The 288,358-nt window shown below is 37.2% G+C and overlaps 1 protein-coding gene across 2 annotated transcripts; it reads right to left on the bottom strand.

Moving 5' to 3' along the window:
- Positions 1 to 85,613: 85,613 nt before the first annotated feature.
- SAMSN1 (SAM domain, SH3 domain and nuclear localization signals 1) lies at positions 85,614 to 253,648 on the bottom strand. 2 transcript variants are annotated; one of them, XM_015133115.3, is made up of 16 exons: positions 253,539 to 253,648; positions 239,537 to 239,668; positions 218,110 to 218,150; positions 214,322 to 214,359; positions 211,950 to 212,036; positions 204,541 to 204,617; positions 196,137 to 196,202; positions 186,399 to 186,525; positions 184,914 to 185,266; positions 121,807 to 121,878; positions 117,540 to 117,689; positions 113,064 to 113,193; positions 110,929 to 111,080; positions 101,438 to 101,644; positions 99,052 to 99,202; positions 85,614 to 86,493 (listed from the first exon to the last, which is right to left on the bottom strand). In XM_015133115.3, exons 1-16 carry the CDS (start codon positions 253,560 to 253,562, stop codon positions 86,291 to 86,293), a joined length of 2,010 nt encoding a protein of 669 aa, XP_014988601.3. In that variant the 5' UTR covers positions 253,563 to 253,648; the 3' UTR covers positions 85,614 to 86,290. The 2 variants fall into 2 exon arrangements, with proteins under 2 accessions (XP_014988601.3, XP_001082905.1); XM_001082905.4 differs by lacking the exons at positions 184,914 to 185,266; positions 186,399 to 186,525; positions 196,137 to 196,202; ... (4 more) ...; positions 239,537 to 239,668; positions 253,539 to 253,648 and adding an exon at positions 147,361 to 147,471.
- Between the last annotated feature and the right edge of the window lie 34,710 nt (positions 253,649 to 288,358).

Genomic DNA, 288,358 nt, shown 5'->3' with positions numbered 1-288,358 from the left:
ATAGTGCATAATAATCACTCCAGGGTAAATAAGGTATCCATCAGTAGTATAGTTTGGATATTTATCTCTGCCCAAATCTCATGTTGAAATGTAATTCCCAATGTTAGAAGTGGGGCCTGGTGGGAGATATTGGGATCATGGGTGGATCCCCCATGAGTGGCTCAGGCCATGCCCTTGGTGACAAGTGAGGTCTTGCTCCGAGTTCACACAATATCTAGTCCTTTAAAAGTGTGTGGCACCTGCCCCAACCCACTCAGTCTGTCTTGCTCCTGCTTTTGCCACGCTTTTGCCAGGTGATGTGTCTGCTCCCTCTGTGCCTTCCTCCAGGAAGCAGAGGCCGTTATGCTTCCTGTATGTACAGCTTGCAGAACCATGAGCCAGTTAAACCTCTTTTTTTATATAAATTACTCAGTCTCAGACATGTCTTTATAGCAAAGCAAGAACAGGCTAGCACAATCATCTCAAACATTTATACTTTTTGTGTTACAAAGATTCCAAATATACTCTTTTAGTTACTTTAAAATGTACAACAACTTATTGTTGACTGTGGTTACCCTGTTGTGCTGTCAAATACTAGATCTCAGTCGTTGTATCTTATTATGTTTTTGTACTCATTAACCATCCCCACTTCTCTACCCGCTGACCTCGCTAGTCTCTGGTAACCATTCTTATGCTCTCTATCTCCATTAGTTCAATTTTGAGAAAATTTAATTTTCTAGCTCCCACAAATAAATGAGAAGATGCAAAGTTTGTCTTTCTGTGCCTGACTGATTTCACTTAACATAATGACTTCCAGTTCCATCCATGCTGTTGCAAATAACAGGATTTTACTCTTTTATAGTTGAATAGTACTCTACTGTGTATATGTACCGTATTTTCTTTATCCATTCATCTGTTGATAGACACTCAGGTTGCTTCCAAATCTTGGCTATTGTGAACAGTGTTGCAATAAACATGAGAGTCTAGATGTATCTTTGATATAATGATTTCCTTTCTTTTTGGTGTATATCTAGCAGTGGGATTGTTGAAATATACGTTAGTTCTATTTTTAGTTTTTCAAAAATCCTCCAAACTGTTCTCCATTGCGGTTGCACTAATTTACATTCCAACTAACGGTGTACAAGGGTTGTACTGATTTACATTCTCACCAACAGTGTATGAGGGTTCCCTTTTCTCCATGTCCTCACCAGCATTTGTTATTGCCTGTCTTTTAGATAAAAGCCATTTTAACTGGGGTGAGATGGTACCCCATTGCAATTTTGATTTGTATTTCTGTGATGATCAGTGATGTTGAGCACCTCTTCATATACTTGTTTTCCATTTGCATGTCCTTTTTTGAGACCTGTCTCTTCACATCTTTTGCCAATTTTTATTAAATTATTATTTTTTCCTATTGAGTTGTTTGAGTTCCTTATATATTCTAGTTATTAATCTTCTGTCAGATGGATAGTTTCCAAATACTTTTACTCATTCTATGGGTTGTCTCTTCACTTTGTTGATTTTTTTTTTTTTTCTGTGCAGAAGCTTTTAAACTCCCATTTGAGCATTTTTGCTTTGGTTGACTGTGCTTGTGGACTACTACTCAAAAAATCTTTGCCTGCTCCCTCTGTGCCTTCCTCTATGACAGGAAGCCTCCCCAGAAGCAGATACTGTTATGTTTCCTGAACAAATAGGCTGCAGAACCATAAGCCAATTAAACCTCTTTTCTCATAAATTCGTCAGTCTCAGGCATTTCTTTATAGCAATGCAAGAACAGCCTAGCACAGTCTTCTCAAGCATCTATCTTTTCTTTGTGGTCCAATGTCTTAAAGACATTTCGCAATGTTTTCTTGTAGTAGTTTCATAGATCGAGGTCTTTGAGTTAGGTCTTTATCCATTTTAATTTGATTTTTGTATATGGCTAGAGATAAGGATCTAGTTTCATTCCTCTGCTTATGGATAACCAATTTTCCCATCACCATTTATTGAAGAGACTGTCCTTCCACAATGTACATTCTTGGCACCTTTTTTGAAAATGAGTTCTCTGTAGATGTATGGGTTTATTTCTGGGTTCTCTATTCTGTTCCATTGGTCTGTGTGTTTTTATGCCCATATCCTTCTGTTTTGGTTACTATAGCTCTGTAATATGATTTGAACTCAGCTAATGCAATTTCTCTAGTTTTGTTCTTTTTGCTTAGGATAGCTTTGGCTCTTCTGGGTCTTTTGTGGTTCCATATAAATTTTAAGATTTTTTTTTATTTTGATGAAGAATGTCATTGATATTTTGATTGTGATTGCATTGAGTCTGTAGATCCTTTTGGGTAGTATAGATATTTTAACAATTCTGATTCTTCCAATCCATGAGCATGGAACATCTTTTCATTTTTGGTGTCTTCTTCAATTTTTTTGTATCAATTTTTAAACAGTTTTTATTGTAGAAATTTTTCACTGATTGGTTCTAGATATTTGACTTTATTAGTAGCTATTGTAAGTAGGATTTCTTTTTTTCCCCAAATTATTTGCTGTTGGCTTTCAAATTGTTTGCTGTTGGCATATAGAACAAGATACTGATTTTTGTATATTTATTCTGTATCCAGCAACTTCACTGAATTTATTAGTTCTAATAGTTTTTGGTCAAGTCTTTAGGTTTTTTCAAATATGAGATTATATCATATGCAAACAAGGATAATTTGACTTTTTCTTTTCTAATTTGGATACCCTTTATTTCTTTCTCTTGTCTGATTGCTCTAGTTAGGATTTCCAGAAGAGTATTTCTTGACATTGAAAAATGATCACTGAAAAATTATGACATTAAAATTAAGTTAAAATAAAAAGCAAATAAAAAGCAAATGTAATGTATGAATCTTTTTTAGAAATATACATATATGTAGTTGCATACCTACAGTTTCAAATATGCATTTCTTTATGGGGAATTAGGAGGCACTAATTCTTTCTTTTTTTCTGCTTTTGTTTTAGATTTAAGAGGTACATGTGAAGGTTTGTTACATGGGCTAATTGTCTGTTGCAGAGATTTAGTATACAGATTATTTTGTTACTTAGGTAATAAGCATAGTACCTGATTGGTAGTTTTTTTTAATTCCTCACTCACTTCCCATCTTCCACTCTCAACTAGGCCCTGTTTTCTGTTGTTCTCTTATTTGTGTCAATGTATACTCAAGTTTTAGCTCCCACTTATACATTCAGTATTTAGTTTTCTGTTTCTGGATTAATTTGCTCAGGCTAATGGCCTTCAGCTCCATTTATGTTGCTTCAAAGGACAATATTTTGTTCTTTTTTATAACTACCTAGTATTCCACAGAGTATATATAGTACATTTTCTTTAACCAGTCCACCATTAATGGGCATATAGGTTGATTCCATGTCTTTGCTATTGTGAATCGCATTGCAATGAACATTCATGCGCATGTGTCTTTGTGGTAGAACAATTTATATTCCTTTGAGTGTATTCCAAATAATAGGATTGCTGGATTGAATGGTAGTTCTGTTTTAAGTTCTTTGAGAAATCTCCAAACTGCTTTCTACAGTGGCTGAACTAATTTACATTACTACCAGCATTTATAAGTCTTCCCTTTTCACTGCAACCTTCCAAAATCTGTTAATTTTTGGCCATTTAATAATAGCCGTTCTGACTGGTGTGAGATGGTATCTCATTGTGGTTTTGAATTGCATTTTTTCTATTGATTAGTTATATTGAGGATTTTTTTTCATATGCTTGTTGGCTTTGTGTATATCTTCTTTTAAGAAGTGTCTAGGCCGGGCGCGGTGGCTCAAGCCTGTAATCCCAGCACTTTGGGAGGCCGAGGCGGGCGGATCACAAGGTCAGGAGATCGAGACCACAGTGAAACCCCGTCTCTACTAAAAATACAAAAAATTAGCCGGGCGCGGTGGCGGGCGCCTGTAGTCCCAGCTACTCAGGAGGCTGAGGCAGGAGAATGGCGGGAACCCGGGAGGCGGAGCTTGCAGTGAGCCGAGATCGCGCCACTGCACTCCAGCCTGGGCGACAGAGCGAGACTCCGTCTCAAAAAAAAAAAAAAAAAAAAAAAAAAAAAAAAAAAGAAGTGTCTATTCATGCCCTTTGTCCATTTTTCAGTGGAGTTATTTCGTTTCTTGTAGATTTGCTTAAGTTCCTTATAGATTCTGAATATTAGACCTTTCTCAAATAGTTTGCAAATATTTGCTCCCATTCTTTGGTTGTCTGTTTACTCTGTTGATAGTTTCTTTTGCTATGCGGGAGCTCTTTAGTTTAATTAGGTCACACTTGTCAATTTCTGTTTTTGTTACCATTGCTTTTGGAGTCTTTGTCATGAAATCTTTGCAAAGTCCAGTGTCCAGATTGGTATTTCATAGGATTTTCTAGTAGGGTTTTTATAGTTTTAGGTTTTGCATTTAATTATTTAATCTATCTTGAGTTGATGTTTGCATATGGTGAAAGGAAGTGGTCTAGTTTCAATCTTCTGCATATGGTTAGCCAGTTATCCCAGTACCATTTATTGAATAGGGAATGATTTCCCCATTGCTTGTTATTGCCAGCTTTTTCAAAGATCAGATGGTTGTAGGTGTGTGGCTTTTTCTCTTGGTTCTCTTCTCTGTTCCATTGGTCTATATGCCTGTTTTTGTACCAGTACCATGCTGTTTTGGTTACTATAGCCTTGTAATACAGTTTGAAGTTGGATAGTGTGATGCCTCTGGTTTTGTTATTTTTACTTAGGATTTTTACTTAGCTTTGGCTATTTGGGTTCTTTTTGATTCCATATACATTTTAGAATAGTTTTGTGTAATTCTGTAAAAATTGTTGTTGGTAGTTTGATAAAAATAGCATTGAATCTGTAAATTGCTTTGGGTAGTACGTCCATTTTAACAATAGAAATTCTTCCTATCCATGAGCATGGAATGTTTTTCCATTTGTTTGTGTCTTCTCTGATTTCTTTCAGCAGTGCTTTGTAATTCTCGCTGTAGAGATTTTTCGCACCTGTCTAATTAGCTGTGTTCCTAGGTATTTTATTCTTTTTGTGGCTATCATGAATGGAATTGTGTTCTTGATTTGGTTCTCAACTTGAGCATTATTGTTATATAGAAATGCTACTGATTTTTGTACATTGATTTTGTATCCTGAAACTTTGCTAAAGTTGTTTATGAGATCTAGGAGCCTCTGGGCAGAGACTGTAGGGTTTTCTAGGTATAGAATCATGTTATCTGCTAAGAGAGTTTGACTTTTTCTCTTTCTATTTGAATGCCTTTTATTTCTTCTCTTTTCTGATTCCTCTCGCTAGGACTTCCAGTGCTATGTTGAAGAGGAGTGGTGAGAGTGGGCATCCTTATCCTGTTCTGGTTCTCAAAGGAAATGCTTCCAGCTTGCCTATTCCATGGGATATTGACTGTGGGCTTGTCATAGATGAACCTTATTATTTTGAGATATGGTCCTTCAATGCATAGTTTGTTGAGAGTTTTTAACATGAAGAGATGTTGAATTTTATGGAAAGTCTTTTATTCATCTATTGAGATGATCAGGCAGAATTTATTTTTAGTTCTTTTGTTGTAATGAATTATATTTCTTGCCTTGCGTATGTCAAACCAACCTTGCATCCCAGGAATAAACCTACTTGATCATGGTAGATTAGCTTTTTGATGAGACATACTAATTCTTGGTGGAATGAAATAATTCTGAAATTTCCTGACAGTTTTCTTCTTAACTGTTTGCTCTTTTTTCTCACTACTCTTCATTAGATCTTCCATCACTTATGACTCCCAGGTTTATTTTTGGACAGAGAGGAATCATTTGCATGTGTGTGTATAAGTGTGTAGAGTAGGAGATCTTCTAGAAATATAACTTTTCTTTTCCCTTTAGCACTTGTTTTCTGTGTATATGTGCCCGCTCCTGTAAATAGATGCATAGGCTTATTTAGGTCTTGTGGAGTGTGCTATGTAAACCTTGAAGAAACATTGAGTAAGATGATCATCATTAGATTTGAGATAATTGGAAATTTTAGTTCGTTCTAATCTCTTTGCTTACTTCATAAATTAAATTACTTTCTCTATGAGGGAAGAGTGGTCATATTGCTGATTAAACTTAGAGTAGCACTGAGAAAATAATATTTGTAGAATGTATGTTTTAGGCAAATTTTATTATAAAAGCATTAGGTAGTAATGATAAATTCCTTTTTATAAATGTCCCTAATTTTTGCATCTAATTTAAAGTGAACTTTTTTGAAATACCACCTGGTCTTGAAAATACATCAGCAAAGAGTTTGAAACACAACTGAAAACACATGTAGGATCATGCTGATGTTGGTTAAATGATTCTTCTAAGGCAGTCCAAGCTAGTAACTTTTGCAATGCCTCATCATCTAGATATTTCTCTCACCTGTGCTGTCATGTGGCTTGTAGTTGTCTAAGTGTCTTATTAGTGTAAAGAACATTTGTTTAGAATAGATGGAATTTTGAGCCTTCCTGCTCTCCCTGGACTGCTGAAAATGATCTAATTCACACAGACTCCCTTAGTGCACCATACATGGTGCAGGAAGTCATAGTTGAGCATATTTTGAGTTTGAGTATAATGTTGATGAGGTGGGCTTTACAGGCCAGTTAGCTTCCTTGTGTTCCTGACTTCATACAAGCTCCATACAATTAAATTCATTTAATCACTTGTCAGACACATAGAGCAAGAGAACTAGGTCAAAGTTTGCCTTTGGGTCAGTGAAATGAACTACCTAGAAAAAGGAATCTAGTTCTAGAAAAAGGAATCAAGACTCATATCACATTTCTCTTGTGACCATCAGAGCATTTCATGAAATATACTATTTAATAATTTTGAAAAAAATTCGTACCATGCAGAATGCAGTATGGGCTAAGACATGTCAATTTAAACAGTATAGTAAGTTGTTAGAACATACTTGCAAAGATTTAAGTAGCAAAGAATAAAAAACCCAGGAGTGACTCTGAGATCTCATTTGGGTCATATATCATTTTATCTGCCTGGAAGCAAGACAGAAAGTCAACCTTTCAAGAAAAAAATTGTTCTCTCCTCTTTTATTTTTTTGATTTCACACCCTCCCTAATCACACATTTCCAGGAGAATGCAATCATGTAAATGTTTTGAAATATTGTAAATCAAATCATGAAAAAAAATGATACCAGTTTCTATTCCTTTTTGAAAGTCATATTTCCTGTACTATTTTTATTTTATTTTACAAAAGGCATGTTCTAGAAAATCATAGACAACACATTGTGTGTGTGTGTATATGTATGTATATATACACTGAAACCTCTGGCTCTCAGGTTCAAGAGATCCTCATGCCTCAGCCTCCCAAGTAGCTGGAACTTCAGGCATGTGCCACCATGCTCAGCTAGTTTTTGTATTTTTAGTGGAGACAGGGTTTTGCCATGTTGGCCAGGCTGTTTTCGAGCTCCTGACCTCAGGTTTTCCACTTGCTTCAGCCTCCCAAAGTATTGGAATTATAGGCATGAGTCACCATGCCCGGCCCACACATTGTATTATATACTTGAAAATAGTTAAATAATCAGGAGCACTGAACCAATAACGTGTAAATTTTCTAGTCAATGTGCATAAATTAATATATATATAGATGCATGAAAATAAAGAATCCAACTTTTGTACCACTTTGCATGTGAAGGCAGTATTGGAGCAAAACACATTTTGAACACTTTTCTATTTTCTATGAAATATTTTTCAAAAGAGTTTTCAAGGTTCTTGTTCTGTGTCTCTGATAGAGTCCTTCCTCAAAGTTACATTAGTTTGTATTCCAATGTGCAAAAAAGGAATTAATAGGTTTAACTCTTAAATTTCCATATACAACAGTTAAATTAAATGGGATACTCCCAGCGGAATGCCTAAGGAAAAACTAAGTAAATAAATGAACACACACACACACAAGATTATCCTTAGTCTTTCCAAGGCCCCCTATTGCCTCCACATACCTTGTTAAGGATTTGTGCCTTCCAAATTTCCTAGGTTAAAGTCGACCCCCTTGTACCTCAGGGTGTGACTTTATTTGAAGATAAGGTAATTGCAGATGCAATTAGTTAGGATGTTTTCATCAGGGTGCACCCTAAGCCTGTATGACTGCTGCCTTCATAAAGGGGGACCTTTGGACACAGGCATGCATAGGGAAGACGATGTGAAGACACAGAAAGAAGGGCCATCTCCAACCAAAGAGAAAGGCCTGAAATACATCCTTCCCTCACAGCTCTCAGAAGGAAACAATTCTGTTGACATCTTGATTTCAGACTTCCAGCCTCCAGAACCATGACAGAATAAATTTCTGTTAAGTTGAAAAAAAAAAGATTATCTTCCTGCAAACAAAAATGTAGTAAGTTTTAAATGCACAGATGAATTCAAAAGAAGAAAGGAAAACGTTATGTGCCAAAAATGAAGTGGCAACTAATCCCCAGAGTGCTAGGTGCATAAACTCACCATGCAGTTTTTGGGGGTCTCAGTCCTTGTAACTAAAGAGCTCTGTTTTAAGACTTTTTCAGGGGCTGGATATGAAGTCTAGGATTTGACTGGCCTTTGGATCTAAGATCAATACACAAGCCAAAATTGTTGAAGAGCTATCCCATTGAGAAAAATTATATACTAAGGGGAGAAAAGAGGAAGACATCGCTAGTGCAGGGCAACAGGGAGATTTTTCTATCTGGGACCTGAGTGAAAATAAAAATGAAACACAACAAGAGTGGTCTTTTCTGAGAAATCAAAACCCCTGGTTCTAGGACTTACAAATTAAGAAGCCATATTTACACTTTACTGCTGATGCTGACACTCCAAGCTGAAGAATTAACATAAAAATTGGTCTCAGGTGGGGGATACTGTTGACTCTCTTGCAGAAGGCTTTGCGAAACTATGCTGGAATTAGAGTGCATGATTCAGGTCACATGGAAATCCTCCTGCAAAATAGCTCAAAACACAAGAGGAGATTTAAAAAGACAGAGAGTAGAACTTCTAGAATTTTGTATAATAGAACAATCTCAGAAGACTGTAGAATAAGGTTGTTTTAAGGTACAAACATAGAAATTGAAGCAATAGGAAGAAAATACTGCTTTTAAAAACCAAATAGAATTTATTGGAAATAAAAGTTTCATTTGTTCCTAAGAACAACTGATAAGGTAAAAGAAGTGTCTTTATAAATTATCTTTTATCTGATAAGGTAAATTAAGTTTATTTATAAATTATTTATAAAAGAAGTTCTTTATAAATCATCTCATTTTAGGCCTTCTGTTATAGAAACACAAAATGGACTTAAACACAGGCAAAACTAATCTACTATGCTAGAGTGGAGAATACTTGTTCCTTTTGCAGAAAGTGTTGACAGGGAAGGAACACAAGGAAACTTGCTGGGCTCATAAATGTTCTATATCTTGATCAGTGTGGTGATTACACAGGTATATAGACATATAAATATTGTATGCTACAATTTCTAAAATTTAATGTACTATACATAGTTTATAACTCAAGAAGAGGTAAAAAAAAAAAAAAAACCAATTGGGTTTTGTTTAAAAAGAAGAAAAAGGAAATAATACCTGCAAGATATCAAACAAGGAGGTCCTAATTCTCATTTCTTTCACAAAATAATGAATAAACAACTATATGACAAATAACATAATGAAGGGGGAGCTCTGGAATATAGCAAAGGAGTAGCACAAACCCTGTGGAGCAGAGAAACCTAGCATGGCTGCACAGAATAGGGTGGGAAACACCTTGTCTGGGCCACTCCATTGCCCGGTCTGGATTATCTCAGAGGCAAGAGGTACTTCCTTCTGCATGGAAAGGGTGAGACGGAAGATCCCAGTGGCCCTCATTATTACCACAGACACCAGCAGTGCTCACCAATGGATACCCCTGCAATCTTCACCAGTCCTGAGTCCAACATAGGGAGCGGCCTGGAGTCCATGCTGCTACACTTACCCATGAGAAGGAGCCAAGGCTGTGCCTTCTGCCCCATGAGCTGAGCAACTGTGGTTTCATGACATTTTAGAATTGGGGTTGCTGCTGTGCTGCACCCTGCTGTTAGGTCTTGAGTAGCCATTGTTTCCTTACATGCCTAGGGTCTTACTGTCACTGCATCCCACCACCTGGAGCCTGGGTTGCCCAGTGGGCCACAATCTCTGGGCCTAGGTTGCTGCCATAAGCCTGGGTCCCCACTGTGCCTGACCTTTTCAGCAGCCTTACTGCCACAGTGCCCTGTCTCCCCAGGGTGCGGGTTGCTGAGGCACCTTGCCTTCCTAGGGACTAGAGTTGCCACTGCACTGAGCCCTACACCCAGGAGCTTGAGTTGCTTTACCATCTGCCTCCCAGGAATTAGAGTCACTGCTGTGCTGTCCCATGACTTAAGACCTGAGTTGCTCTGGCATTCTGCCTTTCCAGGGACCAGAGTTACCTCTGTGCTGTGCTCCACCTCCTAGAACCTGAGGTTCTCTTCCACCCCACCATCCCAGGGATTGGTGATATTACTGTGCGGCGCACTGTTTCCAGGGCCTGAACTTCTGTGGTATCCCATCTTCCCAGAGACTGGAGTTACTGCTGTACTGTGTTCTGACTGCCTGGAGTCTGAGTTACCATTGTGCCCCACCCTCTGTGGCTGAGCTCCTACAGGGTCATGTCCATCCTGGGGTCATGTTGCTGCTGTACCATGCCCCTCAGAGCTGGAGTTCCCACTGCATCCTGACATATCAGGGGGCTTAGCACCACTGAGCTCCATCCTTCATAGCCCTTGCTGTGGCAATACTCTGCCTTCACAGAGACTGGAGTCACCACCGTGCTGCATCTGGCTCTCAAGGCCTGAGCTACAGCTGTACCCCACAATTCCATGGGCCTTGCTGCCACTGTGCCCTGGCCTTTGAGACAGAGCTGCTGTGGAGCCATACCAACCCTGAAGCCTAAGTCACTGTTATGTCCACAAGTCCCTAGGATCTCACTGCTGCTCTAAGGCGTGGACCAACACAGTAATGTGTCTCCCAGGTGCCCAAATGCTACTGCGCTGCTCCCTGCCCCTTGGGGCCAGAATCACAGTTGTGCCCTGACATGGAACTAGAGTTGCTGCTGTCCCCACCCTCCAAGACCTGAGTGGCCAGAGGATCACTTTACCCCTGGGCTGTGCTGCTTCTATGCCTGTCTCTCAGGGTTCAAGCCATCATTATATCATATATCCCCAGGCCCAAGCCACTGAGATGAGCTCCAAAGTCCTAGACCATGGCAACATGGGTGATAAGTGCATGCCAGTGCCTTGGTACATCAATTTGCTCTCCAGGATCCAGGTGCCATGGCAGTTCACAAGCGCCTGAGCCCAGGAAGCCAGTTCTGCAGTGGCTCTGAGCACCTGTATCCTGAAACCCCATGCCACTGTGGCTGCCTGCAGGTCACATTAGACTTGACACCAAAAGGGATCCTCTTGGCTAGGTTTCCCCGCAATAGGGAAAAGGAGAGCAAGAGGACTCCAAGAGTCTTTGCTACTGAGGACCCCAACTGTCCACTTTGCCAGTGCCACTGCCACAAACACCTGAAACTGTAGCTGTTAATGCTTCTGCAGTCTTCATTAATGCTGACCTCAGCTGATGGAGCCACACAGAAACTGAACTGCTACATCTTTTTAAAACCAGAGCTACCCAACCAGTGCCATTGCATCTACCCACAGGTGATAGTCTTTACCCACTAAAACCAGTCTTTAAATTCTGGAAGGGATGACTGCTCCATCAAATGCATAGGCATCAGCACAAAATCACAAGAAACATGAAAATGCAAGGAAGCAACAGCACTAAAGGAACAAAATAATTTTAAAGTAACTGACCTCAAAGAAACAGAGATTTTAAAATTGTCTGAAAAGGAATTTAAAATAATTTTCTTTTAAAATATAAATTACAAAAAAGAACCAAATAGAAATTCTGGAGCTGAAGAATACAATGAATGGAATGAAAAATATAAGCATCAAAAGCAGACTTAAGCAAAAGGAAGAATTTGTAACTTGAAGACATGTCATTTGAAATTACAGGTTGAATGTCCCTAATCTGAAAATCCTAAATTTGAAATGCTTCAAAATCTGCAACTTTTTGAGTGCCAATATGATGCTGAAAGGAAACACTCATTGGAGCATTTAGGATTTAGCATTTTTGGGTTAAGGAAGTTGAACCAGTAAGTATAATGCAAATATTCAAAAATCCAAGAAATACTTGTTAATTTGGTGTTCTTGCAAGGGTGAACACCTTTCAAGTGTCTCACCCTTTCAATTGTCTTGAAAATTCAAAACACTTTCTTCCTAAGAATTTCAGATAAGGGATACTCAACCTGTATCTAGTTAGAGAAGAAAAAAGAAAAAAGTTAAGAAATTCTATGAGATTTATGGGACACCACTATGCAAACTGATGTATACATTATGGAAATCTCAGAGGGAGAAGAGAGAGAAAGGGCAAGAAAGTTTATTTAAAGAAACGATGGCCGAAAACTTTCTAATTTTGGGAGAGATATGGACATCACAAACTGTGAAACTCAAAAGTCACCAAATGGATTCAACACTAAGAGTCCTTTAGCAAGACACGTTATATTAAATTGTCAAGAGTTGGACAGAATTTGAAAGCAGCAATAGAAAAGTGACATGGCACATACAGAGGAATGACTATTAGACTGTCAGCAGATTTCTCAGCAGAAACCTTATAGCCTGGAGACGATGGGATGATATATTCAAAGTGCTAAAAGGAAAATATCATCCACCAAAAAGACTACATCTAACACAGATGTCCTTCCAAAATAAAGTAGAAATAAAAGCTTTTCCAGACATGTAATAGGTGAGACAGTTCAATACCCCTAAACCCATCTTATAAGTAATGCTAATGGAAGCTCTTCCAGCAGAAATTATAGGACACTAACAACTAACATGAAGATGTATGTTGTATAAAATTCACTGATAGGAGCAAGATGACAGAATAGAAAACTCCACCAATTGACCCCACACACCCTTGCAAGAACACCAAGTTAACACATATCTTCAGAGAAAAAACACCTTTCCAAGAACCAACAATCAGATGAGCACTCACAGTATCTGGTTTTCACTTCATATAGCAGAAGGAGGCACTGAGGAGATAGAAAAAGCAGTCCTAAATCACCGATGTCATCCTTATGTCACCCCTGGCAGTGCCAAAGTGAGGCAGACAGTATCTCTGGGTGATGAGGGAAGAACACAGCAATTGTGAGCCATTGTACTCAGTGCTGTACTATTAGAGAAGAAAGGAAATCTGAACCAAACTTAGTTGATGTTAGCCCATGGAGGGAGCAGTTAAACTAGCCTGAGCCAGAGGAGAATCACTGATCCCAGCATTCTGAACTTGAGTGCCTGCAAACCTCACCACTGAGAGCTACAGCACTCCATGACTCCAAGTAAACTTGAAAGGGAGTCTAGATCATAAGGACTGCAACTCTTGGGTGAGTCCTAATGCTGAACTAGGCCCAGAGACAGTGAACTGAGGGGGCATACAACATACTGAGACACCAGCAGGGGCAGCCAAGGGAGTGCTGGCATCCCCCCACCCATAACCCAGGTTGCATAGCTCAAGATTCCAAGACAGTCCCCTTCCTTCCAGTTGAGGAGAAGAGAGGGAAGAATGGGGAGGACTTTGTCTTGCTTTTAGAATAGCAGCTCAGCCACAACACGATAAGGCACCAGCCAGAGCTGTTAGGCCCCTGTTCCAGGAACTAGCTCTCAAATGATGTTTCTAGGTACACCCTGGGCCATAAGAGAACCAGATGCCTTGAAGGAAAGGACCTAGTCCTGGCAGTATTTAACACCTGCTAACTGAAGAGTGCTTGGACCCTGAATAATCAGCAGAAAGTCCCAGGTACTATATTGAGGGTCTCAGGTGAACCTCTGAGACTTGACTGCCTTCAGATGAGACTCAGGATATTGCCAGCTATTGTTTTAGGAAAAACTCCTTCTGCTTGCAAAAATCCAAGGGAAAAGTAAAGGGGACTCTGTCTTTCACTTTAGGTACCAGCACAGACACAGTGGATTAGAGCACAAAGCAGGCTCTTGGGGTCCCCTATTCCAGGACTTGAATCTTGGATGGCATTTCTGGACCTGCCCTCGACCAGAGGGGAGCCCACTGCCCTGAAGAGAGGCCAGGCAGCATTTACAGACTTAAGCAGACTTAAGAGACCTTGAGCCTTATGGGAACATTGGTAGTAGTCTGGAAGTACTCCCTGTGACTTGGGGTCGTAGTGCCTACAGAATGAAACTCCTCTGACTTTGGAAAGGGGAGGAAATAGTGAGAAGGACTGCATCCTGTGGTTTGAGTGCCAGATCAGCTGCAATGTGATAGAAGACCAGGTTGACTTCTAAGGTTTTGACTCTAGTTCCCAACTCCTAAATGGCATTTCTGAATCTACCTGGGGCCTCAGAGATCTCACCGCACTGAAGGGAAGGACACAGGCCTGGCTGGCATGGCCATCTGCTCATTGTAGGGGCCAAGAGCTTTGAGTCAATACAGGAAGTAGCCAGGGAGTGGTTACAAAAGGTCTTCAGCAATACCCAGTGCTGTGCTGGCTTCAGGTCTGACCCAGCACAGTCACAGTAGTGATAGCCACAAGGGTGCCAGTGTCACTCCACCTCTAGCTTTTGGTAGCTCAGAACACAAAGAGAGACTCTGTATGTTTGGGAGAAAGTAACAAAAGAGAACAAGAGTCTCTGGTAATCCAGGGAACTCTCCTGGATTCGGTCAAAAACCACCAAGGAGGTACCTCTACAAGTCTGCAAGAATCACAGTGCTACTGTGCTTGGGATGTCCCCTAAAGCAGATACAACTTAGATCACAAAACACAAGTCCTTTCAAATATCTGGAAAGGCTCCCCAAGAGGAATAGCTACAAATAACCCCAGACAGTGAAGACTACAATAAATACTTAACCTCCTTAATGCCCAGACACTGAAGAACATCTACTAGCATCAGCACCATCCAGGAAAATCTTATCTCACCAGGTAAACTAAATAAGGCACTAGGGACCAATCCTGGATAAACAGAGATATGTGACCTTTCAGAGAATTCAAAATGGATGTGTTGAGGAGACTCAAATAAATTCAGGATAACACAGAGAAGGAATTCAGAATTCTATTCAATAAATTAACAAAGAGATTAAAATGATTAAAAAGAATCAAGCAGAATTTCTGGAGCTGAAAAATGCAATTGGCATACTGAAGAATGCATCAGAGTCCTTTAGTAGCAGAACTGATCAAGCAGAAATTTAGTGACCTTCAAGACAGGTTACTGAAAATGCACAGTCAGAGAAGACAAAAGAAGAAAGAATAAAAAAAAAAAAAAAAAAAAAAAACGAAACACAACTATGGGATCTAGAAAATAGCCTCCGAAGGGAAAATCTAAGAATTATTTACGTTAAAGAGAAGGTAGAGAAAGCAATAGGAGTAAGAGAAAATAACAGAGAACTTTCCAAACCTAGAGAAAGACATCAACATGCAAGACAAGAAGGTTATAGAACACTAAGCAGATTTAATCCAAAGAAGACTATCTCAAGGTATTTAATAACCAGACTCCCAAAGGTCAAGGATAAACAAAAAAATCCTAAAATCAGCAAGAGAAAAGAAACAAGTAACATACAATTAGAAAACAAACAAATAACATATGATTAATTTTATGTTATCTGTTTCTTTTCTTTTGATGCTTTTAGCTCTAATATGTCTGGCAACAGGCTTTTCAGTGGAAGCCTTACAGGCCAGGAGAGAGTGGCATGACATATTAATCATGCTCAAGGAAAATAACTTTTACCCTAAAATAGTATATCTGGTGAAAATATCCTTGAAACATGTAGGAGAAATAAGGACTTTTCCAGATAAACAAAAGCTGAGAGATTTCATCAATACCAGACCTGTTCTATAAGGTTCTATAAGGAATGTTAAAGTGAGTACCTCAATCAGAAAGAAAATAACATTAATGAGTAATAAATAATCACCTAAATGTACAAAACTTACTGGTAATAGTAAGTACACTGAAAAACACAGAACATTATAATATAGTAACTGTGGTGTGTAAACTACTATTATCCTAAGGAGAAAGATTAAATGATGAACCAATAAAAAATAATAACTACAGCAACTTCTCAAGACATAGTCAGTACAATAAGATATAAATAGAAACAACAAAAAGTCACAAAACAGGGGGATGAAGTTAAGATATAGAGTTATTCATTTTATTTTTGCTTGTTTGCTTGTTTATGCAAAGAGCATTGTTGTTATCAGGTTAAAGTAATGGGTTATAAGATAGTATTTCCAAGCCTCATGGTAACCTCAAACCAAAAAACATACAATGGATACACGAAAAATAAAAAGCAAGAAACTAAATTATATCACCAGAAGAGAAAGTTATTTGCACTAGTGCAAAACAGGAAGGAAAGAAAAAAAGGAAGAGAAGATCATAAAAGATCCAGAAAACAGATAACAAAATGGCAAGAATAATTCCTTACTTATCAATAATAGCACTGAATGTAAATGTCCTAAACTCTTCAATAAAAGGATATAGCATGGCTGAACGGATAAAAAACAAGACCCTTTGGTCTGTTTCCTACAACAAACACACTTCACCTATAAAGAAACACATAGACTGAAAATAATGGGATGGGAGAAGATATTCCATGCCATTGAAAACCAAAACACAACAGGAGTGACTATACTTATATAAGACAAAATAGATTTCAAGACAAAAACTACAAGAACAGACAAAGAAGGTCACTATATAATGATGAAGGGGTCAATTCAGCAGGATATAACAATTTTAAATATATATGCCCCCAACATGGGAGCACCCAAATATATACAGGAAATATTGTTAGAGCTAAGGAGAGGGATAGTTCCTGCTACAATAATAGTTGGAGACTTCAACACTTCACTTTCAGCATTGGACAGATCTTCCAGACCGAAAATCAACAAAGAAACATTAGACTTAATCTGCACTATAAATCAAGTGGATTTAATAAATATTTGCAGAACATTTTATTTAAGAGCTGATGAATACACATTTTTTCCTCAGTAAATAGATCATGCCCAAGGATAGACCCTATGTTAGGTCACAAAACAAATCTTAAAACATTTAAAAATTGAAATAATATTAAGAATCTTCTGTGACAACAATAGAATAAAAATAGAAACTAATAACAAGAAGTATTTTGGAAACTATACAAGTACATGGAAATTAAGCCATGTACTCCTAACGACCAAGGGGTCAATGAAGAAATTAGTATGTAAATGACGAGTTGATGGGTGCTGACGAGTTGATGGGTGCAGCACACCAACATGGCACAAGTATACATATGTAACAAACCTGCACGTTATGCACATGTACCCTAGAACTTAAAGTATAATAATAATAAAAATAAATAAAAATAAATAAAAACAAAAGTCAAATATAAAAAAAAAAAAAAGAAGAAATTGAATAGCTTCTTGGAACAAATGATAATGGGAACAAAACATCCCAAACCCATGGGATACAGCAAAATAAGTACTAAGAGGGAAGTTTATAGCTATAAGTGCCTACAGCAAAAAGAGGAAAAACTTCAAATAAACAATCTAATGTTTCATCTTAAAGAACTAGAAAAGCAAGAGCAAAGCAAACCCAAAATTAGTAGCGGAAAAGATAAGAACAGAAATAAATGAAATTGAAATGAAAAAAAAATACAAAAGAGCAATGAAACAAAAAGTTGGTTTTCTAAAAAGTTGAACAAAATTGACAAACTTTCAGCCAGACTGAGAAAAAAGAGAAGATCCAAATAAAGTCAGAAATGAAAAAAGAGACATTACAACTGATATGGCAGAAATGCAAGAGATCATTAGTGGTTACTATGAGCAACTCTATGCCAATAAATTGGAAATTCTAGAAGAAATGGAGAAATTTGTAGATATATACAACCTACTAAGATTTAACTTGGGAGAAATCCAAATCCTGAACAGACCAATAACAAGTAACAAGACCAAAGCTATAATAAAATACCAATCCCACTCAAACTCTTCTAAAAGATAGAGGATGAGGAAATACTTCCAAACTCATTCTATTAGGTCAGCATTATATTAAAATCAGACAAAGACACCTCAATAAAATAAAACTACATGCCAATATCTCTGATGAATATTGATGCAAAAATCCTCAGCAAAATAGTAGCAAACTGAACAATACATTAGTATTAGTAGCAAATTAGTAGCAAACTGAACAATACATGTACAACAATACATTAGAAATATCATTCATCATGACCAAGTGAGATTTATCCCTGGGATGCAAGGATAGCTCATCATACATAAATCAATCAATGTGATACATTATATCAACAGAATGAAGAATAAAAATCATAGGATCATTTCAATTGATGCTAAAAAAGGAAGTTAATAAAATTTAACATCCCTTTATGATAAAAATTCTCAAAAAACCTGGAGACAGAAGACATATACCTCAACAAAATAAAAGTCATATATGACAGACCCAAGATAGTATCATACTGAATGGGGAAAAACTGAAAACCTTTACTCTATGATCTGGAACACAACAAGAATTCCTGCCATCACCATCATTATTCACCATAACACTGAAAGTCCTAGCTAGAGCGTTCAGACAAGAGAAGGCTATAAAGAACATCCACATTGGAAAGGAAGAAGTCAAATTATCCTTGTTTATAGATGATACGATCTTATATTTGGAAAAACCTAAATCCTCCACAGGAAAACTACTGAACCTGATAAAAGAAATTTAGTAAAAGAAATTTAGTAAAGTTGCAAGATACAAAATATACAAACAAAAATCTGTAGGTTTTGTTTTGTTTTGTTTTGTTTGAGACAGGATCTCTCTCTGTTGCCCAGGCTGGAGTACAGTTGCCATTTCAGCTCACTCCAGCCTTGAATTCCCAGGCTAAAGTGATCTTCCCACCTCATCCCCCCAGCTACTGAGACTACAGGTGTGCACCACCCTATCTAGCATACACACACACACACACACACACACAGATATGTATATATATATATTTGTAGAAACAAGATTCTATCATGTTTCCCAGGCTGGTCTCAAACTCCTGAGGCCAAGCAATTCACCTGCCTTGGCCTCCCAAAATGCTAAGATTACAGGTGTGTGCCACCATTCCTTGCCAAAACTCTGTATCATTTCTATATGCCAACAGTGAACAATATGAAAGAGAAATAAAGCAATGCAGTCCCATTTACAATAGCCACATGTAAAATTAAATACTTAGGAACTGACTTAACCAAAGGAATAAAACCTTTCTATAATGAAAAGTATAAAATACTGATAAAATAAATGTAAGAGAACACTGAAAGGTAGAAAAATATTCCATGTTCATGAATTGGAAGAATCAGTACTATTGAAATGTTCACAATACCTGAAACAATTTACAGATTTAATGCCATATGTATAAGAATACCAATGACATTCTTCACAAAAATAGAAAAAAAATCCTAAAATTTATACAGAACCACAAATACCCAGAAAATCCAAAGCTATCCTCAGCAAAAAGAACAAAACTGGAGGAATTTCATTACCTGACTTCAAATGATACTACAAAGTTATAGTAACCAAAATAACATGGTGCTGACATAAAAACAAACACACAGGCACATAGACCAATAGATCAATGGAACAGGATAAAGAACCCAGAAGCAAATTTACAAACCTAGAGTGAAGTCATTTTTGATAAAGGTGCCAAGAACATACACTGGGGAAAAGACAGTATCTTCAAGAAATGCTCCCAGGAAAACTGGATATCTGTATGCAGAAGAACAAAAGTACACCTCTATCTAACACTATAAATAAAAATAAAATCAAAATGGATTAAAGACTTAAACCTAAGACCCCAAACTATGAAACTACTACAAGAAAAATTCGGAGAAAATCTCCATGACATTGATCTGAGCATAGATTTCTTGAGTAGTGGTCCATAAGCATAGGGAACCAAGCCAAAAATGGAGAAATAGGAAAACATTAAGTTAAACATTAAGCTACCCAAGACTGGGAAATTTATAAACAAATGAGGTTTAATTGACTTACAGTTCCACATGGCTGGGGAGGTCTCAGGAAACTTACAATAATAGCAGAAGGGAAAGCAGGCATGTCTTACATGGTGGCAGGCGAGAGCGAAAGAGCATAGGGAAAACTGTCACTTATAAAACCGTCAGATCTAGTGAGAACTCACTGTCACAAGAACAAACTGGAGGAAAGCACCCCCATGATCCAATCATCTCCCACCACTTCCCTCCCCTTGCATGTGGGAATTACAATTCAGATTACAATTCCAGATAAGATTTGGGTGGGGACACAGCCAACTCATATCATTCACAAATATGCAGAGATTAAACAACATGCTTCTGAACAACCAATGGTTCAAAGATGAAATAGAAAGGAACATTTGTAAAACTTGTGAGACAAAGATGAAAACACAACATACCAAAAACCTAGGAGACGCAGCAAAAGCAGTTCTAAGAGGGAAATTTATAACAATAATTGTCTTCATTAAAACATAGGAAGATCTAGGCCAGGCACCGTGGCTCACACCTATAATCCTAACGCTTTGGGAGGCAAGAGGTGGTCGCATCATGAGGTCAGGAGATCAAGACCATCCTGGCTAACATGGTGAAATCCTGTCTCTACTAAAATTACAAAAAAAAATTCACTGGGCATAGTGGCACGCACCTGTAGTCCCAGCTACTTGGGAGGCTGAGGCAGGAGAATCGCTTGAACCCAGGAGGCGGAGGTTGCAGTGAGTCAAGATCGTGCCACTGCACTCCAGCCTGAGTGACAGAGCAAGAATCTGTCTCAAAAGAAAAAAAAAAGTAAGAAGATTTCAAACAACCTAATGTTATACCTAAGGAAACAGAAGAACAAACTAAACTTAAAGTAAGCATGAAAAAGAAAATAAGAGATATCAGAGTCAAAAAAAAAAAAACCCAAAAGAATAACGAAATAGAAAAATCAATAAAACTAAGAGTTGATTTATTGAACAAATAAAATATATACACACTGTTCTGGACCAAGCAAAAAAAACAAAAAGGAAAAGACTAAATAAATAGAATCAGAAATGAAAGTGAAGACATTACAATAGATGCCTTTGAAATAAGGATAGAGACAAATATGAATAATTAATTATATGCTAATAAATTGGATAATCTACAGGAAAAAAATAAATTTATGTAAATATACAACCCACCAAAACGGAATCAGGAAAATAATGAAAGCCCGAATAGAGCAATAACAAATAAAGAGATTGATGTAGTAATTGAATTGAAAACCTTCCAACAAAGAAAATTCCAGGATCAGATGGCTTAATGGCTGAATTCTAGCAAACATTGAAAAAATTAATATCAGTTCTTCTCAAACTCTTTCAAAAAATACATAACTTGAGGGAATACTTTCAATCTCATTTTATGAGGCCAGCATTGCCCTTACATTAAAGTCAGACAAAAGCAGTGCAAGAAAAAAAATAAAAAAGGCTTACCAGCTAATATCTCTGATGACCACAGTTGCAAAAATCCTCAATAAAATAGTAGCAAACCAAATGCAACAACATATTGAAAAGATTATACATTACAACCAAGTGGGATTTATCCCTGGTATCTAAGATTGACTTAACACATTCAAATCAATCAATGTGATATCTCACATTAACAGAATGAAAGACAAAACTCGTAAGATTATTTTAGTGGATGTGGAAAAAGCATTTGACAAAGTTCGACATCCTTTCTTGATAAAAACTCTCAACAAATACTACCAAGAGCAATCAGACAAGAAAGAGAAATCGAAGACATCCAGATTGGAAAAGAAGAAGTAAAACTATTCTCTCTGCAGACAATATGATCCTATATGTTGAAAAACCTAAAGGACACACACAGACACACACACACACACTTAAAACAAATGAATTCAGTAAATTTGCAGGATACAAAATTGAAATTCAAAATTGACTTACATTTCCTTATACCAGTAATGATCTATCTGAAAAACAAATAAAAAAGATAATCCCTTTTACTGTAGCATCAAAAAGAATAAAATATTTAGAAATAAGTTTAACCAAAAAGATGGAAAATCTGTACACCGAAAGCTATTAAACACTAATGAAAGAAATTAAAGACACAAATATATGGAAAGATACCTCATGTTCATGGGCTGAAATAATTAATACTGTTAAAATGTCCATATTACCCAAAGAACTACATTTGTCCTCAATATCCGTGGGGCAATTGGTTCCAGGACACCCCGTGTGGATAACAAAATCTCTGGATGCTCAAGTCCCTTTTATAAAATGGAGTAGTATTTCATATAACCTACACACCTTTTTTTTGTTTGTTTGTTTACTTTAACTCATTTCTAGATTCCTTGTAATATCTAATACAATGTAAATGATATGAAAAGAGTATAGTTGTTATACTGTATTTTTAAAATTTCTTATTTTTTAATGTTATATTTTTTCTGAATATTTTTTGATCTGTGGTTGGTTGAATCTTCAAGTATAGCACCCATAGATACAGCGGGCTGACTTTATACAGATTCAATGCAACGCCTATCAAAATTCCAATGGCATTCTTCACCTAAATAGAAAAAATTGTATGGAACCACCAAAGACCCCAAATAGCCAAAGCAATGTTGAGAAAGAAAAACAAAGTTGGAGGCACTAGGTTTTCTGACCTGAAATTATATTACTAAGCTATAATAAAAAGAGTATGCTACTTGTATAGAAACCAATACACAGGCCAATAAAATAGAATAGAGAACCCATAAATAAACCCAAACATATATGGTCAACTAATTTTTAATAAAGGCACCAAGAAGACACAATGAGGAAAGAACAATATTTTCCATAAATGGTGCTGAGACAACTGATATTCACATGTAAAAGACTGAAATTGGATGCTCATTTTAAACCATACAAAAAATAAAAACACTGAAAATGGATTAAAGACTGTAAACTGCAAAACTCCAAGAAAAACACATAAGGAAAAAGCTTCTTGACATCAGTCTTGTCAATAAGTTTTTAGATATCACAGCAAAAGCTCAGGCAACAAAAACAAAAATAAACCAGTGAGACTAAGCAAAAACAGACAAATGGGACTACATCAAACTAAAAATATTCTGCACAGCAAAGAAAATAATCAACCAAATGAAAAAGCCTATGGATTGGGGAAAATATTTGCAAATTGTATATCTGATGAAGGGTTAATATGCAAAATCTATAAGGAGTTCACACAACTCAATAGCAAAGAACAAGTAATCTAATTAAAATTTGGTAAAGTACCCCAATAGGCATTTCTCCAAAGAAGATGTAAAAATGTCCACCAGGCATATGAAAAGGTGCTCAACATCACTAATCGTCGGAGAAATGTAAATCAAAATCACCGTGAGATACTGTGTCACACCTGTTACAGTGGTTATATCAGGAAGACAAGAGAAGTATTGACAAGGGTGTGGAGGAAAAGGGAGCTTTTTCATACTGTTGGTGGGAAGGTAAATTGGAACAGCCATTATAGAAGACAGTGTGGAGTTCCATCAAAAAATTAGAAGTGGAACTACCCTATGACCCAGCAATTCCTCTTTTGGTATACATCCAAAAAAATTAAAACAATATGTTTAAGAGATATCTGCACCTCCATGTTTGTTGCAGTTTTATTCACAATAGATAAAATATAGAAACAATCCAACTGTCTGTCCATAGATGAATAAAGAAATTATATAGGTATATGTGTGTGTGTGTGTATTTTATATATATATAATATACATATCTCATATATATATATATATATATGAATATTATTCAATCTTAAAGAAGGAGATTCAGCCAATTGTAACAGCATGGATGAAGTTGGAGGACATTATGCTAAGTGAAACAAGCCAGACATAGAAAGAAAAATAGTGCATGGTTTCACTTACATCCAGAATTTAAAAACAGTTGAATACATAGAAACAGAATCGAATAGTGGTTACCAGAGCCTGGAGGATGGGGAAATAATGAGGAGATGTAGGTCAAAGGCTTCAATGTTGCAGTGTCTCAGAATGTAACTGTATCTGGCTATAGGCCTTCAAATAGAAGATTAAGTTAAATAAGCATGTTAGGGTGGTCCCTAATTCAATCTGACCAATGTCCTTATATTAAGAGGGAATTTGGACACATAAAGAGACACCAGGAATGCACATGCACAGAGTAAAGTCCATGTAATGGCACAGTGAAAAGGTGACCATCTCAAGCCAAGGAGAGAGGACTCTTTTGGCCTCAGAAGAAACTAAACTGCTGACATCTTAATCTCGGACTTCTAGCCTTTAGGATGGTGAGAAAATATATCTCTGTTGTTTAATCCACCAATCTGAGTATTTTGTTATGGCTGCCCTAGCAAACTATTAGGTAGACAAGAACAGTGCTCGTGTCTTTTCTAGACCTAAAATTCTACTGTTGTTTTAAAAAGATTGCTGCTCTTTTCTTGAGAGTCAAAAGTAAATGCAGATAATTCCCATAATCCTGGGGTGGTCTTAAGGAACTTTTTAATGTCCTCATTATCTTTCTTCCTTTATTTCTTACTTACTATGAGATACTTACTATAAGTTTTCTAGTAGCAATATCGGAATCCTATCAGTTCACAGTGTATGAGCCTAATATTATACATGATAAATCATTCTCACTTGCATTTTGTGTATACTTCATTATTAATATATTTGTTATTTCAGCTCAGAACCATTGCTTAAGGACTAAAGTATAGTTCTTTCTGAACTTTATCTTTTCTCTGATTATCCTCTGATCGATAAAGTCTTTACAGTTAAACTCTTGGACATTACCATTTTGTTTCTACAATGTCAATATCTTCATGTTTCCAGTGTCTTTACTATCAGATCCTTGCCAAATCATTCTTTTCACATAATTATGATAAATTATAAAAATCTCAGTGTATTTGGTATTATTGTAGGTTAAATGATATTTCTGGGATTTGCAAACATATATTGCACATTTTCATGATGTCACAAAAAACTAATGATAACCAGGACTCCTTAGAGAAATGATTAAAACTGAGGCACGAAATGTACAAGGTGAGCCTAGACTATTTTTTAGTGCCAGAAAGCAAATGAATGCTTACAAACAAACAAACAAACAAAACCCATATTGATCATATTGATGAAGGTGTGTCAAAGGGACACATGAGTATAATCATGAGAAAAACATCAGACGAATTCCAGTAGAGGGACATCCTACAAAACACTTTACTCCTCAACAGTGTTCAGGTACTCATGTAAAAACAAAATCTAGGAAACTGTCACAGGCATCAGGAGCCTAAGGAGACAGACATAATAGCTGAATGCAATGTGGCATCCTGGATGACTTCCTGGAGTAGGAAAAGGATAATTAGGTAAAAACCAAGGACATCTGAACAAATTATGGACTTCGATAAATAAATAACAATGCATTTGTATTGGTCCATTAATCATAACAAATGTACCATATTACAAATAGGAAAAACTGAGTCTGGAGTACATGAAGACTCTGTGTACTATTTTATCAATTTTTCTGTAAATCAAAACCTGTTTTAGAGAATAAAGTCTATTTAAAAAAAATGAAATCAGACTTCAAAACTTCTTGGCTATTTTGAGCTTAGTGCTGGTAACATTAAAAAAAGGTTTAAACTATCTTTAAAACTTTGTGAGGGATGATATGACATATACCTAGGTATTTTTACTAGCTTTTCAAATAAAATTAACTGAGTTTTCGCTTACAAAAAGATTATCATGAAGCCTACTCTAATTTCCCATACATCAGAAAGCTTTTTCCTAAAATAATAAGTTTTAGGAAAATGTAATTTAGTAGGACTTTTTAAATAACTTTTATATATACATATATTTTTAGTAGAGATGGGGTTTCACCATGTTAGCCAGGATGGTCTCAATCTCCTGACCTTGTGATCTGCCCGCCTTGGCCTCCCAACGTGCTGGGATTACAAGCATGAGCCACCACGCCTGGCCATATAACCTTTTAAGTTTGGAAATTGCCTTTACAAATGTGTTGTAGTTACCATTAATTCTCACTTTGTAGATAGGTTAGCTAGTACAGAGATGTGCTTAATGTTCAAAGCTAATAAGAAAGAATCAAGACCTGATCCCAATCATCAGACTCCTAGTTGAAGTTTCTTTTCACCACACCAGTGGTCTCCAAACATTTTTACTGCACACTTATCAGTAAAATATTGTGAGAAGCAACCACAGGATATGATTATGTGTTTATAAATTATATGCATTTATATCTAAATTATTTTGGGTAAACTACAAAGCATACCTCAAAGTAAGTATTAAGATGATTCAATTACAAATTTATACAAACTAAATTTTTATTTTTTTAATGCACCAGGTGTTTATTTGTGCAGCCCTCTTTGTAAACTACTGCTCCAATTATTTATTGATGTGTAACAAACCATCTCAAAACACATTATTTTGTGGCAAAAAAAAAGCTCACTTATTATTATCTCTCATGGGCCTGGGGTTGACTGGGCTCAGCAGGGTGGTTGTTACTTAGGGCCTCTCATATGGTTGCGGTCAGATTGTGACTGGGGCTTGAATCATTGGCTTGCTTACTCACCTATTATAGTACGGTTTTTGTTTGTTTGTTTGCTTGTTTGTGTTTTTTTTTTTTTTTTTTTTTTTTGCATTCTGCTCTTTCATTGTGCTTTAATGTAAATTACTGGCATTTCACTAGCTGTACTAAGCACTTTTTTCCCTCCTTGGTATTCATCAAACCCAATATATTAGTCTTTGGATTACATTTGCCCTCTACAAAACCAGGGACTAAGAGTTAAAGAGCAGACATAGGCCAAGAACTGTGGCTCATGCCTGTAATCCTAGCACTTTGGGAGGCTGAGGTGGGCAGATCACTTGAGGTCAGGAGTTCAAGACCAGCCTGGCCAACATGATGAAGCCCTGTCTCTACTGAAAATACAAGAATTAGCTGGAAATCTCATGGACTCAGATGGCGGAGGTTACCAATATTGCACCACTGCACTCCAACCTGGATGACACAGCAAGACTCCATCTAAAAAAAAAAGAAAGGAGAAAGATTAGTGCCATTGCCATCTTACCTCATAAGCATAATTCTGTCTCAAACATTGCTCCTCTTCAATGAAAACAAACTACATGCACCTTGTGACAAAGTGTAGTGATGTGCCCCTCTTCTTAGTGTACGTGCTGAAGACAATATCTGTTTTTCCCACTACAGCGCTATTTTTTACCCTGCCTTGGAGTTATGCTATTAACTTTTCTATTCCCTTTGATTATAATCGGACTCTGATAACTTTAAAACTCAAAATAATCTCATTTTAGTAATAGCTTCAATCTAGTGTATTAATATGAACTCTTATTTTATATAGAGCAAAATAACTTGTTCAGTTTGGGTTGCTGCAGCCTGGAGGCCACATTATGAATGGAGTGACAGATTTGTCTTTGTACTTTTCTCTCTTCCTCTGCTTTGAGCTTTGCTGCCTCCTGCCCAAGATTATCTCTGGATCTTTGAGGGTTGGAGATAGTGGGAAAGAAAGCAAGGAAAAATGTTTGTCTATATTACACTTTTCAGATTTGAGGACACAAGTGTTGTTACCTTCCTCCTCCTACTTAGTACTTTACAGTTCTCATTCTCAAATCTTTCTGACTGCTTTTCAAACTCAAAAATTCCAGTATGGGGAATTTGTACATTGAAGGGTTTAAGGAAGCAGAACTTCTAGGCCATGTGGATGTGGTGCACTCTAAGTACCTGGGGGTTTAGATAAACCTGAAAAGGGAAGAAAGCACAGGGTACATGAGTTTTGATCCCTGATACATTAGAGTCTTGAGAACAAGAATGATAAAGGATCAAGAGAGCTAATGGATAAGACTGGAGGAAAGGAAGCAGTGGGCAGGAAGAGTGGAGCTTGAGCAGGTGGGCCCTGGGTCCTGAAGCCTGAAAGGATGAGTGCTGCCTGGACCCATGGTATTCTGCTGTCAATCAGCTTCAGGCTCCCTCGGTCACTGCCATAATCCAGTCAGGCTCCGGTTTGTTCTCTCTTTCACTCAAGAGAAAAGATCATGGAATGCAATGAGAATTTACAATTGTATTTAAGTTTCATATGATGCCTAAAATTAATTTTATGAGAGACAAAAATGTTTTAAACAATTAGAAACAAGGCTTAAATGAAAATTCCTTAAACTCTCATAATGATTGAATTTATTCATACTAAAGAGTGAATGATTAATATAAAAATCCGTCTTTGAAATGATGGCAGAAGGAGAGAAAGATCACTGGACTCCTGATGGGTGATAGGGTGACAACACCCAATATTCAGATTTGAGATGGCACAAAGATGTTTAAGGAAACCAAGACTTTCTCTCCCTCTCTCTTTTTTTAAACCACAAATGCTTTTGGATAAGTAAAAGCTTTATCGCAGATACACGACATTTTACATGGGCCATGTCCCAAATGTTCTGTCTCAAAGTACACAGAAAATGGCTTAAAAGGGGCATGGGAGCCAGATTCCCTGTGGACAGTAATTCTAATTCTGAAGAACACATGCAGTTGCTCAACAACGCTGCTGGATTGAGAAATGAGGTCTTGAGAATTACCAAAGAAGTGCTTTCAAGATAATAAAGCTTTGCAGTGTTCCATCGCCTGCAGAGGAACAGCAGGACAGACGGTTTTCCCTCTAAAAGGGCTAAACTTCTGAAACCTAACAATGATGGAACTGAAGCTTTGGAGTTGTTTTAAGTAAATACAGGAAAAAAAAATTCTGTCACAGTTCACATCATTTCAGGATTGACATTACCTGCTTTTATTTATTTTTTACTTTGTTTTGGTGATGCTGGTAAAATAGATGTCACTTGAGAGGTCAAGTCTTCAAAACAGGAGGGAAGCAGAGAGGTGAAGCAACTATGTGGAAAATTCAGGGAGATTTGCTGCTCATGCATACATTAGCCTAGGCATTTCTTTGAAGAAGCTGCTAGGTTAAGGAAATGCCAGTGCTAAGAAACTCCTTTTGAAGTAACTTTTTGAAATAATGCATTGCTTACCTGGGATTCTTTCACCTCCAGAATTTTTAGGACTAGTGGATCCCTTATTATTTGTCATTTTATGAAAGAATTTCAATAACTGCAGAGGAGCTGTTTGTCTAAACTTCCATCTTTTTCGTTTTAGCTTTGAGCCAGGCCTTTGCTAATATTTACTTATTTTATGGAAAAACAAACTTTATCACAAGACACAAAATTTAAGAGAGCATGGTCTGTCCCTTGAGCTCACCCAGCTTTCTCGTCAGCCCTGCTCTTGGTGATCCTCTTGCCTCAGTCCGCTTTGGCCCCTACATCCTGGCACCAATTCCATCATGGGTACCATTCTCAGATAGCTTTATTTTATTCTCTCTCTCAGTAAAGATGCAGGAAATGGTGGCATTCTTTATTTCATTTTATTTTAATTTTAATTTTATTTTATTTTTTGAGATGGAGTCTCGCTCTGTCGCCCAGGCTGGAGTGCGGTGGCGCGATCTCCGCTCACTGCAAGCTCCGCCCCCCGGGTTCCCGCCATTCTCCTGCCTCAGCCTCCCGAGTAGCTGGAACCACAGGCGCCGCCACCACGCCCGGCTAATTTTTTGTATTTTAGTAGAGACGGGGTTTCACCGTGTTAGCCAGGATGGTCTCGATCTCCTGACCTCATGATCCGCCTGCCTTGGCCTCCCAAAGTGCTGGGATTACAGGCTTGAGCCACTGCGCCCGGTCGAAATGGTGGCATTCTTATTCTTTGGCATGAGGTAGGAATGTTTATATTTAATTTGTGAACCCCAAAATATGATCTTGAAGCAAAGATTGATAGCAATGGAAGTAGCAGGTGAAATCACCTGGAGCTCTACCTGATGCCCCTTCAACAAATGCACCATAAACATTCTCATCCTCTTCTTAGTCAGATCTAGAAGGAAACCCACTTTACTGCTTTGTCTGAATGTGACTTGTAGTGAACTAAAAAAATTATGAAATTCTCATCCTTCATTTAAGATAAGACTAGAGCTATAAGAATTGAAAAGAACTAGGAAATAGTATATCAACCTTCAATCATTTGAACAAAATGTTCATGATGGTAAATAGGAGGTCTTGAATCGTTCCCATAACCTCTTCAGGATTCCACTCCTTGTTATGATGACGGGGCATTTCACATCGCATCTGCTTTGAGATTGTCACCAAACTAAACAAATAGGCATGAGAACGACTATAGTAGAGGGAAGCAAATTCTTTGTGTTAACAATTGTTACCTGTTTTGCTAAAATCAGTAGCAGAAGAATTATGATGTGATTATTTAACTGGATAGTGATAGGTCTCATTAGGCTAGAATTTTGTAAGGGGTTCTGCTTCGTTTTACTTCTTTTGGCCAATAGACTGGTGATTCTAATAGCCAACAATGGTCTACCTGATCTGGCTAGCTACCTAGAAATATGATTGCAGAGATTCTTTAACTTAAGATTTTACAATATTATACAAATATATTTCTGTAAATAACTGAGCCCACACTTTCTATAAGCAGTTTTTTTATTACATACAAAAGTTTTAAATCACTCGTAATCTCAGCATTTTAATTACTAAAAAATTATTTTACCTACTTTCATTCTCCTTCAACTCCACATCACTGTAATCACTGTAAATTATTTTATGAGTACATATTTCCTGGGTTTTAAATTTTATTTTGTTTTAAATCGACAGATATTAATTTTACATATTAATGGGGTACAGAATAATGTTTTGATACCTGTATACATTGTGTAATGATCAAACCAGGATAATTAGCATATCCATACCTTAAACACTTGTCATTTATTTGTGGTAAGAATATTCAAAATTCCCTCTTCTAGCTATTTTGTAATATACAGTACATTATTTTTTAACTATAGTCATCCCACTGTGCAATAGAACACCAGAACTTATTCCTTTTATCTAACTGTAACTTTGTACCTGTTGACCAACCTCTCCCCATTTTTCCCTCTCCCCTGTTCTCCCCAGCCTCTGGTAACCACCATTCTACACTCTACTTCTATAAGATCAGCTTTTTTAGATTCCACATATGAGTTAGATCATGTGGTATTTGTCCCTCTGTGCTTGGAAACTTTTATTCAACATAATGTTCTCTAGGTTAACCATGCTGTTGCAAATGACAGGATTTCATTCTTTTTTATGGCTGGATAGTATTCTATTGTGTATGTATATCCATTTTTTTAATCCATTCATCCATTGATGAACACTTAGCTTGTTCCTATATTTTGCCTATTGTGAATAATGCTGCAATAAACATGGGGGTGCAGATATCTCTTCAACATATTGATTTCATTTCATTTGGATATATACCCAAAATAGGGGTTGCTGGGTCTTAGTGTAGTTCCATTGTTAATATTTTGAGAAAACTCTATGCTGTTTTCCATAATGCCTGCTCCAATTTACCTTCCCACCAACAGTGGCTAAGTGCTCTCCTTTTTCTATATCCTCACCAACATTTGTTATTTTTTTTTTAATCTTTTTGATAGTCACTATTCTAATGGGGGTATGGTGACTTCTCATTGAGGTTCTAATTTGCATTTTCCTGATGATTAGTGATACTGAGCATATTTTCATATACCTGTTTTCATCTTTTGAGAAATGTCTCTTCACATCTTTTGCCCATTTTCAAAGTGAATTTATTTATTTCTTTTTCTGTTGACTTGTTTGAGTTTCATATATATTCTGGATCTTAACTGCTTGTGAAATGCATGGTTTATGACTATTTTCTTTCATTCTGTAGGCTATCTCGTCAACTCTGTTTATTAAGGTTTTACTGTGCAGAAGTCTTTCAGTTTGATATAATCCCATGTGTCTATTTTTACTTTGTTTTCTGGGCTTTTAAGGTCTTACCCCAAAAATTCCTTGCCCAGACCAATGTCATAAGCATTTATCCAATTTTTTCCTCTAGTAGTTTTATAGTTTCAGATCTTACATTTAAGTCTTCAGTCCACTCTGAGTTGACTTTTGTAAGTGGTGAAAGGTAGGAATCTAGTTTCATTCTTCTGCATGTTTAAATTCAGTTTTTTCCAGCACCATTTATTGAGAGACTGTTCTTTCCCCAGTGTGTGTTCTTGGCACCTTTATTGCAATTCAGTTGGCTTAAATGTGTGAATTTTTTTCTGGATACTCTATTTTTGTATTCATTGTATTCATTGTATATGAATGAATACACATTGTGTTCATTGTATTCATTCATTTTGTATTCATTCTAATTTTTGTATTCATTGTAGACATAGGGTTTTCTATGTTGCTCAGGAGGGTCTCGAACTCCTGGACTCAAGCAATTTGCCTGCCTCCGCCTCCCAAAGTGCTGGGACTACAGGTGTGATCCACTGTGCCTGGCCTATAGTTTTTATCATAGAGATCTTTCACCTCCTTGGTCAAATTTATTCATCAGTATTTTGTTTGTTTTATAGCTATTGTAAATGGGATTACGTGCTTGATTTCATTTTTTAGAAAGTTCTCTGTTGGCATATAGAAATACTACTGATTTTTGTGTTTATTTTGTATACAGCCACTTTACTGAATTTGTTTATTAGTTCCAATAGTTTTTTGTCGATTCTATAGGTTTTTTTTATAATTAAGATAATGTCTTGTGCAAACAGAGACAATTTGACTTTTACCTCTCCAATTTGAATGCCTTTTTCTTTTTCTTGCCTAATTGCTCTAAGACTTCCAGTACCACATTGGATAGAAGTCGTGAAGACGAACATCCTGGTCTTGTTCCAGAATTTAGAGGAAAAGCTTTTAACATGTTTCCAGTGAGTGTGATATCAGTTCTGGGTCTTTCCATATATGGCCTTATAGTGTTGAGGTACATTGCTTCTGTAACTAATTTGTTTAGGGTTTTTATCATAAAGGAATGCTACATTTTATTGAATGTTTTTTCTTTCTCTATTGGGATGATCATTTGGTTTTCCTCCTTCATTCTGTTGATGTGATATAGCACATTTATTTGATTTTTGTATGTTAGACCATTCTTGCATCCCTGAGTTGAATCCTATTTGATCATGGTAAATGATCTTTTCAATGTGCGGTTGGATTCAGTTTGATAATATTTTGTTGAGGATTTTTAAATTCATTTTCGACAGGAATATTGACCTGTAGTTTTCTTTTTTTTTTTTTTCCTTGTGTCCTTGTCTGATTTTGGTATCACAGTAATAATGGCCTTCGAGGATGAATTTGGAAGAATTCTCTCCAATTTTGCATAATAATTTGAGAAGAATTGGTATTTGTTCTTTAAATATTGGTAGAATTTGACAATGAAATCATTCAAACCTGGGCTTTTATTTCATGGGAGGCATTTTATTACTAATTCAATTTAGTTACTTGTTATTGGTCTGTTCAGGCTTTCTATTTCTTTGTGATTCAATCTTGGTAGTTTGTATGTGTCCAGGAAATTGTCCATTTATGTCAAGTTCTCCAATTTGTTGATGTTTAGTTGTTCATAATTGTCTCTAATGATCTTCTGAATTTCTGTAGTATTGGTTGCGATACCTCCTTTTTCATCTCTTATTTTATTTATTCAAGTAGTCTTTTTTTCCTTAATTGGCATAGCTAAGGGTTTGTCAATTTTGTTTATTTTTTTTAAGCAACTATTCATTTTATTGATCTTTTGTATTTTTTAGTCTCCATTTTGTTTATTTTTGGTCTAATCTTTATTATTTCTTTCCTTCTAATTTTGAAGTTTGTTTGTTCTTGTTTTTCTAGTTTTTTGAGATGAAACATTACATTGTTTATTTGAAATCTTTCTACATTTTGATGTGGGCATTAATTGCTATAAACTTCCTTCTTAGAACTGTTTTTGCTGTATCTGATACATTTGTGATATATTGTGTTTCCATTTTCAATTGACTCAAGACATTTTAAAATTAAAAATAAAATAAAATGTTTTAATTAAAAAGTTTTAAAATTAACCCACTAGTTATTCAGGAGCATGCCATTTAATTTCCATGTAGTTGTACGGTTTCCAAAGTTCCTAATGTTATTGATGTCTAGATTTTTTCCCTTGTGGTCAGAAAAGATACTTGATATGATTTTGATTTTTAAAAGTGTGTGGACTTGTTTTGTGGTCTAACACATGATCTGTCCTGGAGAATGAGAGTATTCCATTTGCTGTTGAGAAGAAAGTGTATTCTATGGCTGTTGGATGGAACACTCTGGAAATGTCTGTTAGGTCCATTTGGACTAGAGTGTGGTTTAACTCTACTGTTTTTTTGTTCACTTTTTGTCTAGATCACATGTCCATTGCTGGATTTGGGCTGTTGAAGTTCACTACAATTATAGTATTACAGTCCTTATCTCCTTTTAAGTCTATTAACATTTGCTTTATATATTTATTCTTCAACATAAGAAAACATTTTTATATTGGGTGAATACAAAATTGTTATACCCTCTTGCTGTATTTACCCCTTTATAATTATATTATGGCCTTCATTGTTTCTTTTCACAGTTTTTGTTTAAGATATCTTTTTTTCTAATGTAAGTATAACTACTCCTACTTTCTTCTGGTTTTCATTTGCATAGAATATCTTTTGTTCTATTCCTTCACTTTCAATCTATATATCCTTACAGGTGAAGTGAGTTTCTTAGGGACAGTATATAATTGGGTATTGTTTTCTTCTCCATTCAGCCCCTCTGCTATAGTTTGGATACTTGACCCTCCAAAAATCATGTTGAAATTTGCTCTCTAACGTTGGAGTGGAGCCTGCTGGGAGGTGTTGGAGTCATGGAGGTGAATTTATCATGAAATGCCTTCCTTGGCATTGGGGTGTGTATGAGTTCTCATTCTGTTAAATTCCCATGAGGGGTGGTTGTCAAAAAGTACCTCCCCTTTCCTTCACTTTGCTCTTGCTGTGTGATGTCTGCACATACTAGCTCCCATTTGCCTTCTGCCATGTGTGGAAGCAGTTTGAGGCCCTCATCAGAAGCAGATATTGGCACCATGCTTCTTGTACAGGCTGCAGAACAGTGAGTGAAATAATCCTCTCTTCAAATTACCTACCCTCAGGTATTGCTTTATAGCAACATAAACTAAGATATCCTCTATCTCTGTTAATTGGAGATTTACTTTGAATGCAAGGCCAATTTACATTCAAGGGAATTATTGATAGGAAAAGTCTAACTACTGCCACTTTGTTACTTATTTTCTTTTTTTTTTTTTTTTTTTTTTTGAGACGGAGTCTCACGCTGTTGCCCAGGCTGGAGTGCAGTGGCGCGATCTCGGCTCGCTGCAAGCTCCGCCTCCCGGGTTCCCGCCATTCTCCTGCCTCAGCCTCCTGAGTAGCTGGGACTACAGGCGCCCGCCACCGCGCCCGGCTAATTTTTTGTATTTTTAGTAGAGACGGGGTTTCACTGTGGTCTCGATCTCCTGACCTTGTGATCCGCCCGCCTCTGCCTCCCAAAGTGCTGAGATTACAGGCTTGAGCCACCGCGCCCGGCCTGTTACTTATTTTCTAATTGTTTTGTAGGTTCCTGTTTTCTTTCTTCCTCTCTTTTTTTTTTTTTTTTTTTTTGAGACGGAGTCTCACTGTGTCTCCCAGGCTGGAGTGCAGTGGCGTGATCTCGGCTCACTGCAAGCTCCGCCTCCCGGGTTCACGCCATTCTCCCGCCTCAGCCTCCCAAGTAGCTGAGACTACAGGCGCCCGCCACCACGCCCGGCTAGTTTTTTGTATTTTTAGTAGAGACGGGGTTTCACCATGTTAGCCAGGATAGTCTCAATCTCCTGACCTTGTGATCCACCCGCCTCGGCCTCCCAAAGTGCTGGGATTACAGGCTTGAGCCACCACGCCCGGCCCCTTTCTTCCTCTCTTACAGTCTTCTTCCGAGGTTAAGTGATTTTTTCTAGTTGTATGTTTTGATTCCTTGCTTTTTTATTTTTAGTGTATCTTTTATAGGTTTTTGCTTTGTGGTTACTGTGAGGCTTACCAATGCCAACCTATAGTTATAGCAAGTTACTTTAAACTGATAACAATTTAACTATGATTGCAAAGAAAAAAGGAATTTAAAAAGCTGTACATTTAAAGTACATTCTCATCCTAAATTTTGAATTTTTATTATCATAATTTAAATTTTTATATTGCTTGTTTCTTAATGAATTATTATAGTTATTAATTTTGATAGTTTTATAGTTTTATACTAAAGATATGTGTTTTCAGAATCATAAGTTATCTATTGTTGTAGTATTTGAATAACAATCATGGTACCATCATTTTCCTTTGGTTTGTAGAACTCTCTGTAGCATTTTTCATAGGACAGGTGTGGTAGCAATAAATTTCCTCACTTTTTGTTTGTCTGGGAATGTCTTTATTTCTCCTTCATTTCTGAAGAATAGTTTACTAGGTAAAATATTTTTGGTTGACAGTTGTTTTTATTCAGCATTCTGAATATATTATCCTACTATCTTCTGGCCTGCAAGATTTCTGCTGAGAAGTCTTCTGCCAGGGATATTAGAGCTCCATTATATGCTCTTCACTTCTTTTTTCTCACTGCCTTCAGGACTCTTTTTTTGTTTTGACCTTTGAGAGTTCGATTATAATGTATATTAGAGTGTTCTTATTTGGTTTGAATCTAATTAGTGACCTGTGATCTTCCTGACCTGAATATTTTTATCCTTCTTCAGATTTGGGAAATTTTCTGCTGTTATTTCTTTGAATTATCATTCCACCCCTTTGTCTTTCTCATTTTTCTTTTTAACATAAGTAACCCACATATTTGCTCTTTTGATGTACTTCCATAGATCCTATATGCTTTCTTGTTCCATTTCATTTTTTTCTCTTTTATTCTCTATTTGTTTTCAAATATCCTTTCTTTGAGCTTACTGATTCTTTCTTCTGTTTGATCAATTCTGCTGTTGATGGTCTTTATTACATTTTTCATTTTATTCATTGTATTTTTGGCTCCAAACCTCTGTTTGTTTTTTTATTATTTTATTCTCTCCGTTAACTTTATGTTAAATTTCTGATTCTTTTGTTTTACTGAATTTTGCTGAGCTTCCTTAAAACAGCTATTTTGAATTCCTTGTATGAGAGATCACACATCTCCATCGCTGTAGGGTATGTTATTGATGTCTTATTTTGTCATTTTGATAAGGTTACATTTTCCTAAATGGTCTTGATGCTTATGGATGTCTGATGATATCTGCCCATTGAAGGACTTAGTATTTATTCTAGTCTTCACAATCTAGCTGTGTTTGTAACATTCTCTCCTCAGATATTATAACCAGACTGATTGGGTTGTGTTCCCTGAGCTCGTGACCACTGCAGCTATCTCAACACTAGAGGATGCTCTAAGCCCAGGTTTGCCATGTGTAGCATAAGGATGCCAAGGATGTGGTGACTCTGGCAGGGATGAATCTGAGGAAGGCCCAAGAAAGGTACTCAGGCTGCGAGGGAAAGCTAACCAGAGACCAGAAGCCAAAGACACTCTCACTGGCCTAGATAAGCATGCCTTCCAGCAGATCCCTACACACACAGGATAGGTTTTTGACTGTAGCCTAAATAAGCATGCCTTCCAGCAGATCTACACACAGGATAGGTTTTTGACTGCAGCGAGAGGAGCTAGAGCTGAGAGTGGGTCCCCTTGGGATCTCCTGTGGAAGGGTGGGAGGTGAGCTCATTTTGTTATCTCAGAGAGGCATGTCTTGATTTTTTGTTAATTGGCTTCATTTTTACTCTCTCTAGCCTTTTCTTGTGGAAACCATACTGTATGAATGTTGGGTTCCTGGGAATTTTTCTGTCTCTTGGTGGTTTGTTTTCTGTTTGAAACTATTTATTTGCTATGTGTTCGGCAAAATTCTCCCATCTTCTCTTCCAACTCACTGATTTTCTTTTCAGCTGTGGATATTTTGACTATATATTAAGTTGTTTTTTTTTTTTTTTTGATTTTAGCAAATATACTTTGCTCTTTTTTCATAATCTCCTATCATACTTCCTACATAAAATATCTGCCTGCATCACCTTGAGGATAATTATCTTTTCTGGTTACTGAAGTATCAATTCCTTTTGTGTGTGTGTGTGTGTTTTTTCTCATGGCATTGGTTTTCATCAAAACTCATCTATGAACTGAGAATTTCAGCTGAACTGTCAGCAGCCAGCCTCAGAGGAAAGGTGCAGCCAACCTCAGAGGAAAGGTGGAATCACCTGCCGAGGGCTTATACTTCATATGGTTTTCAGTTAGAGTAAAGGGATGGGAGTAATATCTCAGCAACTGGTTTTCTGGCTCTAATTTCTGCCTAGTCCTCCATGGGGTCACCACTCATCTGGGTTAACACCATGTCCTTTGGCCCAAACACAATGTTCATTCCTGGAGTCAAACCCTACTGACACTACAGGGACATGACACACAAGGGTATATGGTTGCAGAGTCAACCAATGTGGATGCTCTCCTGGCAATAACAAAGTAATCCTGTCAACTGAACCATGTTCTGCATAATAGTGAGAAGATTGCTGTTAGCATTTAACAATGTATTTAGAACATATTTCCAGTTTTTGTGTGTGTGTGTGTGACTGCACAATATTCCATTCTATACCTGTATTACGATGTGTGTAATTACTCCCTGGTAGTTTGTAATTTTTTTTTTTTTGAGGTGGAGTTTCACCCTTTTGCCCAGGCTGGAGCGAAGTGGCACAACCTCAGCTCATTGCAGCCTCCACCTCCTGGGTTCAAGCAATTCTCCTGCCTCAGCTTCCTGAGTAGCTGGGATTATAGGCGCCCACCACCATGTATGGATAATTTTTGTATTTTCTTTTTTAGTAGGGACGGGGTTTCGGCATGTTAGCCAGGCTGGATTTGAACTCCTGACCTCAGGTGATCCACCTGCCTCGGGCTCCCAAAGTGCTAGGATTACAAGTGTGAGCCACCGCATCAGGCCAAAGGGATGGGGTCTCACTATCTTATCCAGGCTGATCTTGAAATCACCTCAAGCATGCCTTTCACTTTGGCTTCCCAAAGTGCTGGGATTATAGTTGTGAGCCATTGCACCCAGCCTCTGGTAAATTTTTAAGTTGTTTCTAGTATTATGCTATTGTAAACAGCAATAGCATAATAGATATTTGACAGATATTCTTGGTATCAGTTTTGTAGAATAGATTCTTAGAAGCACAATTGCTGGATCATAAAGCCTACGCATTTTTAAACAATTCATACTCCCATCAACAATGTAGGAGAGTGTGTTCTCCCACTACCAAATCAAACCTAATCTTTTTAATTTTGCCAAGCTGATACAGGAAAAATGGTATCAGATTATTATATTGGCTTATATTTCTTCTATTATAAAATTTTTCTGCTATATTTCTTTCTAGTATGATTACAATTTTGTTGTTTTCACATTTACATTTTTCGTTGTTGAGATGGAGTTTTGCTCTTGTTGCCCAGGCTGGAGTGCAATGGCACGATCTTGGCTCACCATAACCTCTGCCTCCTGGGTTGAAGCGATTCTCCTGCCTCAGCCTCCTGAGTAGCTAGGATTACAGGGATTCGCCACCATGCCCAATTTATTTTGTATGTTTAGTAGAGATGGTGTTTCTCCAAATTGGTCAGGCTGGTCTCAAACTCCCGACCTCAGGTGATCCACCCGCCTTGACCTCCCAAAATGCTGGGATTACAGGCATGAGCCATCACCACGCCTGGTCTGTTTTCACATTTACATTTTAAGTGATCTGTCATTTATTATGGTACCATTGTGAAACAAGGATCCAACTATTCTTTTTCATTTGACAACTAACTGTCTCAGTACTATTTGTTGGATAAAATATTCTTTCCCCATTGATATGAAATGCCAAATTTATCATTTGTAGATTCCAGTATGTACTTGCATTATTTTATGAGCTTTATTTGGGTCAAGTGATCTATTTCTCTGTTGTTGTATCTGTACTATACTTTATAGTTACAACAAAGAAATACGTTTAAGTTCCTGGGAGGCCACAAACTTTCTCATTATTATTTTCAAAAAGTTTGTAGCTTTTGTGCCCACTCACCAAATTTCAAAAAGAAAAAGGAAAGAGTCAAGCTTCTACTGGGAATATTTCTACATTTATTAATAATTGGAATATATCTTACTGGGATTGTATTTTCAATTGGGAAAAGGATATGCTTCTTCCTTTCTGTGCTTTTCTAAGGCTATATAGGTTTCTTCTTACAGTTCTTATTCCTTTTTGGTTAAATTTATACCTAGGTATTATCAAATTTTGTTACTAACTTGAATTAGATTTTTCTCTCTTTTTTCACTTTTGCATGTTAGCTTTACTCATAGAGAAAAACTATTGATATTTGTGTATTTTTTAATAGAGAGCAACTTTATAGGACTTCATAGTTCTAAAATTATTTTAGTTATTTATTTTGGATTACAAAGGCATATACTTACATTATCTGCAAATGATAATAGCTCTATCTCTTCTTTTTCAAAATGTAATCAATTAGCGAATGCATTTCCAAAATTTGTTTCCTGAGCTAACCTCTGTATACTATTGGTGACAGTCATAGCTGTTTGGCTCCTGACTTTATTGGAATGCTTTTAGTATACCACCTTTTAATATTTCCAGTTTCTGATGAATACATTTTTGATATTTCAGAAATTGTCTTTATTATTATTATTATAATTGTTATTATTTTGAGATGGAGTCTTGCTCTGTCGCCCAGGCTGGAGTGCAGGGGCACAATCTCGGCTCCCTGCAACCTCTGCCTCCAGGGTTCGAGCAATTCTCCCTGCCTCAGCCTCCCTAGTAGCTGAGATTATAGGCACCCGCCACTACGCCTGGCTAAGTTTTTGTATATTTAGTAGAGACGAGGTTTTGCCATGTTGGCCAGACTGGTCTTGAACTCCTGACCTCAGGTGATCTGCCTGCCTCAGCCTCCCAAATTGCTGGGATTACAGGTGTGAGCCACCACTCCTGGGGATCTTTTTTATTATATTAGAAGCATTTTTAAAAAAAATATTAGAAATATCTGACACATTTTATGAAGAGGGAGTAGTAGTAATCCTACATCACCTGAGAAAGTACAACTGGCCTGATCTGGATTCTTTCTCTGTGTGTCTTATATTTCTCTTGTCCCATGTGGTCATCAATGGGAGATGTATGCTACTTACTTTTTTATTATTTATTTTATGCTTGTGTCTTTAATCAGAGTGCATAACATATGGAATCTTTCTCAACTGGTTTCCTTTGGAAGACTTGATTTTGTTCAAAATTTCACCAAATCCTGTCTGTGGACATGCTGTGCTGTCACGCCCTTTATTCTTGTACCAATCTTCCACCCGGTTTTATGTTTTCTGTGGTGGCAGCAACCTCAGTGCAGCGAGGGAGGGGGAAATTTTATACCTTCTTTGTCAGTAATAAACACTTTCTGCCTGTAGTCCAAAATGAAAATAAATTACTCACTGTGCAGAAACATGGAAGTCATGATATTCTCAATAAAGCACCATTAACTGGTCCCCCGGCAGTCATGGTTTGGGGTGTTACTGTTTACAATACCACAGGGGTTACGTTTCCATTAGATTTTGAATAATTTAGCAATAAAATACAAATTATTTATTCCATAATGTCTAACTTTATTTTGCACTGTTTACACTTTAGCATTTTACTAGTGTTGAGGGATGGCATCCAGGATATTTGCATCTTTATTTCTGACATTTATGTAAAGAAAGAAAGAATGAAGGAGACTTTGGCTTATCAAGCAAGTTGGCATTGTGGATGACTATAGTTATGGTTCTCAAGTTAATTCTTAAAAATTAGACCTTTCCACAATCAAATAAAACTGGATAATTGACATATCTCTGAGTATTTTCCTTTCTAACAATACGTGTACTTCTAACAATACCAGTAGGAACTTTAATGCATGATATTTTATCCTTTGCTTGCTATGTAAGATGTCTCTAAATTTACTATTTACCTTCCCTTGGCCTTTTACCATGCTACTTGTTTTGTTTTTCTCATAACTAAGATTGCCTCATTCTCACAACCCTCCTTCATTTGGTAAACTTTTAAATGTGGTTGCCACTCTCTGGATTTCTTTCCATTTCTTGATGTATTTTGATGGAGAAAACTCAAAACCTGAGTTCTTATGGCTTTTAAAATGCCAAGTAGGGCAGAAAAAATTACCTCACTTGTTTTTACATGTGATACTGTTATTAATAACTGTTCAATTTAGTGTGTATTTTTTTTGGCAAGAATACTTAGTATTGACTAATCATTTCTATTTCTGTTTCTTTCCTTATAACCTTGAGGGCAATGCATTAAAAAAAAACAGAAAATAAAATTTAAAGCATGCAGCAGAGATGGAGGGCATCACAGGAAGGTGGTATTTTGGCTTTTCAAAATTAGCTTACCATCTGTGATATGTGCTAGGCAAATAAACTTGGGGTATTAAATCAGCAATATATTGACAATTGTATAAAATCTGAATGCCACTTTGCGTCTACTATACTTTAGTAATGATGTAAATTGTATCACATGAAACATTCTTATTGCCGATGCTATTATAATTTTGACTTAGTTCCTGCAGTTCTTCAGCTTTCAGTTTTACACTTCCAACGAATCACCTCAGTTTATCATTTTACTTTTATTCTAGATACAAGTCCATACTTATTGACCATAAGTATGAATTCAAGGGTATGTCTTAGTATTTTACAGATCGTAAAGAGACTTCGTGTACAAAATCTCCCTTGATCCTACAACCTTATGGAGTGGCCAGAAAATAAGTTCTTAGCTCCACTTTACAGATGGAAATGGAGGCTCGGGTGACTTCTAGGGCTGTCTAATGGCTTAGCAAATGTGGCTAATCACATGGATACCCATTAGTAGAACCTGGGCCAACAAACAGTTCTTTTGACCCCTGGTCTTTTGCTTGTTCCAATACACATCTTCACAGAAAAGTTTGCTTATAATTTAGCTCTGTGTTTCATCATTGGGGTCAGATTATGCCACAGCATGTTGATGGCAGTACTTAAGAGTAGCTGGAAAGAAAATGGAAAACATAAGAAGCAAGGAAGAAAGAAAGTCAGTCAAGGAAGGAGGTAAAGAGAGCAGAGTCTCATGCAATTGCCTGTGGGTCAGTGGTACCACTGTCATAGGTCATCAATCCAAATTTAATAATTAAATATAACTGAGCCGTTTATTACTTAATGTGTAAAAGATGCCAATAGGAGCATATATGGGTATCTGTTACTTGTGTAACTAATATTTCCAATTTGTGTGTGTGATTTGTGTCTGTTATAGTAAGAAAATTAACCACTGATACAACAAAATCTTTAAGCCCTGGGCCTCGGAAATCACACGTATTCCTTTCTCAGGAAGAGACAGAAGAGCCTCACACACTCACCTCCCTGCCACTGTGAGAGCTGCTTCCTGTCCTGGGACTAGCCTGGGTGCTGTTCCTCTGCAACTGAGCTCTTGCCATGCGGCTTCATTGTTATATGTAAAGTCACTGCCCTCTGTCATCTTTCAATTTACTTTTGTCATTGCAGATGTTGCGAACTCAGAGTCAAAGGGAAAATGATAACTTATTTATATCAGTGATAATTTTTATTTCAGAAAGTGTCAACAGACCTGAATGGAAAACTAAAATGCAGCGATTTCCTGGAGGGAAGTTTTAAAATGCAGTAACAGAAACTCCAGGTGTTCGAACTCTTCTCCCATTTCTGCTTGATTTTTGAATCTGTGATACTTCTGTTGGAATATCTTAGAACTGTGAATGCATCTAACCCGTGTCTTTAGTATAACATTATAATTATGAAACGCTTTAGTGTAAGTCAGGGACTCATCCTCCCTGCACCATTCTGTCTTCCACTCTCTCTTGTGGCCAAGACCCAAAAACCTGGCAACAGGAGAAATGCACTATCACTTCTCATTCTACCTACCTATTTTCCACACTTTGAGAGCACCTGAAAAATAAAAAGCAGGTAAGCAGCCATTTTATTGAGCTGGAGAAAAGGAGAAAGCCAAATAGGCATAGTATTCCTGCTTTAAACTGATAAATTTAGTCCAAAACTTTTTTTTTTTTTTTTTTGAGACAGGGTCTCGCTTTGTCACTCAGGCTGGAGTGCAGTGGTGCTATCTCAGCTCACTGCAGCCTCAGCTTCCTGGGTTCAAGTGATCCTCTGCCTCAGCCACCCAAGTAGCTGGGACTACAGGCACACACCACCACACTTGGCTAACTTTTGTATTTTTATTTTATTTTTTCTTAGAGGCAGGATTTTACGATGTTGCCTGGGCTAGCCTCAAACTCTTGAATTCAATCAATCCTCCCACTTCAGCCTCCCAAAGTGTTGGGATTACAGGCGTGAGCCACCGCACCCAGCCAACACATATTTTGAAACATGGTCTGTGACAGGCATAAAGTATGTAGAAATGAATAGGTATTTGTTTTAGGGAAGGCAGATGCTTACAATATGTTTTGATAAAGGGACATTTAGTTGTATAAATAAGCAATCTTGCTTGGGAGGCCTTCATCACCGTAACGGGAGGATTACTCATTTATCCACATTTGGTCTCTCAATCCCTTTCCTATTTTAGAAGGTGGCGTGAGAGTCCATTCTTGGAATGACTGACCGCCAATGGCATTAAAGGTATTAAATACTTTACGCTGTTACGTTGTGGACTGGCAGGGGACCACTTTACTAGTTGGTAGAAAAACCCACTAGCACAAAGACTATTTTATAGTAGCAAATGTGCATTAAATGCTGTCATGCAATAAGACATCCTTGCAGATCAGGGACACAGTTAAGTAGACAGAAAAGTTATTGAGATAATATTGTGGTATTGAACTATACCAGGGATAATAGTATCGATTCACTCCAAAAGGATATTGTAAATAATAACCAATTAATTGTTGCAGAAATTTTGAAAGTAAATCAATGAAAATCAGGGAGACAGATTAGACGACTCAATGATTTTGTTCAGTTTTTTCGAAAATTCTACTGAGTCCTCTGTGGTCAGGGTTAATGACGTATTTGCAGTTCTGCCTGCTAGAGTCCTTGAGAAATTTTATCTTGCTGTTGTGACCTGAGTGAAGACTCTTCTGAAGTACCTATGCTTTCTTCTTTGCTCATTACTGAAACCTGAAAACGACAAGGCTGACAGTAGAAAAACACCTCCAGAAACGTCAGGGGAAAAATTATCCTTCAGTGTTTATTTTGCTTGAGGAAACAACCAGAAGTCTCTGGTGATGAAGTGAAGGTCCATCATTGGAAAAGTGTCCAGGAAAGACCTGTTTTTCTGTCTCCTGCATCTCACTCTTGACATTCACCTTTTCCTTTTCTCAAAATGCAAATAGCATGCATTGGCCTCTCTGACCCTCCGTCTTTCCTGTCATTCCTATAGTTATGTTGAGAAAATGACATCTTTACACAAGGTTAAGTATTTGCCATGTTAGAAACAATATTTTTTTTTCCCCAAGAATTCTGGTTTCAAGATACACAGGCAAGAAGTTGGGTTACTTAAATCATTCAATCAACTTTTATTTATTTGATCCATAAATAATGTACCCACTTTATAGAAACTTTGGATTAGTTCCATGGAGGTTAGTGTTTAATGAAAGTTTTATCCTTCTTTACTCTGTCATTTCTTTGAGTCCCTAGTGGGTGTTCAATAGCCTAAGCATTCCTCCTGCTTGAGGTTGTTCTTAGGATATGATAAAGTTATGAGGCAGTCATTGCAAACAGATGAAAAATGACAGCAGCTTTAAGGACACGTGTGCACCTAAGGGAAGATTTTAGAGGTTTAAAATTAGCCAAAGATTGCCCCTCAATTTTCTTCAACTCCCAACCAATATAAAGATACTCACTTTCTAAATAGACTAGCTGAAAATAATTTTAAAGTGCTTATGGTTGTACTAATTCACAATAATAACAGTTTACATACATTGGGTGCTTCCTGTGTGCATCTGATATGCATTATCTTATTTAATGCTCACCATGAGTGTGTATAGTAGATATTTTAATAATCCCCCATTTTACTGGTAAATTGGCTATCCCTTTACCTCACCCTTACATCATCGCCAGTCCTATTGATTTGATTCTACCTCCAGTATACAACTCAAACAAGCCACTGAGCTCATATCCAGGGGCAATGTGCTAATTTAAGTCACTATTATCTCTCACTTAGCCTGCTGCAGTAGCAATTCTATTTTCCATTCTGACTCCCATCCAATTCTCCTAGTAGCCAGAATTACCTTTTAAAAATGCATATTGAGTCATATGGCTCCTCCACATAAAATTCTGGTCTGCAAAATTCTGCAGGCATTGACCCACCATACCCTGCCCGTTCTGACCCTGCTTACTTCTCCATTCTCACCTTTTACAACCTCTTCTTGCTCACCCCACTCCAGGCTCATGGTAGTCTTTCCCTTGTAGAGCATGCGTTCTTGTCTTCACATGAGCTGTTTGTACCCAGGCTGCCTGAAGTACTCCCCCAGAATTTTCCTGGCTACTCTAAGTCCTCATTAGTTCTCTGTTAAAAGACTGCTCCTCAATGTTTCCCCAACTTAGCCATCTAAACGAGGTTGATTTGCTCTATGCTCTCATACCGTGTTCATATCTATATATTTATACCTCTATGTCATAACTTCTGTTGTTTTATCTACATAGGCAGATTTTTGTCTTGCTGATTAGTATGTAGGAAGACATTTAATAATTTTTTCACTATAAGTCAAAAATCCTTTAAGATTTCGTTAATAAATTTTGGAGGTGCTTTTTAAGAGTTGGTGACCAAAAGAGGCCAACATAGCATAGTATGCTAACATTTTATTCTAAAATCGTGGTTTGCAATGTTCTGTGGGAGCTTTTTCTGAAACCTCTGCCTTTCCCTACCCAAGTCTTAAGGCCACCCATGCCTTGACTCCACCACCAATCAGGATCTAGCTAATACAGCAGGTGCAGGATTTCCCTTCTGGAATTACCACTCCCAACTCCCTGGGGCAGTAATACTTAACTTCCTCCATCCAAATTGCATAGCAATTCTATCTGGTCCAGCTTCTAGCCACAAACCCACACCCATTACAACTTGATCTATACAAAACAATCCAGCCACCAAAAACTGTTTAAAAAGCTGTGGATTATGTGTAACTTAGGATCTATTTTCTATCTATATCAAAGAGATATCTGTACTCCTATATTATGTTTACTTCTGTGATCAATTATGTATTGAACATCTTCTCACTAAACTCTATAATAGCAGAAAAGATTGTTATCATGTTTATAGTTATACCTCCTAACCCTAGCACAGTGCCTGGATCATGAAAAGCAATCAATACACAGTTCTCGAATGAATGCAATAACTTGCACAAAATCACACAGCATTAAGTGTTGGACCCAGAACTTAAATCCAGATTTGCATCTGATTCCAAAGGCCACGCTTGTTTAAAAGCAATACCAAAAAGCCACAGCTGATGTGATTACTATGAAATGTGTATACAAATGGGTATATGGCCACACAGATTTTATTTGTGTTTGTGAATTAAAGGTGTGCAAAATATAGTTTTGGAGAGGCTGCATCTTGGTGACATGGCCTAAAATTCATTGATGCCTAAAAGAGCACCAGAGGCCATTATGAGAACGTGTAGATGTATTTTTGCTAAAAGAGATCTACTGATCATTGATCATCTCGCCATCTTCCTCCTCTGATCACATAATTAAAAACTAGAGAGTAGAAGGAAATCTCCAGGATTGTAAGACAAAGTAATGCCCAGTAAAGTTTCTGTTTCAAGGAATTGAGTGGCACTTTCTTGTCATGGCAATAGAAGATTTAAAGGCATGGATTTACGTAAATTCTTTGGGGAGCTGTCACATGGCCCACAAGGTTCATCTTCAGTCAGGTATCAGAAGGATCTGCAAAGAAGCATAGCAGATAACATGTAGCAATACATAGGAAATAACATGTAGCAATGCTCTGGCCTAGCCAGTGCCCAAGGAGGCTCTCTCTGTGGTTTCTGAATGGCCCATTTCATTCTGCATACAAAAAAAAAAAAAAGAGCAGTGTTTACTTTCATTAGCTTTTATTCTCATATTATCAATGGTAATTCAAGTATTCATTTATCCATATACTGGTAGGTGATTCCCAACATCATTTATTAAATTGAAAGTAACAAAATTCTAAGTTTTTTGTTATAATACTTTAGAATATTGGGAAAGTATTGAAAAAAGTGAAGACTGATTATTTAAAAGTCTCCAAACCTATGGATATCCACAATTAATATGTTGATGTGTGTACGGACACATGCATCTCAATGCTCACACACATTACTATATGGTTAAAGAAACTGAGGCTTTCCCCTTCTATGAAACATAGCAGGAAATTCTAGTATACCGTGACAAAGGGTTTCATATTTCCTTTCATTCCATGTCAAGTTCAATGCTTAATCTCTACGCAGAAGTGACCCTGTCTTCTCCCAGTCCTCCTCTGGATAAGTGGAATTTTCATTGGTTGGAGTGGTACCCTGACGCTAAGCTGTCTCTCTTCACTTAGTCATTGAGGGGATGATGAAGGGGTTTTGCTTACAGCTTAGCTCTTAAGGACTACCAAGCTAGGCTCTAGTAAGGGTCAAGACCGTGAGCCCATTTGTGAAATCAGGTTATAAGTCACTTTTGCCACTATTTGAAGTCACAAAATTCCCCCTTATTCAAAAAGATATATGTACTATATGGAGATAACAAGAAAGATTTCTAAACAAGATAATTTAAACAAGATTCATGACGATGTTGCTCATTTTCTTGGTCCAGGTATACAGCTTATATTTCAAAAAAAATCTGTAATTACTTTATCCTACCTTGCTTATGGCAAACTCCTCTTTTTTCTATCTTGAGAAAACAAAGACAACAGAAATGTCCTAGAACTATTTATTAAAAAACAGTTTCTCAAATTTTATTCTTATAAGATACTTAAGGTTGCATAATATATTTGTTTAGAGTGCCACAACGAAGTATCACAGACTAGGTGGTTTAAACAGCAGAAATTCATTTTCTCGCAGTTCTGCAGGCTAGAGGTTCAAGATCAGGGTGTTGGCAGAGTTGATTCCATTCAGAGGCTTCTCTTCTTGTCTTGTAGATGACTGTGTTCTCACGTGATCTTCCCTCCGTACATGTTTGTATCCTAATATCTTCTTAAAAGGACACCACTCATATTGGATTAGAACCCATCCTGATGACCTCATGTTAATTCAATTATTCTCTTTAAAAACCTTATCTCCACATAAAGTCACATTCTGAGGTGCAAGAGGCAAGGACTTCAACATATGAATTCTGTGGGGAAACAATTAAGCCCGTTACATATAGGTAGTGAATTAAGGGTCTGAGGTTTAAACAATGTTTTTTTCTGACTCAAAGACCAGATTTTTTCACTGGACCAAAGCTGCTTCTATGTTGTTAATTCTCTTCTCCACTGCCTATATTCCATATCAGTAAGCAACTTCACCTCCCACCATCCCAAGGTGGAGCTAGTTGTTAGTAAGATTTTGAAGAAATTAAAGTTCTTCCTGTCTTCAGAAGGTAGAGTGGATGAACTGTAAGGATGAGAGGTGGTAATCAATAAGTAAAATGATTGAAATGCAGATTATGAAAGTTGTATAATTTTTAGTCTGGAAAAGAGACATTTATTGAATGAATATAGACTGTTTGCCAATAACTGCTAGATTAATTGAATTCTACTCAACTAGTGAGATCTAGTTTAAGGGGAAAACAATAGAAAGTCCCTAGGTCTACGTAGTCATTGTTTTATTTGTTCTTCACCATAACCTGTTAGGTTGATAAAGTTCCTTTATTTTTATCATTTTAGAGAATAAGGAGTAGAAGCTCAGAGAGTTTGTGTAACTTGCTCAAGTAGTGGAACTAGGACTTCAACCCATTTCTTTTGATTCAGAGTACAGTGATCTTTTGCCTGTACTTGCTGTCTCCCCATTCAGTGTACCCACAGGATGCTGTGTGAAGTTCTGTAGGTAATTTGTAGATTCACCACGGGATGTGCTGTCAAAGAACTTTCTTTGTGAAACATCAAACTACCATACTCCTCACCCTCCTCACTCTGCCCCTACTGAAGCCTACAGGTGCAGAAATGGATATGCATATCCACACTGATGAAGTCTGTCTTTCTTTCTTTCTTTCTTTCTTTCTTTCTTTCTTTCTTTCTTTCTTTCTTTCTTTCTTTCTTTCTTTCTTTCTTTCTCTTTCTTTCTTTCTCCTTTCTCTCTCTCCCTCTCTTTCTTTCCTTCCTTCCTTCCTTTCTTTCTCTCTCTCTCTCTTTCTGTCTTTCTGTCTTTCCTTCCTTCCTTCCTTCTCTATCTCTCTCTTTCTCTCTATCTCTCTTTCTTTCTTTTTCCTTCCTTCCTTCCTTCGTTCCTTCCTTTCTCTCTTTCTCTCTTTCTCTCCTTCTCTCTTTCTCTCTTTCTCTCCTTCTCTCTTTCTCTCTTTCTCTCTTTCCAGAGTTTCACTCTTGTTGCCCAGGCTGGAGTGCAATGACTTGATCTTGGCTCACTGCAACTTCCACCTCCTGGATTTGAGCAATTCTCCTGCCTCAGCCTCTCAGGTAGCTGGGATTATAGGCACGCGCCACCATGCCTGGCTAATTTTTTGTATTTTTAGTAGGATGGGGTTTCTCCATATTGGTCAGGCTGGTCTCAAACTCCTGACCTCAGGTGATCCACCCGCCTCCACCTCTCAAAGTTCTGGGACTACAGGTGTAAGCCACTGTGCCTGGTCATGAAGTCTTATTTCATATTATACTTTTATTTGTGTTCTAGAAGTGGGACTTACTCTGAAGGGTAAGCAACTGACTGCTATGGAGTATGATTGGAAAGTTCACAAGCTCACATCTGCCCTAAAATATCTCTCCACCTATCTGCCAAGATGCCATACTTTCTTTCAACCGACTTTAACGTCTTATCTGTAAGCATACTAGAATTGGAAAACAGAAAACAAAACAAAACAAAAATGTGGTTCAATTATTTCTATAACAGTGCCTTTCACTAGTGAATATGAAATCAGTTTTGCAGGTCAAAACCAGCATTTCAAATATGAAGTAGAATAAAATAAAATAGAAAATATTAAAGTTAAGTGCATGAAATTGGGGGAAATATTATTTCATGACATTTTGTTTCCATTTTTTTCTTTGTATATGTGAGATCTCACATACTAAATCCTTATGAAAAATTTATTTCTTGGGAGATGACAGTGAAAAAAAGGTTAAGAAACAATTTAAAAAAAAAAACTCTTGGCCGGGCGCGGTGGCTCAAGCCTGTAATCCCAGCACTTTGGGAGGCCAAGGCGGGTGGATCACGAGGTCAGGAGATCGAGACTATCCTGGCTAACATGGTGAAACCCCGTCCCTACTAAAAATACAAAAAAAAAAACTAGCCGGGCGTGGTGGCGGGCGCCTGTAGTCCCAGTTACTTGGGAGGCTGAGGCGGGAGAATGGCCTGAACCCGGGAGGCGGAGCTTGCAGGGTGGCGGAGCTTGCAGTGAGCCGAGATCCGGCCACTGCACTCCAGCCTGGGAGACACAGCGAGACTCCGTCTCAAAAAAAAAAAAAAAAAAAAAAAAAAAAAAAAAAAACAAAACTCTATACTTTTTGATTTGCGGATTGTTTTGATAATATGATAAAAGTTATGGTTCTTCTCTCAAAATAAAGGTACACAAATCTACACACCTATGTTTTGGGTACAATTTTAAAGGGCTGATGGACCACATGAATCTCATTCACTGTACTCAAGTTAAGGACATCTGCTCTAGCTAAAAATGGCATGTATTCTCTGGAAAGGGGAGAAATGGCCCTGGAGATCTCTTCTGTGCTGTTTGCCTCAACATTTAAATATTCAGCCTGAATGCCTTTAGCATTTTAAAGCTAACAGCATAGCCTGAAGAGGATGAGATGATGCGATGTTAGCAACATTTGGTTAATAACTTTTTATTAAATAAAGTAAAACTAAGTATATAAGGACGTTCAAACCATTCCACACTAGCTGTACTGAACTTACATTCCAAAGAGGAAGAAAGGCAATAAGCAACTAAATAATACATGAAAGAAGTGATTTCAGATAGGGTTAAGTGTTATAGAGGAAATAATTGGAATGATGAAATAGAGAAAACTGGAGAGGAGGTGTGATAAGTTAAGGCAGACACAGTAGTTTATTTTGAATTAAGGTCCAGGGAATGCCTCTTTTTTATTAGATATGATTACTGGACCAATATCTGTGGTCATGCCTCCTCTACCACATTACAACTATCAGTGCTTTTACAATATTTCAAGAACTCCATGAATATTTGTAGAGTGGTGGCTTGATTTCAGAATTGATGGAGAAAATATCATGGCTAAGAGTGTAGATTCTAGCATCAGATTGCCTAAGATTGGATCCTTGCTTTGTCCTTTACTGACAATGTAGTTGGAAGCAAGTTACTTAATCCTGTTGACTTTCTGTTTCTTCTATTTTATCTCTAAAATGGGAAAAATAGTATTACCTATGTGATAAGGAGGATTAAATAGGTTAATATATGTAAAGAACTTGTGTATTACATGTTCTGGTTGTCCACTCCGGAACTCAGTGGCTTCAAATAACAGGCATTTTATGATATCTCACAATTTTCTGGGTCAGGAATGTAGGCAGATCTCAAAAGGGCAATTCTTCTCCTTCATTCTTCTGCTTCATTGGTTGGCCACTGGTGGTATTGGTGGCAAACGAGCTAGTTGGGAGGTCCAGGTGGCTTTACCCACATATCTGGCATGTGTAGGTATGACTGGAAGCCTAAAAAGATTGACCAGATGTCCTACTTGTGACCTTTCCAGCAGGCATTCTCAGGATAATCAGATTTCTTATGTAGAAGCTCAAGACTCTGAGACAGAGTGTTCTAAGAAAAGAGAAATAGGTGCTGCCAGATCTTTAGGGGCTCGGTTCAGAAACTAACACAGAGACACTTTTGTCCTGTTCAACTCATCAAAGCCATTAAAAAAACAGCCCAGATTCAGGGAGGAATTGTAGATTTCATCTCTCTATGGGAGAAATATCAAAAAATGGATAGTCATCTTTAACCTGCCACAGTACCTACAGCACTTGAAAAGTACTAGGTAAGTCTCTAAGCTATGATTATTAGATCTTCTTTTTACCTTTCAAAAACTCTGGTTATGTTTATTTCAGATTGAGTAGCAAAATCAGCCGTTAGCCTTGATTTCTCTTTACCTTTTCCACGCCTAATTTTTTAAATAGCCCTCATCAGTAGGTTCCCTTTGGAGATTTAAAAACAGGCACACCCTTTACAAGTCAGTGAGTATTAACTGTGAGAATTTCCCGCTCATGGTAGCAACAGTTTTTATTTGTGTCATAAGTCACACATACCTTGGTTTCAGTATATTCATTGGTAGCCCATAATCCCACTAATATTACCACACAGCTGTGTGTGTTTCTTCTTCAGAGAACAAGGGAACAAGACTTAGCAGCAAGGTGATGATATCTGAGTACATTAAAATTCATCGTGAACAATAAACTGTTTCTTGACCCATATACTACTTGACCGAACCCCAGGTTGTTACTTTTTTCTCCCCAATATCAACAAAATCTTCCAAATTAGAAGAGCAGAAACATAAAGCCACATAAAAAGTTGAATAAGTTCACATTTTTAAATTTCTTGTGAAAGACTGATGATTGTGTGACATTGTTCTAAACAGACGTTTCCTGTAACTGCTTATGCCCCGTAAGGAATCTGTAGCTAAGAGGGCCTCTGCATTCTTCTCTATTGGCTTCGCTGTCTAAATGAGTATTTATTTGCTTTGACCAACTGTGCCTATCCCTCATTTTTTATTTAATTATTTTCAGATTTAATACTGTCCTGAGGTACACAAATGCTCTTTTGGGTTTGTGAAGCTCAAGGTCAATTTAAAGGCAAGTCCCTAGAGAAGTGAGCATTTGGGACTAGGTCATCTATTTCCCTGAATCTGTTACAGCTTTTGAGATCTATGTAAGAAGGAGAAAACAGATAAGCCAAATTGGTTTTTGAGACAAGGGGCACCTACAAATGGAGCACTATTGACCATGAAAGTGTAGCATAATAGTATTTATTTGGAAAAAGATCCATTTGATCATTTTATCCTCTGGGAAGCTACAATGTCTACATCTTTCTTTTATTAAAAAGTTTGTTAGAATATAACCTATTCTATCCCCTTCAACCACACCCCCGCCCACCCAGCCCCTGTTTTGCCTATTAAACAAATTCTGTTTTGAGGTCATTTTCCCTAAGTTTCCCAGAATTACTACTCCCCCCTCCCAAAACCGTTTTAATTTGTGTAGCAAGGCTACTCCAGAGGGATATTTGCTAGCAGGAATATTGATCCAGTAATGGAGTTGCAGTTCAATTGCGGTGACAAGAAGCCCAAGTTTTTTTTTTTTTTTTTTTTCCTTTAAGGATGATCAAGATATTTAGATTCCAGAGGGTAAAATTTGCACATGAAATCACCTGATTTTCCTTGTGACATTACGTTTTACTGCTTAGGCAATACACTTGCCTTAGCAGTTTGTTAGAAGTTCACACATTTGCACCTTTTAAATAGCTTTCAAAAAGAAGGCTGTGATTCTCTCTGGGGGAGAGAAAAATTGCCCTCTCACAAGTGGGAAGTTGATATACCTTGGAGGCCACCGGTCTTCTCATGTGTGACATTATTCCCATTATCATACCGGGACTCGTACAGACTTTGTCTGAAGCAGAGTGTGGTGGAAGGAACACGAATGAGGAGCCAGGAGGCCTGGCTTTCATACTCTTCAGCTGTTCACCAGCTGTTGATGCTGGACTAGGCACTTAACCTTTCTGACGCTCCTGTTCCTCTGCCGTTTAAAACAAGGATAAGGAGCTATGTGATCTGATGGGCTCCTTTCCATTTTAAAAGACAAACCAAGGTATAACAAGCTTAAAATATTAATAGTTAGCTTTGGTATGAGTTGAAAATGAACAGTGTCAAAAAAAAACCTTTAAATCATTTTTGTTTTAATGTGTTCGTTAATGCTAGTGTGAATAACTCATTTCTTTCATCTGAGATTTTTAACCAAAAGCTGGCCCTGTTGTCCTCACTTCTGATGAGACAACCTGAGAACCTCGCATAGGGTGTGAATATGGAAAATGTTGCGCTGATTTCAGAGTTTCAGTCACCTTTACACAGCAGCATTTCCAATCAGACTGATGTTCACAGTTCTATTTCTGGCAGCAACCTGCTTGGCCACAGGGTTTGTATGATTTCTCTTTTTTTCTCAACACAGCAATTTCCCAGTACATGTAAACTCTGTGTTAATTATTTTGGCTATTAACTGGGAAAGAAGAAAAGCTCACATTTGCTAAATCGAGAATGACGGAGTGGATTCAGAAGTGCTCTCTCAACAAAGTGGTTTAGACTCTGGAGCTAAGGCAGACTCTCTTTGTTTCAATGTATTGCTCACCAATCTTGATTAATCATTTTTCTTTATTAGCTTATGCCCTCTTGGTGGTATAATACATTTGACTTTCCTTCTGTCTTCCAGGAGAGCAGGCTATTATAAACCTGGGCTGACGCTTCAGCAAAAGGATTCCAGAGGTTTCTAGAGATGGGGAAACAGATAATTAATGTCAACCTCCTCTAATAAAAAATAAATGTTAGAGAGGGGGTGTGTTTTTCTCACGTCCCTTAAAACCTTGTGCTCTGAGTATGTGACAGTAACGAGGCAGAAGACACTGCGGTGAAATCGTTCAGTCCAGGAGGCTCATTCTTCTGTTAATTCCACAGTGCTTCCTAGACACTGTGGCTGTTAAAGAAGGGCCAGAGGCCTATTCTAAGACCTGTATGGCTGTCAAATAAATAGCAGTGTCCCGGCAAAGGAGAGATTCTGGTTGAGGCCTTTCCCTCTTAACTACCTAAGGAGTGTATATTTTTAGGTGCAAAGGAAAGAATGAAGCTACCTTTTGTGTGCCGGTTGATAAGCATAGTCTTATCAACTCTCTGACTGTAAGCATGAAAAGAAACCGAGTTAGGTTACACATAAAAGGGGTGCTTCCCACACAGGGCCAGGAACTGGGAAGTTATAAGGACCCCAAACATTATCTCTCTGTACATCTGTTTTCTTCTCATGTTGCAAGCTGGTTTTTATCACTCAGTCAACACCAGGGGGATGATAGCCACTTCACAGGCCTTGAGATCCCTATCTTATTTTAAGAAAACAGAGCATACTAAACCAAGGGCGTTTCCCTCTCAGTTCTGAATTCAGCAGGAGAGGATTTTATTGTCTCAGCTTATGTCAAATGAGTACTTTTGCTTGAATTAATTATGGGAAGGGGGTTTGGTAAAGAAACATATATCTGGCTGCCAGGAAGATCCTCTCACTGCCGCTTCATCTTCTCTACCACTATGAATGAAGGAAGCCAGTCAAGGATGATTACCTAAAGGACCTTTGACCACTGTCAAAGACCTGAACTTTCATAGTCACACCGGAAATTAAAACACAATGTGTGTTCTCAACTGATCTGCCTTATAGGTGCTTGTCAAATGGGGTTTTACCTTTGTGCCAATATAGAAATTAGGACCCAAAGTTGAGGACAAGACATAGTCCTATTACCATTTCTTTGAAATTTAGACACTATTACTGACTTTTCACTGCAGAAGAGAGGGATTTTACTCCGTTTCACAGCCAACATCCTCACCACACCAGTACACACGCCTATTCCTCGCTCCTCTTCCCACATTTATACGCACCACTCTCACATAGCACATTTCCTGTTTCCACAATATCAGTGCTGGATAGAACAAAAATTAGTGTTTATATTATTATGAATATGTAAATATTATTTGCGTAAACTATGTAAAATATAGCATAAGCCAGAATAGGTTCATCCATACTGTGGTAGCAATCAACACCAGAATTTCAGTGGCTTTGAGTTCATGCAAAGTCAGCTCCAGGTTCAAGTGACTCTTCAGGGCATTTGTCCTTCATGTGTGACACAGCTATCCAGAATGTTCTGATCTTGTGGCTGCACTCACTCAATAATAATTTCAAAGGGAAAGGAAAGAGAGAAGGGAGTGGAAAATCCAGGGGCTTTTCATATCTTCAGACCAGAAGTGATCATTTGTTATTTCTGCTCACACTTAATTGACTCAAACTAGTCACATGGCTTTGTCTAAGTGCATGGATACTGGGATATGAAATTTTCAGAAGGAAAAAGTGAATGATATATTGGTGATGTCTACTATGTGTCAGATTACTTTTTCTCTTTTTTCTACTTTTTGTTGAGTTTAAAAAATCCTGAAGGTCATACTTGTATTGTTATTTTGTTTGCTGATATAAAATATGAGTTTCATCTACTTGACCATGTCTCTTCTTTAGCATTTTGACCAGTTTCAATCTCAACTGGGTTTTCTCCATAACAGTTTTGGAGTTGTTTTCCTGGGACTCTTTTCACCTTTCACTTTGAGCTGATCCCAAATATTCCTCTTTTGGTTTTACATCTTCATTTTGATGGAGCATGTCCTACAGTGATTTCTTGAGATGGGTACATTGGAGGTGAATTTTTCAAAAAGTCATATATCTAAAAATGGGTTTTTAAATTTCATTTTTATATCTAAAAGTTTCTTTATTTTACTTCAGTTTATTTTGACTTTGATATCGTGGCTGGATATAAAAGTCTCGTTTGCAAATAACTTTTTCACAGAATTTTAAAGGCATTTTTTGTTTTATCTCTTGTAGCTAGTGCTTCTGTGGAGAAAGAGCATTTTTATTCTGATATTTTATGTCTTTTTCTTTTTTCTTTTGAAACTCTTGTGGAATCTTTCTTTGTTTCCAGCATTTTGAAAGTCTGCAACAACGCTTAAGGTGTATCCTTTGCATTGGCCACTCAGTGGGTCTTTCAAATTGAATGACCCTTCAATTCAGGGAAATTTATAGAAAACAAATTTTAACTTATTTTTTTTTCCCCTGTTAGCCTTTTGATATCTCCTATTTTGTGAATGAATATTGTACCTCCTCTACTGGTCCTATAATTTTCCTATCTTTTCTATTTTATGTTTAGTTTTAAAATATCTTCTTTTAATGTTTTTACTTAATTTTTAATTTCTACCTTAATATTTTAGATTTCAAAAGTCTCTTTTTTATGCATTTTGTTTTGTCGTCATTGTTGCTTTTTGGTAGAAGTGGCAGTTCTTGTTCCATGGACGAAATAACTTATCTATTTTTCTCTAAGAATATTAATAATGATTTTCCCCCAACTCCTTGAATAGATTCCCTTTTCTTCAAGTTTCATATTGCTGTTGGCTGGTTTTGGTTTGTTTTTCATGTTAGAAACTTTCCTGAGAAATCTTGTGATTTTTGGATATATGCTTATGTATGAGGATTGCTCACGAAAAAGCTGATTGGAACGTTTGCATGTATGTGTGTATGTGTGACTTATTGATTATAGGTTTAACTGTAAAATGTTCTTATTAGGTGTTCTCATAGGGGATCCCAAATCAATAAGTTTAGATGTTTTTCTTGTAAATAGCTCAGATTCTCCAGATAAAAATTCTCTCCTGCATGGATGATACAAATCTGTCTACCAGCATCCTTGGAGCTAGGAGGTAAAAATAGGACTGGGAATTTCATTAAAATGTATGGACTTTTACTTAGTTCCCATGTTTTCAATACAGAATACCTGGTTCAAAGGTCTGGTATTGGTATCTCTTAATCCTGAATAGCACTGCACTACATTCCACATTCTCAATCTCTGGTATTCTGCCAGGGTGCAAGTGGCACAGATCTTTGGCTGAGCAGCACGGAAGGGGAAATCTTGAAGTCTTATTGCTTCTCATGTAGGCTTTCAATAAGTCCTCTTATTCCCAGTTCACATTCCCTTGTACTTCTACATGCTAATGATCTCCCCTAGATTCATGAGATTTTTGAGAGTGTATGAAACAAATTGAATACTTTTTTTTTTCCAGATTTACTTACTGCTAGCTTAGGATTTAGCTTCCTGGGGTCTCCAAATTATTTCTTATTTATTCTGCCTTCCCAAATGTTGTGATTATTGTTTTTTCTTCCCTATGCTGTTTTTCTAAGTTGGAAAACCCCTTATTTGACACTTACATTTGTATCATGAAAATTTTCAAGCATGTACAAAATTTTTAAGCATGTAAAAAGTACAGAGATGATAATAATAAGCTTCCATTACTCACTTAGCTTCAACAAGTACCAATATATTGTCAACGTATTAACCAACCCCCCTTCTCCTCCTATTCCAACTTCCCACTACAATGTTTTAAAACAAATCCTAGACACACATAATTTAATTTATAGGTAATGTTCACACTAATATAACAGGTAAAGACTTAAAAACCTAATTGTAAAGCAGCATACGCAACAAAACTGGCAGTAATTATTTAATATAAATCTAATACCAAAATCCACTTCTATTCTGATTATCAGAAAAAGTTGTCTTGTTACTTTTCTTTCTTTTCTAAAAACATTAGAATCTTCATACTGTCTTGTTGATCAGCAAGCAAGCATAGTTGACCCAGTCATCAAACATGAGAAATATGACTGCTCTATCTCTACCCATTTCTGTGGAAGGTTGGTGGCATAGGTAGACATGACCACATGCCCATATCACTTCCGGAGTCTTCATTTAAGCCTTTTACCCAAGCACATTTATTAACAGTGTCCTTGGTCATGCTCTGAAGTGTTATGATTTGGACAAGAAATTATGTAGTCACTCTATGCATATGGACAGGTTCTATCCCCAATGGAGAAAGCCCGTAAGAAATTTTAATACTTTATTTTCTCTACACATCTTAGGTTTTGTAAAGGACCTACTTTTTAAAATGGGCTTGTGATTTCCATTTTCCTCTTTTACCCACTTCCTCTTTGAAGAGGGGATTGAATAGTCAGGTGAATTTCCTTTATAATGTGTAGCATGCTCTTGAGATACTGCTCCATGTCTTCAGTCCAGAACTTCAGTTTGGGCATGGAATTCTCATTCTACAACCCTAAACTTGAAACATATTGACCTTGGGTACAATAGTGAGATTCACTAATTTGAGGGTGGAGATGATTCATAGTACAGTTATTATCATTCTTTAATTAATTACCTGAACAGCTCCTTGTGGCCTGTTCCATCTCCTAGACCCTGTGCCCTCTCTCACCACTCTTATTCAGCATAGTATTAGAAGTTCTGGCCAGGGCAATCAGGCAGGAGAAAGAAATAAACGGTATTCAATTAGGAAAAGAGGAAGTCAAATTGTCCCTGTTTGCAGGGAGTTCCAACACAATGTTGAATAGCAGTGGTGAGAGAGGGCATCCCTGTCTTGTGCCAGTTTTCAAGGGGAATGCTTCCAGTTTTTGCCCATTCAGTATGATATTGGCTGTGGGTTTGTCATAAATAGCCCTTATTATTTTGAGATATGTTCCATCAATGCCGAATTTATTGAGAGTTTTTATCATGAAGGGCTGTTGAATTTTGTCAAAGGACTTTTCTGCATCTATTGAGATAATCATGTGGTTTCTGTCTTTGGTTCTGTTTATATGCTGGATTATGTTTATTGATTTGCATATGTTGAAACAACCTTACATCCCAGGGATGAAGCCCACTTAAGACAGTGTGGCAATTCCTCAAGTATCTAGAACTAGAAATACCATTTGACCCAGCCATCCCATTACTGGGTATATACCCAAAGGATTATAAATCATGCTGCTGCTATAAAGACACATGCACACGTATGTTTATTGCGGCACTATTCACAATAGGAAAGACTTGGAACCAACCCAAATGTCCATCAATGACAGACTGGATTAAGAAAATGTGGCACACATACACCATGGAATACTATGTAGCCATAAAAAAGGATGAGTTCATGTCCTTTGTAGGGGCATGGATGCAGCTGGAAACCATCATTCTCAGCAAACTATTGCAAGAACAGAAAACCAAACACCGCATGTTCTCACTCATAGGTGGGAATTGAACAATGAGAACACTTGGACACAGGAAGGGGAACATCACACACCGGTGCCTGTTGTGGGTTTGGGGGAGGGAGGAGGGAGAGCATTAGGAGATATACCTAATGTAAATGATGAGTTAATGGGTGCAGCACACCAACATGGCACATGTATACATATGTAACACACCTGCATGTTATGCACATGTACCCTAGAACATAAAGTATAATAATAATAATTTTAAAAAGCACCATCCTGCAGTTTACAGTTAAGTTCAACTACCTGATAGGAGGTATATAGTAGGAAGAGCATGAAGAATACATGTTCTAACTTGGGACTAGATTGGGAATGTTCAGGAGATGGACGAAGTAGGAGGTGAGAAAGCAAGGAGGCCAAATGTACTTGTAAAAGCCAGAGGATTGTGCTCATATGAACAACCGGGCAATCCTCCATTATCAAGAATGCAAGACCCATTGTCCTTTTCTTTCTATTTCAAGTTCCTTGTCACTTAAGCTCCAAATTTGCTCTTCATATCTTAATTTCCTCTTCAAGTTTTTCCTTGATTCTCTTAGTCCATTGTCTTCATGTGAATGATATGTCCTTGCTTTGGCTGTATTTGCTATACGCTCTTGAGAGATTTCTGAATTTATCCTCCATTTCTAACCTTGGAAAAGTACAAACAGAGGCTTAAAGACAACTAAGCCATGCCATATAATGACCAACACAAACAAACAAACAAAGCATGGGCATGGCTAGGCACTGGTTTGTTTTGTTTATGTTTCCAAACAATTTCAGATTGTTTGGAAATTATGGTTTTATAAAAGGAAAGTGGACCAACAGTTTTACAGTGCTTTCTAGAATATGTAAACATGAATGACTTCTCAGTGGAAATATAACTAGTTTATAACTGTAACTGCCCAATGGGTTCACCTTGCCCACTGCCTAGAGAGAGCCCGTTTATCAAGACAGGGAACCTTCAATGGAGAAAGAGGAATTCACGCAGAGGCGGCTGTGTGGGAGGCTGGAGTTTTATTTATTTATTTATTATTTATTTATTTATTTATTTATTTATTCATTTATTTTTTTGAGACGGAGTCTCACTCTGTCTGCCAGGCTGGAGTGAGGCGGAACTATCTCAGCTGACAACAAGCTCCGCCTCCCGGGTTCACGCCATTCTCCTGCCTCAGCCTCCCGAGTAGCTGGGACTATAGGCGCCCGCCACCTTATTATTACCCAAATCGGTCTCCCTGAAAACTCGGATACGGAAGGTTTTAAGAATAATTTGGCGAGTAGGGGCTCGGAAAGTGGGGAGTGCTGATTGGTTGGGTTGGAGATTAAATAATTGGGGGTCAAAGTGAATTCTTGGTGACTTCTGTTCCTAGATGGGATCTCAGAACTGGTTGACCCAGATTACCCTTCTGGGTAGTGTCTGTCATCTGCTGCATTGGAATGCAGGGTCTGCAGAAGATCTCAAGCATTGATCTTAGGCTTTACAATATTGATGTTATTCCCAGGAGCAATTTGAGGAGGTTCAGACTCTTGCAGCCCTAAAGCATAATTTCTAATCTTGGAGCTAATGTGTTAGTCCTACAAAGGCAGACTGGTCCCCAGGCAAGAAGGAGGTCTTTTCGGGAAAGGGCTATTATCAATTTTGTTTCACAGTCAAACTATATATTAAATTCCTTTCCAAGGTTATTTAGGCCTATGCCCAGGAATGAACAAGGACAGCTTAAAGATTAGAAGCAAAGTGGAGTTGGTTAGGTCCGATCTCTTTCACTGTCATAATTTCCTCAGTTACGATTTTTGCAAAGACGGTTTCGTAACATTCAAACTTAATGCCCATGTGCTTCTGTCAGATTAACGGTATAATCAGGAAAATAGTCTGCTAACTAAGAATGCATGTCACTCGAAAATGGTACCTGAACCTTTTATCATCCAGTGCATAATTTTAACTGCTTTGATAAGGGACATTTTTCCCAATCAACTTTTGCTACTATGAAGACATGATACAAATTTCTGAGTAAACAATGTTTAAATCAAAGTGCAATGTTTATTCTCAAATACATATTTAAATCAATGTAGTCTTTTTAGTTTGATTAAAATATGAATTTCTCATACTTTGTGCTGTATTAAGAAATAACATCTAAGTTTTTCTCTTTTTGTTCACCTAAACATTTTTCTTCTCCTACATTAAGATACACAAAGGCAGTGAATTATAATTTGTTAATGGTGATCACAGTAACTCAATACTTGAGAAATTCAAATGTTTTTTTCATTTCAATATAAATACGTTTTCAGGACAGGCATACAGAGAAAAACTTGAGTGCATTCTGCTTCGTTTGGCTGATTTAGAAGAAAAACAGTAGCAAGTAAAATCGGTGGGGAAAAATTAGACAAGTTTATCTTTTAAAAATTATTTTCATTGTGAAATAATACGTGTTCACATATAAAAGCATAGAAAGGCCTAAACAAGAAAAGAAATGTCTAGAGAACCATTATTAATATTTTTCTATTTCTGTACAGGTTCTTCTCTCTCTATATATACATATAGTGCGTACTTGGGTGTCTGTATTTCATATATATGCACACACACAGACACATACACAGAAATACAGGATATGTATGTGTGTGTGTATATGCATTCCTGCAACTATGTATTCTGTTTTATAATTCTTAAAAATTAACAATGAAATATTAGTATATTCTAATGCTACAATATACAATCTGGAAAAAAGAAAAACCAACTATTCCTTTACTGCATATTTTAGGTTATTAAGCATTTACTATATGTTGCCTCTGTACTCAGTGCTGTGGTCAGAATTTCTGCTCTAGAGAGCGATCAGTTTAACAGAAAGATTAAACAGACAATTTTGCAAGAGTGATAAATTCTGTAGTAGAAGATTGCCTAGGATAATATGGGAACACACAGCAGGGAATTTAATTCATACTGGAAGTAACCAGGATGTTTTATCAGAAAAGGTTCACATCTGAGCTAAGTACTGAAGGGTCAGTATGGGTTTCAGTGAAGGTGGTGGGTCTAGACATGGGGAGGTAGGTGGTGGATCAGCTTGAAAGTTATGAGAGTAAAGCACATTAGAAAAAGTGAAAGCAGTTTCCTATCACCACAGGATAGGGTAACGAGAGAGGCGTGGTGAAGTGATGAATGATAAGGCTGGAGAATTAGGTAGGAACAGATAATTAAAAATCAGTGTAAGTGTTTGAATTTCATTCAGAAAGTACTTGAGAGCTAAGGAAACATTTTAAACTGGGGAGTGGTGTAATCAGATTTGCAATTTCCAATGCTCTACTGAGCAGTCTGGTGAGTGCATTGGAAGAGATGAAGTATAGAGTTATAAAGAGTAGTGAGAATTGATCATGATTCTGTGAAAGGAGATAAATATATACGTATACTGAAGAAGAGGCAGTGGGGAGGAACAGGAAGGGGTAAACCTGACGGTTAAGTTTTGACAGTAATATTGCTGGGGCTGAGTGATTGTGTGTGAAGTATGAAGGAGAGGAAAAAGACAATGGTAATATTTGGATTTATAATTTGAAATCTAGATGGGTGATTGAGCACTGTAGAGAATAAGATTTTAGAAAAAAGATGAGTTTCATTTTGAACAGACTGGGTTTGAGATTCATGTGGAACATTCAAAATAAGTCATTGGGTAGAAGGGCTGAGATGAAAATTTAGAGTGGCTAGGACGACAGATCAGTGTATCTCAACTTTGCTGTACATAATAAACAGCTTTAAAAAATTTTTATTGCCTATGCTACATTCCACACCAATTAAATCAGCATCTCTAGGGGCAGGAACTAAGCACTGACTTTTTTTTTTTTTAACTTTTATTTTAAGTTTAGGAGTACATGTGTAGGATGTGCATAGGTAAAGTGTGTCATGGGGTTTGTTGTACCAATTATTTCATTACCCAGATATTAAGCCTAGTATCCATTAGTAATTTTTCTTGAGTCTCTCCCTCCTTCCACCCTCCATCCTCCAACAAGCCTCAGTGTGTGTTGTTCCCCTCTATGTGCCCATGTGTTCTCATCATTTAGCTCCACTTGTAAGCGAGAATATATGGTATTTGGTTTTCTGTTCCTGCATTCGTTTGCTAAGGATAATGGCCTCCAGCTCCATCCATGTCCTGGCAAAGAACATGATCTTGTTCTTTTTATGGCTGCGTAGTATTACATGGTATATATGTACCACATATTCTTTATCCAATCTATTACTGGTGGGTATTTGGATTGATTCCACGCCTTTGATATTGTGAATAGTTCTGCAGTGGACATACGTGTACATGTGTCTTTATATTTGAATGATTTATTTTCCTTTTGATATATACCCAGTAATGGGATTCCTGGGTCAAATGGTATTTCTGAATTTAGATCTTTGTGGAATCATCACTGCACTGTCTTCCACAATCATTGAATTAATTTAATTTACACTCCCACTAACAGTGTATAAGCATTCCTTTTCCTGCACAACCTCTCCAGCATCTGTTATTTTTTGAATTTTGATAATAGCCATTCTGATTGGTGTGAGATGGTATCTCATTGTGGTTTTGATTTTCATTTCTCTAATGATCAGTGATGCTGGGCTTTTCTTCATATGCTTGTTGGCCACATGTATGTCTTCTTTTAAAAAGTGTCTGTTCATGTCCTTTGCCACTTTTTAATGGAGTTTTTTTTTTTTCTTATACATTTGGTTAAGTTCCTCATAGAAAACACTGAAATTTCAAAAACTCCTTGGATGGTGCCAGTGGGCATCCCGAGATTTAGACTCACTCTCCCAGAGAGATGACATAGACCAGTGGGTCTCACTGTTGACTCCAGAATAGAATCATTTGAAGTGCTTTAAGAATTTTCAAGATCCAGGTCACATTGAGCAAGCATTAAATGGGAATATATGGAGATAGAGCCCAGATAGTAATATTTTTGATACCAGCTTTATTGAGGTATAATTTGCATAATATATAATTCATCCTTTTGAGGTGTACAATTCAGTGTTTTTTTGTATACTAAGTGTATATGTACAATTCATATCAGTGGTGTTATACAATATACATTCTCAAATGTAGCTTTAATGTTGAATTGAAATAGGAATAACACACATCCCTGTCTTGTTTCTGATCTTAGAGGAGAAGCATTCTTTTTTTAATGATTAATTACAATGTTAGCTGTGGGTGTTGTTAGTTTGTTGCTATGGATGCTTGTTTATTGAGTTTCCTGAATTAATTGTGAAGAGTCTGACTTTCTGTCACGCATACCCCTCAATATCTCTGATCAGTTGGCTTAGCAGTCAGCTAATGACTTCACATAGATTTCTTTGAATGCATTGAACCAGCAAGTAGCTGTCATTTTACTGAAGGGCTTTGGGTGCATGTGTTTGAGGGGAATATTTCAACATTCCAGCAGGCAGTTTGAAAACTCTACTTTAGCCTTCATTTCCTGCTTGTGCAAAGCCTCAGAATTATCCACAGGTGAGAGATTAAGGCCTTCCCAGGTCTTTTTTGTACGTGTGCACATTCCTGCAAGTGCATATGATCTTCTAGAGTTCCAGGAATATGTTAGATATTTTCAACATTACATATAAAAATCCCATCCCCCAGTTTTTTCTTTTGAAGTTTTTGGTAAGTCTCTTGACCCAACTTGTGTCACTGCCTCAGCTGCACAATTGAATAATTGGCACTGATTGATTTTAACAAATTCTTTAAGGACAGGGCTGTTCATACCAAATGAGCTGCTGCCTTAGATTTGAGTCAACTGTCAGTCACATCATCAGATAAAAACAAGCCCTGAGTGTGAAAGTGCTAGTGAGGTGAAGAGTGACAGTTCTCTAGGGATAGGATTTTCCAGGAACTCCAAACCCACTCACTCCCTCCCGGTGGCTCTTAGGCTTCTAGAGTTTACAGTTCGTGTAGCTTTTGGTTGGAAGGCTACCGTGGACATAGGGAGGGGGAATAGGGCAGATTTAAATGCCACAAAGCTTGCTGTTTTTACCAAGGGCCAGTTGATTTTCTGGAATAAATGTTCCTCAGATTCTTGCAAGCCTTTGCTTAATTGCTAGAGTTCTGGCAAAATTTATTTTTCTCCTTTTTTAGTAGTATTCTCTCTCTCTCTTTTTTTTAATGGAGGAGAGGATTTATGGAGGTCTGTACTCTGCCATTCAGAAGCGTTTGCTATTATAATTTGCATACCACCTTATAGATTCCAATGTTCAGGAAAAGTTGAAAAACACTGGTTTTTAGAGAAAAGAAGATCAAGGGTCAGATTCTAGAAAACACAAACATTTAAGACCCGGAAGAGGAGGAGGAGCAAGAGCTTATAAATAAGGCAGATGAGGAATGGTTCTGAAATGAATGGGCTTATAAAAAGCAAAAGAGAAAAGAGTTCTAGGAATAGGCTAATTAAAGCTATTGAATGCTGCCTACCCAGATTAGAAAGTTGATTGAAAAAATACTGATTTGAATTATCTGCTAAAAAGTCACTGAGATATATGTTTTTAGAACAATTTCAGTGAAGTGATGGGGCAGAACCCTGACTTTAGTAAGTTGTTACATAAATGGGAGGTTAAAAAAGGGAAAAGAATTATAGGCAGCTCAGAAGGAACTGGACTGAGAAGGGAAGGAGAGATAATATGGGCCCGTAGCTGGAACAAGACACGAAGTAAAGAAAGTTGTGTTCTCCCAGGGTTCAGTTAAACTGCTCTATTTATTATTCATAAGTTTTCTTTTTGGCATCTCTTCTAGACCGTAGGGCTATCACTAGTGATTTGGACTTGTGGGTGAGAAGAGTGACCTTTCTTCCATTACGTAATGAAGAAATGTAATCCCAGACATATTAGTTGTGCCTCTAAACAGATTCTCAATGAAATGGTGGTGACAAATAATAACTGGATCTATGAGGGGCAGTAGACTGAAGCATGCATAAAGTCTGAGAAAACTGAGATTAAATCCCCGCTTCACCACCCTACTGGTACTAGTTGTATGACCTTGACCAAATTACTTACGCTCTCTTGACTATGCTTTCTTTGTGTGAATAATAATACTAATCATTCAAGATTGTCGTGTAGGTTAATTGAGACAATGCCCAGTCTTGGCAATAAAGAGAACTCCTAGTTCTGCCTCTTGGATGCTGTGTTAGAATGGAAGAATTAGCTTTTTAATATCTCCATTTTCTCATCTATAAAATAAAAAAGTTGGTTTATATACTCTTTATGCTTCTTTTCAACTTTAACTTATATGAGCTTCCAATTTCTTTAGTTCAGTGCTATGCTTCTTGTACTTTGTGGACTAAATAGATATTTCGAGTTGGCCTAGGACTTAAACCATTCTGTAGATGATAGTTTCCACCAGAAAAGGCATTCCAAAGAATTGACTTACAAATAAACTGTGGAAGGTAGCTCTGCCAAGCTGGGTAGTAGTTTTAAATAGATGGGCTCAACCTAGGATACATAATAGAGAAGCTCACCAATGCATATTTCAAATCCTTTAGAAATGAGCTTAGAAGAGAGGCACAAGTGGCATAAAATCAGATTTCAAAGTTAAGTCTCTGTTTTGGGGACTCCTGGATTGAGCATTATAACTAAAATCTTTCTTTGTTTATGAATGTTTATAAATGCTAGCTTTTGGCAGTTGAGGAGACTTTGAAGCAGCAAACTGCACAAGGAAGGAGGACAAGTTTGAAGTCAGAGTGTTCAGTAAGGGTAAAGCAGAGAAAAAGAGTGAGTCATTGGTTGCAGGATGATTGGTAAGACCAGCAAGTGTTATGAGACCTGGATTGGATGAGGGACTCAGAGACTCAGGAAAGAGAGAACTGGAGGCCCGGCAAGGCTGAGATGGGCCAGAACAGGAAGAACAAAACCAAAAGGATTTGCCTTCTCAGAGACTGATTTATTTTTCCCACCAGTGATTTCGGCTTGTTTTGTTGAATTCACCGATGCATTGTGGTAAAATTTTATTTGAGTAGGTAGTATGTAATTTAACCTCCCATTTCAGGACAATTAAAGACGTGCTCATTTTCTTTTAGCAGATTAGTGCTTTAAAGGTTAAGGAAAATTAACTTAGAGATTTAAAAGGAGATGAAGTAATTAGGAAATAAAAACATTGAAAAACAATACCACATGCATTGTGATTTTATTAAGAACCAGTTTTTACACAACTTTTAACACATGGTGTCCCAACTGTGATTTCTGCCTAAATTGTAAAACTATGTCTGCTTTGAAATTTTTTTTCTCCCCTTGCTTATTTCCTTCAGGTGGTCTGTCACATACATTTATGTTTAAATTAAAGATGGCCAATTTTCCTTTAAGGTTGTTCCAGTTCCACACCACTTCTCGAAATAACTGGAGCTGTCCAGCATGGGCTGGGAATACCCTGTCTACATTGTCTGCCTTACTGGAGGCTTCGCATTGTCTCAGAGACACTTTGCTCGTGTATACCATTTGGCAAGAAAGAGTCATTGGCATGTCCTTGGATGACCCCTTGTCTAGGTGGACTTTTTGGATGGTACTGTTGATCAATGGGGGCTTTGTAGGCGGGCAGGCAGCGCCGCTGCCCTGAAGATCTCTTCCGCACCCTGCAAATGACACTAACATTATGAAAAATTTCTCCAAAGACAGACATTTTCAATTAGCCAAATTACTCTAACAGTAATTTAAATCAGGAAGATTTAAGGCAGAGCTAGTTTCTATGCCAGCCAAGAAGACTCTTCTGCCAGTTGAAAGGCAAGCACATGCTTCCCTGCCAGCTTCAATGAGATGGTTCTTGCAGTGACAGCAGATCTACTGTGCATGTTTGATTTAAAGCGCTCCATTACCATACCTTTGTAATTATCATCAGGCAATGATGAGTCCTGGGGAAAGTATGGATCTTAAATTTGAGGATCCAGAAGCCCAATCAAAATGCAGCACATGAAATGAATCTTTCTTCTTGGTATATCTCCTCTTTTCAACCAATTGGTCTTGATTTAAGTAAAACTGTAGCAAAACCCTGTGCCAATATTGCGATTCATTTTCACTTTGCTAATCAAAATGTTGTTTCAGAAGGCTCTGATGGTGTTCAAGACACCTTATAGGAGGTATGATTTTTCTTTAAGTTGGCTGGCATAGATCCTTTATTTCACATAAGTCATGAGAACGATTTCTAAAGGCTCCTTTGATTGGTAAATTCTCTTATTCTGGGATAATGCTCTCACAATGATTCCATGAGGCAAATATTATATTGCTGATTTTTTTTTTTAATTTTGCTGTTCCTTAAGGTTAATGATATGTAGACTACTGTAAATCTGCCTTTTTCCTACCTAGGGACTGTATGTTATTTAGGAAACAAAAATTTCAGAGGATTTGTAAGGATGAGAGAGGTTGCTTTTTCTTTATAAGGTCTAATTTCAATTAGCAGCATTTTGTTAAATATCTAACTTTGTCCATTGCCCTGTGCTTTACTTATAGTTAAGCAGCATGATGTGAAGAAGGAGGCTGAGATTTAATTCCAGATCTCAGCACAAATCTGAATTCTTCTTACTTGCAAATTGGTGTGACCATGGATAGATATCTTTACCCTCTTCCATCTCAAATTTTCGTGCAATATGGTGGTATTGGAATAGACCCTCTCTAGGTCCCCTCCGTCTTTGACACCTGTGATTCCATGAATATGGGAATCCTCCTCTTGAAGAATGAACCATCAGCCCCCAAGTTTACTACTTAGTATACGATTTTGTTTAAACAGTTATTTATGACATTCTCGCAATGCATATTTAGGAACCCTTTTCTTCCAGGACTTCTCTTCCACCTGTCTTTTATTATTTCAGATAATGGAAATTTGAAACCAAAAAGGGATATATCAGCATTATTCTTATATTCATAGACTCAGGGTTAGAATGGAACTGGCTCCTTCTGGCTGGGGGAATAGTATCCTCACCGGGACACCTGTATCTAATAGGCTCATGTAGCCTTTAACATTTGCCCACTTTGTATTACTATATTAAATACAGAGTGCTGCCTTGCCAGTTGAATGATAAGTTCTTGTAGGTCCGGGGTCGTGCTTTTGGGCTCCAAATATCTCTGGCACCTACTATGTAACAGCTAGCCCCACAGCTAATCACTTAATAAGTTGTACACCATGATTTTTTTTTATTTCTAAGAAAAACCTTATGGAAAAATTGTACTAAAGATTTCCTTTTAATCACTGAAATGCAAACAATTTTCCACAACATCCAATGAAAACAGAATGTATAAATGAATCATTTGGTGTACTGTAATCAACTGAAGTCCAATTTGGTGTAATTAGTGTCAATTTGTTTTTAATTGACAATTCCTCTTATAAATAATATAGTATATAGCTAAGTAGTTCTACTTCACAAATAGCTTACCTGCCTAGTACATAATTTTATACTAAATATCTGTGTAGTCTTTCTCCTCTTAAAACAATACAATAAAAAAATAGAAAACACACACACACATAGAACTGTATACTTTGAAAACCAGAATATTTCAGTTTAGAAGGCAAATATCCCAGTCTCACAGACTTTAAGGATGTCTCCCTTCACTGAGCTCTTCAGCTACGATTTGGCTGTACTGGTTTGGCACTGTGATGCATATGTTGTGTTGGGATTGGGTTGCTATCACAGTATTGGATGTTGGTACTGCCTCTTCAGCTAGATTGCAAATTTATTGACAGAAAAGACTATGTATTTTATGTTACTTTATTCCAAGTGTCTAATAGAGTTTTATTTATTTAGAAAGATCTCAATTTATAGTTGCTGCAATCATGCAGGTAGGGCAATAGACACATTGCTCATTGAAAGCTCGCAATAAAATCAACAAATATAAGTCTATTTGTTAAACTTATTAATTTACAAAACACAGAAGTAGCTATTTTTATACTAATTAAACTACTGTAAATTTTGTATCCTGTTTTTCTTATGTGAAAATGTATATTTTGATCTTTTAGATGTTGCCATAGAGTTTAATCTGGGATCTTATGTGGCATAGGATATTTTAAGAGTTAAAATGCTTTTGATTCAGCTAAAATAACAAATGCATTAGATAATTAAATTTTTCTATATCAACACTGCTGCAAACATTAAAATGCGAGGTAGTTTTGAAATTACTGAAAAAAGATAGATTTTTATTAATAGTAATTTATATGATGTCTAATTCATGTCTCAGAAATGCACTTATAAATAATCCTTAAATTATATCTTTCCCTTATATTTGAAGAATTTTTGGCTTTTTTCAGAGGAAAACTATCCTAGACCTCTTATAGCACAGTAAATAAAACATCTATAAAGGTAGGTAGTAAAAAAGGGACAGTCTAGAAAAATCTGTATAAATCAGGATCCTGAGAGTTCTTTTTAAGATTCAGGATGAGAAGTAATTTTTCAAATTAAAGTCCCTTTGTGTGAATATGATAGTTCAATATTTTATAAATATTGAATAAATTATTATTTCCTACAACTTATGAGCATTTGGACAATTGAACCTATGTTTGGAATATAAGTATGTGTCTGTCTATGTGGGGAAGAGATGATGATCAATGCCTGACACTGTGTGTCTTGAAAAAGACTAGGCAAAAGAATTTCGAAGTTTTACAGAAGGCAGAAAGGATGCTTAGTAGGATTCTTTATGGTACAAATTCAAAAGTGCGTGATGGAAGTGCTTCTTCATGCTTAAATCTTAAAAGTATCAATAATATTATTATATGATACAAATAATGAGCTTGGCAGAGGTAAAATCTTGCAGAAATCATGCTAGATGCTTACGTTTCCCAACAACCCTGCAATATAGACATTAACATCCCCTTTACATTTGAATAAACTGGATCTTACATACTTAAGAACCTGAAGCAAATAAGTGTTGAAACTAAGTATGATTCCAAATCCCTCACACGCCGAACTTTATGTTCTTGTATTGCATCATGTTGATTTCCTGTGCTGAGGAAAAAGTTATTTTTCCTTTTACTATCTATAATATAAGTAGTTATTTGCATACTGGTTCTGGCACTGTCTTACACAGGACCTTCCAATAACTGCCAGTCACATAGTGACGATTATGCTTGATTAAGCAGATCCAGTAAGTACTTGATCGACTTTTTCCCATAAATGCTGACATTCTGCAGCCAAAGGGAAAAGAACACTTGCCATTATTCTGAGCACTCCGGGCATCTCCCCTCATCCCTCTGATAATACCAGACCCTGAGTTTCCTAAGATCAATGTTCCCAGATTATTAGTCTCCGCCCCAATTCCAGGGTTTCCATCAAATTCTTCCTGGGTAATTTGAGATTTTGAGGTCTGTAAGTCCTATAGGCAGGCAGGTGACAATTTGTGAGATTTGGGAGTATGTTCAGCAAGTATCATTGTTGCTATTGGTCATTCTATCCCAGATAATTCACTGTTAGCAATGTTGAAGCCCTCACAGTGCTCCAGAATCCTCTAGAAATACACAGGAAAGAGTGCTTTGAAAATTGTTAATGCATGCTATTATGAGAATATAAATATCCCCACAAGATAACCTCATAGCTATTGGCTAGCACATTGTTTTATAGTCTGCTGATCGGATGACTTCAGCAGTTTCTCAAAAGGTGGCCCAAGGTTCATGTGTATCAGAATTGCTCAACAATCTTGATACCCCTCTGGGCCCTATCCCCCTGCCTCAGATTACCATACCCTCTAACACAGAGTATTAGAGTAATATAAGTAGCTTAATGTAATAAAGTTTAATTTTATGTAGCACTCAAATGGGGGTCAAGCAACATTCCTGAATGGCTTTCCTCCAAAAATGACCCAGGGATGTGAGCTCTTCCTTTGTTGGGTTCCCCATTTCAGAGTTCCATGCTTCCGGTCATTTAGATGAAGAGATGAAGGCAGCCAAAGAAAGAGTAAGGAAAACCTAGTGAGAAGAGGACATGAATCTCAAAGCAGATATTATGCGCCAGGCCCTACCTTTGATGTGAACTGATTACAGGGACCCAGCTGAATGCAAGAGGGCTGGGAATATGTCCAGGAGGCTAACAAACACACTTTGGGGAACACATAGCATTTTCTCTGCCTCATAAGTTATGTGAGTAAGGCTGATTAGAATGGAGAAAAGCCAAGTCAAGTAAGCATGCCACGTTTTGATTGAAATGGAATTTTAATGGGCACCCAAAAATGCCTTTCTAGTTAATATCAGCCTGTGCAAAGAAGCTGGGATCATAATGTGACTTTTAGGCAGGTTGTTTTCATTTCCATACGTCTGCAGTATGGTCTTTGGGAAAATTCAAATGGGAACTGTTGATAAGGGATATCTGAAACCAGGGCCAGCTTCATGTAACCTGTGTTGTTGCACAGGGCTGTGCTCTCACAAAGGTCCACATCTGGCTTAATGCTCCGGTACTGTATTGCTGTCTTTAAATTCTTAATCATTTTGAACAAGAGGTCGTGCATTTTCATTTTGCGCTGGACCATTTTCTAAGCACTCAGGCTGTCTCCCGTTATGTAGCTGGTCCTACCTGAAACTTGCGCCTCATCAGTGATTAAAATTAAGGCTTCAAGGATAAAATGAAGACACAGTCTTTAAGATGCAGTCAATGCTAATTGACCTTTTAAAGAAGACAAGTTACAGTAATAAAGTTCCAAGGGTGGGGGTGTGGACTCATACAGGTGCATATGAACATGGGCCTGTGCAAAGTTTATTAGGAGCAATTTGTTTTAATTGATATTCATTGGGCATCATTCCATTGTTTATTCTTACCTACTCATGTGAGGAGTTGGTTGATGTCAATTGCACAAACATTTGTTTCAGATAAATGGGTGTTTCAGTTGGATAAATTTTAATTAAGTAACCTTTACTGCACAAGTTGTTGCTTTTGAAGTCGGGAGTAAAATGCCTATAATTTATTAATTCTATAATCCAGAATCTGAAGATATTGAATCTTGTCTACTGTAACCCTGCATATAATTTTCCCTATGAATGTCCTAAATATTTGGCCACAAGAATAAGGAATACAAAACATTTCCAATGTATTGTTAAATTCCTCTCCTACTGCAAATGTGTAAGCACAATTTAATTATTCTCAAGCTCCTATACACAGAACTTGATTGCTGATGCTGGTAAGCAAAGTAGCCAAAAGTCTTGAATGCCCAGATCATTTGGTTCTGAAATAATTTATTTGTAATCGCTGCTTCCACACCACTTGTATACATTACTTACTGTAGTTTATCGCATTTCATAGGGATGTATTTATTTACACATATGTCAAAGGACCACACTGAACTCTTAATTCCTTGGGAACAGGTGCTGTAGCTTATTTTTCCCAGAGCCTAGCAGATTTACCAGGTACCTAGGACATATTCAATAAAGAGTTGATGAGGGAATGGAGAAACAAATAAATTATGATACAAAAAATCACTTTTCTTTCAGGGAGTGGCAAAGTATATATTTACAGGTCTTCAAAGAGCCTTCTGCTGTTAATAAAGCCAAAATCAGAATGTTTTTGCTTTGCAAGAATATTTTAAACTTGTATAATGCTCTTTAGCCTGTAACAGCTATGTTACAAGGAAATTGAAAACATTTGAGGGATAAAAATAGCATATACTTAACTGTCATATTCATAAATTCATTTTATTGAAGGAGCTTTCTGTCCTGTTTAAAAAAAATTTGTCGATTGAACACACGCAACACATATACAAGAAAAAAAGAACAGGCCGGTGCAGTGGCTCAGGCCTGTAATCCCAGCACTTTGGGAGGCCAAGACGGGTGGATCACCTGAGGTCGGAAGTTCTAGATCAGCCTGGCCAATGTGGAGAAACCCCATCTCTACTAAAAATACAAAATTAGCTGGGTATGGGAGTGCATGCCTGTAATCCCAGCTACTCAGGAGGCCGAGGCAGGAGAATCACTTGAACTGGGGAGGCGGAGGTTGTGACGAGTCGAGATTATGCCATTGCACTCCAGCTTGGGCAACAAGAGCAAGACTGTCTCAAAAAAAAAAAAAACAGGAAGGAAAAAAAGAGAAAGGAAGGAAGGAAGGAAGGAAAGGAAAGAAAGAAAGAGAGAGAGAGAGAAAGAAAGAGAAAGAAAGAAAGAAAGAAAGAGAAAGAAAGAAAGAAAGAAAGAAAGAAAGAAAGAAAGAAAGAAAGAAAGAAAGAAAGAAAGAAAGAAAGAAAGAGAAAGAAGTTTTAAGGGCTATGGATGTTTATATATATTTGTATTAAACTTACTGCTAATAATCTACTTTTTCCTATGGTCTACTAATAAATGCCAAGAATAGGGGTAATGATCCTCTTGTTTAATGCTGGAAATCGTTTATTTGCTGTGCTAGTTTCCTGTGGTTGTTATAACAAATTCACCACCAACTTGGTGGTATAAACCAACAGAAATTAATTCTCTCTTGGTTTTGGAGGTCAGTCAGAGATTGGTATCAATGGACTAACATCAAGGTGTGTCTGCAGGGCCACACTTTCTCTAGAGGTGCTAGGGGAGAATCCATTCCTTGCCTCTTCCGGCTTCTGGTGGCTTCCAGCTTTCCCTGCTTATGGTTACTTCACTCCAGTGATCAAGGCCAGCATCTTCACATCTCTTTTTCCTCTGTCTTCACATGATCTTTTCTTTTCCACGGGTTAAATCTCCCTCTACCTTTCTCTTATAAGGACACTTGTGGTTGCATTTAGGGGCCCACTCACTCCTCATTTTTAAATCCTTAATTTAGTCACATCTGCAAAGACCCTTTCCCCAAATAAGGTGCAATTTACGAGGTTCCATTGATTCAAATCTTTTGTCTTTGGGGGCAAAGATTCAGCCTCCTACACTTGCTCGGCCCACTGTTTTCATTAATGACTAAGTAATGGGATTTTAGATGCTGTACCCTAGTATACTTTTCTCCACACTCCCTGACACAGGAATAATGATACTGTGTAATACCTGAGCATTGGAAAACTATCAACTAAATAACACTATCAAGAAAACACTGCCTAAAGAAGCAGGCTTTGGCAAGTAGGGCTCAGAGATGGAGCTCATAACTTCATGATAATACTTCCCATAAATTCAAGTAAAGTTAATTGTCTCCCCCAAAGCAAGGCCATTAAGCCGCTTACTGCTTCTACCTTAAGAATTTATTTTGATATTTCTTGTTGCCCTACCTTTTCAATAGTCTTTTACTTTTTACCCAGAGGGGATATAAACACCTCCCTGACAGTCCTTTATTGTATATTTCATCTCTAAGTATAATAAGAGAGGGAAATAAATGACCAAATAGGTCCTAATAAGCTCTGCAGTCATCCAAGACAAAAGGCTCTAGAAGACTACAGTAGGTAGAGCTTCATTTTTAAATACAAATCCTAACAAATGGAAAAAAAATAAGTAGATCTGCATTCCCTACCCAAACAACTGAACTGTTAGTGACTTTGTCACTAACTAGGAGAAGATTTTCTACTTTATTTATTTCCATTGTGCTGAGGTGAAGAGTTTCTATTTTACTTATTTCCATTGTGCTGAGGTAAGACCATCCTAAACATGAAAGAAGGTGTTTCATTCCTTCGACACATTTCTATGAATCTCCTACTATATGCCAGATATATTGTGTGCCAAGCACCGGCTAGTTTAGTTGCTTTCTTTCACCCTCTCTGCCTATAGTTTTTCATGTAATTTGCAAGTTCAAAACTTTGCAAAGTCCTGGCCGGGCGCGGTGGCTCACGCCTGTAATCCCAGCACTTTGGGAGGCCGAGGCGGGCGGATCACAAGGTCAGGAGATCAAGACCACGGTGAAACCCCGTCTCTACTAAAAATACAAAAAATTAGCCGGGCGCGGTTGTGGGCGCCTGTAGTCCCAGCTACTCGGGAGGCTGAGGCAGGAGAATGGCGTGAACCCGGGAGGCGGAGCTTGCAGTGAGCCGAGATCGCGCCACTGCACTCCAGCCTGGGCTGGGCGACAGAGCGAGACTCCGTCTCAAAAAAAAAAAAAAAAAAAAAAACAAACAAACAAACAAAAAAAACTTTGCAAAGTCCTATGCTTGGCCATTTAAATCTGAGCCAAGGTCACATAAGGACAATTTAGTTAGAGTGGGAGAGAAAAGGAAAAAACAAGAAAGCTAACAAGTTACATAAATGTCCTCTAGCAAGCAGGTTCCTCGTTCTGAGGGCTAATGTACTGTAGCAATTCATCAGTCTTTCTAATAGTCTTTTAACTTCTGTCAGAAAGTCTACTGAATGCTAACATTTTAAATGTTTAATATTCTAAAACATATTTTCATTAATCATGCAAATTATCTGGACATCCATATTTTACAATAACCTCTTTTGAGACTAAGAGGCCTAAGAATGTGTGTATGAGAGCCTGATGTTAGTGAGTGATACTGTAGATGAAGTACAACTTAGAATTAAAGAATTTTAGATGTGAAAAATTGCTAATATAATTTTAGTATCTATGTGCTATCATATTTATACACATCCCCCAAAATGCTATTAATGTCAGATATTTCTAATTAGGTAGCATGCAGACTAAGATATGCACTTCCTTCAGTCTGCTTTATCATATGGTTGCTGGATGGATATTAATATTGTTCAGTGGTACATTGTCCCAATAGAAATGACCCTGTGTTTCATAGTAAAGTGGGCAGTGGATTTTGTTATTAGTAAAGGAGAAAAGAAGTGTTAATTGCAGTTAGGTTGGCCTGAACTGCAACATGAAAACCTCCATTTATATGCTGCCAGTCACTCCAATTCCAGAAATTCTTAGCTTCTGGGAAAAAGGAGAAGTATATGTCTGGGCCCCATGAAACAGGTGGATTAAGAATTGAAAGGGTACAAGACATGAATTTTGATGGAGTTAGTGGAAATTCTTTGCCCTTTTCTCTTTTCTTTCTCCTCTCCTCTCCTCTCCTCTCCTCTCCTCTCCTCTCCTCTCCTCTCCGCTCTGCTCCGCTCCTCTCCTCTCCTCACCTCTCCCCTCCCCTCCTCTCCGCTCCCCTCCCCACCCCACCCCTCCCTTCCCCTCTCCTCTCCTCTCCCCTCTGCTCCCCTCCCTTCTTTTCTTTTCTTTTCTTTTCTTTTTTTCTTTCTTCTCCTGAAGCAACTTGATTGCCAGCAAGGCTGGTGGCAGGTAGTGAAATAGAAAAAAATGACCTGAGACCATGTATGTGTAGTTATACTGGAGTCACAGAGCTCACTGCATTCAAGAACATGGCCTAAGTAATTAGAAGTCATGGCTGGGTGTGGTGGCTCATGCCTGTAATCCCAGCACTTTGGGAGGCCAAGGCAGGTGGATCACGAGGTCAGGAGTTCAAGACCAGCCTGACCAATATGGTGAAACCCTGTCTCTACTTAAAAAAAATATATATATATATAAAAGTTGGCCAGGCGTGGTGTTGCACACCTGTAATCCCAGTTACTCAGGAGTCTGAGACAGGAGAATCTCTTGAACCCGGGAGGCTGGGCAAAAGAGCGAGACTCCGTCTTAAAAAAAAAAAAGAAGTCATGAGGTCATGAGGGATGGTGGATCACTGTACTAGTCCAGCTACCAGCAGGAAACACAATCAAATTAGGAAATACCAGGAAGACTTATTTAAAAAGGGACTAACTACAAAGGTGTGGGCAGAGTAGAAGGCAGGGGAACCAATAAGGGCTACGCTGGGAGTGGGAGCTAAGAACTACAGAGCTGTTACTCAATCTAGACCCTAAGAGATGAGGAGAAAGAGCAATTACTAGAATCTCAAGGAGGGAGAATCCTGTAAAAGGTCACCTTGAAAGGACTAAAGACCTTTGATTAAGGGAAGCACCAGCACAAGGTGACCTCATAGGGAGAACAAATACCCTGACCTCACTCCTCAGGGAATGAGGGGACTTTCTGCTCACTGAGCCCAACAGGAACCTGAGGGCACAGAACTAGAAGATATTCACGTTATACAGATGAATATCTCTGAGTGAATATCTAGGCTTCACAGGTAGAGAGTACATTGGAGAGGAGAGTCAGAAACATCTCATTTTGGTCTGAATGCTGCTTCTTTCATTGTGTGCTACCAAAACTCACAACCACCCTTCTAATGATTTTATATAGTTTGTGTGTGTGTGTGTGTGTGTGTGTGTGTGTGTGTGTGTGTGTGTGTGTGTTTTGAGACAGAGTCTCGCTGTGTCACCTAGGCTAGAGTGCAGTGGCACAATCTCGGCTCACTGCAGCCTCCTCTTCCCAGGTTCAAACAATTCTCCTGCCTCAGCCTCCCAAGTAGTTGGGAATACAGGTGCTTGCCACCACACCCGGCTAATTTTTGTATTTTTAGTAGAGACGGGGTTTCACCATGTTGGCCAGGCTGGTCTCGAACTCTTGAGCTCAGGTGATCTGAGGCCTTGGCCTCCCGAAGTGCTGGGATTACAGGAATGAGCCACCATGCCTGGCCGTATAGTTCCTTTTTTTTTTTTTTTTTAAACCATTTCCTATCTTTTCTTTTCTTTGTCTAAACAAAATTTCTAGCAGCATTGCTGTATCTTCAGTATACTGGCATGAACCACCTTAGCCTCTGAGTAATCAGGTATTTTTTTTAAATACACAAATGTGATCCAGACAGTTCGTTATTCTCCCTATGTCACTGTTTCAGTGTAACAGTGTGCTTTCAAATGCCTGTAGTTTGTATTGCTAAAGGAGCACTTAAGATTTCACTTTTTTACATTGTTTGCCATCTAATTATATTTTTTCTAGTAAAATATTTAACCATTACTTCCTGAATCATGGATTCTAAGGTGCGATAAAAATCCAAAGGGAAATGTATTTGTTTCCTACAGAGACAGCTTTTTTTTCCCCAGAGCATTTTCAATGACTGCTGCAGAAACGAATGAGTAAAGGTTTCCAGAATTAACAGTTGCAGAAAACCAACTTACTGTCATACAGAAGTCCGTGCAGCCCCCGGGTAAAAGTACTTATGTATCTCCTTTTGTTGAGTTCTCTATTTTTTTATGAATATGCATATTGGGGGATAAACTTCCATCTGCTCTCTTTTAGCTGATTCTATCACATTTTTGAGCTTTGCATCATTATGGAGCTTCAGAGAAAGATGATCATTTACATTACATATGGATATAAAGGAGAGAAGGAGTTGATGAATTGCAAACAAGTATAATTTATATGGACACAGTGTGCCAGAAGTGCTTTTCACCCCATTTTACTCGGCAACTGGAATGATTCCTGCCCATTCACTTGGCCTAGTGCCCAAGAACTCAGAAAGGAAATGATCCTGTTAGCCTTACACATCAGGATTCTACTCCTGCCCTATGAGGAAATGCTGCTTTGCACTCAGGCCCATCAGGGACCCCAGAAGGTCAAAAGAAACCACGGAATATACTAATGTCATTTTTTTACATTCTTCCCGCATGGTTTCTTAACTTATAATGGACGTCACACAGACCTTCTGATACTCTAACTGTTGGTAATTCAAATGTGAGAGGTTTGCATGATGAAGATAGGGAAGGGAGAGTTGTTCAAAGGCCATATATGTTCCTGGAAGCCTCTCAGCCTCTTTCTGCCCTTCGATTTCCCATGGCAGATTATTTGCCTAAATGCTCTTAAGCTTTATAAATAGGTAAATATCTACATTTAAGCTGCCTTCCTAAGGGCTTCTCTGCTGCCTATAGCACAATGAGTTATGATTCCATAATTTGTCGGAGACCAGGGTCCAAGGTGCACTAATAGCAGTAATAACCCCAAAACTTTTATTTTTTCACTTATTCATTAGGCATTTATTTATAAATCCTTCATTCTTCACAAATGAGTACTCCAGCGGGGCACAGTGGCTCACGCCTGTGATCCCAGCACTTTGGGAGGCCCAGGCAGGTGGATTCCATGAACTCAGGAGTTCAAAATCACCCTGGGCAACATGGTGAAACCCGGTCTCTACTAAAATACAAAAAAGTTAGCCAGGCACCGTGGTGCACACCCGTAATCCAGCTACTCGGGAGGCTGAGGTGGGAGAATCGCTTGAGCCCAGGAGGTGGAGGTTGCAGTGAGCCAAGATCCTGCTGCTGCACTCCAGCCTGGGTGACAGAGTGAGACTCCATCTCAAAAACAAAAACAAAAACAAACAAACAAAAAAACAGATGAGTACTCCTATCACATGCTAGATGTGAGGAATGAAAGCTAAATATAGCGCAGCCTCTTCCTAAGCTGGTTAGGAGTAAACAAAGAAATATTCTTTCATGAAGAAATGGTCATTCATCTGAGAAGTTCTCTTAAGCCAGCTGACTCTCTCTCATTGCTTCTGACAAACACAGTGGTCATAGCTCTGAGACAATTTGCGTCTTAAGAACTTCAAATGCCTGCAAGTCCATGCCTACATCATGGCAGCCTGTGCACTGCTTCCACTGAATGTCCAGACATCAATGAATAAAAATGACGTTGTGGAAATAATAGCAGTAGCTGTTTTTATGCACATACTACATGCATTGTGCTGTGTGCTTTACACACATTATCTCATTTAATTGACAACATTTTGTAGATTTAAGAAAAAAGGACTAAGCTTAGAGGATAAATGACCCGCCCAGAGTCACACAATTTTCAAACCAGATGCTTCAACTCCATGATCTCCTCCAGTCTCTATGTTTAGGTGAACATTGGGTGTGATCAGAGGAATTCGGCAGTTAAGTAGGAGGCCACGTAAAAGGAGTGTTGCTTTTATCTCATTTCCATAGCCAAGAAACCTGGTCAAGTTTAGAAGCTGCTGTTCTTTTACCTACATTTAGTCCCTTTCATTTTGCTCTCAACCTTTACATGATTGTAGCGTGACTTCTCACTTTATGAAAGAGTACTTGAAGTCTGTATGCAAATTAGTTATTCAAGTTTCTTTGATGGTTGTGGGGAGGATGGAAGTGCGTGCATGTGTGAGGTGATGGAGTATCTAAAATTTCTTCATATTATTTTTCTCAGAACTTCTGCTTGTAACGGAAGTTTCTCAACATGAAATGTCATCAATTTAGCCTCACTCAGGAAGTTGCAAGGCACTTGACTGTAACCTCAGTAAATTGTACGTTTTCTGAAATCCTGATAATCTTTAGCTGCCTATCATTTTGAAATTTTAAAAGTTATTCTATTTCTGAACTAACTTGCTTGGCAATTTAATTGATTAAAAGAGAAAAGATTATAATAAAATACTTCAGAGTGTAGACATATTCATGTTTACATTACAACAAGGAGAACTCAGAATTTAAATGATCTAATTTTTGTATTCATCAAAAAATTATTATGAGGATTTTATTTATTTATCTGGAATAAAATTCCTCTAACCATGCATATTGTCACAACATACTTGAATTTGCAAAGATACGGAATCTCTGGGATCAGAGTAACAGTATATTCCGATCTGTGTATACATGAAAGACTCAGTGGGTTCCAATGAGAGAAGCTATGGTATGATTTTCACCCAGTTGTATCGTTAAAAAGACCTTTGTTGGCATCTTCTTGGACAGCATACACGTTCCAAGTTTAAATATTACTGAGTGAATAAATAAACAAATGAGACTGGGAATGCCGTCAGGATTCAACCTAGAAACACAAAGCCAGTGTCATGATCCTGTAATTATTATAATGTTAATCCTTTAGCCATCTTAAAAGGCTTGGGCTCATGTCTCTCACTCAGCCAAAAGCAGCAGAAGGTCCAAGTTCCTCCACTACCTCCCAAACTTGGGTGAGCTGTTTCTTATCTTTCCGCTCCTCTTTGTTCAGCTTTGCATGGCCAAGAGAAAACCTGTCTTCCTTCTGTTGATGTTCACTCCCCCACGTTGAGGGAGCTGAGGCTAGAGCTGCAGGGGATTGTAAGGAGCTGTGGGTAAGGTGAGGACAGCAGCGCTCCCTTAATGTGGAGTATACGTCTGCCATTCTTGTGTCCTTTTCAGTGCAGAACTCGGTGATGAGGCCTTCCTCCTGACCACCTGAGCCTCATGGTGTCTCCTCTTTTAAGGAATCCAATCTCTCTTCCTCTGCTTCAATCTCCTCAAGGCCTCTGCAGCACTTCCTCTCAAAAGCATTTCCCTACATCCTTGACTGGGTACCAGACCTTCATTTTTAAGTGATTGAAGTCGTGGCTGAGTATGCGTCATGGGCGATTGCCACTGTTTTAAAGTCAAGTAGTTTGTTAGTTGCTCCCCAACTTACAGTTTCCTGGCATCTCCATGAAGAAGCTATCCTGTCTTGATCTCCCTGAGGCAGCAGGTTGATTAAAGTTTTAAAATCATGATTAGTGACTTCTGTGTTTAAAGACGCCCAGAATAATCGATTTGGAGTGGTAGCCATAGCAAGAGTGGGGTCAGAACGGAGGCAGCACCTCGGAAAACTGAAACTGAAACCCCATTTCATGCTGTGAAGCGGGAAGAATAGAGGCAGATAGGCGCATTAGCCTCACCTGGGCACTGCACATGCAGTTAAATCTCAGGGGTCTGGGAAAATATGCCAGACATTAACAGTGTAATATCCTCCAGCATTTGAAATAACACTGTGTGTTTCCTGTTTTTTCCTAAGGTATTATGTTTTATTTGTTAAAAAAAAATAGGTCACATTGGAAGGTACTTACCTAAAGTTCGAATGGATCAATTTCAATAGGAAGATGGAATCTGTTATATGGGAATAATCATCATATTCAATGCCTTCTAGCAAATATTTCCTCAGTGCCCACTGTGTGCCAGGTATTATGTTAGGCACCGGTGATTAAAAAGGCTAAACAAAATAATCTCTGTCACAAGGAGGTCACAGTCTTACAGAAGGGCAATTGTCATACAAATATATAAAGCATAACATGACAAGTGCTATGACCCACAATTGACAAGTGGAATGGAAACACAAAGAAGAGGGCACGAAAGGAAATCGTGGAAGGCTTCACAGAGTAGGTGACCTTCAGGATGAAGAAAAGAGGGAGACTTCCTAATGTGGAAAATAGCAGAAGACACTCCAGGCAAATAAATATGAAAAGTCACAAAGGGAAGAAAATTGCAAGTTGATTGTTATGACTGGAGTGTAGATTGAGAGGTGTGTGTGTGTGGTAGTGGTGGTGAGGGGGTAGTTACAATTCATACTGTAGGTACAAAGCAATTGGGGAATACCTTATGCAGCCTGGAAGAAAGTTTGGATATTATACTAAAGACAATGAGAAGCCATCCAAAACTTTCAAGCAGAAGAGTACCTGATTTGATTCATGGGTTAGAAAGATTTATCCGGAGGCTGTGTGGAGGATGGATGAGAAGGTAGGGGGTCGGTTGGAAAGTTACTGCCATATTCCGTGCATGAGATCATGAGGATCCAAAGCAAGACAACCACCATGGAAATGGATAGAACGCCATGAATATGAAAGCATTTTTAGAGGTAGGATCCATAGGGCTTGATTACTTATTGAATTTGTATGAGGAGGACATATGTGAGATGAAGCAAGAAATGATTTTCTGCTTTGATGACTGGCTGGGTGTTAGTAGCAGTGAAGAGGAGTTGGCAATAAAAAAGCAGAAACAAATTTGTAGAGAAAATCGATGGTTTGGTTATGTGGAATTGAAGTTTCCTGGGGGTATCAAGTGAGTCAGATAAACATCACTGGGGTTCAGGGGACAGATGAAGTTGAGGAGGTTGAGATTATTGCTATGGGATGCACTTATATTACAAAAAGTAAGGAGTGTCTGGGAGGAGATATTTTCTCTAAAGTCCAATATTAAAACCCCCAAGTAACACTACTCTGGAAAATGCAATATGCAAATAGTTCTTTTTATTATTAACATTAGGTTATGTCAAATTTTAAAATATTTACACTTAAAAGACAAAACATCTGTACAATTATTACAATTGGTTTCACTAAATCAGAAGTGACAACACATTATCTATACTTCTATACTAGAAAACAAAATGAAGTCAACAAAATATAATTACTGAAACTCCACTGTGGATCAGGATAAAATGTGTCCAATATTAACTCACACTTTCCCAATAAGTGTAAAAATGAATATGGCATTGCTTGGACAACTTGTTTCAACAATGAATCCTCTGTTACTATTTGTTTAATAACATATACAAATTCAAAACTGGCAGGTAGGAAAAAAGATTACTTTGTTTTTTGCAGATATTGTACTTGTAAAAGAAAGTCAAATGAAGCATATGTCACACGTACCAAAGTCTTACATTATGCCTTTCTAATACAGGCAAGTGAAATATTAACACATAGCATTTAAAATAATAAATATGTATTTTATTGACAATAATTTGGAATGTTAGTGATACAAAATTTTATGTACAATTATTCAGATTAAAACATTTAAATCCTGGGTTTTATTTACAAATATTTATCTTCCTCTCTTATTTGATGTTTTAGCTCAAGAAGAGTTAAAACGGAATGCATCTGTAGATATATAGTTGAGAGTGTGTGTTCAGTCACTCGGCTCTGCGATAGTAATCTTTTGTACCATGTCAGACAAATTTTCAGACTCCAGATCCTCTTTGCCATTATCTGAATTTCCTGATGAGATATAACAACCAGAGTCCCTTGGGCAGTCATCTAACTGTGACTTATTTAAGGAGATGTCTGAGCTCAAGGATAGGGGCACAGGTTCATTTTCTTGCTCTTGAATAACTGTAAATGGAAAAGAGGGCAGGAGTTAGGTAAAGCAACACAAAATCTTATTCATGTACTCATTCACTTTCAAGTATTATCCTATTTTAACTGTTCTAGCCATGACTTCATTACAATGGAAAGTTCTGCAAGTAAAAGATATCTTTGTTTATTTCAAAAGAGAGGTTTGTACTCAAATATGCAAGCTACTGTTTTATTAGAAGCCAAAATTTGCCCCTCACTCTTCACTTGCAGTTTCATGGAATTCATGTGCATTTCCTGCATAAGCAAAGATCAATATGGACTCTCATTTTACATTAATAATAAGCCGCCAGAGAAAGCAGATTGTATCCACAGTGTGACTGATGTCTTGTCCAAATACTCCTTAAAGTATCATTACAAAAAGGCACTTATAGTTTAAATGCACAATCCAAGTCAATAGTGATCTTTGTGAACAATTTTAGATTAATGATAATCTGGATTAATTAATAAATTATCACTATGAGTAAGAATGTACAGTAGGACTTCAATTATTTGGACGTTAACTAATAAAATTTTAAATATCCAGGGTTTTCCTATGTTTGCATGTATCACAAAATAGATATAAGAAACCAGGTTGCTTTTAGAAAGTAACACACCAAAATTTCCACTGAATCTACCTTATGAATATTTAGTCTTCCATATCTTTGTCTGTAGTCCTGAATAATAATCATTTATTTTCAGATTGATAATTCTGCATTCTTAAAGCAGTGTTCTATATTCAACAGGCATTATCTTTTAGAAAAAGATGAATATTAAGGATATAACAAAATATATTTTGGAAGAACCCCTAAGCAGCCTGAGGTTCAAATGTTACTCTTCTCGATTCCTTTAGCGTCAACTTTCTCTCTGTCCATGTGAAGCTGAGCTCCTCAGAGAAGAAATAGGTCTCAGGTACTGCCTCTTAACTGCAGGACCGTATCTTCCTCTTTCCCCTTCTAACATTGGGGCTTCACCACAGTAGGTATTTGAATAGCTCCTTCTTGAAAGAACCAAACACACATTTAAGGTTGGGAAAAGAACTCTGCCTACAGAGGCTTTGCACTTCATCCCATTCCAGTGAGAATAAAGTAAATCCAAACCTCGAAATCCTTCAAAGAAGGAAAATGTACAATTTTCTTCAATAGGCTATTATAATGCTAATTAATTTATATCTAGGAAATCTACTCTTTATCTTATGTATTTTATATATATATGTATATACCTTGCTTTAAAATGCATTTTCTAGTTTCCATATGTTTTGCTAACATTAGTTTGCGATCCACTGTGTGTCCGATTGCCATCAACTTCCATTACAAATGAGAATTGTGCTATAAGTTACTCTTGTATTAATGAATTAACTTCTCTTTAATATTTATAGAATGGTACTAGTTATGCACCATCCATGGGAGAAATTGAAAAGTATTAGTTAAAATATGTTCTAAGTTCTGTAGTTTCGAAGAAGAAGACTAGTTGAGAAAGCCTGGAAGAAAATCATAAAAATTGCTGCTTAGTCTACTCATCTTCAGAATGAGTCATAAAAGTTCTTCTAACCTTTTCCTTAGGGCTTGTATTTGCAACAGTGAAACCATATTCATGCCATTCTTCTGAATCTTTTGCCCTACAACTTCATTTAACTATAGATTCAAATATCAGGTATTTGTCTAGTGATATTATAACTAGTTCTAGGTATAAGATGACAATTTTAATATGCACCTATCGTGATTGTTATTTTTAAATTTTAGCTACCATGGAAGCATTTTGTGTTCATTATTCATAACAATGTCTAAGTTTGGGAGGGTTTACTTATGATTCACTAGTCTTTCTGAGTATCAGTCATTCATTCTTCTTTCTAAGCCCTTTTTTTATGAAAAGGCAGCACGAAAATGGGACCTCATTCTCTGAAGAATTGCTTTCTATCCTGCCTCTGCTTTTCTATCTTATTGCCACCGAAATGAAATGAGCCAGCTCTGTGTTCCATTATCCAAGTGTTTCTAGAAAAGGCCAGAGGAATGAGTCATTTTGTATGCATTCTGCCACATCAGCAGTGATCATCCTATTTGGAGTGTGAACCTCTTAGTCATAATGATTGTGGGGATAAGGCCACATTTCCCCAGATTATGTTTGGGCCAATATTACCTCAATGCAAAATTAAAAGAACTGATCTACTTCCCTTCACATTGATATCCTAAACAAGACTTGGCATAATAAAAACTGTTTGTTCCCAATACTCTGTTCTATTTAGGCTGATTACCAATTGTGGGACTCTCTTCAGGATACGAAACAGAGTCTTTAAGAACTATAATTTCCAAAATTAGTCCTTCTCCTTTTTTTAAAAAAAAAAGTATTTAGCTTGTTATTTCACCCCCAGAAGCCTCTGTGCATTCACCTCAATGGGGAACAAAGTAAATAAATTAAAAACTGTCTTTACCAGAGAATATGTCATTGTGTAATATTAGTAATAAGAATGTATTTGTTTTTATTTCCACACGAGAAATGCTATATCACATTCTCTAAATTCTAGGAATGATTTTATTTTAAACACAGGTCATTTATTGTAGAAACCTTTCATCTGCAATTTTTATGGAAAAAGAAAATAGTTTCTCAGTATGAAAGTTATGCAGCACAGTAATTTACAGAACAGCAGTAATTTGCTAAATGATTTCCTAGTGAAATGAAAACATGACTGTGCCTCCTCAGATGCTTCCCACCAGGCTTGCAATAATTTCAGGCAGGTGATCAGCTGGAACCCCTCAACTGTAACTATAAAAAGGCAGGTCATTATGTTATATTACGGAGATGAAAGCTATATTGCATTCACTTTTGTATTTGGAGGATCGAGATTTTCCTCTTCTTGTTTCTTTTCATCCTGACACTAATGACAGGGATTGGCACAAACCTAGGTCTTGTGCTATGGGTGTGTTTTTCCTGCAGAGGAGATGAGCTCATACTAATGCATCCACATTTTCTTTCTAAGTCATTTAGTCCCTTCATGTGGCCATGAAACAGAGTAAAGCTAACTGGTCTACCCAGAAATTGAAACCATAACCTTCATCAGTTTTGTCCCATGGTTCAATCATCTGGGCTAACCAGGCAAGTAACACATTGGAATAAGAAACAGGTTTGCCTACGAAATTACGGACTTCCCATAAGATGTTTCAGTGCATCTTTTTATACTAAACTGTTTCGGATAATATGCTAGGTTTAAAAAAGTATACATAATTCATGTATTCTATTATTAAAATTATATAAAAACATGCACATATGCATACAATTTACAAACAAAAGTGTTCAAATTTGTTAATTTCCCCTCTATTTCTAAGGTCATCCACATTGCTTTTTAATGAAAGAATTAAAATGGTATAATTTTTCAATAAAGCTCCCAAATGGTTTGTAAATATCTTAAAGGCCAAACATATCTAAATTACAATACACTGAAGCATTATTAAATAATTTGAAAAAGGGTCTTTCTTATTGCTGCCAGTTGACAGCAGGCATAATAGGAACTCCAGAAAGCTGTATAATTCTGTACTCTATGTAATAAAAATAAAAAGATAATATTAAAACATTATATAGGAAATATTTTATCATGGAGAGCTAATTTGCATATTAAAATAATTTATTTCCTACCAAAATTGTTACAGAATTGTAAAAAGCCCATGAAAAAACATTTTAAGATAGGTATCAATGTTGAAAAAAGAAAGGGTGGCCTGGTGATGAAAACAGAAGACAGCTAATATAATTATTCACAAAATAATTATATTGGAGTTGTGACATTTAATTAATTAAGAAAGGCAATCTCAATTATACTAAAAGTGAAGATAGTTTTAAGGAAATAAAACTGGATCCTTATTCTGGGAAAAAATCCTATTCTAAGAAGAGAAATCTGCCCCACCTTTACATATTAAAAAGTTAAAGATTCAACTTTTATGAAAACTAAATTTTGCTTGACTCCCAGATTTCTTTGCCCAAATCATCCAGACTTTGTCTTTACCATTTTGCTTGCCTTAGTTTTGAAGCCTCTCTTTCTTTGAGCCAAGTACTATAAAATTATGCCATCTTGAGGGCATAGGAAAATTCCTGGCTAAAGGAATTTCTCAATAAATAATTTTTTAATAAACACAATGATATTTAGATGAATTAAAGAAAATTAGAACTAAAGAAGAGCAAAACAGGAATTTTGTTAAAATTCAAATGAGAATACCTCTAAGCTCCATCAGTCATCCTCCTGTTTTTCTCTTTCCTGGGGCCATCTCCAAAGAGGGAAAACCCAGTGACACACATCCCAGGATGACTGAAAACCTCAACCTCATGTTTTAACCTCACTGGAGTCACTCAAATGAAAACCCAGCTACTGTTCAGGTAACTATGGCCCTATTTATTTGTCCACATTATCCATGGAGGAAAATTTAGTGGACAACATGGCATGTCTCTCAGTTATTTTTCATTTCATCTAAAGCACATTCTTAAGTTACCTGAACACTTTAATTCTCCTAATAACAGTGACTATCTGGTGTTCATTTCACTTGAATACTAACCCACCTTTTGGAAACACAACAACAAATGAAAAATAGGATTCCATTCATAGGAAAACAATCCATTGCTTCTGTTCCCCTGAGGCCATGAGAGGATATGGAGTTGAAATGACTTCCCCTGCTCTTGCCTATCTCTTTTTGGAGCCTAGCTTCTAACGAGATGTGTACCTGGAAATAGATCTTTTCGCTCTCAGCCAGGGCAGTCTCCACTTCCACTGTGCTAGGTACTTCAGCAGGGGCAGAGGCATACTCACTCAAGATCACCGTAACTCAGCACCTACCTGGGCAATCTCTTTAGACTGCTCCTCTCCTCAACCACACACCCTACGGAGGGCTTTGGTCCCAGGAAATATTTATCCTCCTCAGTTAAAGTTGTCATATTGTACTGACTATTTTGGTAATGACCAAATAACATTTAAAACTGTCACACATTATTTAATTAGGGGCCTTGGAAAGTCAAGTTCATATTTCTTACAGGTTAATTAAACCCATTTACTTGATGAAGGAGTTAAGAACATATTACCCCAAAATACGCTGCTCTGGCATATTGACTATTTTGAGTTGAAGACACTTGAAGAGAGCAGGTGCAAGAATATCACTCTGACTTTCCTTTTTTTTTTTATTTTTAAGAGAGAGAGAAATAGCGTCTGGCTAGGTTGCCCAGACTGGTCTTGAACTCTTGGGCTCAAGCAATCCTCCTGCCTCAGCCTCCCAGAGTTCTGGGATTACAGGCGTGAGCCACCATGCCCAGTCTGACTTTCCTTCTGCTACTTAAAGGCAGATGACATTTCCATGTGAAAGCCACTTTCCCTCTACCAGAAGGAAAGTATCATTCCTATCCTTGGGGACAGGAAGTTGAGGCAGAGGGAAATCTGTACAAACAAGCAATGTTAGACAAGCCCTTATCTTTCTACCACTCCACCCAATTAGCTAGCCTATTTCAAGCTTCTGTGACTTGCCACATTTTCCCAACTTGTTACTCTTTTTCTACTTCAGTATACAAGTGTTCAACTCTAACTGCATCTTTGGGTCTTCATTTCCTATGACAGCTCCCTTGCCACATGAAATTTGTGTTAAATAAATTTGTGTGATTTTTCTTCTGTTGGTCTGTCTTATGTCAATTTAATTTTCAGCTGTTGTAAAAAGTCTAAGAGGGTAGAGATAAAATTTTGCCTTCCCTATATAGATATGGTAAAAAACTAATCTAATTTCATTATGTCTAAAATTATTATTTTTGACAAAAATAGGATTACTCTGCATATTATTGGTCTACAATTTGCTTTCACATTTAACATGTTTTTGAAAAACTTTAGTATCAGTAAACAGCATGCTGTATCATTTTCCTAACATAACACCTTCAAAACTACTCTATTGTTTGGGTATATCTTAATTTATTTAACAGGTTAATTATTGATGGAAGTCCCTATTGTTTTTAGTTTTTACCCCAAACTACTATATTTTTAGCTAGTATTTTTATGCGTTTGTATCTTGACTTTAGTAGAACAAATACTTAGAACTGGAATTTCTGGATATGAAAGTGTGCATATTTTAAACTTTGATTGTGTTTTACGTTATTACCTTCCAAAAATGTACTTATTTACACTCTTGCACACCCGCATGCACACATGCATGGTTAGCATATTCATAAACTAAATCTTGACAACATACCCGAATACCGATCTGCTTATTACAAATACCTGTATGTGTGAGGTGGGATTGCAGGCAACTTTATCTTTATAATAATAGAAGACTGACTTAACTATTTGGGGATCTTTTGACCTCCTCATTCATCATTTACCCATTTTACGTGCATTTGTTAACCATCCACTAATGCAAATCACAGGACTAGGGGCTTGGGGAAAGCACATGGTAATAGAAGATTCGGTCTTGTTTGGCCAGGGTAATCATTACAATGCTATGTGTAGTATACAATCACAATGCAATATAAACACAGGTATAGGAGTGCTCTTTACATACAGGCATTAGAGAGGTACTTATGTGACTAAAGTGAAAAATCTGTGAACACTTTTCATTGGAAATTTTCTGGTAGAAAAGTGAGAATCCTTAGGCTTCATTTTATAGTTTTTTTGTGTGATATAGAATATGGCATCCATCACAAATGAAAGTTTAGAGGTAAAATTAAAAAGAAATCTGAAGAAATTAAATTGCGTGAGGGCGAACAACTATGACTGTAGATATTAAATACATACAAGTAAAATGCCTGCATGCTTTCTCTACTTTCTGTGGACAGGTAGCATAGCTTTTCTTCAAAGCTGTATATTTCTTGAATCTAGATGCAAATCATATGGCAAGTGGGTTGGAAACTCCAGGTACACATGTCAGGGGCTAGGGCACCAGGCTATGCTGGCACACTGTTAGGCCAACTGCTGGACTGCTGCTTGGCATAACTACAAATCTCCCCTGCTGACAGCTCGTGTTCCAGGCTCCTGGCTGCGGCCCGCCATTTGCCCTGCATCGATTTGGGCAGGCAGGCAGGCAGGCAGGAAGGCACAACTGGGGATGCTTGAGCAATGAGGGGCTGCTGTGACCACAGCTGGTATCAAAGTTCTGGCACACAACCCACCCTTTCCCCTTCCTCCTCATTTGGCACTGCAACCAGAGTTTGCAGGTACCTCAAATGCATTGTATATAGATTCCGTAAAGTTTGCTTATTCTGTTACATTTTTTTTCAATTTTAAATTTAATTATCCCTGTAATCTAGAGCAAACAAGGTATTTCCATCACCCATTTTCCCCAAGGACAATAGTACACATTCTCATAGACACAATTTTAAGACACATCGAAGTGCTTCTAAATGTGGAAAATGAGGAACAAGTGCAGAATAAAGAAAAGATGTTTACTATAAACAACAGTAAACCATCTTATTATTCTAAAGAGGCACTTCAGAGTAAGACAAAGGGGCCTTGAAGATTGTGTTTATGGAACAACACACACACACACACACACACACACACACACACACACCCCACACATTCTCTGTTCTCTTTTTTATTTGGGAATATATACTCCCAAAGTAAATGAAACATTTTTAAATTCAGATGACAAATAGAAAAACCCAAATATGCACAAAGTAAACAGATCCTGCTCTCTTGTCCCTTCAAGAGCTGCATCTCACCCCAGTTTTTCTTCTCCTTATAACCTTATCTAGATTCCCAGTTGAGGGAACCGATGACCTAATTCCTCTCAGTTCTAATGCAACACAGGAGCAAGTTCCAAATATCTATGCTGGTCTTGCTGGGACAGCAGAATCCCAGGGGTAGTTATCCTCCTCCAGAGGTAATCCTGTGATCAGTGCTAACACCACATGCCAGCCCTTGTATCAACTTGTTGGAGAAGCATCTTTACTTCCCGCCAAACAGTGACCTAGATACCATCTCACACCCGTTAGAATGGTGATCATTAAAAAGTCAGGAAACAACAAATGCTGGAGAGGATGTGGAGAAATAGGAATGCTTTTCTTAGTGGGAATATAAATTACTTCAACCATTGTGGAAGATAGTGTGGCGATTCCTCAGGGATCTAGCACCGAAATACCATTTGACCCAGCAATCCCATTACTGGGTATATACCCAAAGGATTATAAATCGTTCTACTATAAAGACACATGCACACGTATGTTTATTGCAGCACTGTTCACAATAGCAAATATTTGGTATCAACCCAAATGCCCATCAATGACAGACTGGATAAAGAAAATCTGGCACATATGCACCATGGAATACTATGCAGCCATTAAAAAGGAAGAGTTCATGTCCTTTGCAGGGACATGGATGAAGCTGGAAACCATCATTCTCAGCAAACTAACACAGGAACAGAAAACCAAATGCCCATCAATGACAGACTGGATAAAGAAAATCTGGCACATATGCACCATGGAATACTATGCAGCCATTAAAAAGGAAGAGTGCATGTCCTTTGCAGGGACATGGATGAAGCTGGAAACCCTCATTCTCAGCAAACTAACACAGGAACAGAAAATCAGACACCATATGTTCTCACTCATAAGTGGGAGTTGAACAATGAGAACATATGGACACAAGGAGGGAAACATCACACACCATGACTTGTCAGGGGCTGGGGGGCTAGAGCAGGGATAGCATTAGGAGGAATACCTAATGTAGATGAAGGGTTGATGGGTGTAGCAAACCACCATGGCATGTGTATACCTGTGTAACAAACTTCCACGTTCCGCACAGGTATCCCAGAACTTAAAGTATAATACAAAAAAAAAAGTATAATCCAGTTTACATTTTCAAGGTCAAAGTGGGTACAATGCTATCTATCTTGGGCTAAGACGAGAAAAGGAAAAATGCTTGCTTTAAATCTTAGAAGTCTGTTTTTTTTTTGTTTGTTTGTTTTTTTGTTTTTTTGTTTTTCCCCCATGTTTTGTACCCCATCTTCTTGGTCCTTCTAGATATATTTAAGTCTCACGTAGGACTTGTTGTCTTTTCTACATTATCTCAAAATTTTAGCTCTTATCCTCATGATATGTGGCCATTTTGCTCAACTTTTATATTGAATGATTAGCAAAGCAGATCCTTTTATGTTCTCAATTTAACAAACAATGAAACACCAAACTAGGAATTTATTGCGATTCCTCAAACTGACATCATTCACTGATCAAAATAAAATGCATCCATAATATCTTAGAAAATTTACATGCCCTACTCTTAAAAAAAAAAAAAAAAGCAAACTATTTTTAACCTTCAACGTGACATGCATTTGTTTTTAACTGTCTCAGTTTTATATAACCATATACTCAAGGTCTTTATCATTCAAGGTACAGGAAGGTCGTGCGTTTAATCTTTAGCATGGTTGTAGGAGATATGATTCACAGAGTAGAAAATAGATAAAAATAAGCATGCAGCCAGCATGGTGCCAAATCATCAGAACTCGCCATCTTATCAACAAATGGAAGTCATTCTTCTTTATTTCTTGAGCAAAGCAGTTTCATATAAGATAAATAGCTTTCAGTCAGAATAGCCTAACATGCAATATGCATCTTTTTGACATGTATATTCTAATACTACTCTAAACCATAAGATTAAAATAAGAAAAATCTCAGGGTAGTGTGTTGACAAGAAGCACTGGTTGAATCTGTATTTTTTTTTCCATTTTTCATCTCCCAGAATTTGGCTGTGTGTATGTTTGTACCTTACGGGCTGTCATTAAGTAATCAACTTCTAGTGACCTTCATGTATCATTTTCTAAAGTTTTATGCAGGGGAATAACTTCTGGGACATGTCCTTTTTATATCAAATATATATCAAATATCAAAAACCATTTAATGCTTTGGAGACACTATGTTTTGTTTTCAGAGACCAGGATATGGGCAGAACATGTTTCTAATAGATGTAAGAGACTGAATTATGGATTTGTGAGCTTGAAAAAGCCACTTAGCTACTGGATTTTCATCTTCTCATCTTGCAACGGAAGAATTTTGTGTCAGGTGTTTCTTTTTTTTTTTAAATTACACCAGCTCTATAAATAATTTTACCGTCTATGAATAATTGTTCTTTTGTTAGCATAGAAAGGAGACAGGTGATGAGTGAGGTGGAATGAAAAAATTAAGGGATGCAAGCCTTTGGCACTGAACCCATCTTCCCTTTATGGGTCCCTGGGGACGCTGGTCATTGCTGAAAGTGCTGCTTGCCCAGGTTCCCAGCCCCTTCTCTCCACAAACCCTGTTGACAGGCAGCCATGGTAGCCTCTCATCTTTTACTTTCTGATATAGAAAACTGAACTAAAGCCCTAGAGACAATTGGTGAAGTAGCAGAAAACTTCAATTTTCAAATATTCATTGCTCTCCTGTTGGCCAATTTGCACATGTGGAGGAGTTTATAGCAGACTCCCTTTGATTCAGTCTGCATCTCTGCACTCATCTAGCTGTTTGACTTCTTTGAAATTCATCTCCCAATTTTTTCCTCATCTGTAAATTGAGTAAAATACCTAGATGTGTGCTATTATGGAAGAAAAGCAATTATTTACAACCGTTCAAAAAATACTCTTCTCCTCCCTGTACTTCATGGCCAAATCATCTTGGAGAATATTGGCGATGACACTGGACATTGTCCATAATAAAACTCTATAGAATCTATTTCTAAGCCAAACATTGTTTAGTGAGGATCCATGTCTTAAAATGACAAGATGTGAAGGAAACTGACTCCTTTGCCTGAAAGAACTTACTATATCTGTTTATACTGATCAGTTTTGTCTTGACTTGAAATATTGATTAAATTGGCTACTTTCTGAAGTTTGAACTTTGTCTGCCTCTGTGACCACATCTCCCTCTCTTTTCCATCTCCCAGCCCCACACTTCAAAGAAAGCATGTGATAACCTAAGCCTGATGATAAAATCAGTCCTGCTGATGTCAAATTAGTTATGTCTGTGAAAGCTCTTGGAAAAGGATAAGAATAAAGTAAAAAACAATTTCTTAAAAAGTAAACTACTTTTCACTAGATAAAAAGCCAGTGTATAGGAAACATGTGCTCTGCCTCAATTTTGTGGGACTTATGAGAGACAGTATAGAATAACCCACAAAAGGACAATCAGGAGGTCTGGTCCCTAAAGAATGCTTTCCTCCCTCCTCACTCTCCATCTGGGCTGTTACTTGTAGTGTTAGAAAGTATTACATAGCAGCACATACACTGGGTTGGAATCCCAACTCTACACTTCACTAAGGGAGTGTTTTTAGACAAGTTACTTACTGTCTCAATTTCTCATCATAAAAATGAGGGCGGTACTGTCTAACTCAAAGATCTGGGGTAAGTACTCAAGAGAATAATCAGGAAAGACCCTGGCCCAGAGTCTTGCTCAGAGCACACATGTTTTAAAAAATGTAGTTAACAATTTCTAGTATTATTTTTACTACTGGGTGTGGTGGCTCATGCTTGTAATGCCAGCACTTTGGGAGGCCGAGGTGGGAGGATCACTTGAGGTCAAAAGTTCGAGACCAGGCTGGCCAATATGGTGAAACCCCATCTCCACTAAAAATACAAAAATTAGCCGGGTGTGGTGGCATGCCTATAATCTCAGCTACTTGGAGGCTGAGGCATGAGAATCGCTTGAACCCTGGAGGCGGAGGTTGTAATGAGCCGAGATCATGCCACTGCACTCCAACCTGGACAGCGGATTTAGACACCATCTCAAAAACTAATAATATTAATACTAATAATTATTTCTAGTAGTTGTATTTTTTGATAGAGAAGGCTGGATTTGATCATCTAAGTTCCTTTTCATCTTTAAAGTTAGACTTTCCCCATTTGGTTGCTCACAAAATACTCCTTGCGGAGTCTGGCGCACCCTAAACTCAGTGTTTGGGGACCTGACCAGATTTGGCAGGAAAGGCAATCTGGATGGATAATTATAAAAAATGAAAGCTATTCTATCGTTACAAGCCTGGTTGGTGTAGACAGTGTTCTGTAAATCTCCATGATCATTTCATCTTCAGTTAATACTTACAAATACAGAGAACCATCTCATATAATAAAAGTGAGTGCGGAATATTTTTGCAAGCTATTAGAACATTTTGAAAGAGTACTATAAACATGTACAAGATGTGACTATGTGGTAATGAAATGAATTTTCCTGTGTGGCATGAAGGCTCATTATCTTAAAGCCATGCTCTGCGCTGTTTTACAGAAGCCATGTGTGACGTTTCTCACTAATGGCTTATGCTGTTCCTAAATACTTGTCTCTAACTCCCTCAGTCTTTGGGAATGCAGACATCCACTTTCATGTAAATTAATACCTTTGCAGAATGGAAATGAGGCAGCCAGAAAAGTCCTTTCATTTCTTGAGTCCAATAAGGAAATAAGTTCCTTTTCCTAATTATATATTTGACCATAGTTACTGTTTTCAAACGTACATGGAAATACTCATTTTATGGGAAAGCATGCTTTCATGATCTCAGTAAATAAAACGGGGGCTTTGTTTCTCATGATTATACTATTTACACTAAACTGTGATTATCAGCTGGGGAGAAGAGTAGGTGTGCACACTTACTTTCTTCTTCGAGGAAGTTTTCAGCGGCTGATAGTAACCTTCTTCTGTCGTCTGGGTTTTCAATATTTAATTCAATGAGGTGACTCTCTTTTATATCCTTTAAATCTTCTAGAGTCTCATAACCATTGAGCAAAAGTGTTGAGGTATATTCCTGTGGGACAAAAAATATAATGCAAATTAGATTCAAATATTTTATTTCTAGTTCTCTTTAGATTTAAAGAAAGTATAGAGATGCATATAGGAACCAAAGGTGCCAATACAACTTTCGCTTAACTTCACTTGTATTTGTTTTTGACATATGAACTCCAGGGCTCTTCAATGGTTGTGTTGTGTAATTCTCGCCTTTTGGAAGGCCAAATGTAAAGAGGAATTAATTACCTTAAGCTATACAATTCCAAATCATGGATCAATTAAATAGTTGGATCATGCATCCCATTTGGAAATTTTTCACTTCTCAACTAACTGAATTGGCAGAACTAGCATTGCTTTAAGTCTGTCAATAAAATGCCTCTAGCAGAGTAGCATGCTACAGTTATATTTCAGAATCTACATCTCTTCTTGTTTTCATGATTGCAAAAGCATCTGCTCTCAAAATGTTCTTGGGGTAGGTTAAAAAATGAGTTTGAAACAGATGTAATTCTGTACAAAAAAGTGGGTGTAGCATTTTGGTTGAAAGGCATTATATAAACCAAAGGAATTCAAGACTTTCTACTTAATTGAAAACTTTTACTAAGCATAGAAGCACTAGTTGGGGCAAGAATTGTTTTCTCAGCATGTATATTTTGTTCATCATTGGAATCAATATATATTAGTTTAAAATTCATAGGTTTCTGATTTCAAAGTCTATATGTTATTGTGAAACTTCTTTTTTTTTTTTTTTTTTTTTTTGAGACGGAGTCTCCCTTTGTCGCCCAGGCTGGAGTGCAGTGGTGCGATCTCGGCTCACTGCAAGCTCCGCCTCCGGGTTCACGCCATTCTCCTGCCTCAGCCTCCGAGTAGCTGGGACTACAGGCGCCGCCACCACGCCCGGCTAATTTTTTGTATTTTTAGTAGAGATGGGGTTTCACCGTGTTAGCCAGGATGGTCTTGATCTCCTGACCTCGTGATCCGCCCGCCTCGGCCTCCCAAAGTGCTGGGATTACAGGCGTGAGCCACCGCAACCGGCCTATTTTGAAACTTCTATCCTCTCGAACAAAATAAAAATATTAAATGAAGTTGAGTGCTTTTTCAACTTCCTCAGATTCCTCCCTCATTTTACTTGATCTAATTTCAATATCCTTATTTTAATTACTAAAATAGAATAAGAGGAAGTCTAAAAGTTTTAAGTAATCAGGAAGAACTTATGACTAGCCCTTTTTAACAAAAAAAAAAAAAAAAAGGGAAGAAAAGCAAGAAGAGTGACAATTCTTTCTTTAGAAAAGTATATTCTTAGCACTGAATTAGAATAAAGAAACACAAATTCCTGTTCTGACATATAACCATTTAACTGCGGGTTCTTGGGGAAGTCATTTCAGTCTCTTAGACTTTGGTTTTCTCACAGGTCACAGAACAAACAAGATGGCAGAGGCAAGGCGCTAACCCATACATTCTCATAGGAATATCCCATTTGAGGTGCACCAATAGTAATATAAGAAGGCTTAGATACTGTGTGTACAGACAGGAACATAACTAGATAATTCAGAAAAAAACAATTAAGAAAAGTGTAATTGACTATTGTCTTGATGAATTTTGAAAACTATCGAAGTACTTCTCAGTTAATTTTAGAAATGGATTGCAAAACTGTAAATTGATTGATACTAGATGTATTATATGTACACACCATTTAACAAGGTAGATATTTCAAAAGATATTTGGTAATATAACAAGAAAATAATAATTGGGTTATAAATACAGACAACACAGTTTCCTTAACACAATCATTATGGGGCTTGATGATCACCGTTTCCCTCAAATTATTTTAAAAATAATTACATTCAGTTATCTTCTCTCAACTTGATTTTGACCTCTGCTTTGTAGAAAATACATTTCTCTTTTCATTTTTCCTTTCACTTTTTTAGACTTACTTTATTCCTTATATTCTCTTTACCATTCTCATTTAGACATTTTATTAGGGCCTTTTATTCTCCTAGATATTTTTCATTGTTCATTGCATTTTCTCAACGTTCATCTCTATTGTCACTGCTAAATACTATTAAGGTATAGTCCAAGGGATATTAGATCAAGACTTGTCCTTGCATAAAAACATGTCATAAAGGAGAAATAAGAGCTCTTCTAGGAAAACAGGCTTTCCTTTGCTTCTAAGTCTTGTAACACAAATACTGATCCACTCCCTTCAATTTTTCCATTTACATGCCGCCAAAAGCAAACAGGACATAGATTTGCTCACCTGAAGATGAATCCTCTCTAGGAACTCCTGCAGAGTCTTGGATTTTTCATTGTTACTCCTTCGGTTTGCCTTTATTTTCTTGGGGGCTGCTTCCTCTTCTGAGATGACATCCACATAAATGAATTTGAAGTTTCCCACTTTATTGTTCAACATTCCCGTCCACATCCCCATTGGTGTTTTGCAGATAATGTCTATGATGTCTCCTTTCTAAGGACGAAGAAATCCATAAACATTAGGTTTCAGAGAACTATAGTGCTATAAAAATTGGTAGAAAGAATGAAATCATAGAAAACTAGGATAATGAGGACATTATGCTAAAGCGGTTCAGATATAACAGAAACAAATCTAAACATTCACTTCTTTCAAAAATTCAGGCTGGTGGCATGGTGGGTCATGCTTATAATCCCAGCACTTTGGTAGGCCAAGGCGGGAGGATTGCTTGAGGCCAGGAGTTTGAGACTAGCCTGGGTGACAAAGTGAGATCCCATCTCCACAGTTTTTTTTTTCTTTTAATTAGCCTGGTATGGTAGCATGTATCTGTAGATTGAGGTAGGAGGAGTTCAAGGCTACAGTGAGCTGTAATCATGTCACTGCACTCCAGCCTGGGCAACACAGTGAGATCCCATCTTAAAAAAAAAACTCAAAGAAGTTATGTACTAGTTACAATGAAGAAAACTTCAACATTCTTGACAAAAAGCTCTCACATAGTTTGATGACATGTTTCTGTTTCTGTTATTGTATCAATTTATCAACTTATCACTGTAGAGGGCAGTGTAATTTACAAAACACTTTTGCCTACTCTAAGTTATTTTTGCTCACAACACACCTCTTAGATACATAAAGGGGGTATCATCATTATTAATTTAAATATTACAGAAAAAGAAACAGAGATATTAAATGACTTCTGAAGAGCTTGCAGGAAGTTAACGGCAGAACCAGAACTCAAGTCCAAGTTATCTGAACTAAAAAATGATGCTCTTTTTATTTATACTGTCAAAGTAATATATATGTAACAAAGCTCAAATTATCATTCCTGGAAGTGCTCCCCAGCTGGGGAAGGAGATGAAAGAGAAGTCTGTTACTCTATGTATTTCTAGTGTATCTGAAAAATTTATCTACGGTATAAAATAAACCCATTTCAAGAATTTCATCCACCTAAAATAAAGAAATTTTGCAGAATGCACATAAAAGTATGTGTACACTAAGGATAAATTATGCTACTTAATTCCTTTTAAGGTATTCATGCTCTCCTCTTATTAAGAAGAGATAGCACTTAGATTGAGCTCACAGCAAAGTTTAGATTGAAGTGTGAATGAATCATATTAGTATGGACAAACCAATTGGTGTTTTTCTTTACTCACATCTAGGACCATAATTAACTATAGGCTGTCAGTTATTGGCAAGCGTAGAAAACCTCATGGGGATGTTTCTTTGTAAAGAAAAATTTATTTCTATGCAAATATGATGTCTATGTTCAAGAGTTATAGTTCCTCCTTTGAGACTTAAAACTTTCTGCCTCAGAGAGGACTTTACAGATTCTAATATTTTAGCCCCTTTTAAGTGTCTACCCTCAAACAAAGCATCAAGCCTGCTACTAAAAATACTTTTTTCTTGCTGCTCTGGGAATGTGTGTTCTTCCATCTAAAAAACAAATTTTGTTTGTAATGGTATAATTCACCATGACTGAAATATCTGGTCTACCTTGTGATCATCTGTCTGTTTAGTCTTGTGAACTGTTAGACTGGGTCCTTCTGCCTTTAACAAAAGGGAATCAAATCATAGGTTGGATGGTATCAGCTAGGTAGACTGAGAAGTTCTCCTGAAGCTCTAGAAAGTTGCTAGGCATGGAAACCCTTTACTGCATCCTTCCTATTATCCTTGAAACTTGTAAATTTGCAACTTTAGCCTTTACAGGTATATACCTGCACATTCCAGGAAAGCCCACAGGTCATCAAGCAAAGACTCAATTTCATTTTGGATAAGACCCTTGATGGAAATAATAGTATTTCAATTTTCATGGGTAACTGGGGAATTCCTACTGTGTCCTATAAGAGCTCCACAAAAACTCACCTCAGGCAGCAGCAGCAGTGGTACCCTGGCATGGTATTGTAGGGAAGTTGAAAGGCTATCCTGAGTCAAACTGTGTTGTGTTTATTTCCTTCTACTGCTCTCTCCCACAATGGTTACTAGGTTATGGATATCCTTTCCCCAAGACTTGAACTTAGACATCAGATCATTCCATATACATAACTAAGGAGCTTAGTATGGGGAACAGTGCATTTTTTATTCTCCAGTTGAGCTTACTCTGATTTAATAGCATAGAAGGGATCAAGAGAAGGGCTGAAGACTTTAAATGTTAAATAATAATATAAATACTCCATAATATATCATAATTACTAGTTAACATTGGTTTAGTGTTAACAATATAGAACATTCATACTTTATGTCCTTTGACTTTTAGCACTTTGTGATACTAGAAAGGAATAATTTAGCATCTATGAATTCTTTTAGCACAAAACCTTCTGTTTGTGCCATTGTAACTGACCCCTCTCCTTGAGTGTGAGCAGGATTATGAAAATGATGGATTTCACACTCATGATTATGTTACCCTTATATGATAGGGGGGACTTTGCAGATCCAATTAGGGTACTGAGTTATTTGATTTTGAATTAACTGAAAGGGAGATTATCTTGGTGGGTGTGACAAATCAGGTAGGATCCCTTAAAATAAAGATTAAAGCCTGAGTGAGCTTTTTCCTGCTCATCCTGAAAGAGCAAACTGCTGTATTGTAGAGAGGGCTCTGGCTGGTGGAATCTAGAGGCTGAGAATGGCCTCCAGTTGACATCCAGCAAGAAAATGGGGTCCTCAGTCCTACAACCACAAGGAACTGAATTCTGCCAACAGCCAGTGAACTCAGAAGAGAACCTGAGCCTCTGTTGAGATCACTGCTTGCTTAGAATTCAACTGAGCCATGCCCACAATTATGACCTATAGAAACTGAGCTAACAATACATTTGTGTTGTTTCATGCCTCTGAGTTTGAGGTAATGTGTTACACAGCAATAGAAAATGAATACAGAGGATAAGAAGAGGGAATTCAGGAGAGAATATCACTGGGAGAAAGGTCTCTGGTTACTCATAGCAACCAACTTAAAAAGTGCTAGACATTTCCGGGGCATCATGGCAGATGGGAGGCAGGACCAGGTTGCAGCTCCAACTCGAGCAGACAAAGGAGTGTGTGGACACTCACATCATGAACTTTTGCTTCAGAACGATTGCAGAAATAACTCAGGAAACCTGGGAGGACTCACAGACCCCCTGAAGGAAGTGGATTCCTCCTTCAGTAAACAGGAGACAACCCAAATACTGTGCTGGTATCCACAGTTGAGAGGCCCACAGACAGTTAACATCACAAGACTCTGTGCAGACAACCCTTAGTACCAGTCTAGAGCCTGGTAGACTTGTTGGGTGGCTAGCTGTAGAAGAGAGGTAACAATCATTACAGATCGCTCTCAGGAAGCCTCATCCATAGGAAAAGGGGGAGAGTACTACATCAAGGGAACACCCCGTGGGACAAAAGAATCTGAACAACAGCCTTCAGCCCTAGACCTTCCCTCTGACAGAGTCTACCCAAATGAGAAGGAGCCAGAACACCAACTCTGATAACATGACAAAACAAGGTTCTTTAATACCATCAAAAAGTCACACTAGCTCACCAGCAATGGACCCAAACCAAGAAGAAATCCCTGATTTACCTTAAAAAGAATCCAGGAGGTTAGTTATTAAACTAACCAGGAGGCACCAGAGAAAGGTGAAGCGCAATGTAAGGAAATCCAAAAAATGATACAAGAAGTGAAGGGAGAAATATTCAAGGATAGATAGCATAAACAAAAAACAATCAAAACTTCAGGAAACAATGGACACACTTATAGAAATGCAAAATGCTCTGGAAAGTTCCAGCAATAGAATCGAATAAGTAGAAGAAAGAAATTCAGAGCTCGAAGGCAAGGTCTTTGAATTAATCCAAACCAACAAAGACAAAGAAAAAAGAATAAGAAAATGTGAACAAAGCCTCCAAGAAGTCTAGGATTATATTAAATGACCAAACATAAGAATAATCAGTGTTCCTGAGGAAGAAGAGAAATCTAAAAGTTAGGAAAACATACTTGAAGGAATAATCAAGGAAAACTTCCCTGGCCTTGCTAGAGATCTAGACATCCAAATACAAGAAACACGAAAAGCACCTAGGAAGTTCATTGCAAAAGGATTATTGCCTAGGCACATTTTCATCAGATTATCTAAAGTTGAGACAAAGGAAAGAATCTTAAGAGCAATGAGACAAAAGGATCAGGTAACCCATAAAGGAAAACCTGTCAGATTAACAGCAGATTTCTCAGCAGAAACCCAACAAACTAGAAGGGATTGGGACCCTATCTTCAGCCTCCTCAAACAAAACAATTATTAGCTAAGAATTTTGTATCCAGCGATATCAAACTTCATATATGAAGGAAAGATACAGTATTTTTCAGACAAACAAATGTTGAGAGAATTCGTCACTACCAAGCCACTAAAAGGAGCTCTAAATCTTCAAACAAATCCTGGAAACACATCGAAACAGAACCTCTTTGAAGCATAAATCTCACAGGACCTATAAAACAAAAGTACAATTTAAAATGCACACACACACACACAAAATGTATGCAGGCAACAAAGAGCATGATGAATGGAATAGTACCTCACATCTCAATACTAACATTGAATTAAATAGCCTAAATTATCCACTTGAAAGTTACAGAATTGCAGAATGGATAGGATTTCACAAACCAACTATCTGCTGCCTTCAAGAGACTCATCTAACACATAAGGACTCACATGAACTTAAGGTACAGGGGTAGAAAAAGACATTTCATGCAAATGGACACCAAAAGTGAGCAGGAATAGCTATTGTCATATCAGACAAAACAAACTTTAAAGTAACAGAAGTTAAAAACGACAAAGAGGGACATTATACAATGATAAAAAGGCCTTGTCTAGCAGGAAAATATCACAATCCTAAACATGTATGCACCTAAGACTAGAGCTCCCAAATTTGAAAAACAATTACTAATAGGACTAAGAAATGAGATAGACAGCAGCATACTAATAGTGGGGGGACTTCAATACTCCAATGACAGCACTAGACAGGTGATCAAGACAGAAAGTCAACAAAGAAACAATGGACTTAAATTATACCCTGGAACAAGTAGACTTAACAGATATATACAGAACATTCTGTCCAACAACCTCAGAATATACATTGTATTCAACAACACATGGAACTTTCTCTAAGATAGACCCATATGATAGGCCATAAAATGAGTCTCAATAAATATAAAACAATTTAAATTTATCAAGCACTCTTTCAGTCTACAGTGGAATAAAACTGGAAATTAACTCCAAAAAGAACCTTCAAAACCATGCAAATACATGATCCTTGGGTAAAAAATGAAATCAAGATGGAAATTAAAAAAATTATTTGAACCGAACAACAATAGTGACATGACCTACCAAAACCTCTGGGACACAGCAAAGGTGGTGCTAAGAGGAAAGCTCATAGCCCTAAACACCTACATCAAAAAGTCTGAAATAGTCCAAACGGACAATCTAAGGTGACACTTCAAGGAAAGAGAGAAACAAGAACAAACCAAACTCAAAAACAGCAGAAGAAAGGAAATAACCAAGATCAGAGCAGAACTAAATAAAATTGAAACAAAAACAATACAAAAGATAAATGAAACAAAAAGCTGTTTTTTGAAAAGATAAACAAAATTAATAGACCATTAGTAAGAATTCAAATAAGCTCAATAAGAAATGAAACAGGGAATATTACAACTGACACTACAGAAATACAAAAGATCATTCAAGGTTACTATGAACACCTTTACATGCATAAAGTAGAAAACCTGGAAAACATGGATAAATTCCTGGAAAGATACAACCCTCCTAGCTTAAATCAGGAAAAATTAGATACCCAGAACAGACCAATAACAACCAATGATATTGAAATGGCAATTTAAAAATTACCAATAATAAAAAACTTGAGAACCAGACTGATTCAGAGCAGAATTCTATCAGACATTCAAAGAAGAATTGGTACCAATCCTATTGACACTATCCCACCAGACATAGAAAGAAGGAACCTTCCCTACATCATTCTATGAAGCCAGTATCACCCTAATACCAAAACCAGGAAAGAGGATAACCAAAAAACAAAACTACAGACCAATATCCCTGATTAACATAGATGCTAAAATTCTTAACAAAATACTAGCTAACTGAATTCAGCAACATATCAAAAAGATAATCCACCATGATCAAGTGAGTTTAATACCAGGGATGCTGGGATGCTTTAACATATGCACGTTAATAAATGTGATACACCACATGAACAGAATTAAAAACAAAAATCACATGACCATCTCAATAGGTGCAGAAAAAGCATTAGACAAAATCCACCATTTCTTCATGATTAAAACTCTCAGCAAAATAGGCATACAAGGGACATACCTCAATACAATAAAAGCTATCTATGACAAACCCACAGTCAACATAATACTGAATGGCAACAAGGTGAAAGCATTCCTTTTGAGAACTGGAACAAGATAAGGATGCCCACTCTCACCATTGCTCTTCAACACAGTACTGGAAGTCCTAGCCAGAGCAATCAAAAAAGAGAAAGAAATAAAGGGCATCTAAATCACTAAAGAGGAAGTCAAACTGTCACTGTTTTCTGATGATATGATCATTTACCTAGAAAACCATGAAGACTCTTCCAGGAAGGTCCTAGAACTGATAAAAGAATTCAGCAAAGTTTCTGGATACAAAATTAATGTACACAAATCAGTAGCTCTTTTATACCCCAACAGCGATCAAGCTAAGAATCAAATCAATAATTCAACCCCTTTTACAATAGCTGCAAAAGCAAAACAAAACAAAGCAAAACAAAAAAACAACTTTGGAATATACCTAACTAAGGAGGTGAAAACCTCCACAAAGAAAACTACAAAGCACGGCTGAAATAAATCAGAGATGGCACAAACAAATGGAAACATGTTGTATGCTCATGGATAGGTAAATCAATATTGTGAAAAGGACCATACTGCCAAAAGCAATCTACAAATTCAACAGATTTCCCATCAAAATACCACTATCGTTCTTCACAGAATTAGAGAAAACAATTCTAAAATTCATATGGAACCAAAAACGAGACTGCATAGCCAAAGCAAGCTTGAGCAAAAAGAACAAATCTGGAGGCATCACATTACCTAATTTCAAACTATACTATAGGCTATAGTCACCAAACCAGCATGGTACTACTACAAAAATAGGCACATAGACCAATGGAACAGAAAAGAGAACCCAGAAATAAATCCAAATACTTAACAGCCAACTGACTTTTGAAAAAGCAAACAAAAACATAAAGTGGGGAAAGGATACCCTTTTCAACAAATAGTGCTGGGATAATTGGCTAGCCATATGTAGGAGAATGAAACTGGATCCTCAACTCTCACCTTTTACAAAAATCAACTCAAGATGGATTAAGGACTTAAATCTAAGATCTGAAACTATAAAAATTCCAGAAGATAACATTGGAAAAACCTTTCTAGACATTGGCTTAGGCAAGGATTTCATGACCAAGGACCCAAAAGCAAATGCAATAAAAACAAACAAAAATTGCTGAGACTTAATTAAACTAAAGAGCTTTTGCATGGTAAAAGAAACAATCAGCAGAGCAAGCAGACAACCCACAGAGTGGGAAAAAATTTTCACAATCTATACGTCCGACAAAGGACTAATATCCAAAATCTACAATGAACTCAAATCAACAAGAAAACAAACAAACAATCCCATCAAAAAGTAGGCTGAGGACATGAATAGACAAGTCTCAAAAGAAGATACACAAATGGCCAACAAACACATGAAAAAATGCTCAACATCACTAATGATCAGGGAAACGCAAATCAAAACCACAATGTGATACCACCTTACTCCTGCAAGAATGGCCATAATCAAAAAATTTAAAAATTGCAGATGTTGGCATGGATGTAGTGAAAAGGGAACACTTCTACACTGCTGGTGGGAGTGTAAACTAGTACAACCACTATGGAAAACAGTGTGGAGATTCTTTAAATAACTAAAAGTAGAACTACCATTTGATTCAGCAATCCGACTGCTAGGTATCTACGCAGAGGAAAAGAAGTCATTATACAAAAAAGATACTTTCACACACGTTTGTGGCAGCACAATTTGCAATTGCAAAAATGTGGAACCAACTCAAATGCCCATCAATCAATGAGTGGATAAAGAAACTGTGGTATAGGCTGGGCGTGATGACTCATGCCTGTAATCCCAGCATTTTGAGAGGCTGAGGTGGGTGGATCACAAGGTCAAGAGATCTAGACCATCCTGGCCAACATGCTGAAAACCCATCTCTACTAAAAATACAAAAATTAGCTGGGTTGTGGTGGCCTCCAGCTACTTGGGAGGCTGAGAGAGGAGAACTGCTTGAACCCAGGAAGCAGAGGTTGCAGTGAACCAAGATCGTGCCACTACACTCCAGCCTGGTGACAGAGCAAGACTCCATCAAAAAAGAAAAGAAAAGAAAAGAAAAGAAAAGAAAAGAAAAGAAAAGAAAACCATGGTGTACATATATATACAATGGAATATTACTCAGCTATAAAAAGGAATGAATTAATGGTATTTGCTGTGACCTAGATGGGACTGGACACTATTATTCTATGTAAAGTAACTCAGGAATGGAAAATCAAACATCATATGTTCTCACTCATAAGCAAGAGCTAAGCTATGAAGACGAAAAGGCATAGGAATGACCCAATGGACTTTGGGGACTTGGGGAAAGGATGAGAAGGTGGTGAGGGATAAAATACTACAAATAGAGTGCAGTGTATACTGCTTGGGTGATGGGTGCACCAGAGTCTCACAAATAACCACTAAAGAACTTACTCATGTAACCAAACACCACCTGTTCCCCAATAACCTATGGAAATAAAAATAAAAAAAGTACTGGAATTTCCCGGCCACGTCTGGTTCCCAAGGCCTTTGCTCTGCTGGGCTCTTGCATGACATTTGCACCTTTTCTCCCTCTCTCTTCATTATTTCTATTCCTGCAAGTATCAGGCAGAGTTGAGCACCTTCAGCAACTGTGAGGCTTTGGTTTTCAGGAAAATGGAGAGAATTCTTTCCTCCCTGATAGACTCTGAACCTGAATCATCTACATAATAACAACTTACACTAATAGCCTGAACAGACTGATAGCCCGCCTCCACCTCACATATTTTATTCAAATTCTTAGCACTGTAAGCGAGCCTCCACTTCTACTGTTGGGAAGAACACACTCACACTCTGTTCTCCCACTGCTTATACTTGCTGAAACAGATCATATAATCAGCATTTGACAAACCATTCAGAAGGGGGGATATGATGTCCTCTCACCTTGATTTTGAGGGAGTCAGTGTCATAGGGACTTGGCGTGAAATCCGTATGCACTCTGGCGCGACCGCAGAATGGTCCTGAATAGGGGCCATCGTCATCCAGTCGAAAGCTATCCCGGTTACTCGTACCATCTGAACAGCTTGTTACGCCACCTGATGAAAGCAGAAGTTCGCAGTTGTCATTGAAGACTTGTAACATTCTGGACCATCATCTGGACACAACTAAGTATTGATCATGCTGGACCGCTGGATGCCAGGCTCAGGAGGAGGTTCTAATTGACCCATCCTGGTGTCCCTCTCCCAGTTGGTCTCAGTCAGTGACGTCTGTCCTCTGAGTCATTTCTAACCTTTTTCCTGACGATCTGGCCAATCTCTCCTCTACCACCAACCCAAGTACCCTCTCACTTCATTCTCCATAATCTGACCCAGGACACAGTGTACTAAGTATTGGACACTTGCCAAAAGCATGACATTACAAAGTTCCCTGCAACTTATCACAAGACTTCTTCCCCAGAGTTCCCACTGTGTACCAAAGGCCATTCTGAGGCCATATTTTTGACATAACAGGTGGCACGTTTGCTTGTTGTATGAGTGTAAGGGAAGGAGAAAGTGTGTCTGAATGTCTGCACCACCATGTGGTTTGAAACTTCTAAACTGGGCCTTTAAAACTGTTCCAAATCCTTGTCTGCTCCTCTTATTTTTGATCTTAAACTTCAGGAAAAAGAGAAAAGAGAGCATTTTGTCACCTCCCTTGGAACAAGAATAGCTCCCAGTGGAAGTAACTCTCCTCCCCCACCCTCATACTCAGTCATCACTTCATGTCTTCCTTCAGTCTAACCTTTCGTCACTCTGTTCAATGAGGGAATAGCCCACGTTTCACTACCACGCATTGTGGAAATAAGGTAAAGCTCCTTCAAGATGCTCCATATTGTATGTGAAGTGATGTAAAACACAGATGAGTTGTATCTAATCACACAAATTAAGTGGTATATGGTAATAGTAAAATGAACCACCATCTCTTCACACCTTCCCTTCCATGACAACTCCAGACCACAGCTTTTCACAGTCCATTCTAGTGAAAATTCTCCCCACATCCAGCATCACAATACAGAGTTTTAAAACTTCCAGCAGAAATGAATACTAATGAGATCTGAATTTCATACGTGCAAAAAAATTCTTTAAATGTTTCTGTGTTAGCTTTTGTCACAAAATATCTATTCTACAGCCAATAGGAAAATAGGAATAAAACTCAGGATATTTGAAACATCTGGTCTTTGCCATACATGTTCAAATAACAGAAGCAGTTGATTTAAAAGGAAATGGAAAATAAACTTTGCAAAAACATTTAAAAGCCCTGAAAAGATTAGAGAGATGTATAACAGTTTACATATAAAAAGTCATAAGGCACCCTGCAATATCAATCGTTTCATCCAAATATTGTAGCTGGAAATGTGACTAAATCCTGAGTGATTTCCTTCTTAGAAAAAATATTGATCTTCATTAGAAAATCCTTGTTGGTTACTTATGGATCCCGTTTTGTCACCTAATAGTGATAGTCCTATCATTTATTATTTGCATATTGCTTCACTCTTTACTCGTTCATGCTGGGTTAAGATCTAAAAAGTAAATGTCAGTAAAGTAAATTGATGCAAATGTGCTACATTTTTCAGAGTACTTCAGGAAAAAAGGAAAGTGGTGGGGGGAGAAAGACAGGGACAGAAGGAAGAGGGAGGGAGAAAGAAAGAGACAGAGAACAGAACAGAAAATAAATTTCATTTATCTGAATACTTCAAGTCATTTTTAAATATTTCAGCTCAAGATAAAGCTGGCTCCCTCCAACAAGGATTTTTATTTTAAAGATGCATATTTAATCTCCTAATATGACTTTTTTGAGGCATATCCCCAAGAGCCCCTTTGACTACAGTGTTAAAAGTGTTAACACAGTATATACCTGTGTCAAATATATTATGTATTATTTAAACACCAGCAACTCTATATAGATTTACTATATCTTACATTTTTACCATTTCTCTTATCAAGTAGCTGGAACCTTGTTGCTAATTTAACTTGTTGTTTTTTAATTGATTTAACCCGGACCTCACACCCAGGATCTCATCCCTGATTCATTAGCCTTACTTGATGAGCTCTGTCCACTGTAGAGACTATCCATGGAGTCACTGGCTTTGAGGGACACCTTCTCTGTGTGGGTCCCAATCACAGGGTCACTGTTTCTATATGGGTGGGCATTCTCTCCATCTTCCTCATCCTTCAGAAAACATATCAGAGGTTAGGTACAGAGAGAAGATTTCCACAGAGATGTTCATTGTGTATATTGATTTAACAGGCAAGACATATTTTAGCAATAAAATACTTAAGGATACATAAGGATAAAATACGAAAGTAGTTAATCTTCAGTTCAATTTCTAGCAAAACCTTTTACAATATACTTGGAAATATTATTCAGATGACACATTCTTTTTGTAGAATTCAGTTGAAATTATAATGGCTCATTTTTACAAACTAGGATGAATATCATATCAATATTATTTAATCAAAAGTGTTAGATTTATTGACATCTATGGTTTATCTTTTAAAGCACTTTTGCTTCTTCATGTTGTCCTTATCCTTTATTTAACACCATTACTAATCCATTGAGATCTGATCCTACAAGCTTAAACTCTGCATAGTTGTTTCATGTCAGTTATTTGCACCCTACCAGATCACTAGATATGAATAAAACATGTGCATTTTGCAATTCTAAAGCAAAGCTTATCTAAGAAGCTTTACAAATCTAATACCGTGCTTGCCACCTAGTCAAGTGAGAAGCAAATCTTGCATAAAATTAGAAAAGACAGACAATTTCAAAACAAATTATATTTTCTTGAAAACATCTCCAATGTTTTCCATATTTCAATAGTTTGGATTAAACTTATGAATTTCTTAATATTCATCAGAATGTAATTCAACATTTTTTATTTGTGAGCATTTCTAAACATTGATAAAACTTCAGAAATACATATGATATACACTCAGTTTGATTCTCCACTTTTATCCATTTCTTTATTCATTCAGTCATTCAACACAATTTTATGGAACACCTCCTAGGTACTGGGCAATGTTCTGGGAACCAGGGATTTCCATGGTAAACAAGATAACAGAGTGCTTGCTATAATGAAGGATATTCTATTGTGTTAGCTGTGTGTGTGTGTGTGCGCGCGTGCGTGTGTGTGTGTCTGTGTAGAGTATTTGGGGAGGTGTGTATAAACACAATAAGACAATTTCAGAGAATAGTAAGTGTTATGAAAGACATAAAACTGGGTGATGTGAGAGAATTTGTTGCTGAGGTTAGGGTTACAGGTTGGCTGATTTAAATGGAATATCCTACAAAGACCTCTGCCATACAGTAACATATGCCCTGAATTATTGACCTAAATGATAAGAAAATGTAACTTATGTGAAGCTTTGGAGACAGTTTTCCAAGCAAAAGGAACAGCGAGAGCAAAATAATTGAACTCAGAATTATCTTGGGTTGTGCAGGGGAAAACAGCAAGGCTAATGTAGTGAGACAAAGGAGAATATTAGAGTGTGAGTTTAGAGAAGCAGACTGGAGCCACATCAAGAAAAGCTTCATAGACCATGTGTGGTGGCCATGGAAATGTGCCACTTAGATCTCTTGCTGCGGGGTCCCTTCTTTACTGACAGCCCCAGGACTACCCCTCTGTATCCATCACTCCGTTGGCACTAAAGCCATGCTCCCTGTTAGTAACTGAAAAAGCAGGGGTATGGTTTGAGCCCATTCTAGTGGAATGTGGGGTTCCTGTAATGGAAAACTTTAGTATAACAATCCCCCATCAATCTGACCAAAGCTTTCTCAGAATTCTGCTGAAGTATGAGACTCTCTCTACCTGATTCTTCTTCCTTTTCCTTATCCTTTTATAGATGTCAGGTGTGCATTGCAGTCTAAAGGCTTTCTCTTAAGCCTTCCTAGCATTTCTTCCCATAAATCTGTCTGTGGTGTTTCTACTCCTTTCTTGGGATCTGCTTCTCAGAGGACTAGAATGAACACAGCAAGTAAAGGGGTACACTATGAAGACACTGAAATTTTAACCATGACCTGATTTCCACTTGTCAGAAATATTTCTGGATTTCATACGGAGAATAAATTTTATGGGGGAAAGAATAAAAAGAATGGAAAGCAGTTACGGGATTATTATAATAATCCAGGAAAGAAAGGTTGGCGACTTAGTCTAAAGCAGGAATAGTTTACATGGAGAAATTAGGGAGTTTATATATACTTGGTAATACAATTCAGATAATTTACTGATGAATTAGTGTGAAAAGTGAGAAAAAGAAGGAATTTAGGGTGATTCTTAGTTTTTCTTTTCTTTCTTCCTCTTTTTTATATTTTTGCTTTTATTTATTTTGAAGATCAGTGTTGTCTGCTGCCACTGGGAATACTGGATGAGAAAACCATTTTTTTGGTAAAAGTGTAGAGAATCAATATATTAGCTTTGGATCTATTAGGTTTTGGATGTCTACTGGACAGCTAAATGAGGATATCAAAGAAACAATTGATTGTATTAATACGGCAGATAAGTGAAGAGGTCATAGCTAGAGATACAGTTGTGAAAAACGAAGTCATGAGAGCAGATGAGCTGACTTAAGGGGAGAGTGTAGATTCAGTGGTGCATCCAGGAACAAGCCTCAGGAAGATCAGATGTTTCGAGGGATGAGAAAGAAAGCAGAGTCAAGAAAGGAAGCTATGAGGAAAAAGAAATGTCAGAAGCATGCCCAGTCAAAAACAAGAGAAGTGGATGTTTTATATGTAAGAAAATCAGCACTTGAGTCAAATACAGTTGAAAAGTAGTAAGGAGAAAGAAAAGTGACCATTGGACTTGGCAACACAGAGGTCACAACTGATGGTGACAGCTATTTTAATGGAGTACTGGGGACAAGCCCTATTGAAGTGGGTTGAAAAAGAGAATGGACATAAGACATAAAAATCAATAACGTAGAATTGAGAGCCCATAAGTAAACCCACTTATTTATGATCCATATATTTATGACAATATATTTGTGGTCAACTGATTTTAACAAGAGTGCCAAGACAATCAAATAGGGAAAGAATAGTCTTTTCAACAAATGCTTTTAGGACAACTGTATATCTACATGCAAAAGAATGAAGGTGGACTCTTCCTACATACTATACAGTAAAATTATCTTGAAATAAATCATACACCAAAATTTAAGAGATTATTGGCCTCTTAGAAAAAAAATAGGAATAAATCTTCATTACATTAAGTTAGACAATGGTTTCTTAAATATGTTACCAAAGCACAAGTGACCAGAAAAAAGATAATTGGACTACAATAAAATTAGAAACATTTGTGCTACAAACAATACCATCAAGAAAATAAAAACACAGTCCACAGAATTGGAGAAAATACATTATATTGCAAGTCATATATCTGATAAAATCTTGCATCCGGAATATATAAAAAACATTTAAAACTCAACAATAAAAAGATAAATAACCCAATTAAAAATGAACAATGGATTTGAAAAACACTTCTCCACAAAGATAGATAAATGACTAAAAAGCACATGAAAAGATTCTCGACATTGTTAGTCATCAGGGAAATGTAAAGTACAACCAAATATAAATCAAAATCACAATGAGATTCCACCTCACATCCACTAGGATGCGTAGTACTAAAAAGACAGACAATAACAAGTGTTGACAACAATGTAGAGAAATTGAAATCCTCATACATTGCTGGTGGGAATGTAAAATGATGCAGCTGCTTAAAAGACAATTTGCCAGTTTCTCTATTAGACATGGAGTTACCATATATCCAAGAGAAATGAAAAAATATTTCTGCACAAAAAATTGAACAGAAGTATCTGTAGCAGTGTTATTCATAATAGCCAAAAAGTGAAAGCAACCCAAGTGATCACTAAGTGATAAATGGATAAATTAAATGTGGTCCATCTATGAAAGGAGAAATATTATTTGGCAATAAAAAGGAATGACATACTGTCACTTGCTACAAAAATAAGGACATGTTGTTCTTCACATTGCTCTTCACATCACATTCTAGATGCATGATTTTTTTTTTTTTTTTTTTTTTGAGACACAGTCTTGCTCTGTTGCCAGGCTGGGGTACAGTGGCGCAATCTCGGCTCACTGCAACCTCTGCCTCTGGGTTCAAGTGATTCTCCTTCCTCAGCCTCCCGAGTAGCTAGGGCTACAGGCGTGCACCACCATGCCCAGCTAATTTTTGTATTTTCAGTAGTGACGGGGTTTCACCATGTTGGCCAGGCTTGTTTTGAACTCCTGACCTCAGGTGATCTTCCCGCCTCAGCCTCCCAAAGTGCTGGGATTACAGGCATGAGCCACCACACCCGGCCAATGCATGATCTTTCTGAGTGTCAGTTTCTTCTGTTAAAATGAAAGTAATACTTCCTTCCAGCCAACTTCTGGGCATAATGACTGAGGAAGAAAACAAATGCTTAAGTACTTCATGAAGTACCAAGCACTTCTATACTCTAGCTGAATAGTTTAAGAAAGTTTTAGTAGAAAAATACAAATGATTATCAGAGAATATTTACCTTTTCCTCAGAAAGGGCTTTGATGTACTTTTTACCAACTTTTTTCTTCATTGTCCATGAAATAGCTCTCATTTTTTTACCCAAACCTCCTCCATTATTTGAAGCTTTACTTGGTTCTCCACCTTCATTTGTGGGATCTCCTTCATGTACCTAGTTTAGAATTTTTACAAAAGACAAAATAATAAAGGAATAAAAAATACTGATCTGAAATCATTGTTACAGAGAACATTCTGAGTCTGTGGACTTCGCATACATTCTGTGCAGCAGCCTCCAAAATTTCTAAAAATCTGGACATAACCCATATTTTTAAAGTTGTCCAGGCCTGGTTGCTTGAGTTACAAACTCAGAAAGTAAAACTTGTGATGTTAAAGGACTTGAGCCTCACATCTGCAACTCTTTTAGAGAATTTCGGCTATTTTTTAAATAGCTGTATTGACCAATCATTTTATTCCCTCTTCTTGAGATGAACAAATAAGATTAAATACTAGGTATAAGGAGTTCTTATGTCTACATAGGTGAAAAATATTTTATTGGAAGCTTTAGATAGGCTGGAGCATCTATCCGTGTTGAATAGACCTTAAAATACCCTCTTGCTTCTCATAGAAATTGAGATGATTGTGGTTAAAGAAGTTTTCGTGTTAATTAAATCCACTGAGAAATGCTAGAGTTTGTTTTCATCTTAGCGTGCACATTTCCCATATTGTCAAGCAATAGTATATATGAACTAGTTCCAGCCATTAGTACAGAAATCTTCATGTAATTCACATGCTAGATTAATCAAACATCTTATTTGGTTGGACTGCTTTGGTCTTTGCTTAGGAATGCTGTTAAACCAATGACTCAGAATAAAACACACTGTTCACAGCCACAAGACTCTATATATCATAACATAAAATAATGTTCTGTCAATATCATTCATATATTATGTGATATATATTACATTATATAGAATCTATATGAAATAAAATATCCTCACCACCCACCTTGCCCCTCGCTACTTCTCAAGTCTCCCTTACTCACTAGAGCAGTGGTTCTCAAAATATGATCCCTGGACCAGCAGCATCAGCATCACTTGGGAGCAGTTTGTGCCTTAGCAAGCTCTTCAAGTGATTCCGATACTCACTAAAGTTTGAAAACAACTGTAATAAAGTATTGCCATGCTAGCCCCCTTGCAGTTTCTCTATCGGGTTCTCACCAAGTTTGTATTTGCTTTCGCCATTGGCTTCCCCTAACTATCCAAGAATTTCTTCCTTCAGTCATCCAGGTATCTACTCACATGGCATATAATAGGAGAGCAATTTTCTGATTGATCACCCTCCACACTTCCATATGTCCTGTTTATTGGCCCCGATTAATGATTCCTCTAAGCAGTTAACATTACCCGATAATATGTTGGTTCATTTCATTATTGTCTGCATCTCCCACTATGATGCATGTTCCATGAGACTTGAGACTTGAGACTTGATCTGTTTTCTTTGAGTGTCTAGAGTACTTCCAGGCACATAGCTATCACTTGATATTGTTTCAGTAAATGAAACTTCTCATGTAGAACATTGCAGATTTTTTTTTTTTCTTGGAGGATATGTTTGGGTTACAAGTCCTAAAATACCTTATATTTGCAAGAAAGGAAACTTGAAGGACATCTAGTTTAACACTGTCCACAATTCCTGATAGGTGGACAGGTAGTCAAGTCATTCACTGAATATAAAAAATGATGGGAAACTTCCCTTTAGTGAACTTGAATATTTTAATGCAAAAGTTTAACCACATAGTTAACATCATTATTAATCAATATTATATTTTGCTTCATATCTTACCCCAAATTGCCTATGATAAATATGAATGGACAGCCAATTTAAACCCTCATTGCACTTTATTAATTTCTACATTCAAGGTTATAAAGGCAAAGATTCTTTGCTTAATTCAAAAACCCTGAATAAAATATAATTTGGAAGCACTTTAAAACTTTAGAGTTAGCCTTTTTCTTCTCTCTTCTTAAACTTTCTCTGTCTTCATTGTAAATTTGTTTTTCTAACATAAATAAGAAATATATTATTTAATTACTACTGGTGTTACCCTAGAATTTCTAAGCTTCAGAAAGATGTACTATGAATATTTTTTCTGGTTTTTCTAGCATTATTTACAGAAGCTACAAAGAAACTACGTTTATGTCTTTTGAATGTTCACATTTTTCTATGCCTTTCTCCATAGACTGAATTAAATTTCTGTTTAAATATTACTTATGGTTTTGTTGTTGTCTTTTTAAGATTTGTCTTCCCCTATAAGCTCCAGGCATGAAGTAAGGATTTTATTGTGTTATTGCAACAGTACTTCCTGAGTGTCTAACGGAAAATCTGTCATAGAGTGGGTATTTTTTGAATGAATGCTGGATTTTTGAAAAATATGCACACTATTTTATTAGGTTCACTAAATTCTTTCACAAATTACTAGGCCACCATTATTAACCAATGAACCTGAATGAACATGAGCTATCTTGTATAGGTTAATACCAGAATTATAAACTAAACAGCAGTGGAATATATGTATGATTGTGGAGAATTAAAAATGTATACAAGATGCCAACTGAAAATAAAATTATATACAGTTTCTCTCTCTTTCCATATATATATACACACACACAAACACATGTATGTGGCTAGAGAGATTTACATGTATATATTACATTTATTACTCACCATTATGTAAATGTTGATTGACTATATAATTACGTACAAGTTTACTCATAAATGTGAATATATACATAATAAATTAATAAAAGGAATCATTATTAATATTACAATATTTTAAAATATTGCAGGTAAATATATTTGAAAATAAGCATAAGATCTAAAAACCTATTGATCTAAAAAGAATATATTACCTGTGAGGTTGCTGAATCAGGTTCAATGGTAAACAGTATTTTCAGTTTTCTTAGTAGACACCCCTTCTCTGTACTATTTTATTAGCTGTTGTTGTACCTGTCATTAATCACTGAGCAAATGTGGCCCCTACTTTATGAGACAATATGGCAAACTTTGGAGTCAGAGAAGAGGTTGAGTTCTGCCTTTGTCATTTACTCACTCTGTAATTTAGAAGTAATTTTATTTGATGAAGCAAGCATATTTCTGCAATGGCAAAATAGATATACTAATAGTTCCTATGTTATAGACAGGTAAATTGTTATAAAGTTAGCATTGTGCTTATTTCATCATGAGTGCTCAATTAAATGTACATATTATTGAAATTATTATGCAAACTTATTTTCTATAGGAAGCTTTTCTTAAGCTACAATTAAAATGTCTGTAGTTTACAAATGTGTAAGTAGCGCTCACCAATGGGATATTTCAGTGTACACTGAAGTGTGAGAGTCCAGTTGAGCAGCCGTATGCTCTCCTTCACAAATGTACAGTTGGGCCGCTTAATCTTATCTTGTTCTAATTTAAAGCAATTACAACTGACATAAACTTTTACATATATCTATCAAGTAATGTGTATAAACACGGTGTGTGTGTGTGTGTGTGTGTGTGTGTGTACGTATATGTATACACACATTGTTTTATAGTAGAAATACTCAGGAAATTTGGAATTGTCAGTGTCACTTTGAATTCTATCTTTTCGGATTCATGTTTTGCTTTCCCAAACATCTGTTAGGCTTCTTAAAATAGGATTTTACTTTTAATGCCCAGCATGGTACTGGGTACTGATAGAGACAGGAAACAGCCAAGAGTCCTTTGCGAAACCTCGTCTTCAAGCCTGAAACAGCTTGAAGGATGAAAAACCAGACTGCTGATCCTGGATGAAGCTCACCCTTTCCCCACTGATTCTCTCTTAATAATGCCCACCTGTGCACTGGGGAAGGGGTGGAGCTATGGGAAGTTCACGTGATTTGCTGCCTGGGGGAGCCTGGCGTCTTTTGTTGCTATGTGGTGTCCTGGGATTCAATCTGTAAAGGGCCTGCTAGCAGGACTCTCGCTTTGCTGGGAGTTCCTCTTTTTTTTCTTTTTTTCCTTTTCACGCAATAAACCCTGCCTTACTCACCCTACAATGTGTGTGTGCCCCTAAATTTTCCTGGTCGTGTGACAAGAACCCATTGCTTTCTACAACGGTACTAAATAATGGTTTGTTCACTTATCACAAAAATACATGCAAGGCTACAATTTTAAAATGTATTTATTTTTCTTATTTTACTTTGCAAAAGTGACATTGTCTTCATAATATTTCATAATGTGTTTGCATAACATTCATAAAAATGGAATAAACTACTAACCTCAGTTGAATCATCTGCTTTTGATAAAGAATGATTCCGAAAACGATCGAAATTCCCAAAACTGCTGCTTCGCTATAAAATAGAAAAGAAAAAGGAAACTTAGAGCTTGCTATTTTCACTGCCCAAACTGATAAGTATATTAGATTATAGTTTAATAAGCACCATCTCTTGCAAATACAGGCTTTAAGAAGCTCTTCTCTCTGGAATATCCAAAGGCTGTGAAGGTATACCTATTAACATTTTTATATTTACAGTTGATAAAACGTCTTCCTATGTTTTATGTTATAATGTTAAGTAAGCACCTCGGAGAAAATCTTGGTTAAATTATTTTAAATTTTTGATTTTAATTTCGTTCTTCGAAGCGGCAGCTGAAGAATCCATGAATTCTAAACCTAAAGCTTCTTGAAATGAGCTAACCACAAACTTAACAGCATGTAGTACTAACCAACTAACCAATAAACAAATAACAACAACAAAACACACAAACAAAAAGCAAGCATCTGAGTAGATCCATCATTATGCCTCACAAAGATCAAGTTTGTTCACACACTGGGGCCTGTGGGGTGGAGGGCGGGGAGAGGGAGTGCATCAGGAAAAATAGCTAATGCATGATGGGCTTAATACCTAGGTTATGGGTTGACAGGTGCAGCAAACCACCATGGCACATGTTTACTTACGTAACAAACCTGTACATCCTGCACATGTACCCCGAAACTTAAAATAAAAATGAAAATAAAAGATCAAGTTTATTAAAAAAAAAAAAAAGAACATAAGTGCATTTTCTATTACCAACTCTTGATCATTTGAAATTCTCTGCTGGATATCAGAAAAAGAAGGCACACACATAGACTTATTAATAAATTGAACGCAGCTTTTAGGTATGCACAGTCCAAGGTTGGGAGTAAAATGGAATTTTTCCACATTTAACATAGAATTACAATGAGACCTCTGGGTCAGTTTCATTCACTGTTTTGAGAAAAATCTCAGTATGTTAATAGAAGATGTTGCCTTGAATACCTTTTGCTAACAAAGCTGAATCTTTATTATGCAACTCATTCTAGGCAGGTAATTATAAATAATTTCTGATAGGTGACAAAATAAATGAATCCCTTAAACACGTTTTAAAATTCTTTAGAGTCATTGAGTCAAAAAATTGATATTTTCTCACTATCTAATTCTATGCATTGTTTGGGATGGTGGATATCTGATGCTGTGTTCTTTGTGTACTCATAAATCCCGAGAATATTTTCTTTCTAAAGGACTTTATCTTATTTCAAGCTTATCATATTTTAAAAATAAACTGGTGGTACTGACGTATAATCTGGTAATTTAGAAAATTAATAACGGGAGTCAGTAATCTATAAAGCCTTGTACAACAAGGCCTCACTTAATGCTGTTGATGGGATCTCGGAAATTGCTACCTTAAGCAAAACCAGGTGTAATAAAATCCTCTTTACCATGGGCTGCTCGAAATAACAAGTTCAAATAACAAGTTCCTATGATCCATTTCTCGTTACAAAAACATTATCAAATTTCTAAATAAAGACCCAAACACTTCTAATGGTAAACACTGAAACAAATGCGATCCATACACACATTTAAGAAAAATTAATTTAAAAAATTAACATAATTATTTACCCAGTTATTCCAGCTCAGGGTTGCTGTGAGTGGCCAGAGCCTATCCCCACAACTCGGGACACAAGGCAGGAGCTAGCCCTGGACAGAGTGCTGTCATCGCAGGGCACGCTGAAGCCCACATCCACACTCACTCATTGTGGAACAATTTGGACACGCCGATTGACCTGAGATTCCCTTCTTTGGGATGTGGGAGGAAACTCACACAGAAATGAGAAGATTGTGCAAACCCTGCAGTGACAGTGACCCTGGTCAGGAACTGATTTTTTTCCTCCATCAGTGTTATTATAACAAAATGATGTTGGAGAAAACGATGTTATTGGAGGACCTGCTATATTGTCCTTTCAGAAATCACAGCCCATTTCAGTAAAAGGCAGCTTCAAGGGCTCCTAATCCCTGAAAGCTCTCATGCCTCCCTACCAGCTATTTAAAAATGTTTGTTTCCCTTTTAAATGAACGGAAATAAAAAGATCCTGACGTGTGACAAGGGGTTAGCTTGATAGACGGTGTGATACAGAATATTGCCCCAAGGATGATAGCTGTGTTAGACACAATTAACGCCTTTTGCTGACTGGCCACCCCTGCTGAACAGGCCCCTCAGCCTGTGGTGAAAGGAGCAGAAGCGAAGGCTGAAACTGAGAACCACACTGGAAAATACAAAGTCTTCCTATGTAGTACTTACTAGCCTAGAGTGGCTTCTCAGAATATTAATCACTCCAACTTGCCTAGTAGGTGTTTCCATCTGGCCGCCATTGCTCAGCAATCGCAGAAAGGAATTGAGCCTATTGTTGTCCAGCTTATAAACAATCTGAACACATGGAAATCTATTACTCTTTTTTATACTTAAAACCATTCTATGGCCGATTGGAGCCCATGCCTAAGGCAATTTTGTAGCCTACATATAGCCTGTTAAATATGAATGAGAGTTAGGGTATGATTTCCACAACTGGATAATGGGTCCTGTTGCACAGGAGGGCACAGAATAGACTCGCTTCAGCATTTTGCTACACTGTCTTCTTCCATTAAGTAATCAATAGCCACCACCTTTTAAAATTAATTCTCCCCTCGTTATATCAATAAAGAAAAGCAGATTTAGGAGTCATGGTTTAAGAAGAACACAGGATGATTACCCTGGGTTTTGTCAGTCATCTCATTGCTAATTACTCAATAGCTTCAATCCGTGTTAAGACACCCTTAAGAAAAAAATCTAAATATTTAAAAGAACATTTATATTTGTTCACTATTCTCTAGTTTAAAAGTTAGTAACTAACTTTCTCAGATGGTATTATAATGTATAGATTATGGTTTATGACAAAAAATGACTAAGGTCTACTATGAGGTCTGGACAATGAACACATTTATAACTTCTGTTCTTGTCAAGTTTTATGATAACAAGGTGAATTATGTGGAAACAAAGCTTGCTTCCTAAATAATAGTACTTAATAAATGAGAATGTGTTTGAATATTGGTAATGTTGCATTATATAATTGTAATGTATTAGACTTAGTAAATATTATCAAGTTCTTATCAAGACAGTTATTATATAAACAAATAGCTGTCAAAAAGAAGAGGAGCTTAAATAAAAATGCTATATATATTTTAGATAATTCTTTGTGTCTGCTGACTTTGTATCATATTTACTCATTATACTCTACATAAACCTTTCCAGTCTTTCCTTATGCAATTAGAAATGCATTTGTAAAATGGCACAATACCTATATAGGGGAATTTGGCAATATCAAGCAAAATTACATATACATTTGCCCTCTGTCCCAAGAATTCCATTTCTAGATGTCTTTACCAGCAATACATTTGGATATGAATTGTTTACATTTCCACATTCACTGTAGCACTTTCATATTATCAAAAAGCTGTAAAACCTAATGTTCATCAAGAAGATACTGATTGAATAATATATGGTACATCCACACAATGCAAATGTATGAAGCTGTAAAAAATTAAATACATGTTTTTATATGCAACAGAACAACCTGTAGGATATAGTGTAAGTTGAAAAAGTAAAATGGAGAAGAGTGCAATATGTTTAAATACATCTAACATCAAAATTCATGAGTTCATAAGGATACTAAAAAGAAAAATTCATCAGTTACATTGGGAAATGTTGTAATTATATTCTGAAAACTAATAAAGGGACAACTTAGGCATTTAATCTGCCTTTCCTGTATGAAACCTATTTCATCAACCAAATAGTTCATCCACTAAATAGTTGATGAGGGGAAATTGTTCTATATATGTTCATACTTCAGCTAATCAATTAAAAGTGATGAAATAATAAAATTACCATTTTGCAAACCCCTAATGCAATGTTGAATCCAGCCAATGATCATCAATGGTCACTAAAATCACACAAAGGGAGATAACCAGAGTATGTGCTTTGTGATGGAAGCATTAAATACAACTAATGAAATATTGTTTATAAGAAAGAAAGGAAGCAAGAAAGCAATCACACCAACCTCTGTATCTAGCTACCAGTTTTAAGGAAAAAAAAGAGACAGAGGAGCATGTTAAATGATACCAAGAAGATACAGTCAGTCGGAAAATATACAGACAAGAAAATACAGGACAAAACAACCGAGCTTCTTCAGCAAATCAATATAAAGAAATTTTAAAAAAGAGTTAAAGTACAAACTAAGAGACTTCAGAAACATATCATCCAAATATAATCCATGAATCTTGTTTAAATATAGATCAAATAAACCACTATACCAAAAACATCAAAAGACAACTGGGGAAATTTTTAAATGACTAGCTATTTGATGTTAAGGAAGTAATGTTACTCTCTTATTTACAATTTGAAATAATCTAGTGAGGAGCAGCAAATGTGTGGGCATGAGGAAGAAACACAATTGGTCATTCTTGAATAATTAGCTGGGCGGTGGATATATGGGGGCAGTATTTACTAATCTCTACTTTTACATATATTACAAATTTTCCATAATAAATTGTTGGGTTATCAAAAGAAATATTCCTGTATAATAGCTAAAATGATATAAAAGTTAGTGGTCTCATAACTTTATTTATTTATTTACTTATTTTGAGACTGAGTCTCCCTCTGTCGCAGGCTGGAGTGCAGTGGCTCCATCTCAGCTCACTGCAACCTTCGCCCCCTGGGTTGAAGCGATTATCCTGCCTCAGCCTCCCAAGTAGCTGGGAATACAGGTGTGTGCCACCACGCCCAGCTAATTTTTTTGTATTTTTAGTAGAGACAAGGTTTAACCGTGTTAGCCAGGCTGGTGTTGAACTCCTGACCTCAGGCAATTCGCCCACCTTGGCCTCCCAAAGTGCCTGGATTACAGGTGTGAGCCACCATGCCCAGCTGGTTACATAAAACTTTAATAAGGAATCAATTTGTTTTTTAAAAAAATCATAATATGGTTTAGGTCATGGTTGTTTGGAAGTACAGAAAGGGAAGAAAATAAAGTTGTGTTTCTTAAATTCATTTTAGTACGACTAACTTTCTGATATAAATATGGGCCCTAGGATTGCTGTTTTCAAGACTACCTGCAATCACACGGTGCAGTTAACCTTCTCCCACACGGTCTACTTGGCTTACCCAAAAATAGTGCAGAACCAGGGTCAGCTGGGGTGTCTGAACACATTTGTGTATGTGTGTTGCCATGCAATCTAATGAGTAATATAAAAGAACTTTAAAAGATTCTTGTTTTATTAGTCACCTCTCCAGTTTTGCAAAACAATCCTAATTATTACAGAATATTGTTTCATGATATAAAGCTGGCAGCGTTCTTAGTTATCATCTAGCTCTTCTCAATAAGGAAACTGTTGAAACCAGAACTTGCAAAAAAATTCTTTTTAAAAATTCTCCACTCTGATATACTCTCCCCTATGCCATTCCATTACAGAATCTAGATCCTGTCTTCTCTCAAAGAGACTTGCTTTCTGAGCAGAATAAAAATTATGGCAAAGTTAGTTTGATAGGAAGAATGAAACTAAGTAGGTTTCCTAGAATACTGACCAACCTGCATTTATGAACATGAATGAAAATTAAAGGGTCTCTATATAGAAATCTGAATCAAGCTTCTGATCAAAACCAGAAGAACTTGACCCTCATTTTCTTTCTTAGCCAGCCACTACCTTTGGGGGTCTTCAAATGAAATCTCATCTCCAGCATGACTTAATATTTGGGTAAGGTGCTGCTGGAAAAGTTTCACAGTCTATTTCAAAGAAAAAAATTCGCATATGTAAGTCACACATCTGCAGTACTTTGTAATATACTGGCAAATTAAAAATTACACACAGTCTCCCAACAAGTTCTCACCTCTTCTAAATACTGCACAAAGAGCATTGATTAGTAATATACTCAAAGACGAGAATTCTGTTTCAGCACGCCCTTGTATGAATATTCTACTATAATAAAAGCTGAATCTCAATAAGCTTGTCAGCCTTTATCCAAAGGCACTCGAAGATTTAATTGTTCTAACTAACTCAGGCACTCAGATCTTTTGAAGAGGTGAAACAAATTTAACTCACTTAAAATAATCCGTTAGAATTGCCTCAGTGTCATGTGGTGCCAGTGGAATACACTTCTGGGGGGTATCGGGAAACTGAAGGCTGAAAGACTACTACAGCTGTTAAGCCTTGTCTTCAACACTCACATTTTATCCCGGGATAAAGTCAACCCAAAGCTCAAACATATATCAATGCTTTAAATATTTTCAATGTACATCTGGATTCTAAGAACAAAAACTAGTCAGTCTACTGTATCTCTCTGGTTCAGTAACTTTTCTGTCAACTGCGAAACATCTTCAAGAAGTGCAGATTCTGACTCCACCACGGTTTTACAATGTTTTGTCAAAATTTCCATGCTAAGGATTTGCTTTCAGAAGTTGATGTGACACTAAAAATATTTTCTGCAAATTGAAACCATCTCAAAGATTACCTGAAGGAAAGAAACTAGAACTAAAAAAAAAAAAAAAAAAAAAAAAAAAAAAAAAAAAAATCAATGCAGAGTGATCCACAACCTCTAAAAGTGGTTATTCATACCAGCCTATTTTATGCAACAAAACAAGTTTGATGAGTAAAAAAGACTCAAAGGTACAAGCATATCTCATTCTTATTATTTACCTTGTCCCCATAGACTACAAATCATGCTACCCTTCTGGGAATTGAGTAGAAGTTATGATATTCTATTTTACTTGAAAGGAGTTCTTAAATAATATTTTGATATTTTTAAATATCAAAATTAAATAATATTGTTATATGTTTTAAATATTGCTTTTTCAGGTAAAAAGCATAACATGGCCAAAGAATTGGTATCATCAATTCTTTAAAAATCTATTAAAAAGGAAATGAAAAGCTTTAGAAAATGTGCCCATGATTACACTACCATGAATTGCTCAATTTGTTTTCCCTATTGTGAAACTTCTGCTTGGCCTACTCACTCCTACAAAATTATGTTATTGTGCACTTTCTATTCCTTCTCTCTCTTCTTCTCTAACTACTAAACCCATAAATAAGTACCACTAAAATAAATACTAAAATAAATAAATGGCACTTCTTGGTCCTCCTGGAATTCTTTCAGTATGCCAACACTTCCTTAAAATTTTCAAGAATTTCCCCAGGGAACCCAATTATATGTCTGCCCCAGCCTCTGCCTGCCTCTGCCTGCCTCTGGGCTGCAAGGCAGATGTACTAGCAAAAGGCTCTGTGCTTATGTCCTGCTCCCCTGAGGATCTGTTTTGGCCCAACCTCTGAACCCTTACCAGCCCCATTGGAAAATGGTATTTGCTCATTGCTCTCTTTGGAGAGTTTGGACACATAATGTAAAATGTAATGACCCACAAATGCACACTCTCCCAGCCTATACCTGTGTTCAATTCTTTCTCCAAACTTTATTGAAGGTATTTTTTTCATTACTTTTACTCGAGTATGTGCTAATTCCTGAACCAATGCAACAACTTTCAGATTATTTGTCCCCAAATTCTTGCCCTTCTAATCATCTAAAGTACCACGTCTCATCATCTCATTCTTCTTTCCAAAATGTAAAGCTTGCCCCACATTGCCATGACTGCTACCAAGACCCTTCCATCTGCTAAACTCCATGCCATGCTATTTATCTGTAATTATTTCATGAGATAAACGCAATCCCCCTCTGAGTTAGGCATTCATTTCTCCAATTCACAGATGATGAGAACTGAGGCTCAGAGTGTTTAAATAGTTTTTCCTCAGTCAACAAAATGAGGCTCATACTGAGCATGAAGTGCGTCTGTGATTCTGTGTGGTGGCAGACAATGTTAGTCCATCTGATTTAGCAGAATTTCTAACACTTCTTGCTGGCCACTGTGGATGAACTCATTTATATCTCTGAGCTTTTGCTCCTACTGTTTTTTTGTTCAAGGAATATTGGTCTTCTTTTATTCCACCTACTCAAACCCAGCCCATTCTTCGAGGACAGGATTAAGTCTCACTTCACTTATGAAACCCTTTTCTGATGCCATTTTAGTGAACGTTCTAGTGCATATTGATTGCCCCTGTTATTACATGCTGTATCTCCAATGGACAAAAATCCTACAGTTGTGAGACTTGGGAAAAACCATGGCAAATTGCAGATCCCACATTACTCTTCAAGTTAAATGTCAAAAATCATACATCTCACAGTTACACAAAAACAAATTAGAACTTAATCATGTTGCAACTAATGACAATAATTCGTTGATGTTTAAAGACCATAAGGGTTTGCATCATGTAATTTAACATAAACACACTAAGTGGCTTCTGTGGTTCAACTTAGTACTCAGTGTAAGGTCTGTCCGTATGAATAAATAAGAATCGGCCCTGAGAGAAATGTATACTATATTAGTGCCATGGACCAAATCATTCCAAACCATAAGAGCTAAATAGAATCATGTTCAAATGGAAGATACACAAATATAGAATCAATTCGTATAAGCAGATTATATTCATATACAAAACAAAAGAACTTAAAATGTACAGTAGATGTCAACTTGGAAATTTGTATTCATTCATTTACAAATACTTGTTTGTATTAACTACTTAGTACCTGAAAGTCATTTTGTGTGCCTATGCATATACCTACTTAATTTATAGTTTGTCTACAGAATGGTACACTAAAATAATCACAGATTTTGGGAGTAACATTAGCTGAAATTAATAGAATTTGAATTCACTTAACCATTTTTCAAAAATTAGTAGATTTGTATAATTGTTAAACAAGAGGCTCTTTAGAAATAATCACCAAATCCAAAGATTGTGATTGCTAAAGTTATGATATGTAACAAAGGTAGTGGAACATATGCTATGTATAAGATGGATCACTGGATGATAAAAAGTGTGTCTAGTATCTAATATAATTCTCTCCCAAACCTTCATAGGAGAGAAATAAATACTGTCTCTAGTAAACATAATCATTTAGGTCACTATAAACATGTTTTGTATTTGTTATAGGAATATTTCACTGGGATTTTTCATTGTCTGGATGAACTATCTCTCGAAACTAAAATTGGCAAAAAGTTTTCAATTCATGCACCAGCATGGATAGTTTGTCAAAGTTTCACGAAGAGCTGTGTTGAGAAGGGTTCTAAAGCCACTTTCAGAGTTTAAAAGTCATGATTAACTGTCCACAGTGGTTACAGAAGATAGTGGGTGTTTGGGGGAAGAAGTGAGGAAATGCATTTGCCACCTCTATTCAAATCATTTCCCTGGGCAAATTTTGCATCACTAATTTTGTTATCTATGTACCTTGATACAGGGAGGGCAATTCAAAGGATGGATGACTCAAATTTTCAATTTACAAAAAATATATATTATTCTTCCATAAGTTTGGAAATTAACTGTCTGTTCTGTGCATGCATATTTTATTGTTCTATTTATTATAGAATATTAAATAATATTTTAACTAGTCACATCATTATCAACTATTTTAATTCTATAACTAAACTTCAAAAACAAGTAATTCTACAAATAAATAATTCTGCCCAAATAATACTCCTGTATAGGATATGGCAAATAGACAAAAGGTAATAGTGAAGATGATGGTTTAAAAAAGCAACTGTTAGTTAAGAGAATAACTTTGAATATTGATCTCAATAGACCTTACTACATTAACTATAAACTTAAATACCAAATTTATTCTGGTTTTTGTAATAAGTGACTGACTTTTCTATTTGTTGTACTGTTAATAAGATTTATCATATGTATTTTGTATAGTGTCATTAATCTAAAAGACAAACTATTAAAAGTATAAAAGAGAAATTATGTCTATTCAATTTTATCTTCAAAGGAGTTAAAAAAGAAAAACTCAAAAGTAACTTATTATTAGCTAAATTAAATTGAGCAATTTCTTTCAGGATCTTAGATATAAGCTATTTTTTTTTATTTTCCATAATCAGAGAGAGAGGAACTCTTAAAAAATTTTTATTATTATCTAACATGATGGAAGAATATGCAGTACAGCTCCAAAACTTTTAAACATATGTGATAATTGAGTATGTTAACAAAACTTTAGTTTCCTGAAATATTTCCTAACAGTTTACCCATCTCGTCTTCACACTACTAAATTCCAGTCACTCCAGTTTTTAAAATAAAATAAAATTATCGCCAAGAGGCAAACATTTATAGTACCCATAACTTTGAAATTATGATTAAATAAAGATGTAAAAATTAAGTTAGGAAAACAAAATCCTTTTAACCAACTTTGCCATCTAATTATCTGGAACAAAAACTCCCTTTTACTTCCATGAGTCTTAAAAGTCCTCTGCAAAGATATGGAACCAACCCAAATGTCCATCAATGACAGACTGGATTAAGAAAATGTGGCACATATACACCATGGAATACGATGCAGCCATAAAAAAAGGATGAGTTCGTGTCCTTTGTAGGGACACGGATGAAGCTGGAAACCATCATTCTCAGCAAACTATTGTAAGGATAGAAAACCAAACACTGCATGTTCTCACTCAGGTGGGAATTGAACAATGAGAACACTTGGACACAGGAAGGGGAACATCACACACCGGGGCCTGTTGTGGGATGGGGGTAGTGGGGAGGGACAGCATGAGGAGATATACCTAATGTAAATGAGGAGTTAATGGGTGCAGTACACCAACATGGCACATGTACACATACGTAACAAACCTGCACACATACGTAACAAACCTGCACATTGTGTACATGTACACTAGAACTTAAAGTATAATTAAAAATATATATAAAATAAAACAACAACAGCAACAACAACAAAAAGTCCTCTGCATTCACTTGGTCTCTGGGTACACAGTAACCTTCCAAAATGTCTGCCCAGGGGATATTTTAGTCATTTCACGACCTCCTTGAACACAAGTAATGACAAACAATAAGCTAATTCTCAAAAAGTTTTGGTTTTTTTTGAATCATTTTTACTACTTTTAAATGAGTGTGTTTGATGCATGATTTGGGGCCCCCTGATTAATGGTCATCGCCAGCCTAGCTTCTGGAGTTGTAATGTTTCCGTGAGCTTCCCTCCAGCAGGGCTCGACCATTAATCCAGTGGCATATGTCAGCTCAGCAGAGCAAGGTCACTCTTCTGCTTCAAGGGGAACCTTTTTAGAAATAATAAAACTGACAGAAAGTTCTTTTTTGCATGCTTTATGCCACCTGAGGTTGAGTGCTGCAGTTAATATCATAAAGCTTATAAACATTCCCATCCCAGGCAGCACCCGCTGCGGCTAGTCTTAGGAATTTAAACGCTTTTTTTCTTAGTAAGAACAGACATGTTTATGTGGGGCAAATATATGGTATGTAATCCCAAACAGGGGAAGAATGGGTGGGAAAATAAAACAGTAAGTTCATGTTAGGATGTTTGGAAGAGATGATAGTGTCCTGTAACTATTTTTATTTTCAATTACATTTATTTACCTTTCAGCAAACTGGGATTTGGTTAGATGAATATTTCAGTCTATTGAGGGGGTTCATAGCAGAGTTGAAATGGAAGAGTAGTGGTAAAAATAAACTCAGTTTGTAATCACTCCCTGGCCTATAATGTAATGTTCAATAATTGTAGAACACTTATCTCTGAAGGAACTGTATCTTTAAAGTCATAAACGTTTGTTTGATTGGTAATGACTTTTTCATAATTGATAAATAAATACAGTGAGATAGTCATAATCTTAAAGTTGAAATTTTTAGATGTCCTAACATACAAATCAAACAAAAGATAAAAGATGATTGCTATGTAATAACTAACAATGTAAAGAAACTATAATCATAAGTATTACAAAATGTATATATTTAATATTTTATTACATTTATTATTTATTTATCTATCTATTTATTTATTTATTTATTGAGATAGGGTCTCTTGCTGTGTTGCCGAGACTGGAGTGTGGTGATGTGACCATAGCTCATCGTAACCTTGAACTCCTAGGCTCAAGCAATCTCCTGCTTCAGCCTCTTGACTAGCTGGGACTACAGATGTGCACCACTATGCTCAGCTAATTTTTTTTGTTTTTTATTTTTGGTAGAGACAAAGTCTCACTATGTTGCCCAGGCTGGTCTTGAACTCCTGTCAAGCGATCCTCCCACTTCAGCCTCCCAAAGCATTGGGATTACAGGGGTAAGCCACCCTGCCCAGCCACTTTTATTTAATTAAAAATATCGGTAGCATAACTGTCACCACGTAAAGTATTCAGGGGGAAAAAAATGAGAAAATTCCAATTTGCTCTTTTTAACTAAATACTGAGACTAACGCCGTATCACTGTGTAGATTTTGATACAAGGCAAATTTGACTTGACTCTTACTCCAGGAGTTTAAGTTGTTAAAACTATAAAAAAAAAAAAAAAAAAAAGATAAAGAAACTTAGTGATTTAATCGTATTTATTTTCCTTTTGTAGAGAAAATGTACTTGGAAGTGAAGTCAGTTAGCAACTTAGTTAAATCCTTCTAGGAAGCCAACACGTCGGCCAGGTATCATGTCTCTATGTCCAGGGTCAGGTCCTCACCTCAACAAGTATGGGAACTTTATTTCTGAAGCATGCAGAAATATACAACTTCAAGGCAAGTAATTCATAAACCAAACAGATAAGATATCAAAAACGGCAATACTAACCAAGCAAGCATTGATTTGCTGTGAGAAATTCATCTGCCAAGAAAAATGCATATTCATGTTGACTGATCAAAAAATTGTTTCCCCTGGAAGGAAGACTACACAGGACACCAGATCATTGCTGGAAGTTTGTTTGATTCATGTAGTGGTCACAGTAAAGTCAATTAAGTGGTATTAAGACTAGAGACATGAAGTTATCCTAGCCTTAGGTACACATCTCACCTAAGGGGAGAAGTCTGTCCAGCCAAATGGGATATTTGCTTCAGCTGTTTTGCATTATTTGCAGACACAGTGGCAAATTTCTACTCTCCCACACATTTCTAGGCTGTCTGCAAACAACACCTTTTTGCTAATACTTTTTTTCCTTAAGGCAGATTACACTACAATGTTTGATTATTTTGATTCTAGGAATGGTTACTTTGTTTTGATGTGGGTGTTACCTAGATCTTTATCAGTGACCCATTTACAGACTATCTTCTGGAGTAGGCTACTTCTGTAGATGACTAATATTATCCATTAGTCATTTCACGCTCATTATACATATACTGAGAAATCACTACTATGTTCTATACTATCAATGTTTTCAGTGGTAGCCAAAGTGTAATAAAAAGCACACGGAATCTGAAAGTCAGGTAGACTGAGTTCAATCTCTCTTGAATCCTCAACAAAAATCCCAGGGATACAAATATAAGTAAAATACATCCACTGATCCTCTGTTCTTGATGGTGAATATAGTTGCGAGCACATACTGAAAAACTATGAGTTAAAAAAAAAAAAAAAAAAAAAAAAAAACCAAGGAAATGTGGAACAAGCACTATGAAAATAGAAAGGAGGGACAGATTATTAAGTGGATATGTACTACCAGCTAGGAAGCTTACATATGGTAATTTACTTAATTCTCACATCAACTCTATGTGACATGCTTTAAGACTTCTCCTTTTCCTGATTACAACAACGAGGCTCAAGAGGCTTAAGAAAATGTTCAAAGTCTCCTGGTTAAGAAATATCAAAGTAAGAAATTCACACTCAGATCTCTACGCCTTCAGTTCATGTTGCCTACTGCTCTGCCAGACTGCCCCTAATACACTGCGCTGGGGTAACTGATGGAGGCTTTCTTGAGGAAGTGACAGTCCACCTATACGTTCTAATAGACTGGAAAAGCAAAAAGAGCACAGAGCATTTTAGGCTAAGAGAAGCACAGCCAGAAATGTATGAGAGTGGTCAGATCATCAGGAACATGGGCCTCTCACTCTACCAACCAAACCAGAAGATCTGGTATTAGGGCCCAGACACAGGTATTTTTGTAAAACACCCCAGATGATTTTAATATTAGGTTGGTGCAAAAGTAATCACGGTTTTTGCTATTGTTTTTAATATGCAGCCAGAAAGCACTGGTCAAACAGATGTTTTACTTTTTAGTTTTCAAATGATTCCTAATAGAGGCCTAGTGGTTTGTGGCAGAGTTACATTTGGATGGGAGGCAGGAAAGAACAACTAACACTGCCGAGTATGGGTAAAGGCAGTCAAGTCAAATGTGGGGCTGGCAGCATTAAGGGACTGGTCAACTGGAAGTGGAGAAAGATCTAGAGTCATTGGAAGGAAGGAAGCAACTAAAATCCTAATCCTTACTTCCAATTAGTACAAGCTCATAGACTTTGTTATGAGCTGAATTGACTCCCACAAATTCATATGTTTGAAGCCCTAACACCTTGTACCTCAGACCCTGACTGTATTTGGATATAAAGCCTTTAAAGAGAAAATCAAGTAAAAAATGTGACCGTTAGGGTAGGACCTAATCCATTCCTACTGGTGTCCTTATAAGATGATATTTGGACACACAGAGAGAGACATCAGGAGCACACAGGCCCAGAGGAAGAGGCAGTAAAAGGGCAGCCATCTACATGTCAAAAAGAAAAGCCCAGAACAGATCCTTCCCTGAAAGCTCTCTGTGAAACCAACCCTGCCAGCACCTTGATCTTGGATTTCCAACCTCCAGAAGTGTGAACAAGTAGATTCCTGTTGTTAAAGCCACTCGGAGTCTGGTATTTTGTTATGGCAGCCCTAGCAAACTAATACAGACTAGGTGAAGGAAGGAGGGGGACTTAGCCAGCTATGGTGACAAATGGCTCTCTTTATCTATGCAAGAATCACTTCTTCTACCAACAGAGACAGTTTAAAATCTTCTGCTATTATTAATCAATTTTTAATGGAGGACATTTTTGTTCTCTACTAAGAAGCTGTATGAATGTTTTGTTTCTGAAAGTTCATCAAAATCTTTAACACTGGAAAGGAAGAGAAATGGATCAGTTTGGTAAGGCTAAATTTGGAAACAGATATGCAAAGCATGGACTTGATTCCATTATTGTAAACAAACAAACACACAAACCAAAAAAAGCTCAGTTTTCAGGGATTTTGAAACCATTTATCTCCAAAGCAAGGCAAAGAAAGACTAAAGAGATAAGTCTGACTAAATTGATTTTTAACAAATTCAGCATTTTGGTAGTCAAGATAGTGACTCTATAACGCTTCTTAAAAAATACAATATCCAAGTTTCCAAACAAAGGGGAGGCTACGCTTCTGTCATTTCTCTAACTATTCATCTCCTGATCTTTCTGAATATTATCTAACACTTTCCAAGTATAGCTAATATATTTGGCCCCAAACCTTTTGCTACCTGCTTGGGATAAAACTTGATTACAGATTCATATTCTATAAAATGGAAGCGCTAAAATGAACTAGTGCTTTGTTTGGAGAGAAGTCGTGAAGGCTAAAAAGTATTTAAAAGGTGCACTACAAATTAAAATAAAATCCAATGGAAAATTATATGTTTAAGAAAGAAGAAGAAACCTTTGGAAAGTGAGACATCAATTTTGGGGTGAATTTCTGGTGGCTGTAAACAATGGAATGAGGCCATTTCTCCTTGGAAGGCAAGCACCAACTGGAAGCAAGAATGGGACAGGACAGTGGAAGCTTTCTGTTTGCTGTCTTTAGACTGCATGTGGTAAGTTTCCTGTAAATATCCAAATGGATACAATAAGTACAAATATATCCCAAATTTGGAGTCTTCTCACCATCCAAGTCAACTGGGCCATTCCTTTGTCTGAACCACAGTTATCCCTTGCCTGGTTTCTGCAATAGTCTCTTAACTGGTCTCACTCCCTTCCGTATATTTGAAACACAAAGCCGAAATAAACCACCTAAACCGTAGGCCAGATTCTGTCACTTCTCAGAAATCTTTCAACACTAGCTAATATTCTTTTAATGGCCTAGAACGCCCTCTGTGATCCAGCTCTCAGTGGCTGCTCCCCCCGCCCCATGTACTCTGCTCCACTGCTTCTCAAACACACCAGAGACAGTCCATTTCAAGACCTTTGCACTTGCTCTTCCCTCTGCCCAGAGTACAGTTTCCTTCACCAATCCCAAGACCAGCTCCTTCACTTTCTTCCAGTCCTGTCACCAATGCCCCATTCTCACCAACGCTTCTCTAGTTCTTCATATTTCAAATTTCCCTTTTCTGTTAATTTTTTTTTGCTTCTTGACACCTATGATTATCTAGCATACTGTATTTTTAACTTTATCCTATTGATTGCCTGTCATCCCCAGTAAATATACGTCCTATTAAGGCAGAGATCTTTCTTTTGTTCACCTTGGTATCTCCAGTATATTGTCCATAATAAGCATTTAATAGACATTTGTGGCACTGAAGGATAAATTAATGAATGAATGCATGGATTAGTGGATTAACTTTTAAGTATTTTGTAAAGTAGAAAAAAGTGCTGCCAGGTTGGAAAACTTTAAAAATTCTTGATGCCCAGTCACATTTTATGTTAGGTAAATAAGAATATCTGGGGATGGAACCCAATCAACAGTATTTTTTTTAAAGCTCTTCAGTCATTCAAATGTTCAGCCTAGGCTCCAAAAACCATCGGCCTGGAGCATCATTTGCAAATTTTGAAGTGCTCACAGAACTGCTGAGTATCTTGTTAAAATGTATGTTTTAATTTCATAGGCCTGGGGCAGACTGGAAAATGCACATTACTAACAAGCTCCTGGAATGCCAGGCTGTTGCTCTGTAGGACCACAATGAGTAGCAAGTCCTTAGATTCAAGTCAGCCTTGATGAACCTTGAGATACATTTTAACATGTTCTAGACTCCATTTTCTCCTGACTTGTCTTATTTGGTTTTATCTTTGCATTATAGTTTATCAAAAAATTTTTTTAAAATGCTACATAAACACAAAAGTGAAGACAACCTTTTGAGAGATCTGGTTTTTTGTTTTGTTTTGTTTTTGGAGGAGACGGAGGTAATAAGTAGAAGTTAAAATAAATATTTATTTATAGCTACCATCTTTTAAAGGGGAAAAGAGTAAATCTAACATATTACCTGCATTTTATATCACATATTTTATTCCAGAAAACTCTGTTTGTAAAGGCAAACATTCAACAAAAATTGTACCCCAGATGAAGAAGTAATAGAGAGTAGGACGGGAGAGACACAGGCTTAGAAGCAGAAAGTTGTGCCATAAATCCCAAATCTTTTAACTTGGGGAAAATATTTTGCATCTACAGGGCTTTTTCCTTCTTTGTAAATTGGAGATAAAAATAATGTCTATCTCATGGGATTTTGAGAAGATTAAATATAATAATGGACATGAGCATCTTGGACAAGTGCCTGGCCTCAAGTAAGCACCAGTGCATATAAATACTTCTTCTCTTTCTCATACCTGGTTAGATAAGAGTTAAAAATGTATCTTAGCAGTCTTGATACAAAAAACCAGTGAAGAAAGCTCTTTAATAGCACAACTATGTGTCATCCTTGTCTAGGAGCATAAATTTGCACAGCAGGCAGTGCAGTGAAAACAGCTCATAATCAACTCATCACCTCTCATCATTGCTAGGATCAAATGCAAATGGGAAAGAATGCCACTTCAGTCATTGCTAGTGAAAATTAGCATCTGTGACACTAATGGTGTCTCATTTAGTATGCACTTTAGATTAAAAAGAATGGTTTAAAAAAGGCTATTTCCAGAACTGTCATTATTTTTAACGTTTCCCTCAAAAATAACAATGGTACTTGAATCTCCTTTACTCAAAGAAAAACCAGCTAAAATTTGTTAACACAGATCATTAATCCATGCCAAGTAAAGGCCAAAATGTTCTAATTACAGTTACTAACTTTAATTTATGAGATCCATGTCTTTCTATTTTCAAAGTTTCTACCATATTCTTTAACCTGGACCAAGGTCTACCCTTAGATAACAATGGGATTCTTTAATAACATGGGTATATTAGAGTTCTTAACATAAAGTTTAAAATGAATTAGAGTTGTACGTATACACAAACATTTTTACACACATATTAACAGATTTGCTACAAAAAAACAATAAGACAGGGATGCCCTCTCTCACCACTCCTATTCAACATAGTGTTGGAAGCTCTGGCCAGGGTAATCAGGCAGGAGCAAGAAATAAAGGGTATTCAATTAGGAAAAGAGGAAGTCAAATTGTCCATGTTTGCAGATGACATGATTGTATATTTAGAAAACCCCATTGTCTCAGCCCCAAATCTCCTTAAGCTGATAAGCAACTTCAGAAAATTTTCAGGATACAAAATCAGTGTGCAAAAATCACAAGCATTCCTATACACCAATAACAGACAAACAGAGAGCCAAGTCATGAGTGAACTCCCATTCACAATTGCTTCAAAGGGAATAAAATACCTAAGAATCCAGCTGACGAGGGACGTGAAGGACCTCTTCAAGGAGAACTACAAACCACTGCTCAGTGAAAGAAGAGGACACAAACAAATGGAAAAACATTCCATGCTCATGGATAGGAGGAATCAGTATCGTGAAAATGGCCATACTGCCCAAGGTAATTAACAGATTCAATGCCATCCCCATCAAGCTACCAATGACTTTCTTCACAAAATTAGAAAAAACTACTTTAAAGTTCATGTAGAACCAAAAAAGAGCCCACATTGCCAAGACAATCCTAAGCAAAAAGAACAAAGCTGGAGGCATCACACTACCTGACTTCAAACTATACTACAAGGCTACAGTAACCAAAACAGCATGGTACTGGTACCAACACAGAGATATAGACAAATGGAACAGAACAGAGGCCTCAGAAACAACACCACCCATCTACAACCATCTTATCTTTGACAAACCTGACAAAAACAAGCAATGGGGAAAGCAATGGTGCTGGGAAAACTGGCTAGCTATATGTAGAAAGCTGAAACTGCATCCCTTCCTTACACCTTATGCAAAAATTAATTCAGGATGGATTAAAGACTTAAATATTAGACCTAACACCATAAAAACCCTAGAAGAAAACTAAGGCAATACCATTCAGGACATAGGCATAGGCTTCATGACTGCAACCCCAAAGCAACAGCACAAAAGTCAAAATTGACAAATGGGATCTAATTAAACTAAAGAGCTTCTGCACAGCAAAAGAAACTACCACCAGAGTGAACAGGCAACCTACAGAATGGGAGAAAACTTTTGCAATCTACCCATCTGACAAAGTGCTAATATCCAGAATCTCCAAAGAACTTAAGCAAATTTAGAAGGAAAAAAACAAACAACAGCATCAACAAGTGGGCGAAGGATATGAACAGACACTTCTCAAAAGAAGACATTTATGCAGCCAACAGGCACATGAAAACATGCCCATCATCACTGGCCATCAGAGAAATGCAAATCAAAACCACAATGAGATAAGATCTCACACCAGTTAGAATGGCGATCATTAAAAAGTCAGGAAGCAACAGGTACTGGAGAGGGTGTGGAGAAATAGGACTGCTTTTACACTGTTGGTGGGACTGTAAACTAGTTCAACCATTGTGGAAGACAGTGTGGCGATTCCTCAAGGATCTAGAACTAGAAATATCATTTGATCCAGCCATCCCATTACTGGGTATATAACCAAAGGATTATAAATCAGGCTACTATAAAGACACATGCACACATATGTTTATTGTGGCACTATTCACAATAGCAAAGACTTGGAACCAACCCGAATGTCCATCAGTGATAGATTGGATTAAGAAAATGTGGCACATATACACCATGGAATACTATGCAGTCATAAAAAAGGATGAGTTCATGTCCTTTGTAGGGACATGGATGCAGCTGGAAACCATCATTCTGAGCAAACTATCGCAAGGACAGAAAACCAAACACCACATGATCTCACTCATAGGTGGGAATTGAACAATGAGAACACTTGGACACAGGGCGGGGAACATCACACACCAGGGCCTGTTGTGGGGTGGGAGGAGGAGGGAAGGGGGAGGGATAGCATTAAGAGGAATACCTAATGTTAATGAGGAGTTAATGGGTGCAGCACACCAACATGGCACATGTATACATATGTAACAAACCTGCACATGTACCCTAGAACTTAAAATAAAAAAAGGAAGAAAGAAAAAGCAAACAAAATCCTGTTTTTTAAAAAAAAAAAAGAAAAGTACATAGCTCGGGTGAGTATCCATACTTGAACCAGGCTGTATATAGTAGACCAAGGGTGTATTACCCTGTAGCCCCAAGATGGCTTTGGATGTGGCCCAACACTAATTCATAAACTTTCTTAAAACATTGCGAGATTTTTTTGTGATTTTTTTTTGTTTTTGTTTTTGTTTTTCTTTTCTTTTCTTTTTTTTTTTTTTTTTTAGCTCATAAGTTATCCTTAGTGTTAGTGTATTTTATATGTGGCCCAAGAAAATTTTTCTTCTTCCAATGTGGCCCAGGAAAGCCAAAAGATTAGACACCTCTAGAGTAGACTGAAGAAACTTCTTTCACTTTACAAATATTTATTGAGAGTCTACTACATTGCAAGTATTATGCTAGCTGCAGAGGGAAGATATGTGGTGCTTACTTCAATATGAGGTCATTTTTAAAAATATTTGACTATTAAGAAAGTTGTTGGCCTGGACAACCTAGCGAAACCCCCATGCCTACAAAGAACATAAATATTAGCTGAGCATGGTGGTGCAGGACTGTGATCCCAGCTACTCGGGAGGCTGAGGCAGCAGAGTCACCTGAGCCCAGGCAGGCTGACGCTACAGTGAGTGGTGATTGCGCCTGCACTTCAGCCTGGGTAGCAGAGGGAGAACCTGATGAAAGAGGGAAAGGAAGTGAAGGGGAGGGGAGGGGAGGGGAAAAGGAAAGAAAGAAAGAGAGAGAGAGAGAGAGAGAGAAAGAAAGAAAGAAAGAAAGAAAGAGAAAGAAAGAAAAGAGAGAGGAAGGAAGGAAGGAAGGAGAAAGAAAAGAAAGAAAGAGAAAGAATGAAAGAGAGAGAAAGAAAGAAAGAAAAAGAGAGAAAAAGAAAGAAAGAGAAAGAAAGAAAAGAAAGAGAAAAAGCAAGAAAGGGAAAGAAAAGAAAAGAGAGAGAAAGAAGAGAGAGAGAAAGGAAGGAAGGAAAGAAGGAAGGAAGGAAGGAAAGAAGGAAGGAAGGAAAGAAGGAAGGAAGGAAGGAAGGAAGGAAGGAAGGAAGGAAGGGAGGGAGGGAGGGAGGGAGGGAAGGAGGGAGGGAAGGAAAGTTTTTACAATCATAGGTGTTGACATGTGTGTGTCCCAGACACCTAGAGGGATTTCTCTGATGAACTTCCTGCATAGTCAGAGACAGGAATGAGGATTTCTAAACTTACAGATGCTCTTACAGACATGGTCTCCCTGATCTCCATAAACTTTAGCCAGCAATTCAGGTGGAAACAGAAATAATATCTACAGTCCTGTTGCTTATAATGGCAGTATATTAAGAACGGAAGTATTGGAAACTAACATATTTCACATCAGTTTCATTTTTCATCTAACTCTGTGTCTTCTTCAAGGTAATTAAGCTTCCTTATGCCTTAGGCTCTTTACATATGAGGCTAAATAAGAGTCATTCTCTCACAGTTGTTACAAATATTAAATAAATTAGTGTTCAAAAACCTGTAAGCACAGCAACTGACATGAAAATAAACCAACGATGAATATAGAAAAATAAAATATTTTAGTTGGAAAAACAGATAAGGAAAATTGTTATGTTCTATAATTTAAGCATTTGTAGAGTGTAATGCAATAACATTTCATCAAATCTGAATACTGTATATGCTTAGAAGTTTGTAAAATCACTATCAGTAGTGGGCACTAGTAGTAAGAGGGTAAAACAGTCAGTTGTGGTTGCGCATGCCTGTAATCCCAGCACTTTGGAAGGCTGAGGTGGGAAGATCACTTGAACACAGGAGTTTGAGACCAGCCTGAGCAACATAACAAGACTTCATCTCTACAAAAAATTAGAAAGTTAGCTGGGCTGGTGGCATGGCGCCTGTGGTCCCAGCTACTCAGGAGGCTGAGACGGGAGGTAGTTTGAGCCCACCCAGGAGTTTGAGGCTGCAGTTTGCCATGATTGGACCACAGCAACTCCAGCCTGGGTGACACAGCACGACCCTGTTTCCAAGGTAAAAACAAAATTCAAGAAGAAAAATAACAGTAACTTGCATGTATATTAAGCAAGCCTATTTTTAACTAATATAAGTATAGAATACTTAACTATTATTCCTCCTATTTCTTTTTTAATTTGGAATTTATCTATATACAGCAGAGAGTTCTGAGACATACATTAAAACCCTTAGGAGTTATTGAGATTCCAGTACATGCAATGGGTTTCTTTTGTAATAATTCTGCAAGAATTTACCAGTTTCTGTTATAGAATATCTATAACAGGCACATGGTAAAACTGTGGTTAACATGTATTCGGATTTACTCTTTTTAAATTCATGAACATGTTTATTGATAAGTTTTAGGAATAAAAGAAAATAATAAATTATTTTTGATATAGGACTCAAAATCTATTGCTACATGTTATATACATGAATGTTTTGAACCTTCTCATAGCTGTAAGACCTATTTGAAAATACTAATAACAAAATCTTTGTCCATTAATTATTAATTAAAAAGTTTCATCATTTTTATTTGAGGTAACATTATTTATAATATGCATTGCATTTGAATTGGCCAACAGGTCACTTGAAATAGAACCAATGACAGTTAACAAAAGCTAAATGATTAAATATTTTCTTCATTTTTAATATTGTCACTTTTTACCCTACTATAGCATTTACGATTAAAAAAACACACACACAAAAACAAGACAATCTCTTTCAGAAATTCTGAGAGTATAGTATGAAGAGTTTATGTTTCTGGGTTAGAAAATGTAAACTAACATCTGGTGTGTAGTGAAGACAGTGATTCCCTATATTTCAGACCAATTTCTTGATGGTTCTGTTTCTAGACATAGACCCTTTCTAGACAAAATTTCTTTTCAGTAAATGAAAGGATTTGCACTCCTTTTTCTACGCGCCTTTCATTTGTAGGGATTATCGTAGCATCCACCTCTGCCAATTTTTTTTTTTTGAGAAAGGGTCTTGCTCTGTTGCCCAGGCTGGAGTACAGTGGCACGAACATGGCTCACTGTAGCTCTCAATCTCCTGGGCTCAAGCAATCTTCCTGCATCAGCCTCCTGACTAGCTGGTACTATGTGCACATGCCACCATGCCCAGCTAATTTTTGCATTTTTTTGTAGAGATGGGGTTTTGCCACATTGCCCAGACTGGACTAGAACTCCTGAACTCAAGTGATTCACCCGCCTCAGCCCTGCAAAGTACTGGAATTACAGGTGTGAGCCCATGCACCTGGCCGGATACTGCTCTTTATTCATATAATATGCAAAGAAAATTACCCACCAAAATAAATGTGAATTAAGAGGAAAAAAGAGTTATTTTAAGACATAATTACAAATGGAAAAATATCACTTCCATGTTAAAAGGAAAGAATCCAGTTGAATGTATGAAAAACATACCTGTACATCTATTCTCACATCTCTTTAAATCCATACAGAATGAAACCATCTGTCTAATGAAAATAAGAATTCATTCACAACAAAACTTAGCGTTTCCAATGTTACCATTTTCTGTGATATGTTTTGTTCAAAGATGTACATATTTTCAAATATATTTTTATTTTGAATAAGGAAGTCAAGATTAACAATATTCTAAGCATATTATAATAGTTACTGCTCTTAAGGCAAATAATGATGGAGTAAAGTATCATTTTGAAAATAGTTTAATGTCATAAATATGACTCACTATAAAATACAGGCTTTATTAAATACTCTATCTTTAGATTTTAAATATTTTGAGGTATATCATTCTCCATATCAACTTTTATGATCTTCCCTAAACCTACAATTGTCAACTATTTGTTGCACTTAATCAAGTAAATATCATATAAAATTAATCTTAAATAGAAGCACAAGTCATGCTTTTAAAAACTTTTTTGTATTATTTGGAAAATGTTACTTTGAATTTTTCTTATATTAGGGAAAAAATCATGATATGTTATCTAGCTATATTTTAAACTAAAGATGCTTGTCTATCCATTATTATGTATATGGGTCAGAAAGAATTAATATTAAAAATCATTTATTCAGGGGCCGGGCGCGGTGGCTCAAGCCTGTAATCCCAGCACTTTGGGAGGCCGAGACGGGCGGATCACGAGGTCAGGAGATCGAGACCATCCTGGCTAACCCGGTGAAACCCCGTCTCTACTAAAAAATACAAAAAACTAGCCGGGCGAGGTGGCGGGCGCCTGTAGTCCCAGTTACTCGGGAGGCTGAGGCAGGAGAATGGCCTAAACTCGGGAGGCGGAGCTTGCAGTGAGCTGAGATCCGGCCACTGCACTCCAGCCTGGGAGACAGAGCGAGACTCCGTCTCAAAAAAAAAAAAAAAAATCATTTATTCTACCTTTCCAAAGATAGGAAATCATTTATTTTTGTTTCCTTCAGAAAAACTTGGATGGTAACTTCCAAAGAGTTTAAAAATATTGACCATTGTTCTATATCTCATCAATTCAAAAGGTCATAATAAATGAAAGAAACCAACCTCTTTCTCTGAAAATGGGTGCCTAACATACAAAGACTGATAGACAATAAATGAATCCTTCAAAAAAAAACTGGACTCAGCTATTGTTTATCTCGGAAAGAGATTAAAAATTTTATTTACCTAAGAAAAGAAATGTACACATATTGGAGAAATTTTCTGACATTGGTACATTGTAAATAGTTGTTTTATGTTATTAATAAATCTAGAGTTCTACAATAGAATCTAAACTTTATCCCATGACCTATTTTTTTTAAAGTAGCACTTATTGCCAAGACAAAGAACAGAGCAACATTCTACATATTAATATTACCAATTTGTCAAGTTACCAGTATATGGTGTTTTGATGCTTCTCGAAACACAGCCCAATTTTTTGTGTAGTAATAACATTAGTTCAAGAGAATAGCAAATATACATCTCTACAACAAACTATCATAACAACATTCAAAAATGAGAAAAGTCTTATATTTAACCTAACATTTCCATTTTACAACCTTCTCATAACTCTATTTTGAAGAGCTAACCTCTTAAGAGATAAAATTCATTCAGTAGACTGTTTAATAGACATTGACAATCTCATAGTCATTAAAAACGTGCAAGAAGACTTTATGATAACAAACACTCAGAGACCACTAAATTGATTTTTTTGAAGTTGAGCTGAACTCAAACTTCACTTACAGATGTAAATGTTCCAATATGCACTATAAGACAAAATTACAGAGACAATAATTGCTAGGTGTGATTTAAAATCCAACTTTGCAATTTAATTTTTCCATATTTGCCATGAGGCATTAAACCCTATGTTTGACTTATGACTCACAGATGAGAACATTGTATGTGTTCAAACACACGTATGTGTTTATTTTCTATTAAATAGTTTGATTTTATTTAACTATGTATGAAATTTCCTTACCTTTGGTTTTTGATGTTTCTCCTTCTCTGAAACATTGGATGGCTTTCTCTTGAGCATTTTGAATCCTGACTACTCCTAGTGAGTGCACTTTCTGCTGTTACAGAAACAACTGAAAATAGTCAGCAGTGTGCTGTCTAATGTACAGCATCAGATAAGGTTGAGCCCAGGGACCTGCCACTTCCTCCTTCGGTCAGGATATGACTTCAACATTTACATGGGTAATTTTTTTTTCTTACAGTAATTCTTTGGTAACTCTTTATTGTCCTGCTATATTCTATGAGGTATGTTCCAAATCTCATACTTAGATATGCCTGCAGTTACAAGAGCCGTAAGGATTTCAAAACAAAACTCATTATATAAAAGCAAAAATCTACAATGTATTCCATGGGTAGAAAAAAGAAAAATCAGAGACAATAACTGAAATAAAACTTGAGATGTTGGCTTTCTATTATTAAAAAAAAAATAAAAGAATACTCAAGGTAGTCAAGTTTACATATACATATACACATTTTTTTTTTCTTTTTTTCTTTTTTTGATACAGAGTCTCGCTCTGTCACCCAGGCTGGAGTGCAGGGGCATGATCTTGGCTCACCGCAACCTCCACCTCCCGGATTCAAGCGAGTCTCCTGCCTCAGCCTCCCGAGTAGCTGAAATTACAGGCACGTGCCACCATGCCTGGCTAATTTTTTGTATTTTTAGTAGAGATGGGGTTTCACCATGTTAGCCAAGATGGATCTCCTGACCTCGTGATTCGCCCACCTCAGCCTCCCAAAGTGCTGGGATTACAGGCATGATATATTTCTAAATAAACACTGTTAGAAGATGAAATAAATAAAAACTGTTAGACGACAAAATAAGTTAGACCTTAAACAATATTAATCCTACTTGAAGCATGTATGCATATATTTTAAAATATGGATTAGACCCATTCTAAATATAAATGGGAACCTGACTCTAAAAGTAAATGTTTATGCATATGTTACTTTTCTAATGTATTAAGATGTTGTAAAGTCCTGGTTAACAAAGAGATCAATTAAACAGAACCCCCAGTTAACCATATGTCTCTGTGCTACAAACGATGCCATATTCTGATAATTGCTGTCCTGGTGATGAGTCAATGGATCAATGGTTTCTTCAAATGAAACGCCCAGAGCCTCTATTGAATAGGCCTAGTAGAGCTAATATGACTTACTAAGAGTTTCTTCATGGTTTTAAACTGTTTATTATCATGAAAAAAGCAAAATACCCAGAAGTAAAAGGAAGAAGTTCAAGCTTTATTGTTAACTAGGGATTTACCAAAGGGAGACTTGCAAAATATATGAAACTCTGGTTCTGTTTGAGCAAGCCAGATTAAGAAAATAAACCGAAATTTCTGTTTATAAATCCTCTGAATTGAAAAGCAGTAGTGCCGTATTCTTAATCAGCAGCTTTTCCACTGACTTTGTTTCTCAGACTTCCCTCACACTTCTAAGCCCCACTCCCTGAGGCCCAAATTTTACTAATTCATTTAACAAATGAGATTCAAATTTCACTAATTCATTTAATAAATATTAAATTGATTGTCTATTTTGTGCTATCTGACAATATTTCAAACCTCTTGACTAGCTAAAAACAATCTGTTTTTGTTCTATAACAGAATTGAAAGAATATACTTTTCAAGATTATGGTTAATATGCCTATTATTTTATTACCAGGTAATAAAAGCAGACTTTTAATTTTGAGAATTATTGAGCTAGTGTTTTCGAATTCTGACACAGACAGAGAACACTGGAAAACCTGAGAATGCTGAGGTTGGGTAATTCCCTAGAAATACATCTCTTAGACTTTCAGTTTGGGCTTGGGTTAAGAAAGTAGGCTAGGCAGATCTTTTGTTTCATCTCTTAACAAATTGAAAGTCATAAAAAATACATTTTTTAAGTGAACCTGTTGCACCCTCAACACCCCCTTTTCTTCATCTATGAATAAAAATTAATTATGGAGTTGAATCAATAACAAAATGGCAATGATAATGCTTGTACTTACTACATGGCAGAGTTTTGTTGATAATAAAATGAAACATCAATAAAGGACATACTTATTAGATGATTCATCATTACAGTAAGGTTTTGTGTCAAAAAATGTTTGTGAACTCTAAATAGGCATGATGTTTCAAACAGTTTGGGGCGGTGCTTGCTGTAGGTTATATTTCTCCAGTGTTTCTATAATACAATGCTAAAGAATAGAGAACACTTACATTTATGAGACCCATGTCTGGACTAGATGCGGTTTTTAAAAGTATTATACTCCAGCAAAAAAAAAAAAAAAAAATATATATATATATATATATATATATATATCCATTTATGGATCTCTAGGCACTTCACCGTCTTTAACATTACAAGAAATATTTAAAATGTAAACAAAATAAGTATTTTCCTTCAAGTACAGGTGGAAAAGGAATTTTCCAATCGTTCTTTCACTCAAGAAAAATGTTCTCTGGGGGTTAAAAGACAGATTTGACATTTGAGGTCCCATTCATTACCTATGTGAAACTTCTTGATCCCCAAAAAGATCAAGTGACAAGGTGGTAAATGTTTTTATCAATTATCTACTATTTTATGGAATTTGGAGACACCAAGATAGTCAGTGAGTGACACAGTGATCCAGCAAACTCAAAAGTCACAGATGGACAGAACAAGAATGAAGTAGAGTCAGTACTGAGCACACCTAACTCCTGACCATGTTTAAACCACTGGGAAACCTGTTGCTTAACATGTGTTCTGAAATAGGGAAATTGCAAAAGCACAGTCTTGGTGCTTTACAATACCTTAATGGTCTTACATCCCAGACAGAATGGAACTTTGTGTACAATCTCTGTGTCACGAATCATGAGTAAAAATTTTAAAGAAATTGCAGTTGAATGACAAAGATTGAGGCGTATTTCTCAGGAAAGTAAGGTGAGCCATAAAAGGATTGTTTCAGCAATCCAACAAATATTTTATTTAGTGTATTGCTAAAACACAAATCATAAAATTCGAAGCATAGGTGGAAGGAAACTAGAGATCATGGGACATTCAAAGTGATGTCCTCGATTCTGAGACATTGAGGATCTCCATCTACATCTCTCTGCCTTCCACCATCAGGTTGAAGAATACAATTAGATAGTAGTTTGGATTAATCCTACTCTACATTTTTTTTTTTTTTAGGACATGTACACTTGTTCAATGGATGAAGGGTTTTCAAATCAAGTCTTTTAGAATGAAACTAGATTCTCCGCATTGCTCTAACAGTTAAAACTTCTCTAACCTGTAGAGTTGGTTGGGCACAATCTTATGTATGCCTCCATGTATTACTGGGACAACCATGACCAAGGGATATTTTATTAACTCTAACTGAAAATCCTCCTGACTATACCTCAAGTGCTTTGTTACAGGAGGACAACAGAGAGACAAATTTCAAGAATTTGAAAATAAGCAAAATAAGGTTGTCATCACAGAGCCCAACTCTGAAATTAACATTTAATATAAGAATAATCATTTTATAGAAAAAAAGAACTGTATTCCATTCAAACCTGTAGAATTTACTCATCTATGATTAAGAAAAGGAGTCATTCATACAAGTAACTTAACCTTGATAAATCCTCTCTTCTTTTGGGCCCCCTCAGAGAAGGCTTACTTTCTATAGTACAGGGAAGAGAATTGTATTCAAAGAAGTTGAGTGGGGATATTGTGTTCCTACCTGTTTGTGGCTTCATGGAAGTGGAGATCCTACAACATATTAAAAAAACTGTTTCTTTCTAAGGGTTTCCTGAAATAAGTACACACTGGCATCTGATGATGTCCTGTGCAATTGTGTATTTAATAATTCAGATGATGGTGCCAAGCTCTATAGAGGGGTCTTGGTGTTGTACCCTCCTCTAGTTATCTAGCTTATTCTTACCATAAGTGGATTAAACATCTCAACACCTCCTTGTTTGGATTTGGGAATTTAAGAGAAATGATGGAATGGATATTCCCCCTGGCCTATGGGAGGGGTGAAGGAAGTTGGCGGGGGGGGGGTGGGGGGATAGTTGCTTCCTTGTGAATCTCCTGTATTTCCTAACTCTCTAAAGTTATTTACTCATTCTCTCTCTGGAGTTCCTGTTTACTGATTCCTTTCTCTAAGGGACCCAGCCCCTACCCAGCTCTTGAAATCCCTTCTAATGTGTTACTAATTGAAAAGCTGTACAGTCACTTTTGGCCGGGCGCCGTGGCTCAAGCCTGTAATCCCAGCACTTTGGGAGGCCGAGACGGGCAGATCACGCGGTCAGGAGATCCAGACCACCCTGGCTAACACGGTGAAATCCCGTCTCTACTAAAAATACAAAAAAAAAAAAAAAAAAAAAAATTAGCCGGGCGAGGTGGCGGCGCCTGTAGTCCCAGCTACTCGGGAGGCTGAGGCAGGAGAAAGGCGTAAACCTGGGAGGCGGAGCTTGCAGTGAGCTGAGATCCGGCCACTGCGCTCCAGCCTGGGCGACACAGCGAGACTCCGTCTCAAAAAAAAAAAAAAAAAAGAAAGAAAGAAAGAAAAAAGAACAAAAAGAAAAGCTGTACAGTCACTTTTCTGCTTCTCCTGGTGACCTGCTCCAGCAAGTGACAAGCTCATGTTTTGGGGAGATTAGGGGAAGATAAAATTCTGATTCTGTTAACAGGAAGTGGCAAGAAGATGGGAGCTACTGAGGTGTGCTGTTTCCAACAAGATGTGAAATCAAGCATATCTATCACAAAGACTAATTTCTTCTAAAAACTGGCCTCAAGTCTACATGAGAAATTAATATTTCACCTGTTAATTTCTCCCTATAAGATCTTGCCTGAGTTTCATTGCAGAGTTCCGAAAAAGTCAACTAACAACGATGAGGTGATACCCAAATAACTTCTAAATAATTAGTGAGTTTGGGGAGAATCTGAATTAATTTTACCTCAAACAGAAAAGGACAATAACACAGACAAGTACTGGAAGTATCCATTCAAGTTGGTGAGTTAAAGAAAAAGAGAGCTTAGTCAACTTTGAGTATCTTAATCCTCCAGACAAGATAATCTATTGCATGGAGATTAACACATCATGCCATTTTTAGCTGGATTTCAGTAAACAAAAAATGTGTTTAACTACTTCCCTTTGTTTTTATTTTAAGCTCTATGAATAAATGATGATTTAACTCCTTGGGTAGATATGTCTACAGGAGATAAAGGCAGTATTCATATGGACATCAAGTACCTGGAATCTGTGATTGCCATTTCTCATTATAAATTTAAATACTGCCATTGTGGTTCATTAGAATGTATTCCCAGAAAAGGATCTACCCTTGATGTGCTCAAAATACTATGTTTCTGAGAGGTTAGAGTTGCTAGTCAGACTCTGGATATCTTGGGAAGCCTCTTAGAGAGCCTGGCCTGGAAAAATTACTGCTTATTTTAAATTTCCAAAGAGATAATGTAGCACATTATCTTGTTATCTTGGTTATAGAAGAAACAGATAATTGGGATAAATAAAAAGGACCAGTGATCTAAGATGAATGGTGAACCTAAAGAATCATACAGGATAAAACTGCCTTGAAGAGACAAAGAACTTCATAAATTACATCTATGCCTTACAAGATGTTTGAATGTAAGAGAAGACCGAGTACCAAGAATGAGTAGTATCAGTTCAAAGTGATTGGAAAAATTAGGGAGGCTGATAAAGTTTAAGATTCAAAATAAATGCAAATTACTCGGATTACTTCAATAAATTATAAGTATTTCCTTTCTAAGTGGTTTTAAAGTCATATAAGGACCATAATGTGGTTGACATAACAAATAATGATAAAATTTAATCCATATATGATTAAAAGTTACAATATTCATGAAGTAATACTTCTCCAAGTTAATAACATTAATAATACTGACTGTCATCTTGAGTGTTTATTACATAAAAGAAATTATGCTGTGTGCTTTGTAAATATTTTCAATATAATCTTCACAAAAATCTTCATAAGCTGGTACTAATATTATCATCCTCAACTTCCTGGTGGGGTTTGGTAGCGTGTCTAGTTTGCACAGCTAGGAAGTGGTGGAGTCAGGATTCAATCCAAAGCCTCAGCTCATAACCATCACTCTATGTCATAAGTAGGTCTTGGCATACCTAAATACCTGGCATAAAATGGGAATGATTAATTTGGCTGTTGGGGTCAGGAATGCTAAGAGCTAGGGGGAGGGTGATGTTGAGTTGCTGGCTGCTGGTTGAAAAGAGAATTGGTTCAATCATTACATGTGTAAAAAAAATTGAAACGAGTAAATCTGCAACCAATCCAGAACCCTTTCCTATAATTAAGATTCAGTATCATGGGGACAAGTCTGAATTTCAGGCCCCTCTCCAACCCAAGCTACCTTGCTGTGACACTTATGGGCCCTCAGTTCTACCCTTGATAATAATCATTGTCTCTAATTTTATGCTTACAAAAATGGGTGTAGGTAATCAGAGTACAAGCACAAATGAGACTTATGCACACTTTATGAAATTCCTTTCTATGAAGTTCCTTGGTGCTATGGTCTGAATGTTCATGTGGTCCCAAAATTCATATGTTGGAATTCTCACCCTCAAGGTGGAAGGTAATAGTAGGTAGGGCTTTTGGGAGAATTAGGTCATGGGGACAGAACCTTTATGGATTGCATTAGTGCCTTCATAAAAGAGGCTGTAGAAACATCCCTCACTCCCACTTTTCCACAATGTGAAGACACAGCAAGAAGGTGCCATCTATGACCCAGGAAACAGGCCCGCACCAGAAGAGAAATCTCCTGGTGCCTTCATCATGGACTTCCCAGCCTCTAAACTGTGAGAAATGAATTTCTGTTGTTTGGAAGCTACCCCAAGTTTATGGTATTTTATTATAGCAGCCCAAATGGACTAAGTCACCTGTTTTTGTTAAGGCATCTATCTGTAAAGTTACGACCACAAGCACATTCCGTTTTCTCCTTGAGTTGGAGGTTTAGCTCTCCAATTTCTGTTTCTAAAGAGTGTTTGTTATTCTCCCAATCTTTGGCTCTTAATTTTGTGTTTTTGCTTGCCTCAATATCAAATCCAAGTTGTGGTTATCATCTTCACATTTCTACAATATTGTTCCTTTCTACATTTCTAGATGTCATTTAAAGTTTTACAAACATAAAAATACTTACACTAAAAAGGTCAGAAAACACAAGCACCCTCTCCCATCCTTCTCTATTCCTGGACTTCCTCTTTCAACTCTTTCGCTGATCCTTCCAATATTAAAAAAAAAAAAAAGTTTCTAGTTGGTTAGGTTTCTTTTTCTAAATAATAGACCAGTATTTTCTTGATTTATGCATTAGGCATTATCTACTGATTCCTGTTTTTGTCCATGAGGATTTTGTACTCTTCTCACTTCCCAACTCCTTTATAATTATTTTGTTAAATCATTATTCACTATTTACATTATCATGATGTAAATAATTTATTCATGGCTGAGTCAAATAGTGTTTAATGCTTTATGTTCCTTTTGTTGCCTATTTTTGGAATTTCTCCTGTCTTTCTTTTTATATGATTGGTTCTCTATATACTGTTAATATTTCCCCAATAAATGCTCTGGCAGGTATTTTAAGTGATTTGTTTCAAATATTTAATTTCAAACATCATACTTGTCATTTCAAATGCTCAAACACTTAGACATTTTTTTCTGTTCTAATGTGTTCTAACGTGGCTTAGTTGTTCTCCATTGAGGATGGAATGGAATTTCTCCTTAATCACTTCCAATTATCTCTTGGCCTAAGTCTCACATGATGTTTCTTTTCGTCTGCTCTCTCATTTGCAGAAACACACCTCCGTAACAGAAAAAGGGCACTTACATCCTTTTAGACCCTTCATATTTGAATGCTATATTGACTTGAAATCAAATTCTAGCCTGGAAATCACTTTTTTTCTTAATATTCAGAAGGCTTCTCCAATTGTCTTCTAGCTTTCAGAGTGTTGAGACGTCTGCACAAGCCATTGTGATTCCTGGTTTGTTGTGTATGGACTGTTTCCCTCTTTCTTTTTCTCTGCCTCTTTCCTCTATATTTTCTTTGCATCTTTGGTATATCCTAAAATGTCATATTATGTGTGTTGATATGGGTTATTTAAAAACTTCTCTTCAGGCCTATGTTACCTTAATAAGTTCTGCATCTCTCTTTGTTCTCTCCTTCTGGAAACTGATTAGTCCAATGTTCAACATACTGGATTGATACTCTCATTTTATTACATTGCTCTCTGTTTTTCATTTATTTGACAGTTAATTTTCCAATAAAATTCCATTACTCTTTCTACTAATTACTGTAAAAAATGTAATAAATATTTTATTTTAGCTAGGTTTTTAATTTGCATAAATACTTTCTGATTTTTCCCTTTTCATAACATTCTGTTCTTAAGTTTTGGAAAGGCAGTGACACGTAATGGTTACGAGGGTGGACTTTAACCACACTGCCTAGGTTCAAATCCTGACTGTCATTTACCTGGGTGCCCTTGACAAGTTATTTAGCCTTTCCATAAAATGCACATGATAGTAATGCTTGAAAGATATGGCTATGAGAATGAAAAGAGACACTATTACGGAGTTGTTGGAAAAGTGCTTGGCACATACTAAACACTAGATAGTAACAAGTAAATACTTGGAATATATACTATTATCTTTCTGAAGTTATTATCATTTTTACAATTTTCCTTCTATTCCCTTCATTCTCTTGTTTTATTCTGACTTCTTCTGTTTGCTTTGATTTCAGTCTTTCATATTTAGGCTGTTATCAAGTGTCTGGAGATTGTGCTCTGTAGATACATTACTAAGATCATGGTATAAAAACCCCAACTGAAAGTTCTATGTAAATGGGTGGGCTTGTCAGGTGATCAAGTAGCAAGGAAGCTTTTTGTTTTCTTTCTTTTTTTTTTTTTTTAAATGTTTTTATTTTTTTGAGACAAAGTCTTGCTCTGCCACCCAGGCTAGAATGCAGTGGCATAATCACGGCTCACTGCAGCCTTAACCTCCTAGGCTCAAGCAATCCTCTCACTCAGCCTCCTAACTAGCAGGGGTTACAGGCATGCACCATAATGTCTGGCTTATTTTCTATTTCTTGTAGAGATGGGTTCTCACTGTCTTCTCAGACTGGTCTTGAACTCCTGGACTCAAGAAATTCTCCTGCTTGGCCTCCCAAGTGCTGGGATTACAAGCATGAATCACCACACCTACCCCGAGGAAGCTTTTTCATCAGAAGACCCTCAAATGCCAGTTTCTGGAGTTCGTTTCTTTGTGACTATTCAGGTCTATACATACTCACCTTTCCATGCCCTTCTGGGCTGTGGAGAAAAGAAAGTAGTTTCCTTGTTGCCTTCAAAGACTGAGCCTCTCAGGGCCTCTGTAGTGCACACTGACTAATTTCATTGCAGCCTCCTCGTCTACAATTTCTGAGATTGCAACTTGCTCCAATTCTCCAAAACATTAGTTGACATCCTTTCTATCCTTCTCCCAAATCTCTTTGTCTCTTTAGGTTTGCATCGTCTTGGTAAATGTATGTAGCTATTTAAACAAAGTCTAGTTTTTGTCAACTATATTCCTTCACATTTTTTATTTTTTATTTTATTTTTTTTGAGACAGAGTCTCACTGTGTCGCCCAGGCTGGAGTGCAGTGGCGCGATCTCGGCTCACTGCAAGCTCCTCCTCCCGGGTTCACGCCATTCTCCTGCCTCAGCCTCCTGAGTAGCTGGGACTACAGGCGCCTGCCACTACGCCCGGCTTTTTTGTATTTTTAGTAGAGACAGGGCTTCACCCTGTTAGCCAGGATGGTCTCGATCTCCTGACCTTGTGATCCGCCCGCCTCGGCCTCCCAAAGTGCTGGGATTACAGGTGTGAGCCACCGCGCCTGGCCTATTCCTTCACATTTTTATTAACTCCAAGTCTCTTCCTTCACCCTGCCCTTTAAAACATTTGCACACATCTATCTTATTTGCTCAGCTCCTAATTATATGAAAATATGGCAGGTGTTGATTCCCATCAATACTCTCCCTACCTTACAGCTTTCAGACTGGCGTAGGGACATGGCAGAATGACACAGTAAGAAGAAGGCAAGACACACACATGAAGCCTTTCCACTGAAGCCCATTCTTACATTTAAGTGGCTGTTCTTTCTCCACATTTTCATATTCTTCTCACGAGCACAACAACACAGTATTCTGTGGAAGTTTGCCTTTTCATTCTTTATAAACAGGATAAAACAACCAAAACTCAAGTTTTTATTAAAAATCTTCAAAATAATTTTTAAACTTAGAATGTTATTCAGTACCACCGAATCGTGCCTCATTTGGCAGAAAGGCAATTCTGTCCATATTACAATACTGACAGAACAAATTGATCTAAATTTTGCACAGAAGTGCTTTGTTATTAACTTTTATCTGAACATAGTACACTTCGTGTATAATATTAAAATCCCCTGCTTAATTCATACTTTATTCCCCAGAAGCAAAGAGGAAAGCAGATTGTACTGATCAATAGACCATGATTTCCTGTCTCTACCTACTGAAGAAAAAGGCAATTAATAGAATTTCATTGAAGAGATATATATGAGCTTCCTTTCCTCAGAAAAGCTATTCTTAAACAGGAAGAGCAAGATCATTTCTATTTCCTTTCTATTTTCACTCATCAGAGTGACCAGATTATTTTTCAGGCCTGATCGTTTGAAACTACAAAGTTGTAAAGCTATAGGAGAGAGTAACTGTAGAGTCTACTTCTTAAAACAATCAAAAGCCTCATATGATCTTCATGCTATCAACTCTGAGAACAATATAATGATAAGATGAAATACTCCAATTGCATGTCAGTCAAAATCAAATTTCATATGTATATTACATAAATATGCATATATACTTAGGTATATATGTACGTGTATATGCATGTGTGTGTTCATACACATACACATATAAGGATGTTTCAATTAAATGGAATTCCACCTTTTCTTTGTAACATGAAGGGTAATAAAAGAGCTTCTTAGGAGACTGAGTATATTGTAAATAGGTGCACATTGCTTTCTCCCACCCCAACACACAAAGTGAGGTTTATACATGAAGTGCAAAGCCATAGCGAGGCGGGCCGCCTCGGAAACCTACCTGCATTCTAATTTTAAAGCATTTGCATGTGTCATTTGTGGGAAGAGGAAACAAAAATCTAGTGATCATTTACAGGATTTTAGAAACATGTTACCTGCAACTCAATTCTATTTTTTTCTCTAATAAGAAAACTTTTCCATAACATTTGCAGCCATGCTTATGAGAAATGAAAGAAAAATCTGGTTTTCTTTGTCAACTGAGTATATAATAAATCAAATATCCAAGTTAACATCTGTGCCCAGCAACATTCTCTCCAACCAGAATAATAATAATAATAATAATAATAATAATAATAACAACTGATTAACTACAAACCAATATCTGATTGGAGAGAAATCAGATTTCTTGTTATGTTTCCAAGGGCATGTAATTCTGACCTCCTGAAGTGGCCCTTGCAAGCAGTGAAACACTCAGACTATTAGTTTTTGGCTGAGCAGGCCTGGCAGAAGAGTCTGCTTTTCCTTGTCCTACCCATCCACAGAGGCCCTGTGGTGTGAAGAGAACATGTGGACTTTGGAGGAGTGATGTAGAGTTGTGTTCAGACAAGCTACATGAACTTGAGCCTGACACCTGTCCTCTCTGAGTCTCGAATTTCCTCACTCATTAAAAGGAGAAAATAACATTTTTTTCATGAGATTATAGTTGGGATTAAATTGTGCAATATGCATAAAATTCCTGACACACAGACAGTCTTAACAAATACTCATTCCATCCTCTCTCCTTCAGGGACAAAAGTAGAAAGCATGAGATTCCTAGGAATTCAAATCCCATACTTCCTCCAGGACGTGGTCATAGTGTGACCCAGCTTCCGGGGAACATGTTCAACCCCTGTTTTCAAAGCCTGTACACACATCATTGCTCTTTTAACCTGGTGTTTTCTTGTCGTCACATGCTATAACGATATTTGAATATGCTATTTATCCCCGGCTACCAGTTAAGGGAAATTTCTGTGGGGAATTCACTTCTGCTTTCACTTAGATTTAGCATTTAACTGTGGATTTGCAATTGCACTTGACACAAATTGCACACTCTTTTCCATCACCAGGAAGGCTGGAACACTTCTGGCCTTTGCCTATCTATGACATTCTCCTTTCTTTCTCTGACCTGGTCACGCTGGTGTCTCTGCACTTGGACCACCAGTCAGTTCTTTCCTATCCTGGGATTTTGCTCAAGCTCTTCCTTCTGCTGGAACTGCTTTTCCCTTTACTTTTGACATGGGTGGCTCCTTGTCATCAAAGTCTGCTTTCCTTCAGGCCACCTGTTCATGGAGGTCCTGTGGTGTGATGACAGCATGTGGACTTTAGAGGAGTGATGGCATAAGCCTTCATGTCACCTCCACAAAGGGCTGTCTCCAAGCAAGCACTTATAGGTGCTTGATTGTTTTTACTGTTTTGATGATTTTTTGTGTTGTTGGTTTATTTTGGTTACTGGAAGGCAGAAGTTAGGACTATTGCTAACACCTGGCAGACAGGGGCTCAAGAAATGTTTGTTGAATAAATGAATCATCTCAACTGTATAGGTGTGCACATTTTAGGCCACCTCCTTGGATTGACAAGTAACAGGTTTAAAACTGCAGAATCCATACCCCTCAAAACTCAAAAGGATGATGGCAGGTAGAACAAATGTTGAATTAGACAATATCAGAAAAAAATTCAGCAAAAATTTGGAAACACACACACTACAAACTATTAAAAAAAAAAAAAACTTTCGGCTGGGCACAGTGGCTCACATCTGTAATCCAATCACTTTGGAAGGCTGAGGCAGGTAGATCCACGTGAGCTCAGGAGCTCCAGAGCAGTCTGGGCAACATGGAGAAATCCCGTCTTTACTAAAAATACAAAAAATTAGCCAGGCGTGGTGTTGCACACCTGTAGTCCCAGCTACTTGGGAGGCTGAAGCAGGAGAATCGTCTCAACCCAGAAGACGGAGATTGCAGTGAGCCGAGATCACATCACTGCATGCCAGCCTGGGCGACAGAGCAAGACTCCATCTAAAAAAATAAATAAATAAAATAAAAACTTTCTGCTGTATGGAGAAATTCATAAGATATGTCAAAATACCTTCCTAATGATGATAATGATCTATTATTGATCTTTATAACATTCTGTCCCATGGCTTCAACATCTTTTAACATAAATTATTTTATTCTAACAGCTTTCCCGTGAAGTACTTATTCTGATTCTTATGCCTACGAAAAACTATTTGAATTTCCTTTTCTACCGACTCAGCTCCTGATTCCAGGACTTCTAATTCTGAACCCACGAGTTCTCCTGCAAAGCATTCATTGAAATGAACTATCTCCTTACCCACTGAAAGAAATTATGCCGGTCCCATCTCCTCTAAAATCCTGGCCCTATAATTCTCTGAATATTAGAACTTGACTTGAATTTGCCGACTCCTGTTTGTGCAGATAGTGCTTTAGAAAATCAACACTTCTCCTTTGGAAGAGAAAAGAAACTTTCTTTACAAGATAATAAATACATAGGGGAAAAACACGGGCTTTTGTTTGTCTAGTTTATGGTACAATCAGTATGTCATGTGGTTCATGCAAAAGCAGCTTCTTTATTTCAGCCAGCAAAGGTCATCTCTTCTGGCAACCAGTAGGTGAACAGAATCCACTCAGTAGTATCACCTTACCAAGGCAGCAATGGGGAAACTACAGAAGTTTGTTGCTGGTCTTTAAACCAGCACAGCTTTGATCACCACCTTGGAAAACCCTAACAAGTTTAAGAGTTTTTTTCTATGACTGACTAATGTCTTGACTAGTGAAGGGCCCTTGGGAGAATCTCTCTCTGTCTCTCTTCTTTTTCCAGAGACAGGGGCTCTCTGGGTTACCCAGGATGTAATTCAATAGCATGATTATGGCTCACTGTAGCATTGAACTCATGGGCTCCAGAGATCCTTCTAGGCCTCCTGTATTGCTAGGACTACAGGTGTGTAGAGACAAGGTTATCCCTATGTTGCCAAGACTGGTCTTGAACTCTGGGCCTCAATTTATCCTCCCACTTCTGCTTCCCAAAGTGCTGGAATTACAGGTGTAAGCCACAAAGCTTGGCCCCAAAATCCCTCTTTCAGGCAGACAGATATAAGAAATAATGGGATTTGAATTCCCCACAGGCATAATATATTGTTTCTGGGCTCCTTCCAGAATTCTTGTTGCAAGATTTGGAAGGAGGAAGTTTCATCTTATTTGTTTAACAATTATTTACCAAATGTCTATTACGGGCCTGGGACTCTATCAGGTGTCCAAAGATGAAAGGTATGAGCTGTGCCTTCCAAGATTTCACAGTTTAGTGGGAAAACAGGCAGATCAACAGAGAGTGAGAATCCAATGCAACATGTTCTGTATCAATCTGAGATGTGATAAGCAGTGAAAGCATAGATGATAAATAGTTAATTTGCCTGGAGAAGTTAGGAAATGTTTTACTAAAAATGTAATTCTTGAGAAAACATTTAGTGAAACAGGAATTTGTCAGGTGGACAAGATAAACGGAGGGCATCATCTAGCAATGGGCAGAGTAGATGATAAGATTAGAGGCATGAAATGGGTACTAAAACCATCTTTGCAAGATTAGGACAACAAGAAATCTGACATAACTTACTCCATCTTGCTTCTGACCTCCAGGGTGTCCTTGGTCATTCCTGAGTGTAGGTCAAGCTAACTTGGAGAAGAATTTAGTTTATAGTTTAATCTTAAAGCAAAGATTAAACCTCAAAGCATGTCTCTTTCTTTGTTCAGGTAACACTATGCAGACAGTAGAGCTCTAATATAACATTTTGGACCAAACTGAGAGAGAAGAGTGGTGATCTGTTCTGCATTCTGTATGTCTGTTTCATAGACAAGAAAACACTGAGGAAGTTTAGTGATCAAGAAGCTTTAGAATTTTTGAAAATTGGAAGAAAGGTATATTTCTCTATTTCCCATCTCTGCTTCATGCTCCACATTTTAGTCAATGCCTTCTATCTAACCACAAATATAACTGTGTCCCTCTCTTGCTTCACAATGGTTCTTCAACGGTTTCCCACCCCATATAAATGTATACATGCTCACCTTACATTCAACTCTACACTATTGAGCATAGTATATTAGTTTTCCAAGGCTGCCATAACAAAGTCGTACAAACTGGGTGGCTTACAGCAGCAGATGTTATTATTGTCTCAGTACTGGAGGCTATAAGTCCAAAACTGAACTGTCTTTGTAAAACTAATGAAAGGCCACAATGTTAGGCTTTTATGAGAGGGAATCCAACACTGATAAGATAGACACAGTTTCTAGAATTCCTTACTGCTCAAGGGTCATGTAGCCAGAGGTTACAATATTTGTGACTTCCCCAATTTCTCCTATAGATAATATCGCTACTGTAGAATCTAAGATCAGTTTTTTGAGATATCTTTCACACTGCCCCACCTAGACTCATGACTCAACTGGTCATGTGGCCTCATCCAGAGGCAGACTCAGTGCCCGAGGGCCATTTTCAACACCCTGCGATTTCAGTCCCCAGACAATCAGAAGCAGCCATTTCTTTACCCTCTGCCCACAAAATTGTCCATAAAAACCACCTCCAAGCCTTTGGGGAGATCGAGTTGAGTGATAACTCTAGTTCTTCTGCATGGGCTGGCCTCAATCAATTAAATTCTTCTCTGCTGCAATGCCATAGTTTCAGTGGATTTATGTTGTTTGCGTAGTTGGCAGGAAAACCTGTTGGGCAAATACAGTATGGTCTAGAACTGAGGAATAATTCCCTACATCAAATGTACATGATAAATAAGGAGAAAGATGTGGGAGGGGGATGACAGGTGTTAGTTTACAGCCAGATTCTGAAGCATTTGGAAGGCATGTGTTATTGGTTGAACTGTATGGCCAAAAAAGATATGTTGAATTTCTGACCCCCAGCACCTCAGATTGTGACCTTATTTGGAAATACAATTGTTGGCAATGTAATTAGTTTAGTTAAGATGAGGTCATATGAAGTAGAGTGAACCCTTAATCCAATAAAACTAGTGTCCTTGAAAGGAGAGGGAAACTTGGACACCCACATGCACAAAGGGATGACCATATAAGAACAAACAGGGAGACTGGCCGTGTGAAGATGGAGGCAGTTAGTGGAATTATGCCACCATGAATCAAGGAGTGCCTAATGCCCAGGGTTATCAGAAGCTGAAGAAACAAGGAAGGAGTCTCCCCTAGAGGCTTTGAAAAGAACATGACTCTGCCAATACCTTGATTTTGGACTTTTAACCTCCAGAACTGAGACAATAATATCTGCTGCTGCAAGCCACCCAGTTTGTATGACTTTGTTGTGGCAGCCTTGGAAAACTAATATACTATGCTCAATAGTGTAGAGTTGAATGTAAGGTGAGCATGTATACATTTATATGGGGTGGGGAACCATTGAAAAACCATTGTAATGTGGCACATATACACCATGGAATACTATGCAGCCATAAAAAAGGATGAGTTTGTGTCCTTTGTAGGGACATGGATGCAGCTGAAAACCATCATTCTTAGCAAACTATCACAAGAACAGAAAACCAAACACCGCATGTTCTCACTCATAGGTGGGAACTGAACAATGAGATCACTTGGACTCGGGAAGGGGAACATCACACACCGGGGCCTATCATGGGGAGGGGGGAGGGGGGAGGGATTGCATTGGGAGTTATACCTGATGTAAATGACGAGTTGATGGGTGCAGCACACCAACATGGCACAAGTATACATATGTAACAAACCTGCACATTATGCACATGTACCCTACAACTTAAAGTATAATAATAAATAAATAAATAAATAAATAAATAAATAAATAAATAAAAAAGAAAAACCATTGTGAAGCAAGAGAGGGCCACATTTATATTTGTGGTTAGATAGAAGGCATTGACTAAAATGTGGAGCATGAAGTAGAGATGGGAAATAGAGAGATATACCCTTCTTCCAATTTTCAAAATTTCCAAAGCTTGTTCATCACTAAACTTCCTCAGTGTTTTCTTGTCTATGAAACAGACATACAGCACGCAGAAAACATCACCCCTCTTCTTCTCTCAGTTTGGTCCAAAACGTTATATTAGAGCTCTCCTGTCTGCAAAATGTTACCTGAACAAAGAAAGACACATGCTTTGAAATTTAATCCTGCCAGATCCCCTTACTTAATGATGGGAATGTCACAATGAAAAATGATAGTACTAATATAATAATATGGACTCTTAAAATGATTTTGATATTGATATTTTTATGATTAAAAAATTCAGTTGAAAACTCATCACCATGAAATGAATAAAATTAATATTCCAGTATCAAGCAATTTGACTTCCCAGAATTGTTTTTCTTGATCTTTATCCTAATTGGAAAAATGAATTCATATCCATATCTTGAACTATCTACTCCCATGCAAGCAAAAATGCTAAGAAGTATTCTATAAGTAAGATCAATACTAAGGATACTGTAATAGGGCTGTAATTTTCTGTTACGTGCATTTCCTCCAATGTAATGAACTGTTATGATAATTGGTAGCTTTAATGAAAGCAAATGACTTCTGTCTAATTTGGGTAGGTTGTATTCCAAGGTATGATTTTCCTAAGTCTATGTACTCTTTAGCTGTTTCTAATCTTGGATAGTTTAAATAGTTCTTACTATAAATGCAGAAAAATTGAGTATGTTTTCAGTATTTCAAACAACATAAATGCACATGCACACACTCTACAAGTCATATATCTTTACTGAAATGACCAAATTCACTAGAGAGCAAGGAGACACTGCTGAGGCATTCTGATTCACATTCTGCAAAGTCATCATAACCTCCTGAGACACAGCATGTCTTTGCATATATGAGTAAATAATTTAACAACTATAAGATATGTCCCAATATATCTTTCATTTCATTTACTGGAATACCAAAACTGACACTGATGACAAAATATTAATTATATGAAATAACCAAAAATGTAAAGTCTATGTTTCTAATTGAATTATATGGAAGGAGAAATTTAACCTGATGTCACTTTGTTTTGAACACAAATTACACAGTGATATTATTGAATTAAGACTCTGTAAGTATGAAAAACTTTTGTGTACACAATTTAGTATTCAGATGTCTTTGGTACTTTTATGTAAAATCATAAAACTTATTTGGGAAAGTTAAGGCTCAGAGAAGAGCTGAAGAAGCTCAATTTAAGGGGGAAAAAAAAAATAAAGCTGAGAGCAGCACTGGGTCTAGAGCCCAAGTGTCCCACTTGTGGCACAAATATAGTGTAGTCTTATCACATGAGTGACCTTCTTCCCCAGTTACTAAGCCCTGGGTACAAAAACAACAGTGCTTTCTATACTTAGTGATTCATAAAAAATGATATTTTAGAGAGATGAGTGGCCTTAAGCAGAATTGCACAATAGTTTCTTACCCTGCAAATCAAATGTTCTCCAAGGAAAGAACAGGTATAAAATACTTGGAAGGAGCTGTGAATGCCCCATGTCAGCAATTGACATATGTGTCAGCATAAGTAGTGGTAGAATTATCTCAGTAGGAAAAGATTTAACAAGAATATAGGTACCATTAAGATTAGTAGCAAAAGCGAACCAAAAATCGCTTGTATCTGCATGGGGTGGTCAAGTTGGGTATACTTACCTACCTACTGGCATTCATTCATTTTGTCATTCCTTTACGCCAACACCATTTTCAAGTTCCTACTATATGTTCAGCATTGGTAAATACATTCATTTTTCAAAAGTCTGATTTGCTTAGACTATCTGGATTTTTTTAAATGACTAATGTCTGGTTCTGAACCCATGCCATTGATTTCAAATCAGATAATCTAAGAGGACCTTAGATGCCTCCATACCGACTTGAAGAAGAGTTTTATGGAGACGCAGATGGAGAATATGGATTATATGTTTAAAAGCCACCATTTCCCATACTCTCATACTCAGTCTCATTCATTATTAAAGCATAGAAGTAGATGAGAAGAAGGGAGATTTCTTGGAAGGGAAAAATGAGCAAAATGAGCAAACATTTATTGATCATCTGCTATAGATTACTGCATCTCACTAAATCCTCTTAACAACAGTATCAAGTGTTATTGTCTCCTGTGTTGCAAAGAGGAAACTGTGGTACAAAACAGCGAACTCACCTAAAGACAAAAAGCTAACTAGTAGTCAAGAGGTAAACCCAGGCCTGTCTGACACCACTACACCACACAGCCAAACCTGTTGTGCAGAATAAAACTCACAAGCAAATTAGTGGAGAAAGATGCTAAACCAAAAGCAACTCCATGCATTTCTTTAGCACTTGGCTGTACATCTAAAGCTTGATTTTTATAATCAAAGAAGATAGCCTCTTTATCCTTTTCCTCCTTCCCTTCTTCTGGGCTCTTTCATTTCATTTTCTACTTTGTAATTCCTTTCCAAGTGCTCACTATGCTGTCACCTTCTCCTTAGACCCAAGGGAGTATTTTTTCAGGAGCAGTCAGAGGAGGAAACTGAAGGCTGGGGAAGATCACTCCAAATCCACTCAGGAGGAAAAGTTACAGCATGCATGATTTCCAAAGCAGGGCTCAGGCTTCAAAGGAATGGAGAAGCAACTGAAATTGAGCAGAGGGACAACAAAATGGGCACACCAGGGAGCTTGTAAAACCCAGAAGGAAAAAGAACATGTTTTGGGCTGGGAGCGGTGGCTCACGCCTGTAATCCCAGCACTTTGGGAGACTGAGGGGGAGGTAGGTGGATCACCTGAGGTCAGGAGTTCAAGACCAGCCTGGACAACATAGTGAAAACTCGTCTCTACTTAAAAATACAAAAATTAGCCGGGCATGGTGGCATGTGCCTGTAATCCCAGCTACTTGGGAGGCTAAGGCAGGAGAATCACTTCAACCCAGGAGGCAGAGGTTGCAGCGAGCTAAGATCACAGCACTGCACTCCAGCCCGGGGAACAGAGCAAGACTCTATCAAACAAACAAACAAACAAACAAAACATGTTTTGGTTTGTGTACATCACAGAAGGCCTCCAAGATGCAGGGAAAATATCGTCAATGACTCATCCTCTACTGATAACATTAGCTTTTATACCAGGAGCCATGCTGAGAAGTTCAGAGACAGTGTTAAACTGCCAAAACAAGTCAATGAACTCAACAAAATGCATTTCTTACACACAAATCTACAATTGCCTTGCTAGTTTTGTGATGCAACTTTCTGAAATATTTGTTTCCTTTTAACACGGGTTCTTGGCCTCCATCTATATACCAAGCAGAGACCTAAGCACCAGCACATAAAATATCTCTTAGCATCCTAACCGTAAGTCTGGGAGAAAGCTTTATTTTTCCCACCACACAGAAAAGGGACTGGGGATAGGACAGTAGTGTGACTGCGGATGTCATGGATTCCAAATTTAAACTCAGGATTCCTTCCTTTAAAGTCTAGTGGTCTTTCTCTGATACCATGCTACATAAACTTTTCAACATCATGATGAATAGATACAACGCTAGCCACAATAAAAGTGCAAAAATGCTCTGAAGATATTAGGAGTTCAATAAATATTTGGTGATTGGTAGATTTGTATACTTTCAAAAGGCGAACCAACGTACTTTGTCTGCTTGCCAATGGGACGTATGTCTAGACAATGAAAATAACAGGAACACATAAGAATTTATTCACTTCCAATTACCTATCTGCAGATGGACTTGCTCATTGGTTCTGTTTTTGTTGTTAGTAAAGACATAATCTTACCTTTTTAACAATTTTCCCAGATCCACAAAGGGCAAGCTGCTACTCTAGTTGACAACTCATTGGCAGTAACCACATTTAGAGTCAGTTGTGTTTTAGTCAAAGGAGACGTTTCTCCACTTTTATGTGAATTGAAGTAATGCACAACAAATATAGCTGTCAAATTTACTAATTGTGTTGAATAAGGATATCCAAGTGTTGCAAGACCATCAGAAAAAGCACGTTACAAAAGCTAAGTACTCAATTTCAGAAAGCCTTTTAACATTAGTATTTCAAAATCATTAATTTTGTTACCATTTAACACCAGTGATGTTCATTTCCCACAATCTATTCTGACATTTAAAGGAACATTTTTAAAGTATCTCTTGCATCATATAAGCCTACCACCATATAATACCACTTAAAAATTACTGCATTTTACAAAGGTAAAGGCAGGGGGAGGTTGGCCCATGAAAAATCTAATAAAACCTTCTTCATATATATATATATATATATATATATATATATATATATTTTTTTTTTTTTTGAGACAAGATCTCACTTTGTCATCCAGGCTATAGTGCAGTGGTACAATCTTGACTTGCAACAACTTCTGCCTCCCGGGTTCAAGCAATTCTCTTGCCTCAACCTCCCGAGTAGCTGGAGTTACAGGTGTGCACCAACATGCCTTGCTAATTTTTGTATTTTTAGTAGAGATGGGATTTCACCGTATTGGCCAGGTTGGTCTTGAACTCCTGACCACAAGTAATCTGCCCGCATCGGCCTCCCAAAGTGCCGGGAATACAGGGGTAAGCCACCGCACCTGGCCTTTCTCATATTTCTTTTTGAGCCATGTTAGTGTTTAATGTTATCCAGTACAAAGAAACACACACATGTGTACCACCTAGAGACCTATTGTCATGGTTCAAACATCTTAGGATATAGAGATCATGACCAAACAATATTGGAAACTTACTAAAGTAAGTAGGCTTTATGATTAGTAAACTGGGCATTTTCTTTGATCCTCTGACAGAGGAGATCACTTTTGCTCCTCAATGATTGGTTGAATGCTATGTCAGGTGCCTTAGGTCATACAGAGTGGTATTGACAGAGGGTTTCATGGATCCTAGAACCACAAGAAGGCAATCCACTAAAACATCCATACCAGGGAGGCATTGTCAGAAGAGAGAAAGGAAAATAAAAGTAAAGAACATAAAAGAGTAGCCGTAAATTAGAGGAAGTTGCACGAATAAGTCAGGTGAATGGTTTTTAATCCAGCTTGGATGGCAAGCTTGAAAAAAAAAATACAAAAAATGACCCAGTTCAGAGAATCAGATTTTATTTACATAAATATCAAAAAAAGAGATTATTTTAAAATGATAAAAATTATTTAATTTAAAAGCATTTTGTAAAATCTGGAAGATACATGGTAAGTGAACTTGTGGTTTGTTAATACCCTTTGCTTGGGGACTTTTCTACTCCACGATTTATGAAAAGTCCCAAATACTCTCTAATGGGATTTTTAGCTCAGTTGGTTAGAAAGCACAAAACTACCTCTGGGGATTTATCCACTGCACCCATTAGAGGCTCTGTACACTCTTCCAGCTGATCCTAAAGGTCTTGAGTGCTGAGCATTACTAAGGGACACCCAGTCCATTCCTGGTATCCTTTTCTCTTTTCTGTGCTCTTAGTGTGAGGTCCTAAGGTGATGTGTATGGCAAGAATGGGACTAAGAAGGCCTTGACTGAAACCGCAGCTCAGCCCTGAAACTGACGGACCTTGGGCAAGTTCCTCAATCTCGCTACCCTGTTGTCTCTCATTTGGAAAATTCAGTTGCCTGCTTTACAGGATTGTTGTGCCTTCTGGATTTAATAACTTGTGAAAATAATATATATATATATATATATATATATATGAATGAGAGATTCTCAAAAAGACTTCTTGGATAGGTGAAAATGAATCTGAAAAATCAGAGAATAATAAATGGTGTTCCTTTATTCAGAAGTTATTCTCAAACTTTGGTGAGAACAAAATATCACCTAAGCAGCTTTTGAAATGATGTCCATTCTAGAAATTCTGATTCAGTAAGTCTGGATTAAGCAAACATTACTATCATGGAACCACACATTGAGAAATACAGCTTTAGAACATAGTATTCAATCAAAATTGTAAAACAAATACTGGTTTTATTTGAGAACATTATATGCAGTGATTCTTTCTTTAATGACGTATCTCTCACTTAAGTGTTCAGGTTTATAAGGCCTCTGATTCTCAATTAGAATGAGTTTCCTATGTCCCCTTCATGAATAGAACTGTATCAACCTTTCACATCTAAGCAGCACTGAATTCTAATAAGTGTGCCACTGTAAGGCAGCCAACTATGGAATGGTGATTGGAAAAACACCACACATTGTTTCTTGCCTACTTATTTTAAAACTGGGTAATAAAAGGTGTTCACCATTTTGCCATGTAAGGTACTAAATTCGGAAATATTTTCACGGACATAGGGTCTTCCCCCCCGTGATGGCTTAATATAATCCACAACTACTCTTCATTCCTTCATAAAGTTGATCCATGAGTATTTATTCATGGAAGAGGTCTTAGTGGTCATCTAGTACTATCCATTTATTTTACAGCTAAAGAAACCCCAGCTAATGTCAGCTGGCTTGTCCCCCAACCCAGAATCTTCACAAATGAAGTTTCCCTTCCAACGGAAGCCTAATTGAGAGCCAAGTCTACACTCGAAAAGATTTCCCCACTGAGTCTAACTTTGCTATCCAGTGTTAAAAGGGAATCCAGTGTCTTAAATCATAGTATTAGTAGTAATTCCTTCGTGTACATAAGTGCACAACATTTAGGTTCACCTCCTTCACAGTATCTTACTGATAATATAAGAAAGCAGGATGACAGATTCATTTCACACAAAAATGCACTCCTTCAAAATAACAAAATAACCAGAATTCATTTTACTTCAGATCCTGAAAGTCCAGCATTAAGAAACATTAAAAAGGCCAGGTATGGTAGCTTCATGCCTATAATCTCAGCAGTTTGGGAGGCTGGAAACAGGATCACTTGAATCCAGGAGTTCAAGACCAGCCTAGGTAACATAGCGAGACCTCATCTCTATTTAAAAAAAAAAAAAAAAAGCTGGGCATGGTGTCGCATGCCTATAGTCCTGTCTACTTGGGAGGCTGAGGCGGGAGGATTGAGCCAGGCAGATAGAGGCTGCAGTGAGCTGTGACTGCACTGTTGCAGTGCAGCCTGGGCAACAGAGCAAGACCCTGTTTCTAAACAAAAACAAATTGCATTTGAAAGTTACTTCTTCTGAAAAGATAATTCTCTCCCACATTCCACAGTAAAATAAATGAATTCATTTTGGCTGACTGCTGTTTTGGGTTATTTCCCCATTTTTCTTAGATGTGTACAAAAAATTAGTGCTGATGATATTTTAATCTGAACCCTCATCTGCTCTTTTGATAGATTTTTTCCCAGAATTTTTTCTGTTAACCCAAGCCCACACAGCCAGCAAAACTCCCAAGAATCTTGCCGCCAATTTTCCTTTTCAATTGTATAAAGTTTTGAAAGTTATTGATTCTGTAAATGTGAAAAATTAACTTATCAAAATATAGCATACATAAAATGGGAACTGGCCAAAGAAACACAAAGAATATTGTTTTAACTGGAAGTTCTATCATTAACTGCTGCAATTACTGTATTCCTGATACGGCTTTTTGCAATATATTTATCACAATATGGGAACGGTTTAATCTACTCCATACAGAGAGCAGTAGGAGCTCTCAGTGGCTTCAAAATATGATGGTTCTTGCCACAAACAACTAATCTAAATTTCTTGCAGATGGCAGGCCTAACTTTTTCTCTCTAAAAGGAAATAACTCTCCTCCAAAAGTCAAATTTGGTTTTAAAACTGTGGTGTCTTTAACCACTTTTTCCCCCCAGTTTTTCAGTTGACACTTTGTCATGAGTTACAGTGGCTTGCATTAATCACTCTGGATTCATAAAGAAAATATTTTGTGGTAGTTGACTATCACATGCAAGAAACTAAGTGCCCTTTGCGGGTGACTGCGCAGGTACCTCTGATTTCTTGCCAAATCATTCAGAATGCCGCAAATCCATTAAATCTCTCCACAGGGAGGAAAAAATTCCCGCATTCTAGAGAGAGAATTTATGAGTTCATTTCAATCACCACAAATGAAAGCCACCCTTAATATTCATTAGAGATTTTACAGTGGCAATATACATTATCTATTCATATGCCCCTCTAAAAGGCCAATTTCCCTTGAAACCTTGCATGGCTCCAAGCCACTCCTTGTAGAAACAATGGCCTATGTCCAAGTGGAATCAGGGGAGGCAAATGGATGACATTTCCTTATCCATTGGTAGTAATTCCACTAAGCCACTATGGTGGCTATGAGTTTCTGAGCTTTAAAAATTAAAGGACAGATTAGGAATGTGCAGTCATGTCATTGTATCACTTCTCTGCTGTCATCTGTGACCATATGCCCTAAATTGAATAGAGCTTTTCGGTTGGCATCACAAGAGGTGACTTTTGAAACTGACATTTCTTTCATTTGGAGAAATGTATATGTTGGAGACATAATTCTATGAGCCTGAGTGCTTTCCATTAATCTCCGTCTTTCTACCACCATAGTTCACGCCACCATCATCTTTCATCTGTTTTCCCTGCAAATCTATTTTCTTCACTGTATGTAGAGTGATCTTTCCAAAATATCAACTTAAGCCTCATCTCCTCAACAAATCAACAAGAAATGCCAAAATAAGCCCTTGGCTTAAAGCAGTTTTTGCATAGCTTCCTCATTGCTTTTAGGGAAGACACAGCAAAACAGCATAACCTATAAGACCATATGTGGTCTGACTCCTTCCTCAGTTTTACTTTGTCCCACATCTCCGTGTTTTCTCTCCCAGCCATTGTGAATTCTCGTTCTCCTTATTTGGAGTTAGTTAACTCTTCTCTTCCATCACATTTGAACTCAATCATCACTACCCCTGAAAGCATGTTCTGACTCCTTCACTAGGTCAAATTTACCTATTATTGGCCTTCACAGAACCATGTAACAATCATAGCTCTTATCAAATCTGGCATTTCATGTTTATTTATGTGATTAAATATATTTTTGTTTCTAATTAGACTATGGGGTTTACAATAATCTGCTTCTACCCAACAGTTTATCCTCCTTATCTGGCATGATGTAAATACTCAAAACAAATTGTTGAGTAAATGAATAAATCAGTTCTTGATTTTAACACATCTTGTGCCCTGGCTGAAAAATCCTTTCTATGGGTGAGACATGGGCTTCCACTGGGGTTGGGCTTGATGTGAGCTGCAATAAAGCCATATTTCTAGTCCAATTATTCATCAGTATGGTTGTATTTAATAACTGGGAACCATGAGATGCATAAAGATCTTACACTGAATATTCATAAGGGTTTTTAGAGTGAATTCAACCACTTGCTTTACAACTTCCCAGGAAGGAGAGGGAACATGAATTTCTTTCCTTCATTTTTCATTCTTTCTGCAAAAGGTGGTTATGACTGAGCGATATATTATGACTTTGAAATAAAATAGCATGAAATGCATATGTGATGTGGCTATGATAAAATATATGAGAGGAGTTTTAAAAAGCTAACTTCATTTTACATACGCAAGACACTGTCAATACAATCATAATTTGGGAGGTCAGAAAAGGGCAATGGTGATGCCAGCACATACACTCCAGCCTCTTCTTCTTTTTGTCTGTTTTCCCTAGTGACTCAGGCACGGTGTCGCTAAAGTACCCCCAAGAAGCTAAAAGTAGATTCTCACCCATTGCTCACTGTATACATTTCAGTGAGTTAGCTCCAGTTTTCTTATTTCCAGGGAGAAATAAGTGGGCAAACTATATGAAATAATCTTAAAAACTACTGGAAACCACCAACGTAAATTCAGTGCAACATTTTCTCATGTAATACAGGATTGCTCGGAATTGTCGATGGTGACATCCTAATGCAAGAACCTATCTTTGTCACCATTGTGGCCACACAGCTCAGGGAAATACCTGATATATCATAGATACTATGCTGTTGTTTACTGAATGACAAATAATTAGAAACATAATAAATTATAATTAAATGATAATAATTTCCCTTGAAAATAATAGCTTTTCTTCATTAAGTTCCAATTAGGTGTCAGGTACAGTTAAACATGTTACATACATTATCTAGTCCAATTCTTACTAGAATTCCACAAAGAAATCTTTGTTTTCCATTTGATAGATATGAAACTGAAACTCAGAGAAATGAAGTGACTTAACGGTTACACAGACAGTCAATGGTGAGGCCACAGTTGAAGGCCAGGCTTATTTGACTCATGGAGTTTCCACCATATGCTGCTTCTCTTTACTGCCATGGTTATTTATATATCTGCTGCAAAATTTAAAGACAGCTTAATGACAGGAAAAGTCTGGACTAAGAGTTAGGAGGATTATGTTCAGCATCAGCTCTGCCATCATGTGCTTTGGGATCTCAGGTAATTCACTTAATCTTCATGCACCTCAGTTTCTTTATCTGTAAAATGGCAGTAATACTCTGCCTAATTCATAGAGTTAGCATAAGAGCAAATGTGAGAAAAGCTATATTGCACCTTGAAGGCAGGGTCTCTAATTATCAAGCTGTTAAACCCCTACTTTTAATCAGCACTTTCACAGGCAAGATGTCATTTTATACTGCAAGCTGGGAACTGATGTTTCCATTTTTCTAGATGAGATAAGTAAGGGTAAGTTACTAACCTAGTCTAAAAAATTACAAAGCTAACTGTCACAAGAACGGAAAACCAAACACTGCATGTTCTCGCTCATAGGTGGGAATTGAACAATGAGATCACTTGGACATGGGAAGGGGAACATCACACACCGGGGCCCATTATCGGGAGGGGGGAGGGGGAAAGGGGAGGGATGGCATTGGGAGTTATACCTGATGCAAATGACGAGTTGATGGGTGCTGACGAGTTGATGGGTGCAGCACACCAACATGGCACAAGTATACATATGTAACAAACCTGCACGTTGTGCACATGTGCCCTAGAACTTAAAGTATAATAAAAATAAAAAATAATAAATAATAAAAAAAATTACAAAGCCATGATCTTTGCAGAAAAACTTTGGATTTTATGTATATTTCAGCTTACAATCCTGCTCTGCCACCTGCATAAATCAGTTATCCTCTTTGAGCTTCAGATTTCTACCATTAAAATGGAAATAATGATACCATGATACCATCTTACTGAATCATAACCCAATTAAAAGAATATATAAAAGTACCTGAAATAAAGTCAAGTGCTAAGTCAATGGTGACCGTGATTATCACAATGTGTCTCTGTGCTGAAAACAAGATTTCAAAGGCATGGACCACTCCAGGTGGCACCTAGTGTGTATGTGATGATGGGCGGGGGTCAGGGTGATGGTTGCAAAACAGACGTCTCTCTCCAACCAAGCACTCTTTACATCACATAGACCCTGATCTTCTGCTCCCTTCTACCGTCTTACTTAAACTTCACCCATCCATTTTTTCAAAGCAGGCTTTCCTCCTCTGAAATAGCATGTAAAAGGATTTTTAAAGTGCTTCTGGTTTGAATGGTGAGAGCTCCTGAGAATGAAAATGAAAATTCTGGTTCATGAAGAAGTTTCTGTAGCCCTGAACTGAACTCATATGCATCGTTGCTGGTTCTGGCTTACATTGCTTAAGTTATGGCTGATGCATCCAAAGACCATGAGGGAGAGAGAAAGTAGATGGGATAGAGAAAGTGTAGCTGTTCAGAAAACAAAACAAAAACCAAAACAAAACCCTAAACCTAAACCAGCTTAGGTAAAGGTAAAAAATGTAGAAATAAGGCCAACATGCGTCATCTGAAGAAAATGGCTTTGAAAAATTAGAAAAAAACCTTTATGTACAAGTCTTTTTCTGCACATATAATTTATCTTCCCCATTGTATCCTTATGACCCAAACTATTGAAGACAGCAAGGATCTTAAATATGATCAATATTCTCCTCCATTCCAAAGATGAGGAGGTAGAAGCCCATGAGATGAAGCAATTTGACCCAAAAAGATCCTACTATGACAGAGCTGAGCTCACAGCTGACTCTTCTGGCTTTGAGCAGTATTCCTTTGAGGGTATAACACAGCCTCTAACACACCATGTTGCACATGCAAAATATGTCTTTTCTATAGTTTGCTTAGCAATATTTGAATTATGAACATATTTCTTTGCAATAAAAGAAAATTTGGCAACACTCGGAGCATCTGCCAAGGCTCATTATATGTTCTAATGAGCTCATTCAAATGTTCTAACATTCAGGCTTCTCTCCTGCCAAAGATTGATGTCCAGCTTTGGTGATTTGCTTCCTTCTGTTGAAGCATGAAAGAGAGGCTCTAAGTAAAAAGGCCATTTAGGTCTCTGACGGCTAATGAGCAGATTGGGCCCCCCTCAGATTGTCCATAATTGTCTTCCTCCTTCTATTTGAGAATCCAATGAAACAAATTCCAACTTCCGCTGTGAAATTCAAAATGTAGTTATAATTGATTATCATGGATCCTATTTCATGATCATAAGAACTAATCTAAATTATAAATGTTTTATGATGACTAGGAAGATTTTACTATAAGGAGTATCAATTCAACTTTCTTCTTAATATGAAGCACTTGAGTAAACAAGCACACGGTGAAAAACACACGAAGAGAGAAAAGGAGCAAAATCCTTAGGGTAATTCATGAAGAAGAGGGATTCTTGGTTTCCATAACAATTCTATAACTCGATCACAGGACTATTATTTTCACATATGCATGAAGTTTGTGTAATTGGGAAAAGCCAAACATCAACCCAAACGATTTGACTGGTTTGAATGCTGTGTCTCAAAAGTCTAATCTAATAATATCTCTATTATCTTGGGTTTCCAGACTAATACTTCACACTTACAGAGAAATTGCATTTTGTCCTTTTATCTTTATTTTTATTGTAAAAGATTTTATTGGAAAAGACACTTAAACATTTTATGCACATTTACGATTTACTTTCTTCATATTCAACCTAAGGAATTTCCATAAACCTGACATCTTCTACTATTATAATATCTCATATTTTATGTGTTTATTCTATAAGCTCTTCTTTAGCTAATAAAAAATGTGTTCACATGTCTGGCTAGACCTTTTTTCAAGCTTATTTTATATACAGGTACTACAAAGTGTTTGCCATTTTACTGAATTTTTACACCAAAAATTGCGATTACTTATTCTTCCATTTTACCATTTTCTTTTAATAAGATCTCATAAACTCTCTTGTCCACCCCTTCTCCTAACACACATGCATACTTCTAAGGCTCCCAAGTTCATAGGCTGGATGTCTTAGGAGGCACCTTACATGACTTTGCTAAATGAGTGAATAAATGGACAAATGAATGAATAAGCTATTGCAGAATCTCCTAATTTTCAAATTCTTCTCTCTTGGGTAAATACTGATTCTCCTACCATCAAACATTAAATTGGTCATAATTAAAATTTCATCATATAAAATTGTCATAATTAATGATTATTTTCTTGCTCACTTTAAATTTATAAAATTATTTTTAGAATCTTGATTGTCAAGTATATTAATTTCAGCACAGACTGTAGCAAGTATAGATATGTTTTGGCATTTTTGTATCACATTTTCCTATTTATCTTTTTGAAATTCTCAGTCCAGATTGCCATTTATGATGCTTTCTTTTCCACAAGTGGTCCAAATATATTTGCTGAAACTTTTTACCTTTCCATCCCACTATAATTCCACTGCAAAAAAGTAAAATTTAAAGCTGTTCCAACAAGCGGTTTTTGATGTTGGAGATGAAACACAAGGGTGTTAAATTATGAGGAATTATGTATTGATAGTTCATAGCCTACCTTCTTCTGGGTGGGTGTGTGAGCTTTCTTGTTAGTATGCCTTATCGTTTACCAGGTCCAAAAGTAATACCGCCCAGCACAAATGGGAACACACAGGTTTTTTGGCAGGAGCCTAACATCACTAAAGCACAAAGAAAATGAGAAGAGAATCTGCAAATTGTTTTTCCTTTTTCCTAAACCATGTGCCTCCTTACTCACTGTCTTTTCACTGTTCCTCTCTAGCCTTAATTCTTTCCTTGCATATTTCTAGTTTTCAAAGTCTACATCATGGATTCTTACTCATTCACCTACACTTTGAAACTTCACTACTGTTCACCAGATAGGTAGAGAAGAAAAGGAAGGCCAAAATGAGGAAATAATATGAAGATATGAAGATGGAAAAAATATCATTGTGCTTGATGAAAAGATGATACTCACTTTATCTGTAGTAAAGAGTGTGCAAAAAAGACCTGTGTGCATCTGGTTAGAAGGAAGAGTAGGTGAATGAGTTTAGATTTGACCCTGTAGGTTGTGGGGGAGGCGTTTAAAGGTTTGTGAGGGGAGCAGTGACATTATTAGATTTGAGCTTCAGGACCATTAATCAGGGTAGCATTTATCAGTTAGAATAGTCAAGAAAATTAATCTGTTAGATTAATCTGATAATGGTGTGTCATGTTGATTGAAGGGGGAAGACCAGGGTCAGAGAGACTGAGAGAGACTGCCAAGGGAGAGAGTAGAGAGACAAAATGGAGGACAGGCACGGACAGCTTATCCTGGTTCCATGGTCTGTCTCCTAAAGACGTCTGGTTTTCTTGAGACGTATTAAAACCTTTATACAACTTAACAGTGAAGCTGTGTATCCCAAGAGCACTTTCCCATGTCAATAATTAGCAGTTAGCAGGCTTCCTGTTCCTCCAACTGAAACAGTTGCGTAAAGAATTTTTCCATCATCCACACGGGTTGTCACCATTGTGATGAGTTCATGCGAGATTCCAAAACAGCCTTCTCATCTTGCCTTAGATACCTTTAAGTATAGCCTTGTTTATGTTCTCACCTTCAGATGCTGTAATATCAACTCCACTCATTTTTCTTTGATTTTTGTCATATGATTCTGTCTCTCACTATTAAAATTTTTCTCTATATACTATGTTTGAATTCTTCTATAGGCAGATCTCTGTTCTGTTTTTTTGGGTCTTTGACTTTGCCTCTTCCTGAAAGATCTTTTTTTACTGTCACTTTTTAAACATTTTCACACTATTTTTATGAAATCAGGTTCAAAATATTTTAGAAATTTGAGAGGAGGAATGGATATTTGTTCCTTGTTCATGTCTAGATTGTATCTCTTTCTTTCTCTCTCTCTCTCTCGCTCTCTCTTTCTCTCTTTCTCTCTTTCTTTCTTTCTTTCGACGTAATCTTACTCTGTCACCCAGGCTGGAGGGCAGTCGTGCAATCTCGGCTCACTGCAACCTCCGCCTCCCGGGTTCAAGCGATTCTCCTGCTTCAGCCTTCTGAGTAACTGGGATTACAGGTGCATGCCACCATGCTGGGCTAATATGTGTGTGTGTGTGTGTGTGTGTGTGTGTGTGTGTGTGTGTGTGTGTGTGTGTATATATATATATATATTTTTTTTTTTTTAGTAGAAACAGGGTTTTACTGTGTTAGCCAGGATGGTCTCGATCTCCTAACCTCGTGATCCGCCTGCCTCAGCCTCCCAAAGTGCTGGGATTACAGGTGTAAGCCACCACGCCTGGCCCCATTTCTTAATCTTATAAAAATAATTTGTTTATCCTTATAAATCTGAAAAAGTCTCTCAGATTTTGAAAAATATATGTGTTATTATAAAAACATTATATGAAAGGAAGATTTTGTCTCCTTCACAGCCCACAAACTCTATCCTTTCTTACCCTCATTCCCTACCAAGCCTATGGCTCATTTTCCTCCTTTTGTTAAGATGTTCCATGCTCTTAGCTTGCAGAGCTTCATAAGTACTCTTCAGTTATTCTTCTTATAAATTGATTTGAAACACTTGGCTTCAAAGATTATTTTTGGTCACCTCCACTATTCCCTTTCTTAAGATGCCTCTGAAATCCCCTCTCAACACCACTCATCTCAGATGGTAGAAAAGATCGTCATCCTTAGTTTTTCCTTTCCCATTTCTCTTGTGGAGTATACCCTTTCGTAAATCTGATCTTTTACCTTTCTCAATTTATATCAATTCCATAATCACATATATTTCTTCACTCCCAGATCCCACAGACATTACAAACAACTTAACTTCATGTTAAACATCTCTATGTGTCTCATTTTTCTGTTGATTTCTGTGAAGAGCCCTTGACAAATAATACATTTCCCTGTCTGATTCAGTTTGTTTATAGTATCTCAACTGAATAAAATGTTCCAATCTTACAGACCTCTGGGTGCTTTGATTTTTGCAATAAATATTTCTTACTACAGATGAATCCCAACAGTATTTCATTAAACTTTTCTAATAGATACTAGTAAACTTGCTTAACTAATGGATGTTTTTGGTATGCAAAGAGTTACTCAGAGGAAAGAAAGAGAGTGAGTAGGACTGAAACTACCTTACAGAATCGGAATTAGTGGGTGAAAGAGGGTAAGAAGTTTACTCAAGCTCACTCAGCTGGCAATGTCAGAGCTGCATTAAATCCATCAGCACCCACCTTGAGAGTGGGAGGCTACAGTGGGCTTAGCAGGAAGCATACCTGGGTGAACAAGGACTTTCTCAAAGATGAGTTAATTTCAGACCACCTAAAAACTCTGATGTAATAATAGAATCAAAGACACCAAGTGGATCACAAGGTCAGGAGTTCGAGACCAGCCTGGCCAACATGGTGAAACCCCATCTCTACTGAAAATACAAAAATTAGCCAGGCGTGGTGGCAGGCGCCTATAATCCCAGCTACTAGGGAGGCTGAGGCAGGAGAATCGTTTGAACCCAAAAGGCAGAGGTTGTAGTGAGCCAAGATCGTGCCATTGCACTCCAGCCTGGGCGAAGGGAGAGAATCAATCTAAGAAAAAAAAAAAGAGAGACACCAGAATGTACTATTCCTAAAATTTTTGAAGTCAAGGAGAAACTAGTGTCCTTGTAGATCGGACTCATTTCCCATGAAATGTGGGGTTTAGGCCCAGAGCCATCATATCTGCATATCTTGGCACATATATTTTTTTAAAATATAATCACACTCTTACCCTTTTAAATTGCAAAAATGTCGCCTCTGACTACCTGCCATTAATGGTAAGTAACGTTCATTACAGAAGCATATCTTTTCAAACCCCAACACTGCCTTCTTTACATTCTATAATATGAAAGTTAAATAACCGAAATAATAACCCTGCAATTACTATTGAAAAAAATACCAGCTCTGCTGAAATGAAACTGGATATTTTTCACTTGTTGTTGTTATAGAATATATGTGTAGAATACAAAAATAATAATTTGCACTCATCCGACTTATTTCACTTTAGCGTCTCAAATCCCAGAGTGTAAGTGGTCTCATTAAGTTTACCAAACCAATTTAACTCTAACATGCTCTCGAGCCCCCTCTCCAAGTCCACTGAGGCTTTTCTGTCACGAATGCTGAACACTATCATCTGAAATTCTGAGCATTCTGTAGGTATGTTTGACCTTCTGCAGATAAAACTCACTTAATCTTTAAGTTATATATTAAAATAGACAAAACTATCTAAATAAAAAAGAAAAATATGACTATTGTGTATTTCCCTACATCTACACACATCCACAAACACTCACATGTACAAAATAACTTAATTTATGTAGAATTGGATTTATTAGAATGAGGAAAGCTTTGGCTATAAGAACAGCTAGAAAAACAAGAAGAAATGCTTTATCTGGATCTATGGAAACAAAGTCCATTGGTTTCTAAGCTCCATTCATTTAGGCAACAAGTGCTACCCAGATATTTATTTATTTCTTTCTGTTCTGCATTTCATGTTAGAAAATGCTTACTTTTTTTTTTTTTTTTTTTTTTTTTTTTTTTTTTTTTTTTTTTTTTTTTAGAGACAGGGTCTCACTTTGTTTCCCAGGCTGGTCTTGAACTCCTGGGATCAATTGATCCTCCCACCTTGGCCTCCCAAAGTGCTGGGATTATTGGTGTGAACCACCACACATGGCCAATTGTTCAGGTATTCATTGAGGGCCCATTATATTATAGGAACTATGGAGGATACAAAGATAAGTTATTCCTCAGAAATATACAAATACTGAATTAATTCCAGCACAAGTGGAGTATGGTAAGTTCTATGAAGATGAGGGCAGTGGAGATAGCATCTGGCTGTGTATCTCCAGTGCCTGATATTGTGAATAGCAAATAGTAGGTGGCAGGATGTGTTTCATGAATATGTACTGAAAGAATAATGCCCTCAAATAATGTAGAAGTTCAAAGGAAGGAGGGACAACTTCTGTCTAGTGTTACCCGAAAAGCTTTCTAGATGATGAAGTATTTGATCTGAGTCTAAGGGTTGACGGGATGGGTTCTAACAGAGAGAATTCACATACCAGGCAGAGGCCATCACACAGTCACAAAGATAGAGGCAAGAAAGTGTGACACAGCCTTTAGGAATAGCAAATCATTCAGTTTGGCAGTTCGGCACAGGAAATCAATAAGGTGGGGGTAGTACACAGACAAGACTGAAAAAATTAGATTGAGTCCAGACTGATGAAATCCAGAAATGCCAAGATAGGGAGTCCAGATTTTATTCTTGAAGGAAACTCTATTTGTGTTCAGATGCCTATACGACAGCTTAGCCACTTGCCAAGGAGCCATCAGCCTTGATCCTGCTTCTGAAGCTGTCAGAAGGAGTCATCAGAAGCATGCCCTAATTATATTATCGGCTACTCTCCAAGAAGCTACTCTAAGAGAAAACCTGCAAAGTGCAGCAGTCCCAGAAAAGAAGATGAAGACTAAAGACATGGATGCAGCTGGAAACCATCATTCTCAGCAAACTATCGCAAGAACAGAAAACCAGACACTGCATGTTCTCACTCATAGGTGGGAATTGAACAATGAGAACACTTGGACACAGGCGGGGGAGCATCACACACCCGGGCCTGTCGTGGGGTAGGGGGAGGGATAGCATTAGGAGATATACCTAATGTAAATGACGAGTTAATGGGTGCAGCACATCAACATGGCACATGTATACATATGTAACAAACCGACACGTTGTGCACATGTACCTTAGAACTTAAAGTACAATAAAAAAATTAAAAATATAAAAACAAGAAGGAGAGATATTTAGAAATGATTAGTATTGGTCAGTTTCATCAGTTCTAAGTCTGTTATCAGACACCTGTTATATTTACCATGATACTTCAAACACAAGTTACTTTGGTTCTAGTCTTTGGAGATTTAATGCACAAATCTTAAAAGGTAAAAAAAGTTCTGAGAGAAAATATGCCTTTTCAGAGACCTCTAATATGTTATAAAATGTAGCCTCTGTCTAAGAAGAGACTGATTCTTTGAGGAAAATGGTAGCGTAGGCTACCTGGATACACAAAATTGTCCCATTCATTCACTGAAAACACACATGACCAGGAGCTGTAGCGAAATAAAGTTATAAAACATGCCTTGAGCAATTTACAATGAAATTGAAAAAAAAAAAAGTGCCACTCTTAAGTACTAGAAGATTTATAATATTTGACTTTAGCTTCTTGACTATTTCCATTTTTTAGTTAAGAAAATTAAGATTAAAAGGTTTAAATAACTTATCCAAGCCAAAAAAAAAGTAGCACAGCCAGAATCCAAATCCAACTTTGTTTGACTCCAGAAAGCATACTGTTTCTCATGTATCATATAATAGGCTTAGAGTCTGCCCTAGTATATGGAAAACACTCTCATGCAGTAGCTAAAAGCAGGATCTCTAGCTAAAAGCAAGACCTAGGTCGTAGGTCTTGGCTCTACCTCCTGTTAGCTGTCTGACTTTGCACCTGTTGCTAACTTTTTATGCCTCCATTTTCTCAACTGTAAAATGAAGGGAAATAATATTTCTTTTCTTTTTCTTTGAGACGGAGTCTCACTCTGTCACCCAGGCTGGAGTGCAGTGGCGCGATCTTGGCTCACTGCAAGCTCCACCTCCCGGGTTCACGCCATTCTCCTGCCTCAGCCTCCCGAGTAGCTGGGACTACAGGTGCCCGCCACCATGCCTGGCTAATTTTTTTTTTTTTTTTGTATTTTTAGTAGAGACGGGGTTTTACCGTGTTAGCCAGGATGGTCTCGATCTCCTGACCTCATGATCCGCCTGCCTTGGCCTCCCAAAGTGCTGGGATTACAGGCGTGAGCCACTGCACCCGGCCGGAAATAATATTTCTTAAGGTAGTATTTCATAACGTAAGTCCTTACCTTATAGAGTTGATGTGAGACTTAAATCAGATAATACATACAAAATGCTTAGGAAAATGGCAGGCTCAAAGAAAATGCTCATTAAAATTAGCTATTATTTTTCAGTGAAATTTCATTATAATTGCAATAATTTAGACAATTCACTTCACGTTTTCTTGATCTCAGTCAACACACAAAGTCTTCCTTCAATCAAAAAGAAATCCCTGGAAACATTTTATGCAGTCATTAATTTGTGCACAAATGAATATCTGAAATGTTAACATGGGAAAAAGTCACAAGAGTTTGGTTGTTTTTTGAAAAGACAACTTTTGCTCTGGTAACTTTTCTGACACTGATAAATTTGACTGATTAGCACTTTTGCTATCTGTTTCTTTCCCGACAGTACAAAACCCCAGATAAGATGACACATTTCCGTAGCTTGCAAACTTACCCATGAATGTAGAAGATCCATATCTGAGCAGGAAGACTTGAGACTTGTGTGGCGAATACAAGAGGAGCAGTGGCCCCAGGGTCCAACTTGTGCTATTTGGAAATCAACACATGTCCAGAGAGGGTTTTCAGGAAAAGGCTTCCACTGATGCCACATGTAAGCTTCACCTTCATACCAAGCTAATTTATCTTCCAACTTGCAGTCATTTAAAGTGCTAGATCTGCCCAGTGATGCAGAAAGAGTATCCAATCTGATCTCCATTTCTTCCTTCCTCCTTGTGCTAACACTACTCACTTTCTTTTCTTGGGACTTGGTTAATTTCAAACAAGAAATCAATGTGTCATCTTCATCTTCTGAATGACAAAGAAATGGGTTAAAAACTATGATTATAATTCTTCCCTTTCTATGAGAGAAATAAATGAAGCGCACTGGATAAACCAAGAAGTCATTCAATTTTACAAAATTATTTACAGCAGCATTTATTTAAAAAGTAAGTTATTTTGCTATACAAAATTTTTTGTTTTATAAAAGTCTCATTTTTCTGACATGTTTGAAACCATAACTATTGATTAAAGTCTATCTCACTGGAATGAATGGAGGCCACATACAAATAATATGCTGAAAGATATTTGAGAAAAAAATACAATTTTTTTTAAATGCACCTTTATGTTTCTATTATTAAATATGTTTAATTTTAAGGTCATGTGTATAATAAAGAATTATAAGGAAACAAATACAATTATATGCCTTACATAAAAGAATGAAATCTCAGTGGATATGGACTGAAATCCTACTGGCATTCTGAAATTGTCTATTTTAATACCAATCTGCCATGAGATTTATGCACGCAGTGTGTCTCATAGTGAAATAGTTTTTAAAAAGCAAGAACGACAAAACCAAAAAAAAAGGCATATCTGTAATACTATAAAGTTCATTTGTGAGATCTATATTTACACAATGTGGCAAAGACTCTGATGAAATTTCTAGTAATATAGAAAACAGTTACAGAAAATATAAATATATATCACCCAGAGTCAATTGCTCTATGTCATGGAATCCCTTTAAATCCAAATGTTTAATGAGTATTTTAAAAAGAGTTTGATTAATTAAGACATACCATTATAAATAAATAAATGAAAATCAAAGTTGCATGCCATGGACACACTAATTTGCTATGCTTACGTCGAAATTCAAATATATGGTTTTCTATGGCCAAAGAATGGGAACGGTGGACACTGCTGAGCCTCTCGCTCTCACTCTGTCTCAGAGCCTGGTCTTGAAGGGAAGGAGAAATGGGGTGGGGCATAAATACAGGGTAAAATTCAGGAATAGATGGGGATGTCTGTTTCAAAATAACTTGGCAATAAAAACAATCCTCAATGTTTAATGATTATCTTAAGACCTTATCAAAATGGGCTTCATTAATATATGCTTCCTTAGTTCTCCCTCAAAGGAATTGTAACAGCTTATTGAGTTCTTACTTACGGAGGTTTATTAATGTCGGTTTCACCTCATCCAGACTCTGCACTCTGGCTTTCTTAGTCCAAACCAGTTTCTGTAGCCGCTTTAATGTCCCCATTGATTCCACAGGGTCACCACCCGATTTTATGGCCTAGTACAAACACAGCTCAAGGTAAAGACAAATTATTCTGCACAAAAGATTAAATATAAAATATGTTGAGATCATAAATGTGGAAAAATTAATAATATGACCTTAAAACCTGAAGCCTGAGTCCATTTAAGCAATAACTTGAAAGCACACCACATTTTTTGGGTTCAAAATTGTGAAATACGTTACAACTGTCCAGTCATACTAAAGCAGAGTGGTTTTACCAATTTTTTTTTACTTCAAAATACAGCAAAATGGATTGAATTCAGAAATATCTATAAATGACTCACTCCTGCCCACTGTGAAACAGTGGAAAAAAACAAGATCTTTGCAGTGTAATATAGATGGAACAAGAGGTTCAAAGTTGCTATTTGCTAGTGTTGGAATAGACCGATAGTATGCAAAGTCTACCTGCTAATATTAGATAAAGAAGAAGGTAAATTGTCTTCATTTTCTTTTTGGAAATTTGTGGGCAAACAGCATTTGTTTCAAGTATGAAAATTTTTCAGATAACATACTTTAAAAAAAAAATAGCCTCTTACTTTGTAGAAGATATGCACTAAGTGAAACAAAAGATAGCCACAGCATACCACATTATGTTTTAGTATATGTGTCACTTGTTTATTGTGACAAAATATGGATAAAATATAATTAACATTGCATTAATGACTCTTGTTTTCTTTAAAAAGATTCAGGAATGTTTCCCACTAGTTTACGGTTGAATTTGTACTTATATAGCTTTTACTTATTATCTTAAGGATAGTTCCTCTTAAGGATTTCAAAATACTTTGGAAATTAACTCTTTGTGTGCTAAGTTTTACATGAGTTGATAAAATCATTGTGCTTTGTTGAATTCACTAGATGTGATGTAATACATATAGGAATACTTTTTCATCCAGAAAGTTCTACTCAGAAATATTTCTCCACCTGCTTTTGTCTCATTCTTTCCATTGAACAGCTGATAAATAACATCTACAAAGACACTGCAATTTTCAAAAGGTGAATATTGCCTCCTCATTAGTGTTTGAATGAGACATTTATAATAATGCTTTCCAAGCCTTTGAAAGAGACTATAAGCCCAAATAAATGTTTGGAAGTAAAGAATATCCAGCATGAAACATTTCAAATCCTTACACTCAGCTGTTATCTTTGGTCTTTATGATAGACTTTGAACAACCAGCATAAACTTGTTGTTCTGTCTCTGCAAAATAGCACTTACGTAGGAAATGTGACGTTTCTGTCAGAGGAAGCCATACCTTTTTGCGTTAAATAAATGGGAAAATATTGAAATCATTTTAATCTTTTAGAAAGGACCGTGATGAGATATGCTTAGAAACGCAAAATCTTCTCTGTCTTTCCAAAGGCCGTGCTCTGTTCAACACAATTTCTATTGCTTACTTTTTTGTATTATTTCTCAGGGTTTCTTTTAGTGCTTTCTGAGTTACTTGGTTTTATAGACGCTTTACAGCTTAGGAAAGGCTATTTTCTACTCTTTAGACCCTTTCAGAAATCATAAGATGACATTGCACAACCATTTTTTCTTTGCTGTGCTTCTACTCTTATGTCAACTTCTTGTTACGGCCAAAGCTTAATTGTTCCACTGAAACACTGGCAACAAAAATCACCTTCTCTTTTCCCTTTGTGAAAAAGGCTTTAATGTGGAGAAAGGTATTGTATACCAGGGAAACGGAACTTTGTATAAATGATTTTCCCCCAAGAGGAACTAAAGCATTTGGAAGGTATCTGAATTCAGATAAGTAAGATCTCATGGCCTAGAGGTTTTAAAACAAACTGACCTTTCATTATTTTGTTCACACTCTATTATAGCCTTTAAAATCATGATATTGTTATTTTTTGTATCTTTATTCACTTTGAGTTACTAGACATTAGTCTACTGCATTTTATTTATTTTTTTAAATCTTGTGTGTCTAGATTGTACATGGCTTAATAAATGTGTACTGAATGTAAATACAATCCTAATTTTATACATGTTTTATGTACACAATGGAGTATCCATAGTACATTTTTGATACTAGACTCTTTACTTTCTAATAGCAAAGTATGTCTGGACAACCTCCTCTTGTTAATAGGTACTTCAAGGGATGAAATTTAGAGGTAATATTATTATAAAAGATACAGAATCATTAAAACTATGTATGAAAAAGAAAATGTATTCAGATTAAAAATACAGCCAGGTGCGATGACTCATGCCTGTAATCCCAGTACTTTGGGAGGCTGAGGTGGGTGGATCACAGGGTCAGGAGATCAAGACCATCCTGGCCAACATGGTGAAACCCCGTCTCTACTAAAAACACAAAAATTAGCTGGGTGTGGTGGCATGCACCTGTAATCCCAGCTACTTGGGAGTCTGAGGCAGGAGAATTGCATGAACCCGGGAAGCAGAGATTGCAGTGAGCCGACATTGCACCACTGAACTCCAGCCTGGGCGACAGAGTGAGACTCCATTTCAAAAAAAGAAAGAAAGAAAAAGAAATCCTCTAAAATATTTTTCAAATGATAACACTATTTATCTCATTTCTCTTATCTATTACCTACATATTTGTACTGAATGTGATTATGTTTTACAGTAACATGACTTTTAAATTCTAAATGTGTTCTAAGAAGATTGACCCATAAATTAAACCTAGCATTCAACAAATTGATAAACTTTTGTTGAGCACCTACTATATGCCAAGCACTCTCTCACATTCTGGGGATATGGCATAGAGGAAGTAATATGAGATCACTGTTTTTATCAAGTCTAATTCTAGAGGGAGGTGATGGGTGATAAACATATAAACAAGTATATAAACATAAGAATGTGACATAAGAAATGCTATATTAATAATTAACAGGGTGATTGAGTGAGGATGCAAAAGGAGGGTTTATTAATTTACTGATCAGGAGGAACTTCACTGAAGATACTAAAGCTGAGGCCTGAATGATGAGAAGGAACCAGATATGTGAAGATTTAGAGAGGGTTTAGAATTCAGCAGTTGGTCAGAAAGAATATTTCCCCTGAGACTTAAATAAGAGAAAAAGTCAGCCAGGCAAATAGCAGAGAGAAGAGAAGTCTTGGAACACAATACAGTTTGCAAGGTTCTAAAGCTGGAATCCCTGGAAGAATGCTTAGTACGTGCCCATGAAGGGAAAGAAAGGAAGAGTACCAAGAGATGAGCCCAGAGAATAACAGAGATCCTTCCAGGAGGCTTCTGTAGAGCAGACTGAAGAATATGGAATATCTAATCAGAGGATGACACAACTTGGTTTACAGTTTTGTTCCTCTCTCTCTATTGAATTTTGATTTTCCATTTCAGTGGACTCTTCCCAATAGCATTCAAATGTGCCTTATGTCATTCATCTTTACTTCACCATCTTTTTCTTTACCACTTTTTCTATCCTAGGCATTTGTCTCAAAAACGTTAACTATGTATGCTTTCTGTAATTCTATTAACTTCTCATCCTTTTAATCTATCTCATCTATCAGCTTTCATCTTACCATTCCCTTTAAATTGTCCTTTTGATCTAATGAGCCATTCTTAAACTCCTTTACTACTTGACATTCAGCAATGTCGGCCACAGTGACCTTCTGGAAACACTCTCTTTTCTTGGCTTCTGTGACACCGTGTTCCTCTGATTTTCCTTTTACTTTTTTTGGCCCTTCCCTCTATAACTCCTATATGCTGACACCTTCCTTTTCTTGAAATTAAATTTTGAAATTACTTAAGGATTAACTCTGGCCTTTTATCTGATATCACCATCTTTCTCTTCTCATGTACATGCATGCATACACACCACTTTTAATACCACTTATGTGCTAATGACTCCCAATTTCTTTCTTTCCCCAGGCCTCTCTGCAGAGCTTCAGACTCACATATCCAGCTATGTATTTAAAACAATTTTTAAGCACAATCAGAACTGACCTCTAGACCTATGCTCCGAATATGATGCTCATCCCATCTTCTTCAACTCAGTGAAGGCCGTCTTCATCCACCAAGTGCACATTCCATAACTAAGAGTTTGGCCTAATGTATCTTGAATGTTTCTTTTTCTCCATCTCTGTTGTTACCAATCTAGTTGAATTTTCTTTCATTGATACTACTGTCAAGTCTCTAATTGATTTTCTTTTCACTTTTGTCTTTCTAATTTAGAGTCGGCTTTGAAAGATGTAAATTTCCATCGAACTGGTAATTATATGTGAATGTAAATGTAATTTTTCATATGTATATATTTAACATGTATATACTATATATTTCATATATTTATGTCAAAAATAGAAATATCTTTTAGTTCATTTTGCTCACGCTTCCTTAAATAATATAAAAATTTTGTTAGAAGTACTTGGTTAAATATATCTCATTTTCTGACACTTTGCTTGAATATTAATATTAAAGAATAATTTTTAGAAGATAGCATCACTGAATTATTGAACTGGATTAGTTCTACAATCATATTTTATGAGTTGGGATGGAAATTATTAGACATCTAGTCTACCAGAGTATATAAAAAATGAGAAAACTCAGAGAAGTTAAGTGGCTTACTCAAGGAAAGATAATTTATTAATAATAGAGTTGGGATGGAAATAAAATATTCTGACTTTTAATCCAATGTTCTTTCTTACAAGATCTTTAAATGCCAGCATAATTACTAGTTATCTAGTATTGACAGTGAAATTAAGACCAACCAAATTCAGGGAATTTATTTGGAGGTTAAATATGACTTTCCAAAACAGAGGATAAGTATCAGGTAGACACTTTCAGATTTATAGGCCTATCCTCTTAAATATACATAATTAAGATGGAAATATATAAATATATGTGTGTGTATGTATGTATATACCTACACATATTTGCTGGAAAGGCATTTAAAGCTTTTAAATCTCTCCTGATTTTATCACTTCATTTTACAGAAGGAAAATTTAGACTTATGGAGACTAACCAAACCCAGATTGCATATCTGTCTGAATTATGTCCTCTTCACTCCACTAATGAAAAGGTAGCTGAATAACATGTCAGACTTGAACGAAGCAAAAAACAAAACAAAACAAAACAGAAAACACTTTGTTCTTACTTTTCTTCTTAATTTCTGATTTAGAAAAATTTTCCTCTCTAGTGTCATATTTAACAAGTATTCAAATAACAAATCCTAATAACTTGATGTCTATTTCACATAATTTCTTCAACAGGAGAAATGGAGATTTTTAAAAATTGATATTTTGGTTTAACTTTAAAGAAAGCTATAATGGAAACTAAAACTTCAAGTAGTTTCATATGTATTATATTGACAGTTTTCTCTAAGTTTCCTGGTCTTATGACTCGTTGTTTCATTATTAAAACTGTGCCAGTGTATGCACAGGGCTTAGAAATTTTTTAATGCTCACATGTATTAAGTGAAAAACCAGAATGTAAATTTGTATAAAAAGTATAAATACCACTATATATGGCCTTTTTCTTTCTTTATATACTCTACTCTTCTTAGTTTTCTACAATGAAGATGTGTTAGTTCTGTAATTAGCATAATTGGGAGAAATTTTTTTTTTTTTTTTTTTTAAGACACGGGTGTTGGTCTTGCTCTGTCCACCAGGCTGGAAGCTGGTGTGCATTTGCACGATAAAAGCTCACTGTAGCCTTGAACTCCTGAGCTCTAGTGATCCTCCCATCTCAGCCTCCCAAAGTGCTGAGACTACAGGCACGCACCATCATGCCCAGTAATTTATTTTACTTTATTTTTTGTAGAGATGAGGCCTCACTATGTTGCCCAGGCTTGTCTTGGACTCCTGGCCTTAACCAATCCTCCTGCTTCAGCCTCCCAAAGTGCTGGGATTACAGGCGTGAGCCATCACATGTAGGAAGAAATTCTATAAACTACAAAATGTATTTAGAAGGCAGATTTCAATAATCCAATCTATCCTTGCTAAGAAGGACAGAAGTACTCAGTTTTTCTACGGAGAATTTGTTCTTAGCCACTTGAAAGGGAAGGTGCCTAGAGACAGGAAGAAGAGAGCTACTTTCATGTTAAAAACAAAATAAAGAAGAGGTTTTAAATGTTGAATTATTAAACTCCTAAATCTATATCTTCATTGTCTTCTATATAAAAGTGACTAGTCTCTATTCATGACCTAAAAAATATTCTAAAAAGATAATTTTTAAGGTCACAATGATCAATAAATATTTAGAAACTCAATGGACAATAATAAAACCAATGGGATTATGAACTAGAATTGATCAATGCAAACACATGAAAACAAATACATTTCACTTCAGAGGTTTATTTTATTGCTTTCTTGGAACTACAATTAATTTAAAAGATGATTTAAGATAATTTACTTATGCAAATGAAATATTGATTGAAGAAATAATTACAGTTGGTGGGAAAATTGCCATGTTGACATTGGATATTCATATATCATTGTAATTTTAAAAATTATTATTTTTCAGTGATAGAAACTGAACTTAAACTAAGATTGGATAAGCACTTACAATAAAGCTAGGCAAAATTTTAGGTCATCGAATAGATGAGTAACTGAATGAATTAGTTAACAAAATCAAATATATTCTCCTAGAAGGCTTATAAGACATTTATTTATTCGTTTATCACATGAGGACCTAATTTATTACTGAGGACCTAATCTATGGGAGGTGCAAAGAAGAATGAAACGTTGTGTCTGCCTGTGATGCACATTGCTTAACATGAATACTAAGAAAAATAGTCATCTGTTTCTGTTCCTGTCCCCCTCACTGCAAGGTGATCTCTTTGGGGTTCTAGTACTGTTTCACACATATCACTTCTTAGAGTCAGTATCATCAATGAATATATTCAATCTGAACAGCTGGCCAAAAATACATCTGGAGGAAAAAGTTGATGTGTGTCATATGAGAACTACAAATAAAATTCAATGATTATTCACAGGAAAGATTGCATAAGGTGGGAATAGGGAGGAGAAATGTGCTTGGCTAGAGGATTAGCAGGTATTTAAGAAGCTAAGCAGTATAATTTAGGATGTCTAACAATGCCATTTATGTAATAGTCTACTTCTACTATATAAACACTAAAACCCTTTCAAGTCCTAATACAATATTCTAGCTCCTCCTTCCTCTCAAGCAGATTTTGACATGTGTATGTCTGGTCTTGGAATAATGTGCCCTCTGAGAACACAGTAAAAACAGAAATGAGTCTTTCAGAAGCCACACAGGCCCAATTTTCCATAGTGTAATGAAGTCGCAACGTCACGGCCATTTCTCCACTTCGGCAGGGGAAGCCAAGACTGCTTTTTGCTCACTGACCTATAGCTGAGGGTCAGTCTTTGAATGTGGACACACTGCCAAGCTAGCTGGGAGTTGCCAGGATTACACAAACCAGAGTTGCAAATGGGGGTTGTGTTGATTTAAGAGAAAAGGCCACAGAAGCCACATCTTTCTTACTTCCTGTGTAATATCCTCTGCTCTGAAATTTTGAAGAAGTTTCTAGAACTACTCATAAGAACATTTCTCTTTTTGGGTACACCTCCTAGCTGACCGAAATTTATGAACAATAGGAAATTTAAGAGCCAGTATGCAAATTAATTTTTATTAAGTATCTATTGGATTCTTAGCAAGAAGACGAGCTATGGATGGAAAATTACACAGTAAAAAAAAAAAAAGTTTTTATCTAGTATTTATAATTTCAAATCCACAAGAAATGTTAAGAAAACCTAGAGTAAGAACCTGCCCTTGTGTGCGGACGAATGATTGTTCTGCTTTGAAAATCTGCTCTGTGACTAGCCATGTGAACTTGAGTGAGCCACTTCACCTCTCTGCACTTCAGCCCTTCATCTTTAAATTGAAGGATTGGATCATAGGAATTCATTGTTCCTCACATGTCCTTGGGGACATTTGACTAGATAAGTGTCTTCTTTTGTTACTTTACATAAATTCTTGTGCCTTAGAAAAAATATCAAGGAAAAAGTGGGAATGACCTACTGTTAATCACAGATGATCAGAGTCTGAAGAAATATTCTCTAGTCCAACATTTTACTTTAAAAATGTGGAAACGGAAATGCAGAAATATGAGTTTAGAGGCCTAAGAGCACAGTCGGTGGTAGATCCAATTCCTGCCATCCAGTTCTCTTGCTTCTGTTTCTAATTAAGGCATTTCATAATCCTCCCAAATGTATAGCTTTATTTTCATCTGAAAGTCCTTTTTGTATTGACTGAGGTTCATTTGTTTGTTTCCCACAGCTCTTTGACATTTAACTAGTCATTAAGAACTTAGATAGCATGCGAAATAGCAAGGGCAGAGCTCAATAAATCTTTTTTAGGGAACAGAAGTAATACTTAAATCACAACTTTCCGTCACCTCTTCCGCCTACCTGGCACAATTTAGACATCTCTTAGACAAAAAGAAAAAAAAATAGTTGAAAAGAAAACTATTATAAAAACTTAGATGTTAATAACATGTTACTAATATTGGGGGAGAGAGAGCTATAAATAAAGATATCAAAACTTTCGTATTTGGCCGGGCGCAGTGGCTCAAGCCTGTAATCCCAGCACTTTGGGAGGCCGAGGCGGGTGGATCACCTGAGGTCGGGAGTTCGAGACCGGCCTGACCAACATGGGAAACCCCGTCTCTACTAAAAATACAAAATTAGCTGGGCCTGGTGGCACATGCTTATAATCCCAGCTACTAGGAAGGCTGAGGCAGGAGAATTGCTTGAACCTGGGAGGCGGAGGTTGCGGTGAGCCGAGATGGTGCCATTGCACTCCAGCCTGGGCAATAAGAGTGAAACTCTGCCTCGAAAAAAAAAAAAAAAAAAACAACTCTCATATTCATACCTACATAAAGAAAGATGATTTACCAAGAGTAGTTATTTGTCACAAAATTACGATTACATTTTGGGAAACAATAGTCAAATAAGTTGCAAACATTAGCTTGTCGTGTTCCGAAACCATCTAGAACAAGAACTACAAATAGGACTTATAGTTGTTTCATATCAATAATGCTATAATACTTGGCGATGTACGTGAATATCCTGGAAATTTGCCAGACCTTCTAAACCATGTCCTTTCCATGAACCTCGGTTTAGCAATATCTGAACAAGGAAAAGAAGGCAGTTGATGTGATTTTAATATCATAAGGGACTGCTGGCACACAGAGAGACTTTTTTAAAAACGGTTTTATTATATTTCATTCGATGGACTATAATCCAATTAATTAATTGATTTCCTGTTATCACACACTCATACTGTTTCCAAGTTCTCTCTTTTTTTTAGCAATGCTACAATGATGTACACTTCTCTCAGAAACATGAGATAGCACCTATTTCCCCCAAACCAGAAGATAATGCTTTTTAACATTATAAATTTTTTCCTATGTCTGGAAAAGTTGCTAAATTTTATGGAAAATTTTTTATATAACTACATATCCTTCTTTAAAGGAAATGCTTTATGGTCCTTCCGGTTCAGAAAACCACTCAATAAGGACAAGTCTCTTTTTATATTCTTTAGAGAGTCTTCTATGTGGCAGCTGAAAACAAATGTAATAAAGAACCATAGAAAACAGTGCTTGTGGCATTAACATGATTGGAAAAGAGATGGGAAATCCACTTCAATAGTTATATCAGGGAAGAAAAGTCTCACCATTTCATCAACAGTAGGTTCAGCTTGTCTTTGATAATGAAATGGACTCCAGCATTCAGTGGTCACCTTCGAAATTAGAAAAGGAAAAAGAGACAACTAATGTTAACATTCTTTAAAAAACAAAACAAAACAAAACTCCACAAAGCTACCAAACTAATTGGGAAAGGATTCATTGTCTTAATTAGAAATAATTATCTTGTTATCAAAGTACACTGATTAATGTTTCATCAGTGACTTCATCTGCATATATACACATATATAGACAAATATGGAATATGTGTAGGTATATACAGTATACACACATTATATATCCATATATGTGTGTGTGATATGTGTATGTGTCTATGTGTATTAGATTCACTCCTCAGCCCTCACATAGGGGAATCCCAATCCATGATCTCACATTTAGAAGAGTTGGTGGAAAGAGGGGATCAGGAAAGTTTTGTGAAACAGCCCACTGTAATTTCTTAGTGCTCTACATTAAGTATATAATGGGCATCCGTTTTAGAAACGCTGATTGAGTTTAAACTCAAACCAAATATACATTTGGAGTAATATCTCAAGTTATAGTGTGGGATATCTTTTATTACATTTGGCGCCTGTCAGTGTAACCTTCTTACTCTCAGCTTCTACTCCTTTTGAAAACTTTATGTACCTGATATCAAACAATTTCTACCTAGGGCACTTCAGGACTGCAGCAAAGGGCATTTGATGGAGTCTATAAAAGGTAATAAAAGGGTGCTGTGGTCTGAACATTTGTGTTGCTCCCAAATTCATATACTGGAATGTAATACGCAAAGTGATAGTGTATTTGTCCATTTTCACATTGCTGTAAAGAAATACCTAAGAAGGCCGGGCGCGGTGGCTCAAGCCTGTAATCCCAGCACTTTGGGAGGCCGAGACGGGCGGATCACGAGGTCAGGAGATCGAGACCATCCTGGCTAACACGGTGAAACCCCGTCTCTACTAAAAAATACAAAAAACTAGCCGGGCGAAGTGGCGGGCGCCTGTAGTCCCAGCTACTCGGGAGGCTGAGCCAGGAGAATGGCTAAATCCGGGAGGCGGAGCTTGCAGTGAGCTGAGATCCGGCCACTGCACTCCAGCCTGGGTGACAGAGCGAGACTCTGTCTCAAAAAAAAATAAATAAATAAAAAAAATAAATACCTAAGACTGGGTAATTTACAAAGAAAAGAAGTTGAATTTGCACACAGTTCTACAGGCTGTACAAGAAACATAGTGGCTTCTGCCTTGGGGGAGGCCTCAGGAAGCCTCCAATCACCGTGGAAGGCAAAGGGGGAGCAGACATTCTTACGTGTCAGGAGCAAGAGCAAAAGAATGAAGGGGGAGATGCTACACACTTTTAAACAACAGCTCTCATGAGAACTCACTTATTATCATGAAAACAGCACCAATAGGGTAATGCTAAACCATTCATGAGAAATCCAATCCCATGATCTAATCACCTCCTACCAGGCCCCACCTCCAACACTGGGAATCACAATTCAACAGGAATTTGGGCAGGAACACTTATCCAAATTATATCAGATAGTATCAAGGGGTGGGACTTTTGGGGAAGTAACTAAGCCATAACGTTTTTGCCCTCATGAACGGAATTAGAGCCCTTATAGAAGAGGTTGAGGGGAGTTGCCTTGCTCCCTTTTTGAAGCAGACACTGAATCAGCTGGTGCCTTGTCTTGGACTTTTCAGCCTCTAGAGCTGTGAGAAATACATTTCTGTTGTTTACAAATTATCCAGCCTAAGGTACTTTGCTATAGCTGCCTGCAAGAACTAAGACAAAGTGATTTCAAATTTTATTCTGAGGGGAGTCTGCAATGAGATTAAGAAGAATGTAGAGACAGGGCAATATGAATATTCATTAAACATCTTGAGGGAGTATGCTCCTTTATTTAAATATTTATGACAATCACAAGAAGTTTTATTATCACTATTTTACACATCTGGAAATTGAAGCACAGAGAGTTTAAGCAGCAAGTTTAAAGTCCAGTGTTTTTACTCATATAAAGGTAAGGCAAGTTTGGTTTCCATAAAGTCTAAACCCCAGCAGAATTCTGTAGTTCTAGCTCATAAAATATAGCCAAAGAACAAGAGTTTTGAAGCAGAAAACTGACAAAGTAGCTGAAGTGACTGAAACAAGTGCCAAGCGGTTGGATTTTATTTTTGCCACAGTGTGTAGCCTGCGGATTCTTAAAGGACTGGGCCCATATGTTCAGGTTTGTTACATTTTAAGGATGCTACCTAGTACCCAGGGCTTGACACAGTATATAAGAGTGCATTTACTAGCCATTTTCTGGGTTGCAAAATTCCTTTTTAAAAATGAGTGAGAATGATGCTAAGGAATACCAAATAAGTCCTCTCAACCTTTTAGGGCAATCCAAAAAGAAAACACCCATACATATGTGGAGTTCATTCATAAAAATCATTTGTTAGAATCAAGTATTTCCTCTTTTTAAAATAAAAGTTAAATGTAGAGTTGCTTAAACTCTTTTTTTTAAAAGTGAAAGTATACTTATCATAAATGCAGTATAACTTTGGATAAGAAAATGAGAAAATCCAATATGATCTTAATTTTATTTCACCAGAAACAAGAGATTTGGATTCCATGTTAACATCCTATGTTTCTTTAATACCAACAGAAGCCACTCTTGAAAGTCATTTACTGTTAAAGAGAGGAGATTAGATTTTTTTTTTCAAGATAACAAAATACAGCCCTATATTCTTTCTACCTGCAAAATAAGTTATAATCTTGCCCTTTGGAAGCAGGAAACTTCTCCATCTATAACCTCAAACTAGTAGAGTTCTAATGGTTTTAAAATATGCTCACAAATTCTTTTACAGAAGAGGTCTTCAGAAGGTGGATCATAATACTGCCCCCCCACCCTTAGTGTGAGCTGGATTTAGTGAGTTGCTTCTAACACACAGAATAAAATGGAAGTAATGATGTTTAACTTCTGAAATTAGGTCTTAAAAGGAATTGTGGCCTCTTCTTGTTCTGTGTCTTAGATGCTCACTCTGGGGAAACCAAATGACATTCTATGAAGACACTCAGCCTCATGGATAGACCAAAGTGGCAAGGGACCTATCCCTGCAGTCAACTCCCATCAAAAAACTGAGGTCACCTGCCTACAGCCATGAGAGGGAGTTAGCAACAAACCTTTCAGCCCCAGTCAAGCCTTCAGATAACACCTTGAGAGACACTAACCACCTGCGATTATAAACACATGAGAGACTCTAAGCTAGAAATGCCCAGCTATACCACTTCCCAACTCCTGACCCACAGGGACTATGAAAAAATTTTTTTGTTTGTTTTAAGCCCCTAAATTTTAAAGTAATTTGTTATGCATCAATAGATATATAATACGATAGTTAAAAGTCATACAATGGATAAGAAAGTGCTTGAAATAAGAAACATTGATCAAGACACAATATCATTATTTCATCATAATATAGTCACTTCATACATAGACTATCATTTGGTTGACACTGTCATTTTGAACTCTTTTTGTTTGTTTGTTTTCTACCTTTTAGATTGTTCACACTTTTGTTTAGAACTGCCTCAAATCTGTCTGATAAAACCTAGTGAAAGACCTGTCTCTCCTGCTTGTTAATATATGACAGCATAACCTCAAATTATTTATCCAGTGACCCAGTGTTGTGACCTCGGTTAAGCTCATGAAAAATTGGTCTCGTTTTGTCCATTCTACGTGCATTTCCCAAAAATTGTGTGCTATGTTGGATATAGTTTTAATTCTGTATATAGCCAATGGGATGTGTATAGCTAATATTTTATTTGTTAGTAATCCAATTTTCATCTTAAGGATTAAATGACTAACTCTAAATGCTGTTTACACTACATGAGAGCTGAAGGAGACTAGTCTAGTTTGTGCAATAAGAGGTGAGTCTAGACACTGTTTAACTGTGGGCACAGTTTTGTCTGATTGCTTACATAGAGCAGAGTTCAGCATTAGCAAAAGTGACTGTTTTAAAAATAAGGTATCAGGAAGGTACTCAGCTTTGAGGAAGAGAATAACCAACAGTGGTTGCTTAAACAAGTATGGGGCTTATGTTTCTGTAAAATAGAAGTGCAGACATAGAGTTTCCAACCTGGGTGCAGCTTCTCAAGGATATCCTCAGTGAATCAGGCTCTTTGCATGTGCCTGCTCCACTGTCTTTCATGTCTGCCTTTGCCTCACGGCTGGAAGACAGCTGCTGATTTACCAGGTATTACATCCAGCTCCAGGCAGGAAAGAGAGCAAAAAACAAAGCTTTGTCCTTATAAGACTCTGTCTTATTTTTTATTTTCCAGAAAAAGAAAGTCCTCCTCAGGAATTTCTGACTGTATTTCATTGGCCAGAACTGGATTCCATGACCACCCCTAACTACCGGGTAGGCTGAGAATTCAAATGCTGAAAATTGCAGTCTCCATAGTGAAAGACATGAAGAAAGAAATTGATTGAAATGGGTTAATTAATTCAATTAGCAACACTTTTTCTCAGTGAAGGAGCTCAGAAAGAAAATGTTTTGGTTCAGTCCTGGGTAGGGATGCTGGACAGCGCTTAATATCACCAGCACTGAAGGTAATAAATATTATCTCTCTTTTCTATCATGAATATGAATGATACTCTGAAGGCTGAATGCAACCTAGGAATTTACGTGAGAAATGAGGCATGCAACACTTTTGAAAATATATTAGCCCAAAGTCTGTATTACTGCATATTTTATTCCCCTTTTAATATGCTACAAAAGGTTTGAGCCATCAACTGAATGCTGCCAGAGAAGAACAAACAAGTACAAGAATGCAAAAATAAATGCTGGGAGTCAAGTTTTCACAAGATGTTCTTTATGGTTGGTATGATCACAGTGCTAAGCAGACCAATTTGCTTCCAGCTCTATTCCATAAGCCTGGTTCTCCAGGAAGTTTATCCCAGGCTATCTATGCAGAAATGTACATGGGGCAAAGTGGGTACTGGAGAAAGCATTCCCTGAACTCCTTCTCTTGCCCCTGCTATCTGATTCTTTGTAACTTCTTCCATGCCTGAGATCTTCTCTTCTATTTTGAGAACATGAAGGAAACATGCTTGCTTAAGTACATTCTGATTAGGAATTAAATATTTAATTCTGATCATTTTTAGTGTCTGAAATATATTTTGCATGCATAGTCAAATGATAATTATAACTATAAAATGTTTTACATTCTACAAACTTTATCCCATGTTACTAATATTCAGGAAATGATCATAGGAAAATATTTACACTAGGATACTGTTCAATATTTTAACTGTTTCTATTTATACATAGTTTTAAGAAATTCTACAATGAATTTATATCATCTCCATAATAGGGAACAAAAATCGACTTCACTTTTTCCAGGAGGCTGTTGTCTTCCAAGACCATAATTAAACCAAGTTTGGGTTTATAGAGTTAAAATCATGAGATATCCCATCTGTGAACACGTATTCATGGCTATAATTTGGATGTTTGTTGTCTCCAAACTTCATGTTGAAATTTGACCCTCAATATTGGATGTGGGGTGATATGGTTTCATTGTGTCCTCACAAAAACTTTCATCTTGAATTATAATACCTATAATTCCCACATGCAAGGGCGGGATCAGGTGGAGGTAACTGGATCATGGAGGCAGTTTCCCCCATGCTCCTCTTGTAACAATGAGTGACTCTCACAGGATCTGATGGTTTTATAAGCATCTGGCATTGCCCCTGCTCGCACTCACTTTGTCCTGCCACCCTGTGAAGAAGGTGCCTTCTTCTCCTTTGCCTTCCACCATGGTTGTAAGTTTCCTGAGGCCTCCCCAGCAATGGGGAACTGTGTCAATTAAACCTCTTTCCTTTATAAATTACCCGGCCTTGGGTATTTCTTCACAGCGTTGTGAGAGCGGACTAATACATGGGGCCTAATGGCAGGTGTTTGGGTTATGGGGCTGGATCCCTCTACAATAGATTAATGTTCTCCCTCAATGGTGAGTTCTCACTCTATTAGTTCTTGTGAGAGCCGGTTGTTTCAAAGAGCTTGGCACGTACCTCCCCCTGCCTTGCTTCCTCTTTTGCCATGGAATCTCTGGGCCCCCTTCACCTTCAGCCATGAGTGGAAGCAGCCTGAGACCTTCACCAAATGCAGATGCCCAATCTTTAAATTTTCAGCCATCATAATTGCAGCCCAAATAAACCTTTTTCTTTATAAACTACCCGGTCTTAGGTATTTCTTTATTTTGTGTTTATTATTGTTTCTTTATTTTGTGTTGTATTATTGCAACACAAAATGGACTAAGACACTCACCAACTCTCTTGAATTCAAGAGTTTCATGGTTTATGTAGTGAACATTGTCACATAAAAATACCACTTCCTAGGCTCCAGTCATGACGATCCAGGTGAACAGGAATATGGCACCAAAAGTCTGCCTTTTTAAGTAATACTCCCGTTGAGTCTGATACAGACAGTTCCCAGGTAGGCTTGGAAAAACACTTATCTGATAGTCATTTGTTCACTGATGGAAGGCCAAATTTCATGCCATAGTCCACTCTTATGCCCACTGACAAGCCACTTTGCTACTCACACCAGCTTCTCCATTTGACAGTGGTTCACTGTCTTCCCCATCTTTCAACAGATAAATTGCATCTCCTTCTCCTCAGTCACAAGGAGTTAATACATTAATATTTTGCATAATACTCCTTGTTAAACTATTCTGTCATATAGATAAGTGTTTCTTAGTTAAATTCAATTGAATGTCTACTGTGAATAAAATTTAGATAAGACCAGTGCCTCCTCCCAAATGAGGATTTTTAGATTAGATGGCTCCTGCTTGTCTGCCACTAGGTATGAATTCCTTCGGTTTTTAGTGATACACTACATGGCACAATTGAATGGTTACCATTTGGAAGCACCATTTCTTGGCCAATTTTAACCTTCAGAAGAATTGTTCTTAGGGTAAAGATTTATCTTTAACCATTTTCTTCAAAGAACTTTCTATGTTACTTTCTTCTTTCCAAGAAACGGGTCTATTTTTCTACTAAAAACCTACAGAAGGATTTCTCTTGGCACAAGGCATGCCTAGGGAGCTATTCCAGTAAACCAGCTGTTATTTTTCTCCTGGCTATCAGACAAAGCTTCACTTAGATATTATATCTGAGGTCTCATCTGAATTTAGGAAAATGAGACTGCTTGTTTCAGAGATAATCTTCCAGCTGTGCTTGTGCAAGTCTCATTAAGTCCTTGAAAGAGTAAGAGGAGAAGGAGGGTGAGGGAGAAGGGGAGAAAAGAGGAGGAGCAATGACAACAAATGAATTTTTAAAAGTATGTCTTAACTATCAGACATAGAACTACAGTGTTTTAATGACATGTCTCACTGAATCCCATGAAAGTTCTGAGATATTTTTTATAGATGTATTTTACAGATAATAAAAACCAAGGCAGAGAGAGTCTAAGTAAATTGCACAATGCCACATAGCTACTAACAGTCAAAGCAAGATTCAAAGTGAGCTCTGTCTGATATCAGAGCTCTCATCCATGCACTGTGGGAGAACCCACTGGGAGACAGTACTCGGGCAATGTGTTACCACGTCTTGTAGCATAGGCCTATCACTCTGGTAGCATCAGAGCAGCCAGCAGAAACTGTAGTGGATCAAAATCACAACCTACCATCCAATTTATTGGAGGGTCTCCAATAGCCTCAGGAATCAGGCTGGATTTAGGAATGTGAGGCCCCCTTACTCACCAAATCAACACTTTACAATTCATATGCTATGTACCTTCTATCTACTGCACCAAAGAAGTTCAGTTCTAAATTTCTAATGAAACTATCAGAATGATTAAAGAGAACCTCATGGCTGTCAGAAAAAATATCAAAAGTCAGTCCGATGCCTGAATTGGCCTTGTTGACTCATATATCCTCTCTTTTTACAGGGCGAAGAGCAAGTATTTGGCTATTGATTAATGTTACGTTACAATTGTTAGTGAGGCCAAACATTCAGACAGTTTTAATTGTCCAAACTCCTGGGCTAATTAATGCAATTTTGAAAGGGATTGGTCAGGACTCACAGTTTATGTTTTTATATAAGTGTTTAGCATAGGTCTTGACAGAGAACATCCCAGTATATTAATTTAATATTCCCAGAGTTACTTATCAAAAGGCTGTACAATATGATGTTTTGCAAAATCAAAGTAGTTTATTATCTTGTCATCATCGAATTTTTTTCATTTATATTTCAGTTCACAGGGACATAAGCATATCAGTTACAAGACAACCCTATAATAACTAAATACAAAATAGCTACAAGGCTGTGTATATATTGTCCACTATGTCTAATATATTACAGAGCTGAGTAACAAGACGATTTTCCCAAAACACGTAAATGCTGATTATTCACATTACCTGATAGGAAGTTCCTTGTAGAGTTTTTCCTTGATGAGTATGTATGTTGTTACTTAGAAAATCATCTTCATTTAGATCTAAGAAAAGAGATAACTGTTACATACAGAATATCAGAAATTACATGATTTAGGAAGTTTAGGTACAATGTAACACTCATGTTTTTATTTAGTCTGTAAGACATTACATTGGACAGGTCAAAAATGTTTTTTTCTTAAATATATGCTTTTTTTTTTTTTTCTACAAGAAAAAGATCAAAATAAAATAGAAATTTAACAAAATAGGTATGCTGCTGACCATCTGTGTCCCTGAGGAAGTGATGGAAATTCACTGTGATTCCCTTTCTTGGTAATAATAGGATTGTGGACTAGCTACAAAAGCCACTTCTAACTTCAAAATGCTATGACTCCATGCAGTTATCACCTCACCTGTTTCTATTAAACTAAGCCTTCCACCCCTGGCATTTTGAGCTTCATTAGCTTAGGTCTTCTCAACATGAATTATTTATGCTGAAATTGTTCTATGCATGCTTTAGTAAAAGCTTTGCAATGTAGCATCCATTTGCTTGCAGCTAAATGAAACCTTTTCAAATGTAGCAGCACTTCCCTTTTAGCTCCTGTAAATGGGAGCTTCATTTATTTAAGTCTGAAATACATGGTATGTTAAAAGAGGACAAGACTTTATGGGTCACTTAATCCAAGCCTCTTATTTTACAGATGAGGAAAGTGCGACCCAACATCACCTCGTCACCAGGCCAGTGACGTTTCCTTTCACTTTCACTCCTATTTACTTGCAACCATTGCTTCAGTTTTCTACTATTCCTCATTCTCATATTCTGCAGTGGAAGCAAGGACAGGCAAGTCCTATCTTCCATACACAGTGAAAAACAGGTACAGATTTTTCTCCAGATCTCCATCATAGCTCTAGTTAAAAGATATGTTAAATTCACAGCTCAGTCTCAAAGTTACTTGCACCAATAACTTAGTATTTAAAATGAGACTAACCATACAACAGGATTCCAGAAAGTACCTAAATTTTAAAAGGAGCCAATTTTGTGATCTGGTTCTTTGAATCAAGAATTTATGTCACAGGGTCAGGCTGCTAGAAGCTGAGTTTTTGCAGCTTGGTTTTTAGTTTCTGTATTGAGAAAAAGAAATATTGCCTCCCTTCTTTTATTTCTTCCCGTGTTGTCTCTTTTAGTCACCTTTTTACAGGAATTTTGAATTACTCCTTCTATAGCCATTCTTCTGGGTATAGAAAAAGAACAGTAAAGTGGCCTCCTGTGTTCTAGAGTCTGGAATCAAGCTTAGAAAATAAGATACGAATATGTGCAATGCACTTACATAACGACACAAGGCAGAAAAATGAGGGATTCATACACAATACGATGGAGAGAGATCACTACGACTCCCAGAACTTGTGGAAGAGACAGGGCCAGAACGGAAGCTTGAAGAATGGATACAGTTTGAAAAAGTGGAAGGAAAGGAAAAGGTGTAAATTTAGCAGTGATGCCATGAACTCTGGCCTATTATGCAGCATAAATGGAACATGTTTAATTAAGTGTAGAGATTGAGGCTGGTTAGGCCAGAGGGCGATTCTGGATACAGAGTAAGAGGAGGTAGGGCTGGATAGGTGACTGAGGCCCAATTGTAATGGGCCCTGAGTACCAGGTGGAAGAATTTGAGCATAAACCATTAGACCAATGTTGTAAATATAAATATCAACAGGAATCAAATATATAACTAAATGAAGTTAATTCGATCAAGAAGGCAATGGGGATCCTACAGTGAGCTTAAGATCCAGCTCCCCAGCTACAGGGTAGCCATGGCTCTGAGCTCTCTCAGTTGAAGTCACCCGAGACTTTGGGTCCTGGACTGGCACTTTCCCTCGTGTTTTTCAAGGGTATACAAACGTATGGATTTTCATGTAAAATGTCCTGATTTTTAAAACATCATATGGCCCCACCAAGCTTTTCTTCTGAATAAATTCAGCTATAGAGGTACCATTTCACAGGCCCTGCCGTAGAAAATGGGGGACCTTTAAGGGTTGGGACTAAATTAGGCAAACTTAAACCTTTGGTGTCTGGTCTTATACGTTTTTATTTATTTATGATTCCCAAATATTACCCTCCAAAAAGTGCTTTATAAAGACAGAATCTATTTGGTCCTAAGTAGCAGCAAAGGCAGGAGTTGAATTACACAATATGTGGGCTGTATTTTCCAAAGTTGGCCACAACCATGCCTTCCCATTCCATCAAGAAATTGAGTCTAATTCTTCTCCTGTTGACTCTGGGGTAATCTTAGTGACTCACTTGTCACAGTAGAGTGCAGTGGAAGTAATATTTTGTGATTTCCAAGGTTAGGTTAAAGAAGCCTTGCATAAGCCGGGGGCAGTGGAGCACCTACATCCCAGCTGCTTGGGAGGCTGAGGCAGAGGATTGCTTGAGGCCAGGAGTTTAAGATCAGCTTGGGCAACAGAGTCAGGCCTTGTCTCAAAAAGCAAAAAACAAACAAACAAAATTACAAAACAAGAAACCGTGCAGCTTCTGCCTTGGGCTGTTGGGATCTTCATTCCTAGACACTTCTTCCTGTGATGTGTGAAGCTCCCTTGCATGTTGCACACACTTGAAACCCAACCCTGAGGCTGGGAGAAGCTGGAGGGACATGAGAAGGCCACATATAGGTTCTTTAGTTGGCTGCCCAGCTGAGCCGAGCCTAACCTAGACTAGTTGTCAGACATGTAAGTGAAGGAGCCTCTATATGACTCCAGCTACCAGATGTTTAAGTCCTCCCCAGTCATTCAAGTCTTCCCAAATGAAGCCTCTGACATCTCATTGCGGACCAGTTCCGCAACTGAATTACTGACCTGCAAATGTATGAGCCTAATAAGATGTTCTGTTATACTACTAACTATTGGAATGGTTTGTTTGCTGCAATAGATTATCAGAACATTCAAGAACTACATCGTAGATTACCAACATCAATGTGCACAAAAATATGCCATCCAGCATAAAAATTGAGATTACAACTGCCCTTCAAATACAGAGGCAGTAAAAGGAATAAAAGGGATGTAAAAAAAAGTTTTTGTTTTTAATCAGTTTTTAGGTTTTCTAACATAGATACTTCTGACTATATTACTTTTCAAACAGGCAACTCTAATCTCAGTAAGAACTCCTCTAAAGAATTAAAGGATCTGAAGATTCATTTGAATAAAACACTAGAAGTCTAAGTGGTCTCATCATTGAATTCAGAAAGCACTTCCTTGGATATATGAGGCATCAAACCATGCAGTGGGTACCCTTTCCTCAGGGACTTTTTTCCCACCTTGTAAGCAAGCATTTAGAGGTGTGAAGTAGGATTTCCCTCTGGTGTTCCTCATGTAGTCCAGTTTGGCCAAAGTTAAATTACCTGCCCTTGGGAAACACGTTTTTCTAAAATTAAATGTGTGTTTCCCGAAAATTAACCAGAATGGTGAATATATTTGTGAATTTATACCATCTTTTGCCATCTTAAAATTAAGCTACTTGGCCTCAGGCCAATGAAGAAAAATAATTAATAAGATCTTGAAAAATTAAGCCAAAATATTGATAAGCTTACATTGAAGAGGCTGGACAAATAATGATATTGACCAGAAGTCAGGAGAGAAATTAGGTTTCAAACCAATGGTAATTGAAATGGTGGACTAGAGTAGAAATCCTTAAGCACACCTCTTCTTTCCCTCTGCGTTCCTCCTTTTATAATTAATCTCATCAAAGCCACATGTAAAGAAGATTTATTTTTAAAGTAAGTTTGCAGCAGTATAGGTGAAGTTAATGTTTCTCTTATTACTAACATTGTTTTCTGACTTTGTCTGGTCCCTCACTTCCCTTAGTAATATATGCCATTTTTCCCCAGCCTTTTCTTGTAGAATAGTCTGTCACAGTTACACTGATTGATTGAAAAATTTCTGAATCTCCAAATAAGTTTTGTTTCCTTTTTATTATTTTTTAAAAGTTGATTTATTTTTATTCTTTGTACTTTCTGGTATAAAATATGAAAATCCTATTCTTGAAATTATCTTTAATTAAATCATAACTTGATCTTAGGTAAACTCCAATTCACAGATTCAAAAGTTTGTTCTTCTCAATTCTTTTTAGTAAAGTCGAATAAATTTAAATATTTTAAAATGGACTTTAACTTACTAAAATAAATATTACAAATATTCTTCCTATTTATAATGCCGAAAATTTAACAATTAACCTGAATTATAGATTAATTTCTCCTCACACCTAAGCTATGCCAATTTTTTAGTTGTAAAGTCCTAAGCACTCAATGTATTCTACATTATTTTACAGATGCAGTCTCTTTTAATAGAACAGATGTAGGCTTAGATAAAAATCTCCTTAGAAGAAGGAAATGGACTGGATAAATTAAAAATATTATGCATCTGGAACTCAACTTATTCTGACAAATTTGGCCTTAACCTATATAGTACAGTCATGTTGTTGAGCTATGGATTAATATACCAGACACAAATCTTAGCTAAATATAGCCTGTGGAATCTTTTCATCAGGTCCCAATATTCTTTAGGGCTGAAATGCTATTAATATAATGTGTTAGTGTCAAAATATCATTTTGAAATTGAAATTGAGGAAAATTGCCTTTTTTTGGCCTTGAATTTTATACGATTGCTTAGGACTTAATGTCACTCCTACAGTTTATTTCCCTATATATTTTCTTCTAGTTTATTGAAGCTATCTTTACAATTTCATCATTAGTATCTTGTAAAATCATGTGGGCTGTGGATGACAACAATGATGCACTTTCCCATCTTCATCTCACTGAACTCCACAGACTGTCTATCCTCAGGCACAGTAAACTAACCCTAAGTAATTATGCAATTAACAGCTAAAAAGGAGTGTTTAAAATGAGAAAGAAATATTTTAGGTTGATACGTAGGTCACTAATTACTTAGAAATACTCTGAACCTTCCAAATGAAACCACTATACCCATAAAATTAGAGCCTACAACTTGTGGCCTTGAATTTCTCCCTTCAATTTATAATGTTACAGACAGCCTTGGTCTCTGGCCATCAACTCTTCCTAGTATGGCATTAATCTCTAGGAAATGTCCAGTGACTCAACTGCTGCTACTGAAATGTCTGCTGAGGTTCTTGGACACACACACATGCACACGCACTCGCTGAACACACACGGTCACTCAAGACCCTGAGAAATATCAAAGCTGGGAAAAATTCTGTAAAGGCTTTCTTTCTTCCTTCACTGACAAAGCCACCAGAAGTAACTCACCTAAGGCCAGGATTCTTTGCTGCTTTTTCAGTGTAGCTATAATAGGATTCCCTGCCTTTTATTCCCAAACTAACAACACAAAACAAAAAACGTACATGAGAGAAAGGTAGTTTTAGGAAATAGAATACTTGAAGAAATTTACGGAAAAATTTATATCTACAATACTCTTTAACACCGTTATACCTTCTTTATCCATAGATCGATATACAATAATCTAAAATAAAACAGGTGCTTATAGAAGGATTAATAGATAAACGGAATGGTGGATGATTAGAGAAACTGATAGACGAGAGTTTGATTAACTGACTGAAGGTGTGGATGCTTATAGCTGGCATCCGTGTGGTAAAGACAGTCCAATCCAAACATGATAGAGAGGGAGGTGGAGCAAGGTGGCTGAACAGAACCCTCAGTAATCAGCCGTCTCACAGGAATACCAACTTGAATAGCTCTTCACACAAGAGAGCACCTCCGTAAGTAAGTAAAAATCGGGTGAGTGATCACAATACCTGGTTCTAACATCATCTCCTTGAAAGAGGTACTAAAAAAGTAGGAAAGGCAGTTTGGGATTGCTGACTCCACTGCCCTCCTCTATCCCTGGTGGCATCCTCATGGTGCTGAGAGAGAATCTTTGTGCATGGGGAAGGGACAGCCAAGTTATTGTGGGACTTTGCATTGACCTCAGTGCTGTCTCTCACAGTGGAAAGCAACACAGGGCAAAATTCAGTTATCTACTACAGGGGGAGCATATAGACTCACCCCCAAATTCTGACTAGCCCCTCCAGAGTGGGCTGAAGCACTTTAGGGTCCTAAGTAAACTTGAAAGGCAGTCCAGACCACAGGACCTGAAATTCCTGGGCAAGTCCTGGTGCTGTGCTAGGCTCAAAGCCAGTGGAACAGAGGTGCACATGATCCAGTAAGACATCGGTAGGGATGGCCAAAGGAATGCTTTCATCACCCCTTTCCCAATCCCAGGCAACACAGCTTGCAGCCCCAGGAAAGACTCCTTCCTTCCGCATAAAGAGAGGACACAGGAGAGTAAAAAGGACTTTGTCTTGCAACCATAGAATAGAGCACTAGGCAGACTCCTAAGGTTCCCAATCCATTCTTCACTCCCAGGTGAAATTTCTAGACTCTTGAATCATCAATAGCTAATATAATCAATTGTTTTTGTCATTCCGATAACCCTTGGGGGTGAATACCAAGCAGATCAACTTTTGATACTGTTTTTCATCTTTGTAAACTCTTAAGACTTTCTGTTTGATTACTTGTCTTCCCAAAGTTAAGTAATTTTAATTATGAAATCACTTACTATTAATATGTTATTCTACACCTGACTGCTAATTTACTCTCCTGGAAATTTTTAAATTATAAAAAGACCTAATTATATATTCATAATCAAGGTTATTTCTCTTACATTTTTTAAGAAGACCTAAACATAACTATTAACATATCGATGTTATCTTTAGAGTTTATTTGTGCTCTAATTTTTATTTTATTTTTTATTTATTTATTTTTGAGACGGAGTCTCTGTCGCCCAGGCTGGAGTGCAGTGGCCGGATCTTAGCTCTCTGCAAGCTCTGCCTCCCGGGTTCATGCCATTCTCCTGCCTCAGCCTCCCGAGTAGCTGGGACTACAGGCGCCAGCTACCTCGCCCGACTAGTTTTTTGTATTTTTTAGTAGAGATGGGGTTTCATTGTGTTCGCCAGGATGGTCTCGATCTCCTGACCTCGTGATCCGCCCATCTCGGCCTCCCAAAGTGCTGGGATTGCAGGCTTGAGCCACCGCGCCCAGCCTAATTTTTAATATATTTTCAAATTCTTTTGTACATTAAAACTTTTAGTTTTCTTTTCAATTGCTTATTTGCTTCAGCAGGCAACTTAACTAGATCCCACTTCCTTTCTGTACATGTGTCTATGTGATGTTTATACACATATGTATATGTATACATGTATATAGTAATAGTTTATAATAATGCATATTCTATTCTATCTTATTTGGTTTTCCTTTTTAAGTAGACCAGAATATTCCGCTTATTTTCATGGTGAAAGATGTAAATTTTTCTTACCTGCCCTTTAAACTACTTTGAGAAAATGCAAAGTCAGCTGAACTAAATTTAGCAATTACCTTTTAGCTGACAGGGCCTTCTGATGTGGGAATCATTCTTATGCTTGCTGTGTTCCTGCCAGATTTTGTCATTCACAGTTTTTCCTTCTAAAGCGAAGCAGAGAATTAGTTAGAATTCACAGTAACATTTGTCCAGTAAGTATAAGACATTTGAAATCAAAACAAGTTCAGCACGGGAGTTCTAACTTGGTAAGTGATATCTTAAGAGAGCTCTAGTTCTAGGGAGTTGTAGTCCCTCATGGACAACTGCAGGTATCCTGTGGGCTACCCACTTATTCCCATGAACTACATAGGCACCTCACCATATATGATAGAATGCTGTTACTCTAATGTCTCTTGACAACTTATGATTGCATTATTCTTTGTAGTAGTTTTCTTGCATTCAGAACCAATTATTATTATTATTACTTTTTTAAGACAGGGTCTTACGGTCTTACTCTGTTGCCCAGGTTGGAGTACAGTGGTGTGATCATAGCTCATTGCAGCCTCAAATTCCTGGGCCATAGCTATCCTCCTGCCTCAATTTCCCAAGTAGCTGAAACTACAGGCATGTGCCACCATGATAGGCATATATATATATATATATATATATATATATATATGTAGAGACAGGGTCATAATCAATTATTTTCATGCATCCTTAAAAGGTTAAAGTATCCTTACCCTCAAGATTCCCCATCATTTCTAACAAACTAATTGTGTAGAAAGAACACTGAGCTGTGATGGTTTCAAGAAACTCTAAGATCCTTGAATGGAAGGTAAATGATTTGCTTAACTTTGTCCTCCCAACATCTAAAGCAGGGCCTGGACGTGTGAAGAAATGAATTGTACCAAATGGAAAATTGGAGTCCTTTCTAAATTACTTACTACAGATAAATCTTTCTACATGTTCTATCCTACATTGATAAAACAAATGTTAAATAATGCCACCAATGCATAGCGTGAAGACAAACTCAGCATGCTGTGTTGTTTCTAAAGTCACTATTTGCTCATATGTTTTGATTATAGAAAAGGCAGTTGATCATCAAGAATTGTGTTAGGATAGAAATATTGGTTGTATCGTATGTACGTGCTGAATAGACTGAGAATGGATCTAGATGAAAAAGAAAATTTTGCCTTACTTCCTTTTATTTAAGACTATGCGCTATTCAAATCAGGGCTGATATTCAAAATATTTAACAGCGAGTGACTGCAGGACCCTGATAGGATCCAGCACCTGTAGATGTTACTGCTGGGAGAATTGAAACCTAATTAAAACGCAGATATCCTTCAAAGTTGTACCCATTGTGGGGTATCACCTTAGTCACAATGAGCTTTTCAGATCCTACCAGAAAATTGGTTTTTTAAAAAGAAGGAAATGGGTATTAGCACCCGACTCCTCTGCTGGGGAGAAGGAAAGGGAAAAGGGTACCCACAAGTTTGGCACACTACATTAAAAGAAATTATTGAGGCCCAGTGTGGTGGCTCACGCCTGTAATCCCAGCACTTTGGGAGGCCGAGGCTGGCGGATCATGAGGTCAAGAGATGGAGACCATCCTGGCAAACATGGTGAAACTCCATCTCTACTAAGAATACAAAAACTAGCTGGGCGTGGTGACACGCACCTGTAGTCCCAGCTACTCTGGGAGCTGAGGCAGAAGAATCGCTTGAACCCGGGAGGCAGAGGTGGCAGTGAGCCCAGATCGCACCACTGCACTCCAGCCTGGCAACAGAGCAAGACTCCGTCTTAAAAATAAATAAATAAATACAATTATTGACTGGATGACCCAGATGTTTCACCATTGTGAATGTTTTATAATTACTGACTCCCTATTTGCTGTAAAGTAACAAGAGAGATAATCTATTAACTTTCTAAAAGTAATGAATAGAAATCGATGTTTACTTTAGAATTAAAATACAAACCAAACGGATTGCATGTGTTATTACTATGAATGCTATCACAAAAACTAAAGAGAAGATCTGGTGTGTGAAATGTTGTAGAAGAGACTTTTATAATAAAACCACTTTCTGCTAATTTTTTATTGTCTCCTAGATTCACAGATCTAAAAAGATCTCTAACAAGTCACCTTGGCCATGCAGCAGCCAAGCTACACATGGAGAGCTGGAAGATGATCAGCCAATGAACTACCAAAGAGGATTATTCTGTTTAAATATAACAGGAAATTATTGCAAATAAATCAATGAGTTCTTTGTCATAGCCATTTAAAGTTAGAATGAAGCCACTTTTAAAAAATGTTCTTCTATATAATTCAAAGACAACTCAATTTGACTTTCATTAATCAGTTTTGTTGCTTCATGGCAGGAGCAGGAGAAAAGAACTTTTGGGGAGACAGAATACATCATTTACACTTGTAACTTTGGGAATCACTAACCAAATATTTTATTTTCAGACATAAATCTCCGGAATAACCTGGAAGAATAAAAGAAACAATATTTAAGTCTAGATTTAATAAATAATATCTTAATCAAACAGAAATTAGAATGTGTGCAACACTTTGGGAGCGGGAATGAATTCTACCTCTAACTAAGGTCTACCTATGATCTTGAATCTTCCTAACCCTAGGTGGCGAATTACAGTAAATACAAGTATAATTTGGGTCTATAAATTTCTATGCTATATGGAGAGACCGATATTCATAAAACCTGAACAAAATGGTAAGTCATTTTACATGAAAGTATCTCAGGATAACCAAATAGTTACTGGGGGGAAAGTGCTTTTCCAAATAATTATGTTAATAAATACAGAAAGAATGATGTAAATTGAATATAACCATTATGCAATCTCTAATAAAATAACAGATCTGGAAAATAATCACCAATTACTGATAAAGCCTAATTGAAAGGCTGATGGGCAACTTCATGCCGAATGGCTCCACCTGATACCATCTGAACCCACTGAGCCATATCACTGTCATAAAAATATGATCGTGCTAATCAATTCATGTGTGTGGGTGAAAACACACATATCTCATAACTGACATTGTTATAGCTTAAGTGTTTTTGACTATTGATATTCTTCATTGTCATTAAATTAAAACCGAGGTTACCCTTTTTTTAAGCTCGAAATTGTGAACAAAAACATGCATAGATAAGATTTCCTTTTTCTTAATTTTTTTTTCCTTTTAATTTTTTAATGCAAAATGGTTAGGACATCTCTTGGCACATAGCAAACAATTCCAAACAAATAAGCTATTTATAATATTGTAAAGTGAGGTAGGTAAATAACAGCAAGACTAGACATATAGCTTACAACACAACAAAAGAGAAAGTACGCAGTCACTCAAGACCAACTTTTTTTTTTTTTTTTTTTTTTTTTTTTGAGACGGAGTCTTGCTCTGTCACCCAGGCTGGAGTGCAGTGGCCGGATCTCAGCTCACTGCAAGCTCCGCCTCCCGGGTTTACGCCATTCTCCTGCCTCAGCCTCCCGAGTAGCTGGGACTACAGGCGCCCGCCACCTCGCCCGGCTATTTTTTTTGTATTTTTTAGTAGAGACGGGGTTTCACCGTGTTAGCCGGGATCGTCTCTCGATCTCCTGACCTCGTGATCCGCCCGTCTCGGCCTCCCAAAGTGCTGGGATTACAGGCTTGAGCCACCGCGCCCAGCCCCAACTTTTAAATATACATATAAATATATATATATTTGGACCTTTTCATACTTTATATATATTTGAATCTTATCACACTTTGGGATTTAACTAAAAGTTTACAGGAAACATAGAGTAGAGACAAACATGCTTAAAAAAACACAAGGATTCAATCAGCAAAATTCAAAAATCTGGGAAATTCTTCAGGACACAGACTCCAGTTTCTTCAACAAATAAATGAAAAGACACAAATGAAGGGACATGAACTGAATCCAGCTGAGCTTTTTGGATCCTGATTTAAACAAACCAACTCTGAAAAAGCATTCGAGTCTGTCAGAAATAGTTCAATATTGACTATATATTTGGCAATATAATGCCATTTGTCTTGTTTTGTTCTAGTGCAGTAATGGTATTGTGATTATGCTTTTCAAAAAATAATTCTTATTTTTTAATAATATACACTGAAGCATGAAATTATGTGTCTGGCACCTGCTTTATTAATACAAAAACAGTGGGGATGCAGTTGGGGGAGTAGAATGGGTAGAAATGAAATTGACTATAGGTTGATCCTTGTTTAAGTTTGGTGATATGAGTTTATCATTAACTCATCCTCTATGTATGATTGAAAATTTCCATAATGTTTTGAAACAGAAACAGAGGATGGGATTATGCTGACTGGACCGTGCTAATCAGTTCATGGGTGAGGGTAAACATACACACATCTCATCACTCACTGTTACAGCTTAAGAGTTTTCCACTGGCCGGGCGCGGTGGCTCAAGCCTGTAATCCCAGCACTTTGGGAGGCCGAGGCGGGTGGATCACGAGGTCAGGAGATCGAGACTATCCTGGCTAACATGGTGAAACCCCGTCTCTACTAAAAATACAAAAAACTAGCCGGGCGTGGTGGCGGGCGCCTGTAGTCTCAGCTACTTGGGAGGCTGAGGCGGGAGAATGGCGGGAACCCGGGAGGCGGAGCTTGCAGTGAGCCGAGATCACGCCACTGCACTCCAGCCTGAGAGACACAGCGAGACTCCGTCTCAAAAAAAAAAAAAAAAAAAAAAAGAGTTTTCCACTATTCATATATTTGATAGTCATGTACTCACTTCGGCAACACAGATACATATTCTTGACAGTCATCAAACTAAAACGAAGGTTATCCTTTTTAAGCTCAAAATTGTAAGCAAAAACATGCATATATAAGGTTTCCTTTTTCTTAATCTTTTGTTTGTTTTTAATTTTTTAATGCAAAATGCTTAGGACATCTCTTGGCATATAGCAAGAATTCCAAACAAATAAATCTGTTTGTAATACTGTAAAGTGAGGTAGGTGTATAACAACATGAGACATCATTTCCATCAGGAGAGTGGTGGGCAAAAAAAAAAAAAAAAAAAAAAAAAAAAAAAAAAAAAACTAAGGAACTCAATGGAGACTTCAATTTTATTTTAATTGCTTGGAATCTGAGGCGCACCTTCACTGATCTGGTTTATGTTAGAAAAATTGTAAATTGGTCAGCATCAGACACTTTCCCTTTAATTCAATCCTCCTGTCATCTATATTTTGGTAGCCTATATTCTGTGGAAGCATCAATCACAAGCCAACAGCTACTATTTTGTTTAAGTACGTGCCTTGGAATTAGTGAATTTCTTATTCATGGTCAGAATAAACAGCCTCACATACGTGGCGATAAGACTGAGAAAGGTCCTCCCGAAATCCCTTCTTTACTCCACCTCATGCTTAAAATGCCAGTGTTGTAGTTTAAATAGTTAATTGTAACTAAAATACAACTACGCCACCCTGACAGGTCCTTAAGCTGTTAATCACCCAATTACCTACTTACTATGGATGTGTTTTATATTTTTAACTGGGAGAAAGCTTTGAGCGGGGTGGGGGGGGGTGGGGGGGGCGGACAAAAATGGAAAGAATATGAAAAAGCACAGAGTGCCCGGGTGGGAATAGAGTAAGAGTTTTTGAGAAAAGGGACACCCAGAGAGAACGTCACATAATTCACAATTTGGCTTCAGACCAATTCAGGGTGCAAGGAAGCCATTCTTCTGCATCCTCGGCAAGCAATCTGAAAGTTTCCCCATAAACCGGCTTCCTGCCCCTGTGTATTTCCTACTTATCAATTAAAATCCCATTACCTTATGCAACATGTGTATGTCATGTCCTCTGGTAGCTGGATGTGCTGAATGTAAAGCCAGACTGACCTAAATAACCTGAGACTCTTTGCAAACACATTTTTATGTGGATTAGAAACATACTTCGGAAGATTTATAGGTCACTGACAGAAATATGTTTTTATGTATGCTCCCACTTTAATCTAGGCCTGGTTTAGACACGTTTCTTCTGAAAATTTAATTTTCACATCCCTGTCTACTGGAATGTCACAACATAGCTTTCCCATGCATCAGCATAAACAGAGAAATGGTAGCAAAGCAATCCACATCTAGATTTGTACTTGACAGCTGCAAAAAAAAAAAAAAAAAAAAGTACTTTGGCACGAAGTCCACTAAAAATTCACATTCAACATTACAGAACTAAGGGAACATGAAGTTTACAAAGTCAATTTGACTTACTTTCTCTTTTTTGGTTTTGCATTCTCCAAATTAGAAACCCCCTGTAAAATAAAATAAAATAAAATAAAATAAAATAAAATAAATAATATAAGACAAAACTGTACCAAGAGATCCGAAAGAGAATTCATTCATTTTCCACTATAATCCAAATGCAGTTCATTTAGCCTCTTCCCTAGCAAAAAGACTGATATGTTCCCCGTTGTATTTTAGTAATGTGTCACAGAAGTTTGGCTCAAATTTTCACTTTTTTTTTCCTTTCGTCTTTGTAACTTTGAGAAAGATAGGATGTTTCCTTTATTACCTAGGGCTTATACGTTATTTTAAGCTATTGCCAGTTTAAAAAAGCCCTTGCCAGTTTAAAAAAACAACAACAGGTCTTTTAAATTAAAACACCCAATTAAATCCTCATTATCTAAACCTTCTGTCCCTCCATCAATCCACCAAAACCAAGGAGACAGATACATACCACGGTGTGTTAGTTATATCATAGAGTGCCTTCATTTGAGAAAGATGGAAAGTAGCTTATCACAATACCCTGAGGGTGTTGAAATATATCTGTGATTCATCTGACCTTTTTCTTCAGACCCAGTGACAGTTGTGTAAAATCCCTTAAACTTTGGGGAAAGAATTTATCACATTTTTCACCATCCTTGAAAGAGCTTAAACTGCCCTAGGCACCTTTAAAAGCCCTTCAGATTCTCTCTTTTTTATTCATCTACTCCTCCATTTAAAAAACATTTACTGAATATCTACATGAAAGGTAACCAATTGTGTTCTGCAGAGGCTCATTTGTTGGGCATGGCAGGAATTTACATACTAAAGAAAATTGCAACCAATATTCCACTTCTGAGAGGAAAAAACACAAATGCTAAGGCTAAGAGGAATGGTGAATGTAAACCGAAAAAAGGAAGTTTGATTTGATTATTCCAGTGTTAATAGTACCAGCCTGAGCACAGTGAAATCTAAGATAACCTTTCCCCAAGATAGTGATTGAAGGGGCCATTTATCTAATCTTTATTTTGTTTGTATCAAGATTTTTTTTTTTTTTTTTTTTTTTTTTTGAGACAGAGTCTTGCTCTGTCGCCCGGGCTGGAGTGCAGTGGCCGAATCTCAGCTCACTGCAAGCTCCGCCTCCCAGGTTTACGCCATTCTCCTGCCTCAGCCTCCCGAGTAGCTGGGACTACAGGCGCCCCACCTCGCCCGGCTAGTTTTTTGTATTTTTTAGTAGAGACGGGGTTTCACCGTGTTAGCCAGGATGGTCTCGATCTCCTGACCTCGTGATCCGCCCGTCTCGGCCTCCCAAAGTGCTGGGATTACAGGCTTGAGCCACCGCGCCCGGCCTGTATCAAGATTTTTAACTGCAGAGGACAATTTGGATATCTTATTTTCCTAGCGGTTGAGCAGAGCGTTACTAAAATCCCACGTGCTGAAACAGTCAGTCCCTGAACTTGAGGAGCACACATTACCAAGTTTGAAATACTTGTGCATAACCCACAGGACATTGCTTGTAGGGAAGAGGTGGCAGATGGGGGTTGTAGGTAAGGATGTGGGAGTCATGAATTACGCCCTAATGTGAGTTAGGATATCAACAGGCTTTTGAGGAGTTAATGGTCAGGTGGACCACTTCTTCCATTCTCTATGCTTTGTCATCCTGTACCCTAGAAGTACACAATCTCTATTCAAGGTCTTTTTTTGAAATTGTTTAGGTCTTGGGCCAGATCTCTCCAAACCTCAGATTAGAAGCTAATGGTGTTCCTTGCCCTGCAATCAGTAGCCACACACATTTAACAAGCTTTGTGACAATCGTGAGGAAAGAGGACAGCCACCCATCTTTGTAGTAGTGCTTTTCTGTTATATATATTTGGAACTTACTAGGAAAGAACAAGCAAGCTCCATGCTCCACAGTCTATGCAATCGGGACCAAATATGTCCTAATAGTCAAAATCCATCATCCTGAGTCTCATTAGTTTGTCATATGGGTTTAGATAAATCTCTTGGGATTATGAATGTTGCCCTCTTCAAAACAGAGTGTACCTTTTGTGAGAATAGACAAGATTTGCAATAAGGAATATGGGAAACATTCGATACCTTTTAATTTTTAATTATTCAAGTCACAGTATTTTGGAATCAACTTATATCAGCATTCCTCTGCCTTTGCTATCAAAGAGGTTAATTCCAGATGACTCACAAAATGTATATGCAATTGAGCAAGAGAGTTTGAATCTAGAAAGAAGAAGTATTATGCAAACACAGTCTCCTGTGTCACCTGGGTGAAGCTTTTGTTAATACAATTAGCTACGGGACCCACACAAAGCTTAAACACTTGTAACAGCTGATTGTGGTGAGAGGAACATAATTTGCTTCTGGTTTGAAGTTCGGAGACATCTGGACTGAGATTAAAAGAATTTCCTAAGACCACAAATTGAGATTGGTTACTTTTGCTATGCATGTTGTCACAATATTCTCTAGGGACTATCCACTTTGTTCTGGTTTTACTGGAATGGGGGTCATCCAATTTTTCCTCATGATGAATCAGTTTAGGTTTGGGAAATTTTGTTAAAAGACTTTCTTGTAATGAATATTTTGGGCAAAAAATTGAGCTGAAACTTCTTTTTAATCTCTATTAAGATGAAAGAGTTAGTGTAGTTCTCCTTAGGCGACCTGCTTCCTACAAGGTAGGGAGAGTCAAGCACATTAAATGTGGGTCTGGAGTGTGATTATGTGAGGAACAGGGATTACTTAAACAGGCCAACATCTACTTAATTAGAATAATAGGTCTATTCCCTCGGTGTTGCCTAGTTGTAGATTACTATTGAACTGGTTAAGCAATTTTTAGTACTGCTTATACCAGACTCAAAGCAGCTGTGGAAAATGTAAATGGCTTTCAATTCTGACTGCTGCGTACATAAGCAGACTGTCACGTACATTGGAGTTCATACCCTGGGTACTTTATTCCTAGAGGGGCAAGTCAAAGAAAGACTACATGCAGTTTTATTTTTAGAACCACAGCTGTGTGTGTGTGTGTGTGTTTGTGTGTATTCTACTCTGAATTCCAAAAGGAAGATACCACTTCAGAGAGTTATTTCAGTGAAATGAATGTCTAGTCCATTAATTTGCCATGAATACCGGGTAAAACTTACTCCTGTTAGCCTTCACTTCAGTACCCCTAAGTTAGGCAGTAATCATTTGTCTTACCTTTCATTCACTAGGGAATGTGTGGCTTAATTTTATTTTTCTCCCTAGCAATTGTTTGAAATTAAAAAGTGAAATGTAAAAAAATTATTACAAATGAACCAATAGAAACTAAGAAACATTTCCAGGCTGTGTTATTTTTAAGGTAAATGAAGGAAGGCTCTAAGAGCAAAGCACTTTCATGTATAAAATTAGGTCAAAGTTTTAAAAAATAGAAAGAGAAGATGTACCTTAAAAGAACAGATAAATTGTAGATATCAAATATATTTCTATTCTCATGCAGAGGTTACAGATGACTATCCTTTGGGATTGAGCCTAATATGTGCCTGTTTCTTGCTTTATTGGTTTTTAAACCTCACTTTCAAATTACAAAGTCAAAAGGAAAAATATGAATATGTCAGGAGTTGTTGCCTAGCTAATGGAAATGTGAAAGGTGATTCTGCACCAGAGAAAACTGATTGGCAGTAATCGATGATGCAAATCCCATGGTGAATTTTTAAGACTGTAGAGCTGATGCAAACTTTGATTTGAAAATGAAAAACTTGAGGCTCAAAATGATAAATGGACTCATTTAGGATCAAGCATATTGTGCTTTACCTTAATTAAATACTGGTGGATTTAAAAAATTTCGAATACATTTTTTTTTTTGGAATCGTACAAGTCATTCATTTCTACATTCACATTTTATTCAACAAACACTTATTGAACATCTACTATGTACCAGACACTGTGGTAGGGGAGAAAAGATTTCTTTCCTCACCTATCACAAAGTTCATGGCTGATATTCCTATAACAAAAGAGACATTAGCAGGAGACGATAATATACACTTATTTAATAAAAGTTTTATGTGGCATGAACCTTCAGAAATGAAGACTCTAAAGCTCAGAGAAAAGTGTATTTTTTTTGAATTGCCATGCAGAAATATGATTGGAGGACAAAAGGTATGATCTGATGGTAATAAACTGGAGGGAATTTAGCAAGGCCTGTTTGTTCAGCTTCTTCTTGGTCTCTCTGTGGGACATCCCTTTTCTCTGAGTATAGGGCAGAATACCTGTCATGAGAGAGCCCTCAGAGGAGGAGAAGGGGAGGGTAATTCACAGACGCGATCTTCTTAGATTTTATGGCCTGATTCCGGGTAGAAGGAGAGAGGGGGAATTATAATTCTATGGCCTGTTTCAGGGGAGAAAGGGGCAACAGAAATTTCAGTTTCTATGGTCCACTTTAGGAGAGAAGGGGCAAGAGAAGGTCAGAGATATCTTCCTGCTTCTGCTGTTTTCTTCATTTCCTTGACTTTAAGATACTCAGTAATAGGGTTAGGCTTTGTGTCCCCACCCAAATCTAATCTTGAATTGTAATCCCCAGGTGTTGAGGGAGGAATTTAGAGGGAGGGAACTGGGTCATGGGGGTGGTTTTCACTATGCTGTTCTCGTGATGCTGAGTGAGTTCTCACAAGATGTGATGGTTTCATAAGTGGTTAACAGTTCCTCCTACACATGCATTTCTCTCTCCTGCCACCATGTGAAGAAGGTACTTTCTGCCTGCTTCCCCTTCTGTCATGATTATAAGTTTCCTGAGGCCTCCCTCGCAGCGGTTTGACTAAGAGTCCATTAAACCTCTTTCCTCTCTACAGATTGCCCAGTTCTGGGTATTTCTTTATAGCAGTGTGAACATGGTCTAATACATTCAGTATGCCAATGTGTCATATTTTAAGGTAGCATTTCATGTGCCCCTCATTGTTTTAGAGGCAAAAAAGAATTGCAAGTAGTCTTTCTCTCAATTATCTATCACCAATAACTGTTGATCTCAGAATCCTATTAAATTCCATTTTTTTAGCTTTAAAGGTTAAATGAGTTAACTTATGTAAAATCCTTACATGATGTCAAACACATTGGAGATACATATAGATGATATTTCTCATTAGATAAATTGTTTATTAATAGTTACATAGAATTCTGATTTTGAAGTGAATTGAACATGGGTACAAACACATACGTAAATATGTATAACATGTAAATTCCTATTAAAATAAACTAATTTAATTTGTAGTTTGCTTAATTCATTCTCTTGCAAAAATGAAGATTGTTCACTTGCATAACTAAAACGGTTATATTAATATTAAAATACAGTGATTCCAAGAATGCCGCACGCAAACTGAATAAGTATGTCTCTGGACATTTCTTGGCTTCCTATGTTTGAACAAAGTTCCTACAGATGTTCAAAGAAGACATGACAGTTCATTTTTAAAATTCCAATAGACATATGGCAAAGAGGATGATTATGAAACTTCAAAGTTAATAGACTAATTTTTCAGTGTGTCTAAGGCAATCAGAAAGATGAAAAAATACATATTGAACTATCAACTGTATTCTCAAAACAAGAAGATTTATGTGACCAGTAACAAATGATCACAAATGTGAAGAAGTCCTACTGCCTTCCTCCATACCTGATTGCAAATGTATGGAAAAAATCCAATGAAGGAGAAGTCTCCCAAGTTATGAATGAGATCACTACGGCAAAGGGGAATGTTGGTAAATATCAGAGCCCAGTCAGTTAAAAAGCAGGTTAATAAGAACAACAAGGATAAAATCCTATCCCTTTTGTGATTTCTTGATTTTTTTTTTGCAGAATATTATTTGCAGAATAATAACAGTGGAATACATACAGTATCAAGCATAGTTCTAAATGCTTTATGTGTAGTAATTAATTTAATCCTCACAACAATCTGTAGGATTGATACTATTACAATTAACCTCAATTTATAGATAGGTAAACAGAGACACAGAGCAGTCAATATTCTTGCCTAAGCTCACACAACTAGTAAGTGATAAAACTAGGGTTTTGTGCGTGGTGTCTGTTAGGCAGGGACCTGGACCCGACATGGCAGCACCACTCGGCGTAGCAGGCCCTTTGTTCCAGCAGGCCCTTTGTTTCGAGACTTCCCTCCCTCTTTGAACACACCCTCAGACTTACATACATCAGAGGTTCCAGGTGGGCAGTCACACTCCCCCGTGACCTGCAGCTCACCTGCATTCCACAAGTTCGTAAACAGCAGTTTCGGCTGACAATTTCCAAAGACCCCTTCCTCATGACCCTTACTCAGCTCCTGCCCTACTAGTTTCAAGACCCCCCAGGCCCTGTTTGCACAATTAGCTTCCTTACCTCTCAGGCTATACGAAGCCCCTACCTTCCTCCCTCAGCGCGACTTCCTCGGCCCATGCCTTTGACCGAGGAACCTTGCCCACAGGCCCTAATAAAAGGCTATTCTCACTGCCATTTGCCTTGTGTCTTCATTCCTGGTTCGGCTCCAGCCTCAGTTCAACTTTACAGTGTCTTCACTACTTCCTGATACTACTTCTATGCTTGACGGCATAGATACAAAATCTACCTATCATCTAGGTCAGAAATTTCACAAAGAAGCGCTATTGGCCAGAAGGGAGATTAGCTACAAAAATGCAGAGAAATGTAATACCACATGTCACTACTAAATAAACACCTCAGAAAGAACACCCTTCTTCAAGCACTAATACTAATAAGTTAGTACTATTTGAAGACAAGTGTGTAGACAGCACACTGATGTGTTTTAAAGGTATTAATCATTTTGTAGCTGCCATCATCATCATCAGAGAATGCCCAGCAATTTATGACAGCACATTTAATTAAAAGCGGGCACTTCAGGAACCAATGAATTTAGGTGGCAGTTTGTGCATTAGAGGCTCCCCCCCGCTGCCCAAGCATATTACTGTAATAATGTTATGGTTCTCAGGGAAAACAGATTTTATCCTCCTGTGAGAATAAAATGAAGAAGGAAAAGCAACAGCTCTTTCTGATGGCAAAAGTGAGGCTTTCTTGCCAGCCTGTTCAGCTCCTGTCTTCAAGTAACAACCTCATACAGCTAATGAATTCTGGTTTCTCTAAGAGGGTGGTGTACAGCATCCACACACAGCCTCTCATCGCAGGGCAGGTCCTGTAGCTTATAGTGCCTGGAGAATGCACAGCGGCCATAATCCATCAGGAAGAGAGCTGGCAAATTGCACGAACTTTGCCATGTGTCTACTAGTGTGCGAAGAGAGCTTTATATCAATCCTAAAGCAACAAACTCTTCTCAGAGCACTATAAATATCCAGGATGGCAAAACAGGTTACCTAGGGGATGGCTATTTGCATTATAAAAGATTCCTCCTTTTCAAAAAGATTCCCTTCCAGATGTCTTAAAACAGAGCTCTCTTAAGCGTCCTTAAATGTGATTTATAAAATTATATTTACACAAGGTTTTAGAAAAGGAAAGAACAACTAATGTTTACTAAGTGCCATGTTTCCTGCCACCTATTATCTTCTTTAATCTTCATAGCCACGAATGAAACAAGAGCAAGACACACAAACTTGCACAAAAATGTGATAGGAAATCCGATGGGTGAAAATGTCAAATTCCATCTTTGCAATGGAAAAGCACTGAACTGGTACCCCAGAACCTGGCTTGTTCCAGAACCTGGCTTGCTCTCCCAGGGCTGCTACTAAACTGGGCAAGACCCAGGAACCCTCTCAGAGCTCAATCAGGTATCCATGTATAAAACCAAGGCTGATGAACAAGAATTTTAAAATCCCTTTCTGTAGAAACAATCCATGGTTCCTGATCTATAGTAGTTCAGTCCAATGTCAGTAGTGATGACAAATGCTTTTAAGAGAAAATTAAAGTAGGAATGGGCTTTTTTGCTTTACAGCTTTTTTTTTTTAAATGATTAAAGAGATAACCATGGCTTTCATCAGATTCAATTAGTAGTTCTCCCGTAAGCCTAGGAAATAAAAAAAAGAACAGAGCACAATTAACCTTAATCTATTGATTTCATTTTATTTTAACATAAGTCTCTATTTACGGGAGGAAACCAATTAAAACTACCAAAAGGTGTTCATGTATGAATTGGTGGCAGAAGAACAGCTGTATGTAATCATAGATATAACAGGAAACAATAAAAATGAAGGAAAAGTGCAGCCTTTTTAGTCAACATAATCTATGTTTTACATATTGGCTTGTTATGAGTCATTATACAATCTCAAAGTCAAGAAAAGGATTACGTGCACTGTTTTGACATTGACTCCTCTTGTTCATAGTTTGATGAAGACCTAGCTGATGGATGCCATTGTTAATCTCATTTTCTTCCTTTAGTGTCTATATTATTAATAGCTATGTCAATGCTGATGATAATATAAGACAGAACAAAAAACTCTCAATTTTAATAGTTTAAGTCAAGTAAGAAATGCAGTTAAGTGGTTAGAATACCAACTTGGGAGTCACCTACTTTGACTTCTCCATTACTCACCTATTCTAAGATGACATGTCACATTTCAATGTGTCCATTTACCCATTTATAAGACACTAGACTCTAAGTGGTTTTTTAAGACCTTTTTTGAAAGGTTCTGGGACACTGTGCAGTGATAACATCTTAAACACCTCTCTTTCGTCATTTTTACCTCTAGTTCTTCCTTTTTAAGCTGACCTTAAATCTCACGTTCTTCACAGGACTTGTACCATTAAACTACGAACCACAGTTATGTACTTAGAGTTAACACTGATTATTGATCATTTACTTTGTCTGAGTCTTCTAGCTAAAAGTATAAAATACGTTGTCACTTTTTATTCTCACCTGATAATTAAGTAACAAATAGTTTTCTCATTTTATAGGAGAAGAAACAAGGGCGTAAAGAGTTTTAGGAACTTGTCCAAGATGGGATTTTTTTTTTCTTTGAAACAGAGTCTTGTTCTGTCACCCAGGCTGGAGTGCAGTGGCAGGATCTCAGCTCACTTCAAGCTCTGCTTCCCAGGTTCACGCCATACTCCTGCCTCAGCCTCCTGAGTAGCTGGGATTACAGGTGCCCACCACCACACCTGGCTAATTTTTTGTATTTTTAATAGAGACAGGGTTTCACCATATTGGCCAGACTGGTCTCAAACTCCTGACTTTGTGATCTGCCCACCTCCGCCTCCCAAGGTGCTGGGATTACAGGCGAGAGCCACTGTGCCCCACCCAAGATGGGATTTTTATAATGTTTGTTTGACTTCCTCCCCCAAATCTTGTGCTTCTAATTACTGTATTGCATTATTTTTAGGAATTCCTTCTGGGGATTCTTATAGAAGTTAGGCTTGATACTTATAAATCAGAATTTAATCACAGTTACTTATGTTACTCTCTAGATATTTTGAATATATATTTTCTTGCTGAAGTGGACATCTGTCTTTCATTGATCTGAAAATCAATGTGTAGAAGAAGGAATAAGAAGAGGAAGAGAGGAGAAAAGAGAAGTAGGAAGAAAAAAGGAAGAAGGAAGGAAGAAAGGAAGGAAGGAAGGAAGGAAGGAAGGAAGGAAGGAAAGAAGGAAAAAAGGAAAGGAAAGAAGGAAAGAAACACATTTTCTAACTTCTCTTGCTACTAGAATAAGGTATGTTGTTTAGGTCATATGTATCACAGATGCTAACTTGAGACACTGATACAAAACCTGACTAACATAGGGAAACAGCAAGGTGTGTGCATCTATTTTTAAGGTCACAAACTTCAGTGGAGAGAGTGTGGTTCTGGAGCCAGCCATTGTGGTAGTAGCTTCTGGATTTGGCCACTTCCTGACTGTGATAGAAGCAGCAGCAATCTTTGGTGGCTGGTTTATAGTGTGCCTTCTCGGCGTAATTCCTGCAAGCTTAGAGTATGTGTTTTCAGTTCCCAATAATTCTGGGCTTTCTATAACCTGTAGTATATTCCTTTCTGCTTAAATTAACTAGCATTCATTTGTTTATCTGCAAATAACCGTGATCAATATCTTGTCACATTAATTTTAGTTCCTGTATCAGTTATTTATTGTTGTGCAACAAATTACTCCCAAATTTAATGGCTTAAAAAATACACATTTATTATCTCAGAGTTTCTGTGGGTTAAGAATATGGGCCTGACTTAGATGAGTTCTCTATTCCATGGTCACTCACAGGATTGTAATCAATTGTTGGCCCAAAGGTCTAAGGTTTCATCTGATGGTTCAGCTAGGGAAAGGATTCTCCTTTAATTTTACTCAGTGATTGTTGGCAGCATTCAATTTCCTGAAGGCTGTTGGGCTGGAGGCCTTACTTCATTGTTGGCTATAGACTGAATGCCTTTCCTAGTTCCTTATCATGCGTGTCTCTTCCACGTGGAGTGGAATCTGGCTTCATCATAGTGTGCAAAACAAGAAAGCAACAGAGGCAGCCTGCTAGCAAGTCTTTTATATGCTAACCACAGAAGTGACTTCCTGTCACCTTTGCCCTTCTCTATTGGAATCAAGTAACATGCAAGGATGAAGATTACACAAGGACATAAATACCAAAAGGCAGATGTTATGGTTAGTTTATTTTATGTGTCAACATGGCTAGGCCACAGTACCCAGATATTTAGTGAAACACCAGTCTAGATGTTGCTTTCTCTCTCTCTCTCTCTCTCTCCACACACACACACACACACACACACACATACACACACACACCATGCACACCCTATTAGTTCTGTTTCTCTAGAGAACCCTGATTAATACAGTGGGGTTCATTGAGGTCCTCTTAAAGTTTTGCCTTCTGCAGTACCAAAAGGAAGGTAATAGAGTTTAATGTTGGACAACCCTCCACTCCAAAAAAAATCTTAAATGTATTTATAGAGCCATTTTAGTGCAGCAAAGGACCTTAAAAAACATCTGGTCTAACTCTGTTAGTTTTTAGAGGTAAAAACTGGGTTCTGGATTGGGTAATGACTTAATCAAGTTCTATTTAGAAACCAAGCCAGAAGGAGAGCTCAGTTTTCTATTTTAATGCTCTTACTATTGTCTGATAAGTTATCCCAAGCTGAAAGTGGAGAATTATACCTGGTGGCCTAATACTGATTAGAGCAAAAGAAAATCTTCATGGACAAATGGAGCAGGGTAGTTCTACCCTTCAGTTGTTCTTCCCATAATGGGCAATGGTTTTCTGTTGGTGCCCTCTATCCTTCAGCCCAGACTCCCTAATGATCAATAGCATGCATATCCAAGTCAGCTATCTGAAGTCATGGATGCTGCCATTGGCTATGAAATAGAACAAAACTAACTAGCCATGAGGGGATTAACCCCTGACCTTGGCCTCATTAGTGCTGAGCTCTAACCAACTGTTAGACGCATATCATATTGTTTGTCTTTAAAACTATGCTTGAATCTGCTATATTACTTTTTCATTAACATCTAGTAGCTGGGAATGTTTTAATCAATTTTTCCAGTGACTTTTATCAGTACAAAATGTTGATGAGTAAGTATATAAAAAATTAAACTTGGATTTTTAAAATATTTAATTTTATTATTATCATCCCTATTTAATAAATGGTGCTGGGAAAACTGGCTAACTATATGCAGAAAACTGAAACTGGACCCCTTTCTTACACCTTATACAAAAATTAACTCAAGATGGATTAAAGACTTAAATTTAAAAACCCAAAACTATAAAAAAAAAAACCCTAGAAGAAAACGTAGGCAATATCATTCAGAACATAGGCATGGGCAAAGATTTTATGATGAAATCACCAAAAGCAATTGCAACAAAAGCTAAAATTGACAAATGGGATCTAATTAAACTAAAGAGCTTCCGCACAGCAAAAGAAACTATCATCAGCGTGAAAAGGCAATCTACAGAATGGGAGAAAATTTTGCAATCTACCACGCGACAAAGGTCTGATATCCAGAATTTACAAGGAACTTAAACAAATTTCCAAGAAAAAAAGAAAAAAGCCCCATTAAAAAGTGGGCAAAGGAGATGAACAGATACTTCTCAAAAGAAGATATTTATGCAGCCAACAAACACGAGGAAAAGCTCAACATCACTGATCATTAGAGAAATGCAAATCAAAACCACAATGAGATACCATCTCATGCCAGTCAGATGGTGATTATTAAAAAATCAAGAAACAACAGATGCTGGAGAGGATGTGGAGAAATACGAATGCTGTTACACTGTTAGCGGAAATGTGAATTAGTTCATCCATTGTGAAAGACAGTGTGGTGATACATCAAGGATCTGGAACCAGAAATACCATTTGACCCAGAAATACCATTTGACTCACATATCCCATTACTGGGTATATACCCAAAGGAATATAAATCATTCTATTATAAAGATACATGCACACTTATGTTTACTGCAGCACTATTCACAATAGCAAAGACATGGAACCAACCTAAATGCCCATCAATGATAGACTGGAAAAGAAAATGTGGTACATATACACCATGAAATACTAGGCAGCCGTAAAAAGGAATGAGATCACGTCCTTTGCAGGGACATGGATGAAGCCGGAAGCCATTATCCTCAGCAAACTAACACAGGAACAGAAAACCAAACACCACATGTTCTCACTCATAAATGGGAGTTGAACAATGAGAACACATGGACACAGGGAGGGGAACAACACACACCAGGGCCTGTTAGGGTGCAATGGCTAGGGGAGGGAGAGCATCAGGACAAATAGCTAATGCATGTGGGACTTAACACCTAGATGGCAGGTTGATAGGTGCAGCAAAACACCATGGCACACATGTACCTATGTAACAACCCTGCACGTTCTGCATTTGTATCCCGGAACTTAAAGTGAAAAAAATTTTAAAAAAAATTAGGCCGGGTGCGGTGGCTCAAGCCTGTAATCCCAGCACTTTGGGAGGCTGAGACGGGTGGATCACGAGGTCAGGAGATCAAGAACATCCTGGCTAACACGGTGAAACCCCATATCTACTAAAAAATACAAAAAACTAGCCGGGCGAGGTGGCGGGCGCCTGTAGTCCCAGCTACTCGGGAGGCTGAGGCAGGAGAATGGCCGGAACCCAGGAGGTGGAGCTTGCAGTGAGCTGAGATCCGGTCACTGCACCCCAGCCTGGGCGACAGAGCAAGACTCCATCTCAAAAAAAAAAAAAAAAAAAAAAAAAAAAAAAATTAAAAGGAAAAGAAAACCCTGAAATTTGAATTAGTAGGTGAAAAAATACCACTATTATAGATGTTCTTGTTTACAGCTGTCTACATTTGGTGGGAAATCTAAGGCTGAATTGTCAAACACTGCACTACACCCAGGTGTTTGAGGCGATTTGTGGAGATTAAAATCTTGGGTTTTCTAATGCACATCAACAATAAATCCTGTTGCTTCTTCTTGTCCGGTAAAAATCAATACTTTTAGATAAGAAGCATTGATTACAAATTATTTTAAGCAGTTATTTTAAAATAACATCCAAGATTAAGTGAGAGTTTGACTTAAAGTCATTTAATCAAGGATACTAAATTAAAAGATTGCTGTGCCCTGGTGTGGCGGTTTGCAGAAGGAAAGGTGATGATCATTAACATGCACCATACCAGGTGCTTAAAGTGGGTTACAACATTTGATGCTCACTGTAAGCCAGGAGACAGATTTTTGTTTTTTTTCTTATACTTTAAGTTCTAGAGTACATGTGCACAATGTGCAGGTTTGTCACATAGGTATACATGTGCCATGTTGGTTTGCTGCACCCATCAGCTCATCATTTACATTAGGTATTTCTCCCAATGCTGTCCCTCCCCCAGGCCCCCACTCCCCGACAGGCCCTGGTGTGTGATGTTCCCTGCCCTGTGTCCAAGTGATCTCATTGTTCAATTCCCACCTATGAGTGAGAACATGCGGTGTTTGGTTTTCTGCAAGAGACAGAAATTTTTATCCATATTCTATTGCTCAGAAAACTTAGGGTGAGAGAAGTTCAATCACATTCCCAAAGACACAGCTCCCAGTCTGAGAGCAGGAATAAAATGTAAGTCTATTCACCCATCTCAAGTTCTTTTCACTATGTTCTCTAGATATCAGAATATATTTAGCACGTATATTATAAGGTTGGGTTATTTTTCCTACCAACGTTTCCTCTTCCTCACTCCTCATCTCCCAAAAAGACACTCTTCTAATCATCCCCCTCCCTTTTTTTTTTTTTTTTTTTTTTTTTTTTTTTTTTTTTTTTTTTGTGAGACGGAGTTTCACTCTGTCGCCCAGGCTGGAGTGCAGTGGCGTGATCTCAGCTCACTGCAAGCTCCGCCTCCCGGGTTCCCACCATTCTCCTGCCTCAGCCTCCCAGGCGCCGCCACCGCGCCTGGCTAGTTTTTTGTATTTTTTTAGTAGAGACGGGATTTCACTGGGTTAGCCAGGATGGTCTCGATCTCCTGACCTCGTGATCCGCCCGTCTCGACCTCCCAAAGTGCTGGGATTACAGGCTTGAGCCACCGCGCCCGGCCTAATCCTCCCCTCTTGATCTCTCTCACTCTTGTGTACACGTACATGCACGTAACCCCCCACCGCACTGCCGCCACACACGCTACGCTTGTGGCAGAGAAACCAAAAAAACAGGACTACTATTTGGGATCCAGAACTCCAGCCTAGACTCCATCTGTCACTGCAGTCAAGTCACTAATCTCAGCTTCCTCATTGGTAAACTGATGTGTTTCCTATAATTTTATCTCTAAGTGTGTAACTGGCCGGGCGCAGTGGCTCACGCTTGTAATCCCAGGACTTTAGGAGGCCGAGGCGGGCGGATCACGAGGCCACGAGATCAGGAGATTGAGACCATCCTGGCCAACATGGTGAAACCCTGTCTCTATTAAAATACAAAAAATTAGCAGGGCATGGTGGTGCACACCTGTAGTCCCAACTACTGGGGAGGCCGAGGTGTGGGGTGGGGCTGGGGCGGGGAAATCGCTTGAAGCCGGGAGGTGGAGCTTGCAGTGAGCCGAGATCGCGCCACTGCACTCCAGCCTGCGCGACAGAGCGAGACTCTGTCTCAAACAAACAAACAAACAAAAAGTGTGTAACTGTTTTATTATCAAGTATTGTTATATTTTAACATCTATGCTCTTTCGAAAAGTATATAACTAATTGCCTATCATCAAACATTTTTATACTTTAACATCTATACTTCCCTAAGTGAAGTGGAGAATTGATATTTTCTGGTTACTTTTATGCCTCTGCACCATCAGCAATTTCAAGCCTTCAGTCCTACCTTGTCCAATATGGCAGTCATCCATAGTCTCAAGTGGCTATTGAGTACTTAATATGTGGCTGATACAACTTAGAAAGTGAATTTTAATTTAATTTAATTTTAATTTAAAACCAAAGGTGAGATTGTTTCGCTGGAACTGATTGCACTTTAACCACTGAAGTTTCAGCATCTGAACTGAAATGTGCTCTTTACTATAAAATACACATCAGATTTCAGTGTTAGTTTAGAAACAAGAATACAAAAATCTCATTAATTTTGTATTAATTACATGTTGAAATGATAATACTTTAGATATATTGGCTTAATTTGATATATTATTAAAATTAATTTAACCTGTCTCTCTTTTTAAAACATTTTATTTTGACAACCAGAATAACTAAAATGTGTGAGTCACATTATATTTCCAATGGACAGGGCTGCTGTAATTGTAATAGCTCCAAGACGGGGTTTGGGTATCTGTCTTCAGGTAATCCTTAAACTTAGCTGCTATTGAGAATGTCATCTGCTTGAAGATGCAGCAGCAATTTTGTGTATCAACTCCTTTGTTTGTGATTTATTCTCTAAAATAATGTGATTAAATAATCTTGCTTTCTTTGGTCATCTATCTGTATATTAACTGGGGGGAAAAAAAAAAGGTCTTAATCTATTAATAGTTTACAGGACCCAAGTATTGCGGAGGGATTGTTATATCCAACTCATTTTAAATGTTATCATAAAACTGTGCCTGGGACCAGCTTAACACAAATTATATTCTCTAGAGACAAAGGAGAGTCACCTTCTGAAAGGCAAACATCCTTCACATACACTGCAAAGGCGTTCCAGTGGTGAGACGGCACTGTTTGTGTATGTGTGTGTTTTGGTTAGAGTGTAGTGACACCACTTACAATAAGGATTAAAGACCCTGCGAGGGGAGAGTGGTGGACATAGTAGAATTCCCCTTAACATTCCCCCATGTACCTTCTGGTGTGTCTTTCTCTATGCAAAAACCAGAAGGCTAAAAACCACATTATATACATTCCCGCAAAGCTTGGATAGCAGATATGATTTAGACTTGGCAGATTATATGCATCCATGTGAAATTTGGAAAGTGGGATGTGAAAGTGGAGGTCACCTCCAGTAGCCATGTTAAAGGAAATGAGTAAAATTTCCTTTTTATCAGGCCGGACGCAGTGGCTCAAGCCTGTAATCCCAGCACTTTGGGAGGCCGAGACGGGCGGATCACGAGGTCAGCAGATCGAGACCATCCTGGCTAACACGGCGAAACCCTGTCTCTACTAAAAAATACAAAAAACTAGCCGGGCGAGGTGGCGGGCGCCTGTAGTCCCAGCTACTCGGGAGGCTGAGGCAGGAGAATGGCCAGAACCCGGGAGGCGGAGCTTGCAGTGAGCTGAGATGGCGCCACTGCACTCCAGCCTGGGCGACAGAGCGAGACTCTGTCTCCAAACAAAACAAAACAAAAAAAATTTCCTTTTTATCTAAAATATATCAAATACTATCACTTCATCAAATCATCGTTACAAAATTATTAATAACCTATATTTTACTCATTTTTTATATGAAGTCTTTAGAATACGTTATATATTTTACGCCTGTTGTCCATCTGCATTTGCACTAGCCACTTTTCAAGTACTCAGTTGCCACCAGAGGTTGTACCCTGTAGCTCTAGGGCAGGGGTTAGCACACTTTTTCTGTGAAAAGTCAGATAGAAATATTTTAGGTTTGTGAGACACAGTTTCTATTGCATTCTATTGTCTCCTTTATTTTTGTTTCTGTTTTTAAAGATACTTTTAAAAATATAAAAGCCATTTTTAGTTCATGCATGATACAATTACAGGCTGCCTCAGGCTATGATTTTCAGTCCCTGCTCTAGAGTATAAAAATCAGCCCTTCTGAGGGTTCTCTAACTTCTATGCTAAATCCTGCCTGCTTCTAGTAGCAAGAGTTGCTTCTGTTTTCTACAATTGAATTTGGCAAATTTATACAGAACATTACTCACCTTGTTCTACAGTGTAAGGAAACGGAGACTGCAAGACTTTAAGCAACTTTCCAAGGTCATATACCTTCTAAGCGACAGAACTAGAAAGAGAATCCATAACTGCTCAACTCCAAAGCTGACAATTTCATCTGCTGCATCATTGGCTCTCCATTATTATTAAGACTTTCTTTAGCTTGAGTAATGAACCTTCACTGATCCATTTATTTAGCTTACAAATATTTATTGAATGACAACTATGCACAAGATATGAATAATAGGAGCATTGCCTTTGACCCACATTTAAGCACATTTTTTAAAAGGCTCAAGTTTTCTATCAATTTATGAGATACAAAATGAAGTGGAAAACTGACAATTATTTGTTTGCTTCAATCAATATAGACAGCAAGTCAGATAATTCAGACTTGATCCAGTTAACCCCAAATTGGCAGAGATACAAACATTTTATGTTCTCTGTCTTAATCTGTTTTGTGTTGCTATAACAGAATACCTGAGACTGGGTAATTTATAGCAAACAGGAATTTATTGGATCACAGTTCTGGAAGCTGAGAAGTCCAAAACAGAGGGGCCACATCTCATGAGGACCTTCTTACTGTGTCATTCCATGGCAGAAAGCAAAAGGGCAAGCAAGAGAGGGCAAAACAAAGAGAACAAGAGAGGGCCAAACTTGGCTTTTATGACAAACCTACCCTCGATAACAAACTTACTCTGACGATAACGACATTCATCCATTTGTAGGTTAGAGCTCTCATGATCTATTAATTGCTTCTTAAAGACCCCACCTGTCAGTATGATTGCACTGGGGGTTTAAATTCCAACACATGAACTTTTTAAGAGAAACATTCGAACCGTAGCATTCTCACTTTTTCTAATTCAAATACTTATTTAGCTTCAGACATAAGGAGGAACTAAAATAGATACAGAATCAAGCAGTTACAGGCTACTTTTAAAATAACATTATGGATTGATCAGTCCTTAGGCTAATATGTTAGCTTATTTTTTTTTTTCAGCACATTTACTTAGCCGCATGCTTGTTCACTCCCGCTAGTTTTTGGCAGTTGTCCTCCAACACTTATGCCTTTCCTAATATACTGCAAGTGGGTCACTTATTATTTCTCTTTTAAACATTTAATAATGTCCCATATCTTAAACTGGTTTCTCTTTGGACAAGCCATCCATTATCAATCCTTCCTGAAATTGCAATTAAAATACAAACTAGATATTTATGATGATGTATGATATTCTTCATTTAAAACTCCCGAATAAACCTCTTTCTGTTCAATGCCTCTACTACCCATAATGATACATATGAGCTACACTGGATCATCTCCTTTGAGAATATTGATGATCTTATGTTCATCTATGGGACTCCCACTATGTTCAAAGTCGTGATATCCAAAGGGTAAAATTCCTAGTGTGTATGAATAAATAATATATTTTATAAGGGAAACCAAGGATTCTTCTCTCATTTTGATTTTCCTTTTCAATTCATGTGGCAACTGACATTATTTTTATTATGGGCTATAGTTTCCTCCATAACAAATAGATGTATTGTCAGGTTGGTTCTAGAGATTCTGGGAGTACCTGTCTTCTCTGGAAAGGTTACAAATACCCGGATTGAGGACTGGGAGCTTGAGCCAGAACTCCATTAGCTTTAGGGTGATTTCAGTGTATGTCTGAAGAATGAGTCCAAATGGAATAATATTTGTTTCTGGTACTGTTAAGTTAGGTCCGAAACTTTTTTTTCTTACATCAAGATGGGGGAAGGAAGTGCCAATACCAGGAGAAAAAGAAAAAAATCTATTCCTCAAAGGCTGAGAAGGAAATTTAGGAAAGCTCCAAACCATTAACTGGGGATACTAAGAAAGCAGGTACTTAAAATCTTTTGATTTAATTATTTAAAAAAATGACTTTATTCATCTAAGTTGTGAAATAATTTTCATTAGGAATATAATAAGTGTTAATAATAATTTGATCGGAATGGCATAATTCAACAACTAAAAGGTGAAATCAAGGGTTGAACTGACTTTTCAGTATGCATGTATACATACGTATATGTTTGTATGTATACATATATTTTTAATTAAATGCTGAGAAATTACAGAGAGAGACAGAGCTATAGCAATTGAAATCATGTTTTTATCATTCTCGTCTTCTTTTGCAATATAAATGAAGATTGAAAAAATTTTAGTAGACTAGTTGGCCATGAAATGGTTCAATTTTTATGCATGTTTACTAAACTCACACATTTAAGGAAATATCTTCAGGCTCTTCAACCTATTCGATTTTTCTTTTTAATTATGGGGTGAAAATGCTTATGAACAATTTGCAATGTCAATTCACAGCCTCCATGTGAATGGTTTATCTCTCTCACATTAATATGTGCAAAGTATTATTGCTCCCTCTTTTGCATATCTAGCAATACCAGCATCTTAGGGACGTTCAAAAAGGTGTAAATTTAAGGGAAGAGTTTCCGCTGAATTAAAAAATATTTTTGTATTATTTTTATGTTACTGAGATTTATTATTAAGTTTGCTTTCCAACATTGCTTTCTAATTGCTCCAAGCTTTCAAGAAGCCAAAACTTTGGAAGCTATGGTAATAAGCCGTTTTTAATATACCCAAAGAACAAAATAGGTATGTGTGAAGGTAAGTGCAAAACTTAAAAGTAATTTGCTGTTACCCTTTCTCTGAAGCAAAAAAGCTCTGAGTTTGAATCCTGGTGCATCCTCTTTTTGAGTGGACAAGTTATCTAACCTTTTGCACCTTTCTAAATCTCTCTAAAATTGTTGTGAGAATAAACATACATAATTTCATGTATACATATATTACCTTACAAAAATAAGGCACTGAAAAAATGATTTTTTGTGTGTTAACCGGAAAAGTGTGATTATAAGGACAGGAAGTGACATCTAAATCTGTAAGTATACGGATGCTCTTTTTCTGTAGTAGACATAGGCTGTTTTATATTTTCCTAAGCCACAACAAATGTAAAATAAGTTCATATGTATTAAATTATAGTTGACTTCAACAACATGGAGGTTAGGGTTGCTGACGCCCCATGTAGTACAAAATGTTCATATAACTTTTGACTCCCAAAAAACTTTACTAATAGCCTACTGTTGACTGGAAGACTTACTGATAACATCAATAGTCAATCAATACACCTGTTGTATGTTATATGTATTACATACTGTATTCTTACAAGTAAGTAAGCTAGAGAAAAGAAAATGTTAATAAGAACAAGAGTGAGAGAAAACACATTTATTATTCACTACGTGGAAGTGGATCATCATAAAGGTCTCTATTCCTGTCATCTTCACACTGAGTAGGCTGAGGAGGAGGAGGAATCGGAGCAGTTGTGGCAGAGGCAAAAGAAAATCTGTGTATAAGTGGACCTGCACAGCTTGAATCCATGTTGTTCAAGGGTCGACTGTATTTTAAATACAGGTCAATTGCCTAAGAGTTAGGATAGCCAGCACTGTTGAACAGGGACAGGTACGATTCTGTGTAATGCAGAGAACTCTATCTCTAGCAATTTTAAAGATAATTCACAAAACAATTTGCATTTGCATTTTTCTAACACTTACCTTTTAGAAATGATGGTGTGTATCCATAAATTCAAGAAACAGTTTATTACAGTGGTTAGAGCATAAACTTTGAAAGCAGCCAGTGATGTGCCAGAATCAGCACTTGAGATAATTATTAACTAAATATTCAGATACTGCAAACCTGTAGTTAAACTATGGGTAGCTTGAAATTGGCCATGGTGGAGCATTTACACGGTGGAAATTGACAAATGCTATCAATCTAGGTCTCCCTTGCAACCACCACCTGGTTTGCCAGAAACTACTGATTCAGATATACATTTGTTTAAATGCCAACTTTAACACTTAATAGTTTATAGCCTTTAGTATCTTATCTTGCCTTTCTTTCTTGCAACTCCCAGATCTAGAAAATGATATAATTATTTATAGTCATAAGGTAGCTTTGAGGATTAAGTTAACTTATATAATCATCCAGTGCACATTCAATAAATGGTGGTCATTTTAATAAGCCAAAATCATAAAAAAGACAACAAGAAAGAGAAAATCAAAAACTAAAGGAATAACCTTCTGAGAATAGTGAATTTTTGCTGCATTAACAGGTATCATTAGGCAAGAGATTCTAGATCTATAATAGAGAAAAAAAAATCCACTCCAGTTAATGCTTCACTCACCATGAAGAGACTGTTCGGTGTTTGTTCACTCTCTCCGAAGGGTGGGATAGGAGAATCAGTTCTACTAGACTTGTTTTCTTGGTTAGCTTGTTGCTCTGGGATCGGCTCATATAAGCTATCCATAGAGCCTTCCTGCAACAGGGAGATGTATGAGTCAAGGTATAACAGAATAATAATTTTCCTTGAAAAGATACCTAATTTATCCACCCACCTTTTTATAGTACTTTATTTAAATTATCCTGGGGATATGATTAAGAGTTTACAAGATGCTAATTTTCAACAGTGAACAATACAGTAAAGCCAGGAATTATTACCCAGCCAGGAATTATTGTTCCCACCATTATTACAGAGCCAAGAATTTAAACAAGAGTCTAAGTGTTGCAGAGGCAGGCACACAATGAGGGAATTCCTCAAGAGGTATGTTGAAGACATGAAGTTCGAAAAACTAAATAAATGCCTATTTGAGACACCAATAAACTGTGTTGGTCACAGATTTGAGTTACATGTATGTCTCTAATTGGTACCACCTCCTTTTATAAGAAATACAATCTGCTGATCTTAGTTTTCTCAACTGTAAAGTAGCAGTTTCTAGGGCAGAGGACGCGAAGCAAGATGACAGAATAGAAAGTTCCGGTGATCGTTTCCCCACAGCAAGGACCCCAAGTTAGCAACTATCTACACAGAGAAACTACCCCCTCATAAGAATCAAAATTCAGGTGAGCACTCCTAGTACCTGGTTTTAACATCAAATCACTAAAAGAGGCACTGAAGAGATAGAAAAAACAGTCCCGAATCTCTGACGCCACTCCTCCCCTACCGTGGCATCTGCGGCCTGGTGTGGAGAGCATCTCTGGGCTCTGGGGAAGGGAGAACACAGCCATTGTGAGGCATTGAACTTAGTGCTGTCCTGTTAGAGAATAAAAAAACCCAGACCAAACTCAGTTGATGCCCAGCCATAGAGGGAGCATTTAAACCAGCCCTAGCCAGAAGGGAATCTCCGATTGCAATGGTCCAAACTTGAGTGCCTGCAAACCTTGCCACCCACGGCTACAGCACTCTGTGTCTCCAGTAAACTCAAAAGGCAGTCTAGGACACAAGGACTGCAACTCCTGTGGGCATCCCAGTGTGAACTAAGCTCAGAGACTGTAGACTGAGGGGGCATGTGACACACTGAGACACCGGTTGGGGCAGCCAAAGGAGTGCAGGCATCACCCTGCCCCTAACCTCAAGTTGCATAGCTTGAGGCTCCAAAAGAGACCCCTTCCTTCTGCTTGAGGAGAGAAGGAAGTGTAGGGAGGCCTTTGTCTTGCATCTAGGGTACCAGCTCAGCCACAGCATAATAGGGCACTGGTGAGAGTCATAAGGTACCCCCTCTCTGGGCCCTAGCTCCCAGATGACATTTCTAGGCAACCCTAGGCCAGAAGGAAACCGCCGCCCTGAAGGAAAGGATTCAGTCCTGGCAGTATTCATTACCTGCTAACTGAAGAGCACTTGGGCCCTGAATAGCCAGCAGTGATACCCAGATACTCTGGCTGTGGTGGCTACAGAGCAAAACTGCTTCTGTTTGAGAAAATCAGAGGGAAATGCAAAGGGGACCTTATCTTGAATCTTAGGTATCAGCACAGCCACATGGGGGTAGAGCACCGACTGGGCTCTTGTAGTCTCTTATTCCAGGACTGTATGCTTGGATGGCATTTCTGGACATGCCCTGGGCCAAAGGGGACTCCAGTGCCCTGCAAGGTAAGTCCCAGGCCAGGTAGCACTCACAAAAAGCTGATTAAGAGACCTTGAGCCTTAAGAGAACACATGTGGTAGTCTCACAGTACTCCTTGTACCTAGGGTGATGTGGCTACAGAGTGAGGCTCCTCTGTCTTTAAAAACTGGACAGAAGAGTGGGAAGGATGGTGTGGTTTGAGTGTCAGCTCAGCTGTAATACAATAGAACACCAGGTAGACTTTTAAGGTTTCAGACTCTAGTCCCTGACTCCTGGACTGCACTTCTGGACTCACCCAGGACCTGGGGGCCCTCAGTGCCCTGAAGGGAAGGACAGAGGCATGACTGGATTTGCCCCCTGCTAACTGTAGAGCCCGAGTGCTTTGAGTGAACACAGGCAGTAGCTAGGGGGTGGTTATAGCAGGCCTCGGGCAAGACCCAGTGCTGTGCTGGCTTCAGGTCTGACCCAGCACAGTCACAGTAGTGGTAGCTACAGGGGTGCCACTGTCACTCCACCTCCAGCTTCCAGTAACTCATAACACAGAGGGAGACTCTGTATGTTTTGGAGAAAGTCATAAAAGAGAACAAGAGTTTCTGACTGGTAATCCAGAGAATCTCCCATATCTGGTCGAAAACCATCAGGGAGGTACTTCGATCTGCAAGAACCACAGTGCTACTGGGCTTGGGATATCCCCTAAAGCAGGCACAGCTTAGATTACAAAACACAAGTCCTTTCAAATATCTGGAAAGCCTCCCCAAGAAGGACAGCTACGAATAATCCAAGACAGTGAACACTAAAATAAATACTTAACTCCTTAATGCCCAGACACCAAAGAACGTCTACTAGCATCAACACCATCCAGAAAATCAGGACCTCACCAAGTAAACTAAATAAGGCATCAGGGAGCAATCTTGGAGAAAGAGATATGTGACCTTTCAGATAATTCGAAATAGAGGTGTTGAGGAAACTCAAGGAAATTCAAAATAACACAGAGAAGGAATTCAGAATTCTATCCAATAAATTAACAAATAAATTGAAATGATTAAAAAAAATCAAGCAGAAATCCTGAAGCTGAAAAATGCATCAGAGTCCTTTAATAGCAGAATGCATAAGCAGAAGAAAGAATTAGTGAGCCTAAAGACAGGCTATTTTAAAATACATAGTCAGAGGAGACAAAGAAAAAAGAACAAAAAACAATGTAGCACACCTACCAGATCTAGAAAATTGCCTCAAAAGGGCAAATCTAAGAGTCATTGGCCTTAAAGAGGATGTAGGTAAAGAGATAGGGGTAGAAAGTTTATTCAAAAGAATAATGACAGAGAACTTCCCAAACCTAGAGAAAGATATCAGTAGCCAAGTACAAGAAGGTTATAGAACACCAAGCAGATTTAACCCTAAGAAAACTACCTCAAGGTATTTAATAATCAAATTCCCAATTGTCAAGGATAAAGAAAGAACTCTAAAAGCCACAAGAGAAAAGAAACAAATAATATACAATGGAGCTCCTATACGTCTGGCAACAGACTTTTCAGTAGAAACCTTACAGGCCAGGAGAGAGTAGCATGACATATTCAAAGTGCTTAAGGAAAATAATTTTTACCCTAGAATAATGTATCTGGTGAAAATATCTTTCAAACATGAAGGAATAAAGACTTTCCCAGACAAACAAAAGCTGAGGGATTTCAACAATGCCAGGCCAGTCCTATAAGAAATGCTAAAGGGAGTACTTCAAACAGAAAGAAAAGGACAGTAATGAGCAATAAATAATCACCTGAAGGTACAAAACTCACTGGTAATAGTAAGTACACAGAAATACACAGAATATTATAACACTTTAACTGTGGTGTGTAAACTACTCTTAAGTAGGAAGACTAAAAAATGAACCAATGAAAAATAATAACTACAACAGCTTTTCAAGACACTGTCAGCACAATAAGACATAAATAGAAGCAATGAAAAGTTAAAAAGCAGGGAGACAGTGTCAATGTATTGAGTTTTTGTTAGTTTTATTTTTGCTTGTTTGTTTATGCAAATAATGTTAAGTTGTTAGCAGGTTAAAATGATGAGTCATAATATTTGCAAACCTCATGATAAACTCAAACCGAAAAACATACAATGAAAAGACAAGAAGTAAAAAGCAAGAAACTAAACCATGTCTCCAGACAAAGTTACCTTCAGTAGAGAAAGACAGGAAGGAGAGAAAGAAGGAAGATAAGACCAGAAAACAAGTAATAAATGGCAAGAGTAAGTCCTCAATTATCAATAATAACATTAAATTTAAATGGACTAAAATCTCCAATCAAAAGACATAGACAGGCTGCATGAATGAAAAAACATAACCCATTAATCTGCTCCCTGCAAGAAACACACTTTAACTACAAACACACATATAGATGGACTGGGTGTGGTGGGTCACTCCTGTGATCCCAGCACTTTGAAAGGCCAAGGTGGATGGATCACCTGAGGTCAGGAGTTTGAGACCAGTCTGAAAAACCTGGTGAAACCCCATGTCTACTAAAAATACAAATAGTAGTCAGGTGTGATGGCACACACCTGTAATCTCAGCTACTCGGGAGGCTGAGGCAGGAGAATCTCTTGAACTCAAGAGGCAGAGGTTGCAGTGAGCCAAGATCACACCATTGCACTCCACCCTGGGTGACAGAGTGAAACACTGTCTCAAAACACATACACACACACACACACACACACACACACACAGAAAGAGAGAAAATAAAGGGATGGAAAAAGATATTCTATGCCAATGAAAACCAAAAAAGGATAGAAGTCACTAAACTTATATCAGATAAAATAGATTTCAACACAAAATCTGTAAGAGGCAAAGAAGGTCACTATTTAATGATAAAGGGATCAATTCAGCAAGATTATATAAACATTTTAAATATATATACACCCAACACTGGAGTATTTAGGCAAATAAAGGAAATATTTTTAGAGATAAAGAGGGAGATAGGACTGAATACAATAATAGCTAGAGACTTTAACATCCCATTTTCAGCTTAGGAAAGATCTTCCAGACAGAAAATCAACAAAGAAACATCAGACTGAATCTTCACTATAGAGTAAGTTGATCTAATAGATATTTACAGAACATTTCAGCCAAAAGCTGCAGAATACACATTCTTTTCCCTAGAAAATGTAGCATTCTCAAGAATAAAATATATGTAAAACAAAAAAGTATTAAAACATGAAATAAATTGAAATAATATAAAGCATCTTCTGTTACCACAATGGAATAAAACTAAAAACTAATAAGAATAGGAATTTTGGAAACTATACAACATGAGAATTAAACAATACACTCCTGAGTGACCAGTGGTCAAGGAAGAGATTAAGAAGGAAATTGGAAAATTTCTTGAAAGACGTGATAATAGAAACAAAACATACCCAAACCTATGGGATACACCAAAGGCAGTACTAAGAGGGAAGTTTATAGCTATAAATGACTACATCAAAAAAGAGGAATAACTTCAAATGAACAACCTAACAATGCATCCTAAGGAACTAGAAAAGTAAGAGCCAACCAAATGCCAAATTAGTAGAAGAAAAGAAATAATAAAGGTCTGAGCAGAAATACATGAAATTGAAATTTTAAAAAAATACAAAAGATTAATGATACAAAAAGTTGTTTTTTTGAAAAGTTAAACCAAACTGACAAATTTTAGACAGACTAAAAAAAAAGGGATAAGGTTCAAATAAATAAAATCAGAAAAGAAAAAGTGGACACTACAACTGATACTGCAGAAACTCAAAGCATCATTAGTGACTATTAGGAGCAACTATACACCAATAAATTTAAAAATCTAGAAGAAATGGACAAATTCCTAGATGCATACAAAGTACCAAGATTGAACCAAGAGGAAATCCAAAACCTGAAAAGACCAATAACAAGTTACAACATCAAAGCCATAAAAAAAGAAATCTCCCACTAAAGAAAAGCTCAGAACCTGAGAGCTTCACTTCTGAATTCTACCAAACCTTTAAAGAAGAATTAATACCAAACTTACTCAAACTATTCCAAAAAGTGGAGGAGAGGGGAATACTTCCAAACTCATTCTATGAAGCCAATATTACTCTGATACCAAAACCAGACAAAGACACATCAAAAACAAACAAACAAACAAAACAAACTACAGGCCAATATCTCTAATGAATATTGATGCAAAACTCCTGAACAAAATACTACCAAACTAAATTCAACAATATATTAGAAAGATCATTCATCATCCAAGTGAGATTTATCCTAGGGATGCAAGGATAGTTGAACATACTCAAATCAATCAGTGTGATACATCATATCAACAGAATGAAGTTTAAAAACCATATTATTATATAAATTTATACTAAAAAATCATTTAATAAAATTTGACACTCCTTCATGATAAAAAAAAATACCTAAAAATCCTGAGTCTAGAGGGAACATACCTCAACATAATAAACAGACCTACAGCTAGTATCATATGGACTGGGGAAAAGATGAAAGCCTTCCCTCTAAGATCTGGAATACAACATGGCTCACCACTGTTATTCAACATAGTACTGGAAGTCCTAGCTAGGGAAATTAGACAAGGAAAGATATACATGGCATCCAAATGGGAAACAAAAAAGTCAAATTATACTTGTTTGCAGATGATATGATATTATATTTGGAAAACCCTAAAAATTACACAGGAAAACTATTAGAACTAATAAACAAATTTAGTAATGTTGCAAGATACAATTTCAGCATACAAATATCAGTAGCATTTCTATGAGAACAGGGAACAACATAAAAAGGAAATTAAAAAGTAATCCTATTTACACTAGCCACACATAAAATTAAATCCCTAGGAATTAACCAAAGTGAAAGATCTCTATCACAAAAGCTATAAGATATTGATGAAAGAAATGGAGAAGGACATCAAAAATTTGAAAATATTTATTGAAAAATAGTTTATATTCATGGATTTATTGAAAAATAATATAGGCTCATGGAATGAAAGACAATTTTGTTAAAATGTCCGTACTACTCAAAGCAAACTACAGATTCAATGCAACCTCAGTCAAAATACCAGTGACATTCTTCACAGAAATAGAAAAAAAATCCTAAAATTTATATGGGACCATAAAAGTCAAAGCTATTCTAAGCAAAAAGAACAAAACTGGATAAATCACATTACCTGACTTCAAATTAGACTACAGAGCTATAGTAACCTAAACAGAATGGTACTGGCATAAAAACAGACACATAGACCAATGTAAAAAATAGAGAACTCAGAAACAAATCAGCATACCTATGGTGAACTCATTTTTGACAAAGGTGTTAAGAATATACACTGGGGAAAAGACAGTCTCTTCAATAAATAGTGCTGGAAAAACTATTCAAATGCAGAAGAATGAAATTAGGCCCCCATCTATCACCATATATATAAATAAAATCAAAGTGGATTTAAGACTTAAATCTAAGACCTCAAACTATGAAACTACAAGAAAACATTAGAGAAAATCTTCAAGACATTGGTCTGGGAAAGGATTTATTGAGCAATTCCCCACAACTATAGGCAACCAAAGCAAAATGAAACAAATGGTCTCATATGTTGAAAAGCTTCTGCACAACATAAGATATAATCAACAAAGGTAAGAAACAACCCACAGAATGGGAGAAAACATTTGCACAATATCTATCTGACATGAGATTAATAACCAGAATATACGTGGAACTTAAGCAACTCCATAGGAAAAAGTCTAATAGTCTGATCAAAAAATGGGCAAAAGAATTTGAATAGACATTTCCAAAAGAAGACATATGAACGGCAAACAGGCATGTGAAAAAGTGCTCAACATCATTGATCATCAGAGAAATTCAAATCAGAACTACAATGAGATGTTGTCTGAGCCTAGTTAAAATGGCTCATATCCAAAAGACAGGTACTAGTAAATGCTGGTGAAGATGTGGAGAAAAAGGAACCCTATTACACTGTTGGTGGGAATATAAATTAGCACAACCACTATGGAGAACACTTTGGAGGTTTCCCAAAAAACGAAAAATTGAGCTAACATATGATCCAGCACTCTCACTGCTGGGTAGATACTTCCCAAAAAGGAAAACAGTATATACAGTATATCAAACAGATATCTGAACTCCTAAATTTGTTGCAGCACTGTTACAATAGCTAAGATTTGGACACAACCTAAGTGTCTATCAACAGATGAATGGATAAAGAAAATAAGGTACATATACACAATGGAGTATGGTTCAGCCATAAAAAAAGAATGAAATCCAGTCATTTGCAACAACATAAATAGAACTGGAGATGATTATGTTGAGTGAAATAACTCAGTCACTGAAAGACAAACATCGCATATTCTCACTTATCTGTGGAATCTAAAAATCAAAACAATTGAACTCGTGTTCATGGAGATTAGAAGGATGGTTACCAGAGGCTAGGAAGAGTAGTGGGGTTCTGGGGGGAATGGGTACAAAACAATAGAAAGAATGAATGTAACCTACTATTTGATAGCACAATAGGGTGACTATAGTCAATAATAACTTAATTGTACATTTTAAAATAATTTAAAGGGTGTAACTGGAATGTTTTTAACTCAAAGGATAAATGCTTGTGGAGATTGATACCCCATTCTCCATGATGTGCTTATTTCACATTGCATGTCTGTTTCAAGTCATCTCATGTACCGCATAAATATATATACCTACTAGGTACCTACAGAAATTTTAAAAATTTGAAAGAATGAAAAAGCATCAAGGACAAATGATACACAGTGCAACACACACACACACACACACAGCAGTTTCATTCACCTTACCAAGAAGCTATAAGGATAAAATAAATTCAAGGCATGTTTTGAAATAGCAAAAATATTTTACAAGTACATTCAAGGAATTAATATTACTGTTTAGAACACAGACAATAAAATATTATTTATTCATTTTTATCCTTGTATGAAAAAATGAACTTAAAATACGTGAGTTTGGATTTAAAATCATTGTGTAATGTATTATAACTTCTTTATATTTGGAAAGCAAACTTATTAATCAAATTGACTTTTTAAAAAAGATATAATTAGTCTAGTTATGACATCATCTAGAAGCAGTCTTAAAGGAGAGAGGTATACAGTATACACTTAGCATATTGAAAAGTTCTAAGTATATTAACATATAAGCAAAGTGAAGATTGGATGCCTTGTCTACCTTTAGAACTTTCGGCCAATATGATTTGCTGTTTCCTCTTTTAAGTAACCCTTGTTCCAAGCACATTACAAACTATTGATAAAATGATTAAGAACTAAGTATGTTATGAGTGCTTTAAAATACATAAACATGTAGGGAAACCTAACAGAAATACAAAGTAGTGAGTGAAACTAAAACTTTAGACCTATTAAGCTCCCATCCAAAAATAGACAGCATTGGGCAGATCTTTTTTTTTTTTTTTTTTTTTTTTGAGACGGAGTCTTGCTCTGTCGCCCGCGCTGGAGTGCAGTGGCCGTATCTCAGCTCCCTGCAAGCTCCGCCTCCTGGGTTTACGCCGTTCTCCTGCCTCAGCCTCCCGAGTAGCTGGGACTACAGGCGCCCGCCACCTCGCCCGGCTAGTTTTTTGTATTTTTTAGTAGAGACGGGGTTTTACCGTGTTAGCCAGGATGGTCTCGAACTCCTGACCTTGTAATCCGCCCGTCTCGGCCTCCCAAAGTGCTGGGATTACAGGCTTGAGCCACCTCGCCCGGCCGCATTGGGCAGATCTTAAGCCTTAAAGGGTAGCATACAATAGATGTCCTCTACGTAAGACAAACTCCATGATGGAAATACAGGGCCTATGGTAGCAACCACTGCTATAAAAGGGGACTGAAAAAAGCTTCTGTCAACAGCTGCTAGGGCTCTTGCTTACAGGAAGGTATGGGCCAGAAAAGCAAAATTTAACAACACAGCCAGCAAAACAGAATATGAAACAAACTACCAATGGTTCAGTGTCTAGATTAGTCATAGTCCATATATCTGCTTGGAATAAGATCTCTGGACCAGCAATGCAAGCCCTGGTTTTTCACTGGGGCATCCCGAAGACGAGAGATTTTTGCCTCACTAGTAGATAAAGCAAGGTGAAGAAGCCAGGAAAGAAAGAAAGAAAGAGAAAGAGAGAAAGAAAAACGGTTGTCATTCTAAATTAGCCAAAGCACTATGAAGAGATCAAATGCTGAGAAAGAGAGCCAACTGAATTGACGGTCAGAAAGCTAAACCATTTCCTTCCAGATGAAATTAAAATCATAAAACAGATGGAGAGATAATTTAAGAAAGGATATATATGATCTTCAGAGCTAAATAAAAAAGTAATATTCGATTAAAAAGAAATAATTTATGATGAAAACAAAACAGAAATGAAACAGAAATCATTAAATAGGAGCAAAGAACAATTACAAAGTCTTGAAAATAAATAATATAATCACAGAAATTTATATTAAATAATCAAAAATTGAACTCTAGACCTTTCATAAGAGAGAATTAGAAAATGCTGAGTTCACTTAGGGTGCAGCACAGAAGGATAAATAGAAAACATGATACACACAGGTAAAAGGTTGGAAGATATATTAAAAGATGATAAAATACTATTAATGGGAATTCTAGAAAAAGAAAATGATGGAATTTTCTTATTAATGCAAGAAAACAACAGACCAATTTTAGGTATTAACATAGATTTTTAAATCCTAAAAAAAATCAACAAAATCAAATAGTACATATAAAACTACATTATGACCAATTAGTGTGTAATATAGAAATGTAACAATGCTTCAATATTTAAATATAGGTTAAAATATTTAAAAGGAAGTTAATCTCAATAAATGTTTAAGGCACTTGAAAATTTTTAATGTTTACCCACGTCAAAATTTTAGCTAATTGGGAAAAGGCAGGACTTCCTTAACCTGGTTAGAGTTATTTAAAAAAAAATTTCCTTGGGAGGCCGAGACGGGTGGATCACGAGGTCAGGATATCGAGACCATCCTGGCTAACCCGGTGAAACCCCGTCTCTACTAAAAAATACAAAAAACTAGCCGGGCGAGGTGGCGGGCACCTGTAGTCCCAGCTACTCAGGAGGCTGAGGCAGGAGAATGGCGTAAACCCAGGAGGCGGAGCTTGCAGTGAGCTGAGATCCGGCCACTGTACTCCACCTTGGGCGACAGAGTGAGACTCCGTCTCAAAAAAAAAAAAAAAAAAAAAAAATTTCTTCATGAATAATTACATGAGCATTGGAAATAAGAGTAGGATGACTGCTATCATAGCATTCCTATTTTTCAATATTATGGAAGATAAAGAAGTTGAGAATAATATAAATGCTAAGGAGAGGCATAATTTATAGATTATTTGCACAGAAAACCTGAGAAAACCACAGAGTATGTCTCAGAATTCTTCGAGATCAGCAAAAATTTTTTTTTGGATATCAATATGCTAATAATGTATCTCTAAATCAGCATCAACAAACTTGGAGAAAAATTCACAATGGCGTCCCAAATTCTTAGACGCCTAACAATAAATTTAACAAAAGCTGTGCAAGATATCATAGGCGAAATTATAAAATATTATTGAAGGCTACGAAAGAATTGAATAAAGCATTATCTATGTTTGTGGAGGAAAAGACCTAACACTTAATGAAGTCAATTTCCCCTAAAAATGGTGTAAAATTCAAATTTATTTCAATCAAAATCCCATCAAAAGTATTCATATAATTTGACAATATGAACCTAAGTTTATATAGAAAAAAGACGAAGTCCAAACTTTGAAGAAGGACAAATGGGGAGCAGGGTATTCTTCTGAGTAAGACTTACATGGCAGTAGAATTATTAATATTTTAAAAAGTACTTAAAAGAACGAGTAAAAGGAAAGGGATAGAAATGAACCAATGGGTTAGAATAGAGAATCCAAATAAAGACAGAGGCAGCATTTCAAATTATTGGAGAAATTGTGCAGGGATAATTGCTTTGTAACCTCACGGGTTACAAAGACATGTTAAACGCAATAACTGTAAGATGAGCTCAACAAGAAAAATCAGTGTACTTCAAATGAGCAAGTTTTCTAAAAGCCTCATCACCACGTAAAACTCTAAGAAAAATTGTGGAGTCAGAGTAGCATATATAAAAGGATAGTTCTGCCTCCCTTTTGAAAGATAGACCCCATTTCAAGTTTATAGATCCAAAATAATAGCAATCACCTTTAATGGATTATTTATAGTATCCTTGGTTCAGAATGGGTAGTTCATTAAGTTTCTGCCTTTATATTTCTCTTAAAAACCCCATTTACTGAAAGATTTACAATTTTCCCCTACACTTAAATGAGAGATGTTTAACTCTTTCATTCTTTCTTTAGTGGTAATCTTTATGTGACACATAATGTTTAAAATCACCTGCTTCCCAGAGATTTAAAGGTCAGTGTATTTACTTTTTCATTTTTTTAAATTCAAGAATCTTTCCATTAAACCAGTGGTTTTTATTCTCTTTTCTTAAATGCAGTGTCCCATGTGTTCACATTCCTACAGCCATGGATAAAATATATTTTGGATTTTGCATAAATTCCTGGCAAGCTGTAACCCCACCCCTTTTTCAAAGGTTATAACAGCACAGTAGGGTGTCACAACACTCTGGTTGAGAACCTACACTAAATTATTTTATGTATTTATTCCACAAGAAGGAATAAAAAACACCTAAGATAATGTTTATTTTTTAAGTACCTTGTACACATTTTCTTATTAAAGCAATTGAATTTGATAACATAAACTTTGCAATGATTCAACAAAAGACTAGGGTTCTTGATGGTTTCGTCTAATCAAATATGTTTCTGAGCAAGTAACTTCTTAAGGACAACTTTAACAGACAGAAAAGAGTTACAGTCATATTGAGTCCATGAGCCAGGACTTTCAGGCAATCCTTTTTAAGTATGTGCTCCCTTCCCTATATCAGAGAGGAAGACAATCAAGCTCATTATATGGTTATATGTCTTTAGCAGCAGCATTACGAACGTATGTCAACCCACGCTGAACCATGCTATGTTATAGAAACATTAGCATACTGATTATATTACCATTCAAAATGATTTCAGAAAGCAATCGTCTTTGGTGCCACACTGCCTATTTCCATGGGAAGTATATTCATATAAACCACATATAGCTCTTTTAGATCAACTAGAAAAGTATGCACAATACCACTTAAATCACCTGAAATGGGATTTCTGCCGTCAGATTTATACGGCACAAAGCAAAGTTGAGAGCTGGCAGTTATTTTGTAAATTGGACTATATAGGCAACAAGAACTCGATGATTCAGCCTCCCACAACTCACAATTGCATTTTATTTTTCAAGATGCTCTAAGATTAAATCCCTTATCTTGGTTTAAAATGCCTCCTGTTTAGGTATTACAACGTATGTCAGCACCATCTCTACTGCTTATGTTAATCTTATGTGCAATTTGGAAAGAAAACAAACATCAGAACTAGGCTATTTTATTTTCCCAAATGAGAGGGATCACCCATCGACATCTTGAAAAACCAATGAATAGACATAATGCCCTGCTGTAAACACAGATAGAAATGAATAAAATTATTTTTGAAATCCATTTTTAAGCATTGGCAGATGGTCACAACTGCAGGTTAGAGTTATAAAGTATTTTCAGATCCATGACTACCTGATAACTTTCACTGATCCACTTCAGTCTAAGGGGAAAAAAAAAGTAATAATGTGAAAAAGAATTTGAGAGGTGCTTATACCCTTGAGTAAGCACATCTCCAGGACTGAATTAATCTATTGTACCTTGCGTTTACAGTGTGGTGCAACTCAGAAAACTATCTCCATGGAAGTTTAACCAAGCCAACATTGAAAGGAATTCATTACTCAAAGAACAAAGAAGAAATTTTGATTCCTGGGATGTCTCAAAGCAAAGCAAGCAACACAAAGGCTGCAGGGTTTGCAAAATTTTGTCTCATACTCATAACAAATAGAAGAAAATTATTTCTCAAAAATACTGTTCCCAGAATATTGTACTTAAAAATTCAGCATCAAAATGTTAAATAAATAGTAATTGTTGCAGGTTTTTTTTATTACTTGTTTTTGAGTAGAGTTGGCTTAAGTGCTTTAATGAAAGCATCCTTTCTCACTATTCTTTTTGATGGGAACTTTCTGAGATGCTAAGTGTATTAATATCATCACATAGGAAGTTTAGAATATATCCTAATTTCATTCCTTTTATTTGACACAGTAAAATTAAAATGAGAACATAAATGGTGCAAATAAAAGAACTTACCAGCGAAATGCAAAAAAGATTCATTTTGACCAGCTTCACTCTCTTGCTGCTCTGCTTTGAAAACTACGATTGCCTCTTGTAGCTCTCTCTTGCCTTCACAGCTGTTTGGCCAGTTCTCATGGGAGATTATTACAAAGTAAAATCCCTGCCATAATCCAGGGGATTCAGAGACCATTATCAAATAATATAGGCCTTTATTGAACAAACAATTTTCTAAATTAATGAAGAACCCTGACTCATAAAATGAGAGAATGAGACTTACCACGATCTGTGTAAACAGATTTCAAAGGTGGCAATGATAGTCCTAAAACCTGCAGTGAAAATGCATTGAAAACAACTACAGGCAAACCTGGAGGAAATATTATTCTTCAGGATAAAAGTAACATCTTCCTTTTAAAGGTGGTGGGTCAAGGGTCCATGTCACATTCCTTCCCATCTCCCATTCCTATTTTCTCTTTCAACAATTAACAAAACATTTGATTCCCTACATGACAAGATATAGAGACACACACATTTTTACGATGGCAAAATATGCAAAGTGCATAAATCTACAATGTACCACTTTAACCACTTTTAAGTAAACAGTTCAGTAACATTAAGTACCTCTACACTGTTGTGCAACTATCACCACCATGCATCTCCAGAACCATTTCGTCTTTCCTAATCTTTCCTACTCAAATCCCATACCCATTAAACACTAACTACCCTACCCGTTTCCCCTGCCTCTCAGCCCCTGGAAACAGCCTTTCTACTTTCTTTCTCTAAATTTGACTACTCTACATGCTTTCTGTAAGTGCAATCAATATATACCATCTGGTGACTGACTTACCTCACTTAGTATAATGTCTTCAAGGTGCATCCATGTAATAGCATGTGCCAGAATTTCCTTCATTTTTAAGGCTGAATAAGATTCCTTTTTGTGTATATACCACAATTTGCTTATCCACTTGTTTGTTGATAAACACTTGGATTACTTCTACCTTTGACTATTGTGAATAAGACTGCTATGAATATAGATGTACAAATATCTGTTTGAGTCCTTGCTTTCAATTCTTTTGGGTATATATCGAGAAGGGAATTGTTGGATCCTTTGTTAATTCCATGTTAATGAGGAACCACCATACTGTTTTTCTTATTGACTGCATCATTTACATTCTCACCTACAGTACACACAGGTTCAATTTTCTTTGCATCTTTGCTAGCCTTTGTTATTTTCTGTTTTTTTTTTGTTTGTTTGTTTTTGTGTGTGTGTTTTTTTTAATAGTGGCTACCCTAATGAGTGTGAAATGGTATCTCATGGTTTTGATTTGCATTTGCCTAGTGATTAGTGGTGATGAGCATCTTTTTATTTATTAGCCATTTATGTATTTTCTTTGGATAAATGTTTATACCAGTCCTTTGCCCATTTTTAAAATTGGGTTAGTTTGGTTTTTGGTTTTGTTATTGTTGAGTTGTAGGTGTTCTTTACACATTCTGGATATCTCTTCTCAGATATGCGATTTGCAAATAATTTCTCCTATTCAATGAGTTACTTTTTTACTTTGGGAATAGTGTCCTTTAATGCACAGAAGTTTTTTTCTTTTTAATTTGGTAAAGTCTAAATTATCTATTTTTGTTGTTGTTACCTGTGTTTTTGGTGTTAAATACATCATTGCCAAATCCAACATCAAGATGATTTTTCCCAATGTTTTCTTCTAATAACTTATAGTTTTAGCTCTTTAGGGCTTTGTCAATTTTTAATTACTCTTTGTGTATGTTGCAATGTAAGGGTCCAACTTTATTGTTTTGTGTGTGTATATTCCATTTGTCCAACACCATTTGTTGAAAGACTGTACTTTACCCATTGAATGGTCTTGACAGATTTGCTGACAATCATTTGACCATGTAAATGAGAGTTTATTTCTGGAGTCTCCATTCTATTGCATTGGTCTACATGTCTGTTTCTATGCCAGTATCACACTGTTTTGATTACTGTATGCTTCAAAGTAAGTTTTGAAATTAAGGACTTTTGCAAATTATCTTACTCCTTAAAAAAAAAAAATCTTGAAAAATGTTCATTTGTTTTACTTTGTTTTTTTGATAAGAAAATTGAGGCTCAGAAGAATAAGCAACTTGCCAAGGTCAAAATTAGAAAATGGTAAATTCTGGGATCTAGTCCGGGAATATCTAGTTCCAAATTTTATGCTTTTTATACTAACTATATCATCCTTTGTAAACTTCAGGATAATACTTAGCCCTTGCGTTTTCAGTAAATTCATCTGTACAAGGGCGTGTTAAACCTAGGTATTTGAAAACATCAGCTAAGACTAGGTGATTCTTTGATATTAATTTAGGTATTTTATTTCTAGATATGCTTGATCTAATTATTTTTAAAATGCACTAACAGTTCTGAAAGTTAAATTTATTTTTTAAATTTTTACTATTTCTCTTCATTTTTTAATTAACAAATGAAAATTGTGTGTATGGTATACAACATGATGCTTTGAAATATGTATGTGAAATGGTTAAATTAAACTAACATATGCATCACCTTACATATTTATTTGTGATGAGAACACTTAAAATCTACTCTCTTAGCACTTTTCAACTGTACAATATATTGTTGTTAACTAAAAGCACCATGTTGTACAATAGATCTCCTGAACTTATTCTTCCTAACTAAAATTTTTTATCTTTTGAACATCATCTCCTCCAATTACTCTCCAAGTTCCCCAGAGCCTTGTAATCATCATTCTACTCTTTGCTTCTATGAATTCAACTTTTTTAGATTCCACATTAGTGAAAACATGCAGTGTTTATCTCTCTGTTTCTGGTTTATTTCACTTAACGTAATGCCCTCCAGACTCCTCGATGTTGTCACAAATAACAGGATTTCCTTCATTTTAAAAACTGAATAGTATTTCATTGTGCATAAATACCACATTTTCCAGCAATCCCACTACTGGGTATATATCCAAAGGAAATGAAGTCTGTATGTCAGAGAGATATTTGCACCTCCATGTTCATTGCAGCATTATTTCTGGTTGCCAAGGTATGGAATCAACTTAAGTGTCCATCAACAGATGAATAAACAATTAAAGTTAAATTTAGATCTTGCAAATAAGTTTCTTCATAACTTGGTCCTGGACTTACTTTTCATTAAATAACATTTATTTCCAATACCCTTATTAGAAATAAGATATTCTAGGGGAGGGTATCTATAGCCCCTTGATTTTAATTAGCAAATTAAATGGAGATTTACACTGGCACCTTCTGCTTTAAAGTGTTATTGGTTAAGAGTGCTTTTGAGTTGCAGGTAATAGACTACGTGACTGAGAGTGATTAATCAAGAAAGGTTATTGTTCACATATAAGAACAGGTCTATGGATCGACAATTGTTGTCACTGAAGGAGAGGGTCAGTGAGATCAGTCATGAGTACTGTCTATAGTTCCCTGGCCCTTCCTTTCATGATTTGAAGATGGCTGCAGAAGTTCATAGCATTAAATCCTCACACGGTTGCTTTCAAACACTGGAAACAGACATCATATGCACCAATGTCAAGCAGACGTTCCTGTTTGGCCTCCCTTCCATTGTGCCTCCCCAGAGCCTCAGTACCCCTGTAGGTTTCACTATTTCTTCATACTTTTCCAAGTTAGTACTTTTGAAGTGTATTATTTAAGAAATATTTTGAGATACAATATTAAAATTTAATCAAAAGCTAAACTAGATGAAACTAGGACTTTGGGTTTCTTCTTTATAATTTTTTATTTTAGGAGTTATAATATTATTTCAAATTCTGATTCAAAAAAGACTTAAAAAATTTCACACATACTCAAAAGTGGACTACAATAATTCCTTTATATGCCCTTCACCTATATTCAATAATTATCAAGATATTGCAAAAGTTACTTCATCTGTCCTGTTTTATCCCCTTTTTCTTTCCCGCTAAAGTATCTTAAAGCAAGTCTCAGCATCATGTTATTTCAATCCTACATACTTCATCTATCTCTAAATTTTTTGACTTTTTTTAGACAATGTGAATGCCATTCATAAATCTAAAAATTGTTTCCTGATTACTTCAAATACCTGCCTTTGTCATTCCCCTCACAGAAAGGTAGGATCTCTTTCTCCAATCTCTTGAATGTCAGCTGAGACTATGACTACATTGAAAATGGGACTATGGCAGAAATATCACTGCACTAGTTGTAAACCTACCTTCTTCCCTTTATGCCTTTCTTTGAATTGAAAAATAAAAATTGTGTGCATTTATGGTGTCCAATGTGATGTTTTGGCATATGTATACATTGTGAAATAAAAAAACTAGTAACATATCCATCGCCTCAAATACTTACCAGATTTTATGGTGAAAACATTTAAAATCTAATCCCTTAGCAAATTTTAAATATACAGCACAATTATTATTAACTATAATCATCATGCTGTACAATAGATCTCCAGAACTTATTACAAAGTTTCAGTTAAGCCTAGCTTTTAAGAAAACTTCTGGCTTCTATTTTCTCCTCTTTGGAACCCAGTTGTCTTATCGTGAGGAGCCCAAGCAGCGTGTAAACAGACCCACATAAAGGAGAATTGAGAGCTCCAGTGTCTGTCCCATCTGGTCTCCATGATGACATGGGCCCCAGTGTGCTCGCCCTGGCAATGAGGTCATCTTGGAAGTAAGCCCCAGATGAGCCACCTTAGCTGATGCCAGAGGAACCCCACCCCCAACCCCTGTGAGTCCCGATCAAATTGAAAAATTGTGAGAAAATAAATGATTGTTATTTTAAGTCACTAAGTACCGGGATGGTTTGTTATGTGATAAAATAAAAAAAAACTGTCTGTAATTAAAATTCTTCGATGACCTTAAAGAAAACAAGAAAGACCAGAAGGAGGAGGAAGGGGAAGAAGAAAAGGAAGAAAAATCTTCTCATTTGCTCCATGTGAATCAAAATCCAAACAATGATCACATTTGACACTTGGTTAGCATGCACCTCAAGTCTCTGTAATTCAGAACTCTCACTCTCTCTTCTTTCTCATTAATTTTTTGCAAAGGATAGGTCTTGTAAAATGTACATCCTGAATTTTTTTCCAGTTTCCTTCTTTGTATATCACTTAACTTCTTCTTCTATCTCTGGAATGCACTATAAATGGAAATTAACTCTTTCCTAAATGGAAGTTGATTTGATTCTGAGTCAATCTTAAAAGGTGCAAAAACTTTTCATAAGTATCGGGTACTGTACTTGGCATCATATCAGGAAGCACCCAATATTTCCCTTATGTATTAATACTAAGATACTTTCAACTACTAATTACCTTGACTTAAATTGCCTCATTAGGAGCTACAACATGATGGTTTTTGTTTTGTTTCGTTTTTTGAGACAGAGTCTTGATCTGTGGCCCAGATTGGAGTGCAATGGCTCAATCTCGGCTTACTGCAACTTCTGCCTCCCGGCTTCCAGCAATTCTCCTGCCTTAGCCTCCTGAGTATCTGGGATTACAGGCGCTTGCCACCACGCCGGGCTAATTTTTGTATTTTTAGTAGAGGCGGGCTTTCATCATGTTGGCTGGGCTGGTCTCAAACTCCTGACCTCGTGATCCTACCGCCTCAGCCTCCCAAAACGCTGGGATTACAGGCGTGAGCCACTGCATCCGGCCCAGAATGTTTTCTTTTAATTATGGAAGTGATTGCACATCAATTACCTGGAAATTTTGGTAAAGTAGAAATTTTTCTAATCAACTAGTGCTATGATTAACCTAAAATACAGTTTATAGAGGAAAAATTATAACGTGACAATTTTCAAAAAGTTGGTGCTTGGATAAGCCTGTTTCCACACTGCTATAAAGAACACCTGAGACTGGGTAATTATTGAAGAAAAAAGGAGGTTTAATTGACTCACAGTTTCACATGGCTGGGGAGGCCTCAGTGAACTGACAATCATGGTGAAGGCTAAAGAGAAGCAAGCACCTTCTTCACAAGGCAGCAGGAGAGAGCAAGAACAAAGGGAGAAGTACCACTTTTAAAACATCAGATCTTGTGAGAACTCACTCGCTCTCACAAGAACAGCATAGGGGAAACTGCCCCCATGAAACAATCACCTCCCAGAAGGTCCCTCCCTGGACATGTGAGGATTACAATTTGAGGTGAGATTTGGGTGGGGACACAGAACCAAATCATATCAGTGCTCTGGTCATTTTTTCAATGGTGTCCAATAAATTGCTTTTTCTCCTCATCCTCGTCTTCTTCTTCCCTCTTGTTTGTCTCCCTCTCTCTGTCTGCATGTCATGACAATATGAGCTTATAGACTTTTATATGTGCAATGTGCTTCAATTAATACATCCGTATTTTTCATGATGCTCAATTTTGTCTTATTTGGCCATTGATTGACTTTCAGTGAGTGGGTTCCTATGACCCTTTGAACCAACTTATTGTTCTTTGAGTTTCTTGAATTCTAGCACAACAGGATGTCTCAGCCTCATTTTGTAAGTTTTCTTCTTCAGATCTAGAGTCAGTCAACCAATCAAAAAAGTCTAAACTATTTTAATAGTTTCTGAAAGGCCAAGTCTGTGTGCCATGGGATTTAGCTGTTTTTTGTTTGCTCTGATTCTCACTTCAGTGTCTTAAGAATATCACTTTTTTTCTCACATACACAGCCTCATGTATGTTTTAAAGAGCTTATTTCATTAAACCATCTATTAGTGGAAAAATGAATATGGAATAATAAAGAATAAGACAAGACCTTTGGTTAATATTGAATAAGTGATAACTTCTTATAATCCTTTCTTAATGTGCACTACTGTCATTTGGGAGGTGGTAGCTATTGGTAGAGATAATACTACAGTAGCCAACTTTAAAAATCTTTGTAAACATTTATTTCCCTGTAGTTATTTTGCAACTTGAATTTTTCCTGACTTCTGTGCCTGGTAGGGACTATACAAACAATAAATATCCAAATATTATTTTTGCAAAATTCTCTGACTTGTTTAAAATTACTCCCGGATACCCATTCCTCAAAAGCCATTGCTTATTCAAAGAGAAGAGTTCTGGTAGCTGCAACAAATGCCCCATTGCATTTCCTAACAATCTTCTCTTCTAATACACTGAAAATCAACTATTTTGTATCTATTTCCATTACCTTGTAAGAATTCCTATACCTTGGAAGATGATAATTACTTTTCATATTAACAAGTTGTTGTCATGACGTTGTACAAGACCACAAGCTTTGGAGTCAGGCAGACCTGTGTGTGAATTCAACAACTTACTATGAAGACTTTGACAAGTCACTTAACTTCTCTAAATGTAAATTTCCACTTTTATTTTAAAAAAAAAGGTACATCTATTTTGAAGCCTTTTATAAAAATTGACCGCAATGTATATAAAGCAAATTTCAGGAAAAATTTAACAAACTGTTATTATGCATTAGTGTGGTTATATCTTTCAATTAAATTAAGATACCAAGAGCAGACATTAAATTCCACTGTCTGATTCAAAGAGAAGGAAAGAAGTGTGTCACAGCCAAAGTACAGCAGAGCAAAAGCTACAAAAATCTGGATTCTATACCTAGCACTACATCAAAGGAATTCTGTAGCAAAGCCTTCCAAACTCAAAAGGGTTTCTTCCTCTTCGTCCATAAAACAAAACAGATATAATTAGTTTTTCTCAACAGTTGTCATATAACAGCACAAAAACCAAACAAACAAACAAACAAAAATAAAACAAATGAAAGGTGTCGAAAGGACTCACTATTAATCCCCAAGTTCCGAACAGTTGACATATTAAAACATCCACAGCCATTCATGGAATATCTGTATGTAACCATATACAAGTTGTGAAGCTCTGGTCTGGAAGACATCTGAAGCTCAATGATATTTGTGATGGAAATGTAAGAGCAGGGAATGGCAACATTAGAATAGGAAACAGGGAACAGTTTTCAAGCTAGATAGAGGTCAATGTAATCTTTATATTCAAATCTTATAGATTGCCGCACAAAATGATAGCGTAGACCTCAGACCTCACCATATCCCCAGATAGCACTTCCTAAAGTTAGATTGAAAAAAAGATAAATCATATAGTCCTTTTTATTGCAAAGGAACGAGTCTTAGCTTAATAAGTAATCATTTATTTTCTCAAGCCTATTGCCAAAATTTCCTGAAGGATAGATGTAAAGTTATGAATCTCAAAGAAGCATAATTAGCACAATTAGAAACACAATTAGCGAAACACAAAAATACTTATTTTGGAAATAATTCATAGAAAGGATTAACATCTTATCTATTGTTCAGTAAACCGAGGTAACATTTTATCCCCATTTTTAAACATCCACTACGAAAGGGAGAGAGAGAGAGACAGAGTGAGAGAAAGGGAGACAGCGAAGCTCTAACAACATGCACATTTTTGTGACGAACAACAAGTGTCTTACCTTTTCAGAGACTGATTTTGAATGACAGGGAGAAACATATTTGTTTTATAAAGACTTACAGAAATACGTTGCTTTTGAAATACTGAAATTTCAAGCTTTATCTAGTGATGGCTTTTACCGTTTCTTGCAACCAAAGTAGAATTTGACAAGGGATACATATATATATATATATTTATGTATATATATGTATTTTATATATATACATACACATATATACACATATATACATATACATATATACACATATATATGTATCCCTTGTGTGTATATATATCCCTTAAATATATATATTTAAGTTCTGGGATACATGTGCAGAACATGCAGGTTTGTTACATAAGTATACATGTGCGATGGTCGTTTGCCGCACCCATCAACCCATCATCTATATTAGGTATTTTTCCTAATGCTATCCCTCCCCTAGCCCCCCACCCCCTGACATGCCCTGGTGTGTGATGTTCCCCTCCCTGTGCCCATATGTTCTCATTGTTCAACTCCCACTTATGAGTGAGAACATGTGGTGTTTGGTTTTCTGTTCCTATGTTAATTTGCTGAGAATGATGGTTTCCAGCTTCATCCATGTCTGTGCAAAGGACATGAACTCATTCTTTTTTACAGCTGCATAGTATTCCATGGTGTGCATGTGCCACATTTTCTTAATGCAGTCTAACACTGATGGGCATTAGTCTTTACTATTGTGAATAGTGCTACAATAAACATACATGTGCATGTGTCTTTATAGTAGAATTATTTATAATTTTTTTTGGTATATACCCAGTAATGGGATTGCTGGGTCAAATGGTGTTTCTGGTTCTAGATTCTTGAGGAGTAGCCACACTGTCTTCCACAATGATTAAACAAATTTGCACTCCCAACATTGTAAAAGTGTTCCTATTTCTCCACATCCTCTCCAGCACCTGTTGTTAACTGACTTTGTAATGATCACCATCCTAACTGGTGTGAGATGGTATCTCATTGTGGTTTTGATTTACATTTCTCTAATGACCAGAAATGATGAGTTTTTTTTCATATGTTTGTTGGCCATGTAAATGTCCTCTTTTGAAAAATGTCTGTTCATCTCCTTTGCCAACTTTTTGATGGGGTTGTTTGGTTTTTTATTGTAAATTTGTTTAAGTCCCTTGTAGATTCTGGATATTAGCCCTTTGTCAGATGGATAGATTGCAAATTTTTTCTCCCATTCTGTAGGTTGCCTGTTCACTCTGATGATATCTTCTTTTGTTTTATGGAAGCTCTTTAGTTTAATTAGATCCCATTTGTCAATTTTGCCTTTTGTTGCAATTGCTTTTGGTGTTTTAGTCATGAAGTCTTTGCCCATGACTGTGTCCTGAATGGTATTGCCTAGGTTTTCTTCTAGAGTTTATATGGATTTAGGTGTTACATTTAAATCTTTAACCACTCTTGAGTTAATTTTTATATAAGGTGTAAGGAAGGGGTACAGTTTCAGCTTTCTGCATATGGCTAGCCAGTTTCCCCAACACCATTTATTAAATAGGGAATCCTTTCTCCATTGCTTGTTTTTGTTGTTTGTCAAATATCAGATAGTTGTAGATGTGTGGGGTTATTTCTGAGGCCTCTGTTCAGTTCCATTGGTCTATATATCTGTTTTGGTACCAGTACCATGCTGCTTTGGTTACTGTGGCCTTGTAGTATAGTTTGAAGTCAGGTAGTGTGATGTCTCCAGCTTTGTTCTTTTCGCTTAGGATTGTCTTGGTTATATAAGCTCTTTTTCTGGTTCATACGAAATTTAAAGTAATTTTTTCTAATTCTGTGAAGAAAGTCAATGTCAACTTGATGGAAATAGCATTGAATCTATAAATTACTGTGGGTAGTACTTTCATGATATTAATTCTTCCTATCTATGAGCATGGAATGTTTTCCCATTTGTTTGTGCCTCTTCCATCTCTTTGAGCAGTGGTTTGTAGTTCTCCTTGAAAAGGTTCTTCACATCCCTTGTAAGTTGTATTCGCAGGTATTTTATTCTAACCCATTTTATGAGGCCAGCATCATCCTGATACCAAAACCTGGCAGAGACACAACAACAACAAGAAAATTTCAGGCCAATATCTCTGATTGACATCGTTGTGAAAATCCTCAATAAAATACTGGCAAGTCAAATCCAGCAGCACATTAAAAAGCTTATCAGCCATGATCAAGTTGACTTCATCACTGGGATGCAAGGCTAGTTCAACATACACAAATCAATAAGTGTAATCCATCACATAAACAGAACCAATACAAAAACCACGATTATCTCAATAGATGCAGAAAAGGCCTTCAATAAAATTAAACACCCCTTCATGCTAAAACCACTCAATAAAGTAGATGTTGATGGAACATATCTCAAAATAATAAGAGCTATTTATGACAAGCCCACAGCCAATATCATACTGAATGGGCAAAAGATTTAAGCATTGAAATCCAGCACAAGACAAGGATGTCCTCTCTCACCACTCCTATTCAACATAGTATTAGAAGTTCTGGCCAGGGCAATCAGGTAAGAGAAAGAAATAAAGGGTATTCAAATAGGAAGAGAGGAAGCAAATTATCTCTGTTTGCAGATGACATGATTATATGTTTAGAAAATTCCATGATCTCAGTCCCAAAACTCCTTATGCTGATTAACCAACTTTGGCAAAGTCTCAGGATAAAAAATCAACGTGCAAAACTCACAAGCGTTCCTATACACCAATAATAGATAAACAGAGAGCCAAATCATGAGCAAACTCCCATTCACAATTGCTACGAAGGGATATATTTTTCTTCCTTTTTTTATTATAATTTAAGTTCTGGGTTACATGTGCAGAACATGCAGTTTTGTTACATAGGTATACACATGCCATGGTGGTTTGCTGCACCCATCAACCCGTCACCTACATTAGGTATTTCTCCTAATGTTATTTCTCACCTAGCCCCACTCCCAACAGGCCCCGGTGTGTGATGTTCCCTTCCCTGTGTCCATGTGTTCTCATTGTTCAACTCGCACTTGTGAGTGAGAAAATGCAGTGTTTGGTTTTCTGATCTCAGGATAGTTTGCTGAGAATTATGGTTTTCAGCTTCATCCATGTCCCTGCAAAGGACATGAACTCATCCTTTTTATGACTGCATAGTATTCCATGCTGTATATGTGCCACATTTTCTTAACCCAGTGTATCATTGATGGGCATTTGGGTTGGTTTCAAGTCTTTGTTATTGTGAATAGTGCTGCAATAAGCATACATGTGCATGTGTCTTTATAGTAGAATAATTTGTAATCCTTTGGGTATATGCCCAGTAATGGGGTTGCTGGGTCAAATGGTATTTCTAGTTCTAGATCCTTAAGGAATCACCAAGTTTTTTAAAAGTTTAAGAAATGTGTTTTAGATACAATAGCGAAGAAAAATGTTTCTTAAAAAATATTGCTAGTAGGGAAAGGGTCTATAATGATACCTCTGTGCCTCAACTTCATCTGTAAAAGTATATGGCATAGGACTGGATAATCTCAAGGTTTTTACCTCTTTTTCCAAATTCCTGTAGAAAACTACAGTGAATAAAAGATGTCTTTAAACTTTGTAAGCAAACTAGAATAAATTACATGTTTAAAGCTGTCTGATAAATGAAACTAAATAAAAAAAGTATTTAATTTAAAAGAACGCTACATGAGTACAAATAAAATTGTGATTTTTTAAAATTAGTAGCCCTTTAAGGTTTGAATTTAATACATGTAAGTTGGTATCAGCAGGTATAACTAGTGTCTTCTACAAAACAAATTTCAGGAGAAGGCCTGATCACAAGCCCCAGAGAGCACTCCATATTAGCTCCATCGTGCTGATGGCTCCAGATAGTGCATTTTTTTCCACCTAAAATGAAATTATTTCCCTAATAAGACTTTGATATGGTTTTGCTCTGTATCCCCATTCAAATCTCATCTTGTAGCTCCCATAATTTCCACGTGTTGTGGGAGGGACTCAGTGGGAACTGATTGAATCATGGGGATGGGTCTTTCCTGTGCTGTTCTCATGATAGTAAATGGGTCTCACGAGATCTGATGGTTTTAAAAATAGGAATTTCTCTGCACAAGCTCTCTCTTTGCCTGCTGCCATCCACGTAAGATGTGACTTGCTCCTCCTTGCCTTCCACCATGATTGTGAGGCCTCCCCAGCCATGTGGAACTGCAAGTCCAGTAAACCTCTTTATTTTGTAAATTGCCCAGTCTCGAGTATGACCTTGTCAGCAGCATGAAGACAGACTAATATAGACTTCATGACACTAGGAAGGACACATGGCTCTTTAATGTCTCTTTGCATTAGGTACAGTACACATTTGGTTTTAAAAAAAGACATGCCAAAAAGAAAGAACCAACAAAGTCAGCATTCCAAATTTCTCTTTTTGTTGATGCAGCATTTATAAACCAAGTTATGCAGAACAGCCTCAGACTGTATCAGTCTTTACCCTGATGTTTTGTTTGATAAAACTAAAATAGTCTATATTTTTATGCAATCGGCCAAACCCAAATACTGACACACTGATATATTGATTCTTCCAGGCCACCAGGCACAGCCTGGAAGGGCTAGAGATCTTAGCTCTGTCGCTTCCGGTTGTGTAATATGTCAGTGTGTCATAAAAGTGTCAGATTGTCTATGTGCTGGGATGAGATTAAAGATTGGAAGCCACGGTGCTGGGATGACAACCTCTGAAGAGCAAATGTTTGAAGCACTTTTTAGATTAAAAAAAGAGAGACAATTTTCTTCTCAATTTCTTAATGGTAAATGTTCCTTTTCAGGGAATAACATCACTGCCACTTAAAAAAAAAAAAAACTGAGACAAAACTCACATATAGTAAATGTACAATATAGCTCGATAATTTTTTACATAGAGACACATCTATAGAACCACCATCCAAATTAAAATACGAATTTCCAGTGCTTCAGAAGACCACCTTGTGTCCCGCTCAGCTAGTACCATCTCCACCCCCAACCCAAGGTAATCACTATTCTATCATCATATATTGTTTTATTTTTATTTTAATGTAAATTGTATCTTGCAGCATATACTTTAAAAATTTGACTTCTTGTATTCAACATTATGTCTGAGATTCACTCATGGTCTAATATATTCTTCTTCATATGATGTGGCATCCTATTATGTAACTATTCCATAATTTATTTACCCATGCTACTATTGATGGAGAATGGTTATTTTCCCCCATTTCAGTCCTCATGAATGAAGTTCCTCTGAACATTCCTGCGTATCTTTTGATGGAAATATGCACCAATTTCTCTTTGGTTTTATACAAATATATATATATATATATATATAAAACTAAGAACATATCTATATATCTACCTCTATATATAAGAATAGAAAATTGGGTCATGGGTTAGGTGTATGCTTAGCTTTTGTAGAATTGCTTAGCTTTTGTAGATAGATAAAGTGGTTGCATCCCATCAACAATGAAGGAGAATTCTAGCTGTTTCATATCACCATCAAACCCTGGTATTGTTCATCTTTAATGTTTTGTTCTGATGTGTGTATCTTTGGGCTTTGCCAATATTGATGCCATTTTCACATGATTCTTAGCCATTTTGACACTATGACACGTGTGTTCAAATTGATCACACATCTGTAATTAAGTTATCTTCCTTTTTTTATTTGAATGACTTCCTTATTCTGTTGATGAGTAATTTGACAAATACATACATGTTGCAAAAATGTTTTCCCAGCCTGTGGCTAACTTCTCACCCTCTTAATTTTATCACTTTATAAACAGAAGTTCTTAACTTCAATGTAATCCAATTTGTTAATCTTCTTTTTTTTTTTTTTTTTGCATTTTTTGGTGTCTTGTTAAGAAATCTTTACTCATTTCGAAGTCATGAAGATATTCTCCATGCTTTATTCTAGAAGCTTTATTGATTTAGCTTTTACACTTTAGGTCTGTGATCCATCTCAAATTCATTTCTGTGTTTGATGTGAGGTAGGAGTTGAGGTTCTTTTTTGTTTTTCATTGATATATCCAATTAACGCAGCACAATTTTTTAAGAAGACCATTGATTCCTATAGAAATTCATGACACGCTTATCATATCAAGGCACTATTTTAGTGTGGATATATTTCTGGAATATCCATAATTCCACGGTCTATCTTTGTGCAAATATTATACTTTCTTAATTACTACAGCTTTAGAGTAAGTCCTCCTATCTGGTACAGCTCTGCTCTTTTTCCTTGATAATATCTTGGCTATCTTAGGTTCTTAAGTATATATTTTTAAAGCATTAGATTAAAAATCTATAGGAAAGTTTAAGTTTCATTTAGCCACTGACTACACATGACCTCATGAAAGATAATTTAACTTCCCTTTCTGTTTCCTCACTTGTAAAATGTACAGTGCTTGATTTACACAATCCAATCCCAAAGACTTTTGCATTTGTGATTTTCTGGCCCAATTCACACAGAATAGGACGGCAACTAATATTCATAAATAAACCACAGGAAACCTCCATTGAAAGGATGATGGCCTAAATGCAGTCAATTTTTTTCTTCACGAATGTTATTTCATATTTAAAATAATGCATTTTGAAAGTGGGTTTAGAGACCACTTGTTTAATATAATATCAACAGATTTACAAATTCATTACATTTCTAATTGCTTCTTTAAAATGTGACAAAAAAAATGCATTGCTTTTATTGGAAGTAAAATTCTAATAATATTAAAAACACTGGTTCACATATATTTCTCTATTCCTAGGACAAAAACGAAAGTCTGCAATAATCGGCACCATTCTACCTCTCTAAATAGGATCTTTAACCTCAAACCCATCCTCTTCATTTTACCAGATTTATACCACAAAGCCACACTTTGTTTTGCTCCCAAAATTTTCCTAATTCCTCATGCCTAAAATATTCTCCTGCTTTATTTTCACCAATTTACACCTAATAGTTTCTTTACAAATCATATCTGCCTGTCTTTCTTGAGTAACTTTTTTCTACTCACTTTTTTACTTTATATTCATCCACCTGCACTGCATTACATAGTCTATCCCCATACACAAATTTATTAAACATTTTATTCTTATCTCCCCACTTAGACTCTAAGCCTCTATTTTGAATGGTCAGATGTGGAGTACTGAGTTTAGTATTATGCAAGTATAGCTAGGACTTTGGGAAGAACACTTAGGTTGTGAGTACCTCTTCTGTGCCAGTCATGTGTTCTCGCATTTCACAATAGCCCTGTGAGGTACATCCGTCTCATTTTTAAAATGAGGAAATGATGTTTATTAAAATTAGGTAACATCCTCAGTGTCACTTGTAGCATCTGAGCCTTTTCTTCCATCATGGAAATGGGGATGCTAACAAACTGGCTCAGAGGGCTCAGTTGACTATTGGGATGGGGAGGAGGAGGTCATACAGGGCACAGACTAGGAACAAAGGAGTGCTTCTTATCAGAGACAAGAGGCATTGGGGCCAGAGAAGCAGACTAAGCAAGAAGTGATACAATCAGGTCAAGGTCTAGGCTGAGAGGTATAAGATAGACGCCAAAGCCAGAGGAGCAGAGTGTGAAACAGGGAGATGAAATGGAGCAGAGCCTGGTGTGAAATGCAGAGATGGGATTGAAAGAGGGAGGATGTACAGCCACAGAAAAGGCAGCAGGTGATTAATAGGCATTTGCTGGATGCAAAAATTAATAAATAAATGAATAACTTATAAGGGATAAATGAGAGAGAGGCAACAAAACCATATTTAAACATTTGCAACCTGGGTAACTGGCAAATTGTTAGCATGATTTAATAGAATTAGAGAATTCAGAAGAAAATGAAAGCTTGAGTACTGCATATCAAAATGCATTTTGGACGGGACATCTAGCCATGAATGTTTAACAGGCAATTGAAAATGTATGGAGCTCAGAAGAAAAGTAGATACTGGAGTTTGCAGCTTACAAAATGCATTACAATGTTTTACCTTATTTTCTAAAATAACTAATTAAAAAAAACGGGGGTTAAGAAAAGTTGAGTGACTTCTCCAAAGTGGCACAGTTAATGAGTGGATAATCTAGAATTCGAATTCATGCTTCTTACCATAAAGTTCAGTGCTCATTTTATTACATTTTATTGCCTTTCTTATAAGAATGAGCAAATCATCCAAAATAAAAAGAGGACATCAGATAATATGATTCTATTTGGGCTGCAAATATGACAATGCCTTATGCTAACATGCATAGCTTCAGGTGACAGCAAACTGAAATTTATCAAAAACAAGTTGACCTCCCACTTGGTTAAGGATTTTTTTTATTCATTCCAAGAGTTGCTTGCTTATTGCAAGTTTGCCTGCTGGTGTGGACATAGCTGACAGCATCACCTGCCTGCCAAAAAAGTAAATGTGCTGGAAGCTAGTAAATGGATTAAATCTTTGTGCCACAAAGTAGTGCCCAATAACATAGTCAGAAATTCCACCTCAGCCAAAGATGTTTCTAAAAACTTAAAAACAAAAAGGAGAGGAAAGAACATTTTAGGAGGATTTATGAGATAGAAGATGTGAAGAAATTATACAATATACAAGCAAAGAAAGCAAATATTTGAAAATGTGTCAAATAGCTGGAAGCCGAAATTGAGAAAAGAAAAATCCCTATGAGAACTGCCAGTTTTATAAAATATTCTGGGAGTTTAAGAAAAGGTAAATTAAATAAATTATGCATTAGTTATATTATAATTATGCTGCTGAGCTGGTATCCTTATTTTCTCCAAATTCTGTCAATCAGTCAAAGGAAGTCACAGTGCATGGTCAGATTCAAAGTCACATTGCAGTGGATGTAGACACAGGTAGCAAGAACAATTGCAGCCATTTTGTTGTCCGCCTACATCTACCAATAATTTCAGGCAGTTCATTTCTCTTGGCCCCGGTTTCTTTATCTCCAAGATATGGCTTAGGACTTTCTCCCTAGGATTCCTTACACTCTTGTATTCCTAAGGCAACAACTTTCAAAACTGCCTTACCGGCAAATTAGAGGACTTTTTTGTATCTCAAAAAAATGTATATATATAAACAAAGTGACATGTTACTTGCTTCATTATGTGTAAAATCGCTTATTAAAAAACAAAAATGCCGTATAGAGCATAAAAAGTGAAATAGGAAGATGAAATAAAATCAAACAACATTAAGTTACTATTGCAAGTTGCAAATGATTGAAGATTGCTTGTTGAGCTGTTTGCCAACACTAAACAGAACTGTCCACTTCATGTCCTAAATGGCCCAGCTTGCCATTGGATCATAACCAATATTCCACTTTATAGACTTTTATTCATCAATAATTCAGGGTGTGAAAGTGATCAATATTAGAATGACTCAGACTGTTAATATTGTTTAAATTAAATGGTTAATTGCTTCATTTTCTATTTCACTTGGATCACAAAGATTCAACCAATTTTATGAAGCCCAAACTTTAGCCAAGCAGGTAGTAAGTGAAGGAAGCCAGTCACCAGCCAACAGCACTTCCTGTTTTAATATGCGGATAAGCAGACTCTCGTTAGAAACCCCAACTGCCAGAGAAGACAAAATGCTTTACTTCTCTCAGACTGATGGGGAAACAGTGACTAACGTAGAAATTGTTATTGCTCAGAAATAAAAACAAGCTTTCTTTGATTGCTAAGGAAAAATATAAAGATTTAGTATTTTCCTTTGGTTTCCTTTGCAAATATCTGTATGCACTGTTTTTCTTCATGATACACAGTTGAAATGTCAAATTACTGGAATCTGGAGATTACTTTGATTAAATTTTGCCTTGCATAAAGCAGGCTAAAAGACGTTAACCCTAACTGCCTCCACCAATAAGAAAGAATATATCTGAATGTAGCACAAATAGAAACTTGTAATGCTCTGCAGTCAGGCAAGAATGAGGAAATGCTCAGATCTAAATGGAGCTGTTGCTGTAAGGAAACCATTTCCTTGATATCTGCATGTTCATCATCTTAGCTCTCAGGCTCCCAGACAGCTGTCTCTTCAACTTCAGGAAATTAGACACCAGAAAGAAGACCTGAAAAACTAAAACCTGCTAAGCATGTACATTGCACACAGAGGCCAGGCAAAACTGTATTTAGAATTAATTTTGAGAACTCTGGGCGTTTTTTTGTTTGTTTTCTGTGTTGCTGTTGTTGTTTTTAATTTGCAGGAAAGCCTGGATGTCAGAGTCATTAGTGTATACATCTTAGGTAGAGAAATTACTAAGTAGTTGTAAAGAAGTAAAACTGAATTCATTAAAACCTAGAGCATTCATTGACTTGTTTATCGCTGAGTGATGAGTAGCAATCCACACATGGTGCAGTATTTATTTTTTCAAAATAGAAACCCCCATAACCTATATGACGTTAACAAAGGGAAAATGCAAAACAACAACGACAAAAAAAACCCATTTTTGGAAAATAAACTCATTTTGTTCACATTCTTCTTTCCATTGCTTCTGAAACTGTTTGAAAATCAGTAGCATTATAAACTTTACAGTCCCATTTCCCAAATTGGCTTTCTTCTTTTTCTCCTCCCAGTCCTTGGTCATATTTGTCACCTTCTGTTTTTACAGCACATGGCTGAAGACCTAGCATTGCACCTGCAACAAGCACTCTGAATTTCTTCATGAGTATAAGTTTAGAGGAATGCCTATAAAAAAAAATAGTAAGAGATTACAAATATCACATCCCTCTTAAATCAGCTTCCTGACATCCTTCATCTCTTCATGGGTCTGGTATGTCAACAACACTTGACAATGTGAGGTTAAACTTCTTGCTCTGTTCATGATCTCATTCCTTCCTGCTATCTCTTTCAGAACAAAGACCTTATACTATTAGTTGATGAATTTTCAGCCTCTTTGTCTCTACCTGTTCTATCACTGCCATCTACTCAAGCCATTGAATCAGCTCAAGCCATTCCTGTCTTTAAAAAACACCATCTCAGACCTTAAGCCTTCCTCCATTAACCATCATTCTCTTTTTCCTTCCCTTGAAAGCCATGTTCTTGCAAAGACTAATTTATAATCACTTGGTCACTGAGCTTATTGTTCAATCTACCATAATTAGAATTATGTCCCATCATTCTATGGAACGTGATTTACTGAAGGTTATTAACGATTCAAATTTTTCCAATCTAGTACACTTATTGTGAACACCATCTATCTGGAGCTAGTAACACAGTTGAGAAACAGTTTCTTTACTCCTAGAGCCTGGCTCCTCCTTTGAATGGATAAACCATTCTCCTGGTCTTCTGCTATCTCTTGGACCGTTTGCTATCAGTCTTCCCTAAGGCCTCAATTCAACTTCCTCCCTGTCTACTGCTTAACATCCCAGAGCCACCACTGCTATCTATCTCCACTCCTTGATCTCCAGTCCTTGAAACTAGTCTTTGAAATCTTCCCTTTACTCTGGCAATTTTCTCCTCACTGGTCTCGCTGCCTCTATTCTCTTTCACATCCACTTCATCTATCTCCTCACTGTCAGCGTGATCTCTCAAAATATGATGCAAGTACTTTTATCTAAAACCTTTAAACTCCTTCCTGGAACTCCTTAGCGTGCTCCCTTTGCACAAATTTCCCCAGTGGCAACCCTGAATAAGGGTTTACATGCTGATAGTTTATGTGGGAGCACAAAGAACACCAACAACAGAATGGGGAACTGATACAGAGACAGGAAGGCAGGGAAGACTAGAGCTTAATCCTGCTAGAATATCCTGTGGAATTGCTATGAAACTCATGTCTCTGAGTTATTCTAATGAAGGGGGAAGGTTCTAGGATACATATACAACAAATCTGGTCATTTTACTCATGGGGATGGGGGCATTCACTTCCGCAGCACTTCCGGGAATGGGATGGGGGAACTCACTTCCCTCAGCACTTCTGACCTGCCAAGAATGGCCAGAGAACCTTCTAGAGATCCAACAAAGCCCCAAGGGACAGCTCGAAGTTGGCCCTGGAGCACAGTGAACCGGGCAAGTTACAAAGGTATGGTGAGACTCTGACAGTATCTCCAACACATGGCTTACAAATTGTATGTATTTCACATTATCTTACCCTATCTCTTGTGGCACCCTGGCTCACCTTCTTGCACACACCATAGGGAAAATCTTTGATCTTGTGTGATGTATTGCTCTGCTCTGGTCTATGCATCTCTAGAATGCCCTTCTCCTCCTTTCTCACTGGTCAACACCTGATAGTTTAACAACCATCTCAATTGTTACCTCTGTCACAATGCCCGTCCTGACATTCCCATGGGTACTAACTAACGCTTCCCTTGAATTCCCATGTGCTATATTCATGATTTCATTCCCTCCTGCTGTGTGCATATCAATACTACAACCTTGAACACTTCCCTGCAAGTTATTTTGGTGTATGCTGCTAAATATGCCTTTGGTGTCAAAGCAGTGAATTTAGGTCACAGAAAATCCAAACATAAAAATAAGATCATGTATTTCAGGTGAGCAGCTACTTCCATAACTAGTTGTAGTGGAGATGCCTACTATACTGATTTACCTTGTTGAGCAAAGTAAACCCCTGAACATGTGACTAAAATTCAAAGGTATAAAAGTCAAACAATAGAGTTGGACATTATAAGAAGAGTTTCATCCCAAGAGTTAAAACATTTTATAGAATTGCCGATTATACTTTGCCCTTTGGAAACACCCACTTTTATGACATACTAAAAAAATGCAACAATAAAAAATGTTGACATAATTGGCCAATCTCCACCCCTACCCACACACCCACACTACAGTACATACAAGACAATGATGGTGTAGACCGAAAGAAACTCATGACTCTGGGACAGCCCTACTTCACAAGGGCTGGAGATATTCCTTAGTTAGAGGATGACATGCATTCTGCATTTGACACATGCAAGATGGATCAGGGGCATTTCAGTAAAATGTATGAAAAAGCGGCTTGTGTCAAAATTGAATGTTGGTACAGCAAACAGCACTTGGAGGAGTCTCTGGAGATTAGAAGCTTGTCAAATTATTACTGTTAGAACAAAAAGATCAGCATGGCCTCTTGAAGCCAAAGTCAAAAACAACAATTTGAGAAAAACTGGATAATAAGAGGGTAAACACATTTTTTTAATTGAATTACCTCTTTTGCATGTTGGGAGGGCATATTTTGAACTAATCTTATGGATTCTCAGGGCCTTCAAAGTACAATGGAAAGAACGTTAAACTTGCAGTAGAGGATTGCATTAGTCCCTTCTCGTGCTGCTGTAAGAAATAACCTGAGACTGGGTAATTTACAAAGGAAAGAGGTTTAATGGACTCACAGCTCCACATGGCTGGGGAGGCCTCACAATCATGGCAGAAGAGGAAGGAAAAACAAAGGGGCATCTTACATGGCAGCAGGCAAGAAAGTGTGGAGGGGAATTCCCCCTTATAAAACCATTGGATCCTGTGAGATGTATTCATTTTCACGAGGAGTGCATGCAAAAGATCCACCCCCATGATTCAGTTACCTCCCACTGGGTCTCTCCCATGACACGTGGGAATTATTAAAATTCAAGGTGAGGTTTAGGTGGGGACACAGAGCCAAACCATATCAATGACCTTGGCACCTACTTGCCTGCCAACTCCTTTCAATCAATAGCATAATCCCTTCCTTTTAGGAACTGGTCAAGGACCCAATTTTAAGTTGTCTTTTTTTCAATGTCCTGTCAAGCAAGTGACATTAAATAGGGAAAGTGTAAGACAATGGTATGCAAGCTCACTGCACATTAGAATCACCTGGGGAACTCATAAAACCTATGGATGCCTGGACCTATCCAAGATTAATTAAAAGAGATAAGGCCCAGGAATTTTAAAATTCCCTCCAGGTGATTCCAATGTGACTTCAAGTTTATGAACCGCTGACCCAGTGGCATCGGCATCGCCTGACAACTCGTTAGAAATGCAAATTCTTGGGCACCATCCCAGACTCACTGAAACAAAAATTCTGTGGGTGGTGTCCAGAAAGCTGTGTTTTAACGACTCTCCAGGTAATACTAATACTAAAGTTTGAGGACCCATGTCCACCTATTTTCACTGATTCTTTATCTGCATGTTTTAATCTATATTCTAGCTCCCCAGAGAGATAGCTAAAAACCTCACATAGATATTATCCCTAACCTTATACTTTTACTAAAGTTCACTACAGAATCCCCAATGAAAAGAGTGGGCTATATGTGATTTAGAATTCAAAAGTCGTAGATTCCAAACCAGCTTTGCCCATTTGCTATAGAGGTTACGTTCAGGAAGTTCTTAAAAGTCTCCAAGTGTGACTTTTCTCAGCTTTAAATGAGAGTAATAGTAGTACCTATAGCAATGAGCTGTTGGGAGGAAAAAATCGGAATACCGACGTAAAGCTCTAGTATAACGTCTCATGTACAATAGCACTCAGGAAAGGCTGGCTGTATAAACAGACTTTCTGAAAATTTGAAAATATGTAAGCAAATAGAGAAAAACCTGGAAAAGATTGTATCAATTAAAAAAAAATCATTCTCAGGATTTAAGACTAGAAAATATCTTGACCATATCAACGTCTATTAGTCTATGAAAGATGTGCGATAGCTTATTGTTTCTTTCCCATCAAAGGTGGTTAACAGGAAGGTCAGAACAGGGCACCAAGCTATAAATTGGTAGTAACTTTACTGAACTTAGTTATTATTTTTTCATATTACATGCACTCATTTATAATATAATTTAGCTCCTCATCTTTAATGCTTGTTTCAAAATAAATCTATGTATTATTTTAAGAAACCACAAATCCTTTTGAAACAAAGACAAAATACAAAGTAATGAAAAAATGATTAATCGTGTTGCCTTAGAAAAATCGAGAACCATGGAATACTATGCAGCCATAAAAAAGAATGAGTTCATGTCTTTTGCAGGGACATGGATGAAATAGAAACCATCATCCTCAGCAAACAAACACAGGAACAGAAAACTAAACACTGTGTGTTCTCACTTATAAGTGGGAGTTGAACAAGGAGAACACATGGACACAGGGAGGGGAACAACACACACCAGGGCCTGTCGTGGGGGAGGAGAGCAAGGGGAGGGAGAGCATTAGGACAAATACCTAATGCATGTGGGGCTTAAAACCTAGATGACGGGTTGATAGGTGCAGCAAACCCCCATGGCACATGTATACCTATGTAACAAACCTGCAGGTTCTGCACCTGTATTCTGGAACTTAATAAAGTAAAATAAAATAAAATAAGAAAATCAAGAACCACTATGTCCATATCTCATAAAAATCTTTGAGTCTGTTTCATAATATGCCTTCTTGGGATAAATTCTGTTGCTAGAAAATTTACTTTCAGTGGTCCCTGTTTAACAAAAAATAGTAATGCTCACTCTTTTAAAAAAAATTAAGTAAAAAAAAAAAATCATTTCTGCCAACCCACCAGATTTCACAATGGTAATCTGGGTAAACCACAAATCAGTTTGTGTGTGTGTGTGTGCTCCTTCAATGTTTCCCTGTGTGTATATTTTAACTGAGATTATTAAAATAGATAAATGTGCATTTTTATCTTATAAATGGTTTGTACAGCTCTGTATATAGTATTCTTTGTCGATATGTGTGTTTGTATTTAAGGATATGTTTACATTTTTCTCCCTCTAAATGATAGAATTGTGGATTTAATTTTCTACTTTCTAATTGCTGTGTTTTAAAATTTTCTGAAACAGTATATGTTAATTTTTCAATCAAAGGAAAATACAGATAATTTAATGCCTTTTAGAATTTCCCATTAAAATAATTTCCATTCAGGAACAAACTAGAGCACAGTCTTAGAATGTGTGATGGTTGTGGTCTTCCCAGTACTCCTATTCAGATGACAGGCCTGATTCATTCTCCTGCAAAGAACTTCTGCGTATCATTGTCTGGCTTGGGCTTAAGGAGTCATTATTCTCTGCCCATGTTTTCACAAAAGTAATTCTCCACTCATACTTTCTGAAAATTCTCTACCTTACTATATGCAAGTTGGGTGGATATTGTGTGGCACATGGAAAACTCTATTGTTTTGTAAAGAATATGGGAGAAGATCATTTAGGAACAAAAATGCTATTAATTATTCTGTCAGATATACAAGTGAGATTTATGTGAGTTTAACATTGTCTTTTTCACAGCTGTGCTATCCCTGACCTAGAATTCTGTGTAGTGACACAGGAAATAATAGATTGCTAGATAAAAGGCTGATCATGCATCTCCACATCTAGTTTTTGCCAAGCCTTTAAAACTAGGCCAAATATCTACTGTTTCAAAAAGTTGTCATATTATAAGTGAAAGCTCTAAAGAAAGGCTTTTGTTTTACAGCCTAGATGACTGAGTGTATCTAACATGTCTGTACATAAACACAGTTGTACGGGTACCATTGAACCAATGTTCAAATTGAATAGACACTTCAAAGACATTAATATGTTATTGTAATATAGAATTAGAAAAGGAAGTTCTGACTAAAAGTTTATACAGAAACATTCAGTAGAAAACTGAAAACACTTTTAGTTCTTTAAATTTGCCTTAAAAATAAACCTACAAAATGTGGATTAAGTAGGGGGAAAAATATATGACAAGGAAATAATATATTACATATGTAATACTTTAGTGTCTGAATATTTAGAATTAATAATGTGGCTATAAAATGGTTATAAAAACTGTTTTAGCTAATTAAATTTATTTATCTATAATTTTAGACAATGGTAGGGATACATTTTTAGCTTAACTAATGTGTAGATTCCTCTTCCTATTAGCAAAAAGCAGAAGAATGAAAGGAAATGAGGAAGAAAGGGAGGGAACAGGGAGAGAGGAAAGAAAGGAAGGAAGTGCTATGGTCTGAATGTTAGTGTCCCCCCAAAATTTGTGTTAGGACCTAATACCCAATGTGAGAGCATTAGGAAATGAGGCCTTTAGGAGGTGATTAGATTACCTCTTAAATTGGATTAGTGCTTATAAAACAAGGCTTGAGGGATCCTGTTTGGCCCCTTTACCAAGTTAGGACACAGAGAAGGTGCCATCTATGAGAAACAGGCCCTTATCAGACACTGACTCTGCTGGCACCTTGATCTTGGACCTCCCAGTCTCCAGAAGCATGAGCAATAAATTTCTGTTGTTTATAAATGACCCAGTCTAAGGTGTTTTGGTATAGCAGCCTGAACGGAGAAAGCAAAAGAGGAAAGGGGGGCGAGGGGGAGAAGGAAGGAAGGAAGGAAGGGAGGGAGAGAGGGAGGGAGGGAAGGAAGGAAGGGAAGGGGAAAAAAAATAAGCAAGAGGGAGGGAGGCAGGGAGGAAGAAAGGAAGGAGAGAAGGAAGGAGGGTAGAGGGGAGGAATCTATTTCTTTTCTTCTTTTTTTGAGATGGAGTCTCAGTCACTCTGTCGCCCGGGCCGGAGTGCTGTGATGCGATCTCTACTCACTGCAAACTCTGCCTCCTGGGTTCAAGCAATTCGCACGCCTCAGTCTCCCGAGTAGCTAGGATTATAGCTGCACGCCACCATGCCTTACCCGGCTAATTTTTGTATTTTTAGTAGAGACAAGGTTTTACCATGTTGGCCAGGCTGGTCTTGAACTCCTGACCTCAGGTGATTCGCCCACCCAGGCCTCCAAAAGTGCTGAGATTCCAGGCATGAGCCATCACACCAGGCTGGGAGGAATCAATTTCTTAAATGTAGCAAGGGCCTTTTGAAATCTAAATAAAACACAAAAGGGCGAAACACTGACTAGCCGAACACTGGTCTTCTGACCCATCTGGGGTCTCAGTCTGGGCTACACTGAGCTGACTTCTTGTGGCACCTTGAAGTCAGTTAATTTCACTTCCTCTTTTCTTGACCACTTCACCTCTCCACTATATCTAATTAATCAATACTTTCTAGTAATACCACATTGAATAATAAAACTCACATCAGAAGCCACCATCACTCCCACCTCATTTTCAACATCCAGTGCCTTACTGGCCGGCTCTATAATTACTTACCAGGCTCACTGCATGCCACTTACTTTAGCACCAACAAACTCACTCCCTTGCTGGCAGATGTGGATACGCCACTCCCCTACCTAAGTCAGTGCTTTTTCTTCATCTAAAGTACCACATGTTAATCTTGGGTCTGAGTCTTGAAATACCTTCTAAAATCTATATAAATTTGAGTTTTTCTGCATCAATGCATATTTTTCTTGGTTGACGATGCACTGCATCCTTCATATTCTAAAACAGGCCTGGGATTCATTCAAGATGAATATCTTCAGAACAAAGCCAAAGACTGTAGCATAGACCGCAAGCCTTTTTTTTTTTTTTTTTTTTTTTTTTTTGAGATGAAGTTTCACTCTTGTTGCCCAGGCTGGAGTGCAGTGGCACGATCTCGGGCCACCCGGGTTCAATCGATTTTCCTGCCTCAGCCGCCAGAGTATCTGGGACTACAGGCATGCGCCACCAAGCCCAGTTAATTTTTGTATTTTTAGTAGAGACGGGGTCTCTCCATGTTGGCCAGAATGGTCTCGAACTCCTGACCTTGTGATCCGCCCACCTCGGCCTCCCAAAGCACTGAGATTACAGGTGTGAGCCACTGCGTCCGGCCGACTGCAAGACTTTTTATGATCTAACTCCAAAAGACCTCTGCCATCCCAGGGTCACCATCTGCCCTGAACACTTAATGCCCAGCCATATCAAACTCCTTTTAAGGTCCTCTAACTGTACCAACTTTCTAACTTTTCCATGTTTTTGCACATGCTGCTTCTCCTTGTATTTTGGACTCTTCCGTATCATTTATTGTCCAACTTCAACTCCCTTTTCAAAATCAACTTAGAAGTCACTTTTTCTGTGAAACTTTCTTGGCCTCCGCTATGCTAGTATGCAGTTGATAGCTTTCTCTTAGTTTGCCGTGGTACCTGGGCATATCTCTATCATGACACTTTTCAAATAATATTGTAGGTGTGTATGCAGCTGGTCCACTTTGAAGAGTGAGCTACCAGAAAAAAAGAAGATGTATTTTATTCTTGTTGGTAATCTCAGAGCCCAGCAGTGTCTAACACTGGTAGGTGCTCAAACTTGGATGAGGGAAAGAGCATAAAGTCAGCTGAGCAAGAAGACAGAGACTTTTGATGGAAACGGAAAACTTCAGGGCCATATTTCATTTATGAAAACCATCCCCGGGGCAATAACTAATTAATAGCAGGCGTTTGGTAGAGGCAAGTTGCTGAGCGTGAACCCCTTTAAAATCGGAATGATAGGAAGTTTTTAGTTACATTATGCACTGACAAATTACTTGAGCAAAAGCTGAGAATGGTCTGCATCTAGCAAAAGGAACTTGAAATAAGGAAGTGACATCCCAGGGTGAAATCACATGTTACTTAAGAAGTTCAGCAGAATTTTAGCAGTAGAAAAACTTAGCAATGGAAACCAACCCTGAATAGAATTCTTTTCTTAGTTCCATTGGGCTATATGTAACCATTTTCTCACAAGGCAGAATTGGAAATGAATATTAGAAACACCTATCATTCCATTTATAGCAAATAATTATACTGGATTTTATTGTATATTGAGTTGCAGATACAGTTATTCCCAATCCATCATTATTCTTTGTTTTTTTTGTTTTTTGAGACGGTGTCTTGCTCTGTCACAAGGCTGAGAGTGCAGTGGTGTGATCTTGGCTCACTGCAACCTGCGCCTCCTGGGTTCGAGCGCTTCTTGTGCCTCAGCCTCTTGCGTAGCTGGGATTACAGGCATGCACCACCACACTCAGCTAATTTTTGTATTTTTAGTAGAGTTGAGGTTTTACCATGTTGGCCAGGATGGTCTTGATCTCCTGACCTTGTTATCCGCCCACCTCGGCCTCCCAATGTGCTGGGATTACAGGCTTGACATAATTATTCTGAATTAACCATTTTGTTGTTTGTGGTCTTATAAAATCTTCAGTTAAAAGAAAACCTGACTATCACAATCAAGATTCCAGGCCCCAGCGTGAGGGACACGAGATGAGAAACAAGCCTTAGTGATGATTTCTATAACAACATGTATCCCAACCACACATTACATTTGTACTCTCTTACACCTTGTAAAGGGGATTTTATTAAAACTGTAAAAAGGTAAATGTATATGGATCTAAATAATTAAGACAGAGAAGATCAGGATAGCATCCGAGGCTGCAGTTAGGATGGATTTCAGCTGAGCTGGGGAAAGTTTTTAGGAGCTGGAACTAGAGCAGGAGCTACCTTTCTATGAGAAAGATTTTAGGCAGGCGTGGGAAAGAGGATGTTTAAGAAGTGTTGCAAATTTCATTTTCACATTCTCAGTGTTCTCACTCTGGTTTCTGTATGACGCCAGACTGATATGTCTTCCAAAGCATTACCCAATGGCTGGAATTAGTGTACATGATCATTTATTGTTTGAAATGTTTTCAGAGTTATTGTGATCTCTTCTGCCACATCAAATTTATGCAGAGTCCCTGGCAAAGAATATAGTAGATCTGCCCACATTCCGCTCCATTCCCTGCCCTCTGACCTTCAGCACAGACCACAGAACAATGGTTGAGAATGCAGACTCTGGGAGCCAGACTGCCTGGTTTCCGGTGTCCATGACCATGAGCAGGTTGTGTGCTTTGCATTCTTCCATCTGTCTAATGGGGACAATAATAGTTCCTCCTAGGCTTGTTATAAAAATGAATAGTTACTGTTCACTCTAAGCGAAGCTCTTAGATCAGTTCCTGGAACATCACAAGGCCCTGTGTACGCTTGCAAAATAAATAAATAGCTCAACTTTGGGCAGGTAAAGTGAAGCGTTGAGTAAATTGTTTCTTCATAGCGAATGAATAAACAGTTACGGAATGCCCAGCATATGCCTTAAACACATCCGCTAATCCTCCTGGGTAAAGCCAACAGTGATACTAGGGGAATAGTTATCATTACTGTCTGCACCCCAAAACTGAGGAAAGAGGACCAGGGAGAATATCAGGGCTCCTATAACCTTACGCTTTATTTCTGCAAATAAAGGAACTGAAAGAGTTTAAAGAATTTGCTTAAAGCCACATCACGTATTTAGTATCAGAGTCACAAACCCATTTCTTGTGACTATCAGCTTAGCACTCTCCATTACATTCATGTCATTAGAGTGGTTACAACAGGAAAGCAGAAGAAAGGCCAGGAGGCCAGGGGTTCCTTGAAGAAGCACCACGGAGATGTAACAGGCAAAGAAAGGAGAAGCTGGGGCCCCAAACTATCACTTTGTCTACCAGTTCTACCAGAACATTTCAGACTGGCTTAAGAAAATAACTTTTCACAATGTTTTCATCAGCTAAGAGAATAGTTTACGAATGTCTTAAATAAATTTAACTATTTTTTTTTAGCTTAATTGATAAGAAAATGCATTTCCATTTACAGAAACTAAAAGTAACCTACTTGAAAACTCAGACCTCAGGCTTTACAGTTTGCATGCACTCTGTAGGAATACATCACTTTGGGGTCATGATTCGCCTTTGGGAATTCTTGAAGTGAGTCTGTTTACTCTTGTATTTCAGCACCTAGCCCAGTGCACAGCATTCAGTGAATGTTTCTGATTTCCTATTTTAGCGTATATCAGCGGCCCTCAAACTTTACTGAACATGAGAATCACTTGGCAGAGCTTGTTTAAAAAGATGAATTCCCTGAATACAACCCCCAGAGGAGAATGACCCAGCAGGGCTGTGGGGCATTTTTAACAAGCTGCTGTTGATTCTGAGGGAGGCAGTCTTACATAATGTTCAAATTAGAAATATAAATAATAAGCTCATATCAGTTTGTCACCTTTATCATTTGAGCCCAAATTTCCCCCACCTACACACGCTTCAGAAAGTGATGTTACCGGTGCTGTCTAACTCACATGCCTCAGGGATCCCATCGGCACCATGTTTTTTTCCAGCCAGAATTCTAATGAAATGTAAGAGTAGTATTCTCCTCCTGCAAAACTTAATTCTGTCAACTCTTTCTCGACTTTTGGTTATTTTTGTTAGTGAGACTTAATTGCAGAGAACTGTTTAGAGACATGTTGAAGGGCTAAATTTGACATTTTCAGCACAATGGAAGATTTTTTACCTCCTGGGCTAGAGACTTAGTCAATATATCTTCAAGTCTATTCTTTTTGCTTGTTTTCAAATACTCTAAATTAGGACAATGATCTCAGAGTAGGGCTCACATCATGACAGGCAAGGTGACTGCAGAGCCATTCTATGACTGATACTAGCCTTTGAGGACAGGCTTCCACTGAAAAGTTGTCTGGGGTCAATATGAGACATCCTAAAAACCAGTGATATTTCACATGCCCAAAGATACACATTTAGGCCCAAATTCTCCATATTCAAAGGTCTACAGGGTTCCAATGCTCACCTCTGAGGCTTTTTTGCTAGTAGATCTGGCTCTCATAACAAGTGACAAGATTATGGCTGACACTCAAGTCTCTGGCTTATGTGGAAAATATCATTATTTACAATTTTTCTTCTTTGGAAATATTAATTAAAGAAAATATGTTTGGTGGTTTAATTATCATCAAAAAGTACTTGAGAGAGACTGGGTACGTAGAACTATAGTAGGAATTAGAAAATGTAAATTAATCTATAGAAAAGTGACAGCTCTGGAAGGCTATGCTATAAACAAAGTTAACAGACACACTGGCTACTGACAAATATGTAAATAAGAAAGAACCTAACATTATGAATGTAAATACAGAGTCAAGTGTCTGTTGAATGGATGGACGACAAGGAAGCTGTGGATTTACTACTTTCCAGACACTCGCTACACTTTCCAAAGTGTGACCTGGCACACTTGAATCCATCCACTGTGTGCCTAAAGAGACCACCCTTATTGTTATTTTTTTTTTTTTTTTATTTTTTTTTTTTGAGACGGAGTCTCACGCTGCTGCCCAGGCTGGAGTGCAGTGGCGCGATCTCGGCTCACTGCAAGCTCCGCCTCCCGGGTTCCCGCCATTCTCCTGCCTCAGCCTCCTGAGTAGCTGGGACTACAGGCGCCAGCCACCGCGCCCGGCTAATTTTTTGTATTTTTAGTAGAGACGGGGTTTCACTGTGGTCTCGATCTCCTGACCTTGTGAACCGCCCGCCTCGGCCTCCCAAAGTGCTGGGATTACAGGCTTGAGCCACCGCGCCCGGCCCCTTATTGTTATTTCAAGGGAAATATTTTAAGACTTGAAATCTGAACAAATAGAAAAGGGAAAAAAAAAATTGGAGAACAAAGTGATACAGTCTGCCCAGGCTCGAGTGAAAATCAAAGTAGCATGGTGTACTAGTCCATTCTCATGTTGCTAACAAAGACATACCTGAGACTGGGTAATTTATAAAGGAAAGAGGCTTAATGGACTCACAGCTCCACATGGCTGGCGAGGCCTCACAATCATGGCAGAAGGCAAAGGAAGAACAAAGACTTATCTTACATGGCAGCAGGCAAGAGGGTGTGCAGGGGAACTGCCCTTTATAAATTTGATTTTGTGAGACTTATTTGCTACCACAAGAGCAGCATGGGAAAAACCCACCTCTATGATTCAATTACCTCCCACCAGGTCCCTCCCACAACACATGGGGATTATGGGAGCTACAATTCAAGATGAGATTTGGGTGGGGACGCAGCCAAACCATATCGCATGGTATTCATTGATATGTAAATGGAACCAGTAATCAACTAACAATGATAAGCCTTGTTCTGAGAAAGTGACAAAAAAGAAGTATATAGGGCCCCTGTTTTTAAGAAACTTGCAAACTATTGGTGGTGAAGACCACATACATGCATGTAGATTACAAAAGTGTCAGAAACAGGTATGTGCATATAACATAGGACAGTGGCAATGAAGTTGTAAAAATTAAACAAAGTTTGGACAGAAATAAGTGGCCTGGTTTCATGGAAAGGGGTGTGGGCGATGTTTTAAGTGAGGGCAGTGGCAAATCTTAAAGTAGGAAAATAATAAGGCAAGCAGGATGGCATAGTTTATGCTTGGCTGCAGACAGGAGGTGAGAGCAGTGCGCAACACAAAATAAGAACAGCAAGGTACAGGATGAACAAAGAAAGAGAGTCAGAACATTTTATTTTGATGCAAATTAAAACTAAGAGTTCTTTTCAAGTTATTTCAAGACAGTGACACAATCAAAAGGATGATTGCAGAAGATCATTCCTTCTACTTATAATTGGAGGGGGAAAAGTAAAAAAAAAGAGTTGAGGTCTACTGACGTTTTTAATCCATTAATTTTAAGGAATCCACGGAGGACAAAGTTAGATCAAAAACTTGAAAGAAGTTCACAACATTTCATCAGATGCCCAGGAGGTCTTGGCAGGAAAAGTGAGGACACCTCTGCACCAGACCATGTCGCCTGATTGAAAAAAAAAAAAAAAAAAAACCCAGCAGAAAAACTCTTCTTCCATGGAAACAAATAATGTGTTCCACTTCTGCCAAGGTCATTCTGCATATACAGATGGCTTAGGTGGCTCAGTGTAGTTAACTCCTCTCCTTTGGCAGAGGAACAGAGATTTCCATCATATCCTTCTCTGCTCACTGATATCTGGCCCCCAGCCTTGCTTGATCTTGACGCTTTGGAAAAACTGTGTTGTTTGTTGTGGTGGTTATTTTGGTTTCTCTAATCTTAATGTCTTCTATAACAATTATTAGTGGCAACATATAGATGAAGCCAATTCAACATTACCTCGAAGAGATGAAATGCTTCATCTTTGTCTCAATTGCCAAAGTTTGGTGGCTGAGAAGAGTCTGTTAACACAGCTCCCCTTGGCTGGGATTCACTCCAGTGTTTGTAATTTCTCTGAAGACCCATTGAGCAACCTGGCCTGAGTTTGAATTTGTGCAAAAAAGCCTCTAACCAGGTGAGTTGCACATTGTTTCCAGCTCATTAGAGATGTTTTGGACAACTTTTCTAATGAGGTTTGACATTTGACTACCATGGCATATGTGTCTTTCTCCACCATGTCACCCTCCCCCACTCTCTGCTTTCTCTGCTCTTCCTTAGGTGAGTGAATGATCTGATCTGTGCCTTGTATGACCATGCTCTAGTGTGATTAATCTCTCTCATCAGCGCTCCTTCCTGAATCCTCTGATTAAATCTGCTCTTCTCTCCCCTCCATAATACATGGGGCCTTTTACCAGCTATTAATTATTTAAAAGAACGTTACTTTCCATCATGCTCAAGTTGGTTGCTACAGCTTTCTGTCCACCATGTGGCCTCTGTTAAAAATTATTGAACCCAATTAACAAAGACTTTCAAACACCAAGTTCTAAAAATCTGTAGAAGATATTCTTTTCCTGTTACATTGACAAACTTGATAGGCTGGGGGAGGAAATAGATACAATACGTCTCACCAAAATATCCCTCTTTATTCTATCCTAAATGGCATATGGTACTCACCAACAGATTGAGAAAGTGTTATTTAAATCAAATTATCAGCAGGTGACTGTAAAACTTCTAGGGGTCATTCCCAAGGAGGATTTTACTAATGGGTATTTCTGATCCAAGCAGTCAAAATTCTGGCAAAATTCTACATATGTAAGTCCTTTATATAATGTCATTTTTTAATTAACCCAGTTCATGGATTACTGAAAAGTGACACAATAAATTAACTAGTTGTTTGGCTCAAACACACACACACACACACACACACCCCAAAATACTGGCTGGACTGATTTTTCACCAATTTGACAGAATTAGCTGAAAGTTTGGTTGTCGTATACATACAGTCTTCAGTAAATCTGCTCGCTAATTAATTTTCTGATGGTGATGAATTAGCTGATAACAGCTAAAATAAGACATGACCTTTATAAGCTGAAATCGCCTGTGGGTCTAAAGAGGATGAAGTAATAATATAGTGCCAGGTGCAGCTCACGTCAATTAGGTAGAAAAAAGTAAAAGATCCAGAGAGAGTTTTAGACTGACTTGTCTAAGCCAGACAGGCATCTGAAGTCAGAGCTGACCCCACTTCAAACGTGGCATAATAACATGGCAGTGTAACTAAGAGAAGCACGGTGCTTAGCTGTATTAATAGAAAAACAGCATGTCAGGAAATGAAGAAATTCTCATTAACAGTTTCCAAGCAGGGCTGATATTCAGTTAGTAAGTACCAGGGTGGCATTCAGGTAAGAGTGTTTATGCTGATCGGTCCATGTCCATCAGTGTTAAATATTTAAGGTTCTGTGTATATAAGGAAAGTTAGTGCTATAGGATACTATTTGGATACTGATTAAAGGGAAAGTATGATCACTGTAAAGTTTACTGAGGATATGGACTCTACTCTTGCCTTTTCCCTTAATAAGAGCCTAGTGCAAGTTATCTCTGTAACCCTTTGTTTCAATACAGAAAGTTGGACCAAATAATATTGATTACCACTTCTAGCTCTAAAATTATGACTCAAGGAAACCTTGTCTCTGAATTTTTCAAACTGAATAATGTCATATTTAATTTAAAATACAAAATAAC

The sequence above is a fragment of the Macaca mulatta genome, chromosome 3, assembly GCF_049350105.2.
Source record: "Macaca mulatta isolate MMU2019108-1 chromosome 3, T2T-MMU8v2.0, whole genome shotgun sequence".
Taxonomy (NCBI): Eukaryota; Metazoa; Chordata; class Mammalia; order Primates; family Cercopithecidae; genus Macaca; species Macaca mulatta.
The sequence above is the reverse complement of the archived record's forward strand: the minus strand, read 5'-3'. Positions and strand labels throughout refer to the sequence as shown.

Excerpts from the sequence above, each read along its gene's own strand:
- SAMSN1 (XM_015133115.3), bottom strand. The coding sequence starts at position 253,562 with ATGAATCTTTTTTGCATTTCGCTG. Across the intron at positions 212,037-214,321 it reads GTCTGAAAATAAAATATTTG|AAGGAAAAACTGTGAATGAC; the intron begins GTTAGTGATTCC and ends GCTTCGCTTTAG. Across the intron at positions 121,879-184,913 it reads TGGATCTTCTACATTCATGG|CGAAGCAGCAGTTTTGGGAA; the intron begins GTAAGTTTGCAA and ends TCTATTTTATAG.